The sequence below is a fragment of the Gossypium hirsutum genome, chromosome A09 (assembly GCF_007990345.1).
Source record: "Gossypium hirsutum isolate 1008001.06 chromosome A09, Gossypium_hirsutum_v2.1, whole genome shotgun sequence".
NCBI lineage: Eukaryota > Viridiplantae > Streptophyta > Magnoliopsida > Malvales > Malvaceae > Gossypium > Gossypium hirsutum.
This window is the reverse complement of record NC_053432.1, coordinates 79,530,760-79,818,270: the sequence shown is the minus strand read 5'-3', so window position 1 is coordinate 79,818,270 and position 287,511 is coordinate 79,530,760. Positions and strand designations below refer to the sequence as shown.

Genomic DNA, 287,511 nt, shown 5'->3' with positions numbered 1-287,511 from the left:
ACATGTACGCACTGCCTCCCCAGGTCAAACTGGTGCTCGCTGTTGCACCAGGAGCTGTTGCACCGGGTGCTAAAGTATGGGTGTTTTGTATCCATTGAGCAAAGACGGGTTGTAATTGTATAGCGGTATCTGAAAACATATCTTGTGGACGCCCTAAAGCGCTCATGGTATCATTATGAATATACAAACCAAAATTGTGAAAGCCTAGAAATATACATACCCAGTTGAGATGTGATATGATTGCATCACGATGCCTAAGGACACGATCTAATAGATCGTTGTATCGAGTAGTTAGATCATAGTCTCTTACCATAAAAATGACTGCTTACCATAAAAAAGAAAAATATTTTCACTTTTAGTGCTATCGCATTTTCGTAAAAATACCTATACACGTAATTTTTCTGAAAATGGGACCATTGAGGTGATTTTTTTTTTGGTATTTTTTGAGTACTTTAGTCCAAGTATCATCCAAAATCCTCCGAAATCCACCTAATTTTGTCTTTTTGTCTAAAAATGAAAAGTTCTCCCTATTTTAAACCATCTACTAGTGGGAAGAGGGAGAGTGAGAGAGATGGATTTGTTAACAAGCTCCTTGCTGTGTCTGCTCTTCACTTGGCTCCTGATTCAGGCTTTCAATTCATTTAGATATGCATGTAAATCAAGCCAACACAAGCTCCCACCTTGTCCATGGCCCAAGCCAATCATCGGCAATCTCTTCGATCTTGGGGATAAACCCCACAGATCATTGGCTAAGCTTGCCCAGATTCATGGCCCGTTATGAGTCTCAAACTTGGCAGCTTAATCACTGCCAAAGAGATCCTTTCAAAACAAGACCTTATATTCTCTAGTCGAACCATTGTGGATGGCATTCGAGCCTGCCAACACTATGAATTTGGAATGCCATGGATACCTGTGTCCCCACTTTGGAGAACTCTTCGAAAAGTACGTAATACCCATATTTTCGCTATTAGGAAACTCGATGCTAGTCAATACCTGCGTCGGAACAAGATTCAGGAACTGATTGTTAATGTTGGTGAAAGTAGCCTTAAAGGTGAAGCCGTCAACATAGGCCAAGCTGCCTTTGATGCTACCATTAATTTGTTGTCCAAGACTATTTTCTCAATGGATTTGGTTGACCCAAATTCATCTATTGCTCGAGAATTCAAGGAAACAGTTTGTGATATCATGATGGAGGCAGGGAGGCCTAATTTGGCTGATTATTTCCCTTTGCTCCGAAAGTTTGATCCACAAGGTGTACAGCGTCGGATGACTGTTCATTCCGACAAGTTGCTTAACCTTTTCGGCAGTATGATCGATGAAAGATTGCAATCAAGAAAATCTCGGGATTTAACTACATCAAATGATGTCTTGGATATTTTTCTCGATATTATTGAAGGCGAGGAGCTTAATAAAACTCATATCCAACATTTGCTTTTGGTAATATTCTTATCTTCCTCTAATCTTTTGGTAATCTTTTTTATCTTCCTCTGTTATAGTTTCATTTGTCTTATGCATCGATATGTTGAGGATGTGGAGGAGACATCTTGACATGATCAGAGACTTACTAACTTAGTTGGGTTTCAAGATGTTTTAGCTGCATTATATTATTTAACCATGTTAAATGACAGGATTTATTTGTCGCTGGAACCGATACAACATCAAGCACATTAGAGTGGGCAATGCCAGAACTACTTCGAAATCCGCAAGCTTTACTTAAAGCCAAGAAAGAATTAGAGGAAGCAATCGGCAAAGGAAATCCAGTCGAGGAATCTGACATTAACCGTTTACCATATTTGTAAGCAATTATCAAAGAAACCTTCCGAATGCATCCGGTTGTCCCATTGTTACTCCGTCGCCGAGCTGACTCTGATGCTAACCTTTGCGGTTTCAAAATTCCTAAGGGTTCTCAAGTGTTGATTAACGTATGGGCCATCGGAAGAGATCCAAGCATTTGGGATAACCCAAATAGTTTCATCCCGGATAGATTCCTGGGGTCTGAAATTGATGTCAAAGGTAGGGATTTTGGACTAATTCCATTCGGAGCTGGACGACGGATATGTCCAGGATTACCTTTGGCAAACCGAATGTTGCATTTGATGTTAGGATCTCTTATAAACTATTTTGATTGGAAACCTGAAGGTGAAATTTCCCCGAATGAGATGAATATGGAAGAGAAGTATAGGATGGCAGTTCACATGGCAACACCTTTACGTGCAATCCCTCTTCTTGTTTAAGAATACTGTTTAAAAATCAAAGTGAAAAGGTTCTTCGTTTATAATGTTTTTGCTGATCTTTAGACAATATTGTTAATTATTAGACAAATAGTTGAAAACTTGTCTATTTCTAAAAACCAAAGATCAAATAGTTAGAATTTCTTTGTTTGTTTAACTTTCATTACTTTTTCAGCGTTTTCTCGTCAATATAGATTATGTTGTGAATTTTGGGCTTTTTTTCTGCTGATTGCATGTTACTACTATTTGTTGGCTATGATATTGTAAACAACACTGATTATAGTAATCTCCTTTGCTGTAAAGAACATTGGTTATGGAGCATGGCAGCATTTTTTTATTATTCCATATTGCATTAATATTTTCTTCAACTTTGCCTAATTTATTTAAGTTTCCATTAATTTGTGAGAGCTACTGTAACACCCCTTACCCGAGACCGTTTCTGGAGTCGAGCACGAGGCATTACTTAGCTTATCTTACCAGTTCGGAGCATAAAAACTAGGTTTGAAAATTTATTTCATTATTCGCAGCAAATCTGTCTAATCGCGCAGCAGTTACTAAATTAATTATAACTTAAGCTAAAGAACTCGAAATTTAATCCCGTAAATTTTCCCTGAAACTAGACTCATATATCTACTCACCATAAAATTTTTAGAATTTTTGGTTCAGCAAATTAGTACAGTTTATTAGTTAAAGTCTCCCCTGTGTCACCACCAGACTGCCCTGACCTCTAGTCACTAAAAATAAGTTTTCTCGCTATAGGATTTTCATATGAAGTTCTTACTTGTTTCTATAGAAAATAGACTCATTAAGGAATCTAAGCATGTAAATTTCAACTCATAACCATTTTTGTACAATTTGTAATTATTTTCTAAACTCAGAATAGGGGACTCCAAAAACAGTTCTGACCCTATCTTACTAAAATTCACATATCTTAAAATATAAATTTCTTTTTTCTACACCGTTATTTTTCCATGAAAATAGACTCAACAAGCTTTAATTCCATATATCATTCACCCTCTAATTCATTTTATACTATCTTGGGTGATTTTTCAAATTCACGTCACTGTGCTGCCTGAATTCTGTTTCTTTGCAAAATTTTATCCTTTCATGATTTCCATGCATAATTTATCACCTAATCTTTCATAACAACAAACACCTTCATCCTTAATCATTTTAATAACCATACATCATCAACTACTTACACATCACTCATTGTTCATATTATACCAAAAGTAGCTAAGTTTCTATACATGCCATACACAAAACAAAACGTCTAATTATACCGAGTTATTTCTTTGATAGTGTGATCGGCCTCCGACGTTTCCTTCGATCCCCAAGTGGCTAGATAAGTACTATAAGAAGAAGAAAATAAAGAGATTAAGCACTAGGCTTAGTAAGCTTACAAGCAAATAAATCACAACATTCAACATAATGGATAATTATGCATAATATCATCTAACATCATAAATTTCTTTACTTCTCAATTTCTATCTTCTTCTTTATTCCCTTACCTTCTTTCTTACCTGACCTTTCCGTTTTCATAAATATAATCTACTTTTCCTTTGCTGTTAATTCACTGTAATTTAACTCGTATTCTGACCCGTTGAACCACTCGGAATACTAAGGATACTAGGGTCATTCTTGTCTATCAATACCCTGCCAATGCCATGTCTTTGACATGAACTTACATGAATTATTCCTGTCTCCAATGCCATATATAATATGGACTTACATGGCTCAATCATGTCTCCAAAGCCATATTTCTAATATGGACTTACATGGCTCATTTCTGTTCTGTCCTGTCAACCCTAATATCCTAACATTCCTAGGGTTCAACCGGGGCTTTCTAACACTTTTCCTCTGTCACTTCACCTTAAATTCGACTTTAAATATTTTCATAACATAAATATATAAATGCTGGAAATTGACAATAATAATGTAAAATAAAAGAATATTGCATTTATTTACTGTAAACTTACCTTGATACAAAATGTGACTAAACTTTACAATTTAGTCCTTTACTTTTTCTTTTCTCCGATCTACTCCCGAATTTCGTTCTTCTTGATCTATAATAGCAAATTTAACTTATTTAATATTCAAATTTATTAAAATAGCCCTCGACTCTAACTTTTTGAAAATTACAATTTTGCCCCAAGGCTCGGAAATTAAACTTCATCTCTTTTCTTATGTTTTATAACATTCTGAACATTTTTTTCCTTCTATGGCAACATCAAATTCTAATTTAATCTCTTATCAATACTAATTTTATTTTTGCATTCTAACTCTATATTCTCTCTTAATTCTTACTATAAACTCAGTTTAATTCTTCAATTTCCCCATAAATCCCTAATTTCGGGATTCTTTCAATTTAATCCCTATCAATTCAAAACTTATATTTTATTTTACAAATCAATCTTTTACTAACTTCTAACTTAAAATTCAATCATTTTAACCTCTAGTTCATCAATTAATTCAACATAACTCATGTCTAACAATCTACTAACTTTCAAAATATCAACATAAATCAAGTAGTATTTATCTCTAGGATTCCAAAAACTCAAAAATTATAAGAAAAAGACTTAATTTGACTTACCAATTGAGCTTGGAACCTTAAAACCTTAAATTTCCCTTTTTCTTTTTCTTTCTTTCTTTCTTTCCTTCCTTCTCTGCCCGTTTTGCTCTCTGTTTCTTTCTCTGTTTCGTCTCTTCTATTCTGTTTCTTTTCTTTCTTTTTTTCTATTCTTTCTTTTGTTTTATGTATATATATAATATAATATAATATATTAATGATAATATAATATAAAAACATAATCATTACTATAATATAATAATATTTTTTAACACATAAAAATCTCAGATTTTATACTTATGCCGCCTCAACTTTGGAAAAATGCATAATTGCCTATTTGGTCCTTTTAACTTTTCTTTAATCTATAATTAAACTTTTATCCCTATTGCAATTTAATCCTTTTTCATAATTAACTATCGAAACATTAAAATTTCTTAACGAAACTTGAATATTATCCTATTGACACTCCGTAAATATTTATAAAAATATTTACGGCTCAGTTTATAATATCGAGGTCTCGATACCTCGTTTTCGACCCAATTTACCTAATAATTTCTTTTAAATCACAAAATTCACTAATTCAAAAATATTTTTAACTTCTTCATCGAATTTAGTGATCTCAAATCACTGTTCTGACACTACTGAAAATTGGGCTGTTACAGCTATTGTGATCACTTACTATGGGTATTTTTCCAAATATAAACCCTAGGTTAAATTATTGCTAACATAAGCTTTATCGAGTTACCGGGATCTCAAAAACGTAAAAATCATTAAAAACGGGGCTTGGAATCACTTACTATAGAGCTTGGAAGCTTGAAACAAACCCTAGCTATGGAGAACCCTTGAAATTTCGGCCTAATGAAGAAGATGGACAAAAATTGGCTTTTAATTTTGTTTTTAATTCATTTTAATAACTAAATGACCAAAATACCCTTACTACTAAACTTTCCAAAATTCCTTTCATGTCCTAATTTTGTCCATGAACTTAAAATTGGTCAAATTGCTATTTAAGACCTCCTCATTAATATTCCAAAACAATTTCATACTAAAAACTTCTAGAATGTAAGTTTTGCAACTTATTCGATTTAGTCCCTACTTTCAATTTAAGTACTTTAGGCATAGAATTTCATCACGAAATTTTCACACAATCATGCAATCATATCATAAACCTCAAAATAATTATAAAATAATTATTTCTATCTCGGATTTATGGTCACGAAACCATTATTCCGATTAGGCCCTAATTCGGGATATTACATTTGGTGCCTGCAAGAGAAAGAAGTTAATTATTTGCAAAAGTAACATTACTAACTTGAAAAACTAGCACACTTGAGCTCAAAAGAGTAAGACTCACATTATCCAATACCCTGAGTCTACCAGTTTTAGGACCATCACAACACCCATGGTTGTCAAGACTAATTTAATCAATCATGAAACGTTTAACACCAAAAAGAATCAATTAACGAGAAATTTCAGTACTTGCAAAAATATCATCAGTATACGAGTTTACCTTTCAACATAATAAAACACATACGCAAGTCAAAGATATAATTATTAAAAAAGATAACTACTCAACAGAAAAATGGGTTTCATCTAATCTAACCTTTTCCTCAGGAGACAAAGCAGATCCATAGAAAACCCAATCTTTTTTATTCTCTGGCTGGCCCCAAAAAGTGTTGGATTTCAGCTGGCCACTGCATGCAGAACCACAATCAATTTACTCTCCAGACAATTCAATAACCAGTTTAAGATTCCATAACTGAAAACTTCAAATAATTTGGCTTTTTTTGCCATTTCTTTCTTCTTAAGAGAAAGTAAATGAAAAATAAAGTAGTTAAGTCCCTCAAAAAGCATGCAATGGAGTTATACACCTGCGTAAGACGTCTAAGATATCTTAATTGATTAATTACCTTTCAGTTGGCACTTTATCATCAGTAGATACAAAGTTTCCAGGCTTCTTATTTGGGAACTTGGCTGTAGAATGGGCCTTTCTAGACTTCTCGTTTGGAAACTTGACTGAAGAATTACATAGTCCCATCGACATTTTGGAATCTCTTTTGCACAAGGGAAATGATAGCTTCAGTACTTGCAAAAAGAATCAATTAACGAGAAATTTCAGTACTTGCAAAAATATCATCAGTATACGAGTTTACCTTTCAACACAATAAAACACATACGCAAGTCAAAGATATAATTATTAAAAAAGATAACTACTCACCAGAAAAATGGGTTTCATCTAATCTAACCTTTTCCTCAAGAGACAAAGCAGATCTACAGAAAACCCAATCTTTTTTATTCTCTGGCTGGCCTCAAAAAGTGTTGGATTTCAGCTGGCCACTGCATGCAGAACCACAATCAGTTTACTCTCCAGACAATTCAATAACCAGTTTAAGATTCCATAACTGAAAACTTCAAATAATTTGGCTTTTTTTGCCATTTCTTTCTTCTTAAAAGAAAGTAAATGAAAAATAAAGTAGTTAAGTCCCTCAAAAAGCATGCAATGGAGTTATACACCTGCGTAAGACGTCTAAGATATCTTAATTGATTAATTACCTTTCAGTTGGCACTTTATCATCAGCAGATAGACAGTTTCCAGGCTTCTTATTTGGGAACTTGGCTGCAGAATGGGCCTTTCTAGACTTCTCATTTGGAAACTTGACTAAAGAATTACATAGTCCCATCGACATTTTGGAATCTCTTTTGCACAAGGGAAATGATAGCTTCTGCGGCAAGACTTCACATAACAGCCAAGTGCAACACCCTTTAGTCCACATCTACTGCACTTCAGCTTTGTACCCTTTTCCAGTTTTGGTTTAAGGTTCTTAACATTGTCACCAACAAAATACACTTGAGGTGCCCTGCATTTGAAGACAATATAAGTGTATTTCTAGCAGCAAGAAAGCTACAACAAAAAGAAAAGGCTAACTGTGTCAAAATAAAACATTACCATAATATATAAACAAGTTACACTGAAAATACCATCTTCCCCAACAAAAACCCATAATTTCCCTTTCACTTAAACATTATACAATTCAAAGTTTCCAATAAAATACCATTCAGTACACGAGTTGTGAACATGTATAACATTTGAGCCAAATGATCAATCTCCTATTACTGGTTTTCCATTGATATAATGTAACATCATTCCAGTGGCCTGGGAAATTTATAAGAATACAAGCTCTGGTAACTTCCTTATATGAGGAAAGTCAAAAAATTTCAAAATATTATCTTAAAGATAAATTTTAATAAAAGGGAGAATCAAGTAAATGCTCAACAGGACCTTACCTCAGAGATTTTAGAGGACTGGCAAAATTCACAAATAGCCCTATTTCCATTCATGTTCTTTGATGTCACAAGCAAACCAGTACCAGCAAGAGGTGCTCTATTTTGAGATCTTAATTAACAATCAGAAGTCACAATGTTTTGAGCTGCATAACTACCAAGCAAAACCCCATAGCCAAGGATATGGCGTTCTATTAATTGACAACAGAAACAACATTGATAAAAATGCTAAATAAAAATAGTATGCCTTTGGGGGAAAATTCGCACGAAGAATAAATGCTTCCTAGAATTAACAAATGAGTAATGGGTTATCATAATATTGCAAAGCTCATCTATTGTAAATTAAAATTAGGCAGTAACTAACTGAAAATTCGATGAATAAAAAAAGAGGGGAAATCATAGGATCGCCATTCTCCAAGTGTAAATAAATTGGGCAGGAAGTGCATAAAGCACTCATTTCAGATTATAGTTTACTACTACAACATGATTTTGAGGTTTATGAAACTGATCAAATCCAATATATATGAAATGGAAACAAGAAAGAAAGAGATGAGATCGAGCCAGATCTGGGAATACCTTCAGGGATTGTAAGAAGAGGCTGAGAAGAGCAATCGCAAAGGCAAGGTGGGCAAGTGTTGGAAGCGTGGCTGAAGGCTAAATCCTTCCATGAAATGCCAATACAGAGGTGGGCCCACTATGTAGCCGAATAGCAGAAGCCCAATAGACACAACCCCACCTTCAATGCCGCCATCTGGTTCACTGCCATCTCTTCTATCTCAGAGTATAACTGGAAACCAAATCAAGACTGAAGTAATTTGATGCCAAATCAAGACTGCCATCTCAATTTCTTGATTGAAAAGAGCAACGAAAGGGTGAGATTGGGGGGTGTTTTGAGGATATCAATTTTAGGGGGAAAATTTAGGCGTTTCAAAGGGGAAAAATTTAGGGATAAAACCGCGCGTGGAATGATTTTTTGTGGCGTTTTTATAAATAAAACGCCACAAAAAATCATTTCACTTTAAATAAAACGACTCTGTTTTGTTATGCTAAAAATTTTTTATTTTGTCTATTAAAAATTATTAGTTAAGTGATTTTATAAAATATTTATTATTACTATTTTTTATAAATTGGTTTTTATAAATAAAAAATTAAGTATTCTGAAAATAAATATCGTATATTTTAATAAGAAAATAAATAATTGAATAGCTGTAATTAATTATTAAGTTAGGATTATCCAATGTAAGCAATCAATTTCTCACATATCAAATTTCTATTAAAGATTGAGACGTTAATCATGATTTTATGTTATTCTTTTCCGATCTAATCTCCATTTCATTAGAGATATTTCTTCCTAACTAAAATATAACTATTTTGCTAGATGTTCGGTGTGGAATAATTTTAGTTTTTGTATTTCAGTTTTATTTGTTATAATTTGGTTCTATCCAAAATAGATAGTTACCTATCTATATCAATCTGTTACTTTTTTTTATTTATTTATCAATGTTTTTTTAATTCTAATATTTAAATATATCAAATGGTTTAGATTAAATATTTTTAAATATAAAAGTATTAATTAATTGTATAAAATTTCATCATTTAACAAATCTTAACTAAACTTTAAATCCTAAACCATTTAATATATATAAAGCCTAAATCCTAAACCATTTAATATATATAAAGTCTAATCCTTAAGTAAACCTAACACTTAACCCCTAACCCCTAAGCCTTAAATCCCAACCCTTAAACCATAATCTGTAAACCCAAATCCATAAACCTTAAAATAGTAACTCATACACTTTAAACTCTAAATCATATACCCTAAATCATAAACCCTAAACTATAATGATAATTAATTCAATATTTTAAAATTAATACTATTTATTTTATAATTATATAAGAAAATATTTATCATATAAATTAAAAAAACACTAATTAATCTAAACCCTAAACTCATAATCTCTAAACCCTAAACTATAAATTTTAAAATATAAACCATAAACCCCTAACCCTTAACCCTTAACACTTAAACCTTAAATCACAACCCTTAAACCACTCTTAAACCATAATCCTTAAACTCATAACTCATAAACATTAAACCCTTAACCATATACCGTAAACCCTAAACTATAATGATAATTAATTCAATTTTAAAATTAATACTATCTCTTTTATAATTATATAAGAAAATATTTAACATATAAATTAAAAAAAATAAGTCATATACCAAAAATATTTTAAATAATAGTATTTTAAAGATCAAGCATTAGCGACGTTTTCTTAAAAAACACCGCTAAAGATGTAACACCCCTATTCCGTAACCGTTGCCAGAATATGAAAGGGCCGGACAGACAGAGCATTTCAGAGTAACACAGATTCACAGATATCATATAATATCAATACAAAAATATCCATCCACAATTCATCCATTAAGAAGGTTTACGAGACCTAAAACGTACATTTAGGGAAGGTCGGAACTAAAACGAACCCATTCAGAAATTTCAGAACTTAATCAATATTTTCAAAACTGACCAAGCCATACGCCCGTGTGACTAGGCTGTGTGACTCACACGGGCACAAGACACGCCCATGTGGTCCAATCGTGCCAAAAAGAGGTCCTATACTGACTTTTTAACACGACCAACAGACACGGTCGTGTGCCATGACCGTGTAAAATTTAGCTAGCTACTGACTTTCACACACGGCCACAAGGCAGGCCCGTGTTCCCTGGCCGTGTGGCATAATACAGGCTTGGTTTAAACCAATTTGCCACCTATTATGGTTCCAATCTTACAAACATTAATATGCAACAAGCATACCAACATTTCCAACCAATTCAATGCTCAAAAATAACAAAAACACATTAGAATATAGCACATTTCAAACATGCATCAAAACTATGCACAAAACTTAACATTTTCTAACCAATTGACATGGCATAATATATATACAATTCAAAACTTAATACATAGACATTCTAGCCTATACATGCCATACTTAGCAATATTAACACTTTCAAAGGTACCAAAAGAGCTTGATAGTGTGGAGACAATCCTCGACTATCCCGAGCCTTCAGTAGCTACGATAACTGTAAAACAGATAGAAATCACACAGAGTAAGCTACGAAGAGCTTAGTAAGTCAAATACAAATTCCCAACTATTATAACATAAAAATAATAGTAAATAGCCAGATTTCGCAACCGTCTCATAGAAAATTTCCTTATTTCACAGAAACATAGTATTTTCTATTCAGAAATCTAGTATGATACAAACATACCTGTATGAATTATACATTTCATATCTCATACTTTATCATCGGACAATCCAAAAACGGAATAAATATTCACAGACAAGTACAATGCTGACGTCCCAGATGTAGTCTTACATGTAATTCAGTATCGATGCCTCTGTCCCAGACAGGGTCTTATACGAAAACAGATAGGATGCCCGACATGGTCTTACACTTAAATTTCAAATCGATGCCTGTGTCCCAGACACGTTTTTACACGATAATTCAGATCAATACCAACGTTCTTTTATCAGGCTTTCAAGGCCGTCCAATACAAATAACAGTTTATAAACACAGAATTTAATCAACTTAACATATAGTGTAGTTTGACTTACCTCGTTCGGATTTCGGACGAAAATGAGTCGACTATTCAACTACTTTGGACTTCCCTCGATCTAAATCCTATTTTCTTTGTTCTTGATCTAATTAAATCCAAATTCAACCATTCAATCATCTATTTCATTCAAAAATAATCCATGAACACATATTTAGAACACTTTGCATTTTAGCCCTTCAAAACCTCATTTTCACAAATTAGTTCAAATAGCTCATTTCATCAAAAATTCAAGAACAAAACATATAACTCATCTAGCAAGCCTTCATAATTCATCCAAAAACATCAAAAAACTCATGATATCAACAATGGCATTTCATGAAATCTTTAACAGAAACAGAAATTCAAACATGGGCTTTGAAGAACACGAAGCAACGATCACAGAAACGTAGAAATTATCAAAAACAGACGAAAATTCATACCTTAATCAAGGATTAAGCTAGCCGAACATCAAAACCCCAATTTGACTCTTTTTCTTGCTTCATTCGGCCAAGATAATGCTAAAAATGAATACCATTTTATGTTATAATTATTTAACATATGTTTACTTGGCTAATGACCATAATGCCTTTTAGTAATAAATCATTAAAACTTACCTAACATGTCCATAATTGTCCACCATTAACATAAGTGGTAAATTTGACATGCAAGGACCCATATTTTAAAAGCCAAGTCAAATAGGTGCTTTAACATCTAGTACTCAACTTTTACACTTTACGCGATTTAATTTTTTTTCATAATTAAGCACAGAAATAGACAAATTAAATCAATGAAATTTCACAGATGCAAATTCTCATATCATAGACACAGAAAAAATATTAAAATATTTTTAGACTCGGATTTGTGGTCCTAAAACCACTATTCCGACTAGGGTCAAAACCAAACTGTTACAAAAGGTGTACATATAACGGCGTTTTTAAAAAAGCGCCGCTAATACTCGATCTTTAGCGGCGTTTTTAAAAAGCGCCGCTAAAGCCACTAAAGGCTCAATACAAAACTACGGCGTTGTGTTAAATTTTTTGCGGCACTTTTTAAAAAACGCCGCTAAAGATCGAGCATTAGTGGCCTTTTTTTAAAAGTGCCGCTAAAGGTGAACCTATAAAAAAGCGCCGCTAATGCTCGTTCTTTAGTGGTTTTTTTTAAAAAGTGTCGCTAATGCTTGTTCTTTAGTGGCGTTTTTCATTCAAACGTCGCTAAAAACCTATTTTGGTGTAGTGCTAGTACAATGTATGGGATTTATTTTGGATTATTTCTTGTTATTCATCCACGATTATAAGTTTGATTTTATTTTTGTAGCATCCCTAACACTTCCTGAGATGACAATAGTTTTATTTCGGAACTTGCACGTGCTAGAATTTTTAAAATAAACAAAATAAGAATCATGAATATTAGTAAAGAAGATAGTTGGATATGTAGGGAATTAAAAAGATTTTTGAATTGAGAGAAATTAATTTAAGATATTAGCTAAATTGCGATAGTGCAGAAAGTGTTGGGGCAAAAGAATGATAATTAAAAGTATAAAAAATTAAATTAAATTAATGAGAAAAAAATGAAGGATTAGAAATATAATTTAACTAAGAATGTTATGAATTGCGGATGAGATTAAAAATAATTGTGAGCCACAATATATATAACTTGATATTTAGATTTTTTAATTAAATATTTTTAATATTTTAAATATAAATTAAATAGATATTTGTCATAAAGATGGAGAATACACTTCCATCATTATCTATTCACGTCACCTTTATCTCCATTTTAACAAATTTTCATTTTCTTTCATCTTAGTAACTTCCACTGTCTGAAATTTTTATTTAAATAAAACGTGCAATGAAATAATATACACAAAGATCACACTCTTGGACTTTGAGCAGTCACAGACTCTATTTTCACGCAATTATTAGTTGAGAAAAAAATAACCTATGCTTCCATAAAGACCTATATAAATTTAATAAATCCACAATATTTTCTCATATTTTAAACTTACAAAAATTAAACACAAAATCTAACTACAAAATTTGAATGAGAAGGATATTGCGGATGTGGGGATCCCCGGGATGCTATGGACCAAATGGGTTTGATGCATGAGGAGCGATCTCTTGAATTGGTTGATAGGAATAAAAAGGCATGTCAATCTATTATTTCCACTGACTAATATTTGGTACAGACTCTAAATAATGATGTAGTGACTTTATCGATAGTTATGACTCTTTTAAGCTGGAACGTCTATAAATTGAGAAATTCACGGGCTGTTTATGGACTTCAACATATATTGAAACTCATAATCCCAAAGTTTTTTTCTTATTGAAACAAAGATTAATGATCGGCGAATAGAGCGAATTCGTTGAATGTGTGGCTCAGTGTTCGAGTTTGATGTGTTTACTATGGGCTCTTGTGGAGGGTTGTCTTTAGGATGGAAACAAGATTGTTCTATTCGTCTTCGCAGTTATTCTATTTTTCATATTAATGTGGACATTCTTGATAAAGTGATAGGGTACAATTGGCGCCTCAGTAATCTCTATAGTGCCCCCGAGGAAAGTGCCAGGTTTGCATCGTGGGATTTGCTTCGGCATTTAGGCCAATATAAACCTCTGTCCTAGTTCATTTTTGGAGACTTTAATGAGATTGAGTTTTCATGTGAGAAAAAAGGGGGACAATTTAGACATAATAGGCAGATTCGATTAATTTCACTCGAACACTTTTATTTAGTTTTCATTGTGGACGCTGTTAGAGCCAGCCAGCATAATGATGTTGGGCTGACATGGATACCTATGTCCCTACTTTGGAGAACTCTTCGCAAAGTTTGTAATACCCATATTAATGCTAGTATGAGACTCGATGCCACTCAATACCTACGTCAGCACAAGATTTAGGAACTGATTGCTTGTAATGGCCTAAATTCAAGGTTATCGAAATAGTAGTTTCGTAACCACAAATCTGATTTAAAGAGAAATTTATTTCAATATTTTTGCATGAAAATTGATATGATAGGAAAATCGTATGAAAATATTGATAAAATTTTTTTACCGATTTAGTGGTTAGTTAGAAAAAGAAATTATTGAAGAAATTGGGTAAAATAAGGTATCGGGACCTCTATCTCATAAGACCGAGTCGAAAATAATTTTATAAATATTTATGAAATGTTAGTAATGTGGTATTAAAATTTCGTTAGGAAATTTTAATGTTTGGATAGTTAATTAAATGAAAAGGACTGAATTGTAAAAAAAAGTGGATGGGGTGATTAAATAGCTTAAGTGTCTAATGAGAGAGGATTTAAAAGGCAATTAGACCCAAAATTTATTTGGGCTGGACGGCAAGGGCATGAAATTAGCAGGAAAATGGGCAAAATTGGAATATTGCAAAATTAACTAAATAAAGCTAGGACTAAATAGGAAATATCTAGATTTCTCTTCATTTCTCTTCGATTCCAGCAGCTAAAAACGTCATAGGAGGGTTCTCTAAGTTGGTCCATAATTTTTGCGCCAAATCCAGAAGATTCAAATACGAAGCTAGATCGAGGAAAGAAAAAAGTTCAGGATTAGTAGATTTTTGTACACGAACAAGTATCAAGGTAAGTTCATGTAACTTGAATTATATTCTTAAATGCTTGAAATGTATGTTATTTATGTGAATATGATTTGAATGTTCATTGTATGAAAATTGATGAAACATTGATATATTTGATAAAAATGGGGAAGAAATCCTGGTTGAATGAAAAGAAATTTCGATGGATCTCTGAAAAGGAATTAACGGTAAAAAGGATCTAGCCCGGATGAGTGATCCTATCCTGATATAGCCCTCCCGAAGAATATGTGGAAAATGGATTTAGCCCGGATGGGTAATCCAAATTAGGGTCTGAATTTAGCCTGGACTGGTAATCCAGATCCAAGCTCATTAGAGTAATTGTCGTTGCAGGGGATTTAGCCTGGGCTGGTAATCCCGATAATACTTTATGAGTTTATATTACAGGGGATTTAGCCTGGACTGGTAATCCCGCTGTAAGGATGAGGTTCGCGGGAGTGTGCTCTCTGAAATGGAAATGTACGCACATGAATATGAATTGACGGACCCGGAAATGTACACTAAAAGTGTACCTCTGAAAATCCATCGAAAATTCAAAGAAATTCAAGGGGATAAATATGAAAAAAAAAATAAGGAAATGGAAATCATGGTATTGATGAGCTCATCAATCAAAGTATATATTATTGGTACATGGAAATTATTGTACTATAACTTGAATGTTGAGTTTGTGCATGTTAGGGTAATAATGCATTGAATGGATATATGAATGTTTATTGTATTGTATTGAAAATATTAGGTAAGTATAATTCTTGTTACATGAGCTTACTAAGCACAAAGTGCTTACCCTGTTTCCTTTTCCCCTATTTTGTAGTGTTAAGAGCTCGGAGGTCGGATTTGGTCAGAGACACATCACACTATCAACCTCAGGATTTCGGTATATAAAGAAACTTTATTTTGGAAATCAATGGCATGCATAAGCTAATAAAGTAAATGTTAACGTGAAATGAATGTAAAGTTAGCCATTAGTATGGTTAAAAAACCTGGTTTTGGGTATGTGATGACGTTATCTTATAAATATGCATGAATTTATCTTGAAAATATGTTGAATTGGTTTGGCTGATGTGGATTGGTCTCGATTTAATATTGCAGGGAAGGTTAGATATTTATAAAGGGGCTATATTGAATAATAATAAAAAATCATAAACTCCGGTAATACCTCGTACCCTATTCTAGCAATGAATACGGGTAGGGGGTATTACATTGCTAATGTTGGCGAAAGTTTCCTTAAAGGTGAAGCCATCAACATAGGCCAAGCTGCTTTTGATGCTACCGTTAATTTGTTGTCCAAAGCTGTCTTTTCAATGGATTTGGTTGATCCAAATTCATCTATTGCTCGAGAATTCAAGAAAACAGTTTGTGATATCATGGTGGAGGCAGGGAACCCTAAATTGGCTGATTATTTCCTTTTCCTTAGAAAGTGACTTATGAAATTGAAATTGGGAGACTTATTGTTATTATTAGTGTTGGTCTGAAATAAGCATATTCATCTATTGAAGTTGTGGTTGGCAGGGAATTTACATTGAATGCATTTATTTAATTGATGTGTTATAATAGGTTCGGTAAGATTTATGTTTAACCTATCGAACTTACTAAGCTTCATTAAGTTTACTTGTGTTGTTTAATGTTCTTGTAAATTAATGTGAGGTCGGAAGATCAGATCAACACATCAAGCCACACTATCCAACTTGTTATAGTAATTTTTGCAATGTACATTATGGTTTATATGGCATGTATAGGGTTTGATGTAGATTATATCAAAGTGGGCTTGTATAGATGTTATGAATGGTGTTTTTTTTACATAATCAACTTAGGAATATATTTTGGTATGGTAATGAAGTAAATTTGTAATGTGAGTGTGAGTAATATACTGTAACATCCTGATTTTGGGCTTAGTCGGAACAGTGGTTCCGGACCACAAATCTGATGAGGAAAATTTTATTTTTATTATATTTTTATGGTCTACGATTTCACGAAATGATTTTGTGAATATTTCGTTCGAAAATTTCGACGTTTGGGCACTCAATTTAGTAAAAATGACTAAATTGTAAAAAGTGCAAAAGTTGAGTTCTACATGTTAGAGGTATCAAAATGTTATGAACTTTTAAATGGGAGGTCCTTAAATGATAATTAAACCATTGTATAACTTTTTGGACAAAAATGGCCTTGATTGGGTTAATTTTAAAAGAATAGTAAAAAGGGCATTTTGGTCATTTAAGGGTAAAATGAATTAAAAGACAAATTTTAAACTCCAAATGTGTCCCTTTCTTCTTGCTACAGTAGAATGTACCAAGAGCAGCCATGGTTAGGGTTTGGCCAAGCTTCCAAGCTTAATAGTAAGTGATTTTGAGCTCCGTTTTTAATGTTCTATGTATTTTTGAAATCTCGGTAACTTGGTTAAACTTATTCTAGCAATAATTTAACCTAGGGTTTATATTTGGAAAAATACCCATAGGTGAAATATGTTTATTTTGATGTTTTATGGTAGAATATGAAGCTTGAAATTGTGTTAAACAACTTTTACTAAGCGATTTTACGTGAAAACGAGTAAAACGATATAATCGGTAAAAATACCTAATGTTCATAAGTACATGTTAGAGTGAGAATTTGATGTTTCGATAGAAGGAAAAAATGATCAGCATGTCATAAAACATATGAAAATAGGAATAAGTTTAATTTACAAGCCTAGGGGAAAAATATAATTTTGACAAACTTTAGGGGTAAAATTGTAATTTTTCCAAAATATGATTTTGGTCAATTTGAATAATGTGAGTCCTAATTAGGCTATATTTGTAATGATAGAGCAAGAAAAATTGAAATTCGGGCTAAAATCGGCCAAATACCAAGTTGTGGATAAAATGGTAAAAATGACCATTTTCGTATACGAGGTAAGTTCGTGTGTTAATAATAATGCAATACCATACTTGAATTGTAATTTTATATTGTTATGGCATAAATTGTAGGATTTAATATGTTTACAAGAAGTTGATGGATGGTGCGTATGATATGGAAAATGTGATGCTTGTTGTGTAATGTGAAATTGAATGGTAAATTATTGTTACATGAATAGAATGTTAAATTACTATTACATGGGTTGTATGAATTGCTACATGGTTGTACCTGATGAGATTTCGACAAGTTTTTACTTATATAATTTATCGATTCTTTTTATTTTATTATATTTTGTTATCATATGAAATGTGGCTGTCTATAGAATGACTATTTGTTGTAAATTGCAAATTGAAAAAGGACTATGAATAAATTTGTAACATGTTGGTAAGTGAGGAATTTCCCAGTTGAGCCTTTGGAATAGAAACGATACGAATGATCTATTGTGAGGTCACGTGTGTAGTACTAAGTGCAGGCTACTACGTGTACCGGATAATTGGTCGCATGTGTAGTACTAAGTGCAGGCTACTATGCGTACCCGATAACTTTGATCACGTGTGTAGCACGAAGTGCTGGCTACTACGTGTGTAACACCCCCTACCCGTATTCATTGCCGGAATAGGGTACGAGGCATTACCGGAGTTTACTGAACATTTTCAGATAATTTTGAGTCATTTATTATTCATATTTTGAAATAATCATAACGTCCCTCTATTGGGCCCTTGAAGCCCAAAACATACATTAGAAACCAACTGGAATAAAATCGAGATCATAAAAAATTTCGCAAAATCTTAAATTATATTTTCATCTAAGTACTTACCATTTCAATGCTCTTTATAATTAAACATGTTACCATTCAATCAATAGCTTGGCACTTGTCTAAGCGTCAAACAACAACATTGTTAGCATACTTGCACATATTTCATATAAATTCAACATTGATATACCTATTTTCTCAACATATCACACTTGAGTTTAATAATAGTCTCAACTTACATAATTTCCTTGTATCAACATATCAAAGATAATTATATATGTACATGTCACAAAATATATTATCCTCTTACTGTTTCTTCATAAGCATATATCATTCATTTCGTTATATCAATATTTCATGCACCATCATTTCCTTATATCTTGTATATATTTCTTTCGGTAATAGTTCGTATTAAACTTAACATAAATTAAATTCCATGTATCTATACTTATTTCATTTATCTATCTTCTTAATTATTTTATACAACTATTTTGTACATATATTTCCATATGACCAATTCCTGTAAACATTTCACACAACCATTTCATATAACCATTCCATCTGATACATATTACCTGAATATCGATTGTTCAATAGATATCTTGGCGTTTCTCTTCCTCGATCTTATTTATCTTCGACATGATGTCATAGTATCTTTCAACTATGGTTTTACTCGTTTTCTGTCATGCTGCCATGGTATCTTTCAACCATGGTCTTATTCATTTTATATCACGTTGCCATGGTATCTTTCAACCATGGTCTTACACATTTCATATCACGTTGCCATGGTATCTTTCAACCATGGTCTTACACATTTCATATCACGTTGCCATGGTATCTTTCAACCATGGTCTTACACATTCCATATCAGAGAGCACACTCTCGCGAACCTCATCCTTACAGTGGGATTACCCGTCCAGGCTAAATCCCCTGTAATATAAACTCATAGAGTATTGTCGGGATTACCAGTCCAGGCTAAATCCCCTGCAACGACAATTACTTTAATGAGCTTGGATCTGAATTACCAGTCCAAGCTAAATTCAGACCCTAATTCGGATTACCCGTCCGGGCTAAATCCATTTTCCACATATTCTTCGGGAGGGCTATATTAGGATAGGTGTCCGAGCTAAATCCTTTTTACCGTTAATTCCTTTTCAAAGATCCATCAAATTTTCCTTCCATTCAACCGGGATTTTTTTTCCCTTTTTTTTTCAAATATATCAATGTTTCATAAATTTCCATATAATGAACATTCAAATCATATTCATATAAAAAAAACATGCATTTCAAGCATTTAAGAATATAATTTAAGTTACACGAACTTACTTGGCAAAATTGCAAAAATATCAAGATTAAGGGGCATTTTGGTAATTTACCATTTTCCCAATTTTCACCCAATCTTAAATTGAAATTTTTTTCAATTTATTAATATAAATAATAAAAAAATTCATTCCCTTCAATTTGGTTATTTTTGACATTTTTACAAAATTACCCCCTGAAGTTTTACTTTTATTTAATTCAGTCCTTAAGCCTAAAACATGCAAATTAGCCATGCTAGCTGGATATTCATATATATTTTCCTCCTCTTCCTCTCCATTCCACATCCTTAATGTATATAACACACTTGTAAGTAACATTATCTATAATCTTTATTATTTACTTTTATGAATATTCAAGCTGGCCATTTATGTCATAGTCACTAAATTATTTATATCTGGAGCTATATAACTCCAAATTAAGATCTGATAATTTTCCCTGAAACTAGACTCATATATCTTCTTACCATAAAATTTTCAGAATTTTTGGTTTAGCCAATAAGTACAGTTTATTCTTTAAATGTACCCCTGTTCTGCTGCCTAACAGTTCCGACTCTTCTTCACTAAAAAATAATTATATCCTCGTACAAGATTCAAATGATGTTGTCGTTTGTTTATATGGAAAATAGGCTCATTAAGGATTCTAAATATATAAATTTAAGCCCATAATTATTTTTCTCCAATTTTTTATGATTTTCCAAATTCAAAACAGGGGAACCCGAAATCATTCTGACCTTGTCTCATAAAATTTATTATATCTCATGATTCACAATTCCATTACTACATCGTTTCTTTTATAAGAAACTAGACTAAATAAGCTTTAATTTCATATTTTATTCATCCTCTAATTCGATTTATACAATTTTTGGTGATTTTTCAAAGTTACACTACTGCTGCTGTCCAAAACAGTTTTAGTGAAAAATATTAATTTCCATTTTGCCCCAAATTTCACAGTTTATACAATTCAGTCCTTGCTTAATTAACCCCTCAATTGAGCTAATTTTTCTCAATTAATACTTTAGTCTATCATTTTAAACTTCTTCATAACCCCTAAAAATCAGAACTTTAGCATTAGACATTAATTCTAAACTCTTTCTTAATTAAGTCCTAAAATGAATTTCCATCAATTTTACTTGATAAAATCATCATATACCAAAAGTAAAGCTTCAATTCTATGATTATTCATCATATTATTTCAGCACTCATCCATAAAAACTTTAAAAATTAGCCATGGAATCAAAAAACTAATGAAATAGTAAGTTGGACCCAATTGTAAAATTCCAAAAACATAGAAACTTCAAGGAGAAAGGAAGAATTAAACTTACAAGAAGCTAGAGCATGAAAACCAGCTTGAACCCTCTTCCATGGTTGTTTTTCAGATGATGAATATGAAGAGAAATGAAGAGAATACTAGATATTCCAATTTAGTCCCATTTTTATTTAGCTAATTTTGGCAATTTTCCAATTTTGCCCTTATTTCACCCATTTCCTGATTTTTTTGCCGCCCAAAATATCTCCTTTGGGCTTATTTTAAATTTAGGTCCTTCCTCATTTAACAATTGAGCTATTTAATCCTTTTAGCAACTTTTACATATTTTCCAATTTAATCCTTTTTATTTAATTGACCACCCAAACGTCAAAATTTTCTAACGAAATTTTAATACTACCTTATTGACATTCCGTAAATATTTATAAAAATATTTATGGCTCATTTTATAACATCGAGATCTCGATACCTCTTTTTCTCAATTTCTTGACTAAATAAATCTTTATAAAACACAATTTACTATTCCAAAAATCTTTTAAAAGCTACATTTGTCTCGTAAATATTAAATAATATAATCTACGAGTTCATTTGTCAGATTTGATGGTCTCGAACCACTATTTTCGACATCGTTGAAATTCAGGCTATTACAACGTGTATCGGATGGTTAGGTCACGTGTGTAGTACTTAGTGCAAGCTACTACATGTACCGGATAATTGGTCGTATGTGTAGTACTAAGTGCAGGTTACTATGCGTACCAGATAGCTTTGGCTATAAGTGTGAAAATATGTGCAGGCAATTGAGTACCAGTTATTATTCCGAAGAGTTCAACAGGAAAATCGATTAAGTAAAAATACATGTGAACATGATTATATGATGAATAAGTGCAGGTATATGTTTAAGAAAATTTTGAGCAATATGCTCGATATTTGAGTGAACTTCGAAAAGACAAAATGGATTAAGTGAAATTATGTAAGAGTGAATTTTAGTAGTAAAATAGTGTTGGACAGCAGCAGTTGTGTGACTTTGAAAATTCACCAAAGATTTTGTAAGTTGAATTAAATTTCAAATAAATTATGGAATTAAAGCTTAATGAGTATATTTTCATATAAAAGAAACGGGGGGAGCAACAGAGTTGTATATTATGTGATATTCTAATTTTTGTGAGACAGTGTCAGAATGAATTTGAGATCCCTTGTTATGACTTGGAAAAATTGTTAAAAATTGTAGAAAAATAACTATGGATTGTAATTTATATGCTTAGAATATTTTATGAGTCTACTTTTAATAGAAACAATTGGGAACACTGTCTACTTTTAATAGAAACAATTGTGAACATTATCCGAGTCTCATACTATGAGATAAATAAATTTTAGTGAAGAAAGGTCGAAGCTGTCAAACAGAGAAACAGGGGAGACTTTGAATAATAAACTGTACTTATTGGCTAGACCAAAAATTCTTAAAATTTTATAGTGGAAAGATATATGAGTCTAGTTTCTGGGAAAATTTACAGATCTTAATTTGAAGTTTCGTAACTCCAGATATAAATGATTTAGTGACTGTGACTCAAGAAAGCAGCTTAACCAGAACATGTGTAAATGTACAATTGAGTTAGTTTTACTATGGAAAGCATGTTAGTAAATTGCTTCTTATTATTTCATGCGAGCTTACTAAGCGTAAAGCTTACCCCCTCCTTTCCATTTCTTTTAGTGTTGTCAGGTTAGCTCAGGGTTGGAGATCGTCAGAGGCATCATCACACTATCAAGCCAACACCTTGACAGTATAAACACATATGCTAGAATTATCAAGTGAATGGCATGTATAGGGACCTAGTTTTATAACATGTCTTATTATAATTTGGCAGAATATATTGTTCTTTAGTGAACTAATGATTCTAACTTACAAATCTAGCTATATATGTTATGTTTGATAATGGTGATGTGTATATGCTTGGTTGCCATGCACGGTTGGTAATATGTTATGTGTTGTTGTGAATGTTTAAGCCCGTTAACGCCTCGAACCCTGTCCCGACGTTGGATACGGGTGAGGGGTGTTACATATACGCTTATAGGTATTTTACTAGTAGTAAACCTTAGTGAAATTTTGTTTAATGGACTAAATAGGTAAGTATTTAGAGTATATGAGATGATATATAGTGTATAAAACATGATTTTGGTTTGTTTTGATTGCTTTGTTGTGGTATGTTGATGTGTTAAAATGTTGTGTTTAGGTTAATATCAAAATGGGTGAGAAATGTGAACTTGTAATGACCTATTTTCATCCACACAGGCAGAAAAACATATGTGTGTCTCAGTCATGTGTGATACACATCCTAACACATGGGCGTGTAGTCTGGCCGTGTGTCCCTTGCATCCTTAAAATTTAAAAACAGAATGCCCAATAATTTTCACCTAGCCTAGCGCATGGGCGTATGGCTTAACCGTGTGACCCTTGCACCTTAATTTCATAAATTAGTATGTTCACACGGCCTAGCACATGAGCGTGTGGCTTGGTCGTGTAACCCAAGTTAGAGAGTTACATGGGTATAAACACAGGCTGGGACACGACTGTGTGCCTCACATCGAATGCCCACACGGCCTAAGACACGGGGGTGTCTCTTTGCCGTGTGAGGCACACGGTCTGGCCACATGGGCGTGTGTCCCCGGCAACTTAGGAAACTTTTGAAATTTTGCGAAAAATTCCCTAAGTTTTCGGTTTAGTCCTAATTCATTTCTAACATATATTTTGGGCCTCAAGGGCTCATATAAGGGACAATATGAGTTATTATGATTAGTTTCTAATATGTATGTTGAAAGATATGAAATATTCGTATTTTATCTGAAAAGTTCAGTAATATTCTGTAACCTTATTCCGGCGACGAATTAGGGTTAGGAGTGTTACACAAATATATTATCATAAATATAATATCACGTCAGCTTGATATTAAATTTTCTGAAGGAATGGCGAGTTAGATTTCAGCATGTTCCAAGGGAGCAGAACAAGGTTGCAAATTGCATAGCAAAGATGTCAAATGGAGATTTGAATGTGAAATGTTACTTTGGTGAGCCACCTGAGTGTTCGAATCTTACTGGAGAATGATATTCAACAGTCTAGAATATGGGTGGACTCTCAGTAGAGTCGTGTAATAAAAAGTTCACTTCTATTTTCTTAAACAAAAAAAAAAATCATGTCAGCTTGTTATTTTCACATATCATTCACTAGAAATCTAAATAATGGATTAATGACTGTCATTAGTGTAAGCCTAAGATTTTAAAAGTGAAAAATATGGACTAAATCTACAACTCTATGCATCTTCAACATTGGTAATGGAATTTAACCAGACAAATTTAATGGCTACTATTTGGATCAGGACTAAAATTTTAAATTTTAAGAAGTACAGAGACTAAAATTGACTAAATCCAAAAATACATGGATTAAATTCATCAAATTAAATTGCAAAACAATCACAATCACAATCACAACCACAACAACAAAATCAAGATTCATAATGTAGTTAAATCTTTCACCATCATTAGAAGATAGAAATAAAATAAGTATTTTTCAAAAAATAAAAAATAAATTAATCAAAACACTCATAATAAATCACAAATTATCTAATTAAAAGTTAAATCTAGATACGAGCTTTAAGTAAAAAAAAACTTTCTTAAATGAAAAATCATAACCAATCCAATACTTGACTTAAAACACTTATCATGTATCATGTATCATTATCAATTATCAATTTACTTATTACACTATTACAATCACAATGAAAAATAACACACTTAAGACATCCTAGGTACATGTCATTACCGATAATTAACATGCTTTACCTCATTGAATTCGAGATCGACTTGGGATGCTGATTCAACGGTCTAGCTTTATTTTATCTTGCGCACGGAAACAAACCGTACTCTGAGTATGAACTCAGTGGTATTTCTATAATTCGAACAGTTAATAATGTAAGAAAAATATTACAAACTCTTAAAATCATATAATAAACTATATTACAAACTCTTAAAATCATATAATAAACTCAATAGTATAATTGTTCGATATCTTTAAATAATAATCAACTATTTACTTTTCAATCAGTAATCTATTTTAATCCAACCTCTATATCGTTAATATCTTTCAATGTCAATCAATTTATCAATATCATTCAGTAACAATCAATTATTCTTTGGTAATCAGTTTTCAATATATATATATTTACAATTCACTTTGAATAATAAGATTATTCACCTTTCATTCAATATTTTGTACTATTCCATTTCAATAATAGTCAATATTCTTTAGTAACAATCAATTGATCTTTATTGTTCATTATCGGTCAGTCATCAGTATTAATCAGTTATTCAGTAATAATCATTTATTTAGTAACAGTCATTTATTCAGTCACAGTCAATTATTTAGTAATAATAAGTTATTCAGTAACAGTCATTTATTAAGTCACAGTCAATTATTCAGTAATAATCAGTTATTCAGTAACAGTCATTTATTTAGTAGCAGTCAGTTATTCAGTACCTTTATTTTTCCCTATTAACAAGACCCGGATCGGACGGATACACGGATTCAACCCACGCATCGGGATAGCATACAGTGTTTCATCGGTCGAAGTCGAAATACACAGTATCGGTAATAGTAACGGTAACAGTAACAGTAGAGGTACATAGAGTACCTCATCGGATCAAATCCGGAACAGTAACAGTAACAATAAGGTACAGAATACCTCTTCTGAACGAATCCGGAACAGTAACGATAAGGTGACACTTATAGTGTCTCATCGACACAAAGTTGGAATATCCCTGAACACTTCCAATCCTATGGCATGCCAACTATATCCGACTAGCCCGATAATGTTAATAGGGTATTGAGTAAACTTTCAGTTTTCATTCAGTACATATTTCAGCTAATCATATCTATTTTCAGTTCAATATATATTTCAATTCATTTACATTATCAAATGTTCAAATTTCTCATTAATCATATATTTTCATATCAATTTCATCATTTCCCAAATCAATATATTTTTCAATATAACATACATTCATATTCAATACCACACCAATCACATATATTCAAATAAATTCAATAAATTTTAACATATACCAGTTAATTCGTTTCAATCATAAAACACAATAATTCTTATCTTAACATTTGTCATATACTTTAAATAAAATATAACAATTAATAACTAAGTTCGGATTATAGAAATACAAACCATAATTTTCGAGCTATCCCTCGTCGGCTTTATCTTTTCCTTGCTTAGCCGAGATTTTCCTGCACAACACTAGCTACGAAAATCAATTAAATATTATCAATACATTACCATTCAATTTTCATATTGAATATTTCAATTTCTATCCATCTTTTGCCTAAATTCCAGTTTAATCCTTAAACCGAGACTAACTTTTATTCTTCACATTTAACTCAATATTTTCATTCAATTTCCACTTTAGACTAATTTCAATACTCTAATTTCACCATAAAACCATAATTTCAAAATTCTTTCAATTTAGCCCTAAAGCATAAAACTTATGAATTACTTTACAATTCAATCCTTATTTCACTTCTAACTTGAATTTCTATCAATTTAATCCCTAATTCATCATTTTATTCAACATGAACAATATTTAGACATCTAATAACTTTCAATATATCAACTTAATTTCATCAAAACCTTGTTCCAAAGCTTCTAAAACATCAAAATTAAGTAAAAATGGCTAAATTAACTTACCAATTAAACCTTCAAACATCAAAATCCCAATTTTTCCTTTTTCTTTCTTTCCTTTCTTTTTCCTTCTTTCCTTCCCCTGTTTCGATTTCAATTCTGTTTCTTTTTTTTTCTTTGTCTCGTTTTATTATTATTATATATATATATATTAATATTAACAATAATGATATCTATTAATAAAAATTTATTTAATAACAAATACTTATTTAACACTTATATGCATATATATTATCACACTTGTCTTTCTTTTAATTTATTCATCATATAATATCAATTTAATAATAATAAATACATTAATATTTACTTAAATAATAAGTAAATACATACATGTATTACAAATGTATGTTAATATTTATTACACATATATTTTATTTTTACCATACACTTGGCATTTATTTTGGCTTATTTACTTATTTAGTCCTTTCAATTCTCTTTATTCTATAATTAAACTTTAACACTTTATTCAACTTAATCCTTTTATCCAATTATCCTTAATTAAGCTAAATTTACTTAATTAAACTCTAATTAACCACTCAATTAACTTCATAAATATTTATTAAAAATATTTACGAATCCATTTTTCAGAAACGGAGACCCGAAAATTCACTTTTCTGATAACAGTAATATTCGGGTCATTACAATGAATGTGAGTAATATATGCTTATAGGTATTTTACTAGTAGTAAACCTTAGTGAAATTTTGTTTAATGGACTAAATAGGTAAGTATTTAGAGTATATGAGATGATATATTGTGTATAAAACATGATTTTGGTTTGTTTTGATTGCTTTGTTGTGGTATGTTGATGCGTTAAAATGTTGTGTTTAGGTTAATATCAAAATGGGTAAGAAATGTGACCTTGAAATGGCTTATTTTCGTCCACACAGGCAAAGAGATGCGCATGTGTCTCAGCCGTGTGTGATACACAACCTAACACATGGGCGTGTGGTCTGGCCGTGTGTCCCCTGCATCCTTAAAATTTAGAAATAGAATGCCCAGGTATTTTCACACGGCCTAGCACACGAGCGTATGGCTTGGCCGTGTGACCCTTGCACCTTAATTTCATAAATTAGTATGTTTACACGGCCTAGCACATGAGCGTGTGGCTTGGCCGTGTAACCCAAGTCAGAGAGTACATGGGCATGAACACGGGTTGAGACACGGCCTTATGCCTCACATCGAACACCCACATGGCCTAAGACACAGGTGTGTCTCTTTACTGTGTGAGCCAACGGCCTAGCCACACGGGCGTGTGTCTCTTGCACCTTAGGAAAATTTTGAAATTTTGCGAAAAATTCCCTAAGTTTCCGGTTTAGTCCCGATTCATTTCTAACATATATTTTGGGCCTCGAGGGCTCATATAAGGGACGGTATGAGTTATTATGATTAGTTTCTAATATGTATGTTAAAAGATATAAAATATTCGTTTTTGATCTGAAAAGTTCAATAATACTCTGTAACCTTGTTCCGGCAACGGATTAGGGTTAGGAGTGTTACACAAATAGATTATCATAAATATAATATCACGTCAGCTTGATATTAAATTTTTCGAAGGAATGGCGAGTTAGATTTCAGCATGTTCCGAGGGAGCAGAACAAGGTTGCGGATTGCATAGTAAAGATGTCAAATGGAGATTTGAATATGAAATGTTACTTTGGTGAGCCACCTGAGTGTGTTCGAATCTTATTGAAAAATGATATTCAACAGTCTAGAATATGGGTGGACTCTCAGTAGAGTCGTATAATAAAAAGTTTACTTCTATTTTTTAAAACTAAAAAAAAATCATATCAGCTTGTTATTTTCACATATCATTCACTAAAAATCCAGATAATGGATTAATAACTGTCATTAATGTAAGGCTAAGATTTTAAAAGTGAAAAATATGGACTAAATCTACCACTCTATGCATCGTTCAACATTGGTAATTGAATTTAACCAGACAAATTTAATGGCTACTGTTTGGATCAGGACTAAAATTTTAAATTTTAAGAAGTACAGAGACTAAAATTGACTAATTCGAAAAATACATGGATTAAATTCACCAAATTAAATTGCAAAACAATCACAATCACAATCACAACCACAACCACAATAACAAAATCAAGATTCATAATGTAGTTAAATATTTCACCATTATTAGAAGATAGAAATAAAATAAGTTTTTTTTCAAAAAATAAAAAATAAATTAATCAAAACACTCATAATAAATCACAAATTAGCTAATTAAAAGTTAAATCTAGATACAAGCTTTAAGTAAAAACAAAAAAAAAACCTTCGTAAAAATATTTGAAATTTCTCATCTAAAACTCTACATTTTATTGTCTAATATCTTAAATGAAAAATCATAAAAGTTAAATCTAATTTTTAATATAAAAAACTATCGTCCTGGAAATGTTTTATAAAATTTAAGAAAATTATAACAATAACAAGATAAAAGGAGAGAAATATAAAATATAAACGGTACCAGAGCCAAGGGGATTAGTAGGTGCACGGTCCCCCTAAAATGGGAAATTTTCTATTTAGATCATTTATAATTTATAAAATTTTAAATTAATAATGATGAAATTACACTTTGACCTCCTAAAAATAATAAAAATTTGATCTAATTCTTTAAAAATTATAAAAATATAAACTATTATTAAAATGATGATGTTACATTTTTACTATTGTAAAAATACACAAATTAATTCCGATCCCAAAAAATTTTTCTGACTCCTCCTATGAGTATAAATTGAGAAAATAAATTTCCTTTTGCTTGGATACATTACAAGCATTGCCGGTGCCTCTAGTTATGGATTTTCTAACATTATAAGCTTTCTAACATAATTGCATATAGAAAACTTATTTTCTTATAGAATTTTGGAGAGTTACATCCATGATTAAGATAGACTTAACATCTAATTTTTTATTATCTTTAGTATTTTTCAAATTAAAATGTTGATATTTTATAATTAACATTGTATTTAATAATTATAGGTACGATATAATTACATGATATGAAAAAATAATTTTAAAATTTTAAAATAATATGAACATTATATAAATACATATTAAAATCTATACAACAAAATATATATTATTTTAAAGGTAAATTGTATAGATAGTCACCTAATTATAAAAAAAATCATTTTAGACACCTAGAATGAAAAGTTTATAATTTAAACACTTACATTATATAGTTCGATCATTTTTGTCACTCCCATCAAAATCACAAACAACAAGTTTCAAATTGATAGAATGTGTAAGTATTGATGACTAAATGTGTTATTATACCAGTTAGAAAAATCCCATGCTATTATTTACGTTATCAATTTAACGACAGGTGATCAAAATAGAAACGAATACAAAATTTAGTACCTAAATTTAAAAAAAAAATTGGATGACTAGAACAGAAACACAGAAATAATTAAGTGACAACTTGTATAGTGTAAAAAATAAACCTAAAAAGAATATAAAGTTATAAACAAAATAATTAAAAGATTTTTTCTACTTAGCTGATACATGTTAGTGTTAATTTCTCATGGGTTGGATGTGGATAAAATATCCTAAGTTTCAAAATTAAAGTTGATAAATAAAATTTAAAGATCAAAAAGAGAAAAAGTTACTAAATTGAACTTTCCGCTATTCATGCATGCCTTCCCTTAGCACTCAAGCAATGCTGGACGAGACATATTCTACTTTGGAGATATATATATATAATATAGGATTTGAATTCAACATTGTTAACGTGTGGAACACTATAGATTGGTTTTCATGTACGAAGTCCCGCATGTGTTTTGACTAATGTTCACTAACATTCACATCCCTTTAAAACTGAAACCGTTCTTTGATACGGATAACAGAGAGATGGATTTGTTGACAAGCTCCTTGCTATGTCTGCTCTTCACTTGGTTCCTGCTTCAGGCTTTCAACTCATTTAGAAATGGACGTAAATCAAGCCAACGCAAGCTCCCACCTGGTCCTTGGCCTAAGCCAATCATCGGCAATCTCTTCGATCTTGGGGATAAACCCCACAGATCATTGGCTAAGCTTGCTCAGATTCATGGCCCCGTTATGAGTCTTAAACTTGGCAGCATACTCACCATCGTCGTTTCATCGGAAACAACTGCAAAAGAGATTCTTCAGAAACAGGACCTCACATTCTGTAACCGAACCATTGTGGATGCTGTTAGAGCCAGCCAACATTATGAAGTTGGGCTGCCATGGATACCTGTGTCCCCACTTTGGAGAACTCTTCGCAAAGTCTGTAAGACCCATATTTTCGCTAGTATTAAGCTTGACGCCAATGAATACTTGCGTCAGAACAAGATTCAGGAACTGATTGCCAATGTTGGCGAAAGTTGCCTTAAAGTGAAGCCGTCAACATAGGCCAAGTTGCTTTTGATACTACCATTAATTTGTTGTCCAACACTGTCTTTTCAATGGATTTGGTTGACCCAAACTCATCTATTGCTCGAGAATTCAAGAAAACAGTTAGGGGGATGATGGATGAGGTAGGGATGCCTAATTTGGCAGATTTTTTCCCTTTTCTTAGAAAGATTGATCCACAAGGAGTAAGGCGTCGGATGACTGTTCGTTACGAGAATTTGCTTAATTTTTTTGGAAATATATTTGATGAAAGATTGCAATCAAGAAAATCCCAAGATTATATGGCATCAAATGATGTTTTCGATACTCTTCTTCATATTATTGAAGACGATATTGAGGAGCTTAATAAAAATCATGTCATACATTTATTTTTGGTAATCTCTTTATCTTCCTATACCTTTTCTATTTTATTCATGTCGCTATGTATAAAACATTTTTCCCATTTCATTTATGCATCATTGAATAGGCAACATGGATAAAATATCTTGACATACTTGGGTTATAAGACACATCGATGCATAGGTGAGCCAGAAAATATGTCTTGACATCATTGTCCACTGGGCTTAAAGACGTTTTTTCCAAATCATCTCATGCATTGATGTGTAGATGCTATGGAGGAGATGCATTTAGGACTTTTTTTACATGTTGTCAAGTTCTAAGATATTTTTTTATATCCTCTTACATGATAAATTAATGTGTATGCAACACGAAAGAAATATCTTGACACTGTTAGGTAATATAAATTTTTTTTCTCATGTCATCTTATGCATCAATGCATAGGCAACTCCACATCATTGTTGCTAGGTTATACGACTTTTTTTTTCTTGTATTATCTCTATGCATCGAGACATCAAAAAGGACATATTGACATCATGTCAATACGAATCTTAAATATTTGGTTTAACCATGTCAAATGATAGGTTTTATTTGTTGCTGGAACCGATACAACATCAAGCACATTAGAGTGGGCAATGGCGGAATTACTTCAGAACCCACAAGTTTTACTTAAAGCCAAGAAAGAACTAAACCAAGCAACGAAAAAGGGAAACCTATCGAGGAATCAGACATAAATCATTTACCATATTTGCAAGCAATCATCAAAGAAACCTTCCGAATGCACCCGGTTGTCCCATTGTTACTCCCTCGCAGAGCTGGCTCCGATGCGGAACTTTGTGGTTTCAAAGTTCCAAAGGGTTCACAAGTGTTAGTTAACGTGTGGGCCATTGGTAGAGATCCAAGCATTTGGAAAAACCCTAATAGTTTCATGCCGGAGAGGTTTTTGGGGTCTGAAATTGATGTCAAAGGTAGGGATTTTGGGCTGATTCCATTCGGCGCTGGACGACGAATATGCCCAGGATTACCTTTGGCGAATCGAATGCTGCATTTGATGTTAGGGTCTCTTATAAACTCCTTTGATTGGAAACTTGAAGGTGGGATCTCGCCAAATGAGATAAATATGGAGGAGAAGTTAGCCATCACAGTTCAAATGGCGGAACCTTTGCAGGCAATACCTGTTCTTGTTTGAGAATTCAGTTCAAATACATTTTCTAGTCTTTAGACACCACTGTTAATTTTCAGACAAATGATAAAAAAATTATTATGTTTTTTTTATGAAAATTTTATATGTTCTTATCATTGTAATTTAGTGTTGCTAACGTTATCCTCTATTTATCATTTTTTTACTTGTTAGTGAATATATATCGTATATATGTATCATTATTTGTGGTGAATATATTTTTTCCTTGTTCATAAAATATGATTTAAAAATTAAATTAATTTCTTCCAACTTTTTTGTGAATGCCTCGTACAAAATCATTTTCATCCAATTGCAAGTAATAAATAGACGTTGTAATCGTTTTTAAAATATTTTATTATTTTATTTTATTTTTCAAATGAATGGTTCATAGAAAATCATTTGGGTTCATTGGCAGCCACACAGGGGTCCAGCTTCTCAATGAAAGCTTTGAAGATAGCCATGCTATTGAAGCTGTTGACAGGGTTAGGCAATTGGTTGGTCCTAAGCTCTTTAGGAAAATTGAATTCAATTTGTAGGAAGAGGCGGCGATAATTTGTATATTATTAATACATTAACATTATAAAAAGCTTTTAGCACCAACAGTCCACTATGAAGCATTATGGCTTAATTTCCATTTTTTTTACCATTTAAAACATAAAAATCAACAACGATTAATTTTTACGATTTTAAAGATTTAATTTTTGTACCTTCTTTAACCATATGACCACTAAAATTTTTGGATCAAAATTTAATATAACTCTATAGTAGACTAGTAAATATTAATATTTACTAACTCGATCATCAGAAAATGGGATTTCAAAATCACCATTTTCGGATACTACTAAAAATGGGTTGTTACACAATTAGTAGTAGAGCTGAAAGTTGGTACGTCGGCTATAAGACTTCTACATGGCATTATTTTATTTACAATAATAGAATTCATAGTCCAATAAAGGGTAAATGATATAGTCTCATAGGCATTACATGATAGATGGGAGAATAACATGGCCATGAGTCATTTTTCTAGGATGAATAATTTAATTACTATACATTAATAATTGACCTTTTCATGAAGTAAGATATAATGATTAACATAAAATAAAATATGATCATATTAGGTGAACGGATTTAACCCAAAGAAATTAAAGGTATCCTATAAGGGTAATTCATATACATATGACATGGTTATTGGGTATACACTTGATAAGTTACTTTAGTTATGGTATATTAGTAGAATGACTAATTGACTAAATAATATTGTAATCAGTAGACAAAAAGTTGAAACTTAATTGCAAATTATCTAAGCTCTAATTATATATTTTCAATTGGTCTTTCCGCTAACTTGGTATAACCTTTGACAGTTTGTATTTGAATCGATATTGTAACGCCCCCACGCCCGAGACCGTCGCCGGAGTCGAGTATGAGGTGTTACTAAGCTTAGTTTAACATTTTTAGAACTTTGGATTATTTGTTTCTACATTCACAGCTTTTAAGCTACTTGCGTCACAGTCACAAGAAAAATCATATCTCGAGTTACGAAACTCGAAATCAAGATCCGTAAATTTTCCCTAAATCTAGACTCATATACCTATCTACTAATTTTTTTATAAAATTTTTGGTAGGGCCAATTAGTACAGTTTATTAGTTAAAGTTACCCCTGTTTCAGGACTTGACTGGTCTGACCTCTGTTTACTACGAACCACATTTCTCTCTGTACAAAATTCATATGACTATGAGGTTTGTTTCTCCTAAAACTAGACTCAATAAGGATTCTGAGGATATAAAATACACCACCTAAATATATCTTTACAATTTATGGTGAATTTCTAAAGGAGGAACAGGGGATTCAGAAACTGCTATGACCCTGTTTCACTAAAATTCAAATATCTTCTAACATATAATTCCTTTACCTGTTTCATTTCTTTCATGTGAAACTAGACATAATAAGCTTCAATTTGATATGTAGTCCATCACCAAATTCAATTGCTATGATTTTTAGTAAATTTTCAGACTCGCGTCAGTGTTGCTGCAGTATTCTGTTTATGGCAAATTTCATCCCTCTTATGAGTTTTTATGCACTAAGTATCTTAATAATTTTCCTTAACATCAAACATAATCTAAACTTACCATTTTCATAATTTATCATTATCAAATATTTTCTCAACCATTCTGTCACTATATCATAAGATCATTTACACAAAATAAGTATATTGCTATACATGCCATACTTAAATTTACAAGCCATTTACCAAAAATCTTCCGGATAGTGTGACTGAGCCTTCGACCTATCCCGACTCCTGAACTGGCTTGTCCAAAACTACAATGAGTAAGAAGGAGGGAGTAAGCATAAATGCTTAGTAAGTTCATATGTAAATAATAAATAACATAACAAACAATCAAACTAATCAACATTAGCATATATCATCAACACACTTATCACATTTTTTAATCATTTTTCATCATCTTATTACCTTATCGTGGTTGTAATCAACACTCAACCCGAGGGTTAAATACATACCTGTCCAAAATATCCATTTCTCATCACTTACCAATACGTCTCTTTTCATCTCGAGTATTCCTCCATTTGAGTAAAACTTTACCCGTTGAACACATCGGAATATAATTCGGATACATGGATAATTTGCATATAAGTGCCACATATTCAATCAAGCCATCATGTAACCCGCCCATAAGCGAACTCGGACTCAACTCAATGAGCTCGGGCGTTCGCATCCATAAGTGAACTCGGACTCAACTCAACGAGTTCGGATGCCTAGTTACATCTCACGAACTCGGACTCAACTCAACGAGTTCGGACATTCGCATCCATAAGTGAACTCGGACTCAACTCAATGAGTTCGGATGCTCAACCATCCTAGTGACATGTCACTTGTATCCTAATCTATTCCTAAGGTTCAAACGGGATTTTCCTCGAACACTTATCCTTGCCATCTTCCGTAGAATGCCGAAATCAATACTCGGTAACAATTATATTTAACAAGTAGCTCACATAATTTACATATTATTTGAAATTAACCACAAAGCATACATTTCATAATGAAATTCAGCATAACACATAATTAATATCAATAACTTAAAAATAACAATTATGCTACATTATTTACACATGAACTTACCTTGGTACCAAAATACAAAGATTTTGCAATTTAGTCCACAATCTTTTCTTTTCCTCGATTGAGGTTGATTCCACGTCTTTCTTGATCTAAAATAACACTCATTTAATACTCACATTATCAAATTAATCCTTAACTCAAATTTTGGCAAAATTACAATTTTGCCCCTAAACTTTTGCATATTTACATTTTTGCCCCTAGGCTCGGGATTAAACTTTATTCCTTATTCTTATGTTTTACAACATGCTGATCACTTTTCTCTTCTATGGCAACATCAAATTCTCACTCTAACATGTACTTGTGACTATTAGGTATTTTTACCGATTAAGCCCTTTTACTCGTTTTTGCTTAAAATCGAGTAGTACAAGTTGTCTAACATAATTTAAAACCCCATATTCTATCATAAAACATCAAAATACACAAATTTCACCTATGGGTATTTTTCCAAATATAAACCCTAGGTTGAATTATTGCTAACATAAGCTTAATCGAGCTACCGGGATTCCAAAAACGTAAAGAACATTAAAAACTGGGCTTGGAATCACTTACTATGGAGCTTGGAAGCTTGAAACAAACCCTAGCTATGGAGAACCCTTGAAATTTCGGCCTAATGAAGAAGATGGACAAAAATTGGCTTTTAATTTTGTTTTTAATTCATTTTAATAACTAAATGACCAAAATACCCTTACTACTAAACTTTCCAAAAATTCCTTCCATGTCCTAATTTTGTCCATGAACTTAAAATTGGTCAAATTGCTATTTAAGACCTCCTCATTAATATTCCAAAACAATTTCATACTAAAAACTTCTAGAATGCAAGTTTTGCAACTTATTCGATTTAGTCCCTACTTTCAATTTAAGCACTTTAGGCATAGAATTTCATCACGAAATTTTCACACAATCATGCAATCATATCATAATCATCAAAATAATTATAAAATAATTATTTCTATCTCAGATTTGTGGTCACGAAACCACTATTTCGATTAGGCCCTAATTCAGGATATTACAGATATCATAAATAAAACAAAAATGATTAATTATATATATACATATATATATACAGTATGTATCACTATCCGCAATGAATGCGTTTTCTCCCTACAAATAAGAAATGACTTAGAGATAAAATTAATTTCTTCGAACTTAACCATTTTTCTCACATTGGGGCTTGAACTATATATTTTTTTAAAATTTGGCCCTGAACTTGCAAATATTTCCACATTGAGGCTTGAATTAGGCAATCCGCATTAGGGCTTGAACTTTTTTTTGTCCAAATTAATCCTTAAATTTGACATTTATTCCCATATTAGGACTTAAACTTAGCAATTGTTTCAATATTAAAATTTTCAAAGGCTACTTGGATAAAAAAAATTCAAACCCTAATGTAATAACAATTGTCAAATTTAAGTCCTAACTTGAATAAAAATAAATTCAGACCATAATGTGATAACAATTTTAAAATTTAAAATCCAACTTAAAAAAATTAAATTTCAAGATAAAAAAATTATCAAGTTGAAATCTAAAAAATAATTTAACCCAAAAATGGAAGGGCATCAACTCTAGATTGATCCGCAAGTGACTCCCACCCCAACTGATCCAGACTCTTACGGCTAACACTGTGCACGACATATAAGATATACTATCCCACCACTAAGAGCTAGTTTAGCTTGTATTAGAAAGTGTGAGAGTGATAAATGGATTTATTAGCAACTTCCTTGCTGGGTTTGCTATTGACTTGGCTCCTGCTGCAAGCTTTCCTCTCCATTAAAAATGGAAATAAATCAAGCCAACGCAAGCTCCCGCCTGGTCCACGCCGGATTCCAATCTTCGGCAACCTCTTCGATCTTGGGGATAAACCCCACAGGTCTTTGGCAAAGTTTGCTCGGATTCATGGCCCTGTTATGAGTCTCAAACTCGGCAGCTTAATCACCGTCGTCGTCTCCTCGGAAACAACGGCCAAAGAGATCCTTCAAAAACAGGATCTTATATTCTGCAACCGAACCATTGTGGATGCAGTTCGAGCCAGCCAACACTATGAATTTGGGCTGCCATGGTTGCCTGTGTCGCCGCTTTGGAGAACTCTTCGCAAAGTCAGTAATACCCATATTTTCTCTAGTCTGAAACTCGATTCCAATGAATACCTGCGTCGGCACAAGATTCAACAACTGATTGCTAAAGTTGGCGAAAGTCGCCTTAAAGGTGAAGCCGTTAACATAGGCCAAGCTGCTTTTGATACTACCATTAATTTGTTGTCCAACACTATGTTTTCAGTGGATTTGGTTGACCCAAATTCAGCTAGAGCGGAAGAATTCAGGAAAACAGTTTACAGTATCATGGTAGAGGCAGGGACGCCTAATTTGGCTGATTATTTCCCTTTGCTTAGAAAGATGGATCCACAAGGTGTACGGCACCGGATAACTGTTCATTTCGACAAGTTGCTTAAACTTTTCGGCAATATGATCGATGAAAGACAGCAATCAAGAAAATCCCAAGATTATACCGCATCAAATGATGTTTTGGATACTCTTCTCGACATCATTGAAGGCGATATCGAAGAACTTAACAAAAATCTTATCACACTTATTTCTGGTAATTTTTTCTATCTACCTTAATTATTCTCTTTATAAATGATCCAGTTACAGAATTTATTACATTATAAGAAACAGCACTTATATAGTTACATTCATATTCATTATTCATGTTTGCTAACCAGAGTTTTTCATCTCCATTTTTTTTGCTAATTCTTCGTTAAATCACAAAAAGATATCTGGGGGACAGCGTGCCTGGTTCTAGTACCTTTTTTTCTCATATTGTCTTGCGTATCGATATGTATGAAACAGACTGTCTTGAAGTGATTTGGTTATAAAATATTCTTCTCGCCTTATCTTTACACATTAATAAATAGAAAAAAAAATGATATCCTGACATCTATTCATTAAGAATGCTACATCTTTGGCTTAATCATGTTAGATGACAGGTTCTGTTTGCTGCTGGAACGGATACAACATCAAATACATTAGAGTGGGCGATGGCAGAAATACTTCGAAATCCACATGTTTTACTTAAAGCCAAGAAAGAATTAGATCAAGTAATCGGTAAAGGGAAACTAATTGAAGAATCAGACATAAATCGTTTACCATATTTGCAAGCAATTATCAAAGAAACCTTTCGAATGCATCCTGCAGTCCCGCTATTACTTCCTCGTAGAGCTGGCTCTGACACAGACCTTTGTGGTTTCAACGTTCCAGAGGGTTCACAAGTGTTAGTTAATGTATGGGCCATCGGTAGAGATCCAAGCATTTGGGAAAATCCAAACAGTTTTATGCCAGAGAGATTCTTGGGGTCCGAAATTGATGTCAAAGGTAGGGATTTTGGGTTGATTCCGTTCGGAGCTGGACGCCGAATATGCTCAGGATTACCTTTGGCGAATCGAATGTTGTATTTGATGTTAGGATCTCTTATTAACTCTTTTGATTGGAAACTTGAAGGTGGGATCTCACCAAAAGAGATGAACATGGAAGAGAAGTTTGGACTCACCGTTCAAATGGCTGAACCTTTGCAAGCAGTCCCTGTTGTTATCTGAAAAGCCTGTTTAAAATCCAAGTGAAAATGTTCGTAGCTTGTTAATGGCTTTATCTTCTCTTAGGACAATGTATCCCTGTTGTTATCTGAAAAGCCTGTTTAAAATCCAAGTGAAAATGTTCGTAGTTTGTTACTGGCTTTATCTTATGTGAGGACAATGTATCCCTGTTGTTGTCTGAAAAGCCTGTTTAAACTCCAAGTGAAAATGTTCGTAGCTTATTGGCTTTATCTTATCTTAGGACAATGTTGTTTTTCAAACAAATGATCAGAAGCCTGTCTATTTCTATCATTGTTATTTCGGTGTTGCTGATATAATCGTATCATGCACTTCTCACTGATTTCACTTCAAAATATGAGACTTATGAAACATATTCTTAATTTTCATATTCCATCTACTTTCCAATCAGTTAAGATTTTAATATTTTAAATTGTTTATTTTAGTCATTCAAAATAAAAATAAAAAATTGTAATTTAGGCACTCATATTACATAGTGTGGTCATTTTAGCCACTCTATTAAAATCACAAATTGTAAGTTGACATGGTTATTAAAAAATTAGTATAATACCAAATTTATCCCTCAATTTTATCTATTATATCGATTGTGTTATAATTTTAAAAAATTAACTCTCAAAATTTACAAATATTCTTAATTTGGTACTAACTCTAAAAAAATTAAAGAAATATATAAAAATATAAAATATATAATATATAATAATTTTAAAAAATATATCAAAAGTTTATAGTTAGATAACTATTTGTGTAGTTTACCTCGTAAATTTTGGATCAAAATTCAAAATCTTAAATATCGTCATAAAATAATTAAATTTGGCAAAAGTACCACAAAATCCCTTACTATATCATGGATTACATTATAGCCCTTCTATTGAGAAAATAGGTAAATTATCCTTATTCGTAAGATGAGTGAACAAAATAACCCATTCATTACAATTTGGTGTTTATAAATAAAATATAATAATAAATTTAACCCTCAACCTTTACACATTTTCAATTTGATCCCTACCCCTTTATTGCAAGTAAATTAGAAAATTTTGAAATTAATAAGACTAAAGGTCAAAAAGGCATTAGTAAAAAAATTAAAAAAAGCAATTAAACCCTTTTAAAATTAAAATGAAAATAAAAAACATAAAAAAGTTATAAAAAATTTATTAAAAAATAACAATACTGACCCATTAAAATAAAAAATTCGACCCCTACTCATTTATTGAGTTGATATTTAAAATTTTTACAGTTTTTTTTATAAATTTTATGATTTTTAATAGTTTTTAAATTTTCAAATGGCTTAATTGATTTTTTTTAATTTTTTATTAAGATCTTTTTTACTCTTTAGTCTTATTAATTTTATTTTTTTAATTTACTTTTACTAAAATGTTAGAGACAAATTAAATAACTACGTAAAAATTGAAAGCTAAATTTATTATTATATATATAAATATAAAAAATTCAATTTAAAACTAAAATTTTAAAACTATTTAATAATGCATTAAAATAAGAAATTCCTTCTAAAAAATTTATAATGGTAATAAACCCAACCGACCATACATCACAAGGTATACAAAGTCAATTTTTGAGCCCTAGTGGTTTACTACCCACTTGCTAATAATTAATAGATGACATTTTTGAAAGAAAAACTAAAACGTATAAGGTAAAAATACACATTTTTCAAAGCTTAAAACGTGTAATAAAATAATAATCGTTAATTAAAATTTAATGACCCCCATAACTTTATAATTTATTGGCCCACATAGTTCTATCAAATTTATCATATTATTGTTTTGGAACTTGTTTGAAACTCTATAGAGATTTTTTAAGCTTGCATATTTTGTCTTCTTTTTCATATGTCACAAACTTTGAAAATTGTTTCATATAGATTTCTTCGTCTAAATCACCATTTAAAGAAATAATTTTCACATCTATATGATGCGCAACCTGGAAATTAATCCTAGTATGATTTTTTTTCCTACTAAATCTCTTAAGTACTTTAACATTATTTTTTTTATTTTATTTCTCGTAAACTTAAGAAGAGCAATATCAATTGTATTATATCTTCCTTATTCAGGTGTATAAATTTGAAAACAGTGTGTTATCCTTGGGGGTGAGACTTCCATTTCCGATTTCATTGGTCAGGGTGAAATCACTTCTAAGGTCGTGGTTTTCCATGACGCATTATTTATTTATTTTTCCCTTCTTATTTGTACTTATCAGTGCTAACGTTTTTTTTTGTAGTAGTAGTAGTAATTATCCAACAATTTAAAAGCGATTTTACCTACTACTGTAGAAACAATGTGTAACAGCTCGTTTTTTTAGTTGTATCAGAAACAGTAATTTGAGGCCACAAATCCAACAAGTACTGAATTATTTTACTTAAGCTTACTTCTGGCAGAATACTTGCTTCAAATAATATTTTGCATGATCCTGCTTTACGTAGAAATTTGATTAGTGGTGGACTTATGAATAAAGCATGCATTAAACTATTCTTTGAATCGGACATGTTTAATGTCTACCTTATTCAGAAGTCCACCACTAATCAAATTTCTACGTAAAGCAAGAACATACAAAACATTATTTAAAACAAATATTCTATCAGAAGTAAGCTTAAGTAAAACGTTTCCTTTAACGAGTACTTCCGAATTGCTAGAATTACCCATGTATACTTGTTCACCTTCAGCTTCATTCTCAAATCCAATGAACATTTCTTTATTGGTGCATAAATGTTTAGAAGTGCATGTGTCTACTATCCACTCAATGTTATTTTCCACTAGGATGACCTTGGAGACCACAATGGTGATCACTTCGTCTAGATCTTCAATCAAATGCACTAGTGGTTTGTTCTAATTCTGATTGTGACTTCCAGAGCGCCGAAAGCATTGGTATGGTTTGTGTCCTAGCTTGCCACATACATAACAACTTATCGGGTTGTTGGATGTTTCATAACAACTCATCGGATTGTTGGATGTTTCATTCTTTCCCGGTTTCTTGAAGTTAGCAAGCTTCTTGGATTGAGGCTTGACTTTCTTCTTTTGATTCCCAACGTTCTTAAATCTGTTAAGTTTAGGACCAAAAGAAGATTCCACGAGGTTAACCTTAAAAGATAATTCACTAGCAGTGACAAAAACCTTATCTTTAAGACTGTTGGCTTTCTTGATTTGCATGTGGCAGATCAGTTCCTCCAATGACATGTCTCATTTCTTATGCTTCAGAAGATTCCAGTAGTTGGTTCCATGTAGTGGTTTGAGTTTGGGCAGATTAGGGATGTTTTTTTTTAATGACTAGAGATATTGTTTCTACAGTAGCAGATAATTCGCTTTTAAATTGTTGGATAATTACTACTATAAAATAAAAATGTTAACACTGACAAATACAAATAAGAAGGTATAAATAAATACTGCGTCGTGGAGAACCATTGTTTTAGAAGCAATTTCGTCCTGATCAGTGTAATTAAAAATGGACCGTCCCCAAAGTTAACATAATGCTTCTAAATTCGTACACAGAAATGAGGAAGAATTGGTATTGCTTTTTACCTAGAAATCAGGAAATAAGATAAAAATAAAATTTTAAACTTGGTTGAAAAAACCTTTTCAGAATTAAATTCTCAAGAAAGATTGGAAGAGTCACAGACGATCCCACTTAAAATCCAATATCCTCAATAAAATTTCCTCTTATGTAATTTTAGTAATATATTAAACTTTTAGAAAAAAGTAAAGTAGGATGAGAAAATCAAGAAGAATGAGAGAAACTATGATTATGTTACTTATAAAAAATGAGGAGAAATGAATCGATTCTCAAAGGGACAATTAAATCATCATATTGTAAAACAGTTACATTTCTGCATTACCAACTGTATGCAAATCGGTGAATCTGGGCTTATTATCATCAAGATGAATTGCAGCTGCTACGATATTAGCCAACAAAAATAACCAAACGGTTGAACCCATTTGTGAGATAAGCTGAGTCAAAGACCTGAAAAACATCCATTTGTCATCAACCAGCTCGTAGTTCATGAAGGCTGAAGCAACTTCCTTATATTCAAATGAGAACACAATCTAAGAAAGGGTAGGAAATGAAAGACTTTGAATGGATCTAAAAGTAGCAAAAAGCCCCAATGGGATTAAAATAAAAATCTTGCTTATCATATCCCTTTATGGAGGCAAACGATGCGAAAGTCAATGTTATTTAGTTAGGAATTTGATGGCTGAGATCAAGAAAACGTTTAGTAGGATAGGATAGGTTGGCTGTGACAAATACTTGGAGCTCGCCAAGTGATTGCTTCTTCCATAAAAACAAAGCTCAAGGCATTGAAAAAAATGCAACAATCTTCTCATATCATATAATTGTCGTTTTCGAAGAAACATTCAAACTAATGAAGAAGAACTGAGCGCCAATCTCGGATTCGGCATGAGTGGCGAACAGGCGACGCTGCTGCTGGAACCGATAGTGGTGGTGGAAGCGAGAGGAAAAAGAGGAAAGGTGGAATGAAAGAGAAAGATGGTCAAATATTCAAAATGTCTAGTAAATTAAGGGGTCAAATAGTAAAAAAGTCTACTAATTTATACTTTGAGAAAATAATATGGATTCCACGTGTGCTTTAACGGCTAATTTTGTTGCCAGATGAGATTTTCGTCAAACTATTAACGATAATCAAAATATAAGGAATCGATAAATCATATGGTAATTTTTTTAAGTTCGGGGACCGATCATGTACTTTACCCTTAAAAAACATTAAACTAGAAGCCTAGAGGAATCTGGAATGTGGACAGAGATAGGCAAAAGCATGACTCATCTTCTCCGGTCTCCGATGCCTCTGTCTGCTTTCGCCCTCCCAAAGCGACTTGTCGTTTCCTTTCCTCTCGCTCAGCTTCTTCACCGTCACACAACACCCAAACCCTTCTGCTCCAGAATGTCCGCCACGCCATCAACTTCCCTGACTCACTCCATCTCCTTGCCCACTCAACTCGGTCAACCTGTCCAAGTCCTTGCAGCCCCTGGCCTGTCCGATTCCGAGTTCAGGTGAGTCGCCTTTTTTTTCTTTTCTGGTTTTAGTTCTTTGATATTTCGAAATTGGTAAGTACCCATTGTTTGATCATTCACGAACGTGAATTTTACAGGGCCGCTATTGAGTCATCTTTGTTTAGACAATGGTTAAAGAATCTGGAGTGTGACAATGGGATTTTGGCTAATGGGAACATGACTTTAACTCAAGTGCTTATTCAGGTATCTATCCGTCTATAATACTTGCATTGATCATTGCATCTTTTGGTTTGGGTGTTTTTTGTTTTACTTTTACTTGCTTTTATCATTCTCATACTGAAAATCATGGAAGAATTGTTACTTAAATAAATTATAGGAAGCTGTGTCTGGTGGATGTTGCAGTGGGTTTTATGCAAATTTTGGACTTGCTAATCTTACAAGGAAATGTCAAATATCTCCTTTAGTACTTAAGTTTTTCCTTTGATGACAGAAGTTTAGATTGATTGTTTTCTTTGATAACAGGGAGTTGATATGTTTGGAAAGCGAATCGGCTTCCTCAAATTCAAAGCTGATATTATCGATAAAGGAACGGGAAAGAAGGTATTTGATCATCTTCCTTAATAGCTTTCTAAACATGTGAAACTGCTTGATGTTGGAATTGATTATTAATTCGAGCTTGGAGCATTTGTTGTAATTATTCATGCAGTTGTTGAATGTCTTTTCTTATGAACTAAAACATGCTTAAGGTTCCAGGTATAGTATTTGCACGAGGACCAGCTGTAACTGTGCTAATTCTTTTGGAGTCTGAGGGCACGACATATGCTGTTCTCACCGAACAGGTAGAGAAATGTTTTAGTATAATTGTTCTTCTTAGCAGTTTGTCTATCAAGTATGATAATACAATTGAGCAGAGGAGAGATCGGCTTTTGAAGCTGGCTATTTAAATATATATACTTCGTCCAAAGCTAATGAGTTCCTCATTCTTATCTAAGGTGAGGGTCCCCACTGGGAGGGTTGTACTCGAATTGCCTGCTGGAATGTTGGATGATGACAAGGGTGATTTTGTTGGCACTGCAGTTCGTGAGGTCTGCTCTCTCTCTCTCTCTTCCCGTTTCTCTTTGCAGCACTTGCACAAACCCAAACACATATTATACATGTCTATAAAGTTTGTAAAATGATTCACTTTGGTTTATGAAATTTACCACTTTTTTATGTCAAGAATTGTATACTAATGAACTGGAATTTACTTTTCCAGCCATCTCGTTTCCTCTTGATGTCTAAGTCGTTACTCTTCCATATCCAAGTCTCTGCTATGAGACCATTTCTCCACTTTGCTGGTTTTTCTTATAGATTATACTCCAGCCTTTGTCATCTTTACAGATATGCTGATGTTCTGCCTTTCAGTTGAGACAACTTACTATTTTTGACATAACATTTTGTTAAAAACTCCATAGGATTAGCTTCTTTTTACTTGTTCTTCTTTTCCTCTGTTATATAAATGATTTCTTAATGCGTTGAAACTGATAGGTTGAGGAGGAGATTGGTATTCGATTGAAACTAGAAGACATGGTTGACCTCTCTGCGTTCCTTGATCCATCTACTGGATTCAAAGTTTTTCCTTCTCCTGTATGTTGGCAGTGCTGATGAGTGTTCTTTCCGTAATTAACTGCGTATAACTTTGATTATCTAATTATGGATCCATGATGTGCACTATTTGCTTGGAATCTTTGCATTACAGTTCCAAATCCTCAAAGGTTCCGATAGTCCTTTTTCAGGACATTTGGTCATGTCATGACTTGATTCAGCTTAGGTTTATGATAATTATTTCTCGTCTTTTCCATGTTAGGGAGGCTGTGATGAAGAACTTGGGCTATTTCTGTACAGAGGGCGTGTTGATAAAAACATTATCACACAGCTTGAAGGAAAAGAAACGGGTTGTGTCAAACACGGTGAACTGATCAAGGTTCGTGTAGTTCCATATGAGAAACTCTGGCACACGACACCTGATGCAAAGGCACTCATGGCAATCGCAATCTATGAAATGGCCAAGAAAGAAGGATTATTACCACAATAATCTTAACCAGCTAACGTCAATCATTACCGGCTTCTGTTTGTTCGTAATTCAATCAGTGGTTTTAAGATCATAGAATCATGGGCACCAATTGTCGTAGAAATCGAGTTTAAATATTTAGCCTGTAATAGACGTGTAAAACTGCAGTAGGAAGTTTGGTTTTGAGCTCCATTGTTAATTCATCGCTTAATGTTGGACCAAGTTTAGCCTTTAAAGTTTAACTTAATTCCAAATAATAATAGAAAAGTCTGTTTGAACTCAATCCATTAGGTTCACTTAAGCTTCTTTACATTAGTAAAAACAACATTGGCTCTCATCGTCAAACTTTGCCAAAATAAACCTAATTTTCATTTGATTCTTGATTTGATTATTTATGCTTAAGTTTGAATTTGAATTATGATTTTTCAGTAATTGAAAATTAAAAAAAAAAACATTGATTTTGTCAGCTAATCAGATCAAACATTAGGATTTTTGAATTTGATTTACCGAGTAAAAAGAATATGATACATGGAACTGGAAAGGGTTCGTCTTTTAGCCACGAAGGCCCTAGTAAAATCTTTAATCAATTGAAGATAAGCAATCCATACTTTAGGGCTGAATCAAAAATCGGTTCATGATTGAGGACTTTTTCATTACTCGATCACGTAATTAAAGAATGAAGTGAACAACTATTACATTTGTCACATTAAAGATTTCTTATCAATCTGATTCAATTAAAAGGGAAAAATAAAAAGGTGCAAGCACGTTCATAATAATCTAACGGAAGAAGCATTGCACCCATTTTCTAAAACATTTGAGTTTGACTTTAGGGAATTTTATCTTCGTGAATGTCACGATGGCTTTCAAGTTGTTTAATTTAATCTTCTCCTGCAGTTTGGTAGTTTGCAAAACTATAATATATACATATATATATATAAAGGAAAACATATGTTCGTAAATAGGCATTGTTCTCATTTGTCTCACCATGGCCTCTTTTACTTCATGGAGCTTTAAGTTATTGTTTATGACACTTGCAACCTTTGCCATCATCAGCAAACCTTCCCTTGCGGTTGCGGTTCCGGTTTTCCAATCAAGCCCTTGGGCTGCTGCCCATGCCACCTTTTATGGCGATGAATCTGCCTCTCAAACAATGGGTATTTTTCGATTTTTTTTTATATTATATATCCGTTTCATCTTTAAAATCATATATTGCAGGTTTAAAATTCGAATATTAATATCTGTAATTATCTTCGATCATCTTTTTCTATTATTGCTGAGCTTATAGGAGGAGCTTGTGGGTACGGGGATTTGTTCAGCAATGGTTATGGTACAGACACTGCTGCACTAAGCACAACATTGTTCAACGATGGCTTTGCTTGTGGGACTTGTTACCGAATAAAGTGTGTTGACTCACCTTGGTGCTACTCTGGGGTTCCATCCACCACAGTGACAGCAACCAACATTTGCCCTCCAAACTGGGCCCAAGACTCCAACAATGGCGGCTGGTGCAACCCTCCTCGAGCCCATTTCGACATGTCCAAGCCTGCTTTCATGAAAATCGCAACATGGAAAGCTGGCATTGTCCCCGTCATGTACCGAAGGTACACAACATCTTCGATCTCTTAAAAGTGATTACATGAACCGGTTGAAATATGTGTTTAAATCCTTTTAGGGTACCTTGTGAGAGGCCAGGAGGGGTTAGATTTTCATTCCAAGGCAATGGGTATTGGTTATTGGTGTATGTGATGAACGTAGGAGGAGGTGGTGACATTGCAAACATGTGGGTCAAAGGAAGCAAAACAGGGTGGATTAGCATGAGCCATAACTGGGGAGCTTCGTTTCAGGCATTTGCCACACTTGGTGGCCAATCACTTTCTTTCAAGCTTACTTCATATTCAACCAAGGAAACCATCATAGCTCGGAATGTTGCACCTGAAAATTGGAATGTAGGGTCAACTTACAAGACAGATGTGAACTTCCATTAAACAACTACTTCAGAATTGCCTGGACAATTATTATCTTCTCTTCCTTTTGGTTATTTCACTGTTCTTGTTTTCTCGGCTTTCCCTTTTTCTTGAAATTCAACCTTAGTTCGGAACAGCTCTACTATAGTTCTGTACTGTTGGAAAAAAAAAACAATCTTACATCAACTAGTTGAACATAATTTTTGAATCGAAAGAGACTGTGCTTCATAATAAGCACAAATTATATATCTTTCTATTTTATTTCAAGACGTATATATGTGGACCAACTCAAAGGGATAAGAGAACTGCGAAGGGATGTTATATGGCTTAGCTTGGGATAAGAAAAATATTAGGGATCATTATGATTTTGACTCTTATGCTGCTATTTCTTTTCCCTTTATTCTACATGTATATGCATGTGGACCAACTCAAAAGGGATAAAAAGAAATGTGATGGGAAGGGAAAGGAAAGGATGGGATGCCATATGGTTTAAGCTACAAGAGACCCACAAACTTGATTAAAGTGGAGAACATGTTAAAGACAAAACAAATTGAGTACTGAGCCCCCAAATGATACAAAAGGGTCATCATTTCTCCCAACCTTAATCCTCCCCTGGCCTAGCTTGTCAAAGTTCTCTTTTTTTGTAAATGCCACAGCCAAAAAGAAGCTTCATTTTCCACAAGCTTTTAGGCAAATTCAAAGGAATTAATTAACACAAGTGCCTTTTGCTTGCTTTAAACTCCAAAATCCCACTTGAGAATCATATAGTATTGGGTCAATTTTACTGTGCAGATGATAAACTCCAAGACTCCTCATTTACATTCACCACTGCGGCAAACTGATATTGAAATTGAAGCCATTGGAGAAAACTGCAGATAAAAAATGCCTGATGTTCTCACATCATTCAAGACCCCCCATTATGAAAGGAAAAACAAGAACTTTCTTATCCTTTTTTACCAGGACTTCCTTTCTCTTCAATTCAAAGCCTCTATCATCTATAAACTTTCTCCCAAAACACATCATATTTTTCTCTTTGCAACTTCACAAAGAAATCAAGTTCCTTCAATACACCAGTTTCTACCTAGCCAACATAACGCTTAGCCCTTCTCATGGGCTCTCCTTTCTTTCTAATATTGATAATCCTTTCATTGGCATCATTGCCCTCAACCAAAGCTGATGGGATCAGATCAGCTCGCCTTCTTGATCTTCTCATTAGGGACTACACAGTAAAGTCCTTTGACAGGCATTTCAAAACAGGTACTTTACACGCTGTACATTTACCTGCAAACTTATCCGGCATCGAAGTTGATACTGCAAGGTTTCGATGTGGGAGTCTCCGAAGATATGGTGCAAAAGTTAAGGAATTTCATTTGGGAATTGGTGTGATTGTTCAGCCTTGTGCTGAGAGAGTCATTGTGGTGAGACAAACCTTGGGCTATAATTGGTCATCCATGTATTATGCAAACTATGATCTATCAGGTTACCAGCTTGTGTCACCTGTGTTGGGCCTTTTAGCTTATAATGCAGGCAGTGATGTGAGTTTTGGTAGCCCTTTTCAGCTTGGGATTCTTGCAAGGGAAAAGCCAATTAAAATAGATTTCAGCAACATTACAATGGCTTCCAACATGACTAGATCATCAACGAGGCCATTGTGTGCTGGTTTCGAAGGGGATGGCAAAGTTACATTGAAAAACCAAGTGTCACCCAATGTTTGTTTTGCAACAAGGGATGGCCATTTCGGTTTGGTGGTCGAGTCGCCGCCCTTGATGCCTGTGAGGAAGAAGATAAGCAGGTGGAAACTGGTGGTCGGAAGCTCGATCGGAGCTGCATTGGGTGCTATCCTCTTGGGGTTGCTTTTGGTGGCAATGTTTATTAAGGTGAAGAAGAAAGCAAGAATGGAGGAAATGGAAAGGAGAGCATATGAAGAGGAAGCTCTTCAGGTATCCATGGTTGGACATTTCAGAGCTCCAACAGCTTCTGTCACTCGAACAACGCCCACAATCGAATATCAGTACATACCTCATCATCCTTCTTGAAACCTTAGTTATTTGATTCTCTTTAAATGTATGATCATTCTTTCTCTTGTATTACCCAAATCTTTCAATCTTTATTAAGTATATCATATCCATCAACTGCTTACAAAAATGTTGATAGGTTCCATGTCTTGGAACATGACAATGCTAATTCTGGGATCTGTTTCTGAACACTTTGCTCTCTACGTTGAACAATTTCTTAGGTTTAAAGATTAGAGATCACATCAACAAAGCAAGAAAACTTTGGGTACTGCTTTTTCCTTGTTCCTTTTCGTCATAATTCATATTATCGAAGACATGGTATAGAAAATGTTGTTATATCTCCAATAAAAAATGTGGAAGAAGAAAATATAATATTGTACTAGTGGTTGAGAAGCTGTTGGCTGAAATCACGGTTGTCACCTGTGGGTCAAACACAATCATGAGGCGAACAGCCTTCGAATTTAAGTTTTGTTTAGGGTTGAAACTTGTTGGTGGTGGCCACATGTTCTTATGAGCAACAACACTGGCGTGTGTGTATGTTATATTTAAACAAATTGAAATTTGTACTTTTTTTCAACAAGGTAGAGAGCTAATTAGTCAGACATTCCTTTTTTTTTGTGGTTCTCTAAGCTATTTCCTTCTTACAGTACATGATGAAATTAAAAAGCGAATGTCAAGTAAGATAACATGAACCTCCAAAAGAACACCGCAACAACTGTTTAGAGCGATTAACTGATTTCAACAACCGCCAATTGTCAATCATTTCACTTAATTAATTCAAAACCAAGCCACAAGGCAATTTGGGTGTTGGCTGGCTATGTCTGATTTTCCTTAAAAGGTCTCTAGATGTTGATCTTGATTAATCCTTGGGCCTTGAATTCATTATGCATGGATCTAACAAGCTTCCACACCTGAATTGGGCTCATATTGATTCCTTAAAAGCAGAAGCATTTATAGCGTTCCAGCATGTCCAAGATCAGACCACCATTCAGGGCAGGAAGAAAACCCAAGAGCTGAGGTGGTGTAGCGTAGATTCCACAAATTCATCGTACCTATGGGAAAGACAAAAGTTAGAATGATGCCTCATTCATTAGATTTTGTGCACATATATACAATCCAACATCCTCACCCTCTGAATGGTATTAAGGCTTCAAAGAAGCTTGTCCTAATTGTCATGAGCAACGTATATCTTGACTTAATACTGAGTGTCGATCGCTCCTTTGCCTGGGCAAGATCTGACGACTCATGCCCCAAAGATGGCGGGTTACGAGTTCAGACTGTACAAGATCGTAGTGAAATCGCAGCTTCACCACCGTTCGCGCTGATCCCGAGCAGCGTGTCAGCCGAGAGGGAACTCGGTAAAAAAATTCGGCTCGAGGGCCTCACTCGACAGCCTAGTCCTTGCTTAGGCGATCGAAGTGAGGGCGAACCACTATCTCTTGATAGATCTGATCAGACGCTTTCTTTTTACCAGTCAAGATAGTACTCTTTACAGCTCTGTAAGTCCACTAGCACCAATACAATAAGTCAGTACAGCACAGTTGCCATCCTTAAGCGGATGGCATCAATTTATTGTAAATATAATATATATATACTAATTGAATACCCTAAGAAATCTCTTAAATTTATATATAATTATAAAAGAAAATCTATAATATTTATATATAAGCACAAAGTTTTTTTGGTTTAATGTACTTAAAAAAAAACTATTAAAGCTCACCATCCACTTTAATGTACCAAAGAAAATCTATAATAATTAGTTAGAATTATTAAATCTGTATCTTGAGAGTTTAAAGGTATTTTGTTTTTGCATGCATTAGTTGATAATCAACCGACTCATTATTTAGGTAGATTTGCTTTGTTTAATGTTGACAATGTACTGATAATTAATTATATAAATGGATGATTGTGGGATGCACTCTTTTTTTCACCCATTTATTTTGATTGGTGTTTTAAATAAATAAAATGGTTAAATATATTTCGTATAGTATAGTTCAATTTAGGGTAAAGTATAAAAACAATCATTTTTATTTGTTTCAAATTATATTTTAGTCATTTATGTTTTAAAATGTTAAGTTATCGTTTTGTTATAAAGTAGTCATTCTACCGTTAAACTCTGTTAACTCCCTAACAAAAATCTTATGTGGCAGTCCAAAGGAATTTTAAATGCCAACTTGGATGTCTAGTTGCTGGCATGAAAATAAGTTTTTAATTAAATAAATTTAATTTGGACTGCCATATAGGACATCCAAGTTGGCATTTAAAATTCATTTGGACTATCACGTAGGACCGCTATTAGGGAGGAATGGAGCTTAACGGTAGAGTGACCACTTCGTAACAAAATGATAACGTAAACGATCAAAACGTAACATTTCAAACATAAGTGACTAAAATATAATTTAAGAAAAATAAAAATAACTATTTTTGCAATTTACCCTAAAATTTAAGGGGTAAATTTGGTCTGATTGAGTCATTAGAGTTCAATTGATTTTTCGATTTTTTGTTGAGGGTCTATTTTATAATTCAGCCTAAATAAAATTTTTCAAAGAGAAATACGATTCTCGTAATCCTAACCTTCTGTCCATGTATTCGTCCACAGCCAATCCCTACTTTTCGCGCAAAATTATAACGGTGATAACGTTTTCCGTCATCGCAAAAGAAAAACTCAAAAACAAAAGCAAAGAACTCATCTTCAACCTCTCAATCATTAGGGTTTCCCTGATTATCAAGTGATCAACCCCACAAAATCATAGTTATCATCTATGGACGATCCTACGCTAAGCAATCAACGCAATCAATCTGTTCCTTCAACTCCAAGTCTCAACGTCCCGACCACAATGTCCGACTCTTCCTTCCACCTCGAAAACCTTCCGTCTCGGACAATGCACATCAACCGGATGATCAACTCCAGCTACAACCGCTCTCCATCGCGCACAATTTACTCCGATAGGTTCATCCCTAGCAGATCCGGCTCCAATTTCGCCCTTTTCGACATCTCCAATTCTCCCACTTCAACCGAAGGAAAAGAAGACGGTTCCGGTACTTATAACAGCCTTTTACGCGCCGCTCTTTTCGGTCCCGATACGCCCGACAAGAAGGACTCGTTGGACGCTCCGGCTTGCCGGAATATTTTCCGGTATAAAACTGAAACTAAACGGTCGTTACACTCGCTTTCTCCTTTTGGGCTCGATGACTCGGTCCCGGGGATTAGCCATAGCCCCGTTAAAGCTCCTAGGAAAGTTCCCAGGTCACCTTACAAGGTGAGTTTTTTAGGCTTTTTGAGGTAAATTTGGTTGAAATTTGAAAAACTTCTTTTCAGGGTTAATGTTTGTTATTCTGGTTTTGTAGGTTTTGGATGCACCTGCATTGCAAGATGATTTTTATTTGAATTTGGTGGATTGGTCTTCGAATAATGTGTTGGCGGTGGGGTTGGGGAATTGTGTTTATTTGTGGAATGCTTGTAGTAGTAAGGTGACAAAGCTGTGCGATCTGGGGATTGATGATAGTGTTTGTTCGGTTAGTTGGGCTCAACGTGGAACTCATCTCGCAGTTGGGACTAGCGACGGGGAAGTTGAGGTTTGATTTTATTTTTGTTACTATTAGTTGATAAAAGTCTTTATTATTGCCAACTATGTTACTCGGACTTGGATGTTAATGTTAGTGACAGATATGAGCATTTTCAAGTTTTCCTAATATTTCCATATATTTGAATTTCTTGGAGGATGATATTCCTATGTCCATGTCTGGACGAGTGTAGGACATCAGTGTAAATCAAGAGTCAGCATCATCGGTTGCCAATATATTACGTTTGTCTAAGTGTCGGCTTGCATTCCGATTCTGGATGTGTTAGTTTTATCTTAGGCTGTTTCAATTAGTTAGCGTCATTATGCATTCGATAATGCCTGAGCCCAAGTAATTATAATTAAGAATCAAGGCAATAGTTCTTAGCTAGCATAATAATGCTTTTAAAGTATGAAAGGCAGAGACTGAAAGCGTGCAAAGCGAGAAAGCTTTGTGTCGCAAAAACATGTATTGCCTAATCTGAAAAATATTAAGAGTATATAATTATTTTCATTCATTTGATTTAGCTGAAAATTTTTCATTTTGTTCTCTTTGGAATTGTTATTGAGTTCACTGATGCTTCTATATGTTGGTTGCCTTTATGGGATTATCAAGCTAACGCGTCATAGTCAAGTTGCAATCAAGTGTAATAGCTTCCTTTTACAATGTAGCTTAGAAAACTTAAATTTTATAGACCATTTTTGGATAAATAGGAGGGTAGAAAAGCCTGAAACTTAGTTGGAATCTGCTTCATTTGTCAGATATGAACCTAAAGCGAAAGCTTCCATACATGGTTTATGGATTCAGGCCAATGAGAAACTAGAAGCCTGTTTAGTGGTCTCGTTAAATGAAAGCATGGGTACCTTTGTGAGGCAACTTTGATAATTTGAGACTGAAACTTCATTCCATTTATTACCATATCAAAATCTCGTTATAACCAACTCATTTAGCAAAAATATATTCTTTAATTTCTAAGAATTTCGCTACTCGGAAATACGAAAATTTTGGTCTGATTCTTCATAATTTCTTTGAATCAACGGGCTTTAATGAACATTGATGCAAGTCAGTAACCTAATACTTCCACCATGGTTATATAAGGTGTCCAACCTTTCTTCCCTGCAGTGGACATTTTCTTAGGTCATCTTTGCTCATTTATTGCCTTCGCATTGAATCTTCTAACCTTGTCTAGATTCAACTTCCTGTATTTATACTTGTAGGATACTGTAGTTAGTTAATGGCTATCACTTTGTAGATTTGGGATGCTTCTCGCTGCCAGAGGGTAAGAACAATGGAGGGGCATCGATTACGCGTTGGGGCTTTAGCTTGGAGCTCTTCTCTGTTATCTTCTGGTAGTCGTGACAAGAGCATTCTTCAAAGAGATATACGTGCTCCAGATGATTTTGCTAGTAAACTCTCTGGTCACAAGTCCGAGGTTATACTCCTGTTTTTTGTCATGGATTCATTGTCTCATGCTTGTATTTGAAAAATGTTCATTCATGCTATGCTCGTGTTCTAAAACTCTGAGCCTGAAGCTCTATTTGTCATTGTGTAGGTTTGTGGACTGAAGTGGTCTTATGATAACCGTGAACTAGCATCAGGCGGAAATGACAACAAAGTACATAATGGCGGTTCTTTGCATGTCTAATTTATTCAGATGCTTAATATAGCCTTTTAACTGATTGAGTGGCAAATTTCATCCATATGCAGCTTTTTGTTTGGAATCAACTTTCCACTCAACCTGTCCTGAAATACTGTGAACATACCGCTGCTGTAAAAGCAATCGCATGGTCTCCTCATTTGCATGGCCTTCTTGCATCTGGAGGTGGTACAGCTGATCGATGTATTCGATTCTGGAATACAACCACTAACACACACTTGAGCTGCATGGACACTGGCAGTCAGGTGATTATTTTTCTTCCCTATCGTATAGTGCCCATTTAAGATTGGCTTTAAATGTGCGTTGAATGGACTTTTTGGTGCATAAAGTTTCTTCCTTAACTGCATTGCTTTAGTTGATCTTTCTCCAACTAGTTTGAAATAATGGATCACACTGTCACAGTAGCCTTACCAATAATAAGAAGATAATTAGTGATTAAATTTTTTTAATCTACACATTTAATTTTAAGTTCTATAAGTTATTGGATTGTGTACAATGACAGCATTTTATTATAGATTAACAGAGACTATGCCTTGGTGGCGATTCTTAGTTCTAGAGTTACAAATTCTCGACAATTCTAATGTCAACTTTATGTATGGCAGGTATGCAATCTTGTGTGGTCTAAGAATGTCAATGAACTCGTCAGCACTCATGGATACTCTCAAAACCAAATAATCGTCTGGAGATACCCCACCATGTCGAAGGTATACATAGTTTGGGAAAACAGTGTTCTAAGTATATATAATATGATGACAATCTCTCATCATCTACTTTTCCCCTTTGAAAATTTTCTACTAATGCAGCTGGCTACTCTTACGGGTCACACATACAGAGTTCTTTATCTTGCAATCTCACCTGATGGACAGGTAGCTCAACTTCCCACACTTTATAGTTTCCCTCGGTTTCTAAACATAATAGATGAAATATAGAACAAATTCTAGAATTTTTATTTTCTCTTGATTTGCCATGGCTGAAATGGTTTCTTCTTCCCCTCTCTTACAGACGATAGTTACTGGAGCTGGAGATGAGACACTAAGATTTTGGAACGTTTTCCCGTCCCCAAAATCCCAGGTAATCACACTTGGATTACAGGATATCTGAACATCTTTATATTCTCACAAATTGTTTAGTCTTCCCTTTGGTACTGTTTTAGTCGGACATTAGTTTTATTATTGCACAAAAGCTGAGTAGAAAAATAGAAAGAAAATATATTTTCTCTTTCCATTTGTTTGGAGTGCAGATGATTAACATTTTCTTGATAAAAAAGCTAGTTTCTTTTTAGGACTGTTTAATTCAAACTTTTCACTGATTGCCGGTGTGCCTATCGTGCACAATGATCTTTAATGCAGAACACGGATAGTGAAATTGGAGCATCATCGTTTGGAAGAACCACAATTCGTTGAGTGCGTCAAGGAAAATTGAGTGGACAGCATACTCGAGTTCTGGATGATCAGACTTGGTCATGAGAAATATAGTGGAATGCTCCGAAATATCAAATTGTGAAGCAAACCTACCACAAAAGCATTGAAAGAAATAGCAACAGGTGCAAGAGCTAATTTATTGCTAGTTTCTTGCAACTCATTGTTTTTTAATCCCAATTTTCTTTTTGGTTAAAATAGAGTTGGGGGAGATGCTATTAATTGTTGGTAGCAGCTCCCTTCCCTTCCACTGTAAATTAAAAGTAAGTTGTAAGTTAGTGGGATTTAGATGTAAGTAAATGCGGGATATGGATACATTTCATTTTTTATGAGATTACTTATATTTGAAAGGCACACAGTTATTTGAAGAAAGCATTTATTTTTCACTTAAAATAAGTATCAATTTATGATTTTAAAATGTTTAACATCGAGTACTAAACCTTGTAGATAACAATCAGTTATTGTGGCGCAAGAATTTTAACTGCTCCACCAAACCATGCAATCTTACCATTTATATGGGCTTTCATGCATTATAGTAGAAAATAATAATATCTTCTATTTTCTTTTCGAGGTTCAAATTTTATTTTATTTTTTATTCAACCAAATACATTCTTAATTTTAACACTTGAGCACTCGACCAGGTTTGGAGGAAAAAGATTTAACTAAACTAACAGTAACGCCACAATCCACATCGGGTATATTTCATAAAATTTAAGGAAAAAAATATAATCAAGAAATGCAAATTTCCATGCCAACTACTATGTCAATAATTAAAATTCGACAGTCTGAACTAAATTTAACATTAAGCCAAAAACAATAACAAGCCTGAAAGTAGTGTATTGATTTGCTTTTTTCTGGAAATTAGGCTCACAGACTGTTGGTTTTGGAAAAGTTTACTATTCCGAATTAACGAAAAATCAGAAAAATAGAATGGAATTGAAGAATTAGAGATTGTAATGCATGGTAAAACTCTAATGTGAATGCTCAAAACTTCATAACCCACATATATATATTAAAAACTTTCAGTTCAACCAAGCATGCGAAAATTTTATAGTCTCAATTATATTTTAAGTATACTCATAAAAATTTAATATTTGGGGGTTTATTATTGCCGGCCAAATTGTTTTTGTCTCTTTCTTGTGATTTCTCTCTAAAAAGTTCAGAACCTCTCTAGAAGAAGAAGAAAGTGCGTTAACGATATATATATATAATTGTTGCCTTGGTTTCATTAGTAAATATTATCCTCTGTTATCAAATTGTTTTAAAGCAAAAGAAGAAATGACCGGTGTTGCTGCCGACGGTGACTTTTCATCGTCGCTTTCCAAGGAAAAACAAGTAGTAGAAGCAGCACCAATACGAGAAGGACAGAATCAAGAACAACAAAAGCAAGAAGGGATTAAAGGATGCATGCATAAGACTAAGACAATTCAGTTCTTAGGTCGTACCACGCCTATTATTCTCCAAAACGACAATGGACCTTGCCCTCTCCTCGCTATCTGTAACTTCCCTCTTTCTCTCTTCCCATTTCTAGGGTTTTGCGTTTTGTTCTTTTCTTCGTCTGTTACCGGTGTATCGTTGCTCAGGATATTCGGATTGAATGTTCTTTAGTTTAGTTTAGTTTAGTTTAGTTTAGTTTAGTTTAGTTTATTTATTTATTTATTTAATCTTTGGTTTCTAACTTTAGTAAAAAGAAGCTGAAGAATTTTTATTCACTTTTCTATTGATTGGTTTTTGGAAGTGATCAAGTATCCCTCTTTTGAACATTTCTAATGTTTGGCTATGTTAGGGTTTATCGTTTTAGACCTTAGAGCATGAATGAAAGAAGAAAATGGATAAGGTTTAGAAACATGACAAAATTTCTAATTGATCCATATTGTGATATGTTTTTTTTCCCCTTTTTTATGGAGATTAAAAGTGGAGCTAATTTAAGTTATTTAAAATGAGCTCTTTTTTTTTTTGTTTGGGGGGGGGGTTGTGACAGGTAATGTTCTCCTTTTAAGGAACAATTTGAACCTTAGCCCTGATATAGCAGAAGTTTCACAGGAGAAATTGCTTTCACTGGTGGCCGAACGCCTCATTGATTCCAACAGTAATGTCAATGTAATTTCTTTCCTCTTCTTATGCTTGCATCCTATCTTTACTTGAACTCGGGTGTCAAGTGTCGGGTATGTATCTGACACTGGTGTCCACTACTTTTATAAGTCTTTCCATGTCTTTTGAGGGTGATATCTCCGTATCCATGTCGGAATATGTGTCAGACATGGGTACTTCAAGCAAAATAAAGAGTTGGAGCAGCATAGCTCAAATCATCTGCTTGTTGCTGGTAATGGTATAGTACATGATACTGATGAATCATTTTGGCATGTAGAATAAAGATGAAGGTTTTGTTGAAAATCAGCAGCAGAATATTGCAGATGCAATTGATTTACTTCCACGTCTTGCTACAGGGATTGATGTAAATATCAAATTCAGGAGGTTAGCTTTTTCCTTTCTTTCTCTCTCTTTTTTTTCTCTGGCAATTTGTCTCTTTCTGCAGCCTTTAGTGAATTATTGTGTACAACTTGCAGAATAGATGATTTTGAGTTCACTCCAGAGTGTGCCATATTTGATCTGCTTGATATTCCCCTCTATCATGGTTGGATAGTTGATCCCCAGGTATGCTCTTTATAGCATTGGGGGTGCAATAGTTGAAGCAATGTGCCGAAGAATGTATAGGTTCTTATATGACTATAGTTCTGCTATATGGTGTTTAACTTCCAATTTTGAAACCATTAAGGGCTGCTGAGGTAAATACTGACCTAACTCTTCAAGATAAACACACTAACCCTTAGGTAAGGAAAATTTGTTTTCAACTGGCTCGGCTGTTTACCTCCTTGAGATGACATAGCTAGGTATTTGACTCTGGTAGCATTAATGGACTGATATCTCTTTGTAGTTAACAAGGGTGCGTGTAGAGTATATGACCATTTTGGATAGACATTCATTTTATGAAGTAATTTGCATTGGAGCTCAGATTCTGACTCGTATCAAATTTCTAAAGTTTGAGATAGAACCAATCCCAGTATAGATGTGTAACGTAAATATGATTGTGGATTCAACAACCAGTGCTGTTTTGGTTGTTTGATCGAAAATGTGGCTCAGAGAGGATTTTGTAGTTTGACTACTATCACATTTAGTGATGGTTTTAGTTGGAACATGATTGAATGGGCTGGTGGGACCATTAGCTTGCTTTCTTGGTAGAATAATTAAGATTCAGTAAAGTCATGTTATCATGGGAAATATTTTAGTTTAATGTTTTCTTAAAAGTAAGTTTAATGCTTTGAACAGAACTGGTATGGTTGTTTTTTATGTTTATTGTTGGAGATTGTTGGTCAAGGCATGCAATTTCTGATGATGCCCACTATGTTTTTAAACATTATGACCATTTGTTAGATTGTATGCATTAAATTGGTGTATAGTATATACCGCTTTGTTTCTAATTAGCATTTATATTACTGGTTCTGTTATTGTTCAGAGATGTCCAACTGTCTTCCCTATAGTTCTAGGTTTCAGGTTTACAAGGTTTTGTATACATGCAATACATATCAATTGGGCCAGGATTTGACCTTTTTTTTTTCCACGGTGCACATGTGGCAGGACTATGAAACTGCTAGTGCTATTGGGTCAAAATCCTACAATGCAATTATGGAGGAGCTTGTTGCACTGGAAACACGAAATATGGAGGTTTCACACAAAAATAATTCTGAAGATTGTGTGGATTTTGTTGCTGCTACTACTGCAACTTTAGGAGTTCCCTCTCCTAGCCTGTCAAAAACCAGATCTTTTGATGAGTCTCCTCGTTCTGCTTCAGATCAGCAAATATTAAGAAAAGGGGACCTTGAGGAGGAAGCAGAGCTATTGAGAGTCTTGAAATTATCAGAGGCTAAATCACCGACCTCTGTTGGTGGTTCTGGCAGTTTAGCTGAAAGATCATGTTCAAAGAACCTTGTTTCTGTAGATGCACAAGAGGGGGACAGAAGTATTGGAAATGAGAGCATGCCCCTGCATGAACCTTACTTCTCAGATGATTGCCGTTCCTTGAGAAATGGTAGTTGTAGTAAAGCATGTTTTGAGACCCTCAGAGGTGAAGTATCCCCAAAGACTGATGGGATTAATCAGAATTCTTCTTATGTTAAATCTGGAGATGGTACCCTTTCCAATGATGCAGTTGAGAATATGGCTGTTAAGGTGAGTAGTGCTGATGATTTGCTCCAGATTGAAGGTGCAGTTCCTATTTCTCTTGCAGAGGATACTGCACCTATAGATGGAAACAACACTGAAAATTCACAAGGGGGTGAAAACATTGAGATTCAATCCACTTCTGCTACCGATGCTCATTACATTCCGGGTAACATAAATGGGTTTGACCCAACAGAAGTATCATCTATCTCCCTACAAAAAGCTGGTTCAGATTCGTCTAGTGACAGAATACATAATGCTGATGTGCTAGAAGCTTTTAGTTCTAGTCTCGATGGAAGTGAGCCTATATATGAAGGAGAAGATTGCATATTAGATTCAGTAACTACATATGAGAACCGGGAACCTATCTACGAAGGTGAGGTTATTCTTGCAAAGCAAGCTGACAACATTTCTGTAGAGGTCTGTACTGTGAGGTCCAAAGAAGAAATTACTCCACAACAAGGTTAGTGGTTCACCTCACAGGAAATGCAACTCTATATCCTTGTAAAGCATGTATTATCTTTCTTCCGTAGCTTGAGCTCCATTTTCATTACTTCTGTTAGTTGCTTGTTGCTTCCTCAAGAATTATCATAAATGGAAATTAAAATATTTTCTTATCCGGTTAAGTTCAATTTTTAAATTCTTAAAGAAGTCTTTTCTTTTAAAGCAAAGTGCACTCCTTTGTTCTTACTATTTTCATGCACTCATTCAAAATAACCTACCTTTCGTTTTCTTAATGCTATTTAGGTGAACTAATTGCAAACTTCTTGAAGAACAATGCCAATCAATTGACCTTTTATGGGTATGTTGAGTAGCTTTTTGCCTGTTTAAAGATCTAAAGTACTGTTGAGTTTATCACATTGTTATATCTTCATGGTATGTGGTCGTAATTGAGTGATTATTAATATATTTTTGCAGGCTTTTTTGCTTACAAGATGGTCTTAAAGAACGTGAGCTCTGTGTTTTCTTTCGCAACAATCATTTCAGCACGATGTTTAAGGTTAGAAGTTGGAACCACTTTTTCTGTTAATTGTGCCTGTAGCTGTCTGTGAACTGCCAACGATGCTTGTAACACTTGAGCAACTCACTAAATTAATAAACGAATTTGAGAACCAGTTTTCTTTGTTCTCTCAACTCCAATCTCTTCATCCATTGAATCTCATTTTATTTGCAGTATGATGGTGAGCTTTATCTTTTAGCTACTGACCAAGGCTATCTGAATCAACCAGATTTGGTTTGGGAGAAACTAAATGAGGTAAGGCTTTGTTACCTTGTACTCTTTTCTACCAACAATTACTTTGTTGAAATTTGAGTGTTAGTTATAATTGTAGTAAATATAGTGAGGTAGATTACTTACATTGTTGTTAATTTTAAAGTCTTTAACTAACAAAATATCCTTAACCAGTAGACCAGTGGCCACTGCATCATGGTTCTTATGTCATGATGTTTAACTGGGATAATTAAATGCCTTTTGCTTTGGCATTATGAAGAAATGGAAATCATCTAGATTAAGGAAACAAAAATCTACAGTAGCCATGGTTTTAAATTGGAGGTTTTGTGGTCTCTGGTGTTCCATTTGTTATATTTTTTTATTGTTTTTTGTCCCTTTTAACTTTGTAATAAAAATGTTTTTTCAATGAGAAACATTTTGTTAAAAATCTTAAATTTAAAATTTCAATCTTTTAAATCGTAATCCTATGTTGTTTTTGTTATTGATTCTTTTTTTAAGTTTGATATCCAATATTTAACTCATTTTCAGGTCAACGGAGACACTCTTTTTATGACTGGAAACTTCAAGGAATTCAAGGTGGATAGTCATGCCACTGGTACTTGGGATGAACAAAATGCAACTGCTGTACGTGTTTCCCTTCCGCGAGAAAGTTTTTTCCCCTTTGGCAAGCGAATTTTGACTGTTGGTTTGATTGATTTTAATGAACCTTAACTATGATTTACGCGATGCAGGACTACATTGCTGGCATTGATGGTTCAGCGCATGCAAGATCGGATGAAATGTAATTATCCTTCCCTTCAGTTGTCTGTATTTGTATTAATTTTTACTGCCTAATTCTTGGATGCAATTATTTGGTGGATTTAGACATCCATCAGAAAATATTTCTGAAATATTGATGCTTCTAATAATTATTTATTTGGAATAGTGGTCAAGTTAAAACAATCTTTTCAATATTTTCTGAATGTTCTAAATTTTCTAAAACCATTTTCATTGGTTCTTATTATGCTCAGGGATGACAGTTATTAATGTGTGATGTTATCATTGCAGCTCGGATTTACAGCTTGCAATAGCTTTACAGCAAGAAGAGTATGAACAACAGCCGCAGCGTCAGAATGTGCGGCCGCCACCGATTGTAGGTGCTACAAGATTAGTAACAGGTCCAAAGGTATTGTGTTCCCTCTTCCTTCTAGATATTCTTAAATAACATTCATCTTAGGATCTGATCACTGATTCTATTAGTACCTAAATGAAGTATGGTTGTCATCAATTCAGAAATATTTTTCAAAACTTGTTTTCAGTGGAGCAAATACAACCTTAATTAGTCTTTTTGATTAACACCTAAATGAAGTCATGGCTTAGACTCAAGACTGATGATATACTGGTTGCCTGCCTGAACGGCAGAGTATGTGACTTTGGTGGAACTTCATTAGATGCTTACGCCGGATTAGACCATCAAGCTTGTCCTGTTAGCGTTTCTGTGTTAAATCCATAGATTGAGTTAATTGTTACCTTGTGGAATATTTAGTTGTAAATGACAGCATCCAGGCTTAGCTGTGAATTTTGGATGTACAAGTATCCAGCATGAGTATATTGATATCCTGTTACTCGCATGCCTATGTGTGGACACAAATGTCGAATATGGCTACTTTTAAGAAAATGAAAAATTCGAATAACGGAAGTGAGATTTTGCAGGCGTCACAAAACAGTGGAAGGAGCTCTTCGTCTTCATCGTCAAGGCAAGAGACAAAATCTAAAGAAAAATGTATCGTGATGTAAGTTAACAGGTGTATTGTATTCGGCAAGCCTAGGTCTGTAAATAGTTTGTCTTTGGTAATAGTAGGTTTGTATTTTTGACGCTTAATAAGAACCCTGATACCTTTAATGTCATTTTGGAAAAAATGTTTGATTGTAGAAAATGATGTATATATAGTATATAAACAATGCAATATAACTTGATCCAAACCAAATAAACTCTTATTTGAACCGACTCCAATACATTTGGCCATATTTGAACATTTTATAGGGTTTTGACATTTATAGATAAACCCATAAAAGATTAAACCCGTTTTGTATGAGAGAGCAGGAGTTGGTTAAAATCAATTTAATTGACCATCTAGTTGTTGGTTTCAGTTAATTCAGTTTTCTCATAAATTGGTTATAGTCTCATCTAAGATGGTTTTGTTAGTCGGCTATCAATTATTAAAATTTAAAATTAAATCAATCAACTTAACTGATTTATATGTTATTTATTAATTGTTTTAAATATATAATAGATATATATATATAATATCAGTCGATTAATCAATCGATTCTATTCATGTTAGATCGATTAAGATTATAAAAACCAATTGATACAATTATAGGAGGATCGGTTTCAGTATTTTGCAAAATCAAGATTACATTATAATTTCCCTTTCTTAATTATAATTTCCTTTTTCTTCAATTGGTAAGTTGTTTAATCGTTTTAAATATTGCGTTTGTTTTTTTATGTAAATATTGTGTTTTTATAACATCTAAGATTTGAGCATTAATCCAAATATTATTATTTAAATTTAAATTAAATAAATACTATTTATCGAATATTTAAATAATATATTAAATCTATTTGATGTCAAATATTTAAATCATAAATCAAATTAATTTTATCAACTTTTGCATTTGCACAAAAAAGATAAATTATAAACTTACATACTGATAATGCATATTGGAATGCTAATATCTACACATTAATTATAAATTTATAATACTCGGATATAAACATCATCCGAATTTGCATTATTCAAATTCACAAAAAAAAAGAAAAGAAAAATCCAACAGAAAGAACTCAACCAGAGCACCACCGTCTTGAGATATTTAATACTAGAGAACCGATAGGTCATCCATCTGTATACTCCATTAAACTTTGCTTAAATATACCGTAAATTAGAAATCCCAACTCAACAAAACAAAATACTTTCCTCAGAGGTTTACAACTATCCATGAGATGAGGCCAATTGAAATAAGTTTTGGTCAAAACAAAATTGATAATTATCCTTCTCCCTGTATGAAGAAGCACCGCTATTCCATTATCCCATGACCTGCATTCTCAACATCAACTTCACCCATGCCTGTGTCTTCCTCTTCTTCGCTATCTTCATCTCCACTCACCTCTTCATTATCATTCCGCAACTTAGCCATGTGCTCAGCCAGCAGTTTATCATCCCGTTCGCTCACCTAAAACAGTGCACCATGTGAGACTCTCAAGAGAAAGGTTGAAATTTTCAAGTTAACACATCGATGCATTGAGACTGAAATAAATGGAACTGGAGAATTAAAACAGAGAGAGCAACTAAATTGGAACTTAAAGGATGGGCACTCACGGCTCTAGGCTGCTCCTTGACAACAAGTTTACCCTTGTGATGCTCTATTGCTTCAGTGCAAGCTGCAATTGCTTTACTGAGGATAGTTATACCTTGCTCCTGACGAATACAAGAAAGAATAACATAAACAAAAACAAATATGTCAAACAGAAACGAAAATATGCAATGTAAATATCAATACATGAATATGAAGTAAACAAGTTGAGAAGATGATAACTTCAGCTGGGCAAATAATCTTAGACAGTGTTCAACAAGATTAACAGAAGAAAATTTCATAAAAGCATGGCGTGCAAATGCTTCCAAAACTAAAAGCCATGAGTTCAAACTTCAGAGGCACATTAGATGAAAAAGGGCATTAAGCTGACCTTGTCAAGAGTTTGAGTGGTAAGAACATAAAGTGGAGGAGCAACAAGCTTGATTTTAACAGGACAATCATCATTCCCAGCAGCCTCAGCTTTGCGCATGGCCTCCTGCAAATTCGACAAGAAATATCTATAAACCAACAACAAAGCACATATAGTCAGAGGCAGAGAATTTCGGCAAATAAGACCTTGATGTGAAGAACGCCATCAAACTGGAAACATTTCATTTCAATATCAGCCCGAATCTTCAAAGGTTGTGGGGTCATTCTTCTCCTAATGTTTTTCACCAAAGCATCTTTGACTTCCTCCGTCACAGCAGGAACCACTTCAGTCACCTAAAGAGAGAAATTGTTAAAGACATAAATCGGCTGGAAAAAATATAGTTCCATGCATCTCACAAACTGAAAATTTACCTCTTGCCCATCAGGGCCGGGTTTTTTTACTTCACAGGTGAGGGTGTTCAAGACAGAATCAGGATCGGTCACAATGATTTTGAAAGCCTGAAAACATAAAAATTAAGACAGCGATAAGAGAGAAAATGACACTTCAAAATAAGGCGTAGCTTCATACCTCAAAAGCATGACCATATTTCCGGTATAGAGGCCAACCAATTTTAATGTACAATTCCTGTCGCACATTATAATTGTTAGCGAGTTGCAAGTTGACAATAGAAATGCCTTCTATCATTGGCCAACATAAAGATGCTCACTTCTCCTCATTGCACTCACCTCACATGAATCAAAATCTTCACCTTAATCATTGAATTCTCACTATTTTTTAATGAAGTGACTGGTTTCGTATTAAACTTAGGTAAAAACGAATCTGAAAATAACCAAATTACCACATTTTAAACTAAAACTACACCAAGGAAATCATCAAATCATTTGTCATTCTGTTTCTTCTATAAAAACACATAATTCCGTTCGTGAACACTAATACGTAGACAATTAACAAGTATCCCGTATTATCACTCAGCAAAAGAAAACCCAGAACCAAAACTTAAAACAAAAGCCAGTAAAATAGTTACCAAATCACTTCAATCAACCAAAAAACCCAAATTTACTTCCAATTCATTACCCATAAACCATTTCTAATCTCTAAAAAATTCTTCATATCCAAATGAAAGAAACTATTAAGTCCCATAAACCAAACATAGCAAATAAATTATTCCCTCAGTTTCAATGAGTGAAAACAAAAAGGACAAAAAAATTTACCTCCAAATCGATATCCAAAGTCTCGGCAACATGTCGCATGATAGAGTGAACAAGTTTACTCTTATTATACCTTTCTTCACAAGCTTGAATATCTTCCTCGCTAACTCTCCTCTTACTCAAATCGATGTAACCCTTTTCCTTGTCGACACGTAGGACCATGACGGGCTCGGTTCGTCCGACCTTGATTAGACTGCTGACGCTACGAATCCGACGGCGGGAGAGCTCCGAGAACAAGATCATGCCTTCGATGTTGTTGTATTCAAGGAGCGAAACGTACGCACCCATGTCGGCGATGTTCTTTACTTGTATCATCACCGCCATATCCACCTCCGGATACTTGGCTTCGTACATTCGACATTCGAGGTTCGGCATCTTAGCTCAAGTTGTGGAAGTATTTGGCTTTGAGATCTTTGGTTTTTGGGGATTTTGTGTTTGAAGATTAGGGTTTTAAGATGAGATTTAGGACCAGAAAAGAGATGCGTTTTTTATCAACACTAAAAATGAGATTCTTCTATTTCTCCCCCTAAAAGTTTTCTGGGTAAATTCCACTAATAGTCATCGAATTAGTAATAAATTTTATTTTCATCATCCAATTATAAAAAATTACAAAATAATTACTTTAACTATTAATAAATTTCTTTTTTTACTTATAAGATGAGATTAGGGTTTTAACTGTCGATTGTTAATAGAATGGAAGCCTTTAATTTTTCATGGGCTACTTCTTAACCTTTAATTTAAATTTTATGTATTATATTTTTTTATAATATTTAAATGTATGACGTGTGATACTAATTTGATGCATGAGATCATCGTTAATTTAAATAAATTTTGATTTTTTTGTAAGTTAAATAAATACGTTGTTGTTTAGAGATTTTTGTTAAGTTGAAAGATAATATGTTTTATTTTCCCCATAATATAAGTATACGCTTATCTTCAATTTAGTGTCACGGGTCATGAATTAAAACCTATCACCTAAAACGGTGCGATTTACAGACAAAAATTCTAATCTCGTAACACTAGTCACTAGTTTAATAATAAAATATATTAATTAAATCCAACTATTTGCTCTCATTTTAGGTTGGATTGGAATATTAATTAAATTCAACGATTTTTTCTTCATATTCGGTTGGATTAGGGTATGTAATATTAATTGTCGATTAATTTTCATTATCCAGTTTAGACATGAAAAATCGCAAATCAATTGGAAAAACATGTAAAAATCAAATAAAATCGAATCAAACAAACCCACGCATCATGAATATTGGAAACATACCAACATAACATGAAAATTTAATTAACGAGACATGAAACATGTGTAGAAAACACGAACACGAACACGATAATGATATATTCATATATAAAAATTTATATAACACAAATTATTAGTGGAATTGAATTCTAAAATTTTTAAGAGATGTAAATGTACTATATATTAATTTATAATTTTATTATTTTTAAGGGATTAAATATATGTTTTTCATATTTAAGGGGTAAAGTGTAATTTTATTATAAATTATTTGTTAATTTTATTATTTCTGGAAGGACTAAATTAAAAATTTTCATTTTTAGGAGGGCCAAAGCCGCCCCCTAGCTTCCCCTCTGCCTCAACCCCTTGAAATAAAAATTTTGACTTTTAGCCCATTTATATTTATAAATTTTTAAATTAATATATGAGTAAATTACACTTTGACCCTTCAAAATTATAAAATTTTGATTTAATTTTTTAAAATTAGAAAGATATAAACTATTAAAATGATTACATTTTTACTATCATAAAAATATATAATTTAATTCTGAACTTTAAAAAAATTTATGTCAAATATATATAATTTAAATAAAGGAAAATTGTTTGGTTCTTTGCAAATAGAGTTTCAAAAATTCTACAAGTAAAAGTAAAATATTGACATGTGTCCTTAAGTAATATTAAAAAAATAAAAGTTAATCAAAACAGACATGTATTATTCAACTAAATCTATATGTAGAGTTAAAAATTTTCACGAACAGTAGATAAAATAATAATTCATTCATGTATCTTTTTTCCCTTTAAAAATTGCTATATACTTATTTTATTTAAGAAATTCATATATTTATATTGTATTTATATTTTTTATCATTTTCTTTAAAAATTATGTGCTCTAAGGGAATATTAAAAAAAATTAAAGCATAATCGTTTCATGGACTAAACCCTCTTTATAGAGTTAAAAAATTCAACTGAAAGTGGACAGGATAACCTTTATACATTTATAAAAAATTTAACAATTATCTTTGTATAAAACACAAGTTTAGTTTTACTAAGTCAACTAATATTAATTCAACTGAAAATTCACTAAAAAATCATTTTTTATTGTTGGAATATCGACTGTCCAACTAAATGTTCTAACATAAGCTTGTAACAATCAATATGGCATTGCAGATCCTTTTGACCTAAAAAGAAGTGTTATCGATCATGTAATGTGAGAATTTTAAACGTGGCTTATCAGCATTTTGAACATAGCTTACCTTCCAATCATTAGCTAATGAAAAATTGATATTGATGATTAAGATAAAGATTTAGGGTTTTTGAGCACTTAACTACAAAAATGACATGTGATATATTTGTATCGTCTGTGTATAGACTCTGCTCACAACAGTAATGCTTTCGGAAAAACATATGAATTCAACAGCAACACTTTGCCTACATTTTTGCTTACCAACACTTTCCTTCCATGGCAATCTAATAACAGAAAAAACATGAATAATTGGATGTCCCAACCTCTACTCTGTACCCCTCAGGGACCAGTGATATCAACCCATCGGTCATTTGGGTCCCAATTTTCATCTGATGGGGACTATTATACACTCTTGTACCTCCTATCCCACTAAGCTAATATTCTAATTCCCATGCTTGAAAATGAAATTAAAAGCATATTTTAGAATATGTTGGGTTTTCAAGATTCTAACCTCCAAAATTTTTACCATCTTTTTTTCTTCCATTTTACTCAAGAAAAACGTAAATTGATATAAAATAATAAAGAGAAGTTTCCTTGGACTAAAAAAATACAGGGTTGATGCTGTCTCCACATGCTGGTTGTGTGGGAGCTAATCATCATTGCACATGTCAAATGAGGAGGGCAATTTGGTAAAAGAAATCACGAAATTTATGGGACCAGGATCACCAATAGGATGTGCTGGGACACGTTGCGAACTCATGTGGTGACTGTGTACCTTTCTATCTTGCACATTGTTGGGTAATGCTTACTAGTAATATTAAAATAATAGTACCACGAACATGGAATCAAGTTCCCTTAGGTTGCCGGTTATAGTGGAGGAAGCTGTCTTGTTTGAACCAGAAAAAAGCCAAGGACTCAACCAAAGACCGGTATTTGTTATGTACTTTGTTCAACGCAGTTGCTAAGCCGGTCAGTCTTTTCTCTCTACTGTTGATTGAGAAATGTGTGTTCTTTTGATGCAATGTTTTCGGTTTTGTTTATATTCAAAAAAAGCTTTGAACTTTATGTCTTTTTCTCATGTAAATTTTGCTGGGCTTTCCTTTTTTATGTTAATTCGTATAGTTTATTTTTCTTTCTAAACTATGTTGTTTTCTTGTCTTCTTTTTATGCTATGATTATTTATGGGAACCCTGGTGTGGTTAAGGTCATGGGTTTTAGAGCTTTGGTTTGAGTTTTTGCTTTGTTAGGTTTAGTTTTTTTATGCTATGTCTAAATTTTGGTCATGGATCTGCAAACAGAATTTGAAAAGATTATTGGGATTTAATCAAGTTGTCTGAAATTCATAGCTGCTGGAAATTTTCAGTTTATGGAGAGTGTCAACATTCAACAAGGTTGTCATTTCTTGAGAAGCTGATGTTAGAACTTGCTTGCTATTTCGACAACTGATCTCATGTCTGGTCTGAGTACTCTCTGCAAATTAATGGATTAGATTAGAAAACTGAGAAGAAAATCCGATAATTCAGTATTAGTTTGGTATAATTATAGTTTTCCTTGCCCCTAATTGGCATGGAAATCGCCACTGTTGAGAACATCCACCTCCCTGCAGTCGGATTCCGCAACTGTTACAAGGTTGCAAGCCTTACGAAGACAATTTTAGACACGATACAAATATCGAACCTAAGAGACCGGTATGTCCTCGGAGGACAATTAGGATGGGGACAATTTGGCGTAATTAGAGTCTGCTCCGATAAATTAACCGGCCAGGTTTTGGCTTGTAAATCCATTGCTAAAGATAGATTGGTCACACTAGACGATTTCTGCAGCATCAAGCTTGAGATTGAAATAATGACTAAGTTATCAGGGCACCCGAATGTTGTGGACTTGAAAGCAGTTTATGAAGATGAGGACTTCGTGCATTTGGTCATGGAGTTATGTGCAGAGGGGAACTTTTCCATCGGCTCGAGAAATACGGAAGGTTTTCAGAGTCCGAGGCTCGTGTTCTTTTCAAGCACTTGATGCAAGTAGTCAAGTACTGTCACGACAATGGCATCGTTCATAGGGATCTGAAACCGGAAAACATTCTCTTAGCAACTAAATCCTCGTCCTCTCCGATTAAACTTGCAGATTTTGGCCTTGCAACTTATATAAAACAGGGTGAGGTCTCCATTGTGTGCTTTGTTTATTTCCATTAGAAGACAACATTTTGATCACTAAAATTTGTGATATTTTGCAAACAGGGGAAAATTTGCATGGAACTGTAGGGAGCCCATTTTATATAGCACCAGAGGTTTTAACAGGGGGATATGATGAAGCAGCGGATGTGTGGAGTGCTGGGGTTATATTGTATATTCTTTTAAGTGGAATGCCTCCTTTTGGGGGAAAGACTAAATCAAAGATATTTGATGCCGTTAGGGCGGCTGAGCTAAGGTTCCCCATTGATCCCTGGGATCACATCTCTTTATCTGCCAGGGATTTGGTCACTGGTATGCTTTGTGTTGATCCTTCTAAGAGGCTCACTTCTGCACAGGTTCTAGGTAAGTTGATATCCATTCCTTTTAGGATTCTTGAAAGATATCTGACCATGGGAATCAGGCATGGATGCTAATATGAAAGTCACTGTTAGCAGAGCATCCATGGGTTGAGGATTGCAGACAAGTGGGTAAAGAAGCAGATCAGCAAAACAACCCTGCTTGCCGAGAGCTTGAAGTGGGAGGAAGTTCTTTCTCAACACTCTTCATCAAAAGAAATCAAGATTATAGCTTTAGCGATGGATCACTAGTATCTTTTAATGGTCAACCTGGAACCCCTGCATTGACCTGCAAATCATCGTTATCTTGTTTCTTAGTTGAAAATGGCAGTCCTTGTTCCGAATCTGAAGGATTTTCATTTACAAGCTGTTGTGAATCCACTGCAGCAGAGTTCTCATCTCCAATTCCGTCAATGCCAAGTTTTACTTTCTTCAGTACAATATCTGCTATTGAACCACTAAATGTTTCGGTGGCAAATAAAGCCGAGACATCGGAGATGAGTGCCGAATACAGAGGTATCTGTTTCCGTTTTGTTCTTGGCATGGAAATTATGAGTGTCTAACGTAGAATTATGCTGATCTGTTCTTTCACTCCACAGAATCAAACTTAGTAAAGCTGTCTATGTTGCCGGATTCTTTGGTTCCAGTATCTGTTAGGGGAGGGAGGACCTAACGGATCCCGGCTTGCAGGCATTCATAGTAAACGGAACCACACAATCAGTCTCGGTGAGATCAATCACTTCGATCTCGTGGTGAACGAGTCGGTAATCCGTTGGGCATCCTGTACGCATATTCCTAGAGCCCCATCACTTAGATTATCACTAGTCTGCTAGAAAGTGTTCATACCAAGATTGACCATATTGCTGGGCCGAATGGAGTAAATAGAACGAGAAAATAGAGAAAGAATTGCAGACACTGACATTCGAATTCTCTGAGATAGGTACAAGAGAAATCCGAGTTTAGAATAATTTTGTTTGCTTAAGCCTGTTGTGTTGAGTGATGATTCTTTTTTGAATTTGTAAGTGATTTTCATATGTACAGTCACAAATTGTAATATTATCCTGCTTAATCATCTCTAACAAGGTGCACTGTAACATTGAGAGAAACAATTTTGATGCCTTGATTGTTTGTAAAATTGTAAATTTCCAAAAATGATTAACGACTGCCCTTACAGCACTTTGCAAGATTAGTTTTACAGTAATGGATAACTTTATTCAACAAAAAACCAGGTAATTTACTATCTGTTTACAGATATCCTACACCCTACAGAAGTAGCAGGTCTATAATGCAGTGGGGTTTCAGTAAGGAAATCATAAAGAAAATTGCAGAATAATTGCACCTTTTTTAAAGCTTTCAAACGAGGGGCTTTTTCTCTTCATCTTCAAGTTCTACACTTTCCACTTCTTCAGAAGAGGTTTCCCGATGATGCCTCGCATTTACATTTGATGTTGGAATCCAGGGTGCTGGTTTACTATCCGGCAACATCTTTAATAAGATTCCCATGGCTATGAGCAACAGCCCGGATCCGTGCTGTTCGGTTAAAGGTTTTGTAAATATCATGTATGACAGCAACAAAGTGACAGCTTTTCTAGCAGTTGTTATCTACAAGCAGATGAAACAAGAACACTAGTAGTTAAATGGGATCATGAATGGTTTTGAGAATGAAATTTTTAGAAATCATTATGTCTAAAAGAAAATACAAGTATGTTTCTTTTACCATGGCCGTCGCTGCAGCACCAAAGATAGCAATGAGAGATAAAACTGACACTTGACCGATGAATGTGGCCATAGCTTCGAACACCAACACCCCATACACGTAAGGATGCTGCAAGTTATTGGCATAAGTAAAACACATAGAAACAAGAGATCATGGTAAATTTTGCTTAAAACCAAGCCAAAGAGCATGCAAGTAGAATAATTTTGGTAGCCTTTACGTGCATTTGCACATGTGCCTAAGTTTCTCCCATCTTGAAATACCGTGTCTGACATATGGTATTAGGATATAACTTCCAAAGATCTTCCAAATACATTAAAAAAAGCTTAAAAAAATGAGACCATACTTGTCCAAACTCATACATGTATTCAGTACTTACACTGAAGTCCGAATAAAATAGATATGTTTAAGTTTCTTCTAGATTGTTAGATCTTGGAGGGCCATATCCCCATACTCAAGTCCAAATATACATTGGAAATGGGTACTTGTTTAAGTCGCATAATACAATGTTATTGTATGCACTTGAGGGATGCTATTTACCTGAGAACAAGAATTCCATGCCGTAACAAGCTCTCCTGTTAGAATCATTGGCAAAACTAAGAAAGGAATCCCAACTACTGTTGAGCAAAACAACATCTCCATCTGTAAAAGAAAATGAATAAATACACAATACAACATAAAATTATAGATAAAGTGATCGTTCTTACAAATAGAAATGAAAAAATTTTATAGCTACCTGAGTTGTCTCCGGATTCATGGTGAATATTGCTTCTTGGAAATTACCCAGAAAGGCATCCATAACCAAAGCACCCAAAATCATTATAATACCGATGATGCTAAAATTAGGAGATGTTTGGGCATCGGCTAAGGTGAAAAGGATGAGACCAATAACAAGAAGCAGAGCAGAGATGTATTCATGAAATGGATATTTCCTTCTCAGCCCAGGGATGAAGGCACCCATAATCATAACAGGCAGCACCTAAAATTCCATAAAAAGTAAAGAGTTAAAAGAAGAAAAAGAAAAGCGAGCATCTTAAATTTGCAGAATGCTTTGATCTATGGTACTCGGACTCAGGTGTGAGTGACAAATACTGAGTATTTGTCCAATACAAATATGTTCAATGTTTCAAAAGTTTTGTGTATACTCATCGTCTCCCGTTATGCATCGGATACGGATACTTCAAAACACTACAATATCTATACTTATTTTTTAATTCTGATAAACTGTTTAAAGAAAAGTTTATTCAGCTAAAGAAAGGGTAGTAACAAGCAATTTGTATACAAATTTCTTGAAATAGTTAGTTACCTTTGTAGATTTAAACATAATTTGTGCTGGGTAGTTGAGGTAAGCCAAAGAACCTTTGGTTAATCCATGAGAACCCATGAGAACAGCTGAGAGTTTCACATATGTTTTCCATGGATTCACCATTTGCTTCGTGGTAAAGCCTTGAAGCCTTATCAATATCAGGTAAACAAATCCTTGTACAAAAGTGAAATACCATCCATAGCTGAAACATTTGCATGATTTTTAAGTCGAGAAAAATCCCAAGTATATACATAATTTCAAGAAATATATATTATCTAATAATGGGAAGGATGATGAATGTACCTGAATTGAAGCCTATTATATACATATTCCTACAAGCAAGCAAATGAACTCATCAATTATCATACTGAAATGGGATTTTTTTTTTCTTTTGGAGATTGAAATGGGAATATGAATCCAATAAAACAGTTGCATGCATTCATTGAATTATTTTTGACCATATAAATCCTTCAACTAATCTACTGCCAACTTTTTTTTTTTGGTACAACCAAGCAATTGAACATGCAAAAAAAGCAAAACTATTAGAATTTCCTATCTCTCTTCCTTTTCCGTAATTTTCTCAGCAACCAAACAGAAACCCAGAAAGGGAAAAACCAGGCATGCATGGCTGGGAATTGGTCACATGCAGAGCCAAAAAACTATTTCAAATGAAGTGACTGGATCAAAACAACAATAAAATGAAAAGTTTCTAGCTGATCAACACTCCCCTAAAACAGTGATCAAATAACAGGTAAGAGTTAGGAAGAACAAACCTCACAAATGCCATTAACAAGGTAACCAAAGAAGAACCCAGACGAACAAATAAGAAACTGTTGCCATTTTGGCCTATCTGTAAGGGGAATTCCAAACAAAGACCTTGCTTGATCCTCGCCTTTCATCTTCCTTTCAACAAAGTCTGAACGAGTTTAATTTACCAAACCTCAACCCCCCCCTTTCAATGAAAAATCTGAATAAAGCCCATAAAACAGATGAAAAAAGGGTGTTTAAAAAACGGTTCCATTGTTTATTTTTATCACCCTGAAAGCTAAAAAAGCTAGAATTTTTATTGTTACTAGAAGAAGTAAAGTATCAAAAAGAAAATGGTATCTTTTAAAAGACTTCACTTATATCTCTCTCTCTCCACCTTACTGGAAATGGTGGGTGCATCAGATTTAGGGGATATGTAGAGATCGGTGGAGTTTTAGGGATCTTTCTCTCTTTAGGAAAAATGGTGGCAAACAGGGCATAGAAAGATGAGAGAAATGTAAAGAAAATGGGGGGAGTCTCTCCAAGTCAATAATCGACATCAAGCCCCCCTTCAACACGGCAGCAACTTCGGTTTTGGTGGGAGATTTATCTGAAAATTCTAGGAAATTTGTTTTCTCGAGATAATACTACATACGAGAAGTTTGACTTCTGGGTTTCTTGGTTTTTATCCGTTCCTAAACTTCTGTGAATTTAATTAGACTAGATTATTATGGTGGGGTTGAATGCATCAGATTTTAAATTACGTTAAATGTAATTAAGCGATATCATTGGGAATATATATATAATTATATTTAAAATATGTTTTATTTTTAAATTAAGTTTTAAATACAATTAAGTGGTTTTATTTGTAACATACACCACATAAAAAAAGAACCGAAAGGAAACCTTAAGTTTTATGCTTAGTTCTTTTAATTACAAAATACATCTTTATTTGGTTATATTTAGAGTGAATTCTATTTTTTAGAATTGATTTTTAATAATAAATTATACTATTTAATAAATACAATAATAAATATTAATTTTTTATTATTCGTGTCTGTTTTTATTCATATTCGATGTTTGTAATTGTCCTCTTAATAATATTATCCTTAAAATTTAAACAAATGTCTTCATAACGTGTCTTACTATTGACTTTTTAAAAATAAGAAAATATATTATTTTACCTCATTTTAACTAAGAATAAGATAATTGTGTAATCTTTAGAAAAATGTAATTTGTTGCATTTCTATTTCATTTTTAATAATTTACAATATTACAATATAAAATTTTATATTATTATCTATTTATTTCCATAATTAAATTTAAATAAAAATATTTTAAAAATTATTTAATTGAAATTTAAATTGGGCCGGGTCGAAAACAAAAATATCTAATTAATATATATTTAATATCCTTTTAATTTGTTTACATTTACCTTAATTAAATCAATCAAATTTTAAGCAAAACACTTCAATTTTTAAAATATTTTTATATATTTTTGTAACACCCCTCGCCCGTATCCCTCGCCGGAATAGGGTTCGAGGTGTTACTCGACTTAAACTCAGTCAATCACACAAAAACCGTGCCAAAAAAAATTCAATCAATTTAAAACTATTCTTTTCACATGCAATCTGTCCCATATATGGGCTTACGAGGCCCAAAACATCACTAGCCAACACCTTTGGCTAAATTATAATATCACATACTCAACATTAAAACCCTATACATGCCATAAACTCGAAATACTAGGATTTACTTACACCAATAGCGTGAGCTCGACAGTGTGATAATATCTCCGGCGAACTCCAACCCGAGCAGGTAACTGAAGTCAACAATCTATAAAACAGAGGAATGTAACAACGGAGTAAGCTTTCATAAGCTTAGTAAGTCTTAAGCAATGCAAACAAATAAACGCAATTATACTTCGATTTTTCAATTTCTTAAGAGGCCAAATTCTAGGGATATTGCCATCTGGCCGAATATACACAAGCACATAATGCACGTTCAGCATTCTTATCACACTTAATCTGAATTCATATAACATAATTAAATCAAATACTTTCACATACTTTCACACCCTGACCAGATGTATCATGATCATAGGTATAGTTTTAACATTTATTCACGTACGTATCATATTACTCACTTATGATTCACTTCAAATCAAACTCACATATGAGTACCTACTGTGTACCTGGCCCACTTAACGTATTAAATGTATTCATTTGACAATCTAACACGAGGTACCTTAGTCATTGGCTTTTCTCAAATCACCGGCATTTCGCCTGCTAGGCTCGAGGCCCGATATCATTTCACCGGCATTATAGTCTGCTAGGCTCGAAAGCCCGAATAGTATCTCACTGGCATTATAGTTTGCTAAGCTCAAAGGCTCGAATAATCAAATCAACAAGTTCCATATAACATATTCATATCAATTAAGTACTAACATCATTCGAACGTATGTAATTATACATCTCAAACACTTTTCTTTCATCTCATTTTCACACTTAGCATTTGATAGCTTAGGCATAACATTTCACTCACATTCATTTCAAACTTATCGTTCGATTATAAAAGCACATTGCATATTTACAAACATTTTATACTTGCCATTAGGCCATATAAGCATGATACAATACACTATCATTTCATCTTTAACATTCGGCTAAACCCTTATCTTACAAGGAACACCGAATTCACGTAACATATCATTTTACCGGCATTACGCTTGCTAGACTCGAGGCCCGATATCATTTCATCGGCATTATAGCCTGCTAGGCTCGAAAGCCCGAATAGTATCTCACTGACATTATAGTCTGCTAAGCTCAAAGGCTCGAATAATCAAAACAACAAGTTCCATATAACATATTCATATCAATTAAGTACTAACATCATTCGAACGTATGTAATTATACATCTCAAACACTTTTCTTTCATCTCATTTTCACACTTAGCATTTGATAGCTTATGCATAACATTTCACTCACATTCATTTCAAACTTATCGTTCGATTATAAAAGCACATTGCATATTTACCAACATGTTATACTTGTCATTAGGCCATATAAGCATGATACAATACACTATCATTTCATCTTTAACATTCGGCTAAACCCTTATCTTACAAGGAACACCGAATTCACGTAACATATCTTTTCACCGGCATTACGCCTGCTAGGCACGAAGTCCCGAATACACATCACCGGCACGAAACCTGCTAGGCACGAAGGCCCGAATACACATCACCGGCACGAAGCCTGCTAGGCACGAAGGCCCAAATACACATCACCGACACGAAGCCTGCTAGGCACGAAGGCCCGAATATAATACCAGCACTAGGCTTGCGGGATTTATCCCGGATATAATACCAGCACGAAGCCTGCGGGATTTAACCCGGATACACATCAAATATCATGCATATTTAATCATATATTAATACATCTCATTCAACATATCACATTAGTAGTCATTTGCTACATTCGGATATAAGCTCCATATGAACACCATCATTTACATTTCGGTTCAAAGGTCATACATAAATATCACATATCCATTTCACCATTCAAACTTAACCCATAGTGACCATTCGACTATAAGTCATATTCATAAATTATTTATCGCACAACTTAATTCAAGTAGAACCAAAAGGTCACAATTCATCTAATATATACATATTGCTCACTGATTCGCACATAACCTTTCAAATTAGCAATTATAAGATGGTTCCGCACATAGCCCATCCTTATCGATGATTTACGATGGTTTTACCCTTACTCACATATATGACATAGGCATTTTTACCTATGCTTCTCAATTCACATTCATGATTCAATTCCAATCGATTTAATATGCATAAGTACATATCGCATACCTGACCAACTTAATGTATTGAACGAAATCGATTGTCCATTTAACACAAGGTCTCATAGTTGAACGTAAACATGAAACCATTTCTTATATGTTCGATTCACATCAATCATCAAATTTCCAAATCCAATTCAACTTAAGCATAATAGTCATAATCGGCTTATAGCCTTAAATCATTACATATTTGGCACATTAACTAAATAAAATTTACATTCTCCTTGCCATATTAATTTAACTCTTAGGCATATGAAAAGGAATCAAGCTTAAAAACTTAAGAACTTACCTTGAATGTTGCCGAACGATTACAACGGCTATTCGATTACTTTTTTTTTTCCTTATCCGAATTTGCCCCTCTATGCTCTTGAGCTTAAATTCAAAGATTTTAAACTAGTCATTATTCGACTATTCAAGCATCACTTTCAAAATATAATATATATACACATTCGACTTTCACATCTACTGATCATAGTAAGCTTATAAGAAATCAATAAGCAACTCATTAACAAATTTTTGTCAATGTTTACCACATAATTATAATTTCACTGCAAGCTGTCTTCCTGAGCAACAGTCACTAAATCATTTATAACTGGAGCTACGAAACTCCAAACCAAGTGCCGTTAATTTTCCCTGAAAATAGACTCATGTATCTTCCATCAATAAAATTTTCAGAATTTTTTTGTTTAGCCAATCAATACCAGATTTTTCTTAAAATTTCCCCTGTTCCACTGTTTGACTAATCTGACCACTCTTCACTACGAATCAAATTTCTCATTGTACAGAATTCAAAATATATTCTCGCTTATTTCATTTGAAACTAGACTCATTAAGGAGGCTAATCATATAAATTTCATCTTAGGACCATTTTTGTACAATTTATAATGATTTTATAAAAACAGAACAGAGGATCTAGAAGTCATTCTGACCCTGTCCCACATCACTTCAAATATCTCATTATCGGAAATTATTTTGCTTACATGGTTTCTTTTATAAGAAACTAGACTCATTAAGATTTAATTACATAATTTACTATGCTTCTAACTCATCTCCCACAATTTATGGTGATTTTCCAAAGTCACGTTACTGCTGCTGTCCCAAGCAGATTTATTACCAAATTGCTCTTTCACACATACCTTGCATGCATGTTTTTTAAACATGTATATCACCAATCAATCATCATATATCTATGATTTTACTTAAGTATAATCTCCACTTCATCATTTTAAAGCACAAACATTACTCAATATTATCCAAGTTCACATTCGGCCATAATACACACAACATGTTAGCCGATTTTTTCCCTTTAGCATCTAATGTACATGCATGCTCATTTGTTTGGCTCAACTTCACCTATATTCCATTATTCGTCAAAAGAGCATGAAACAACAACCATTTCCTTCATTTCCATTCATGATCGAATGCTCACAACACAACCAAAAATAAAAAATATGTGTAATACCCCTAACCCGTATCCATCGCCGAAACAGGGTTACAGAGTGTTACCAATACATACAGAACATTTACAGATTAATCGAAACATTACTATTCACTTTCTGAGATCATATATATATATAACGACCTTTATTTAGGCCCTTGAAGCCCAACATGAACATTAAAATCAAGTTGGAGCTCAACTGATTTCTCGTAAAATTTTTCGCTTAATTATTTTTTTTTAAAAGTTTACTTGTGAGCAGTACCCACACGCCCGTGTGATTAGGCCGTGTGGATTCCACTCGCCTGTGTGGCTTGGGACACGCCCGTGTCCCTTGTCCGTGGAGCTTTCTGTTTATGACATCATCATCAATTTAGGGGCACACGGCCACATCGCACGCCCGTGTCCTAAAGTCGTGTTCCATATACGGCTGAGACACACGGCCGTGTCTCTGCCTGTGTGGTCAATATCTAAGCTATTTTCCAAGCCTTGGTCGACCTTAATCTCTTACACACTTATACAAAATCAAAAGCATATAACATGGTATTCATTTAATGATTAAACATTCTCAATTAAACTACAAACATAGCATTTGTATGTCATCATACATGTGTCTCTCATACTCATTTTACCTTGTCTATTATGGTACCACTTATACTTTTATACCATGATTATCATCTTACCAAATATTTTCAGCTTAATCATCAAGCATATATATTTAAAGCTAGATCATATCTTTATAAAATACCACATTTCAGATGCGCGGAATAAAATACTTGCCTTAGACATTTCAATCTAACTTCATACCCAACAAGCATCATATTGAAACTAGTCATATATATACATGTCATGATATGTATCATTCTCATACTGTTTTCTTATAAACATATATCATTTGTTTTCCTCCTCCTCCTCTCTATTTCGCATCCTTAATGTATATAACATTCTTGTAAGTACAATTTCACAATTTACTTATTAATGCTCACATCAAGCTGTTCACACGAGTCATAGTCACTCAATCATTTATAATTCGAGCTACAGAGCTCGAAATTAAGATCCGTAAATTTTCCCTGAAACTAGACTCACATATCATTCCACCATAAAATTTTTAGAATTTTTGGTTTATCCAATTAGTACAGTTTATTCATTTAATTTTCCCCTATTTCACTATCCTATGGTTCTGACCTCTCTTCACTAAAAATTAATTATATCACAGTACAGAACTCAGATAATGTTCCCATTGATTTCAATTGAAAATAGACTCATTAAGGATTCTAAGCATATAAATTTGAGCCTCTAATTAATTTTATCCAATTTTTGGTGATTTTCCAAAGCCAAAACAGGGGAACCCGAATTTGTTCTAACCTTGTCTCACAAAATTCATTATATCTCATAATTTACAATTCAATTGCTTACACCGTTTCTTCTATAAGAAACTAGACTCAATAAGCTTTAATTCCATATTTTATTCATCCTCTAATTCAATTTATACAATTTATGGTGATTTTTCAAAGTCAACCTACTGCTGCTGTCCAAAACTGTTTTAGTTCAAGATGTTTATTACCATTTTTCCTCTAAATTTCACAGCTCATACAATTCAGTCCTTGCTCAATTAGCCCGTCTATTAAGCTAATTTTTCTCAATTAACATTTTATTCCATCATTCTAAACTATTACACAACCTTTGAAAATCAGAATTTTAACACTAAACCTTAATTCACAACTTTTACACAATTTAGGTCCTAAAATCAATTTCTATTGAAATTACTTGATAAAATCATCAAACAACAAAATCAAAGCTTCAAATTCATTTTATATCATCATAAACAGCCAACACTTATCAATGATAGCTTTTAATTTTGTTCATAAAATCAAAAACTAATGAATTAAACACTTGGACCTAATTGTAAAAGTCACAAAAATATAAAAATATCAAAGAAAATGGCAAGAATTGAACTCACATATGTCAAAGTATGAAAAACCAGCAGCTTTCAGACCTCCCATGGCGTTTTTGCTGAAGAAAAATGATGATATTTCTAGATTTTTCAAATTTGTCTTGTTTTATATGTTTAATTTACAAAATTTCCCATTTTGCCCTTGTTTCTCCTTGTCTTTTTTGTTGATTTTCTTGCCCAACCGTCCAGCCCATACAATTTGGGTCCAATTGCCTTTTAAATCCCTCCTTTTTAATCACTTAAACTATTTAATCACAATTTAATAAATTTGACACTATTTTCAATTTAGTCCTTTTTAATTAATTGACTAACCAAACGTTAAAATTTTCTAACGAAACTTTAATACTAACTTAATAACACTCCATAAATATTTATAAAAATATTTATGGCTCGGTTTATGAATCCGAGGTCTCGATACCTCGTTTTCACCCTAATTTCTTGATTAATTCTTTTAAAGTCGCAAAACTCACTAATTAAAAAATAATTCTTTTAAGTTCGCGCTTGGCCTATAATTATTATTTGTTAAAATTTCTAAAATTACTCGTCGGATTTAGTGATCTCGAATCACTGTTTCTGACACCACTGAATAATTTGACTGTTACAATATGTTTCATGGGTTAAGGTAGAATCAAGAAGAACTCAAGAACATCAAAATAAAAGCAAATTACCATGAACTTACCTTGCATCTTCTCCCTCCTTAGTGACCGAATTTTTCAAGAGTTTCCTCCTCTCTTTTTCTCTAAATTTCGGCTATGAAGAACAAGAATGAACAAACCTTCTCCTTTTTTTTCATTTTGTTATTCTTATTATTCTTTATTCCTAAACATTTTATGATACAAAATGGCATATATTAATTTGTGTCATACCTATGCCATAACTTCAATAAAAAAATTGCACATGTTGTCTACCATTAACATCATGGCCGGCCACTACACAAAAAAATGGGGAGTTTGACATGCAAATCCTCCTATTTTGTACTACCATTTATTTGGCCATTACAAATTTGCCTATAGCATTTTTAAAAATTTTCACATAGGTCCTATTTCATAATTTCACTCACAAATGGCAAAATCAAAGCATGAGATTTTCACACATGCACTTTCATATGTAATAATCATAGGATATAACATTTAATTATTTTTGTGACTCGATTTTGTGATCCCGAAACCACTTTCTGACTAGGTCAAATTAGGGCTGTCACAATTTTAATTAATCCACTCAATCCGCCCGTGCATCATGAAGGTAAAAAAACTAGTCATATATATAATATATAGAATTTTTGGATTCTAGCTTAGTTATTTGAGTTTCAAAAAATTTTGGTGTAGAAAGTGTAAGTTTGGATAAAAATATATGCCTAAAAATAAGTTTTGTAAAAAAAAAAATCGTTTAGAAAATAGGACAAGCCTTGAGTAAAACTTTTTAGCTAGGGCACTGAATTTGCAAAAAAAAAAATGCTATTTTGCTGTTGTTTTCTTATTTTTTTTTGTCATTATTATGTTGCTATTATTTTGTTTATATTGTTTAGATATTACATAACTCTTATTTTATTGTTAATTTTACTACTATTTTAGAGGTATTTACTTGTTAAGTTGCACCTATCTTAGTGTTATTTAAGTATAAATATTTTTTAATCTGTTGGAAAATATTTATTTTAATATTTTTAGTGTCTTTTTACGTATTATATTTTTAATTTTTTATATAAAAATAAAATAAAAAATTTTAATATTGGTCGAGCCCGAGTTTAGGATCTACAATCTGAGTCAAGATTGGACAAAAATTTAGGCTCGTTTTTTGTGCTAGGCCAAGCCAAGCCCAAGCCTATCAAACGAGTCTAAAATTTTGTTAAGACTCAACCCAACATATGAATAGGTCTAATTGTGAAGGTTTTGCGAGTTTATCATATTGCTCCTAGGCAATTGTCAGAGGTGTATTAGTGGTTGCTTACATATTTTTTGGATTGTACAAAACATCGGGAAAATCCTTCCATGGACCACAACCAACTTTTAGAATATGTTAACTCTTTCCTCTACTAATCCTTCTAGCGTAGGAGAGTTCCAACCTCGAAATAAAGACATGTCTTGAACACTTTATATATAACCCTAAAATCAAGTAAAGCCTTTTAAATCGGAAAAAAGGTCGATACTTGTACTAAAAGCTTTATAAAGACTTGCCCTAGTTTGTGTTCAGATCTTTCCATTACAGGACGCCCATCTACTAGAAGTCTCGTCAGTATTTCAATATTATTGTTGTTTCATCATATAAGAGATGATATGTACGAGTTTCAGGCTTCCATCATTCAATCAGAACGAATAGGGCAGAAAGTATGAATGCAACTTCCCCATTTAGCTAGCATGATTAAAATTAGCATTTGCTAATTGGGGAATAATTCTATTGTCAACCATGTTTATACCCATATTGCCGTTGAGCCTCAAGAAAAATAGTTTAATGTTGTTAAATTCTCTGCAACATGCCCTCATTCAAATCTCAATAAGTGGACAATTATTGCGACATGCTTGGAAATTATAATTTTCAGATATTTATTTATATAAGCTTTAATGTGGAAGAGAATTTGTTTTGATTTTTTTTTGTACGTTTGTGTGAAAAATTAAATTATTGTGCATGATTAGACACCTGTAAATGTCAAATATAAAATTAAATATTATCTTCATATGTTTTGAAATTAAATTAAATTGTTATTATTTAAATTTTAAATACTTTTCAATGAACTTAACACTTTATGATGTTGAGATCCATTAATTATATTAAATTTTATCACGCTTATATATAAGTGAACAAAAATAGAATTATTTCAACAAATTATTATTATGTAACGATGAGAGATTTTTAATATGAAAGTAAATAATTATTTAAACCAAATAAAAAAAATGGATGAGTTATGTATTTGAGTGAAGAATTATTGTAAATGGAATGGAGGAGAACGATATGATATAGTGGTGAATTTATCGCAAACCGGAAGAGACACGAGATATAAGAAACGGTGGTCTGTTGATGACCTCACCGATGGTTGGCACTTTGCATTTCCTTTATAATCCACGTGTACATCTGGTAAAAGTAGGGCCCGACATATCACACACTGAAATCCACCGAACCTTTATATTTTTCATTTTTCGGTATAAATTTATTATTATTGACTACACAACATGTGAACAGAAAATAAATTAATCGATGATGACATATCTTTTTATTTTTTTAATTTTTTATAAAAGTAACTCTAAAAAATAAATTAATTATTAAAATAATTTATCTTTTTAATTATGTACAAAAATAACTTATTTTCTACAGTAAAAATGGTGGAACCATATGATATAGCGCCACCACTTTGTCACATCAGCCAGGGGTATTAAAAAATTATTTTTTTGTGGAGCCATGTTTAATGGCGCCACCAATATAAAATACTAAAAAAATACTAAAAAATTTAGAAAAACGGGAGACTTAAAAAAAATTCCATTTTTGGGTGAAGCCATTCTAAATGGGGCCACTACTTTTCTGATTTGTCAGATTCTTATATTTTTTTTTACTTTTTTTCTTATATTTTGTCTCTTTCTTAGATTTTTTTATTTTTTAAGTTTTATATTATTTTCTTAATTTATTTTTCTTATTTAATTTATATTATTAATTTTAAAAAATTTGTAATATATATTTAAAATATTTTATAATATTTTTTTAAAAATTTAATTATTATTTTTGAAAATATTTTTTAACTTTATATATATATTTGTGAAATTAATTTTTTATAAATTTTAAAAATATATTTTTCAAATTAGTTTTGAAATTATTAGTTTTATAATATTTGAAATGTATGTTTAATATTTTATTAAATTTACATAGAATTTTAAATATTATTTTTAAATCCTTTTTTTATCATTAGGTTTATATATTTAAATTTTAAAGTTTAAATTAAAAAATATACATATTTATTATAACTAGTCACATCATGTCAGTGATGTGATTATTAATAAATTTAAATATAAATGTAAATTTTTAAAAAAATATATAAATATTATTTTATAAATATTAAATATTTTTTTTCTTTTTTTGACTCTTTTTATTGTTTTGTTTTTTTCTTTTATGTTTAATTATTATTATTAACTTTAAAAAATTTGAAATATTTTATTAATATATATATTTTTAAATTTTAGATATGTATTTTAAGATTATTTTTTAAAATTTTAAATACAATTTTTAAATACATTTAAAAAATTATAACTTTTTAATAATATAAGAAATCATAATATTTTAAATATTTTTTTAAAATTTTGTCTTTTTCCTTTTTTTTACTTTTTTGAAATTTTATGTTTTTTTCTTATTTTATTTTGTTTATTTATTTTATTATTAATTTTAAAAATTTTGTAATGTATATTTAAAATGTTTTATAATATATTTTTTTACAATTTTAAATATTTTTTTAAATTCTTTTTTTTTAACATTAGATATATGTATTTAAATTTTAAAGTTTAAATTAATATATATATATTTATTATAACTTGTCACATCATGTTAGTGATGTGACTATTAATAAATTTAAATATAAATTTAAATTTAAAAAATATATATTAAATATATATTTTTTTATTTTGACTCTTTTTATTGTTTTGTTTTTAAAAAAAAAATTTGTTATATATATGGGTGGGGCTTGGTCCCCCTTTGTATAGATGAAGAAGTTGAGTGAGGGAAAAAAAAGGTACGTTTGTTAAAATTTTATTTTTTTGTTTTTATATTTTATAGTTAATGTAATAAAATAAATAATTGTATTGTATGTTTGTTTTTTTATATTATACAGATTTGAAGATGTCTTCTGGAGCAAATACGGATCACACTTCATCGATGATCGACAAAACAGTAAAATTTATTATAAATTAAAAAAATTTTGGTTTAGTTTCCCAATTTTTTTTTTGCTAATCGCTACTCTGTTGAACATGTTTTGACTGCTTTAAAATACTTATCTCTAATTAGTTGTTATTTAGCTTCTGTTGAACATTTTAGATTATTAATTTGATTATACTTTGTAATACTTTATGTAACGCTCCCTAACCCTATACCGTCATCAGAACAGGGTTACGAGACATTACCAGTCAGTACAGTCCAATTTCGGTCATTAATTAAAATAAATATTTACACACATCTTAGTTTTAAGATGTCGTCCCTTTAATGGGCCCTCGCGGTCCAATATGAACAGTAAATTCAATTCGAGACTAATTTAGAATCACTACGAATTTTTAGTAAATTTCAAAATTCATACTACATACCGTTGCCAACCATAATTTACTCATTTCATGAGTACATCTACAACCTAAATGACTCTCATAAAACATCCTAGGTACATGCCATTACCAATAATTAACACACTTTACCTTAATGAATTCGGGATCGAACTGGGATGCTGATTCAATGTTCTATCTTTACTAAACCTACCCACGGAAACAAACCGTATGCTGAGTATGGTATACTCAGTGGTATTTCCATAATCCGAACACTTAATAATATAAAAATTAAACTTAAAATCACAATAACAATTATAAGTATTCATTTATTTGTTTTATAGATAAATTTTCAATTACTTACCATATAAATTCTATACAAGTCATATAACAAACACAATAACATATTTGTTCAATTCTTTTCATTTACTTACCGTATAAATTCTATACAATATATTCACAATTCACTTGTTTTCACACTTTATTTCTTAACAATATACCATTTTAATTCATTTTAACATCAATCATCATCCATTTGAACTTCACTCATTTCATGAACCTTTTGGTTCATGTTTTCAATCTCATATCTCAATTTCAATTCTCAATTCAATTTCTCATTTCATTCCAATAGCTCAATCAATCAAATTTACTCGACTTATCTTTTCACTTATTTACCCCTATTAACAAGACTCGGACCTTGGCGGATACACGGATCCAACCAAACACACCAATATGGCACCCAGTGCCTCATCGGATAGTTCGAAGCAATATTTGACACCCAGTGTCTCATCGGCCTAGCCGAAGTAAAGTTGGTACCCAGTACCTCATCGAATCTATCCGAAGAAATATAGTGACACCCAGTGTCTTATCGACTCGAGGTCGAAGAATCCCTGAACACTTCCAATTCTATGGCATGCCAACTATATCCGACTCAGCCTGATACTGTTAATAGGGTATTCAATTCACTTTCAATTTTTTTCAATCAATACACATTTTAATTAATTACATAAATTCATAATTCAATACAATTCAATTCACTTTTCAATAACAAATATCCAAATATCACAAATCTCATATTTAAAATTTTAAAACAATTTATATTTCAATTCAATTCAAATAATCAATATATATTCAATATTCAATATATATATCTATATATATACGCCAATTCAATCAATATAAATTCAATAATTTCATCACATACTATACCAATCCATTTCATTTGCAAAACATAATAATTCTTACTTCAAAACACTTAATATACATATTAAGAAATAAATTCAACAACTAAGTATTAGGTTCGGATTATAGAAATACAAACCGTAATTTTCGAGCTAACTCCCGTTGACTTTGTCTTGTCCTTTCTTAGCCGAGATTTCTGGTACCACATTGACTACGAAATTAATACAATTCATAATCATTAATACATTACTAATTCATATCTTGAGTTATAGAATTCTAAATTAAGATCCGCTAATTTTTCCTGAAACTAGACTCACAAATCTTCTTACAATAAAATTTTCAGAATTTTTGGTTTAGCCATTAAGTACAGTTTATTCTTTAAATTCACCCCTATTCTGCTGTCTGACAGTTTCATCCCTTCTTCACTAAAAATTAATTATCTCACAGTACAGAACTCGGATAACATTCTCGTTGATTTCTAATGAAAATAGACTCATTAGGGATTCTAAACATATAACTTTAAGCCTCTAATTATTTTATTCAATTTTTGGTGATTTTCCAAAGTCAGAACAGGGGAACCCGAATTCATTCTGACATTGTCTCACAAAATTCATTATATCTCATAATTTACAATTCAATTGCTTATATCGTTTCTTCTATAAGAAACTAGACTCAATAATATTTAATTTCATATTTTATTCATCCTCTAATTCAATTTCTACAATTTTTGGTGATTTTTCAAACTTAGACTACTGCTGCTGTCCAAAATAGTCTTAGTACAAAATGTTGATTTACTTTAATTTCAATTTAATTCTAACTAAATTCACTTACTTTTCTATCTTAATTCATACTTTATTTCTATTCAAATTTCATCCATACTCTCATTTAAATATTAAATTTCCAGCATACTCTCCTAATTTCAAAATTTCATCAATTTAGTCCCTACAACATAAAACTTATAACTTACTTTACAATTTGATCCTATTATCAATTCTAGCTTGAAATTTACTCAATTAAACCCTTAATTCACTATTTTATTCAACATGAACTATACTTGAAAATCTATAAACTCTCAAAATATCAACTTAATTTCATCAAAGTCTTGTTCCAAAGCTTCTAAAACATCAAAATTTAAGAAGAAATGACTTAATTGACTTACCAAATTAAACTTTGAGCCTTGAAACCCAAATTTTCCTTTTTCTTTTTCTTTCTTTCTTTCTCCCCTGTTTCTTCTCTGTTTCGTTTGCTTTCATTCTGTTTCTTATGTTTCTTTACTTATTTATATAATATAATTTATAATATAATATACTATAATATAATAATAATTTAATATATATATTTTAACACATAAAAAATCTCAAATTTTTATGTTTATGCCGCCTCACTTAGGACAAATGGCATAATTGCCATTTTGGTCCTCTTCATTTTCTTTTATTCTACAATTCAACTTTCATCCTTTATTCAATTTAGTCATTTTTCCTAATTACTCTTAATTAAACTAAATTTACTTAATTAAACTCTAATTAACCACTCAATTGACTTCGTAAATATTTTTAATAAATATTTACGAATCCATTTTTCAGAAACGGAGACCCGAAAATACACTTTTTCAGTAACGGTAAAATTCGGGTCGTTACACTTTATTTTTATTATAATTGATTTAGATATACATTATTTGTAATTATATTTGTATACTTTAAAAAAAAGTTAGTAGCACTCACCTCCAAACATCTAATTTAATCACACAAATTATAATAGAATAGATATATTATAAAAAAAAATTAGGATATTTTCATTTTTTTTAAATAACTACCCCTTAAAATCGACTTACTTAAAACTTTACTCTATTTTTATTGATTTCATACTTAATTTATTAGACGGTGTGTAGGGATTAATACGCAAAACTATTACTTGACGAGCTCGATTTATGAAAAAAATTCTTTTAATTTTAATATATATATATATTAATACAATAATAATAAAATTGAATATATTTGATTATTTACTAGTTAATTTATAAATAACTAGAAAACATAAGTATTTGTTTAAAAAATACTTTATGTTTTTAAATTTTATCATAAAAAAAATATTAGTATTCCTTGAAAAACAATTTTTCGCTATTACTCACTTTAAAATTTGAATAAGATATCATAAAATTTTAAAATTAGAAATATATACGTATTGTAGCCATTGGTGTCAAATTGAACTTGCTTGAACCAATCATCTTCTCTTGGGTTACTTTTTGGTTTGGACTTATTTTTTACACTGGTGGAGTTTGAGTTGCTGCTCAATAAATTTCTCTTTTCTTGTAATTTTACTAGTCCCCCGTTCATATTCCTATAATTTCTCCCATTCTTTTATTATTAATATATTTATTTTAATTAATTTAATGCTTAACTATGGTTAGGATATAATAATCACATTTGATTTCTACGTGTTATTATTAATATTTTATGACAAATTTCCATTCTATTATTAATATATTATTACTTATTTAATTTAACTTAAATAAAAAAAATACTTAGAATGGTTACGTTGGTATAATATAAGTGTGATGTTTTTGTTTTCTCAACCTTTCAATTTTACTCTTGAATATATTTTTTTTATGTTTAAATTATATAGATAATTGATTTATCATATTTTTATAAAAAATTTACCATACAAGATGGTTATCGGGTTTTGAGGTTGCGGTGTCATTTTCCCAAGTACGATCCGGACGAGCGGATTATGCCATACTTACGGTTGGCCAGATTTGGGTACATCGCATTGATCCGGAGGTTTGACTTGAGGCCAAGCTTACTATCCGCCTTGGTTGAGCGGTGGTGTACGGAGACCCACACCTTCATTATGCCGTGCGGGGAGTGCACTATCACATTACAAGACGTCGCTATGCAACTTGGATTACAAGTTGACGGTGCTGTGGTCACGGGTCGAAGCAAAGTGTTGGAACCTTCTGTAGTATGCTACAGACTGCTTGGACGGTCCCCTCGTGATGGGGAACAGAATTTCACATGCTTGACATTAGCATGGTTGAGAGCAAATTTTAAGTAGTTATTGTAACAGCCTAATTTTCAGTGGTGTCGGAACAGTGATTCGAGATCACTAAATCTGACAAATGAGTAGGAAATATTATTAATTTAGTGAGTATAAGTTAAATGTGAAGTTAGGAAAAATTTTGAAATAGTGAAATGTACAAATATATATATATTAAAATAATTAGAATTGAAAACGAGGTATCGAGACCTCAAAAATTTTAAATTGAGCCATAAATATTTTTATAAATATTTATGAAGTGTTAATAAGTTAGTATTAAAGTTTCGTCAAGAAATTTTAAAGTACTGATAGCTAATTGAACAAAAAGGACTAAATTGTATCAAATGCAAAATTATGGGAAATGATTAAATAGCTTAAATGATAAAAGAAAGAGGGTTTAAAAGCCAAATAGACCCAAGGTCTATTTGGGCTGGACGGAAAGAGCATGAAATCACCAAGAAAATAAGGGCAAAATTAGAAAATTGCAAAATTTACTTAATAAAACTAGAACTAAAGTGGAATTATCTAGATTTCTCTTTATTTTTCTGCATTCTCATCAGAAAAAACACCATGGAAGAGTTCCCTTAAGCTGGTGTTTCATATTTTTACTGCAAGTAAGTTCAATTCTTGATTATTTCTTGAAATTTTTGTGTTTTTGTGACTTTTACAACTAAGTCCATTTGTTGAATTCATTAGTTCTTGATTCTATGAAAGAAATTGAAAGTTTCTATGAATATGTGCTGGAAGTATATGATGATTTGATATAGAATTAGAGCTTTAAATTGTTTATATGCTGATTTTATTGAAAGAATTGAATAAAAACTGAATGTTTGGGACCTAAATTATAAAAGAGTTTGAAGTTAGAGTTTTATGTGGAAATTCTGAATTTCAATAGTTATGAAATAACTTATAATGTCTAGGAAAAGTATTAATTGATAAAATTAGTTTAATTGAGGGGTTAATTAAGTAAGGACTGAATTGTATGAACTGTGAAATTTGGGGCAAAATGAAAATCAACATTTTGCACTAAAATAGTTTTGGACAGCAGCAATAGTCTAACTTTGAAAAATCACAAAAAATTTTAGAAATCGAATTAGAGGATGAATAAAATATGAAATTAAATCTTATTGAGTCTAGTTTCTTATAGAAGAAACGGTGTAAGCAATGGAATTGTAAATCATAAGATATAATAAGTTTTGTGAGATAATGTCAGAATGATTTCGGGTTCCCCTGTTATGACTTTGGAAAATCATCAAAAATTGGAGAAAAATAATTAAGGGAATAAATTTATTTGTTTAAAATCCTTAAAGAGTCTATTTTCAATAGAAATAAGTGGGAACATCATCCGAATCTCGTACGATGAGATAATTAATTCTTAATGAAGAAGGGTCGAAACTGTCAGACAGCAGAACATGGGCAACTTTAAAGAATAAACTGTACTTATTGGCTAAACCAAAAATTTTGAAAATTTTATGGTAATAAGATAAGTAATTCTAGTTTTAGGGAAAATTAGCGGATCTTAATTTCGAGCTCTGTAGCTTAAGATATAAATAATTTAGTGACTATGACGCAAATGGATAGTTTTGAATATACATAAGTAAATAGTGAAATTATTGATAATGTTACTTGTTGCATGTTATATAAATTAAGGATGTGGAATGGAGAGGAGGAGGAGGAAAATATGTATGAATATTCAGCTACCATGGCTAATTTGTATGTTTTAGGCTCATGGACTAAATTGAATAAAAGTAAAATTTTATGGGCAATTTTGTAAAAAAAATGTTAGAAATGACCAATTTGCATAAAATGGATTATTTTATTATTTAAATTACAAAATTGAATGAAATTATTAATTTAGCTCAAGATCAGGGAAAAACATGTTTTAAGGATTAAATTGAAAAGTGTTGAAATTATGGAAAATTCTGACACTTTATAGAATTCATCGGTTGTTATCAATTTGTGTGAGAATAACGGCTGGAAATAAGGATTAAATTGCAATAATTTTATTTTATTTTAACCTAAGGACGAAATCATCATTAATTAAAAGTTTAGGTGTAAAATGATAATTTTGTTTAAAGCATTAGTTGAATGTATTATAACATGAAATAAATGAAAACGACGATCAAATTTCTTTATAAAGATCCGGATGACTTGAATACGAGACTTGAACGTGGAAAAGAAAAGATATCGGATTAATGAAATATCTGATAAATGAATCGGTAACTCCGTTAATGCTCCGTAACTCTATTCCGGTGACGGATTCGGGTTAGGGGCGTTACAGTTATCGAGCACTGCCACTGAGCAGGAGGTGATGTATGCTGCTCGAGCCTATATTATGCAGCTGATTGGGGGGTACTTTTGCCGAACAACACGTCTAATAGAGTCCATTTAAAGTACTTGCCTCTATTGGAGGATTTTTCTCGTGCCGGTAGTTACAGCTGGGGATCTGCAGTGTTGGCTGCATTATACTATGAGCTCTGTCGTGCAACAAAACATGAGGTTAGTAATATGGCTGGTTGTCTAGGTCTACTGCAGTCTTGGGCTCTATACAGGATGCCGTTTCAAGCGGCTGTTAGGCACCAACCATATTCGTGGTCACTTATAAATAGGTAAAAACAAAATTATACTTAACATTTAACGACTCATAAGTGTGGATAATATTTTTCAAAGTTTAACTGCCAACATATTTGTTTCGATTTCAGATGGGCGACGTCTCCGGAAATTGGTGCGAGCCAGACATTAATCATTTACCGTCAAATGATAGAGGTGTACGCCGGAGAGAAAGTAATATATATTAATATAGTTTAAGCAACGTTTATTTAACTTATCCACTTACAGTATGTGATGTGAATTGACTCATTATGTTATATTGTGCAGTTGTTGTGGATGTCGTATTCTGCAGTAAACATTGCAACCCTTATTCCTCAGAGGGTTCACGCTGAAGCTCGTATGTGGTGCATTAAAATGCCGGTGCTCAATTTCTCAACCGTTGAGTGGTACAACGGTGATCGACTTATGCGGCAATTTGGGTGTAAACAATTTGTGCCGGTCGAGCCACAACAGTTTGTTGATGTCCACGGTAAGACCATGCAGGGGAGACATACATTAGATTGGAGTGTGAAACATCAATGTTATGTAGCACTATGGAATACTCGGTACTACAGGCGGCCTGAGATGCACTCCTGCATGTTTGACTTCAGTTCCTTGACTGAATATATGCAGTGGTACATGAATCGATGGCGAGTTTATTTATATGGTGGAAAACTTACGATAGTACCAGGTCACGGCTACAGACGTGGAAATCAACCTACAGTGGAGGTAGAGGATCAACATATGGCGGAGCCTGACTCGGAGGACCAAGTTTTAAACACATCGGAGCAATGGGTTGACACTTTTTGTGATGAGTCCCAGAGCAGTTCATATAACCCGGACATGGGTGGTTCGAGTTCATATCACCCGGACATGGGTGGTTCAAGTTCATATCACCCGAATATAGGCGGTTCGAGTCCATTTGACCTAGAGCAACCACCGACATCAGTTGTTATGTTTGGTAATAACATGTACTCCACCCCGCCTCAGGCCACGATCGACCCAGTTGCCAATCCTTCAGATGTGTACAATACACCTCAACGTCCACCCCGTCAACGAAGGCCCGTAAACTGTTATACCTCGAATGATGATACCACTCCTGGTTCTTTCCAATTGTAAGTTATGCAAATTTCAAGTATTATATGATGTTTGTTGTATTGGTTTAAGGTTTCACAACTTATATATTAGTGTTTTTTTATTTAATTTATTATAAAATCTTTTAAAGTATTAAAAGTTGCAACTATTAATTTTAAATATAATTTTAACACTAAATAATACAAACTTTATTTCTAAAAGATCATAATATAGACAGACCTCAGTTACAACATTTAATTTCTTTCAGACCGTGAAGTTTGGCCAGTGTAGACGTTTCCATGGGGACTTTTGCTCCGATTGTGGCCAACTGTTCTACATATGGTGCAACGCTTTGGATCGACTTGTTTTCTTACATCCATGTCGTTTCGAATCCTCGTTATTGTCGGTCTACCTTTGACTCTCATACGTAGTGACCGATCAGGCAACATCTCAAATGCAGGCGATTGCACTTCCCATGTCGATATATCCCTTAATATAGGCAACTCGTTACCCCAAATACGCAACATACGTTCAAGTGTGTATACATCATCGATATATTGTTCGACATTCAAACTATAGGTAGCACAAGCTGCAATCATATGCGCACACGGGTACCGTAGTGCTTGGAACATCCCGCACTTACACAGCCTGTTTCGGAGATCAACTCCATAGGACCGTGGCGGGATCCCCGACGACTGATATACTCTGTCACTCGAAAAGTTTCCAAATTTCGAGAATATAGTTCTACATTCATCAACCTAACTCTTTGAGTGTTATCTTTCATGGCATCTCTGATTTTTTCGACGTACACGTGTCCTGCCTCTAACCGTTTTGCTTGTTTCAACCCTATTTTTGGCATTAAGGTTGCTAACCTGTAAAATGTAGCTGAAAAAATAGCTGAAATTGGCAAGTGACGCGTACGCCTTAAGACGGAGTTAACGGCCTCAACAAGGTTAGTTGTCATATGGCCATAACGGTACCCCTCGTCAAAACATTGAGCCCATTGCTACGGCTCCATGCTACTCAACCACTGTGTAAGAGAAGGTTTGTAGCCAGCCATATTAGTCTCTAACCTCGCCAACTTATGTCTAAATTGGTGTGGTTCCAGCTCATACCCTATGTATATATTCCGATAAAATGAGTTAAAATTAGGAAATGGACTAGAAATAATTACAAATATGAATTTAAATACGATATTTTTACCCATGTTGACAATTCGTTTGCGCCAGTCTTTGTTCTTATACTCATCGTGGAAGTTCACAACTATGTGACGAATACAATAGGCAGACCTCCACGAAACTTCCGATTTCCGAATTGCAACAACAAGGCCCTTCGATCCGTCAGATATAATGCAAATGTTGTCTTGCCTGGCAACATGTCTATGTAAGTTTCGAATGAAATATGCCCATGATTCAGAGTTCTCCGACTCTACGATGGAAAAAGCGATTGGTAGTACATTTCCATTACCGTCTTGTGCAACCACAATCAGAAGTATCTGCTTGTATTTTCCATAAAGCCATGTTCCATCAACTTGCACTACCGGTTTGCAGTGGGAAAAGGCCCTAACACATGGATCGAAAGTCTAGAACAATCGACGAAACACTCTTTTTCCCAGTTCTAATTCTCCATTAGGGCCTTTATAAGGCAACGTTTGCAAGTCCACGACAGTTCCTAGGACATACTCTACCATTGCTGAAATCCAACTCTGAAATTCATTGTATGACTCATCCCAGTTACCGTACAATTGTTGCATGGCCATTTGTTTCGCCCACCACGCTTTCCTGCATGACACTCTGTACTGAAATCGAACTTGCATGTCTGCAATCAATGTCGACACAGGAATGATTGGGCTATCTTTCACCAGTGGCATGATGCAGTTGCAAATACTTTTGGCATCCAATTTTCGATGGTCTTGAGACATGCGTGCGACAGTACATGTATGACGCCCTTCTAATTTTCGTATTTGCCACTATTGAGTCCTCTGTATAAATGCAGCACGAACTCGCCAACCACACCCATCGTCGGCTCTCTAACATTCCTCAACGTATAATGTCGGTGTAGATTTGGCAACCTTGTAATCAATCGACAACTTCATGCTGTATTGTTTGATGGTAAACACACAATCCGCCTTGTTCTCGAACTGTTGCCTAAAGAACAACTCATCGAATTGTGAATTTGACACCAATCTATGAGCAGGTACTATATCAGCGTACTCAGGGAACTCGGATACATGCACTGCATCTGGATCTACGTTCAACATGTTGCCCCCAAGTTCATTTCGTAAAATAATACCATGACTCGGGTTACAGAATGAAGGGCCGTGAACATCTTCAACCTCCTCCGAGCCTTCATCATCGATATCGTCCGGAACCTCATCAATATCGGGGTCACTAAAATCTTCAACGTCTTGATCAGAATCTTCACCATTATTGGTCATTTCTCTGACATTTGTCTCAGTGCTTATTATCACCTCCGGATGTATTTGTAGACGGGGACCGAGGGTTGGCTTGTTGTACGAACTCCCACCATAATTAGGAATTTTGGGTATCTGCGACGTTCCACCGAATTCTAATTGGCCTGTCCATCCAACATTAAGATCAAAATCAAATTCGCGATGTTGACTTATTGGGCTAACATTCTCAACAGGCTCTAAGTCTGCTAACTCGACAAATAATTCAACTGGTTGGGGGTTCACACTCCCAGTGGACCACCATATTTCCATCATAGTGCCCAAGTCATCATCATCTAACAGTTGCATCGCACAAAATTTGAACGGATCTGTAGAGATTAGAAACTTGTAAAATAATTTGGACATCGCCCTTCCACAACGGATAGCTATTTTCGCACTGATCTTCCTTTTCATTTCTGCTAGCTTCACATTTTTTTTGAATCGCAAACCTACTCTTTGCCGGCCTTGAAATACACAGCCAATATCACCTTCTACAATTTCACCATCAAAAACAACATACACTAAAAACACCTCATTATTCATTTTTAACAAATTTTTTGAACTTTTCCACTTAACACAGCAACTACACCACTCTAAGAGAACCAAGAGGTGGAGCCATAAAGAATAGCTCCACCAAAATACTATGATTTTTTAGAGTATAGGGGGCCCCGTAACAATTTTTCCATTTCCTAGTGGAGCCAAATAATTTGGCACCACCAGTTTTCAAGTCTGACAACCAACTTATTTGTTTCAGCCTTTTTTTTTTTAAGTTTTGACTTTCTTTTTTCTTTTTTAAGTCCTTATTTATTTTATTTATTTCGAAAAACTTGAAATGTACTTTTTAAAAATGTTTTATAATATAATTTTTTATAAATATTAAAAATATATTTTCAAATTATTTTTTAAATATTAAATATATTTTTAATATTATAAAACATTTAAAATGATTTAAAATATTTTTTAATATTTTAAATGATTTTAAATATTTTTTAAAATTTACATAGAATTTTGAAATTTATAATTTTTATTTATTTTTAAAAATATTTAACATTTTTTAAATTTTTTATACAAATTTTATTTAAAAATTTAAATGTTTAAATGTTTTATATTATTAAAAAATAAAAACAAATAATAAATTTGAAAGATCATATCTTTAAATTATTTTAATATTTTATATTATTAAAAATATGGTTAATATTTAAAAAATAATATTTATAATTTTCAAAAATTAATTTAAGAAATATACATTTAAAATTTTAAAAAAAATATAAAACTGATATTTAAAATTTTAACAAATATATATTATAGAACATTTCAAATATACATTACAAACTTTTAAAAATTAATAATAAGAAATAAATAAATTAAATAAACTAAAATAAAATAACAAAAAAATTATAAAATCTTAATTTAAAAATTCTATGTAAAATTAATAATATATTAAATATACATTTCAAATATTATAAAACTAATAAATAAAATACAATAAGAAAATAATATAAAACTTAAAAAAAGAAAAAAAATTAAAGAAAAAGACAAAATCTATGAAAAATTAATCTAAAATTTAATTTGAAATGTATAATAAAAATAAATAAAATAGATAAACAAAATAAAATAAGAAAAAAATTATACTTCCAAAAACTAAAAAAAAAATTATTTTTTTTTAAATTTTAAAAAATTAATTTGAAAAATACATTTTTAAAATTTATAAATAAATAATTTCACAAATATATATATAAAGTTAAAAAATATTTTTAAAAATAATAATTAAAAATTTAAAAAAATATTATAAAACATTTTAAATATATATTACAATTTTTTTAAAATTAATAATATAAATTAAATAAGTAAAATAAATTAAGAAAATAATATAAAACTTAAAAAAGAAAAAAATCTAAGAAAGAGACAAAATATAAGAAAAAAAATAAAAAAGTTCAAAAAGTAAAAAAAGTAAAAAAAAATATAAGAACCTGACAAATCAGAAAAGTGGTGGCGCCATTTAGAATGGCTCCACCTAAAAATAGAAATTTTTTTTAAGTCCCCCGTTTTTCTAGATTTTTTAGTATTACTAGTATTTTATACTGGTGGCGCCATTCAACATGGCTCCACCAAAAAATAATTTTTTCATACCCTTGGCTGACGTGGCAAAGTGGTGACGCCATATCATATGGCTTCACCACTTTTTACTGTAGAAAATAGGTTATTTTTGTACATAATTAAAAAGGTGGGTTATTTTGATAATTAATTTATTTTTTAAGGTTACTTTTATAAAAAAGCCTATTTTTTTATAATTTTAAATATAATTTAAGAAAATATATTTTATCCTTTGAACTGAAAATTTGCTTCGCATTGAAATATCTTAAATTTTTTAAGTATTAAAATGTGATTTACTTTTGATTTTATTTTAAATGGATAAGTTCTAAATTTAATATTATTGGAGCCAAGGTTCCTTGATTCCTGCTTGCCTCTAATGCCTGAAATCCGGGATTAATGTCAACTAGTGATGTTAGCGCCAAACTCAATTCATTTTTTTTTAGAAAGAAAGCTTAGATAAAAAAAATATGTTAATTATTATTTGATTTTACAATAATACTCGATTGAGTATCATCTTTTAATAAGGTTTTAATTTCATGCGGCAATTTTTTAAGTATTACAAAATGCTCAATATCATTACTAATCATCTTGGACAGACGATCTGTTAATTTATTATTTATTTTTCAAATACTCTTGAATTTTACTCTCAAATCTTTGAGATACAAGTCATTAATCATCTGAATTTTAAGAACATTACTAATCCATACAAGTCCCTTTTGAAGAATTTAAATAAGCAAATCATTACGACTCCTCAATTTAACTTGTCTAAATCATTTATTCCAAGCTAGTGTCAGGCCTTCAAGAATAACTTTTGCTTCAATCTGGAAAATATCTATGATACCTATTAGATATTTTGAACCCAAACAACCAGCCACCGCTTAGTCCTCTTGCCACTCCACCAATTGCCACTCAACTTGATAATGATCCGTCAACATTAATTTTGGTTTATCTAACAATTGTTCATTGTCAACAATTTATCGTCATAGAATTGCATGCCCATCTTCCGATTGTTCCTCCAATTTGCAAGGATTTAGTAGTCCCATTCATTGGTACAAATTTGAATATAGAGTAAATCATTATGATTCATCACAAAATTAGAAACAGACATAAAAACTAGAGTTTAATCGGTTTATGATTTTTTAAACATCTTTTTTATTTTTATTACATTATTGCTGAATAGTTGACTCAATTGATTTAATTATTGATTAATTAATTTAATTTTATATTATTGATGTTAATCGAAAACTTAAAACATAATTTTTTTTGCTACTTTACTGATAATTTAATCTACTTAAATAATATTTTATAAAGTTAATCTTAATTACTATTTAATATTTAAAAATATTTTATCAAATTTTAATTTATAAAAGATATATAGATATTTATATAAAATAGTATTTTAAATATGTATCCTTTCAACATGGAATGGAAGTTGTGCTTTTAGAGCATGGAATTGGAAATGTTCGGTTTTCTATCACCCATGAAAGTAGGCAACTTGCCATCCTAACTGGAAGATGTCATATCAATATTACGTCTTCAGTCGGACGGAGTAGATCGAAAGATTAATCAGTATATCAATTCATAATTAAGTAAAAAATTGATTGATTTATAAATTAGTTAAATTGAATAAAAAATTAATTTAATCGATCAAATCGAATTAAATAATTTTTAATATTTTTTATTCTAATTTTTATGAATTTTTAATAATTTATTTAATATTAATTTCAAAAACATTAAGGGTCCGTTTGTTTATCAAGAAAACATTTTTCGAAAATTGTTTTCCTGGTTTTCCAGTGTTTGTTTGCTTGAAAATAATTTACATTTGTAAAACGTTTTTAGAAACACGGAAAAATGAGAAGGGATTTTAGGGAAAAATGTCTTACAGATTTTTAATCGGTAAGACATTTTCCGAAAAATCTTCCTCCACTCTCACCATATTCTATTAATACATAATTCATCTGGTTAAAATATGCATTTGAGTGAAAATTATATTATTTATAAAGTTCTTTCTCTCATTTTACAATGCCAATTGAATGAAAATAATTGTTACAAGATAAAATATTCTAATTTTTCTAGCACGAAATTGCTTATATTATTTGGTAATTAATTTCAAATTTCGGTTGCAGTTTTTGTCTAGAAAAATTATTAAGCTAGAAAAACCAAATGGCATTGTAAAAAGGAGAGAAAGAAATAAACAGACATAACTTAACCGGATGAAGTATGTATTAACAGATATATAATAATAAACTCAGATAAACAATGAAAATATATTAAATTCTTAAATATATATTTGTTTAATTTAAAACAGCTTTTATAAAATATTTTCAGGAAATCTAAGAAACAACAAAAAAATATTTTATACAAATTTATTCAATCACCAAAAAAATAAATCATTTCTAGAAATTATTTTCCAGAAACAAACGGAGCCTAATAAATTCCACCTTTTTGTTATTTTATATATGCGCATATATATAACCTCAATGTGACGTGCTATGCACGTTTAAATGTTAATATAAAAATTAATTTAATAACTTTTATATAAATATTAAAAATTCTATATAACACATACGTGTGGGATCATGTATTTAGAATATAATTTTGTGTTTAAAAATTACCTACAATATATAATGAAACGTAAGATTTGAAACTAATAATAATAACATATATAGAATATATATTATATATGAAATTAAAAAATAATTTAAATTGTGAGTAAAAGGAGATTTAAATAGGTAAATGTATTTAAAAAACACGTCACGTTAGTTTGCTATAAGTTGAACATGATTGTCCGAACACGTGTTCAATCATGATATTGAATATCCAATGAAACAAAAATGGAAACAAAGAAAGTAAGGAGAGATTTTGCACACAATCGTTTGCTAATGCGGTTAAAAAATAATCCTATTTTTCGGAGCCTCGCTCAATGAATATTTTCATTCCACAATTGATTCAACCATCTATTAGCTAAAATTTAATTTACTCTTACACAAAGAAGTAATTGCAGCCCCAATAATTAGTTTTAACTTATTATAACCACTTACACAAAAGCCTCACATACAAAAGTTGAATCTTTCACAAATAATACCTAATAATTCAGTGTAAAAATACAAAAGAAACTAGCAAAGATACCTTTAGCAAATCAGCACAACATTCCCGAGATTGATGCATCTTCCATGCTTATTGGTTGCCTATTTATAGGCTTAATATGACAGCCTATTCGATTAACATTGTCCAAGATTAACTCTTCTTCCATAAAATAATCAAGACAAATAGTCTCTAATATTATCGCAAGATAAAGTATAATTAATCTCCTTTAAATCAGTGCCTAAGTTAAGTGCAAAGAATAAATACAAGCTTTATCTACAAAGTTAAGTCGATATTGTCTTTTTTAAAATTTCAAATTTGATCACGATCATGATGTATAATAAATCTCATCCATAAATCACTAGAAGTGCATTTACATCACATGAAAAAACTCAAGTCAAATAAGTCAATAAGACTCTCAGACTATCCTAATGTCTTGATTGATTAGGTAATTGATTAGACATCGAGTCTTCAATACTTGAACAATCTTGATCCTAACTATATCATATCAATATATACAAACAATGTGGAAAAAAAAATTCATGTAATAACTTTGAAATGTATAAAAAAATTAAAATAAAATTTGGATTGAAGTGATAAATAAAAGTTTTTATAGATATTTGTGGCATGGATTCAAATCTTATCATTTACAAATTTTTTACTAGTTTTATTAAGAATATAAAAATTTAGAAGTACTCCCACAATAAAATAATTTATTTATAGGGTAGTTATTTGATAGACTGCCAGTGAAGTTTTTTAGACTCCACAAGTAGATTGAGAACATAACAAGTGTCACATTTATTTATGTAATTTATTTTTAATTTTTTTACTACACCCTCATAATATACTTGTCAAACATTTAATCCGCTTGTGGAGTTTAGAAACCTCCACCGACGATGTATTAAATAATTTTCTTTATTTATATATAGAAGGGAATTTTCGTAATTCCCTTAATCAAGTTGGGAATTAGTTGAAGGTGACACCAATTCGGAATCTAATCTAAATAATAGTATAAATATATAAACAACGTGGGTGAAACAATTTGTGTAATAAAATTGAAATGTATAAAAATATTAAAATAAAATTTTGATTGAAGTTGTAAAGAAAACATTTTATAGATAATAGTGAATTAGGTTTAAATCTCAAATTTTGCAATTCTTTTAAATAAGAAAAAGATAAAAAAATATTATAATAATATAATATTGATCGAATTCATATTGAGTTGACTCGTAACACCAATTTAATCACACACTTAAATAATAATATAGACAATTAAATGATATTAATTAAGAGAATTTTTAATTAAAATAAATTTAAATTATAAATCAATATAATAAAAAATTTAAGGGTTATAATAATAGAACATAAAAGTAATCTTCTTCTATTTTAATATTTATATTAAGCATTTTTTTTAAAAAATTATATGAGAATAAAAGTGGTAGTATAAAATTAATAATAGTAATAAATGTCTCTAAAATACTAACAAAATTAATAATAAAATAAGAATTATACAATATTTAAATAATAATAACTTAATAATGAAATTGTAGCAAAATAGTAAAAGAAAACAATAAAATAACAACAAAATAGTAAAAAAAAAACAAGGAAAATCTATTTTTTTGCAAATCCGGCCGGGCCGGGCCCGTACCAAAAGAAATCCTGGTCCGCATGTACAACTCTAACTCTCAAGTACAACACAAAGTCCAAGCTTTTCAAATTGATAAAGTACGTTAGCTAGGATGGATTATTTACTGAAAATACCCGTATATCGCACACGAATTTCGGAATGGATTTATTGAGATAATGCTTAGCTCCCAAGAAAGAACAAGAGTGGGAAATTATTCTACCCTCAAAAGCTCAAAGGTACATAGTAATTAAACAAATGGAGACAACTTTTATGCACACAAAAATCGACTTCTTCTTTTAAGTCTCTAACTCTCAAAAAAACCAGCTAGAAAACTTAAACACAGACTCTCGAATATACATATACCGTACTACAAAATATCAACTTCTAAAAACATAGGGTTTAGCACCTTAAAAACCCTTTCTGCTGTAATTTTTCCCTGTATTTGCTTGGGTATATGACAACAGAGTCTAAACATAGACCCCCTTTCGTATGCGTGCAATCGATTTGAGTCATCGATAGCTTAATCTTTGTTGATGAATTCGAGTTCTCGACATTGAAATCTCCGATATGGTAGTGAAACCATTTTCCAGGTTCATTCAAAGTACATTGAGATCTGGCATGCTGACCATCTGATGTCCATAGTTGAAACCTTACGGGTTTTTTATCCCAACCATGGATGTGCTCTGAGTTGCAGATTTGGCGACCAAACCTCTTAGAGGAACGACCTAGCTGCAGTCTGAAGAAAACGCTATAGCTTCCTGCTGGAAAGGGAAATTCCACCTCTCCATCGACTTCAAACCACCAGGTTTGCTGCAGATATGCGATCGAATGGAACCTAAATCGCAATGGAACGGAAATTGACATTAGCATCCAGCATTCCATTTCAACACCATCTATCCCAACAATTACTCCGACGTTCGACCAAATTAGAAATATGTATGAAATATAATGAATTTCAAATAAAGGTCAACAAGCAATGAGTCATTACTTAAGGTCTGACATAAATGATCAAACCAGTGTTGGTAAATTATGTAATTCTTAGATTCTAGCTTGTACTTCACAATGTTGGCAAATCGACCTCGTATTTATGCTTTTGCATACCGACAGTATTCGTATGAATCATATCCTTCAAACGCTCAAAAAAAAAAAATTAAAGGCTATGCTTTTATAGTTTAATCAAAAGTGTAGAGAAACGCAGCAAGAGGATGAACCAAAAAGATGAATTTCATTCCTCAATAAAAGATACTTCATAGAAACTGACATACTGTATTTATACAGGACTTGAACTGCTTTAACTATTTCTTAACAGAATAACTACTTTAACTACTTAACAGCTTAACAAATATATGTTTACTTAGTCCTTAATAAAAAGCAATATAATGCCGAATGAGTCTTAACTCGATTGGCATAGGCATTGTTGCCAATGCAGGAAGACGTGGATTTGAGTACGCTTCAGCTCATTATCCACCTATTTATGGGTTTAGAAGGGGCTCAAAATCTATAATGAGATTATTCAAAAAATAAAAAGCAATATAAAGAACAAGAGACTGAATCTTTTTGTGAGAATTCTAACTAGTTGTGTAATAAATCCTCGAGTTTATGTAAATAAAGGGTTAAGTATTCGTCTCTGCAACTCAATATAGAGATTTGAATGTCAAACGCAGTTGCTTTAAACCACTAATACAACTCTAACTATGGGAATGACAAAACCATGGATGAAGTCAAAATCAAAAGCAGTGAACAGCCAACCAAAAAAATAGTTTTTTTTTTCCCTTAAAGGGGCAAGTTTTTAAAGAATAAAATACCATTTAGACAATCATCATAATCATCACCATGCATCTAGAAATGGAGATCCATGGATTACACTGAAATTTAACCAAAAAAAGGAACATAAAATTACATACTGTGGATCGATTCGGCACGATATGCCCCAAAAATTCTTGATTTTGATCAGCCAATCTAAAAGAATCCATGATAAGAAACTAGAAATCCTACCATTTTCCCTCAATTTAATATGATAAAGAAAAGCTCCTGAACCTCACCTAGATTCATCAGTTGGAATATGATTCCAATATCTTCGATCATCAATCCCTGTTATATGTAATACCTTTGAAGATATTGACATGCATAAACCACCACTGCTCTTATCTAGCCATATTTTCTGAAAAGAAAAAAAATCCTCAAGGGCTAGCCATGAAAATTACGAATTTATAATTGTTTATTTCTTAAAAAAAGAATAAAGACCTGGACTTACTCAGCTCTGCTACGTTGTTTTTCAACAAATAAAGAAGTATCAAGTCATGAAGACCCAGGATTATCTAATAGTGAAAGCCAAAAGGACTCATAGGGGAAAATAACAGTGAAATTTCGAGTCTTTACAAGAATAAAAACACAAAAGAGAAGTTGAAAGACCCAGGATTTCAACCCCAGTTTTCTCGGTATCCAAACAAAAACAATGAAAGAAAGGGAAGTAAAAGACCACACCTTGGTACCACCATCAAGAGTATTTGTTGTACAGAGCAATGAATATATTTCTCGTTTACCCAAATTTTCAGGCACAAAAGTTAGAATTTTATCAACAAGGACTTGATAATTAGATGGCAATTTCGATTCCCAAACAAAATCAGCCCAAGAAGCACCTCTAAATGCTCTGTTCAACTTTCCCAATTTACATATCTCCGGAGGATCCAAATACCCAATAATTGATGCCACACAGCTCTCTGGTAAATCTCCCAAACTGGGTGACGATGATGAAACAGATGATAAACCCCCTTGGTTAATGAACAAAGCAGAGAAATAGGCACCCATCAAGAGAAACAAAACAGAGAACTAGAGAGTTCTTAAGGCAGAGTATTGCTTTATAAATCATAAAAGAAGGAGGTAAAGAGATAGAGCTAGAAAAACAGAGAGGTGGCGAAGATGGACGCGTGCTTGGTTTTTGAGGATCTTTGCTTTTTTTTTTTCTCTCCTTTTTTAATGTGTTTTGTCTGTTATTATATCTACGGATAAAAGAAAGGAGCGACAATAGGAAAGGAAATACTTTGGATGGTGTACTAAGGAAAGGAAGGCTGTTGGATTTTGATTAATTAATTTAGTATTTTAATATTAAAATTTTATACAATAAAAATTATATCGATTCTGTCAAGACATATAATTGCAAAAGATTCATGTTGATTCGAGTTTTCCTGTTGACTTCTGATTTAAATTTTGGATATTTTCTTCCTCTAACTTTTTATTATTGTTATATTTATTTAATATTTTAAATATACCATGGATTAGAAGCTACGTTATATTTTGATTCAGGGCTAATTATTTATTATTATTATTATTATTATTCATGGGGTTGTATAAATCTAGGTATTACTAGGTTTGGAAATTTGGGAGAAAATTGGAAAACACAAGTAAAAGGAAAAGATGAAAAAACGGCCCACTAGTACATGGCGAGCCAAGTATGACCACGACACCTATTTCTCCATTTTTGAAATATCTTAGTTTGATAGCTATGATTTTTCCCCTTGTTTAGAAAAAAAAATCATTTTATTACAAAAAGAAATTTCATTTTTTCTCTATATTTCTTTATATAAAAAATGTAATATTGTAAAAAAAAGTGTAATTTAAATTTTTAAATCCAATTTATTTTAATTTTGTAAAGGTGAAATTATTATAAATATGAGAAAATGTACATTTTATTTTGGCTACCAACTCTCAGCGTTATATTACTATATCATTCATGAATATATTTTTATGAATGATAATGCATACGGATTTCTTTTTATTCAATATTATTTTAAGGGCATTATTTGTCCTCAAAGTATTTCGTTTTTTTTTCCCCGTTTGGTTATTTAAAATAATTTTCTTAATGTTTTGATTCTTAAAAAGTTAATTTCTTTCGTGCAGTTTACTCGAGAACATTAACAATGTTCAAAGAAGCCAGCCGTCCTTTCCAACCTCTCAAAAATGGACACGTGTTTTATTTTTTCAACATCAACAATATATTAGCAACTTGACAAGTTTTAAATTAATTTTGTACTATTAAATATTAGTTCGTTCATTGTTAAACAAGGAAAATATTTATTATCCCTAAAAATATTATGCACCGTTGTATTGTTTATAAGACATATGTTTTCTTTCTTTTAAGAAATATTAATTAAATTATAAAATTTTTAAATTTATAATAGATACATAATAAATAACATTTTACAAATTATTAATCTTCTAAATTTGTTATTTCCATATGTATATGCATATAATAAAATTTTCAGTATTTACAAATAAGTTAAACGATTTATTTTCTTGAGAAAATACACCTTCTGACTCAAAAAATAACCTCTTAATTTGGGTAAAGAAAGAATGGAATCCATACATTTAAATAAAAAAAATTAAATGATTAAAATAGATGGTAAATATTCGTAATTTTTTATATTTAGAATTTATTTTAAAATTTTATTTTGAGGTTTAGATTTTAAAGATGTAAGTTCATGATTAACATTATTAATATAAACCTTAGTTTTTTGTTATATAATTATTAAGTGAATTTTTTATTTTATTTTAAAATGTAACACTAATAAAAAAATGGTGCTGGACAGTTCTACATTCATAGGGAGACTTTCGATAGGGACAGTAATAAGTCCAAAAATATGAAGTTTTCACATATTAGTTGGTTTATTAAAATCATTAAATACAATTATTTGGATAAAACAAATGGCTTATTACATCTATGGGAACATTTTATAATATAGTTTAATTAAACCCTAAATAAATTAACATACACCATGTTTTTATCATTCTATTCTCAAACAAATTATTTATAAAAAAAAAACATTCCTCAATCTTATTTTTATCAATAATATAACGAAAAGAATAACACATGCCAAATACAAATATTTGAAAAGAATAACAAAGTACTATAAAAACAAATGTAATAGTGGCCAATAGAGTGAGGTGCAACATTCAATGTAGCTGGAGATTATTAGGTTGATTTGCTTTATTATTGTCAGCTTATAGTAATAGGGATGTATTTGTCTGGAAATGTCTTTTACATGAGTGCTGCCAAATTGCCTAACTATTGTTTTGTTGAATGTTTGGTCCTTTCTCAAGCACCTTTAAACCACCTTATTTTTCATCATCTATTTCGAATTCTGTTATTAATTCTTATGTTATGAGTAAATTTTGAAATTTTTAATTTTTAATTTTTTTTTTAAATTTAAAATTTTAATCTTGACTTGATCTAAATGTCTATGTAATATCGTACTAATTCTTGTGAAATTGTCACGCCATTTTAATTAATTGATTTAGTGGTTATTTGGTTGATTTTGAAAACAACAAAAACTTAAATTGGCCGATTAAAGTATAACATTAATTCTGCAACTTACTAATAACGAAATTCGAAATTTCACTTGTAGTTTACATTTTACAATGTTAATGGCAAACAATTCGGATTGCAATACAAGTACGAGATATAATTCTTTAAATTCAGATTACTTAATATTGTTGAAAATATTTTATCATTATATTAAGAGTAAACTATACTTGGAGTTCACTAAATTATTGGTCACTCAACTTTAAAAAGTTACAAAATAATCAATGAACTATTCTAAAATTTTCATTTAAGTCATTGAACTATTTGGTATTTTTTATTTAAATTATTGGGATGCTTTTTTTTTAAAAGCCCATTTCGATAGCTAGCTCTAAGTGATGATTTGATGATTAGTACGGTAGATTATTACCCATTGATGGGTAGAAGAACATACCTTAGATCCAAGTCGATCTAACGATTAGTGTTAGAGATCAGAGAAGAAAGTTCTTTGGATTTTGATTTATAAATTTGTGATATTCAAAGCTATTTCACGGAAAAGAAGAAGAAGAAGAAGAAAAAAGAAGAAGATTGAAGTATAGAATAGAAGTGGAGAGAGAGCTTTAAATTGGTATAGGTAGTGCGAACAAAGAAAACTAAATAATAATAATTTTAACAACCCAATGACTTAAATGAAAATTTTAAAATTGTTCAATAACGTAAACCTTTTAAAGTTGAGTGATCAAAACACAAACTCATTAATAGTTTAGTGACCTAGGGGTGTAATTTACCTTATATTAATTTGCAACATCACATTTGTTAAGGCTTTAAACTGTAATTATATTTTTTTCGTAACCAAGCTATCTATTGCTAGTAGTAGTGACTAAACCCCTTGTTGCAGGTGCTCTCCGAAGAGGTAAACAATTAGTTATGAAATGTGCTTCACTCCTATGGGCGAGGATCAAACCTTCCTCTATCACATGAATAAAGAATGAGGTGAACAACTATCACATTATACTATAACTCATGTAATTATACATGACTGTTTGGCATGAGCGATGGATGAAAGTTTTTTTTAGAAGGTGACATCCATGGAAGTTGAAAGATGTGAGTGAAAAATTATTGACCAGAAATGAAAGGAAAATAAAATATCTCCGAAACAAAACCACCATGGGAAGGGCATTACTTTGTTTTTGTAAGTTGTCTTTATTTTTGTAATTATACGATGAAGCCCGAGAGTGGACGTGTCATTCCATTTGGTTGTGGAAGATCATGAAAGACAGCTAATATTGATGTTGATGGGAGAACAAGAAGACAACGTTAATAATTCAAAGGCTAATGTTAGCCTTAAATATGATGCTGACATTAGCGGCGAACTCGCACAGTAATGTGGGCCTCTCATCACCATCAACTTGTTTTTTGTATTTATTTCCTCCAATTGTACGGTACACTACATGCTGTATCAAATTTATACTTCTTTTTATTTTTATTTTTTCAGTTCTAAAATAAGACTTGAAAAATATCCGACAAGTTATTTGTCACATAATTTTTTCCAAATATCAAATTAACTGTTGTATCCCATAAATTTAAATTATTAAATAAGATATTTTAATAGAGATTACATGAATATTAATATAAATGATAGGGGTACATGCAAATGGTCGGAGGTGCTAACTCGAGAAATGACGTGAAAAGACGAATGCATTCTCTAAGTTATATTGTTGTTGTTGGATGAACCAAAAATAGTGATAAACCTAACATCTAAATATTATAAACCGATTGATAATACAAGTAGATATCAGCATTTTGATATATTGGAAACAAGAATATTATGTTATGTTGATAGCTGATAAAAACAAACATTTGCAAATCTTCAGAAAAAGCCAAAAATGGTTTTGTATCTTTATTGTTATCCAGTAAAAGAGTAAGACGAACTATGATGGTCGGAAAGAGAATGGGCACCCATGAGTATTACAACTTCATAAAGCTGATTTAAAAGTAGAGGTCGTAGTAAAATAAATAATAAAAAATATATTAAAATTTTGGCGTTTTGTATATATTATTTTGAACTTTATTTTTTTTAGTTAAACTTTTTAAAAGAAATTAAATTCAATCAACTTGTTAAAAATAGTTAAATTGTTGTCTTTAGCAAAAAAAAAAAAAACAAACTAAAATATTAAAATTTTAGATATAGCAACCTCAGTTGGTTGAACCTTATTTACACGTGCACCAATATTTTTCAAGAAAATCTATCATATAATTAAAAAAATTGATCCTTTTGAGAAATCAATGTCTTACTCTATTATTTTAAAGGAACACAACAAAAAAATGATATCCAGACAAATGGTTCGGTCCGATTCGGATATCGTTTAAGTAGGATCTGAATCAAACCCGTCTTTAATTTGAGATATTGATAAGGTGAATACTCGATTTATTCAACGCTAAGCATAATGACTATAAAGGCCTCAAAAAAGCTTTTTCATCCTATAAATCTAAATCTTACTGTATATAATGTTTCATATTTGATTTTTTAATCAAGATGATAGAAAATCCATACAACTTAAGTTGAATAAGGCCATAAGCAAACCACCATCAAGATAACCCTTCTCTTTGAAACACTTTTGGAAGTGCCCCTCTACCAATCGAGTTGCCATACCAATACCATAAAAAAAATAGTGTTTTAATCACATTTATCTTGATTTTAAAAATTAAGATCAATTTTTTTTTTGAAAAAAAAAATTCACTTGCAGAAGATGTAAATGTTGATAAGAGACATAAATGTTGAAAACTAAATTTATAACAAAAATAAATAAGACTCGTAAATATTGAAATTAAACACTAAATGGTTTTAATAAGATATGATTTAAACTGTGCTTCATGACGATGACCATTTTAATAGATCCACACATATATACAATATATTCCCTATTTCCCTTCCAATCAATTTCTTTCTCTTTTTTTTAATCTTACAAATTTGAGAGGGGTGACAGTATTCGAACCCTAATATGATGCCAAGTAATAATAATTGTCACTCCAATTGTGACCCCATCAAATTGAACACCACTCACAGAAGTAAAACACAGGCCATTGTCGCTCAGGTAAATTGTACCCTTCCTGAAATTTCATATGCTTCAAACATACACGAACCCTTAAGAAATTCCATTATCTAAATGAACTAAAATTACCTAGTGGTATTCTATGATACTCAAGTAATAGTTAAGATGTTATTAGATCAACTCCAGAAATAGGGCTTCTTGTTTGTTTGCTAATCCAAGTTCATTCAGCGTCAAGCTGCATTCATCATCACCGAAAGCACGCCTTGGGTACGGCCTCACCTGTTGAAATGATCAAATTAATGTCAAAAATGTTCCTTGTAGGAAGGCAAGTAGTCAATAGCAAAATCACTCCGAATGTGGAGTGAGCACTGGATGCGGGTGTGTCCAACACAAGTATGTTCAGACTTTTTTCCATATATTTAGAGGGTTCTTAGAGAACCATACTCGCATACCCAAATTCGAAATGTGTCGGGCACAAACATAGGAGATAGGTATTTCACAAGAAAAAGAAAGTCAGAGCAATATAAGTGAAAACTAATCCTTAAATAGTGTAAAATAAATCATGCATCCATCTAGATTAACAAGAAGCGAAGAATGATATGGAACTAGGCAAAAAGCTTCGGACAAAAACTTTACCAATCGGTAAGTGCCTGGCTTGACTCCTCTACTGATATCTATGAAGTCATAGAGAGACTGCAAAGCGGACCAAAATCAGATCAAGTTTTAAGCCTTCTGCACAAGGAAATGCGATAGATGTGAACTTTTATTCATGAATTTACCTGCAGCGTGTCAGACTTGAGAAATAAACGGCCCCTTCGACTGCCATCTGGCATTCGCACTAGAAGGTTTACAGCATTTTCCTCATCGGCTGATGGCTCCAGAGGCAGAGAAGCTTCTTTAGCAGCTAATTGTCTCTCACATTCCTGCAGGTAAGAATCACATATAATGCAATTCAGAACCAAGAAAACTGCATATCTACAGTGTAACTATTCAGTTAAGCCCGAATGGAGTATGTTAGCATGATGTTATGTCAATTGCAGAGAAAAGCAACAAACAGATGAATACTTATTTATTCTAGTATAGAGAAACGTAAATTATCCTAAAAATAAAATGCAAATTATATAATCAGTAAGACATCCACAGCATAACTTGTTGAAGTAAAGTCGACAAGTAGTTCAAGGTTTTTACAAGTTTTACTGGTAAAATCTAAATCATCCCATATAAAGTTAAAAGCAAACATGTAGATAAAAAAGTTACTGATAGAATCTCACCCTTTATCTCAGGAAACAAGATATGAGACAGAACATTTCATTTTCCATAATAAATGGATTGAGCTGATTTACCAATGATCAGAGCATAATTAATTACCTGTTCCTCCTCCATTTTCCTGCGGGACTCTTCCTCTTTCCGTTTTTCTTCTTCAAGAGCAGCTTTTCTAGCTGCTTCCTCCTCTAAACGGCAAGCTTCAGCTTCTTGAATTGCCTTCAACTCTTTTTCTCTGTCAGCTTGCAATGATGCATTATATTCATCGTCCTGAATGCATCGTGTATGCAAGCAACTATTAGACCATTACTTCTAGCCCAAAGAAGTATATAACTTTCAGTCAGAGCACAAATCAAACGGACAAAAGAAAGAAAAACTAACTTGTTGTTCCCGTATCAGGCGTTGAGCTTCCAAAGAGGGTGATGGAGGACGAGGGGTACGCCAGGGATTAGAGCCCTCAGGTCGAATGAAGTGATGAGGTGCATAGGCAAAACGATACCCATTCTCAGGGATTCCACCAAACATCGCAGCCTCAAGCATGACTGCCTCATCATGTTCCACAGAAGAAATACCACCCCACTATCATATAATACAAAGCGCAAAGCCAGAATTTTCTTTAGTAAAGAACATAGGCGAAAGGCATTAGTTAGAGGAGAAAGTCATGAGCAAATATATGGAATACAACATATATTTAAATTCTCATTTGGCATCTGCACAATTTATGAAAGGATTAAACCTCATCAGAAGGGAATTCATTTCCATTGTTCAGTGGGAGATTGCCTATTCCTTGCTGTCCAGGACTTGATGGTGCGCTAGCCTCCACAACTCCGACTTCGTTTGCAGATTCTCCTGGGCCAGATGATGTCTGTCTAGACCTGTGCCTAACTAGAGGCTGCTCATCTCCATCTTCAGCTTCAGCTTGAATGGAAGAGCTTCCTTCCATTAACCTACATCAACTCAATTCAGGACAGCCATAAAATTAAGGGAACGCATGTAGACTTGCAGGTTTGTAACAACAATATAATTCCCATTGTTTAACTGGTGACAATGACTGTACCTCCCATTTGAGACTGCCATGTTCCCGAGATGCTCCTTAGGTGGTATAGAAGCTTCCACTTCTGATGTTCCGGCACAGTAACCCTGCTCACGCAATGCCTTCTCTTGCTCTGCTGTCTGAATTTGTTCATGTTAAAAAAAACGAATAGATTATAGTAGGAAAACATGACTTGAACAAAGTACAGTACAACAAACCTTAAAGGACAATGAAACTGCTTCTTCAAGTACAGCATCCTCTGAATGAGACATATTACGCCAAGGCCCAGTATTACTTAACTCCTGCCCAAACATGAAAAAGGCAATCTGTAAAACAAGCATTTACAACAACTACAAGAATGAAGGGGACCACAATACTATCAAACTGGAAGCGTCCTTTTTTTAAAACTTGCCTCAGCATCCCGCTTAGAGGCCTCAATAGCAGCTTGAATCATTTGTTCTTCAATGTCATTGCCATAGTCTGGCAAATTATCAAAGGCAGGAGCGCTGGGTGTAACATGCTGGTTGTTAGAGTTATCATTCTGCCGCCTTGGCTGCGCAATTGAATCGTCACCTACTTCATCAATTGTAACAGTCTCATGGGATTTCGGGCCGAGAGCTTGTGCAGTTTCAGAGGCATCCGCAACAACAGGAGCATGACTAGATGGCTCATGGCTATTCTTAACCTCTCTCACCTCTGTTGGATGTGTTACCATTGGTTCATGAGTTGAACCAGAATCACCATCGAAGAAACTGCTATGGAAGTTTCGATCATGAAGAGACGATTGTTGGTTTGTTCTAGATGATGGTAGAAATGGAAGGACTGGCCCATTTGGCACAACTTCATTTGGATCATCTATATCCATGGCATCATCTACAGGAACTATGGTTGATGTTGGCCTTTTTTTTGTAGGAAACATGAGAAAACAAACAATCAAATAAAGCTATAAACCTAGAGTTACTCATCATAAAAAAATATTAGCATAATTCAGAAATATATACCTATCACCCTCGCTGAAATATGCATTTACAGCTGTATTGAGATTGCCAGCATGCTCCTGGTCCCAAGTGAAACAATTAACAGATAACAATGAGATGTTATATCTAACTCAATTTTATGATATGATGCAAAGAATCCAAAACTCTAAGAAAACGCAACCCAAATACACATTAATATGATGGTAAGAAGCATTTTCCAGCAATCTCAGACATTTGTCTCAAAAAGACCTACAAAAAAACCCTTAACAAACAACAGAATCAAAACCTAAGAATCTACTAGCTAGAATTAAACCTCAAATCAACCATCCCCGGTCACTCAGGAGTTTAGCTGCAAAGCAAGTAGCAATGACGCATATGAGCTTAACTTTTAAATCGCTTACTACATTCAATGAGACTTCTCGGTGTTAGCTGCACATGTTTATGAAAGCCTGACTAAGGCATGGAGGTTCAAAAAAACTTGTCCATTATCGCTGGCCAAACATTGCATACATTTTTCTCAAGCCATGAAAAGAATACAACTCTAAATTCAAAACATTTACAACTTTTAGCTTTTCCCCTTTCCAGTGTCCAGTCAACCATCCAATTTCTTCGTTCTTGTTCGTTTTTTAAAGCCAGTTCATTTGACTAATATAAGTTAAATCCAAGTAAAACAACTAATTGAAAAGAAAAATAATAAAATTTTCAAATAATTCATTCGAACCTTAAATTAATCCTTTGATTATAGTCATTGGCTAAAAAACCAAGTCCAATTACAACCAATAAAAATTCAGTTATCTTCAACGAACGACTGAAACGATGATCAGAAAAATAAATCGACAACATTAAGCAGTATATTATAAACCCTAAAAAAAAAGAAATCAGCCGATCATTGATCAACCTACAATCAGAAGCCAATTCGATAATCCAGTTTAAAATTTTAACAAAATGAAATTAAGATTTAATTAAAGATTTTCCAAAAACTACCTCTAGCATGGAAATAGCAACAGCTTCGGGTGCCCCAGTGATGCTGATGAAAGTGTCGACTGCTTCTTGATTAGGTCTCACCATTGCAAAATTAGGGTTTCCTTATATTAACTTAAACTGTTTGGCAGCTTATAATTTCAGTTCAATGCAGAGGGGAAAATAAGAAACGAATAAAATGATAATTGTTGGGGGAAGAGCAGGCATGAAGCAAGCCCTTTTTATATATAAGGATTTGTTTGGAGAAGAAGACAGTATAATTTTTATTTTTGTTAGTCATCATAAAAATAAAAAGGCTTTTTTATTCAAATAATATAAAAATAATATTAATTACGAAAAAAATATGGAAACAGATTAATTATGATAATTAATTTCTTATGTTATTTAGATAAAAAAAGTCAAATAAAAACATTTAAATAAAAACACAAAATTAAATAATTAAGTGGTAATTTTATAATTTTTATAATAACTACAATAAGAATAAGATGATTATTAACGGAATTTACTCTCTTTTTTTGGTTCGAATTAAAGGGAGAGTTTGTGGGATATTTTATGTTTTCTTGAAGAATAAGAAATGAATTATTTTAAAGACTTTTAACTACACGTGTGTTACTATGATTATTCCGTGCAAGCTTGGAAATCTCCTAATATTCCAGAAGATAAATGAAGATTTAGGTAAAATAATTGAAAATGAGTTTGAATAAAAGTAGAATTGGGTTGGTGGAGTCCGCTGAATTTATTATTCCTTCTTTATGAGTTGTAAAAAATTATGGATAATTTTAAATATTATGTTAAAAATATAATATAATTTTATAAATTTTTGTTCCTCAATATATTATATGAATTTTATTTTAATTGATTTTAAAATAGTATTATTTAGTAAGTCAAAATTTGTTTTATTATTATTTAGCGACTTGAAAGAGGATTTTTTTTGCTTATTTTAATATATTATATGGCTTATCAATAGGTTATAAATGGTTAAAGATATTTTTTTTAAATAGTTTTTTTATTTATTTTTATAGTTAGGACTAAGTTAAAAAAATTTATAAATGTTGATGATTAAATTTATTGTATTTTTTTAAAATTAGAACTAAAATGATAATTTTTGTAAATATTGAGGGCTAAATTTATTAAATTTATTATATTTAAAATCAAATTGATAGAATGTATAAACATTAAATGGCTAATTTTATTACTAAATTAATAAATAAAAGCCTCCATCAGTTTAGAGTCACTAAAATATTTAATTTTAAAAAATTAAATGATTAGATAAAAAATTAATAATTAAACAACCAAAACAAAATAAAAGACATAATTAAATAACTATTTTTATAACTTACCTTTAAATCTAAAAAATCTCTCATAAAAATTATATATTTGGATGTTTTCCAATTTTCAAATATCAATGATGTAATTATTATATAAACTATATATATTATAAGGTTTTGAATAAAAATTTAAATTATTAATTAATTCACACTATAACCTTTTTTAACTAGTAAATATTATACAATATTGCGAATGAAGTCTTAATTCAGTTAGTAAAAATAGAGATTTTATTTAAAGTCTATCGCGCATAATTTATGTATAAGTTATTGAGTTCCTTATATAATAATTTAATACTTATTAAGCTTTAAAAAATGTTTTTCTATTTAAATTACAAACAATTCCAAATAATTTAATGTCAATTATTTGCTTATAATAAACAATAATTTCAATTACGTCACTTAATTGATTTGCGAATTTTAGATACAAATAAGTTTTGTCAATTTCAAAACATGCTTTCCTGTTAAACATGCATTGTTAAAGATTAAAGAAAAAATCTAAAAAACAATAACACACCATTAAAACTAAATAGGTTATGTCTTGTGTTTATATTTTAATGTTATGTATTTCTTTTTCCAAACCAGATTAACATAAAATTACAATTAATTTAAAATAATCTCGGTTTTTATTTGATATAATAAATCATATTTTTAATTATAAATGATATAGTTTTTATTTTTTAAAATTCTTTAATGTTAATATTGTTTATGATTAAAAAATACCCAAGCAATTATATTTATATTTATTATTAAATATTTCTAATTAATTTTAAAAATGTACAAGTTTTATTTAAATTACTTATATATAATAAAGTAAGGTTTAAATATAAAAAAAAATTATGTTTATAATTTCATCCTGTATATTTTATTGAAGGATGAAGCCAAAAGATTTTAAGAAGGGTCAAGATTAAGTTATATATTTTTATAATAGTTAAAATGTAATTTTATTATTGTATTAACTTATATTTTTATGACTTTTAAAAAGACTAGATCAAGAGTCTAACATTTTAAAGGGCAAAATATATTAATTTAAGATTTTATCCCCTCCCTTGGCCTCTAATTTTATTTGTTTAACATTAATATTTGTCTTTCGCAACTTTCATGCATGTGATATATGTAAAACATGACAAATATACGATATTATAATTAATTTATACACATATTATATTAAAGCTTTGAGCTTGGGTAGATATAAGATAGGCCATGACTCACATCAAAACCCTTTTAACTTAATCTTTAGCCTCGGTTTAGGGCCCAATACTAAACATTTGGGTTTGAACTTCAACTTTTCTCTAAAATAAGTCGCTCTAATATTAAATATATTGATTTAATTTTTTATTGTTAAAAAGAACTAAATTAAGTTAAACAGGAGTTAACATATATTGTTAAAATAATAACATGAATATTTGAACTAAAAAAATAATTTTCAAATGTACAAAAAAAATTAAAATATTAATTCTATTAACAGTAGAGGTATTTATAGGTCGAGTAGGGTTTATGCATGATATTAATATATTTTATACTTATTCAAACTTGGTATAAAATATATGCCTAAAAATCAGCCCAAATTCATCCATATTTGTAAATGACTAACCCTATCCTATTTAGGTTCGCCCATATTATTTTTTAAAATTTTAAAAAATATATATTTATATTATTTTTAATTTAATATTTAATAATTTTAAAAAGAAGAAAGCTTGAGTCTTGTGGCTGAGCTAGGCCAGACTCGGACATTTAATGTTCAAGTTAGAACCTATCTCATATTTTAAACAAGACTAGTTTTTTTGTCTAAACTCATTTTTTTGGTCTAATTTTTTGCCCAAACATTCTCAAATTTTAGGTAGGCCTTTGGGTTTGGGTAAACAACCCAACCCATGAGCAGGTCTTATTAACAATAAATGATATTTTTTAAACCATAAATTTAATTTTATTGTTAGACTTATTTTGCCCCCACAGATCCCCCCCTTTTTTTTGTCACTATGTTGAAGTGACAAGATTTTGGGTCACACAATCTCTAACACAATCTATATTTAAGAGTTTATTTTTCTACCAGTGAAATTGCATGCAAGAAGTTATAAAGTGCCAACAAAAAATTTTTATTTTTGATTTTGAGCTTGCTGTGTATGGCTGGTGATCGGTAGTCGTTTGCCTTAGCTGTTAGAATGTTGCAGTGCATTAGGAGTTTGCTCTATGAAAAACATATGGTTTGATATATAGGGGTTACTGTTGATGCTTTCGTTGTTTTTATATGGTTAAATTGTCAAGGGTAGCAGTGATTTAGTGAAAATGAGTGCCATTAAATTTATGGATTTCCTTTTGATTATTGAATAAGAAATCATAATTGTTGGTGATTCATGGTTTTATTATCATAGTGGCACTTCATCTAGGTGATTGTGAAGATTTCTCTGGTCATTTATCTGGCTGTCAAAGTTCTGGCTATTGATTGGGTCATCCTTTGTACTCAAATTTTGAGGTGCATGTCTTGTACATTTGTGCTAATTAAGGAAGCAAATGAGTCGTAGGGATTTGCATCCCCTCCATTTGTGCTCGTAGTTGTTGACCAAACTCAATGGACATCCCCTCCATTTCCCTTTCATTGACCCGCTGTCCCTATCGCAGGTCAGATCTTTCTTTTCTTTTAAAGTTGGAAATTATAAAACAAGTCGCAGCAGCCGGTGCTTAAAGTTCTATATTATAGATTTTATCCTAGGCCTTATATGTGTGTGTTTATACATTATCCAAGGCCATATGTATGATATGTTTCACCCACCCCTTTCCCATTTATATTTTATGTAAATAAAAAAAATGTTAAAGTGGGAGGTGCCCTACAGAGTTAGAGAAGCATGAAGAGTGGCTACACCCTCCATTTACATCAAGGCAAATTAATAATATGAATACTCTAGCAATAGCAATCCCATGAAGAGGGGTTAAAGAACTCCACGAAGGATGACTACATGCCTGAACAAGTATAATATATATATGTGGGGTGTAAATTAACTCGGGGATTTTCAACAACCCCATGCATGTATATATACTTTATTTATATTGTAAAAAAAAGAAGGAAATAGGTAAAGACCTCTAGCTGGAGTGTAGACACTCCCTCTGCATGAGCATGTATAAATATGCATGGCTAATCTTGCATTTCAACTGCCACTAGGATGACATTGTTATGGTCAACCACCGGATGAGGTTTTGATATAAGTGGAAGAGTGGATAGCATATGTAGTTCTCCTTCATTATCAAAAAAATAAAAATAAAAATCGAGTGGTGGCAGTTGATAGGGACACACAAGACAAGAGGTTAATACCCATTGCCACTTCTCAATCAATTCTACATGCACATGTAATATATATATACATACACACATATACGGGTGGGGTATAAACCCGAGAGTGTTAAACACCCCATGAGAGATACTCGGGAGGGTGTAGCGTCTATGTGTATGTATAGTTTACTAAAAGAAGAAGAAGAAGATAAATTATTCTGGCAGTTCTACATAGCTAGTACATTTCGCATTTAATTTCTTTTCCATTTTGAATCTTAATAATATGAATAATGCAACAACCACATGGTATTGGGAGTAATGTGCGGATTGGGGTGTTGGCTACCACTGTAACTTTAGCTACGACTTTTTACTAGGATCAACTGAGAATCAGGTATATATACCTCAATTAATTACTATTATTTTAATATATCTCAATTACCATTTTTTTACTACTTATTTGAGTTTTATTATGACATTTGTGATGATATATTAATACTATTAAGTTTATATACATTCCATTTGAGGGAGCATACCTCCTGTAAGCCTCTCTTATATGTGGGAGCAAGACCCCTCTTAAGCTGCCTTCATGTGCGGGAATAGGATTCGTTACTTCAATTTCCACATAATTTCTGTTTGAGAGAGCCAGCAATAGTGGAAGCAGGACCCCCATAAGCCTGCCCATGTGCAAGAGCAACGACTGAACTCCAAATTGGATTAATGAATAAATTTTGTAACTTTGAGCACACATTCGACACTTATTTTTTACTAGTCAAAATCTCATGCTAAAAGTTACATTCGCTACAATTATTTATAACGACAAATAGTCCTTCCACTCATATTTCAATGGATAGATCGCATATTTTATATTTTATATTACCAACGAATACTTCACACATTTTACAATTTATTTTGTCAATAAACAATTTGTACACCTCTTACATTTTATGTTGTCAAATAGATGAATTACACCTCCTCTATTTTACATTTCCAATAGTTGCATAAGTCCAGATCATTTAATCGACAGCTACACCGCTCGAGTATACATTAGACATTCTTAGATTGTCAAGTCAATGAGTCTACTACTTGTTAAATCACAAAGCAAAGTTTATACAAGTCAATCGTGAATAGAAGTACCATTCGCCAACACATTGTTAAAAATGATAGTAATAAATTTCAATAGCCTCGCAAGGCATTGTACATTCCCAGATCGTCGGGCTAATAATTGTATTCTCCATCTTGTTGCTTCATTTGCAACAACTAGCACTGGTGAGGGCAACTTGTAGATTAGATGATCTCGAGGTACAATTACTTTATAACCTACTTTTTGACTAGGAGGTAGACCTGATCATGGGCCGGGCCGCCTGAAATTTGAGAGGGTTTGGGCAAAAAAATAAGGCCCGTTTAAAAAAAGGGCTGGACCTCGGGTAAGGCATTTTTGGCCCGACCCGAATACACTAAAAGAAAAAAAAATCTATTTTTTAATATCATTTTCTTGTTATTTTCTCCCTATTCTGCTACCATTTTACTATTATGTTGCTACTATTTTATTGTTATTATTTAGATATTGTATAAAATTTATTTTATTGTTAATTTTGTTATTATTTTAAAGACATTTGTTAATTTTGTTATTATTTTAGAGACATTTTATTCTGAAGTTGCATCTATCGTAGTGTTATTTAAATATATATATTTTTTAAATTTTATTTTAAATTTGTTGGAAAATATTTATTTGATATTTTTAGTATTTTTGATGCATTATATATATTTTAAATTATATAAAAAATAATATAAAAATTAATATGGGCGAGCTGGGTCGGGCCCGGGTTTTAGTATTTTTATCTGGGTCGAGCTTGGACAAAATTTTAGGCCCATTTTTCAGGCCGGGCCTGGCCAAGCAAACTAGCCTAAAAATTTTGGTTGAACCCGACCTGGCCCATGCTCACCTCTACTAGGAGGAGGAACTATTGTTATACCCTTACCTTGATTGGTGTTGGAACATTTTCAAAACATATAGTGTTTCCATAATTACAAATGAAAAGTTATAAGTAGCCAAAAGTTATGTCACTTGGTTATTAACAAATAGTCATACTTATTCAAGTAGATATTTATTGAATAATTATATTTATTGCTAAATATATGATTATCCATTTGGGTAGTTATGTCCCTATGAAGAGACATGAGGCCTCTTATAAATAGGAGTGAAGTTTTATTTGCATGACAACCCAAAAATACAAATAAAAGTTTTTTTTATCTCCCACAATTTTTTACATTATTAGATTGTTCTATAAAGAATTACTGCAGAAATTCTTTATACAAATTAATATCCCTGCTATGCTCCGCTCAATACTCAATGGACTATTTTTGTCAGTGCAAAATGTAGACAGTCATTAGGTTTCATTGTATCATCGAGGTTCATTTGCTAGTAACTTTTTTACACATCATAATATAGGTGGGGTGAATAGAACTTTAAAGAAACTGGCATTGATACACGCCTTGAAGCCTTCGTTAATTTCTCAGAAGTTAATTTTTATCCCCATATACCAACAATTGGGACACATGGCAACACAAGAACCAACTGAAAAAACCCACAGATAACTTCTCTTGCCTTATACCATTTGGATAGTTGCTGCAATGACCAACCATCCGCATGCTTCATACCATCCATGGGAGGGACCATCTATCATTAACCACTCGATTGGACCTTCCGTTAGACCATCCGCTATTAACGGATGCATTTTACTCAAAAGAATACCACTCGAGAACCATGACCTACCTATAAATATCCCAAAACACAACATAGAAGAGGCATTTCTCTCCTTTCTTCCCAACAAATCCCAAAAAGCTAAACCCTAATCATTCATCTCTTCCCTTACACCATCTCCTCGTTCTTCAATCTCGTTTAAAAAAGAATTATTAATATATAAAAAACTTGTAAGAATTATTAATATGTTAAAAAAACTTGTATTACAAAGCCCTCTTAATTAATACAATTAATTAACCCTTGGAGACACACCATCCATCGATGAATGAATCAGAAATTGACTAAATTTTGATTCCCTAAAAAATAATTAATAAGAGAATGGATCACGAGATTAGTGTTTGACGACAGTCCATAGAATCCATGTTCCTATGTGCGTTTGTCCGATGATTAAATAAATAATCATGATTTTCCATGTTCCATGTTTCGCTTTCTTGCAAGAATATTCACTACTGTCTCTAAAATGCCTCCCCACGATAAATAACCCATTCTTTAACAGCCTCTTCACTATTTTTCTTATTAAATTAACATTTTAACTAATAAATTTGAAAAAAAAAATCAAAATAAATCTAGAGAGAGTTCAGATATAGGAGTCGAACATGAAACTTCAAAATTTTAAATATTTTCTTTGTATCATCAAGCTAGAGAAAAGAATTATATAAAACTAGTATATCATGTCATTTGTATCCCTTTCCAATAATTTAATGCCATTTCAACATTTCCATCCTAAATTTCAGCACATTATGTTAGATTTGGTTTTTTTCAATATGAAAATGTTGAAATGACATTAAATTATTAAAAATAGATACAAATGAATATTTGAATGCAAACTATTTTAATTTGTTGTACTTATAATCAATATTTTATTTTATTTCAATTTGCATAAATTAATAACAATATTATCAACGTAAAATCATTTTCTTTACTGAACATAGAAACAATTATATTTATTCAATTATATTTAAAATAAATGTATGCAGTTTCATTAAATATAAAAGTTTTACGTGTACATTTTGTAACAAATCAAAATTAAAATTAAAAATAAAAATTATGTGTAATTTTAATATTTATCAACGGTAAATTTTTTAAAGTATAATAAATATAATATAATTAAATTAAAAATATAAATATTAAATTATTAAAAATAAATTATCCAAATAAAATAAAATCACATAGCACAAAGTAAAAATTACCCACGCAAGTTTAGAGTTTAGTTTTGAGCCATAATTTTTTTTACATGAATTATTGCATTTTAAGTTCTTTCAAAATTACCTATTACGAGTACTAAAATATTAATTAATTAAAATACTATATATTTAATGGAGTGCTATAGGAATGACAAACATGTTTTTGTCTTTTTTATTTATAAAAACATTTTTATTTATTAAATGCATTTTTAGTTTTTAAATAATAAAAGTATTTCTAGAAAAAGGGAACCTAAACTTTTAAGCTTCCCTTGTTACCATTGAAACCAACTCAAATATGCAGTATTTGAACAATTATGAATGTTGATGAATCTGCATAGTAAAAATTAATAATTGTGCGTTGAAATATATTTCCATTGTATAATTATTTTATAATTGCACATCATATGTTGAAGAAAACAAAAGAAGAGTTTTGCATTATTTTGTTTAACTCGTCTTCCCTTCCATTGAGACTATAATATGTTTTGTCATTATATCCAACATTTATTAATAAATTTTAATTTTTTAATATATATATCTAATACATATCTATACGACTATACATAAAAGGAAAGGATAACAGCCCATTTTCAGTAAAATCGAAACAGTGATTTCGGAACCACAAATTCGAGGTCGAAAGAAAATTTATTTTAATATTATTTTATGGTCTACAATATGATAGAAATATTGTATAAAAATTTCGTTAAGAAATTTTACCATTTACTTGTCGAATTTGATAAAAAAGGACTAAATTGCATAAAGTGTAAAAATTAATTTTAATAGCTAAAGGTATTAAATAGCTATGAAATTTTAAATTGGAGGTCCTTATATAGTAAATAGACCATTTAGAGTAGTTAGTGGATAAGAATGATTATTCATCATTGGAAATTTAATAAATTATTAAGGTTAATTTTGGAAAAAGAAATGATAAATGATGATAAATAAATAAATAAAATAATTTAATATCATCATCTTTTACCAAAAAAAAGAGAAAAAAAAAAGATGGAAGCCCTGGCCATGGAAGCTTGAAGTTAGCAAGATTATTTTTACTCATTTAGGTATGTATTTTTGTCCCGTTTTTAATAATTTTTATGTTTCTGAAATCGTAATAGCTTAATCTAATTATCTCGAGGATTAATTTGCAAAACTGTTAAAATATTAGGATTTTGCCCCGAATGGGTATGCTTGAATTTTGAAATTTTTATGATAGAAAATGAAAGGTTGTTGTTAGATAAACAACTTTTGTAAAGAGAATTTTGATGAAATTATCAATTAGGGACTCAATTGAAAAGATGATAAATTAATGGTAAAATTATAAATTTTGTGAAATACATGGGCTGCTATTAATATGTATAATAATCGACTAGGCTTGAATAAGAATTAAATTGTATGAATTTCATTTTTCGAGCCTAGGGACTAAATTGTAATTAATTAAAAGTATAGGGGTAAGATAGTAATTTTTCCAAAGATGTATGTTGGATTAAATTGAATATTAATTATATTAAATTGAATTAAATTCATTCGTATAGATTCGGATAGACCTCATACAGAGTTAGATCGAGGCAAAGAAAAAGTATCAGACTAGAAGCCTACGTATCTACGAAAACTTAACGAGGTAAGTTCATATAACTAAATTGTATATTTATATGTTTTAAAATTGAATGTTGTTGTGCATGATTTGTACAAATTTCCATGTGTAATTATGATCACATATTCGATAGTTATCGAGTCCCGTTTGAACCTTAGAATTTCAAAGAATACAAATGAAATGTCATTAGTGTTCCCGATATGATTGTGATCTTGCATGTGTTTCGGACACACCACAACTCTCTTGAGCTTCCCAATACTTGGCTCTCATGAGCTTCCTGATATTTGGCTCGCAAGAACTTCCCATTACTTAGCTCACATGAGATTCCCGTTATATGGCTTGGAAGAGCTTCTTGTTTACATGCTTGAATAAGCATGCAAGTACATGAATTGATGGATTACAAATTTGTACACTTCATGTGTACTACCCATGTATCCAACGATATTTTAAATGGTTCAACGGGCAAAGTTCTGATATGAAACAATATGAGTTCGAAATGAACAATTACGGGTATATACTTGAATTACATGGAAATGACATTACATGATATATTGAAATATGAGATAGATGATATATGTATGTGAATCTTACCTGGTGATTATGTACATCCATGTTTATTGGTTATGGAAAGTGTTACATGGCTAACATATTGAGGGTATGTGTTTAGGCTTTTTGTCAAATTGGTTTGGTTATATTAGCATGCTTACCTTAAATGTGATTAAATGGTAAGTTAATTTCCTTGTTATACGAACTTACTAAGCTTAAATGCTCACTCTGTGTTATTTTCCATGTTTTATAATAATTCAGAAGCTCATTTTGGCTAGAAGCTGGTTGGAGCAACTTCACACTATCCATTAGCCTTTTCGATATAATTAGTAAATTAATTTTGGTTATAATGGCATTTATAGGTTAATTTGGCGGATAAATTTTGATGTGTATGTAAGTGGCCTTATCATGTTTGATGTGTGTTTGAAATGGTTGAATGATGGAAATTTTATGGGCTGATGGTTGGGTTGAATAGGTATATTTGGTAAATTATGCATATATGTATTTGGTCATGTAGGTGAAATTGGTTATTTGATTAATATGAGTTATGTTGTCATTTAAAGAGCCTAAGGGCATATTATTAGTATGTTATAGTATTAAATGTTTAAGTATTGATTTTGGCTTGACTTGAATGCCTTGTTATGGCTTGTTGATGTCCAAAACGATGATTTAGGTTTATGACAAATTGGGTGAGAAATATGGCTAGGAAAATGGCCTATTTTTGTCCACACAGGTAGAGAGACGGGTGTGTGTATCAGCCGTGTGTGACACACGGCCTTGTGTCTCATGTATCTTTAATTTGCACAAAACAAAAATGCTCACACGGCCTAGCACACGGGCGTGTGGCTTGGCCATGTGACACAAGTCAGAGAGTTCACTAGTTTGGACATGGGCTAGGACATAGTCATGTGCCCCTATTTCGATTGCCCACATAGCCTGAGACACGGGCGTGTCTCTTGATCGTGTGAGCCACACGGCTTGGCCACACAGACATGTGTCCCTACACCTTTGAAAAATTTAAATGTTTTCTGAAAAACTCTTTAAGTGCCCGGTTTAGTCCCGACTTATTTCTAAAGTGTATTTTGGGCCTCGAGGGCTCGCATAATGGACAATATATTTGTTATTGATTGGTTTCCAATATGAATGTTATTGTATATGAAATATCTGTTTATTTGATCTATAAACTCCGATAACGCTCTGTAATCATGTTCTGGCGATGGATACGGGTCAAGGGTGTTACAGAAAGTCTTAAGTTTTTTTTTTATAATGTGTCTAAAGTTTCTTTTTTACATTATAAACATAAGAGTTAAATTTTAATTTTAATTTCTTTAATTTTTAGATTATATAAAAATGGTCAAATTTCAATTTCGATCCTTGTAGTATGCTTAAATTCAAGATTTAATTTGTATTTTTTTAATTTCTAACATAATATAGCACTTCAACATTTATAATGTCATCACTTAATCTAAATATTTTATTTTGATTAAAATGTGGACATGAATTTTAAAAATTGTTTACAATGTTGAACTTTATTATTGAATTTAGGTTCATCACAGTCAGGGGTGGTAGCCTCCTTAAAAACGGAAAATTAAATTTGGGCTCTTAAAATTCATAAAATTTTAAATTTATAAATGATAAAATTGCACTTTATCCCCCTAAAAATGATAGAATTTTGATTTAATCTTTAAAAAATTATAAATATTAAGCTATTAAAATGGTAAAATTGCATTTTAACTCTTATAAAATTATACAACTTAATTTCGCCCCCTCCCCCAAAAAAATTATGGCTTCTCCCCTAATCACAGTGCTATTTTTTTGTCACATACCTACCAAGTGGGGATTTTCTTTTTAATTTTAGAATGTCACACCAACTAGTTTAACAAAAAAAAAATTAACAGTATTAACAACTAGATTTGAACTTTTAAATTTGAAAATTATAGCGACTAAATTTTTTAAAATAAAAGTATAGTGAATAAATTTCAAATATATAAGGAGTACAGAGTCTTGAAACATACTGTAACCTTATAAATTTTAACTTTATAATTTAGCCCTAAAATAATTACAAAGGGTGAAATGGAAACTATACCAAGTTAAATATAAATGTTATGATACAGGGGCTTTTTTATTCTTTTAATAATATAGGGGCTAAATTAATCCATTTAATTATAAAAAGACTAATTTGATTCAATCTCTATAATACATGACCTTCAAGATATTTTTACCCCTTTCTGTATCTAATATTGCATAGACTCAATTTTTCGATAAGGTACTATTATGTCATAAAATCTCCATGACCATGAGAGCTTGACGTGATGATTAAACTCAATAAAGAACAAATAAAATCAAGATTGCACCAAAATTAAGACTCTCAAGGTGAATTATGAAATGTGGTGTGGTGATTGCTCACCTTACTCCTTAATCATGTAGTTGGGGTGTAACACCCCCTACCCATATTCATTACCGGAATAGGGTACGAGGCATTACCGCAGTTTACTGAACATTTTCAGATAATTTTGAGTCATTTATTATTCATATTTTGAAATAATCATAACTCTCTCTATTGGGCCCTCGAAGCCCAAAACATACATGAGAAACCAACTGGAATAAAATCAAGATCATAAAAAAAAATTCGCAAAATCTTAAATTATATTTTCATCTAAGTACTTACCATTTCAATGCTCCTTATAATTAAACATGTTACCATTCAATCAATAGCTTGGCACTTGTCTAAGCATCAAACAACAACATTGTTAGTATACTTGCACATATTTCATATAAATTCAACATTGATATACCTATTTTCTCAACATATCACACTTGAGTTCAATAATAGTCTCAACTTACATAATTTCCTTGTATCAACATATCAAAGATAATTATATATATACATGTCACAAAATATATTATTCTCTTACTGTTTCTTCATAAGCATATATCATTCATTTCGTTATATCAATATTTCATGCACCATCATTTCCTTATATCTTGTATATATTTATTTCGGTAATAGTTCGTATTAAACTTAACATAAATTAAATCCCATGTACCTATACTTATTTCATTTATCTATCTTCTTAATTATTTCATACAACTATTTTGTACATATATTTCCATATAACCAATTCCTGTAAACATTTCACACAACCATTTCATATAACCATTCCATCTGATACATATTACCTGAATATCGATTGTTCAATAGATATCTTGGCGTTTCTCTTCCTCGATCTTATTTATCTTCGACATGATGTCATAGTATCTTTCAACTATGGTTTTACTCGTTTTCTGTCATGTTGCCATGGTATCTTTCTACCATAGTCTTATTCATTTTCCCGTCATGTTGCCATGGTATCTTTCAACCATGGTCTTACTCATTTCATGTCAGGTTGCCATGGTATCTTTCAACCATGGTCTTATTCATTTAATATCACGTTGCCATGGTATCTTTCAACCATGGTCTTATTCATTTCATATCACGTTGCCATGGTATCTTTCAACCATGGTCTTACACATTTCATATCAGGTTGCCATGGTATCTTTCAACCATGGTCTTACACATTTCATATCAGGTTGCCATGGTATCTTTCAACCATGGTCTTACACATTCCATATCAGAGAGCACACTCCCCTGAACCTCATCCTTACAGTGGGATTACCAGTCCAGGATAAATCCCTTGTAATATAAACTCATAGAGTATTGTCGGGATTACCAGTCCAGGCTAAATCCCCTGCAACGACAATTACTCTAATGAGCTTGGATCTAAATTACCAGTCCAGGCTAAATTCAGACCCTAATTCGGATTACCCGTCAGGGCTAAATCCATTTTCCACATATTCTTTGGGAGGGCTATATCAGGATAGGATCACCTGTCCGGGCTAGATCATTTTTACCGCCAATTCCTTTTCAGAGATCCATCGAATTTTCCTTTCATTCAACCGGGATTTCTTCCCATTTTATCAAATATATCAATGTTTCATTAATTTTCATACAATGAACATTCAAATCATATTCACATCAATAACATACAATCTCAAGCATTTAAGAATATAATTCAAGTTACATGAACTTACTTGGCGAAATTGCAGAAATATCAAGATTAAGGGGCATTTTGGTAATTTACCATTTTCCCAATTTTCACCCGATCTTAAATTGAAAATTTCATTCAATTTATTAATTTAGATAATAAATAAATTCATTCCCTTCAATTTGGTCATTTTTGACATTTTTACAAAATTACCCCCTGATGTTTTACTTTTATTCAATTTAGTCCTTAAGCCTAAAACATGCAAATTAGCCATGCTAGCTGGATATTCATATATATTTTCCTCCTCCTCCTCCTCTCCATTCCACATCCTTAATGTATATAACACACTTGTAAGTAACATTATCTATAATCTTTATTATTTACTTTTATGAATATTCAAGCTGTCCATCTGTGTCATAGTCACTAAATTATTTATATCTAGAGCTATATAACTCCAAATTAAGATCCGATAATTTTCCCTAAAACTAGACTCATATATATTATTACGATAAAATTTTCAGAATTTTTGGTTTAGCCAATAAGTACAGTTTATTCTTTAAAGTTACCCCTGTTCTGCTGTCTAACAGTTCCGACTCTTCTTCAATTAAAATTAATTATATCCTAGTACAAGATTCAAATGATGTTTTTGTTTATTTCTCTGGAAAATAGGCTCATTAAGGATTCTAAACATATAAATTTAAGCCCCTAATTATTTTTCTCCAATTTTTTTATGATTTTCCAAAGTCAAAACAGGGGAACCCGAAATCATTCTAACCTTGTCTCATAAAATTTATTATATCTCATGATTCACAATTCCATTGCTTACATTATTTCTTTTATAAGAAACTAGACTCAATAAGCTCAATTTATTATATCTCATTATTTCTTTTATAAATATTTACTGACATTTTCATACTACCTTATTGACATTCAGTAAATATTTATAAAAATATTTATGGCTCGGTTTATAACATCGAGATCTCGATACCTCTTTTTCTCAATTTCTTGACCAAATAAATCTTTATAAAACACAATTTACTATTCCAAAAATCTTTTAAAAACTACATTTGGCTCGTAAATATTAAATAATATAATCTATGAGTTCATTTGTCAGATTTGATGGTCTCGAACCACTATTTTCAACATCTTTGAAATTCAGGCTATTACATGGGGGTTCGATCATCACTCATGGCTAACTGTTTATGTAATATCCCGATTTTGGGCTTAGTCGGACAGTGATTTCGGGACCACAAATCCGACGAGGAAAATTTCATTTTTATTATATTTTTATGGTCTACGATTTCACTAAATGATTTTGTGAAAATTTCGTTCGAAAATTTCGATGTTTGGGCACTCAATTTAGTAAAATGGACTAAATTGTAAAAAGCACAAAAGTTGAGTTTTATATGTTAGAGGTGTCTAATTGTCATGAAATTTTAAATAGGAGGTCCTTAAATGATAATTAAACCATTGTATAACTATTTGGACAAAAATGACCTTGTTTGGGTAAATTTTGAAAGAATAGTAAAAAGGGCATTTTGGTCATTTAGGGGTAAAATGAATTAAAAGATGAATTTTAAACCCCAAATGTGTCCCTTTCTTCTTGCTACAGCAGAATGTACCAATATCAGCCATGGTTAGGGTTTGGCCAAGCTTCCAAGCTTAATAGTAAGTGATTCCGAGCTCCGTTTTTAATGTTCTATGTATTTTTGAAATCCTGTTAACTTGTTCTACTTATTTCTACCATTAATTTGAGCTAAGGTTCATGTCTAAAAATTTACCCATAAATAATATGCATGTATTTTGATGTCTGATGATAGAAAATGAAGGTTGGGTGTTAGATAAACGACTTTTGCTAAGCGATTTTACGTGAAAACGAGTAAAATGACATAATTGGTAAAAATATCTAATGTTCATAAATACATGTTAGAGTGAGAATTGGATGTTGCTATAGAAGGGAAAAATGATAAGCATGTCATAAAACATAAGAAAATGGGGTGAAGTTTAATTTACGAGATTTGGGGTAAAAGTGTAAATATGTGAAAGTTTAGGGGCAAAATTGTAGTTTTTCCAAAATATGATTTTGGGTCGATTTGAATAATATGAGTCCTAATTAGGCTATATTTGAAATGATAGAGTAAGGAAAATCAAAATTCAGGCTAAAATCGGCAAAATACCAAGTTGTGGACAAAATGGTAAAAATGACCATTTTCGCATACGAGGTAGTTCATATGATTTTAATAATACAAAGTGTATTTTAATGTTAATGTTATGATATTATATGAATAGTAAGTATACATATATGTGAATAATTTGATATTATGTAAATGATGTAACATTACTATATGTTGTTGATGTATTTATAATGGTATGATGATTATTATTTACGAATTGTTGGTGTTATGATTATTGTTGAATTATTATACAAATTATGTGGAATACTTGAAAAATATGAGTTGCCACCGGAGTATCGATATTGACATCACGAGAAATATGGCAAAGGCATATGATCGAGGAAAAATCCCGTTTGAACCTTAGGAATAGATTAGGATACAAGTGACATGTCACTAGGATATTTGAGTTCCGAACTCATTGAGTTGAGTCCGAGTTCGTGAGATGTAACTAGGCATTCGAACTTGTTGAGTTGAGTCCGAGTTCACTTATGGATGCGAACACCCGAGCTCGTTGAGTTGAGTCCGAGTTCACTTATGGGTGGGTTACATGGTAGCTTGGCTACACATATATTCCGCAGGCTATTGAGTTTGTCTAGCTGTGGGCATGGCACTTATGTGCATGCATTTCGTGTATCTGATTATATTTCGAGTGTTCAACGGGTAATTTGACGGAGTATTCGATAATGGTCCCAATGAGACAAGCCATTGGTGAGTATGTTTTTAAGTTAAATTACAAGTTGTACAGGTATGTACACTAAACTTATGTGTGATGCCTTGATATATGATGTATATAGTATTGGTGAATACTATGAAAATGACATGATGAGGAATAAGTCTTGATATTTGATGACATTGAGATTATGGATCTATGCCTATGAAGCATAATTATGTGTTCTTTCCATGATGGATGAAATGATATTGTATGGATTTAGTGAATAATAGTTGTGATTGAGTACCTTTAGCCTTGCCAGTTTTGGGTTACGGCAGTAATGCAACTTTGGAAATTCACCATAAATTGTGGAAATTGAGTTAGGGGCTGAATAAAATATGAATTAAATCTCAATGAGTCTAGTTTCACATAGAGGAAACGATACATGCAATTGAATTTTATGTTATGAGATATTTAAATTGTTGTGAGACAGAGTCTGACTGACTTTGAGATCCCCTATTCCTATTTGAGAAATTAACTAAAAATTGTGAAAAAATAATTAGGAGTTATAATTTACATGTATAGATTCCTTATTGAGTCTATTTTTAAGATAAATAAACGGCATAGCTCTTTGAATTCTGTACAGAGTAGACAAACACTGAAATAAGGGAAACTTTAATGAATAAACTGTAATAATTGGCTAAGTCAAAAATTCTAGAAGAAAATTAGTAGATAGATATATGAGTCTAGTTTTAGGAAAAATTTACGGATCTTAATTTCGAGTTTCGGAACTCGAGATATGAATTTTTAAGCGACTGTGACGCAGTTAGCCAGCTTGTCTGGAAATTTTAAAAATAAATTGTTTGAACTGTTTAATTAATGAATTAAGTTCGTTAACACCTCGTGCTCAACTCTAACAACGGTCTCGGGTACGGGGGCGTTACAGTTTACCTCTTTAAAGAGCACCCATGATGAAGAGATTAATCATTGTTATCGACAATGAATACCTTGAGTATGACAACAACTAAAAAAAAAAGATTTTTGAGGTGGATACCTACTTAATTAACTTCCCTAAGATTATAGATGTACTATAATGTAAAACCTTTTTTCAAAGAGAGAACACAAGTTCAAGTTTTGGAAATAAAATTGTTGGGAAGGGTGGTAACAATCCCAAAATATAAACCATAAAAAGGACATAAAAAATACCAAAAAATAATGCAACACTTTAACTTGTGTATTCTAGCTTGTAATGGCCTTATACTACCATTTGTTGAGATTTGCTCTACGTACATATATTATTGTTGATACAGGTAACCAATAAGGAGGAGAAGGCAGTGGAGATGGATGTCGATTAACCTATGACAAACAGGGAGCTGGAGCAAGGAGAGAGAGGAGGAGGAGAAAGAGATTACTTAGGTTGCCATGTACAGTTTTTAGAGCAAGGGAAGTCGATCCTTGGACCCTCGTACACTCAAGCTTATATAAGGGCATATTTTGTCTTGTAGTGACAAGTAGCAGACAATTTATAGTCCTGCAAGATTGTGTATACTAACTAGATGGCTAGGCCATTATAGTTTAATTGTAGCCATGGAATGTAATGTGTGATCATGTTCTGATATTACGAGGTGATTATACTTTGGTGATCCCCACAAGAGGTGCGTAGCAAGCCATCTCCAAGCTGGTTCAGACAAAATATACGAGGGTTATCTACGAACTGTTTCTTGCGGAGGATTATCTACGGATTACCCATATCTTCCCACGTGTCAAAGTGGTATAAAAATTATTTATTTCGACAGGTGTAAAAGAATAAGCAGCAAGCATAAAGAAATTCTGGAAGTGTTACAAATAAGACTTTGAGTTTAACACGTGCCAGGCTCTGCGAACCGCATGCTATTTGTATCTGTTTTACGCACCAGTCTCAAATGTGTTATAGAGTCGATAGCTTTTTGAAAACCACTGCGCTTTGAAAGGCTCAGAAGCAGGAAAATAAAAATCAAAAGGAAAACGGTAGCTTGTTTAAACTAAAAACATGGGACCAACGCCCATGGTTTCCCCTTATTCTTTTCTCCTATAAGTATGGTATATTTCAAACGGTACCAATATTTGTCCAGCGTTTAAACTCGTCACTCTTCCATTTCATCAAAGTTTCTTTCTTTCGTCACCTTCCTTTCCTTCATATATATTATTTTTCGGGAATTAATAATATCAAGTATAATTATTGAAATGGATGTGTATATTCCCGAAGAGTATGTCATTCGACGAAGAATGGAGAAAAAAGCTGCCGCCCTTGCTGGGAAACGGACACCAAATATGGTGGCGGAGACGGAGGTGAGTAAGAAAATGGAGAACAAGTCGAAGCTCCCACCAGCATTTCGGTTTGACGGCAACGAGTTGTTGGTGGGTGGTGGGATCAGTGAAACAGTGGTTTTCAGTTGCTTATCTGCCTAACTTGACGGCCTAAATGAACACGTATACTCAAGTTGTTTGTCATGAGTTTAATTGGAATTTATCTTACCTCTTTGATGTATGTTGTAGGTACTAATCTAATCATTTTAGGTAATGCATAGGAAATATCCAATTTTTTATATTTGTTAAGTACTGCTAATTTTAAAAAAATTAATTAAATTTAAATTAATTTGGCCATAAAACTATTTCTTTAAAATATTATATATTAATTTCTAATATCTTGTGCGTTACACTTGATTTGTTACATTTACTTTCTTCATTAAATTAATATTTATTATTCGAATTATTAAAAATAATTAAAATATATTAATTTATTAATATTGTAAAAAATAATAATTTCCAATTAAAATATTTTTACTAAATTTAATGCACAAAATAGTTTACAAAATAATTTTAATTTTATTCAAAATAATAACTAAAAGACATATATCAATTTTTTTATTATTCTAATAAAAAAAATCCTAATCGTTATTAAATCATTTATACAAATTATAAAAAATTTTAATAGGTCAATAAAATGGTCATAATAATTTAAATATAAAATATAAAGTTATTCATTATATAAGTAATTAAAACTTATTGTTTAAAAAAATTCATATATATTTTTATTAATAGAAACGTAATATTTTAAATAGGATGTATTTAATATAATTTTTTATTAATAGTTTGGCTTTTATATATATCATAGATTTTTTAAATATAGTTGAGCCAATGGGCTTAATTTACACAAACTAAAGAGCCAATGGGCTTAATTTAAATGAATTCATTAAGAAAGATCTTACACTTTATTATGGTTCGTGGGTTGATAATCCGTCTTAGCAGGTGGTTAGGCTGATTCGTGGGTTCGCCTCATCAGGGTTTGTCATCATCTGAAGGTCGCGTAATGAATCCTCCACCTCCGCGCCCATCATATCAATTATTGATATTTACTAAGAAAAAATAAGAAACACAAATGAGGGGAGAAGATAGGACTTAATGGATAACGAGAGGTACACACTATTGAGTGTCTACGGCTTAGTTCCGTCAGAGAGACTGCTCCAATCTTGATGAGTGAAGCTATATGTTTAAACTATTGAACAGATGTTTTCTTATTTATATTCATGGGACGATTCATTCCACTTTTCCGATGCATGTGCTAATGTATATCCCTTAAATCACATCATTTCATCAAGCCCTTATAATTTACACGGTAGTGGCATATAAGACTTGGCGGGGACATTTTCATTATTAAAGGAGTGGCTCTGGCGAGGTCTCCTATAGAGCAAGGTGAAGTGGGACTATAAATGATTAGAACGTTGGATAAAAAGTTTAATTTTTTTCGGTTTTTCGAGTTAAATAAATGAATGTGGATGTGAATGAAATTAGGGGTTTATTTATTCGTTTAATTTAAATGAATAAACACCAAAAAAATGGAATAAACACGAACAGGAATTTGATATTTTTAACGAAAAAAATGTGAAGATGCATGTAATTGCGTAAAATCTGGCAGAAGGCCCAAATTGCATTGAAACATTTGGCTTTTATTGGTTAAGAAAACAACAGAAGCAGAAGAAGGATAGATCTCGCCATCAGCCGTTTCACCAAATTTAACAGCCACATTAATGCATAAAACAAAAACAACCATTAAAATGGAGAAGTATGGGACCACTGCCTGGAATTAATATAGGACGAGGAAACTTCAGCGGCATCGTCACTGCATCATTCCAAAAAGCGTAAAACGCGTCATGGATCAACCGAATTACTCTCATGCCCAATTCAATTGGTTTGTTATCCGTCAAAATCCACCAAAATAATGAAAATACAAACTCCCCAACTTAATGCAATCATCTCTGATTTCACCTTCCTTTTTTTAAGCCCAGCAAACGTGCCGTCTTAAGGTTTTATTTAGATCTGCAATAAAACTAAGAAAATTTTTAAAAATTTTACATTTTGGTCTTTTAATTTTAAAAAGTTACAGAATGATTATTTAACTGTTTAAAATTTTTTATTTAAGTTGTTGGGTTGATGATATCGTTATTATATGGCTTTCACCATTGACACAGACTACACCAATTGAAAACTTTCTTCATTTTTTTTTCTTAAAACAACTTTGACAATCAAAACTAAAATTTAAATAATTTTCTTCTACTAATCGATATGTATTGATCTATCGTACCGATCGTCACTTAAAGCTCACTAGTCAAACTTTAAAAAAAATTAATAATCCAATAATTTAAATAAAAAATTTCTAATAATTTAGTGACCTAGTGAAATTTTTTGAATAATTCAATCATCATTTTATATCTTTTTAAAATTGAGTGATTAAAACATAAATTTACTAATATTTTAATAACCTTTATATAATTTACCCTAAACATAAACACTAAAATGCCAAAAGATTGTGTCTGTATAAGGATGTAATGTTTGATTCTATTTACAATAGAGCAATGAAAACAATATAACTAATCATTGTCCTAGCCATGAACTAGTCCTCAACAACACTTAACCTAATTGGTCGAACTCTTTTGAATTATTTGAATAATATTTAAAAAATAAAAAATATATCCATAAACATCTCTGGGTATTTTTTTAAATTTAAGATTCAAACTGAATGGAACCTTTGAAAAATTCTAAAAGTTAGCATGAGCCCTACCAAAAAAAAAGAAAAAAAAAATCTGAAACAACTCACGAGGAGTGTTTTGCTTTAAAGTGTTTAACCAAACTTCGAAAATTCTTGCTTTTCAATATCGCTTGGATTGTGAAATAGACAGCTTATCTAATCCCACATTATCAAGCCATTAAAAAACAGATTAGGCACACTAATCTTCATTTCCTTTGGCTTTTTTTATAAGCTTCTACTCAATTTTTATTTTTTTTAAATAGTCCTAATTTCAAATTACAAAAAAATTGAGGTATTACAATCTCAATCTAAATTTATTAGATATTCGTTTTTTTAGATTTAATAATAAATTTAAAAAAGTGTTTTTATTTATTTACTAGATTTAACTGATTATTTTTATATATCATCAATTAATCAACTGACATAAGTTTTATTGAAATCGACTTAATATTAGTCGATTAAATCCATTAATCAATTTTTATTTCTTAAGTTGAGTTTAGATAATATAGATTAGTTTAATTTCAACTAGATTATGGTATATGGTGATATAGGTGAAAACAATTATGTAACAAATTTTTAAAAAAAAATTAACATAAAATTCAAATATTAGTTTAGTTGAAATGATAAAGTCGAGAAAGTTAAGATGGTTTATTTTATTCAAATTTTATTATATATATTCTTAGATTTTATGAACAAATATAAAAAAAATTCCTTAAAATAATATTTTTTGTTTTGTAAAAACAATACGTCTTTTTTTTTTGTAATTTCACAACTAGTTTAAGATCCACCTCATGAATAACGCTAACTCAATCAAACTTTTAACATATAGTTGGGTTGAGTAAAGTTAAAATAATTGGATTATGATACACTAAAAATGTGAGTGAAAAAAATTGGTTGGTAAAAAAAAACTATACATTTTTTAAATTATATATGAAACAAATGAAGTATTTGTTGAAATAGTAAAGTTAGAGCGCTAAAATCTATAGTATGAAGTAACAAAGTCAATTCTATATTGATACCACTTGTATCGACAAGAACATCTTGTTTGGGTAGTATTTCAAAATAATAAATTTAGATTTTATTTTAATATAAATTTTGATTAGTATCGGTCGTTTTAGTTTATTTTAATTTGTACCAATGCATATCGATTGATACAAAATTTTAATATTTTAAATTAATTATTTAATATTTTTATGTTAACTGTTCTTATTTTATAATTACATTTTAAAATAAAATGTAATAATTTAATTGAGTTAATTTGATATATTTAATAATTTTTAAATTAATATTTTTTTATAAATATATTTATATATAGGCGAATCCAAAAAAAAAATAGAGGATCTGAAGTTGAGTTATACATTTTTGAGAAGTCAATGTGTAATTTTATCATGTATTGATTTTTTATTTCATCATTTTTAAGTGATTAAGTGGGACATTTTTCATTTTTGAAGGGGATCAAAATACAATTTTATCATACATTAACTAATATTTTCAACTTTTATAAGGACTAAATAGCAAAATTTTTATTTTTAGGGGTTAGGGCCTTGCCTACGAATTTGCCTCTGTATTTACATGTATATATAATATATGTTAAAAATATTTAAAAACACCTATAAACTCGAAACGGTAAATCGAAATATACCGATATTGGAATTTATTGGTGCCAAAACAAAAATAATATGTTCAACCATTAAATGGTGACTCATCGGTCTTAAGTTTAAGTTTCTTCATATGTGGGGTGTTTTATATTTTATATAAAAATATTAAAAGTGATAGATCCCTCAAAATAATATAATTTAATTTTGGAAAAAAATATTTTAATTATTTCACAACTAAATAAATTTTTTGATGGACTCGTGACATCTCAGTTAAAGGTTTTTAGTACAATATGGATAAAGAAATAATATATATTAAAATTGATTAAGTTAATCAATTTGTTTTTTTATTTTATTGAATTAATCTACATTTGCACCATTAAAATTGTCAATCGTATTTACTCTTTTTAATGCAATGCCTAAAACTATTTATAACTCATGTCAATTGAACTCACGTAATTTCGAACGGAACATAATTCCAATGAGATGTACCACTAAACTTTCCCTTACCCCTTACTTGGAATTTAAAATTGGTACAGTAAAACCGGTTGAGTATTAAATTGATTAACATGAACATTGTTGCTAATGTAAAAAAAATATATGTTCGAGCTATAAAAGTGCGTTATCCTCTTATTTATGGGTTAAGGAATGACTATGACTAACTCTAGACATTGTATTAAAAAAAAGAATATATAATCAAGATTATTAAAAAAATAAAAAAAATATATAAAAAAATTGTTCATATAAAAGATAACATTATTGAATTAAATATATCTTATTAAAATATTTTTATATTTATGATTCAACGTTAAAATTATGCATTTAATATTTAAAATTATTAATCGAATCTACCAATAACGGGAATTCCCACAATCCAGCTTTCCGATTCAAATCTTTTAATAATTGGTATATGTCCTTTACCTGCATTAACTTGAGCTTGAATCATTCTCCAAAATACAGAAAAAGAAAAAAAAGAAAAGAAAAAAAAAGGCAGTTTTGATGAGGTGTTGGCCTGCTTTTGGATTCTTAATTAAAGGCGAAAACCCTGAAGTTAAGATTTTTTTTTTATTATCAATACTTTGAGACAAGGAAGAAATAATAAGGTTTCAGCAAAGTGTGAGACACAAAAACAATATAATCATATATATATTTACTTAATACTTAGAATTATTCAATGCCTATTCTTAACCCATAAATAAGAATATAATGCTTTTCAATGCACTTGAACCCATATCTTTCTGCATTATTTTAATCAACAATCAACAACAATATAGTTATAAGTAAATGTTTTAAGTAATTATAAAATAAAATCAAATTATTATAATGCGTATATAGATGAAAAACTTAAATGCTCAAGATTCTAAATTTCAACTTATATAATAATTTGACAAAAATTCGTTGACAAGCAAAAGATGTTTAAAACTAGATAATCGGTCTAATTCTTTTTTCTTTTTTAACTTATTTTACATTATTAATAATTAATTATTTGAATTAAATTAGTAAATATCAATATTTTTTGAGTTAAGTGGTAAGAAGTTTTAAAATTTTTTAAATAATATTTTAAGTTTAAATTTTATAAATAAAAAAATAAATCTTTACTTTTTATTTAAAAATTTAATTTTAAATTTAACCAAGACAAGGTAGAAATATGTTATATATACACATAAAAGAAATTAGCAGAGGGAAAAGCATTGGGGTCCTTGCCGTCTGAAAACATGGAGATTTAGGGACAGTTTGATAGGAACAGGGCGGGACCCCATTCCTTCAATAAAAGCAAACACTGCTGATGTGTGTGTCTTTTTTGATCGGGTCGGTCCTTTAACCATGGAGAAAATTGCAATAAAATGAGTGTCAGGAATTGATATTTGGATTCCACAACATGCACAATGAATATGATTAAATTTTGAATTCCAACTTTAATTATATTTGCTTCCTCATTAAACATACAAACCAAAATCATGTAAATGCACAGTTTCTCCCTTAAATTCCATTACCAACAAAAGAAAAAAAAAAGCCTTTGTTCCAATTCTATTTCACTCCTTTTTGACTTTGGTACAAAGTTTTTAACACTTGCCAAATCTCAATTGAATTGTAAAAACCTCAACAATTTTAAAATAAAATCACAAGGTTTCTTTTCTGTTTTAGGTAACTTATAAATTCAAATTTTAATGCGAGAATAATGATCAAATCTTAATATGTGAAAATTATTATCAAATTCAAGCCTTGAAAATAAATTAATTTACACTTAAATCGAGTTTTTTATGTTTATTTTATTTTGTTTTTATATGCTTAATGTTGCATTTAATTTTATTATTATTATTTTTTGTGTGTGTGGAATATTGATGTCAACCATTTTGCTTTCAAACTACTCAACTTTTTTATTTCTTTTTTCTTTTTTTTACTTAGAGTGTCTTTCTTGGAAGCATTGTAATGAGGAGCCTTCAAGTTTAAACAACCTTTCATGTCCTGTGCCACTCTTTTGGGCATAAAAAACAATGATTCACTTATGTCTTGCCAAGCCAGAAAAAGGCAATTCCCGCTTAATAATAATATTTTTTAACCAAAAAAAAAAACCTAAATAATTCTTAAATGGTCCACAATCCACATACACCACAGCTTGCAACTTTAATCATGTGACTTTTCTTTTTTCGTTCTATTCTTTTTTATGCTGCCCATGAAATCATTCTATTCCATTACATGCATTATTATATTCATATATTATTTAATTTCCTTTTTCTTATAATAATATTAAGGAAGAAAAAAATGACAATATTTGAACCTATATCATTTAAATTTTTTAATATTTCATATTTAAATGTTTATGTTTAAATATATCTCAAACACAAATAATTAAACAAATACTTTAAATTTAAAAAAAAAAAACAAACTATATAAGATATGGTCAATACATTGAGTCATTGGCAACTGTAAAACGTGTGGAATTTGACTTTTCAAGCTTTAATAAAAGAGAAGCTTTTTAGCTCAACAGCCAAACAACAAAAATAGGATGCTAATAGAACTTAGAAATGAAGCTTTAGTCAAATTTTAGGTAAATTTAAGTTTAATTACATTTTTTAATCATCTTTAATTACATTTTTTTAAAATAATCTCATGATAATATTTGTCCTACCCAATTTATAAAGAAGAAAATAATATGTTTTAACATACTCGAACCTACGTTCTCTTGTATTAATAATAATACCATGCCATTTGAACTAAAATTCAATCATTATTTATTATTATAAACAATTTCATTTATAGATGAAAATAACATGATTTATTGTATTTAAGATTTTATTTATTTTCCTCTAATAAACATTTTATTTATTATACTTTTTTTTCCAAATTTTATTATATTTTTATTAAAAAATAATTATTTTCCTATTTGTTATATAAATTTAAATTTATTTGGACAATATTAATGACCGATTTTTACATTTTTATACTAAATAATTTCAAATCACTATATATTTTATTTTTAATTTCAAATATCAAATAATAACCTATAATTTTTTTTAAAAAAATCACTTACAAAAAAAAGGGTTATTAAATCTATTTGTTAAGTATTGAACAATAAACATATGATTAGATTGTAGAGATATTTACACAAGAAATTAAAAAGGACATTTTAGTCTTTTGGAGAAAATTGGAATCACGGTATTTCGAGTCTCAAAGAGTCAACCTTACAATGTGTAATCACAGGCTGTCTTTGCTTCTTCAACGTTTAAAAAATCGTGATATTTGTAAACGATAAATATATTAGCAATATTTCGTGAAAATGATAATTAAAAAGTACGGTTGCGCTGAGAACACCGCTCATAATCGCCGGCGCAATCGCCGGGGGAGGGGGGCCTTTGCTTTTGCTTAATTATCATTAATATTTAATCGTCAACCTTAATTTTGGGGATATTTCTTTTTAATTTCCCTTTTATTTTTTATATTTACACAGCAAAATTTTTCCATAACTATTTTGACGATATGTAAATGCTACGGATTCTTGTTTTTTTTTTACTTTTTTTGATAAAATAATATTTTAAAATTTCATCTTAATTTAAATTTAAATACAAGAGGATTTCCCTAAAACAAAATAAACAAAAAGTAAAACCTTAAATTAAATGATTTAAATTTAATTATAAAAATACATTATATTATAAAATATTTTTATTTTAATTTAATTATGAAAATATTTTTTTGCAATGTAACCACTATTCAGGGGATTTTGTTATTTATTAATAATAGAGGAGGTTTACATTATTTGTGACCATGGTTTTATCACATTAATAGTCTCACGAGATTAATGCGCTCCAATCAATTTTGCTCCTCTGAATCCAAATCATTAGCACTAAATTCACTGGCAGCGGCGAAATTTCCAAAAGCAGATTATTAAATTTGCCCCCCAAACTAAGTATCATTTTACAAAACTGCCATTTCATAGATCAAAGTATTCAGGATGAAAAGGACAACATTCTTAAAACCATTCCCTAATTTTCAATCCATGTTTTCCCCACATATTTTTCTTGTCTTTTTTATTCCCTTTAAAACTCAAGGCTTCAAATTTTCCTCCTTTTTTCAAAAAGTGATTTGCTTTCATGGGCAGTAGCAAAATCATGAATTTAAGCACTATAGTGTTGTATTACTAGCATTTTATCTCTTTCATTGTTTTTGTATTACTAGCAAAGCAACCTCATTTCAGCAGATCAGTGTACCATAGTTATAGTCTCTTGATAAATCCCACACCTACTACTCAGTTGGTTCTTTTTTGTTTTCCCCATTTTTACTCTCTCTTCTTCATTTTTGGGGTTGATGAATTTTACTTGCGGCTGATAAAACAGAGCTTTTGGGGTTGATGAATGATTGAATTCTACTTGCGGAGTGACAGAAAGAGAGTTACAATAGAGAAAAAAAATGAGACCATACATTTGTTTCTTGATTATGTTTTTGGCCTCTGGGGTTCTTTGTGTGACTTGTAGTTCTTTCCCTACTAAGGAAGGTAATGAGGTTTCTATTTTTTTTTCTGTTTTTGTAGATCTTGTTTGGTTACTGGGAAAATGTGGGTACAAATAAGGGCTATTAATTGTCAATTTTCTGCTACGTGGTGTTTTATTTCAGCCTTTTTTCAAAGATTTATTATGTTGATTTTATGGAGACAGTAATATAATTATATCATCAATAGTTTCTAATATTCCTCACTGAGTTTTGAACTCTGTTTTCTTTTTTTTTTTGTAAAGTTTGGGCTCTTACAACATTTAAGGAAGCTATATATGAAGACCCACACCTGGTTTTGTCAAACTGGAATGCTTTAGATGCTGATCCATGTGGGTGGTCTGGGATTACTTGTAATAAAGAGAGACAACATGTTATCAAGATGTAAGCACTGATCCAACAACTTTTCAAAGTTCTTTAATGGTAGATATGTTCATAATTTATGCATTTTCATGTGTTGCAGAAACATATCTGGTTCATCTTTGAAGGGATTTCTTGCTCCAGAAATGAGCCAAGTTACCTACTTGCAAGAACTGTATGTTCACCTTGTGCTTATTTGTTCCAAATGATGCTCTTGGTTCAAACTTTTTATCTGTATTGGAATGTAATGTTTGACTCATAAGTTCATGTATTTTTTCTTTTAGAACTTTACGCAAAAACAATCTGATAGGAACAATTCCAAAAGAATTTGGCTTGTTGAAATTCCTTAAAGTCTTGGATTTGGGGATAAATCAACTGACCGGTCCAATACCTGCAGAGCTCGGGAATTTAACCAGCCTTGTGAAAATGTAAAACCCGAATTCTTATGTGTCTTGCTTTAAGGAAATATGTGTTGTAATTTATGCTTTTTTGCTTATTTTGTTTTATGTTGTATTCACAGAAATCTTCAGTCAAATGGTTTGAGTGGGAGCTTGCCTGCTGAGCTTGGCAATTTAAAGAACCTTTCAGAACTTATTCTTGATAGAAATAAACTTCAAGGACCTGTTCCTGCTGAAAACGATTCTTCATTTGTAGCTAAGATACATGGAACGTAAGTAGAATATCGTGGCAATGTGATTATGTTCTGTAAAGCTCTGTGGATTATATATGTCTATTTGATGAACTTCTCATTAGGAAATCCCCTTAATAACTTAATAATGAACTCTTCTAGTTCCTATATATACATGGCCTGCCGTATTATAGTTGTCTGTTTTAACCCTTAATGGCATTGCAAAATTAGTTTTTACTTGCATGTGATGATAATGACAGATGATTAGTTATAATTGTATATTTGTGCCATCTAGAGTTTAAAAATATTAGTCTGGGATCATAGATTTCAGAAATATTGCAGGCTTCTTGTCTAGAACTTTAGTCCCTGAAATTAAATCATGTTAGTGTATTAAGTTTAATTCTTTTTACGGCAGGAATGATTCACGTACAAGCGTAACTGGACTTTGTGGTGCATCTCAGCTCAAAGTGGTAGATTTGTCGTACAATTTTTTGGTTGGAAGCATACCAAAGTGTTTGGAGTATCTTCCAAGGTGAACTTTCATTGCGTGTATCATTGATCTGTGCTTGCTTTCCTCTGTCCTATTGCCTCATGTTTTTGCATATCATTAATGTAGCTCAAGCTTTCAAGGGAACTGTCTTCGGGAAAAGGATGCAAAACAGCGTCCCATCCGACAATGTGGTAAGTATTACATGATCTTTGCTTAATCTGTGGCCTGGTCGAGAATGTCTTGAGAATGTTTGAAGAAACTATATGTTCTTAGCTAAGTTGACATCTTAAAACTTGAAATCTCGTCAATTCATTTCATTACTCTGACAGATTTCTGCTGGTGGTCTATGATTACATGGTTCACAGTGCCATTATTTGTTTTTAGGTCCTCAGCCATCGAGAAGTCACCAAGCACCGAGCCTTAAGCATCATGCTTTTAAAGACGCTGCAAAGCATCAGAAAGCTTCGAAACCTGCATGGCTTTTGGCTCTTGAAATTGCTACAGGAATTATGGCTGGGTCTCTCTTTCTTGTCGCGATTCTTACTGCTTTCCAAAGATGCAGAAGCAAGCCTGCAATTATAATCCCTTGGAAGAAATCAGGGAGTGAAAAGGAACAATTGATGGTGTACGTAGGTTAGTTTGCAATATATGGCATCGGTTACCGCTCTCAAATCAACTTAAAAATATAGTTTTCGGAGTACTATTGTTTAACATTATGCTTTTTTCCAGATTCAGAGTTGTTGAAAGACGTTACAAAATTTGGCAGACAAGAGCTTGAAGTATCTTGTGAAGACTTCAGCAACATTATTGGTTCCTCACCAGACAGTATTGTCTACAAAGGGACCATGAGGGGTGGTCCTGAAATCGCTGTGATATCCCTCTGTATTAAAGAGCAGCACTGGACAGGCTATCTTGAGCTCTATTTCCAGAGAGAGGTACTAGATATTCCCGGTAACAGTTCCATGAAAAGATTAATTCATCAAAAGATGTGAAACAGCTTTAAAATACAGGAATTCATTACGCTCGAGCAACCATATTCTAATTTTTTTATGTTAACTGATTTTCAGGTTGCAGATTTGGCAAGACTGAATCATGAAAATGTAGGGAAGTTACTTGGTTATTGTAGAGAGAGCTCACCATTTACAAGGATGCTTGTTTTTGAATATGCATCAAATGGAACGCTTTATGAGCATTTGCATTGTAAGCATACGGCCTCTCTTGCACACAATGATATAATTCTATACATTTGAGTTTTTTACCTGAGAAATCAATTTTAAATGCAGATGGTGAAGGATCCCAGTTATCATGGACACGGAGAATGAGAATTATTCTTGGCATTGCTCAAGGACTCAAGTATCTTCATGCTGAACTCGAGCCACCATTCACTATATCAGAGTTAAGCTCAAGTTCTGTGTATCTTACTGAGGATTTTTCTCCTAAGGTATATCCCCTCAGCTCTTGCCATTTCATGTACGATCATCCAATGTTTTCTTCATGTTCCAAGTATACTCGAATTAGGGTCATTTCAATCTTATCTATAAAATTCTGTTGTGTTGGCAAATACTTGTAATGGTTAATAATATTGCTCGTCCTGGTGTTGAGATGGTCAATTTTCTTCTGATGCAGTTGGTTGATTTTGAAAGTTGGAAGATGATTCTTACTAGATCTGAAAAGAACTCTGGATCTATCGGCAACAATGGCCCTGCCTGTCTACTCCTGAATTCTTTGGAAAAACGCCATCTCGATATCCAAGGAAATATTCATTCTTTTGGCATACTTCTACTTGAAATAGTTAGTGGAAAGCCTCCATACTGCAAGGACAAAGGCTGCTTGATTGATTGGGTAAACAATCATTTCCAATTCACTTTTTTTTTTTGTGTATGAAATTCCATTTCATTGTACTCTTTATCGACAAGGGTGCTAAGCTTGATATTCTTTGGAATACTCATGTTGAACTCTGAATTACAGGCCAGGGATTATCTTGAACTACCAGAGGTCATGTCTTATATTGTGGATCCAGAGCTGAAACACTTCAGTTATGATGACCTCAAAGTCATCTGTGAAGTAATAAGCCTTTGCACTCATACGGACTTTTCGAAACGGCCATCAATGAAGGAAATAAGCCTAATGTTGGAGAGCAAAATCGACACATCTGTAGCAATTGAGCTCAAGTCATCTTCTTTAGCGTGGGCTGAACTTGCTCTTTCCTCATGATTGCATTCATTCGAACTTTTCGTAACGGCCATCGATGAAGGCAAAAAAAGTTAATGTTGGAGGGTAGAAGCGACACATCAAAGATCGGTTAAGTTAATGACATCTACTCTAGCTTGGGCAGAACATGCTGTTTCATCGTGATTGAGCTGAATTGAGATCTAGAAAGCTAACACACATTTGTAACATCGGGACACATAGTTTTGTCTATTGTTCAACCATTTTGATCTCTGTAAATGTTGTTTGCCAAAATGAAACATTTGGCAGCATTTCGTTTATATGCTGATGCCCACTTCTATTGTATATCTATAGATTTGGGTGCTCAGAAAGTTCTCTGATTATAGACAACCTAGCCATGTTTTTTATCCTCTGAATCCTGTGTAATCAGTTTTTAAATATATAAATTATTCTCATTTTGCTTAGACTACTTTCTCAACTCTTTCCAACGTCGACATGCAAATTTGATTCTTAAATGATCCATTCAAAATGTTTTAATACTCATTCCAATTATGTAATTTTACTCGATTCTGACATTCTTCTAATCCAAGTAATCAACGCAATATTTTTGGTTGAGTTTTATATATGTCCTTTGTATAGAACATGTATTTTAGAATCTCTTCGTTGTTGTTGCTTAAAGGCCCCACATTTTCAATATAAATAATGACTTCTTCCACTTCAAGTTATTAATATTTTAATGTGAACTGAGTTTACTATTTTAATGCAGGTAGTTTTTGTTTCATTCTCTTAAAAAATGGAAAATACTAAATGAACATTTAAAATACTTTTACAAAGTCTTAGAAAAAGTTAAAATATATGAACGCCAATATATATATACATATTAACCATTTTTAAATATCAAATTTCTCACAGAATAAAAATGTTCAAACCAATATAAATTCAAAAATAAATTTAGACAATTTCTACATAACAAACAAAGAAAAAATCATTTCTATTTATCAGATGTATTTTTATTTTTCAAACAAAAAAAAAAACCATTGTTAACTTAGAAAAAAGAAATTGAAGTTTGAAGTTATTGAGGAGTTGAATTCCAAAATATAACATAATTAAATAAAAAAATGCGGTACTTTATTAGATAGAGCATTAGGACAAAGACCGAAGATTCTGAGAAATAAGAACAGCTAAGGAACTTGCAAAGGAGATCTGTGCCAAACTCAAAAAAGAAAAGCAAACAATGGGGAACCCAAAACATTATTCCAGTCATTCCAATACATGTACATAAAAGAACCACTGGCAATACCTTACTACTTTTGCATTCAATTGCTTCTGCAATGCATAATCTCAAATGTATTTAAATAAAATCTCTCCATGATTGAGTTCATTCCAACACAAAAAAGAATATTAAAAACTTACTTGTCAAAAGCATATGGGCAAAGGAAGTGGTGGGATATCAAAAAACTTTGCATTCATTGTCTAGCTCTCGAGTAAAAAATATATATCAAAAGTGATGTAAAGTTACTTCTGCTTCGACCGGGAGTAATGATTGTCGTTTGGATTCCTCTTTCCGCTAAAGACCGCTAATGCTTTCCTTACAGGAGGCTGAAGAGGTGCTCTTTTATCAGTATGGTGAGTGAAGGTGTCCCCAGCCATGAACAGATCATCATCCCCCTACATAAAATATATAAACAATCTCTCAGATGTAAATTAACAGAAACAAAAAGAATACCACCAGACCTCTAAAAAGTAGTGATGAGACGAACCTGTTTGTTTACTTTCTTCTTAGTTTTAGGGTAAAGGAACTTTTGGGGAAGTTGATCTTCGCGCAAAAGTAGGTTTTTGGTTATGGCATCTCTTCCACCTTGAGGTAAAGGCAGTGAAAACTGCACACAGCAATTAAGGCATTCATATAATATTCTTTTCAAAAGCATATCATGTAACCAACCCAAAGAATCTTTTGCACAATGCTAACGTAAATAAAGTTACCTTTGTACCACGCAATGTAATTCTTGGACGATGGGATGCCAAAACAATTCCATTCTCACCAACAGTAACAGCTACTTTTCGTAATGTTCCTCCATTTCCACACTTCGGACAGAAAATTCTTCCAATTTCAGCAGTCACAGTATAGCAGGCATGGCATTTCAGTACCCATCTACATACAGATATAAGGTCAAAAAATAAGCTCATATGCATCAAATAACTTCATTTTGAATGATGACCACATTTGAATAACTGCCGACTGACAATTACCAGAACCAACATATGCATTAATTAATTACCTGTGCAGCTGCCGAATCTGCATTCCACCTGGTGCTAGTAATCTTAAACCCATCTGCAGAAGAACATTTTGCATAGCAAAATCCCCCGTTACACAAGCTACAGTGGACTCGGATAAGGATCTCAACATCCAGCTCTGTTCACTGCTCACATCATCAGTGAATGATGCATCAACAGTTTCATTGGTCTGACTTGACATCTCCAACTGGTCTAATTCTTCACTATCTCCATCAACAGCAAGATTCATACTGTCATCTAACATAGCTTCCTCCGCTGTGGTTTCTGCTTCTTTAGCTTCTCCAAGAGTCCTTGCTGGATCTTCTTCCAGCCTCATTTGTTTTAGGATTGAAGAAAGATCACAATCACCCTTGTCAACTTCTGCTCGCTCAGCCTCCTCAGAAATCCCATTTCTGGAATGAACTTCTTCGGCACTTTGTTGCAACGGCCGATCAGGACAACCACTTGCATCTTCACTGTTGCTCTTCTCTAAGCCTTTTTCCATATCTTCTTGACAATCTTTCTCCACTAATGCCTCGTAGAATTCCCGCCTAGCTTTCCTCCTAAGATATCTCCTATGAGTACTTCGACTTACCGCAGGTAGCCAATCATCAGCATTATCATCCAAGTGTCCCTGAGATGCATCAATACCATCAGCCACCATCTTTTTCCCTTCGATTTTTACCTCTTTTTTCTGGGGCAAATAGCGCCTAGGCCTCCTAAAACCCTGGTCAATATCTTCTCGATTCTCAGAATGTGTTTCACTCTTTGTTTCCACCAATACATCTTCAGAATTGTTATCTGATGAGACATAGTTCATATTTAAGTCTTTCAAGGGAAGGATTCTCGAGTTAGAGTTGAATCCATCTCCAGTTTCCGGTTCGAGAGCTTCCCACTCTTCCAAATTAGGGACATTAGAGCCCCATCCAGGCAAGTCCCTTTCAGGCAGCCTCTTCACATTAACAACATGAACAGGGGGCGGCGCATCCCTAAGATGATTTGTTCCATGAATTTGAGACTCTAACGTGTAAGTCAAGGCAATCAGTTTGAGATCAACATCAGAAAGAGTCTGCAAGTCACCAGTCGCCCTCGCAAATTTGATAACTACAAAGCTCAAATAGGACACCCAATTAACTAATGGTGTATCTATTAATATATCATCAATTAAGATTCTACTTATCCTCATAACAACAAACCAAGCAGCAGAAGCCAAATGGTGATAAAAATAACAGCCAAATACAAGGAATGGGACTTGAAGATAAGATTGAATACCTTTATTTAGGGCATCTGGGGAGGGCTCCACCGAATCGATGGAGAAAGGGATGAAGGCTAAGCGGTGGCGAGAAACGGGGTCGCGAATTTCTGCGAGAACTTCGGGGACGGTAACGAACCTGTCAGCGGTGTTGTTTAGCTTTTCTCCACCTTCGATAACGGCGTTGGCGTCCACTACGGCCACCGCTATTCCCTTCGTGGATTTGCAGCTTTCAACGAAGATTTGGCTTGTCGCCGTAGTTTGGCTTTGAGTATGAGGTTTTGGTGGTTGGCTCTTCAGAACGTTGCTCCAACCCGATATCTGATTTAGGTTTGGGGCGGGGGGTCCGGAGTCCTCCATGCTTTTGGCTTAGAGAGAAATAGAAAGAAAGCTCGAAGCGCAGAGTCAGGTCTTTTATGTTTTCTGGGCAACCAAGCTCAGACTCGAGAGTCTAAAACCCTAGAAAATGCGAGGAAGCGAGGCATGAACGGTGCCGTTCTGAAAATGAAGGAAATAAAGGCTTAATACATCTAAAAGCCCATGTGAAAAAATTCAACAATCAATTGAGCCTTTAATCGAAAACAACGCCGAATTGAGTCCTTAATCAAATATAAGCAACCAATTAAGCCCTTAAAAGACTAATTTCAGTGTAAGCCCCTTGGCGTTTGTTAACTTTGCCACATGGCACACTAGGGTTTGCCACGTGGTGAAATTGGGTAATTTCGCTTAGGATCTAGTACTTCAAAATTTAGACTTCAAAAATAGTATAAATTGAGTAATAAATTATTTAGAAATATAGCATTCATGATTATTTGTCAAGTCCATAAATTTATTAAAAGTTTATTTATTAATAAATTTGAAATTTTTAAAATATTTTTAAAATTGATAAATTCATGCTTTTATACTTTTCTAATATATGTTATAAATTGAATCTCGACGAGTTTGAATACTTTATTTTTATCGTCTACATAATAATTGAAAATATTCAAATGTTTAAAGGAATCATAAAATCAATTCACATTGTTATACCACATGGAAAAGTTAAGGATGTTTGTGGCTTACAGCAAAATTGATTTTTTTAAAGGGCTTAATTGATTATTCATATTCGATTAAAGGCTCAATTAAGTATTTTTTTATTAAGAGCTCAATTAATTATTGAATTATTTTACAAGTACTTTTTGATGTATTAAGCCGAAATAATAGATTACATTTAGTAATTTATAATTGAGTATTATATAAGTTTAATCAGCTTAAAATTAGGTTTTTGTTATTAAACATTTAAAAATTACCATATAATTATTAGTTTTAGGTCAATTTATAGGGCTAATCCTTGTACTTTTCTAATTTAATTCTTTTATCTTTTCTTTATTTTCACATTTTCACATAATTGTTTTCTCTTTTCAATTTAGTATATCGTATTACTTTTGATTTTATTTTTATTTCAAATTCATTATAAATATACTAAAAATTAAATCAAATAATTTTTAATGAACTCCAAAATATTTATTTTCTCGCATGACCAACAATCCAACGTACAATTTTCATGTATTCTACTATTTTTAATGGGTATATATCAATTTGGTTTTTCTTTTATATTTTAAATGATAAAAATTAAAATGAATATCATAAATAAATTAAATTATTAATTTGTTATTGGTTTTAAATTTTAATAGGTTTGGGCTTTTAAGAGTATTAAATTTTAATGGGTATTTGAGTTTAAGATTTAAATTTTAGTTTAGGTATATAAATGGATTATGGCTTAATTAGTTTATTCGATTTAAAACATCAAAATTAGAAATCAACTGAATAAATCAATTAAACCAAAAATTAAAACTAATGAAACAGAAAAATCAAATAAACTGAAAATATTTGTTTTTCTTGACTCGATTCACTTTTTAGAATTTTTTTGCACATATTGTCCAAAGCCACTAAGTTTTATAGTATATATATATAATTGTTATATGTTTGCATGCATATATAATGGATATTTTCTTAAGAAAATAAAAATAAAAATAAAAATATATATATGTGAAAAATATTTATAAAATCAATAAAACTGAAATAGTATACTGGAACACACCGATACTAATAGTACCAATATTAAAACAAAAAATGCAATGTACAATAATAAAAACTAAGAGAAGGGGGAAAAAAGAACGAGATTAGTTTCTTAAAATCACCCCTAGTAATTAAAAGGGGTTAAAAATTAATGGGATGTAAAAGTGGTGATCCCTATTCATAATTTAACTTTTTTTCAACATTTTTTTATATGTAAAACAAACCAAATTCTTCTCAAACAAAAGAAATTGAATCCACAAAATGTTTCATTGTATCAATTGAACTACTAACTAAATTGATGATTATGGCAATTGAAAAAATAAATTAAAACCCCCAAAATCGGTTTATTGATCCAATGGCTAGCTAATAGCTCGCTCTTTGACAATGTCGTAGCTCATTTCACTCAGATCAGTAGCCTGCAATTCAACCTGAACACCGTCCAACTCTTTCCTGAATCTATCTTCGGAGCTGGCATATACCATTTTGCTCCTAACTCTGATGAATCCGGGGCCCTATATACCAAAATTATAAGACAAGTAATTCAAGTCAGATCCAACTTAAAATGAATCTAATTATATCAGATTTTACATAAGACTTTTCATAATTTGAATCATCGAGGAGAATAAAACGTAAATGATTCTGAGTAATAAATAAATAAACCACGACTCGTATGTTATTACCATGCAATGAAGACAATTTTGCTCTTCTGGCAATTTTCATCAGTGGTGAAATCAAGATCAAAAACAGCATAACGACACTCACTAGGGGGCAAACTGACAACTAAATCATCATATTTTTCGTTGGGTTGACCAAGCTTCTCAACCACAACCTGGTAACTCGTTTCTTCTATTTTGAAAACAATGAATCTGTAACTTCTCTTTGCTTTTAACTCCAAAAACTTCATTTTGCACTCATCACCAACTGCAATTCCAGATGATGCATTCGCCTGTTCCATTAACCAAAATTTTATTTATAATATATATATCATTGCATATTAGAATCAAATATATATGATAATTCATATTATATTCACATCATATAATCGAACTGTGTTAAGCATTGTTAAATCTAATCAAATGCAAACATTCATTGCTTGAATCAAAATACAAGGCCTTGTTAGGCTTGTTGGCCATTGCCCCTTGCAGAGGCATGAAGTCTCTATACCCCCAATAGGCAACCACTAGGCATATACAAAAGAATTGAGAAGATCAAACTTTTTTAACTCAAATTTTCACTCGAAATTTAGTATTGCAAATTTATCGAGACACCATGTTTAATTATTATGATAAGATGGACGAAAAAAACGACATACCATTTTTGTCACAAATGAGATGTGGAAACAGTGAAAAGAGAAAGGGTGAGGGGAAAGATAGCAAGAGGCTGAATGAGGGTTGTGGGAGTACAAATAGAAAAAGGCATCCTTATTTTTAGGTGTTAAATGAGAGGTGAAATTTTTGATGGACGAAATTTATGGGTTCTTTTTCTTTCTATGTTTGGATATTATATTATTTTTTAAATGATATTATGTTTAATAATATTTAAGTTGTTACTATTTCATTTTTCAGTCCATCCAAATTTAGAAAGGTTGACCACTTGTCCTATAGCGAAGAATAATTCTATATATAAGGTGTTGGGTTCCAATGGTTGAAAAATCGAATGAGTTGCAAATGTTTTTACGAATTCAAACAAAATTTTAAATTGATATTTTTTAAAAATAAAATGCAATAAAACAAAGCAAATAATATAGCTATTGGCTTTATTTGCACTCAATCAAATTCATTAGAAACATAAATTAATGCAAGCTACGAGATTGATCAGGGAAGTCAGTAGAGCGAGAATAACAGAAGTGACTGTTTATGATGCAAAACAGTGAATGGATAAGGTGATTTGTTGGGAGAAACCGGAAAGGGGATGGCTCAAAGTTAATACGGATGGGGCGAAGAGATCATGAGGGTTCATGGGTTGTCGGCTTTGCGAAGAATGTTGGGACTTGCTCAGTAGTTAACGCAGAATTGTAGGGGCGCTGGAGGGGCTCCAGCAAGCATGGAAGCTAGGAGCAAGGAAAGTAGTTTTGGAAACAGATAATATGGTGGTGACGAGGCTTCTAAAGGCACAGCAGATCGGGCACGATGATAGTGCATTCATTAGTGAGGGCCATAAAAAGGATGATTCTGTTGGATTGGAGAGTGGAGGTAAACCATGTTTATAGAGAAGGAAATAAGGTTGCTGATGCTTTGGCAGCCATGGCTTTTTCAAAATCGTTAGGCCTCCATCAGTTTCTACGGGCTCCGGATCAGGGTACTCGGCTCCTTCAGGATGACGGCAACAGCATTGGCACTAGTAAGACAATTATGATTTAAACTGTTGTAGTTCCTTTTTCTTATTAAAAATAATGATTGATTTTTCAAAAAATAAGAGCAATCCTCATTAATCACACCTAGTTTTGAACATTTACTCTCGGCAAAGGAAAAAAATTGAAAAAATAAAAAAAAGAGAGCAAAAATTGTATTAAAACGAATATGCCATCACAAAGTATACTTTTTTTTTATTTAACTTCTATCGGTTAATAAAAAATAAAGTAAAAAATTTATGTTAGAAATTTGATAACATATGTATGTAAATTTTTTTTTAAAATAAATTCATTAATTTGTTCAATAAATAGAATCATATAATTCATGGGAAAAAAATAACAAACACTCGTCATAGATGGTGAATGACAAGTTACATAAACACAATAAAGGTTTTAGCCTCAACATCAATAAAACATTATGACACGTTGATAATTGATTTTGTCATAATTTAAGCACGACATATATAGAGTATGATTGCAAGCACTTAATACGATAATAAAATCAGCCTCGGATGATCCAAACAACAAGTAAAAATTGACAAAAGAGTAGCATTTACCAAACTAGAGAGGACGACAACAAAACCATCTCTAAAATTACTTGTAAAACTAACGTTACACGCATAAGCAAGACTAAAAAACGTGCTACAAGAGCAGACAAAAACTTTTAAAACTGAAAACTTAATAAACAATGGAAAAACAAACAAAAAAATATAAAACTAACTAGTCCAAATCGACTAGTGAAATTATTTATTATTTTAAAATACTCTCAAAATAGAAACAAATTAAGAAGCTAATAAAAAGCCACCCATGTTTCAGGAAAAATTACTTGTAGCCAGTGCAGTTTTAGTGAACGACAGGTGTAACGGCCTAATTTTCGGGAATCCTGTGAATGTTGGCAAAATTTCATGCTTTAATTTTGTCATTTGTGAGTGAAATTATGAAATAGGACCTATGTGAAAATGTTTGAAAATGCTATAGGCTAAATTGAAGTGACCAAATAAATAGGAGTGCAAAATAGGAGGATTTGCATGACAAACCTCCCATTTTACATGAAGTGGCCAGCCATCATGTTGTTGTAGACAAAATGTACACTTGATATCCATAATTTATGGTACAAATTGATACAAATTGATAATAGGTTAGGTAAATGTTCCATGATAATGGGTTAGGTAAATGTTACATGATAATGGGTTAGGTAAATATTTCATGATAAGAATTTCATGTCTTTTGTATTAAAGAATTAAATGGATAAAATATGAAGTTTTATTAAAAGAAAAATGGGTGAAAAGAACAAAGTTTTGTCCATCTTTGTTCATCATAGCTAAAGTTAGAGAAGAGAAAGGAGAGGAGAAAGCTCTTAAATGTTTGGTCACTTGGGGAAGAAAATTGAAGGTAAGTTCATGGTAGTTTGCTTCTATCTTGATGTTCATGAGTTCTTCTTGATTCTACCTTAACTCTTGAAGCATATTTTGGTTTTTGGTTGTATTGTGAGCATTTGGTCATGAATTAAAATGAAGGAAATGGTTGTTGTTTCATGTTCTTTTGATGAAAAATGGAAGATAGGTGAAGTTGAGCCAAACAAATGAACATGCATGTGCCTTAGATGCTAAAGGGAAAAATCGACTAACATGTTGTGTTTTAAAATGATGAAATGGAGATTATACTTAAGTAAAATCATAGATATGTGATGATTGATTGGTGATATACATGTTTAAATAACATGCATGCAAGTTATGTGTGAAAGAGTGAATTTGGTAATAAATCTGCTTGGGACAGCAGCAGTAACGTGACTTTGGAAAATCACCATAAATTGTGGGAGATGAATTAGAAGCTGAATAAATTATGTAATTAAATCTTGTTGAGTCTAGTTTCAAATGAAATAAACTAGAACATATTTTGAATTCTGTACAATGAGAAATTTGATTCGTAATGAAGAGTGGTCAGATTAGTCAAACAGTGAAACATGCGAAACTTTGAGAAAAATCTGGTATTGATTGGCCAAACCAAAAATTCTGAAAATTTTATGGATAGAATATATGAGTCTATTTTCAAGGAAAATTAACGGAACTTGATTTGGAGTTTCGTAGCTCCAGTTATAAATGATTTAGTGACTGTTGCTCAGGAAGACAGCTTGCAGTGAAATTATGATTATGTGGTAAACATTGACAAAAAATTGTTAATGAGTTACTTATTGTTTTCTTATAAGCGTACTATGATCTGTAGGTGTGGTTGGCCGAATATCGTAAGGAGTTAATACGTAGTTTGTATTTGAATAGTTAGATTAACGTGTTAGTAATCCAATTGTAGGCGGTTCGTGTGTGGATCTCGTCAGCATATCGTCGCAAACAGGTGTGTAACTAACACCCTCTTTCTTAGTCTAGATCGTCAAAAGCCGAAAACCCGAAATACCGAAAACCGGTATTTTGTAGATTTGCGAGTGTGCGAATGCTCGTGAGGTAAATCAATTAATGTTTTTGGTAAGCTGCAATGTTTGGACTGCAAAGTGCATGATTTCTGTGCCCTCGATATCTTTGGGCTTAATGGGCCAAAATTGGAATGATGGGCCAACGGGCCCAATTCGGTAAGAACACTCGGTACGTGATTCTGTTAGTACGTGAAAAGTAGGAATATGCATGAAAAACCCTAAAATAGATAAATTACTGAAATACCTTTAAAAGTGGAAAATTTACAGTTTTACCCCTAAGAGATAAATTACCGAAATACCCCTAGGGTTAAATTGACCTAAATGCATGTTTGACTGTTGTTATTTACTGCATGCCATGTTGTTATTATCTGATGCATGGGACTGGGATATTGACGGAGGAAGTACTGAAAGTGGCTTGTCCACGTACTGGAGGCTTTGCCTCAATTTACTGTTAACTGAGCAACAAGGCTGCAACTGTGGAGTGTTGGGCTGGGTGGGTTGAGCTATTCCCCACATGGAGTGTATGGCTGGTACGGGTGGAGTGTAGTGGTTGGTGGGTTGAGTAGTCTCCCCAAATGGGCTTGCATATGTTATTGATGTTGCATGTATTTTGAAATGGGCCTATGGGCCATACTGTTATCTGAATAAGGGGCTAAGGCCCAGTTTATTGTAATCTGAAAAGGGCTCTGGTCCAGTACCACTGTTACCTGAATGGACTTGGCCCAATAGGCTTGAGCTGACTTGGGCTTTGAATAGGTTTTCCTTACACACTGAGTTTCCCCAAACTCACCCCTTTTATTTTCATCCACGCAGGAAATCCCCAACCATAGTGGGCTTGGAGCTGTGAGGGAATTCGGAGTGGCCACCCGTTCTAAAAGTTTGATTTTCTTCTGGTGAACTGGACATCCTTTTAATTACGTTTGAGGTTTTGGGCTTTTAAATGTAATAAGGCCGCTTATTTATTTTTGATATTTTTTAATATGTATTACTAAGATAGGTAATACTTATTTTAACTGTTGAAATTGGATAGCTTTAGGGCGCGTTTTCAAAAACAACAGTTGATTTCAAAATAACACGACAACAAGCAAAGCTTCCGCAATGAAAGTATTTTCCAAAATTAATCACTTTTCCTAAAAATGACTTAATCGAATCGGTTTCCTAGAAATATCCATGACGTTAAGGTGTGCCAATGGTGGTATGCATGTCTAGGATTGGATCTGAAGGGAGCTTGGTACTTAAGTAGTCCGATGGACTCACCACCTCTTTTCCGGTTTCCTACCTGGTGCACAGCTTCCATTCACTTTAACCCTTAATGAATTAATCTTTTGAACATCAATTACAATTTTCTGGACTTAGAATGGAAAAGAAATTTTAACGTTTTTGATGTGGCATGCCGGATCCGGCCATAACTTCTGGGCCGGGTTTGGGGTGCTACAACAGGTGCTGTCATCTGTCCATCACAACTTATGATGACAACAAATATACTTGCAAAATAGATCCACAAATTGAAAAGAGAGAAGACATGTGAAATGAATGAGAAGAAAAAAGAAATAAATGATTGGTGGGGGAGAAAAATGAGGGCGATAGTCAGCCCAGAGACTGACATCGCCGCTCGACAAAACTTAAAAATCACATATTTAAAATATAAATATACATTTAAAAATAATATACAAAATTATAAAATATATAATTTGAAACTAATAATTATAACACATGCCATATGTACAAATTTAAAAAATAATTTAAATTATGAGTAAAAAAATTATATTATAAATAAATTATCTAAAATCTCATTCAAATGATTCATTCGTTTAAACAGATCTAATTTACATTTGATTTATTTATAACTGCTTAAATTTCTCTCTCCTTTACTTAAAGAAAATCTCTCTCCTGTTTCACCTAATCGGCTGACGCAACAAATCTTATTCTATCTCTTCCAAATCCAACGAAGGCAAAAATAAGCATGGTGGTGGTTCATGCATGTTGATTTCACGTAGCAATATTTATTCACTTTGTCGTTTCCAATTGGATCTAAACACAATATTTATACATTTTATGATTCATTAAATATTGTTCAATTCGATTTTATTTTATGACGAAACAAAAACTATTAAAATTTTACACGTATAAAAGTTTTCAAGTTAAAAAGAGAACAATCTTTGGGAATGAAAATTCTGGCTTCAATGCATTAAGAGATCAATAACCATCTATCCCTTTGGCTATTATTACCAATAATAAAATAAATTATCAATACTAATTAATAATAATTTTTTTTATGTTATTATAATAACAATAATAGCATAGATTTAAACTTTTAAGCGTATTTTTTTCTGATTTAAAAATTGTGAAGAAATCAATAATAAAAATAAATATTGTATAAAAACAAATCAAATATCGAGAATTTAAATTTATTGGAATGATCATCAACATGTTTAATTTATTATGGAAACATAAATGAAATGTTGTTTTTCCTTTTTAGCAAAAAAAAACTATTCTTGAGACAAGAACATATTTGGTACACCTTGACATCAATAGAATGCATGTCGTTTTCAACAATTTAATGTGCATGGCAAGAATCTAACAATGTTAGCGGGAGATATCAAAGTTCATATATATTTATATCAAGCAACATGTATATATTTTTTGTACGATCAGAAAGTCATTAAAACCGTAAAATCTTCATGTGGTCGGATTTCAAAATTTTAGATCAGTCAATTGATTTAATCATTTTAATTTTTATTACAAGCCAGTAACTTGTTTGGTTGGAAAAAAAAATATGAATTAAGTACTAATTTATCATTCAATCGAAATCAAATAAAATTTAGACAATTTTACAAAAAAGACAACGAGCTCTCCCATTTTTCCTCTGTTGAAAAGAAGAAAGTTTTAAATCCTAGGATCTAGGGGTGGTGGTAACGGTGTTCGCCACCAGTAGTTTGCTGACCAATATCAACGGAATCAACACATCAATTTGCAGTGCTTTGATTTAGAAGTTGAACCCATGTTGGCTTGTTTTTGTGATGTTCGTCATCTTGTTGCTGTTTTCTTTTCTTTGAAGTGAAGGTTTAAAAGATTAAGTTTTTGGGTCAGTTTATCATTATTTTTTTAAAAACACTTTTGAAACAAACAGCATTTTTGAGATAAATTTATTGTTAAATAAAATATTTTTATACTTTTCAAAAGTACTTCTTAGATAAAAATGTAACATTCCGAAATAGGGCCTAAACGGAACAGTGGTTGCGAAACCACAAATCCGAGGTAGAAAAAAATTTATTTTATTATTATTTTGAGGTTCATGGTATGATTACATGATTGTGCGAAAATTTCGTGATAAAATTCTATGCATAAAGTGCTTAAGTTGAGGTTAGGGACTAAATCGAATAATTTGCAAAACTTGCATTCTAGAAGTTTTTAGTATGAAATTATTTTGGAATATTAATTAGGAGATCTTAAATGGTAATTTGACCAATTTTAAGTTCATGGACAAAATTAGGACATGGAAGGAATTTTTGAAAGTTTAGTAAGGAGGGGTATTTTGGTCATTTGGTTATTAACATTAATAAAAAGGTAAAAAGATGATAAAATTGTATCATCTTCTTCAAGTTACCAGCCGAACCTTACCTCTCTCCATAGCTGGGGTTTCTTCAACTTTCAAGCTTTATAGTAAGTGATTCCAAGCCCCGTTTTTAATGATCTTTACGTTTTTTAAGTCCCGGTAGCTCGATAAAGCTTATGGTAGCAATAATTTAAGTTAGGAATCAAATTTGGAAAAATACCCATAGGTGAAATTTGTGTATTTTGATGTTTTATGATGGAATATGAGGCTTTAAATTATGTTAGACAACTTGTGCTACTTGGTTTTAAGTGAAAACGAGTAAAAACGCTTAATCGGTAAAAATACCTAATAGTCATAAGTACATGTTAGTGTGTGAATTTGATGTTGTCATAGAAGGGAAAAATGATCAGTATGTCATAAAACATAAAAAAAATAGGATGAAGTTTAATTTACGAGCCTTGGGGAAAAAGTGCAAATATGTGAAAGTTTAGGGGCAAAAATGTGATTTTTCCAAAGTTTGAGTAAAGGGTTGTTTTGATAAATGTTGATATTAAATAAGCTAAATTTGATATTATAGATCAAGAAGAGCGAAATTCGGGAGTAGATCGGGAAAAGAAAAAGTAAAGGACTAAATTGTAAACTTTAGTCACATTTTGTATCGAGGTAAGTTTACAGTAAATAAATGCAATATTATTTTATTTTACATTATTATTGTCAATTTCCAGCATTTATATATTTATGTTATGAAACTATTTAAAGTCGAATTTAAGGTGAAGTGATAGAGGAAAAGTGTTAGAAAGCCCCGGTTGAACCCTAGGAATGTTAGGATATTAGGGTTGACAGGACAGAACAGAAATGAGCCATGTAAGTCCATATTAGAAATATGGCTTTGGAGACAGGATTGAGCCATGTAAGTCCATATTATATGTGGCATTGGAGACAGGAATAATTCATGTAAGTCTATGTCAAAGACATGGCATTGGCAGGGTATTGATAGACAGGAATGACCCTAGTATCCTTAGTATTTCGAGTGGTTCAATTGGTCAAAATACGAGTTAAATTACAGTGAATTAACAGCAAAGAAAAATTATATTATATTTATGAAAAAGGAAAGGTCAGGTAAGAAAGAAGGTAAGGGAATAAAGAAGAAGATAGAAATTGAGAAGTAAAGAAATTTATGATGTTAGATGATATTATGCATAATTATCCATTATGTTGAATGTTGTGATTTATTTGCTTGTAAGCTTACTAAGCCTAGTGCTTAATCTCTTTATTTTCTTCTTCTTATAGTACTTATCTAGCCACTTGGGGATCGAAGGAAACGTCGGAGGCCGATCACACTATCAAAGAAATAACTCGGTATAATTAGACGTTTTGTTTTGTGTATGGAATGTATAGAAACTTAGCTACTTTTGGTATAATATGAACAATGAATGATGTGTAAATACTTGCTAGTGATTAGCTAATAAAAATGGCCGATGATATGCATGTTTATTAATATGTATGATTGAATGGTGATTATCACATAAAAATTATGAAAAATGTGAAAGTAACCTAAAAACAGATTCAAGTAACAGAAATGACGTAACTTTGAAAAATCACTAAAAATTGTAGAAACATAGTTTGAAGATGAATAATATATTAAATTAAATCTTATTATGTCTATTTTCTTATGGAATAAGAAAAACAGGTAAAGGTATTATATTATATGATATATCTGAGTTTTAGTGAAACAGGGTCAGAGCGATTTCTAGATCCCCTGTTTCAACTTTGGAAATTCACCATAAATTGTACAAAACTAATTAGAAGGTTTACTTTATATGGTTATAATCCTTGTTGAGTCTAGTTTTAAGAGAAACAAATGTCTTAGTGATATGAATTTTGTACAGGAAGAAACATGGTTCGTAGTAAGAAGAGGTTAGTGCAGTCGAGTTTTGAAACAAGGGAAACTTTAACTAATAAACTGTACTAATTGGCCAAGTCAAAAATCTATGAAAAAAATTAGTAGATAGATATATGAGTCTAGTTTCAGGAAAAATTTACGGATCTTAATTTTGAGTTTTGGAACTCAAGATATGAATTTTTAGGCGACTACGACGCAGAATGGCAGCACATTCCGAAAAGCTTAAATAAACAATTTAAAACTATTTAAGTGATAGATTAAGTTTAGTAATGCCTCGTGCTCGATTCTGGCAACAGTCTCGAGTAAGGAGTGTTACAAAAAAAAATATTTTTTTGACAAAAAGTAGAAGTAGAAAATGATAACTTTTACTTAAAAGTATTTTTAAGAAATAATGTTAACTGATCATTTGTCTGATATGATATGATTTTTATCCGAACATTCAAACTATTTTTTTAAATGTGTAGCTAAGAATTTCTATTGGAATATAAAATCACGAACAATCTAAATTTTAATAAATCTAGAATAATATTGTTTTAACATGTAGCTAATATTTGTCAATAAATTTTTGGTTGAAATAATTGAAACTCTACTATTTTCAACCCTTAAATTTGAATCTTAATTATGTAAATTATTCGTAATTAATTACAGTGTTAATAATTATTGATTTGGATATATTTTGAATTTGAATAAACAAATTTTCTTCTCAACTCTCAATAAGCTAGATTTAGATAAACTGAAAAGCCATTTTCACTTTTTTAAAATATAAAATAAGAAAAAATATTGTAACATCAATAATATTTATCATTAAATAATTTAAATTAAATCACATATTCACATTAGAAAAAAAAATTAATAAATGTTGAAAAGGTAAAGTATATTGTATGTATTTTTAAGAAGAGAATATAAAATAAATATTTAAAGATGATATTATTAAGAGAAGTAATTATGAATTAAAAAAATAATTATTATAGATGGTAAAAGGAAGTTGTAAAAAGAAAATTAGAAAAAGGAAATTTTTTTGGAATAGATGGACCAGCTAAGCCCGAGGCTCAGGTGTGGTTAGTGGAGGATTTGAAGGGATACGAAGGAGAGAAGAGGACAAGAGTAAGGACAAGAATCCGTGGAGATTTAATTATAAAAGGGGCCCTTTGATTGGCTCATTTGTCATCTTCTGTCAAACCAATCCAACGAATCACCCTCTGTCCTTTCTCTTTCTCTGTTTCTGTGCTTTTTGCCCTCTTTTTTTTTCTTATTTATTATCACCAATCCATTTTAATCAAATCTAACTTATAAAGTACATCCAATGTCTCCTTTTTTACCCTTTTTTATACAAGTATATGAATTTTAAGTTATTTTATTTTGAGAAAAAAAAGTGGTATGTAATTGGATTTATTTTATTAAAAGTTTGATATCTTATATTATTTAAGGATAAATTATACATATAATTATTTACTTATTAAAAGTTTTTATTTTAAGCATTTAAAATAAAAATTTGCAATTTAATTACCGAAATTACATAGTTTGATCATTTTGATTATTCACAAAAATAAAAATTCGCTATAATAATAAATTTAACCCTCAATTTTTATATATTTAGCAATTACTCTCTTGTTTTACCTTAGATCTACAAGGTTTATTGAATCTTTCCCCTAGAGTTTGGATGAAATTGAAAACATTTTTAATTTTTGAGAGTTATTTTTAATAATTATAATTAAATTGATATAATATGTAAAAATTGAAGTCTAAATTTATTATTTTACTGATTTTTTTAACAAACATGTCAACTTGTTGTTTATAATTTTAATAGGAAATGACTAAAATGATCGAACTGTATAATGTGAGTGCTTAAATTGTAAGCCTTTTTATTTTAAGTACCTAAAATCACATTTTTTATAGTTAGAGGACTATCTATATAATTTGCCCATTATTTAAACAATTCTATGTAAACTATTGTCATATTTAAAAGATAATGATATGATCGATATCAATTAAAAAATTAAACACAAATTCTGTATCACTAAATAATATTCTTTCCTTTACTTCAAGAAAAAGATATAATCAACATAAAAATCATTTTCAAAAGTCATTTTCAATAAATAAAAAAAAAACTCAGGACTTATTTGAATGAGTTCTTCCCACTTAAATAGACAGTTTGACACACGTGAATGAGAAAAGGAACAAAAATTGAAAATTTAAAGACTTTTGAATAACGCTAGACAAAGAAAAAGGACTTATTTGAATGAGATGAAAGAATAGAGAGATTAATTGTCCAAATATGTAAAAGTTTCATGACATTATTAAGTTTTTATATTATGTGAAATAAATTTTAAAATTTAAAAGAAATATTCTATTTCCATTTAAGTGCGACAAAAGGAACTATCCACCCATAATTTATCCTTTAACCTTACAAAATTATAATTATTTTGGATTTAATTTAAATAAAGGAGACAATGGGTAGGCAATTGATTATGGGGACTTAGGCGTGGAAAGAAATAGAATAAAGAATAGGCCATGTCGGTGGAAAATAAATAAAAATTATTTTTTAAAAAAGGTCTCTTCACATATATATTTTTTAAAATTTTAATCCTTTAAATTCGATAAATATTTATAGATATCCATATTTTCCCAGAGAAAGAACTTTCGTTCTCAACATTGAAAAAGCTCGAACGATTGCCGATTCGAAGACAGCTTTCGTTATTTGAAAAAAAAAATAATAATAATAATAATAATCTTATAAGAATCAAATATAAACATAAAAATCTTTTATTTGTTTTTTTTTTCTTTTGAATGAATCGCGACTATATTCTGATTAAGGTTCTTCCCAAATTTTAGCTTTCTTTTTTTAAAGCTTTGATTTGATTAGAGGAATTGTTTCCAAGTTACAGAGAAGTTGAAGATTTTAATGAAGCTAAGCTTTCATTGACTAAAGAGGGGAAAGCGAGTTGACTCAACGTTGGAACTCGGTGCTGCTAAAGGTAACTTTGATTCCGTTCCTCTTTTTTTGTTTTTGTTGTTTGGTTGCTGAGAAAGTTACTCAAAAGAAAAGCCTTGAACTAAACGAAATGATTTTCTTGTTTGGTTTTGGTTTTAATTGAAATGAAACGGAAATTAAGTCGAATAAAAAGGCGAGGTTTCAATTAAGATCAGTAATTTGATTCTAGGTTTTAGTTTCAGTGGAAGAATAAAATTGAAGTGGATATATACGATTCGAATTCTTAGCTTTAGCTTCCTTTTCAATCTTTTTATGGATTGTTTCGAAAATGGCATATTTGAATACAAATTGCTATGTTGCAGGTCAATTGGGATTTTGCTTTAAACAGAATATTTAAAAATCGAAGGATATTTGGTCAAGATGGGTAAAAGTCAATGAAAACTACTTGGATGAAGCTTGTTTGTGAAGCTGAGTGTACACATTCTAACCATACAAAAAGTTTGTAGAACCTAGGTTTCTTCATTGATTTGTGCTGTTTGAAGAGATCCATTGAGGTATTGGGATGGGCTGTGGGTGTTCAAAACTATCTGTATGTTGTTGGACGTTGGATCAGAATGGATCAATTCCTGAAGCTGCTAATGTTGGTAAGTATGAATAGTAAAATTGGTTATTGATTAGGATTATGATTATGCTAATAGAGGCTGATTTTAATACCAAATTATGTTGTTTTATAGAAAATGAGGGCAAGGGTGAAGTTGATGGTTTGCCTGCATTCCGTGAATACTCAATTGACACACTCAAGACAGCTACATCTGGATTTTCTGTGGAGAATATAGTTTCAGAACATGGTGAGAAGGCTCCTAATGTAGTTTACAAGGGCAAGTTGGAAAATCAAAGGTGGATTGCTGTTAAACGATTTAATAGGTCTGCATGGCCTGATGCTCGGCAATTCTTGGTAAGAAAATGTTGAATGCATAGCATGTTCCTTCCTAGATTTCATTACAGTCATGCCCTAGTTCTCATCTCTAAACGATTCAAGAATAGAGGAAAAGGAGAAGTCTCTATAGCATTAGACATTGAGCTTATGAAGTTAAGTTCATTGAGAATTTCTGCCTTCTTGGAGGGATTTGTCTCTTTAAGTTCAGATGCTGGTATGTTTTATGCATGTTTTGCATGTAATGACTCTTATTTCTAACCTTCATGACTAACTTTTTCTAACTCAAGTCTATCTCTTCCCACTATCATTAATTTATCATGTAAAATTGCTGTGAACATAGTGATTTTCTAGATCGCAATATAAAATTCATTGCTTCTAACTTCAGCTTCTATAACTTTAGGAAGAGGCAAGAGCTGTTGGCCAGCTTCGGAACCACAGATTGGCAAATTTACTTGGTTGTTGCTGTGAAGGTGATGAGAGGTTACTTGTCGCAGAATTTATGACTAATGATACACTGGCAAAACACTTATTCCATTGTAAGTTCATGTTTGGCTCTATTGCTTCAGCTATAGTATTTGGTTTATATTTTTTTTTTCTCTCTCCCTTCAAACAGCTGCCTTATTTGGTTGAAATAAATCTATAACTTGTCAGCATCAGTTGAAATATGGTTCTTTTCTAGTCAATAGTTTCTAATTGTATCATCTTTTTTATATCTGGATCATTTGTCAAAGGGAAGATTATTTCAGACTCATGTTTATAGTTGAACTTATGATTTTCAGGGGAAGCACAACCAATGAAATGGGCAATGCGATTAAGGGTTGCTTTGCATCTTGCAGAAGCTCTAGAGTACTGCACCAGCAAAGGACGTGCCCTATATCATGACCTAAATGCATATAGAATTGTTTTCGATGATGTATGTTACTTAAAATTCTTTTTTTCTTCTTTGGTTAGAAATTAGTGTAACTTAATTAGTTATTATGCATGTTTATTTCAGGAGGGCAACCCTAGACTTTCATGCTTTGGACTAATGAAGAACAGTAGAGATGGAAAAAGTTACAGCACAAACTTGGCATTTACTCCTCCAGAGTATTTGAGGACAGGTGCTTATCTACTTTAATAAAATAATAAGCTTCTTTATGTGCATGCTAATATTTTATTTACTAGCAACATGTTTGAATATTCCATATATGTATTTATGGACTTGGCTGTTCCATGAAGTAAACCCGGTTAGGACTTTGTTAATCAAGCTGTTAAATAAGACTTTTACCTGAATTTTTTTTTCGTACTTATTTGGTTTTTTCTAGTTGTGTAATCTAACATCACTTTATGCAATATGTCATATGGTGGTGGCTTACATAGAATTTTCCTTTTCATTGTTCATGCTAGTGTTTTTCATTTAGGGAATTATTCGCTGATTTATATTAAAAAGCAGATTTGAAGAAGGTATCATTTCTTAAGGAGATACTGTGTAAAGGTCTGCTTAGAGATGCTTTTCATACTAGAGTATAGATATGTGTTGATGCTTTTAACTCTCTCCTCCGGGGTTGTGTGGCTCTATGAACTTTGTTGGAACACTGTATCTACATCTGGTTTTATGGTAGTAATATCATATCAGTCACTTATCCTTTTGGACTCCAGTATTCTAAATATTTCTCGTGTCTGCAGGAAGAGTAACACCAGAAAGTGTAATTTATAGTTTTGGCACCCTTCTACTTGATCTTCTCAGTGGAAAACATATTCCTCCAAGTCACGTAAGTATAGTGGCATTTGATGCAATGGACTTCTTGAACAATACTTGTTTCCTTATACCATCTATCTACGAACTTGTCATTTGTCCAACATGTAGGAGGTATCATGTCTTTTATTTTGTATCTATTTTAAACATGTTTTGTGATTGAGGATTATGCTTGTCAATTTTAGGATCATATGTTAGTTTTGAGTGTTTTCATTTAGAGATACGACTTGATCTATGGTTCTGGTTTTTCTGGATCATTGTTAAGATTCAAGATGGAACCTATTAATGGCACCACATAAGCTGGTCCTGTCAAGGTGCATATATTTTTTGATGGAATGAAATTTATAAGCAATTCTTTCTGGTGTTACTATTGTTTTGAGAGTTCAATCTAATGGGAATGGCACTTTGTGCTTGCCAAAATAAATATTTATAGCAGCAATTGTGTTGCTTGTTTCTCCATATTAGGACAGTGTAGTTATGCTAACTGCGGTGCACCTAATTTTTACGTGCATCACTTTGTTCAGGCTCTGGACCTTATACGTGACAGGAACATTCAGATGCTGACAGATTCTTGTTTGGAAGGGCAATTTTCAAATGATGATGGGACCGAGTTAGTACGTTTAGCATCACGATGTTTACAATATGAGCCCCGCGAACGGCCAAACCCAAAGTCATTAGTTTCTGCAATAATTCCTCTTCAGAGGGATGCTGAGGTTGTTTGCCTTTTATTTCTCAAGTAACTTCATTTTATTTTTTCCAAATATACACTTTCTAAAATCACTTGTCCATATACAGCTGCCATAGAAAGTGATATTCTGTTCTCAAGCTTTGCTTTTCTTAATAGGAATTGTAGTTTCTTTTGGTTTGCCTGTTTGGTCTTTGAGAGAGACAATTCCTCATTCTATAACTTGTATGTGTTTATGTTTTTCATTGTTCATTCCATACAAGCAAGATAGATGCATTTGGTCATCCTGATATATACTATCATACCAACTCCAAATAGACGTGGATGCCATTTTATGTGAAGATTAATAAGGTCTTTATCTGTTTTAAGGTTAAATAATACTTTTCCACTAATGAGAAGTTCCTTGTCTGTCAATTAATTTTGAAGGTTCCTTCTCATGTATTAATGGGCATACATGCTGGTGCTGATGCTGTACCGCTATCACCGCTTGGGGAATCCTGTGTAAGAATGGATTTGACTGCCATTCATGAGGTCTTAGAAAACCTTGGATATAAAGATGATGAGGGTACTGCTACTGAGGTTCGTTTCTCATCTGAAATGTGAATGTTTTTTTTTTCTTCTTTTCCGTATATTTTTGGCCTTCAAACTTTTGATAAATTAAAGCTTGGCCAGTGGGAGTTACCTCTCCCTGGGAGGTACAAGGTCCAAGATTCAAATCCCCATTTCAGCCTTGGGCTTATTTAAATTCAACAGAGGCAAATCTGAGGGCACGTAGGCAGGGCCTTGGCCCCCTTAAAATGGAAAATTTTCAATTCTGTCCTCTTATAAATAAAGAAATTATAAAATAATATATAGTAAAATTGCACTTTGCCCCCCATAAAAATGAAAAAATTCTGTTAAGTCCCTTCAAAAATGATGAAATCATAAATTAATGCATGATAAACTTGTATTTTGATTTCTTGAAAATTTATAATAAAATTCTGGCCCCTGTAAAAAATATTTTTAGATTCGGCCTTGGTCTTCAATCTTGTTTCTAGTTAGTTGTCAGAATTCAGAAGATCAGATTTTCTTTATGTTAATTTGTGGTTGCTATGGCAAGGATACCAACTTTTCTCTATATCATTTTTACTGATAAATTGTCAACATAACCATGTTCTCTTAAAGTGCTTTAACACGATTTGACTTTGAACATTTTGATCCTTCTCTTTTGTTGGTTTGGGGTGGTCAATGCACGATATTGAATCAAGATCAGTCTACACCTGTTTTTCATGCGGGTGGTTGGGCCAAGAGTTGTTATTGTCAATGGCATGGAATTAGTGGTTCAAGTTTTCTTTTTGCTTATTTCAGCTGTGTGCAGTGTGTGCGTTTCTCACTGTGATTTTATGGCTTGCAGCTTTCATTCCAAATGTGGACAAACCAGATGCAAGAAACATTGACATCGAAGAAAAAGGGTGATGTTGCTTTTAGGCATAAAGATTTTACTGCTGCCATTGAATGCTATTCCCAGGTTAGAATTTGTTTGCTGTTCTTCTCTTGAGTGTCAAAACATTTTACCCACCAAGTCTTCTTGCTAATTTTGTCTTTGGAGGCAGATTGAGGTTAGCCAGAGCTGCTTTTGCCCAGTACTTTTTACGACCTTGCAACTTTTCTGCTGCCACTTTCTTATTAATTTTATCATCATTCGGACCAAAAAAGTATCTAGAATCATGTTATTTCCATTAGTGTCCTAAAACTGATCGAGAAGTAATTTTTGGGAAATTGTTGGTGTTGGTACTTTTTAGGTCATGATGATTCTAAAATGCGTAACCGTTTTGTAAATAACGACATTCAAAAGTAGATCGTTGACCTAATAGTTTGTACATTCATGTCACAGTTCATTGATGTTGGAACCATGGTTTCCCCAACTGTTTATGCTCGACGTAGTTTGTCGTATCTCATGAGTGACATGCCCCAAGAAGCCCTGAATGATGCCATGCAAGCACAAATAGTATCCCCAGTTTGGCATATTGCATCCTACTTGCAAGCTGCTGCTCTATTTGCCCTAGGAAAGAATGACGAGGCACAGACATCTCTCAGGGAGGGTACTGAGCTTGAAAATAAAAAGAATGCAACTTCTTGACAACAATGATCAAAGCTCAAATAAGTCACCTCTCCAATCGACCGGACAATGACCATCCATTAAAAAGGCTCTCAAATTATTGCAGGTAAGAAAGTGAACATTTTCTTAAACCTCAAAAGAAACCCATGCAATATGAAGGACACGTAATGTCGATCATCTCTGTGCACGAACTGGTTTGGTTCAGTTCGGTTCAGGTCATAGTCAAGCTTGAAACATTTGTTTTACAAGATCCTGGATGTAGGTTGGTTTTGGTGTGAGTTGGACAGGGGGCTTTGGGGCAACTCCATAAATCTGCCCTTGTTTTCACTCTTGCTTACATTTCCCAATACAATGATCTTTGGAGTAATAAATAGGGAAACATTTTATATCTATCTATTTATCTATATATATTATAATATTTGTAGAGAAAAGCGTGAATAGAAGTTTTTTCATGCTTGTAATTTATGTACAGTACCCAATGATTATGGCTGCTCATCTGGAGAGGAAACTGATTGTTTTTGTATGTTTATTATTTTTATTAGAAGATTGGATTACTTTCTGGCGGAGCCTATTTATTTTTTGTATTACATGATTTTTATTTTTTTATAAATATCATTACCAACTTGTATTTTCATCTTCTGTCCCAAGACAAGCATGAAATCTGCATCATATATATAAATGGAATTGGATGAAAAATCGAATCGTTCATTACGCGGTGATTGAAGGAATATTATTGCATTTGCTTTTTTGATAAAAATACATAATATTTAATAAATAATTCATAGTATATTCGTGTTTAAATTATTTATATATTTAAATATAATTGATAAAAAAAAAGGAACTACAAAATATAAGAGCATACAATCTAATTGTATGTAAAGGAAAAAAAAAGGTTTGGAGCTTCAAATATGGCTAATTGGACTAATCTTTGCTAAATAATTGGAATTCTTTCACTTCAAAAGATTAGAGGCTTTGGTTCACCCTCTAATTTACCAGTACACGACCAAAGCATGTAGCGTTGACAATGGCATCATAAATGGAAACCCTATGCATTCAGTCAAAGCATCATTTATTCCTCCAACAAAATCACATAAAAGAAAAAGAAAAAAAAAAGCATTCGGTAGTAGGAAGTTTTTGAAGTCTAAAGATGATCCAAAGTTCCTTAGCGAATTACAACGAAAGATGTTGCATGAAATCACTAAGATTTTAAGAATTTGATTCCCTACTCAAAAAGAGCCCTGAAAATATATAAAATCCCTCAGTAGAGGAGTTCTTCGAAAACAGGGTCAACAGATTGTCCCCACTTCCCATGATACAATTCCAAAAGCTTCTCAGCTGGTGTTACACCTGCCACAAATTTTATGCAACTTTAAATTCCAATATAGCCAACTCAAGAAACTAACATAAGCCCATATTACTCCGGCAATTATTTACTTGATTTTGCAATATTGTGCACGTGCAAGTAGTGTGCTAAATTTCACAAGTTTTTGACAAACAGAAATGATACACAACCCCTCGATGGAGGTACGTACCTGTACGAACCACCTCTGCCACCTCATTCAAGAACCCGGATTCCTTGAAGCCCCTTCTTTCCAAACCATCCTATATGATAATTAATCGAGTTTTAAAATAAAACCTAACATAGCAGCAGCAAAAAATGGCAATGCCTGATTATAGAAAAAAATGTCCTATGATACCTTGGCCAACTTTAGAACATCTTCCGCAATGTGCCACAATAACCCATCTCGAAATGGCGTCTTAAGACCAGTCTTTGGAACCTACTAAACAAATCTTTGAACTTAGATTTCTAGTCTTAGCACTACAGGACTTTTCAACTACAAAAGTGACATGTAATCCATTTGCTAGTTAAGTGCTTCAATTACCTTGTTTCTCAACATTTCTCTTTCTTCACATGTCCAATCCGCTGTCATGTCTAGAATACTCTGGAGCGAGACCTCATCATATAACAAACCTACCTGAAAACCAAAAGAAGCTTAAAATGAGGAACCTTTGTATTGTAATTTCGCATTCACACAACTTGAGTAAGAAGATTATGAATGATCAGAAAGATAAAAATGTAAAAAGTCATATTAATACAGGAATTGAATATAAACTGTTGAATCAAAATTACAACACAAGAAACTTGGCCTTTAAGGTCAGCTACATGGCTGTAATATCAATGTTGAAAAAGTGATGCTCGAGAACTTGTGATGAAGTCATAATTATTCAAGTTCAGTCGCCTAGCCTTGATTGTTTTTTCAACTTATATAATGCTGTCAAAAACACTAATTCATTTGAAAGTACTACTAATTAATTCACAATATAAGGATTGTGCATAAGCACATAAAAAAGGCCAATTACCCAAAATGCAGGCAGAGCACATAACCTCCTCCAAGGCCCTCCATCAGCTCCCCTCATCTCCAAGTACCTCTTCAGTCGAACCTGAATGGAAAGAATCAGGCAGCTTAAATAACATAAAATCATAGGAAAAATACAAAGTTTACCAAATCATTGTCTAATTAAGCAAATATACCTCCGGAAATATAGTTGTCAAATGATTTTCCCAATCATTAAGATTTGGTAGTTCACCAGGAATACATGGAAGTTTTCCAGCCATAAAATCCTAAAACATGAAAGTGTTATTAAGAAGGAACCAAAAAAAAAAAAAGAAAGAAAGAAAGAAAAGAAAGGTAAAAATTTATCAAGATTTTAAGGAAAAGAATGTGGAGTAATATAGCAGCGTGAATACATGAGTGAAAAAGAATGACAACAGAAGAAGCTTCAAATTACAAGACTATATCAAGGATAGAAGGAAACCCTGAATGTCATTCCAGTGCAGTCAATGTACTTCTTTTTCTGATAAACAAAATACATTGGAACATCAAGAGCATAGTCAACATACTGCTCAAACCTGCAGCACACAGATAAAATACCATCACAAAATTCTATAGACAAAAGAAGGGATGATTTACCACAAACAGATCCGAAGTTTAACAGTGAATGCAACACAAAGCAAAGCCTACCCAAAGGAGTCATCAAAAACAAATGGAAGCATGCCTGTCCGGTCCTTATCAGTATCAGTCCAGATTTGACTGTTCCAATTCATTTTTTATAGAAAAATCAGTAAATGGGTGAACACAGAGAATAAGAAAATAAATGACATTATAGTAAAAGTTTTCAAAACCTTCTCATGCTAAGGTAACCGTTTGGCTTTCCTTCAGTAAAAGGGGAATTTGCAAATAAAGCTGTTGCTATCTGTTTCATTTGCTTCACTAGTTAGAAGAAAAGCAAAGCAAAGATTTTCAGAGGAAGACAAAGTATTAATGTTCTCACAGGTTGCAGAGCAAGACCAGCACGAAATTTCCTAATCATGTCAGCTTCTGAACTGAAGTCCAGATTAACCTATTACAGAAAATCATACAGGAAAAAAGTTGAAAGGATGCTTCAGAAAGGCTGGATAATTGGAAATGTAAATTTTACTTACCTGAACTGTACATGTCCTGAACATCATATCAAGACCAAGTGAGCCAACTTTAGGCATGTAATTTCTCATTATCTCATATCTTCCCTGAGCAAAAGTATTGTGTCAGCCTATTAGAATAAAATGATAGGATGACAAAATTGCAATAGAAAAGATCAAGTATCACAAAGGTGAAAAAATATGAGGAAAAGCACATATTGTTTAATACATCCATCAAACGATTTGTGATTTTCTACTTCTTATTCAATTTAAAACCATAAAGAATAGTCAGTTATACCTTAGGCATGACAGGAATGTCCTTTAGTCCCAGTTTGGGCTGGAAGCCAATCCCTAAGAATCCAATTCCCATTTCTTCTGCAACAGCTTTAACCTAGTAGTGGATAACAGTGGCATGATATATTCTTAAGTGAAACTGGTAAGGTTAAGAGTACTTGAACAAAGAAATTAACAAATGAGAATCAAGATTAGATAATACTTTTGAAGTGATTACTTTCTGACAGGTTTGAAGTGTTTCCACATTGTAATTTAGATGATTTAGATAACATACAAAGCACATTGTCTTTAGAGGGTATGAGTCTTGACCTTGTAATTAGCAGGGAATTTTTTATAGATGCTACGTCTGCATGCGAGTTCTTAAGCATGTAGAAGTTGTTCAAAAGGTTGCATGCATCTGACTATTCTTTTCTCTTTAACTAACCTGATAGAGGTGTGAATTGACCTCGGCACATGTTTGATGCAGAGTTTCAAGAGGTGCACCACTGAGCTCAAACTGCCCTCCAGGTTCCAATGATATGCTTTGCTTCCCCTAACCACAAAAAGATATGAAATAAAAATATGTTACTATAATTTTTGTATAACATGTAATATATTAGTAAATTTGGAAAACTACATGAAATTGTATAGGAGACACTGTATCAAAGAATATAAACTAAAGCTAATTTTTGGTTGGCCTGGAATCTTTTCTCCAAAAGCTTTGTTTTTTTCTAAAGTCTAAGACCCGTGCAAAAAATTCCCTAGACAAACAAGATGAAAACAAGAATGATTTAACATGTAATGCAAAGTCTCTTCCTAAATAATTGCAAAGCATTGCCATTCCTAGCATAATGAAGCACCATAAGTAAAGAGAATTCGTTTACCTGTTTAAGTCCTATAATTTTATCACCTTCCATTACTTTCTCCCAATCAAATCTCTCTGAAATACCATTAAGCAATTCTGCTATTTGTTCATATTTCATAGGCCGCAGAGTTTTTATCTCAAAACCAAACTTTTCATGCTCTGTACCTATCCTGAGTAAACCAAATACTTGCATTAGTGAACAAGTAAAAATATAGAAAGAGGACCAATTTGCTAATGGAAAGATTTAAACTAGAACTGGATCCAATATAAATACTAAAATACACATCAAGGACCAGATATGGCTAGCTATTGACATCAAGAAATTATAAAGGCAGCAAAAGATTCTTAAAATATCATGTGTGAGACTGGTACTATATTAGACAAGTCGAAAAACATAAAATGGACAAGATAAAATGTACTTTAATCAAAACAAAACAAAGACGGGGAACTCTTACCTCCATTTTTCCTTAGACTTACATCCAGATGCAAGGTATCCAACAAGATCCTGTTTCGTCAATGGTTCTGTAGCAATCAAAGCATCCTCTGTGGGAGGGCTTGCTGCAACAATCACACCATTCCTTCTTTTGCTTCGAAATCCCACAGTTTCTAGAGGAAAGAACGGCGCTACCCTGGCATTTTTGCATGATAAAGAAGAAAAATTGACCCATTTTTCCTTCATTATAGGAGCCTCAGCATTGTTTACCACACCAAAAGCCACATTCTGCCCGGTTCTACCCCGTGTTATATCACTACCGATGCAATAAGATGAGCCTGCCTTAGAAACAAGCGCCATCAATCTGCCCCCTTAAAACACACAATAACAGAAGCCTCTCAGTTTACAAATCATAGAACCATAAATTTCCGTTATCAACATCCACGAGATATTCAAGCATTGAACATTGCTTCTCACAGAAATGCAAAGTCTAATTTCAACTAGCAATTCTAATTTCAAAACTAACTGCAATTAGTAAAAGACCTAAACTGAAATTTCTTCGTTAAAACTTGTATCAGGTAGTACTAACCACAACAAAAAGGTTTTCTCAAATCTATAATCTCTAATAACAACCACACAAACACTGAAAAAAAGGAATGCAGCTTCAATTCCGAATCAAATTCACTGCAAATTAAAACAAAAAAAAAGAATCAAAGAAGAATTAAAACAGATTAAGTGAGCCTTTCGAAGTGAACGACGCCTAATTTAAGTCAAAATACAAATCTAAACCAAGTTAAAAAGAACAAAAAAAAGATTAAAACGAGTTAAGATTATCACCTTGGCTGTCTCGGAGCGATTCAAATCAAAATTCTAGGGTTTAATTTTCAGTGAAATGGAAAAGATGGATGCAGATGGGGATGATGACTCCAAATATAAAACTTCTGAAATGGAAAAGAATCAAAAAAAGTTTTATCGTTGTTTTTATTCTCAATTTTTTTTTTATAGGGAGAGGTGGGGATTAAATACTGCGGCACCACATTCTTTCTTTATAGTCCACTTGTCCTTGCTATTGACACGTCGGATATTCCCCCCTGATGCTTTCCTTTTTCGCATTTGCAATCCCTTTTGCACGTCTTTATTATGTAATATCTTTAAAAATTATTTGGGGAAATCAAGGTAGACGGGTAAGAGAGAATTGTATTTTATCTCTTTATAAAAAATAATTAATCCTTATATATTAAAAAAAATTGTGAAAATTAACTCTATCTAATCATTTAGATTTTTTTTTGTAAGAAATGTGAAATTAAAGGAGAGTATGATTAGTTAAAAACATCATAAAGGCCCTTATATTAAGAGTCTAATTTATATTTTATTCTTTAACTCAAAAAATAAGTAAATTAATTTTTAGATTTTAAATAAAAAAGCATGATGGTTCTTTTGTTAGAAGTCTCATCCATCTCTATTTTTAAATAATGACATGACTGATGAAGTAGTCGAATATCGATATATTGTGTGCCACGTATATTTTATGTTGACATGACACATTTTATCACATTAATAATATTTAAAAATTAAAATTTTAAAAATAATTATTTAAATAAAAACAATAGATTCATCCTAGACATTATTTTTAAATAATTATAAAAACATTATATAAATTATTTAAAAACTATTAAATTTATAAGAAATTATTAACAACAACATTTAAAACGAATTTAGATAAATAATTGTCCAAGTTCATCTAGATTCAAATGAGCCTAGACAAGTATTTATCTAGTTTTATTCAGAAGTTGTTTCTTAAATAATTATATATAAATATAAAAGATTATTTAAAAGTTATTAAAAATGGTAAGAAACTAGTAAAGTAGGACTCATCAACTTAATTAACTAAAAAGATATATATATATGGATATATTTGAATTATTAAACATGCTAAATATGTGTATATATATTATAATTTTAAAAAATTAGTTCCTATTTATAATTTAGTATAATTCTTAATATTTTTTTATATTTTTATAATTATTTAAGAAATTATTTTAGAATTAGCTTAGATAACGCACAATCATTTTGGACATTGTTTTTAATAAATTTAATAATTTTATTTTTTTAAATAATTCCATACATTTTTATATATTTTTTTTGAGAAACAGAATTAGGATAATCATTTGTCTGAGTTCATTCTTAACATCGCCTTTTAAATAATTACAAAAAATATATATTCTTTTATGATTTTTTAAAATATGGTCAAGTTAGCATCAGGTATCATGGCACGCCATATGTTAGTATTTGGTTCTTCCATCCACCACGTCAACATTTAATAGTAGAAATAAATAGAATTTTTAATAGAAAAAGTTAATTTGTCCTCTTTTTTTTAAATAGAGAAAGTAAAATGCAACCCAAATCATTATATAAGTGACTTCATGGTACTTTTATTTAATCTTACTCATCATTTAATTTAATTCCACGTCAGTTACATAAAGAAAATTTCAAAAAAATCCAAATCATCACTTAACAACACATATGGATGACTTTTCTAACGGACAATTTACTTTTTTTTAACTTATATTGACTAATTTGTCTTAATACAATAGCTTCTATCGTACTTTCACCCACACTAGTATAATTAATCACTAACTATTCCTATGTTATGATAAATGAATTTAATTTTTTAGGTATATGAATTTATTATTTGGTGTATTATATAAGAATATATTTAGATGAAGAATTTTAAAATATTAGAGATATCTAAAATGTTATCATTTTCAATTTCATCTATTCAAATTAATGATTTTAAAAACAATCAATATAAAAAATATTCAATATGAATTTGATTAGATTTGTTAAAATATATAAATATTTTTAATATAATAAAATTTTAAAAATATTAGAATTAAATAAAAATTATTTTTAAGCTTTTATTTTATAATTGGATCATGTGTATTAAATTAAATAAAAATTAAAAAATGTTTTTAGATGAGATTTGAAAAAAAAAATTGATTTACTCTTTAAATTCTTTGCAAAATTTGAAATTCTACTATCTTTACTAAAAACAAATATTTCTCTGTTTAGAATTTTAAAAATCTTGTTACAAATAAAATTCATTTACAAAATCTATCATCCAAATATACCCTAAATATTAGTTTTTCATACAAAACTAATTAAAAACAGGGAAAGGATTGTATGAAACAGTGACGTCACGTTATCTGTATCCCTTTCCAATAGTTTTATGCCACATTAGTACTCTTATCCTGAATTTCAAGATTTTATCCTGAAAAAATTCAAATCCAAATTAAAATACTAAAATTCAGGATAAAATCTTGAAATTTAGGATAAAAATACTGATGTGGTATAAAACTATTGGAAAAGGATACAACTGACGTGGCGTCACTGTTTCATACAATCCTTTCTCTTAAAAATAATAATTAAGCTTTAAAATGTTAAAAAAATAAAAATAAAAAATATAATTTATATTCACTGTTTTTATATATACATTAGAAACTCTATCAAAAGAATATATATTTTACATTCATCACTTTTATATATACATTAGAAATTCTATCGTAGGAGTATGCTTGTGGAAACCACACATTTAGAATACAAATTTGTGTTTCAAAATGACATACAACATATAATGAAGTGTATGGTCTGAAACTAATTAATAACAATAATATATGAAATATATATAACATTAAAATAAAAAATAGATTAAATTGTAAGTAAATGAATACCACTAATGATGTTGTCATCAATCCTTAGTTGATATCGAGTAAATCTATAAGACCACCTCAATCAACAATTGTGTTAATATTATAAATTTTATCACACGCGTATTTGTATGGAAACTACCGATTTAAAACACATACGTGTGTTTAAAAATAACATATAATAAGTAATAAAACATATGAGTTGAAACTAATTAATCATAACAACACGTGAAATATGTATGACATTAAAATAAAAAATATATACAACATAAAAGTAATTTCCCTAACTGAGTTTGGGATTCCGTTAATATGCAGTACTAACTTAGTAAAGGACTTTATAGATGGTATAGAAGTATAGATTTATAATTAATAGAGATCATAAATTGTGCATAATAAAATTAAAACGTATGAAAAATATCATAATAGAATTTTGGTGAGATAAATTTAAGGTTTTACTAGCTCAATTGGCACGGGTTCAAATCACATCATATGCATATTTTTATTTTAAATGCGAAGAGATTTAAAATATTTTCTTTAACTAAGTTGAGGCTCGATTGATGGGTGATGCCAACTTAATAAATGGCTTTATAAATAGTATAGATATATAATTTATGGAGGTAATAAAGTGTATATAATAAAATTAAAAAATATATATACAAATATAAACAAAGGTTTTGGTTGAGTGGTAAAAATAATATTTTGTTATTGCAATTACGAAAGAATATTTTTCTAATTTTTCTAATCGAGTTGGTGCTCACGAGTTAGAGTGGGTTCAAGTTCCACCATAAGCATCTTTTTTTAAACAAAATGATATTTTTCTAATTTCTCTAATCAAGTTGGTGCCCGATTGACTTGTGATACCAACTCAATTTAGGGCTTAAATAATAGTATAGATATATACATATAAATGATATAATATTGTGAATAATTTGCATGACTATGTTGGTAATTTACAACTATTATCATTTTAGTACTAATTAAAGTGTTTTTTTTTCATTTTATATTCCTTAAAAAGAATATTATAATTAATCACTTTCAAATTCATTTATAGACTAGTCAAACCTTGGTTCAATGCTAAGGTTAAGATTTTAATAACTTTAAAATTTTAGTTTGGAGTCCCATTTTTATAAACATACAAGGTCTTTTCAGATTTAATTTTATTAGTTAGTTAAATTAGTTATTCTATTTTTTTTAAATCAACTTGTTTCAAAAACAGTCCAGCAATTATTAAAGTCATCCACAAAATGACAATAAACATTGAGGTAGTGGATGATGTAATGGTCACTTGAGAACAAGGGCGAAGCTAGGGGAATTAGTATGGGTCCGGTCCCTCTAAAATATAAAAATATTATTTAGGTTTTTAAATTTTTTTAAAAATTTTAAATTAGTAAAAGTAAAATCGTACTTTAACCCTCTAAAATTATAAAAATTAAATTTAATTATTTATAAATTATAAATATATAAACTATAAAAAATTAAAATTTCATCTAACTCCCCTAAAAAATTGTTCTAGTTTCACCTCTGCTTGAGAAGTAGAAATAATAATTATAAATCATAAAATAAAGTTGAATCACATTTTAATAATCAGGACAATGACACGATGAAAAAAACAATTAATAGTAGTAAAAGAAATTAAATGTGATTAAATTATTATTACGCAGGCCCTAATGTTGCAGTTGTCAATACAAGAAGATTCCAACAAGTAAATATGATTAAATTATTTTGCAGCCTCTGATGTTATGGGTATTACGACAATAATAATTTCATTATATTAGCCGATGATTATTATTATTTTTTTTGTTGGTAGTTGTTTGTATATATTATATTTTTTAACTCCTTTAATTAATAATTCAAAGTGGCATATGATTCGTATCAAATTTGTTGGGTATCGCCATCATTCTTATAATCATTTTGAATGGGAGGCTAGGAATCAATTTTCCTTTTAAATTATATTAAAAGAGAGTACTAACGTGGCATATAACATTTGAATATTTAATGCATAATAATATATTTAATTTTTAATGTTTATCTTTTTTGTTTTTGTTTTTTTGTTTTTTAAAATTAATTTTAATTTTTTTAAATAAGTCAAATTTGATTATTAATCTTTCAAAAAAAGAACTGTATTATTGTTGTTTATTCAACAGAAATATTTATTAAAACATTAAATTTTTTATATGACAGTTAATTCACGGCAATTACAAATTTTTATGAACTTTATAGTTTTTAATATTTTTATATATTTAAAATTATTTATTGTGTTACATCAACATGAAATACATGTAGGTTATTTCACTAATATCATTAAAAAACAATATTTTATTTAATATTTTTGTTTAAAAAATAATTTAACTCTTTTTAAAAGATTAATGACTAAATTTAATTAAAAAATTCAAATTCACTATGCTTTTAATTATTTAAATAAACATAAATTAGGAAATATTCAAACCACTAATAACATAGTGCGCAAATATTAAATGTGTGCTTTGAAATTAGATTGGTATTGTTATCGGAAGTTTTAAAATTATAAAAAATATATATAATTCAAAAATTTTAAGAGTTTAGAATTATTATGAAAAAAAAATATTAATTATAAAAATTAGGATGATTTCTATAAACTAGTTGTTTTCCCAACCTAGATTTCTCAAAATGAAACATTTTGGGAAATTAATTTTGGATTTTTTTTTCCTTTTTAAATGTAATGGTTGGTACCTATAATTTCTTTTCAACATGTATAAACTTACATTTTCTTACACCGACAAAAATGCATATGCTAATCAAATTAAATCTCAACCGATTAAATTTAAAATTTTAAATGCTAATTATTTTAAACCTCATTGAGGTTAGGGTTAAATTTATATGATTGATCTTACTGCTTACAAGTGATAAAAATTCTCTACAGTTATATTCTGATGGAACAGTCAATGTGGGCTCGAGGAAGCTGTTGCATGAGAAGTGTTGAAGGATCATCATGGCCAATGAATTCTTGGGTTTAATAAAGGGCTGGGATGTTGTTTTGTATTCAATGTTGAGTTATGAGTTATTCTTAAACGACTTAATTGTTATCCATAACATACAATGAGATAAAGTGTCAATTTAGACAGATAACATAGAGGTTATTCAGTCTATTAAAAAACCATTCTCATTCGACACGTATCATAAAAACTAATCTCATCACAAAATTGACTTTCGGCGAAAAAAATGGATGCAGTTAATTGCAAAACATCTACCAAACATTAGTAGTCTAATGCGATTATTTTGATGGTTATCTTTTAAAACTTTTTAAATTACACACATTAATAATGTTGCCACCCAAGTTAAATGAATCTATACATTTATTTATTAACCATTCAATGAACCTGAAATTAGCGGAGGGTGAGGAGGTTCTGTTAAATACAACTAGCTGAATTTATTTCATTCGGTTAAATTGTACGTCTGTTGTTTATTTAATTCAATTAAGTTTACATGTAGTATTGTGGTCCATAAATCGATTAAAGTATTAATAAACCAAACCAAATACATTATGTTACATTTTACAAATAACAAATTGTCGCATCAAAATCCTAATCAATATATTAACATGGTTACATGAATGGAGTACAAAAATTACTTATTTAACTCTATATCGAAATCACAAAGCTAAAAAATAACCAGACAATTATTATTCGACTAATTGTGATTCTCTAGAGCTATGATATTTAGTTTATTAATTTATTTTATATTCTTTTTTATTTTTTAATATATCTATTGGAGTGAGTTTAATAACTAATTCTCTACTTTCTATAAATTCATTAATTAATCCTAATAAACTTAATTTTTTATGAAAATAGAATTTAGATTCTAATAAATATTATTTTTTATTAAAAAAACTATCTTATGACAGTAATAATAAAATATAACATATACAAATACATATTGACAATAAAATAAGTTTATAGCATAAATTTAATATATTACAAACAGTGAAAAAATTTTAAAAAAAATACTCACAATATAAAAAGAACTGCAAATTTTGGAAGAGATAGGTGTGGGAGAATATTTGTGACTAGTATATTTTAAAGGAAAGAGTTATGAAGATATAAAATTTGGAGTAAAATTGAAAGAAAATTGAAAGGGAGTAAATTTTGATTGAATTTTAAATATTGAAGAAAATGAGAACATAGAAATTTTAGTCTAATTTAGGAGTGTAAATGAGACACTAATGCTTGCAAGCTATTTGAGTTCGGTTCGAAAAAAAATTCAAACTCAATTTGATAGGTATTGAACCAAGCTCGAGCTATTGATCAAGCAGAATCCGAGCTTAGTAATATGCGAGCTTTATCAAGCTTTCATTTTTTTATATTATTAAATTATGTTATTACCCTTAATAGATATTATTAACCCTAAGCTTAATTATCAAGTTGAGCTCGAGTATGAAAATTGGCAAACAAGCTTAATCTAGCTCGAACTTGAGTAACTCGATTATACCTCGAGTCGAGCTTTAATACAAAAATCAGTAAATGAACTTAATTAAGCTTGAACTTGAGTAACTTGATTATATCTTTGGCTTGAAAACAAATGTTTGATCGAGCTCGAACCGAGTATTGAGCTTCGAATGTCGAGTCGAGCTCAAGCTTTAAAACTATTTTTTTCAAATTATTATTTTTCCTAAAATTTATATGTATTAACATTTTTATATTCCTTTTCATTTTCTTAATTTATTTTTTTAGAACTTTTCAATATTTTTTTTGCATAAAAATATTTTTTAAAATTATTTAAATTTTCTAGAGTTTATACACGCACATATTAGTTTTTCACTTTTCTTTTTGTATTTTTCTAAAGTTTAACTAAAAATTTTCATTATATATATCTTCTATATTTGATTTTTTCTTTTATTTTTTTATAATTTCTATATTTTTTGAATCTTTAGAAATAATATTGATATATTTAAAAAAAATTTACAATATCATTTTAAAAATTCAAAATTCTAGATATTTTTATTTTTAAAATTTATATATAGAAATTAGTAAGAAAGTTATGTTTGGGGTTGAGAATGCTATGTAGTGGTGCGTTCTAATTGACTCATATGTCAACTGAATTTTTAACACTCATAAAACCGAACCAATTACCAAAATATAACTTTTGTATTTTGGTACTTAGTTTAAGTAAGAAGAAAATTATCAAAATGAAAAGATAATATAATTTAAGCCATAAAAAACAACCACATTGTAATAACAAAGTCAAGTACTACAACAAAGAAAAATGTTCTCAACAATTTTATGGGTAAATTAGAAAAAAATGCCATTTTTAAAAATTAATTAGAGATTTAAGTCTTTTTTTCAAAGTTAATAAAGGAGTTATTAATTAAAAATATTTTTAACATAATCATATATAATATATTTTATTATATAATTACGTATTTATTATTTTATTTATATAAACAAAAAAGTTATTAATTAAAAAAATGAATTAAAAAATTTTGAAAACAATATATTTATTAATTAAAAATTAAAAAAAAGTTTAAAACAACACAAATGAAAATACAAATGTGAGTAAGAGATGAATCAAATCCAAAATTTAAGGACAAAACCACTAACATTTAATCATCTAACCAAATAAGTCAGTGTGTCATGTTATTAAAGAAAACACGTTCTTTTAGAACGTATTTTCAAACATGTCAACAGAGAACGCTTCATGCAGGACACGTTTTTTATTTCTCTTTTCAAAATCGATCTATTTCCTTAAATTTAAGCGAAAAAAAAGCTTAAATCCATAATTAACTTTTAAAAACACTTCTTCTTTTTTTTCTTCTAATTTGCCCCAATTTTATTAAGTTACAATAATTAGATTTATGATTCAAACGTTAACTTTTGTCTAAAAAGTTGCATAGCCTAAGTTTCAACTAGGAGCATATATATATATATTTTTAAAATTATTCGAGTAAATCTTAAAATAGATTTTTAAAAAATCGATTATAATAGCTTTTTTACTTTTAATTTTTTAATTAATATTAAAAAAATCTCAATTCCACTTAATCTCAAATAATAATACAATAAATTTAAAGAGATATATGAAATTCAAATTATTTTTTCTAATAAAAAATAAGTCTTTTTTTATACTTGACATGTATTAAAAAGTTAAAACTTATCGAACTCAAATCAAATTTCGATTTTTAAATATTAAAATTAACTAAGAAATGGACTTAGATTGAATCTTGTATATCCGAAGATCGGAATACATCCTCTAAATATTCAATTATAAAATATTGGTAAATATATATTTTAGTATTTAAATTTGACTTTAAAATTCAATTTGATAGCTAAACTTTTTTTATCCAATTAAATACTTGAATTTAATATTTTGATTCAAATTAATACCTAAATATGATTTTATAGTTCAAATTAATTCAAATAAATTATTTTTTTATAAGTAATAATTTAAATAAAAAATTTAATTAATATATCAATTAAAAAAATTAAATTTAAGTATTTAATTGAAAAAAGAAAATTTAAATACGAAATTAAACAAGTACCAAAATGTATGTTTAACCTAATTCATGATTAAGTAGAGAAAGAGTGATGTAACAAATTAACTTTTAGATTAGGTGTGAAACACAAAATCAAGATGTAATTCCGTGCACGTTTCTTACTGTTGGCGGCGGGCGAAAAATAGACGCTCGCAATCCTATACATTCAATCCACATCGTTGGAAACGAGGCTCCACGCAACGTTTTCTACTTATTCAAATTTCATAATGATTTATTTTACCATTCAATATTTAATTTTTAATATTTTTATATTTTTTTAGTTTTTAAAATTTATATTATTTATTAAATCATTTTAAAATATAAAATTAATGTCAATTAATTTTATTAACATTATTAACATGATAGTCCATATGTATGCCATATTAGTAATTAATATTTTTTTTAAACTTTAATAATTTTTATGAAAAAATTAATTAATTATTGACATGCTACAAACATTAATTTTTTTTATTCATTTTGAGATGAGTTGATAAATAAGCAAATTTAAAGTCTTAAAAAGTAAAAAAAAATCAAAGAGGTAAAATGACTCCTTTTATAAAATTAGAAGACCACCATCAATAACCATCTAGGATAAGTTTATTTATGATTTTGGAATTTAGATCGCTTTATTTATTCTATTTCCTCCTTACTTTTATTTATAATATTTTATTTTTTTGTATAATAGTATTTATTGAATAAATTTAGAATTAGAATACCTCAATGAAGTTAACATTACTTGCTTTAAGCTTTCTTTTTTGGTCGAAATCAAGGTATCCACCCTTAATAACAATGATTAATCCCTTTGTCGCGAGTGTTCTCTAAAGAGATAAATAGATAGCTATGAAATGTATGATCGAACCCCAGACCTTGAAATGTAATTCATTCCTATTGGTAAAGGACTATCGACTTTATGATTAAAGAATAAGATAATTAACCACCACAACATATCTCATGGTTGCTTAAACTTTTTTATGTGTATATCTGCACATTATAAGGCAATGATGCCTCATAAATTACAAGTGTAACACCTCATTACTTATTACATTAGTTAATAAGAATCGATTGCTTTCTTGTAAAATCAGCTCATCCTTATTTGGTATTAATAATTAATCTAATATATTAATTAAAGTGAGCGAAAAGATTAACATCTCTTCATTAAATCTTAAACTAAACCTTTAACAATAAGCTTTTTGTTTTATGTTTGTTAATGCTTTTCACTCTCTCCGAGAACTTGCAACATCCCTGGACATGGGAATGCCCTTTCTGCTATGATGGTGACATGCAACACAGTTACTGTAAAAAGATAAAACCTCGATTATTGAGTGTGGAACATTCCTGCAGAGTACAGCACCCCACCCAGTGTAGAGTGAAGACAGCCCACCCTTTCTCATAATCCCAACCAACGCTTTCCTGCATCAACAGATTTTAAGCTTTCTTGAGAGACAAAACATTTTTCCCGTGTATTTGGAGGATCCTTGGAAGTGATATCCATGTGTCCGAATCAAATAAACGTAAACATATTAATCTTCTGATGTTAAAAATTGTAGTGGGAAGGTATTCCCAGCAATTTTGATAGTGTATGCCAACTTGACCTGCTGCTTTATACGCTCTCTAGGCGTAAAAATAATAGAAATAGCGACGCTTACACTGCCACCAGACATGCAATGGGCTAAAGAATGATACTTTTGCAAGAAACATATTATAAATTTTTAATCTGTAGATTTAGGTTCAGCTTTTTACAGAAATCGTAAACATTGACTTATTAATACTATCAAGTACATATGCAGTTACCTTAGGGAAAAGAGGAAGCAAAGTCCCTTTGACTGATTCATATGAGAAAGTATAAAGAGCAGATATTGGAGCTGAAGATACAATATCGCTGCCAATGCCACGATATAATCCAGTTAAACCTGCAAGTATCAAATAATCATAACGGAGAAAGCAAGCAAGTCGAGACCGTAATTTCACCAATAAAAAATCAGGACAGTCGGTGTCAGTCACGTCTATTAAGAGCAAGTCCGGTATTTTCTCTGGTGGGAGTTTTATCTACAAAATCCTGATCAATGACAATACTTAATCCTGGTATAGAAAGAATATACTACCAATATAAAACATTGACTTGTGGTCCGCAAGACAGGACTGAATGAGTGTCTTAAGTGTATCAACTGGATGTAAGGAAAGGCTCACAAATATTCCAGCAAAAGCCCCTGAAATAGTACGTGTATTTGATTTTGGCATACTAGGTGTATTTGATGCGTATCTAATTTGTAGGGTACCACCATGGTTGAGGGCTTGGAATTAATTAAACGTGTAGTAAGTATGACGGTTAAGTTTAAAAGAAAAGACAGAAATGAGGTACCTCAAACCAATCAAATGGTATCTTTTTCCCAAGTTTTCGTTTTCATTCTTTAAATATTTTCTTTTCAAATATGTTTTAAATTGTCTTATTCAAATAATAAAGATAATTTTTTTCTTGACGAAAGTTATTATAAAATTGACAATTTTAAAATTTTTTATCTCCGTTTATGCTTGTTGCGATAGAATAATTATTTGTCGTCGTAATTCACTCATAGAATGATTAAATTTATTGACTAAAAAAACAACCTAAAATTATAAAAACACAAGGAAAAAACAACATTTTTCACAAAAATTCAAAAATGAGTTTTTCATATTATACACAAATTAGCAGATGTAAATATGTAGTATAATCAAAATAATACAATATAATTTTTACCCAAAAAATTGAAGACACTTAAATATAACAATCTTTTCCGAGCTTATATTTAACTATTACACGCTTTCATTTCATTTGTGCAAAAGAAATTTTGAAATTTAAATATAATATTTTTATCATCAAATTTTTAATATTTATGGTAAAATATATTTGTATATAATATGACAAAAAAAAAGCTCTTTTTTTTTACAAGTGTTTTCGTGAGTTTAAGTTGAGAGGTTTTTTTTTTTAAAAAAAAAACAATCAAGAATGATTTTCAATAAGAACAAAAAGATTTATATATTATTGTTCAACAATCATGTTAGATGAAATCTAAGTGAAGAATTTATTCTTTATATCTCGCAAATCTTAAAAATATTTTTTTCCGGATATTCGCTTTTGTCATATATTAATTATCACGTGAAAAATCAATTTATAAATTACAGACTCATGTTTGTAAATGATTATTAAATTTGCATTGGAAATTGCACCCCTTTGAAAGATCATATCCATATTTTCTCCAAATGTTTCAAATACAATGTGGAAAATAGATCTTTCAGAAAAATAAACAATTAACATAAATAATTCAGAAATATATACACGTTAATCTCTGAAAAACATGTCGACATCTAACATAAGGCTAACCAATGGTCATTATTCAGTCAACCCTGATTTAGCAACTTTTATTAGCACAACAGAAACTTCAAACATAAATGGCAACATGGGAAACTGTCGGCTTATATTTCAGCCTCTGCCTTCAATCAGTTTTCCGTCATTATTTGATCACAGATTTCCTTAGAAAGGTCTCCGCAACCAAAAAATAGTTAATGAACATGCTTTAAATGCTGCATGTGTCATTCATCAGCTTGCTAACAATGCTTTCATGTATTTGCTTTTCTAACTATTATGAATGGCAACTGTGCAACCTTGATGGCGATGATGACGTTCTTGCCGGTGATGATGATGGTAATTGCGATGAAGAGTCTGATACGATCTAATCATGTTAATGTGTATAGATGCCTCAAAAGACCAAAACCCGCAGGCCATACACTTCTTCGATTCTAAGCATACTATAAGGTTTTATCCAGAGAAAGATTACACCGTATAGAAACCTACGCACTTTAAATTTATGTCCAATATTGATAGTGTCCTCTTGAGAAAAAACTGAGACCCAAGTAAACATTCTTGCAAGCGTAGAACTGTATGCAAACGTGGAAAGTACAGCCTTTAAGCCTGTTGGTAAGAATATTTGGCAGACTTTTCGTGAACAGACAAAAACAGGGAATGAAATAATACAAAGAGATCGCAGACCTGTGTCTGTAATCTTGTCTTCACCACATCAAAGGGAGTTGTAAAGAAAGCCGCAGTTGAACCAGATAGGGCACCACAAACTAGCTGCACAGTAAGAAGATCATATCATTACCTCTGACGTAAGTGCAATTCTGGAAGGTTGAAGCCAAAAATACTAAGATTGAATTGCCAAAAAATCAAGGTTATTTAAAAAAAGGAGGATGTCAGAGACAAACAGTCTGTAATGTGTTCAGTTGAGTAGGTGATTGCAGTGATGTCAACATGACTTGCTTCAAGCTTTCGTATGTGTAGAACTGCACATATAAGCAATGATGTCATCATAAGTTACACGCCAAAGGAGTTATGGATAGTAAAGAGGAGAGAGTTAGGACGGTCGGCCCTATGGGAGAAATTGCAACCAAAACTGTACTTCATGAAGTTTAATCTTTGTTATGTTAACCATTCACTCCCTCCAGAAACTTGCAACATCCCACTTCATGAGAGAGCCCTTTCTTTATTCCCGGTTTAGAAGGTTACATGGCATAGACCACAATTAAACTAAGAATGAAAAAAGACAGAACCTTGATAATTGAATTTGGAATATTCCTGCAGAGTACAGCCCCCCACCCAGTGTAAAGGCAGACCCCCCTTTCTGATAATCTCAACCAAGGCATTCCTGCAGAAACAGATTTGGGGTATTATTGAGAGACAAATATATGAACCGCACCAGAAGAAAAATTGATAGCAACCAAAGAGATCAAGAACTTGTTTGATGAAAATATAATGTACAGAAACAAACATATGCATGTTAAAAATATTAATCTTCTGATCTTGAATATAGTACAAGAACTTGAAGGTATACCAGCAGTTTTGATAGTGTGCACCAACTTGCATCTGCTGCTTTATACGCTCACTAGGTGTAAAAATAAAAGAAGTAGCAACGCTTGCACAACCACCAGCCATGCAATGAGCTAAAGAATGATACTCCTGCAAGAAAGAAGAAAAACAGGTGAGCTAGAGTCAGACTTAAGAAGTTAGTGAGTTCCTAGTTGACAGGCAGTTACTAAACAGCTGCAACTCAGTGTGTCAGGTTATGTGATCCACACCATATCACAGTGAAAGATGCAAGTTACCTTAGGGAGAAGAGGAAGCAAAGCCCCTTTGACTGATTCATACGAGAAAGTATAAAGGGCAGATATTGGAGCTGAAGATGCAATATTGCTAGCAATGCCACTATATAATCCAGTGAAGCCTGTAAGTATCAAATAATTAAAATGCAGAAAGCAGGCAAGTCAAGTATTGATCAGAATAAAATGTGAGCAGTCAGTCTCAGTCACCATCTGTTCTATAGAAAGAATATACCTCTTTCAGAAATTATTGATCTTCCGATATAAAATATTGACTTCTGCTCTGCATGACAAGACTGAATGACTGTCTTAACTGTATCAATTGGATGTAGGCATAGGCTAACAAATATTCCAGCAAAAGCCCCTGCAAAAGCATGCTCTTGTTTAGCAAGAGCATATTGAGGTTTTTCACTTGCAATTGCAGTTAAGTGACTTTCCATTCGACCATCATTTGTGGAAAGTACTTCCAATTGTTTTCGTTGATTTTCATGGTACTCACTACCATCACTAAGAGGTTGCCACTCTTTGAATGCACTATAATGGGAAGCTAAAGAGTTTATATGAGAATCTGCACAAAGATTGGAATCTGGTGTCCTCGAAACACTACAATCTGCCTTGGTTTCTTGAGCATCAATGAGGAAATAATCTGAGCAAAGAGAGGTGGTTCCTCCTGTATTCAAAACCGGTTTCATATCTTGAGATATGGACAGATCTTTAGATTCGATGCAATGAGAATAACACTCAGCATTTTCAGTGGGTAAGTTATCTGTCAGACTAGTTCTATCTGCTGAAATGCAGTTCCCTATATCACTACTTGCAGCAATGCTATATTTACCAATTTTCTTATTCTCAATCTTTGGGAATTTTAAAAAATGCTGAAGGCCAGCAGGAATCATCTTTCTCATCCATTTGTAGATATTTTCAAATTCATAGGAAAATCCAACAGCCGCAAGCCCCTTTCCTTTCCAATCCGCATTGGAGAAGTCAGAGCCACCGCAAAAAAGCCCCTGGTAAAATAATGGGTTAATATTTCCATTAGAAGATTCAAACATGGACATTTTCTTGGTTATTTTGACAATATCGAAGTTTGGCTTCCTGAGAGATGACAACTGCCTCAAATCAATGCAAAAGTATTTACTACCAGCTGAAATAGATCCTGAGCCATTTTCTTCCGACCCCAAATTGACCAATATATCCTCTTTTTGAGAGACAAGACGGGCTCTTTCCAGATTTGTCTGTTGTTGAGGGATAGCAATAGAGCTTGCATAGTTCCATATCTGGTTTAATGATGAGATCAACTCAGCAGTGCTCAGTATTTGAGTTTGCTTGGCATCAGCTTTTATTCGGGTTTTCCTATTTGTATCAGACAGGGAAGGGGTATATTCTTCAGGAACAAGCTCACCAATCTCAAAGAAAGCCCCCTCAGCTGCGCTCAACCTGTACTTGAGTGAAGGTTGACTATTTCTATATGACTTTTTAGAGGTAGACATTTTCTCAGTATCTTTCAAGAATACCTCGAGAAGCAGTTATCACAACAGTATCTCACATACAAAGTAACTGCAAAGTTGATTGAGAAAACGCATCATCAGACATAAACTAACAAAAGAAACATATCGATTGAAGCATCTAAGCAATATTTGTACTATAGTGAGAAGCAATTCAGTCCCTACATCATTGAACTGAGTAATTTATTCTTGCATGTATGATATTGGTACAAACAAGTAAAAATGAACACTTTTAATTAAAAACCGTCTAAATGTGGACATTGACGTCTGAAATTTGACTATGAGTTGAAATCTAACAAAGAGTTTGTTCTCAATGGAAGCAATTATTTTGCACCTTTAGCTCGATCTATAAGTCTGCACAGTCAAATTTCAAATGTCAATCTCAACCTTTGGATAGTATTTCATACTAAATTTACACTTTTAACTATATTACGAGGACTGACTAAATGCAAACTTTAAGCTAACAAATTAATTTCAGCTGCTAATGAACTATAGCCTTGCCTATTAGTTAATCAATTTACCAGATCTGAACAATGGACAAAATGTAAATTAATAAAAACGATTTCACTCAATAAATCTTCACAAAATAGGGATAAAAAAGAAAACGGTAAACATTAAGAAGCAATAAAGAAAAAGTACATTAAAAACAAACTTACCAGAAAATTGATCCCGATCTTCTATTTCCGGTAATTTGAGCAAACAAAACGATTCGACATTGAATTACTGAACAAGCTGAATAACTGTACAACATCCCTGAGATGATTGGAAATCTTCTATTAGAATAAAAAAATACAAAATTTTAACCAGTAAAGCGGTAAACAGAGATAGATACGAATCTGCAGAGGGTTAGACCTCAGTGAATGTGGTAGATTACGAGAGAGAAAGAGTGACACTTGACCGGAGTGAATCATTTTCTCGAGAGAATAGAATGGGAGAAATGCTTGCTTCCCGAGAATAATAGGGTTTAAGCCGGGTTTTAAAAATGGAGACTGCGTTGTGTTGTGTCCCTTTCTTTGCCTTTGTACCTACCATATGCTGCTGGTCCATGGTAGTAAACAAAATTAATGTAAAATAATATTTTCCTAATTTTGTTAGTCATTTTGTAATAAAATATTTTCAAGCAGTCAAATCTTTAAAAATATTTGTTTAAATATGATATGGATACATATAAATTACAAAATTTGAAAATTTCTTTCATTTATGACATCTTATTAAGAAAGTAATTTATTATCAATTTTTAATTTAAGAGATGAGTTAAGTTAACTCACTCACCAAATTATATATTCTCTCTCTATTTCGTACATTTATCTCATCAAATTATAACTTTAACTCTCGTACATAAATTAAATCACTATTTACACTAAACAATAATAAATTAGTCAAAATAAACAAAATGTTGGCAATACGGAATGATAAAATGTAAGTATTCTCAATCGCGTACCAAATAATAAATAACCCATCTCTAAATACATGTGTTTGGAGCCTATATATACTTTAATCAATGTCAACTTTAATTTCATTATATTCAACTCAATCATGTTTTCATTATGAAATTGAATAACAGTGAATTATCCTATCTCTTCAAGTAATCATTCATTTTTGTGGTCCAAGATCTTTTGCTCAAATTATACTAATTGCATTTGAACAGTATAATTTGCAGTATCATATATTTACCTTAATATTATCATTTGAAAGAATATTATTTTTGTGAGATCATACAAATATTAAAAACTCTAATTTTTTTAATATTCTTTCAGAAACATTTTTTAAAAATTAAAAATATGTGAAATAAATCAACTAATATTTACGGCACATTTGATTCATTAAAATAAAAATATAATTGGAATGTAATAGCTATTAAAACTTAATTTCGTTAATTGAATGGAAAGAATTAATAGTAGTAGTGATACATTGTTTGGCTAGATGAAATAATGTTGAGAATAGGTAAAGAATGAATATAAAATGATATTATTACTCTTAAACTAGATAAATATTATTTATTTTATTAATACATATTTTGTATAAATTTAAACTAATTATATTTAACAATAAAATAAAATATTATGATAAAAATTAATATCAACAATATTTTTTTAAATTATTAATTTTTTAGTGCTTTTATTTCTCCTTATTTCTCTCTAAACTTTTTCATCATTCTTAGTGATCTTCTTCATCTAATCCTTTCTCTTAGCCATGATTCAAAATTAATTACTGGTAGCCATGATTCACATGCTTCAAATGCCTTTGATTTCTCGCACTATTAATTTATCTCAATTTATCCAAAAAATAATATAGATAAGAACAGGACAGATACAATAATTTTTATTAATTATTATATACAGATAAAATTAACAGTTTTAAAATAATTTGTAATTGAGAGATGAATTTATCAAAACGAAAACCACATGGGAAGTTTCGTTTATCTTCGAAAAAATTCAAAGAGGTGGGGGACAGTTGATCCAACAACCTACATATATATATATATATATTTTAATATCTTCTGGTATGCTTTATTAAATTAAAGTGAAATGAAATAAAAGAAATAGTCTGCCCAAATTTCAAGGCCATCAAAAATGGGTAAAAAACAAAATGAAAACTAGAAAGCTAAAACCAGCAAAAGTCAAAAAACCAGGAACCACAAAACCGACGGTTCCTCTGCATACCAGATCACCTCTTCGAATTCTCACCAGAAAGCACCAGGAAAGACCCAACTCGAAGCGTTTTCAAAATGTGCTGCTCCGTCCAAGCTTCTAATCAGTGAAAGAAGGATTAACTAGGCTGGCCCACCTCTGCGTCCACCGTTGCCCAACATATTTAATAAGGCATGTGAGGTATCTGCTTTCAAATTTTAATGACGTGGGACCGCCGAACCAACAATCTCAAAGCAACAACACAAGGCAATGAATATTTGGAATATTTTACTATGATATTATGTTATATAAAATATAAAATATTACTAGAGAATCACGTGCGGATTTCAAATTGAATGTAGATAGTCGCAGAAATAATTGGGGTGTGTTAAAGGGAATTTGGAGCTGTATCACGTGACGCTGCAGGGACTTTCATTGCAGCAAATTAAAATATTTGATTAAGATATTCTAAATTATTTAGATATTATTTAGTTTAAAAATAATAATTTTAAAATGTATAATTAAATTGATATCACACGATAATTTTAATTGTATTTTTATTTAAAAAATAATAAATATTATTACAAGAGTACGCTACTTCTTTATATCAATTCCATCCATATAACCACACAAATATTTAAAAAACCAAAATTATTAAAATTTTAATTTTATCATTTTAATTAAAATTTTATTTAATTTATATAATAAATATATTTCAGACATAACTTTTTCCACCAAATGAACATATCATAATATAGTTTTAGTAAAATTACTTACAGACAGGGAAGTCGTGATATTGGTTAAATAAATTATAAATTATAAAAAAAAAACTAAACTACTTATCACTCTAACCCTAAACCACTTAAGTAATAATGTATTTTGTTACTAAACCCAACATTTATTGGTATAATTTTTTTATTATTTTAAAGATATATTTATTTTTCACATAGTTAAAATATAACGTTGGTGGAGATAAAATTATAAAACCAAAATAAAAATTGTGTTATAAATCTAAAATAAGTTTTAAAATTTAAAATAAGCCAAAATACATTTTTTTTATTTCAATGAAGAAGATTTCAGCCCAATTTAAGAACTTGAAGCCCAAATGAGTAGAGCCCATGCTAAAGAAGATTTCGGCCCAATTTAAGGACCTGAAGCTCAAAGGAGTGGACCCCATGCCCACAATAATTTCACTTCTCGTCTCCATAAAACCGGATGCTTAAACACTTTGTTATTACTTTCCTCGTTACCAAAACTGTTAATACTTTTACCTGTTTTTTTTGCTTTGTTTTTAACTACGAGAACCACGTATTTCATTTATTTTCAAAATTTTTAATTATAACTAAAAAAATCTAGTAATTGAATTTGGACTTAATTACTTGTAATTAATATGACATGTTTAATTAACCAGTTGCTTGTTCCAATTCTTTAACGAACACTTTCCTCTACCCAAACATATTTCGAGAATTAATGAGGTAATTATTAATAATTACATTTCTTTTTCAATTATCTTGTTGAATAAATATTAAATGATATAAAATAATTAATTAAATCATATAACTAATTTTTAATTTATCTTATTAAAAAAATTTAAATTATATAAGTCTTCATTTTTTAAAATTTGTCTCTTTCTCTAACATATTTTTTAGTTTTAATAATACATGTACTACATTTATTTTTGCTCGTGATTTTAAAAATAGTCTTTAGTGATTTTAGTAATGCATGTAGTCTTAGTAAGCATTCAACCATTTATATAAATAAATTAATAAAATAGGAACTATTAGAAAGACACGAACTATTAGAAAAATAGGAAGAAAAAGAAAAGGCTAATAATGTAAAGAAAATAATTAGTCACCTTAAAATCCAATGCAAGAGGCAACTCTAATTTAGTTTAAACACAAACAGCCGAGCAGGGTATCCTTGCTCCAACCAATAACTCTCGCAAACAAACCAGGTGAATCGCAGCCTCCATCGTCAGCACTTATTTTCACCTTATCCATCGAAGGTTCATCATCCCTTTCACCATCAGTCAATGCTTTATAATCTAGATCTTCATCTTCTTCTTCTTCTTCATCATCATCATCATCATCATCGAAAACAAAGGGAAGAGATTTCAAAATATTTCCACGTTTATAATAAAAATAATTTATGGGATATTTTGGAATCTCCCATAACTCGTTCTGAATTAGTCTTGCATCAACTACATCACGGCATGCAATGTAATCCATCTTAAAAAAATAAAAAACAAATGCTATGAATAATGAAGGAAAATAAATTATTAAATTCAAAGTTTTCAATTAATTTTGAATCTAAACCAAGTGATAAAGAAAGTTTTATAGATACCAGTATTTGTCACCCAGTTGAACAGGGTCTCTTAATTTTAATTATTTGTTAGTAAATTTAATCTAATTGAAAGTGAAAGTGAAATTAAAATTTAATTAATCAATATTTTTTAAAACTTTATTTTAAATTATATACTAATGTTATAATTTATATATTATATTTTGTTAATTATGAAACTTATCTTTGTTTATAATTTTGAAAAATTATAAACAAAAGTTAAATTAATCCAAAAGGTTCTTTCCCTTTTACTAGTTAAGAATTCATTTGGTACTTGTACTTTTATAAAATATTTAATATGGTATTTATTTTTTGAAAATGTCTAATATGATACATGAAATATAAATTCATGTATTATTTGATATGTATACTTTCATAAAATGTCCAATGTGATACTTATACTTTGAAAATGTTTAATGCGGCACATAAACTATCAATATCTATATTTTTATAGTTTCTAGAGTTAACAACCTTTGTAAATGCTAAAAATCCTATTATCGATAATCTCTCTACCAAAGTTTGGTCTATAAGGCCAAAAATCCCTCAAAATGTGTTAATTGCTTTCACCCTATAGTATTTGGACATAATTATCTAAAAGAATGTCTTCCTGAAAGAGCTTCTTTTATGGCGGTAGAATTTTTCACTAGTTGTCCGACAATAAATAACATTTACCTTAATTTATTTTTATGTATTGGAAACCACCATCGATGAATTGGTTTAAATTTAATACCAGTGGATCTTTGGGAAATCTTGATAGAGTGGATGTTAGGACTCTCATAAGAAACCATTCTAAGGATTGGACAATTGAAACGTATTGACATATCTGAAGAGTAACAAATGTTGAAGTTAAATTATAGGCCTTGATGGACAAACTAGATTTAGCAAGGCCTTAAACATTACTCATCTAGAAAAAGAAGTGGATGCTACTACCATTAAACATTTTATATCTATTGATACAAATAATTAATAGGTTAAATTCTATCATTAGTCCCAATGGTTTACAAATTTTGTGGATTTAGCTTTTATACTTTAATTCGGTCATTTTTTATCTATGAATTTTTTATATTTTAAAAATTCAGTCCTCACCAAACAATTATTGTTAAATTCATTCAGTTAAGTTCTGCTATTTTCAAAATCTGATGAGATAAACATATTATATATGTGTAATGTTATTTTCACCTATTATTCACTAAAAATTCAGTTAATGGATTAATGATGGTTTTTTGCGTCAAGATTGGAATTTCAAAATTCGAAAAGTATACCAACTTAGAATGATCCAATTAGAGAATATGGGCTAAATCTACAACTATAAGCATAATACATGACTAGTAATTAAATTAATCAAACAAATTTAGCTACTAGTAATGGATCAAGATTAAAATTTCAAAATCTGAAAAGTAAAGAGACTAAAATAAATCAATTCAAAAAAATAAAGGGATTGAGATCGATCAAATTAAAGTACAGGGATCAAAGTCACAACTTTCTCAAAGTATAGGGGCTAACATCAGAATTTATCCTAACTAATAAACCAAAAATCAGATTCATGTTTTATATTATTTTATCACACGCATTCGCGTGTGTCACATGTATATATGGACCAAACGTGTGGCGTATGTTGTAGTTTTATAGTAACGCGAATAGAATGCTGCTCCTGTGTTATGCATGTTTCGCGTAAATGGCTTGACAACTGAAATTAAAGGCGCTAATTTAGTCAAACATTTCTCCTCAAAGGAAAATTACAGTTTGGGAAATTTAAGTTTATTGGTGAGAATTTTATTTTCGACCATCAAATTAATTTGTTTCGCTAAATTTCATCCAGAGTCAAGATTGTAATATTATTGACAGTGCCAAGAAATTTAGGATGAAATTGTTACATTTTTGTCCCAAATGTAATTAATATGTTAGAATAAATTCCAATGTTTCATAGGAAATTAGCAAAATATTTCTTCTAAACATAGTAATTAGTTTTGCCTTTTTCTGTATAATCCTCAATAAATCCCCATGTTGTGAGGTGTGAAATGATTTAAAACCACTGCAAGCCGACTTCATGGGGAAAAAATATTTTTTTTACTCTCATGCAAATAGTAAAATAGATTAAACTTATTATAACATGTCATCACCTCAGGTCGCAGGAGGAAAGCACTAGGCAGGCAGCTCTTGGTTAAATGGGTAAATGTCTCTTTAACCTCTCTACATAATTAAAAGATTTTATTCAAGCCTTTTTAGCATTTGATTAAATAGTGTTTTGAAAATTAATAATTTAATTTAAACATTTCAAGACAATATATTTAACATGAACCTTCCTTAAACAAAATTTTTAATTTTATTGCCATAAATTCGATACTTCCGAAGTCACAACTTTGATCCGATGTAACACTTAACCTAATTTTTTTTGGAACAATGTGATTGGATTTAATAAAATAAAAATAATCGCAACAGGTGTTGAAAAATCATAACAAAACAAGGCCTAACAGAAAAAGGCCTTTAAAACTGAAAAAGAAAAATAAAACAAAAAGGAAACCTAAACACTATGCAGTCAAAGAAATGAACTGTCACCCACTCCACTGTCCAGAAAATTCTTTTTCCTCGTTGGTTACAGTTCCCCGGAGCACTACTCCATGCTGCCCAGATGTCCCCCACTAGCATCCGCTCCAGTGATTCGAAGGTCCCCAAAGCCTCGCAGTCAGGCTCTCGTTCTCTTTGCCTTCCAGAACCCAACCATTCAACGGCATAAGAAGGGACGGTAGAGGTATGTGAATGACACGCCAAAATACACTTAGAAAGCTCCGTGGCTTCCCAGATAAAGGTACTAATCCCCGATAGATCCTCCGAGTTAGTGTTTAGCTTACGGATGACTGCCCAAGCATCCCATTTCAGAAGCGAAATGCAACCACTGAACAACAGCCATTGCCTCCGCTGCAAACACTGAAGGAACGTGAGTGGTAAGCCGACTACAAGCCTTGGAAAAGAAGAAACCAAGCCACCCTTCAGAAGTTATTGAAAAAGATATTGTTTGAAGTTCAAATGATGCATGATAAAAGGGTTACTTGAATCTACAGCTAAAAATGGTGTTAAAAATGATGCTCCAAGGCCCAAGGCTGACAAAATTTGCGGAAACCATGTGTTATCAGAGAGGAAACGAAGGGAAAAACTAAACCAACGATTCATGATTCTCAAAACACTGGTACCTTCAAACAACAAGGTAATTAAACTTCCATTCCCTGTAGTAGTTACTCATAGAGTTTTTCTGTGTGTTCGGAGGTCTTTGGTTCGATATCCATGTCACTGAATGTGTTGAACATAATTGTCTGAGCAGTGTAGCGTTTCTTAATTCACTGGCTTTCTTTATGAACGCTGATAAAGTTTCTATACTAGATGATACAATAAAATACCTGGAGAGAAGGGTTGAAGAGTTGGTAACTTGCAGTGAATTAATGGAGCTTGAGACAAGAACAAAAAGACAACCTCGGGATGGTGTCGAGCGAACATCGGACAACTACGGCAGTAACAAAAACATCACCAGCCGAAAGAAAAAATACGTGAATAAAAGGAAAGCCTCTGACATTGGTGAAGCAGAGTTGGAGATTGAATGTGTTGCATCAAAGGATAATGTTGTTGTAATCCAATTTAGGTGTCCATGGCGAGATGGACTTGATGCATTAAGCAACTCTCAATTTGGATTGCCATTCAGTTCAATCATCCACCACTCCGGCTTCTCTTACTCATTATAAAATCCAAAGTAAGATTCATTTTACTCCATATTATTAAGGTTTGAGCCAACCCGAGATACATGAGCGTAAGAATCATATTTTGGATTAACAAAGTTAAGATAATTGTTTATTGCAGTATTAAGGATCAAATGTTGCATCAGCACGGAGGATCTAGGAAGCGTTAAAAGGGTTGTTTGAAAGTAAGCATATTGTGATGTCATTTAAGGTTGTATGTAAATAAAGGGGAAGAAACCAAGATTGCAATTTTCTTCCAAAAATCTTAGAGCGACATAAAGTTTAAAAAAAAAATCCAAAAATCTGAAGCATATTTAAAGACGTTGGAATGAATATCTAAATCTGTGTTTTCTATCGTTGCAAACTTAATTTATTATTATTTAGAATTAATTATAATAATTAATAAAAAATTTCATACGTGAAATAGTAGTTTCGTTAGTCAGTGGCAACTCTATAACTTGGAGGTCAAATTACTTTCCTATTAGGAAAAAGACTCCATCTTATTTATTTATATAAACTCGTTATCTTTTCAAGAAAGTGAGAATGAGAGGTAAAGTGTTTAGATTTTAAAGTTGCGATTGAGGAGAGAGTTTTTTTTATTTGTTTTATTTTTTACAAATTTCTTATTAAACAAGGGTTTCAGCAAACCCTTCATTGTTCGGTGCTTGGCTGTTTCATCCATGGAAGACGACAAATCCTTCATTTTTCTGAATTCCATGGATGTGGACGGCACCAATAGAGCCAAAGAAAAAAACCCAGATTCTGAAGATAGTAATATTTCATTAGAGTTGTCTCTTTCGTCTGCATTAACAATATCAACTAACAGAGAATAACAAGCATCGACAATATCAACTGACTTGGAAAAACAAGAAATTAATTACGAAAAATTAGAACCTACGATGATTAACTTTTTCGAAGATTCTCAGTTGGAATCGAAGTATACTAATGCCGAGCTATCGTTACAATCTTTTCGTTCTATCGATAATATGTCCATCGGAATTACTCCAATTGAAAAAGGAAAACTTCCAATGCAAGATATAAGGAAATCGGATGTATGTAATATGGAAAATAGTAGCGGTGCTTTTTCTTCGGAATTGATGGAAGGTTACACCAATGATAATGTTCCGTTAGAGTTATCTCTTTCGCTTTCGTTTGGAGTTGGTGAATGTAGCTATCACCATAACTTGAACAACTTGAATAAGACGATCAATGGAGAGCTTCCTTTGACATTGTTCAACAAGAGACAAACGATTGAGAACCCAGAATTTCCAAGCGGCAGAAACAAGAGAAATAGAGTCGAGATTGAAATTGAACGAAGGCATCATGCCCCTGATGATCCATGGTGCATCAAGAAGCAGCTTTATAAAAGTGATCTCGGGAACTTGTCAAGGTTGATATTGCCATCGGAGTTAGTAGAGTCTCATGTTTTGCCGCATTGGAATGCCGATCAATTAGCCCAAATTCAACAAGGATTACCGGTATTCGTTTGGGATTGTGATACCAATACCCAACATTACATGAAGTTCAAGCGTTGGAGCAAGGGGGCCAATGTGCTAATAAAAAATTGGACTTCAGATTTTGGGAAGAGAAGGAATCTGAAATTGGGTGATGAAATTGGTCTTTATTGGGACATCCATAACTCAAGATTCAACTTTTCTGTTCTAAACAGAGCTCCCTCTGAGTAACTTCGTTTTTTTTTTTTTTAATCTTTGTAATTGAGTGATGAAATTGTCTTTATTGAGGTTTTTAATTTTTGTTTTGTTTGTATTTGAAAAATAAATATTGTAGGAGTCTAAAATGTATTTTGTTATTTTATAGTAGAAATTGGTTTTTAAATTTTAGATTTTTCTTGAATATTTTATTATCTAATTTGATTCTACTATAATAATTTCTCTTAACAATGGAAAGTGTAAATAAGAAAACAATTTCAAGAACAATTTATATTTGATGTATACGGTTTTAATGTTTCATGGTACGTTGGTGAATCCAACCTTTTTATGATTGAAATCAGTTTAAAGATAATAAAATCTCTGTTTGAAGGATCTCAACTAAATAAGTTAATCCCAGAATTAACATGGTGCTACTCTTTTTAAGAAACCCAGAAGAGAAATTCAGAACATATCAAAGAATTCAGCAGCAATAATATGTATATATATGTGCACTGTTGGAATAGTAGATATACTAGAATACGCACAAAGGGCACAAGCCCTATATTACAAGGTTAGAATCCGGGGACGAAATCCAGCTGGTCGATCGATAACTCGTCCCTATTAGTCTTTTAGTTGGATCTAATCTAAGGTTAGAATTAGAACTAAAATATGTTTCAACTACAATGTTGAAGTAAATTCAGAGTTGCTCACTCTGTGAGTCGTCGGTTTTCAATCTCTTAGCAGAAGTGATGAATTCCGAGATCACCTGTATGTCATTCAGCGGTGGCTGTATCGAAGAAAGGATGTTAGATTCAGACAAAGAGGTATTAAATGTGGTGTGTTTATATGTATTTGTGATCAAAGATAGAACATACCTGTGATACAAAATGCTGCTGGACAGTGTTAAGCATTAATTCCCTTGGTGAATAAGCATTGATGTTACCCTGCAAACCAAAACCGAACCCCATGTATTAGATAAATGTAATTTTTTCAATCGAGGACAATTCATCGCAGTTAGACTTCGTAGTGCCTACAAGTTTGAAATGCCTGCAATATCTTCTCAAGGAGTTGTTGTCGAGTTTTGCCAAATTTACCTTCAGAATCAAGAAACACATGATCAAATTACACAGATTTCTTTTTTCCAAGGGCACCAGATTTAAGAGCAAGGTGTGATACGAGAAAGGTTTAGATGCACACATCAAAGTTTGATACTAACCGATTGGGGTGCATGAATAATGGATTGAACATCTCTGTAACCACTACGATTAGTTGCTTTCATGGATGCAGATGGAACCCATGGTTTCATATGTCGAACTCTCGGTTTTGCAGGCCGTTGGAACTCAATGCTACTAGCTGTTCAAAGTGAAACAAAAGGGGGGGGGGAGTCCGATCACAACGTTAAAATGTACATGAAAATCTTTTAGTTAAAAATTATCTTCTGCTATGAAACCATGGTCATTCTCACCAATGTCCGAGCCACTGCTTGAGTTATCGAAATCATGATCATCATCTACTTCGTTCCCTGTAGGGTGTTCCAGCACACTCAATGCATTCCTTTGCAACGCAACTTCAACCCCATTCTTCAAAACCTTGAGAACAACAAGCACCAGTGTCATTCAACATGAATCTTCGACTAAAAGTGTTCAACAATAGAGAGATGAAAAGGAAAGCTAATCCAAAGTTAAAAGGCACAATACAAATAGAACAAACTGTATAACAGTCAATTTACAAACAGGAAAAAGTAACTCCTTAGGAAAACAAAATTTGATATCCATATGAATCACAAACGCGTTCTATCGAATCTAAAATCGGTCCAACCATCGGATTTTAACCTTTTTCAGGGTCCAACTATTCAATCTTCGAAAAACCTTTGAGTTTAAAACAAGTAAAATCAACTATTTACATAATCAATGTGAGCCATGAATGATTAACTACAATAAGATGAGTTTGCTGGCTAAACCCAATAAAACTCTAGACCTAGACCTAAAAATCCATGGCTTTATTTAGTTTCCATATGAGAAAATCTTACCTTAATTAATAGGTACTGATTATAAACAAACAAACAAACAATCAATCAATCAAATATGCAAGATCAAGTGTATAACTTTACACATTTAAATCAATTATAATTGTTAAAGGAGAATACCAGCCAATGCCAACCACCGAGGCCGACCGCCTTCTTGACGACGCCTTGCAAACCGACCAATACAGACTTTGTTCTATTGTTCCCGGTGACAATAACTTTGGTGTGTCTTGGAAGAACCGAAAGCTCTTCGTCGCCGACGATTTCATCCCGGAACGGCGACAGAATCCGAGAAGAACACAGCTCATGCTGCAACATTTTCATCCCCTAAGTTCAATTGTTAAAACTGAGCTACCTTAGTCCTCCCTGAATCCAAATTCCCAGAATCTGCAAAGAAAAGTTGACTTTGATAATCAACAACTCATCACATTTATTTGGGATTTTGTAGTTGAATTGAAGTTTCTGAGCTTTAGTTTATGACCCTGTAAAAAAGAAGACGAATCTTAAAGAAAGTACAAAGAGAATCCCAGGTATTATTATAAAGAGTAATTAATATGAAAGCGAGGGGAGTGAGAGAGAGATTGGGTCACTAACACGAATAGCTTGAGGGATGAGTTGAATGCGAAGTTTTTTTGGCTATGGAGAATCCAATGACTGGTTCACGGACTTGGATTGATTTCAATAAATGAAAAAGGAAGAAGACGATGCTAATTCATCACTAAACCTTTTTTTAAGTCATGCTTATATCACCTGAAACAAATAGAATTGAATCAAAAACTCTAATTATTAAGGACTTGAAAAGATCAAAGCTGACAAATGTTTAATCAACAACCCGTGAATAGAAAATGGAGCTTTTTAAAAGCTAAACTGTACCATATCAAAAAGCCAAGGAAGAAAATAAATCATGTTTGGTTGCTGAGAGAATTTAACAGCAAAAGGAAAGATAAGGAATCCCAAATAAAAGCTTTATAAAAAAGGTGTTTACAGGGAAGAAAACCCATTTAACTATATAAGGTACGCATGAGGAATTTAGCTCTAAAACAAGAAATCAATAATGGCTATACACTGATACTTGAAAAAAAAAATCCATTGGTTTTAAAGAATAAGACAGAGAGAGATAAAACAGCTGCATTTTCCAGGAAACTAGTTGAGAGATAAAGTTGAAAAAGGTCAAAATTTTGGCATTAAAAGAGCAGTCTTTGTCACTTTAAATTTCTGCTCAAATTCAATACCCAAAAAAAAGAGGCTAAAACCCAACGGGAATAAAGAAGCTTTTTTGGAATTACAAAACATTTCATCGTGTTAGAAAAGAATCTTGTATTGAAAACAAGGGAATAAACCCAGGAAAAGAAAATCTGGTGTACCTGCAGAGCACGAGAAAAAAATGCGACACGAGTCTAAGAAGAAAAAGGAAACAGAGTAGGAGGAAAGAGGAGGGGTTTCAGGTTAAGAAATAAGAAACTCGGGTTTTGTAATGGATGTGAATTTTGAAATGAATGTTATTTTATGAATACTAAAAATAGGTAAGATGAAAAAGAAAGGGGCTAAGCGATATTAACAGGGAGAAACTGGGAATGCAGTGATGCACTGCTTTGAGGGGAAAAAGAGAGGGTTCAGTTGAAATCAATTTCATCAAAAATGGTAAGTCATATGGCTCTGCTTTAAGTTAAAAATCATAATAATAAAAAAGGCAAAATTCAAGCAATGGAACTACGTTTGTTTTTCGTTTGTTATACCCCATACTTGGACATGTGGCAGTACAAAAAGTTATACGAGAAATATACTTCTGCCGTTACAAATTGAGAGGTCATTAGAAACTTCATTTCGTGACTCAATCACCTAATCAGGCGAGAGGTAGCTACTCAAATAAGCTTCCCATAATTAAGTTGCCACTCGTTCCTTCAAATATTTCGCTTTTTCCTTTTTTTTTTTGTTAAAAATGTGATTCTTTTGATGATCAATCCTCACGTGAATTTTATTAAAAGAATAATATAACATATTTTATCGTAGACATTATTGTCTCATCAAATATATCAATTCCATATGGCTTATAATTTTATTGTAAATCCACTAAATTAACAAGACTCAATACAAAACATCATCTATAAATAATTTCTCAAACGGTTAGAAATGATTTGACTCTCCAACACACTTGCCTACACTTAGCTAAATTACTCCTGCCAATCACCTCCACCATCTCCACTCTTTCTTTACTCTCCGACTCTCTACCTAAACAACTGAACTAACATTTGTCAGCACCACAACATCTTTCTTCATGTTTCCTCTTTATTGATCCCACACAACATTACTTTTTATATAATTTTTGGTTTTAAAATGTAATATTATTCTACATAAATTTAAATGTAATAATTAAAATTTCTTTATATGACCTTATCCCACTATGTTCTGAGTTTTTACTATTACAAACACCCCCATAAAATGCTTTGGCAACGGTTATAGAAAGGAGTAGCATGTGGCAATAGGCGTAGTAGGGACAGTCGCTCCTTTCGTTTTCTTTCATAAAACCGGTGATACCCGGTTCTTTTTCAATTTTAAGCTGGGCTGTTTAGCGGCTAAGGAGCTGAGCGGAGCCGGATATATATATGTAATAATTGGGTTTCTTTTTTGGTTCGTCGTATTATTTGTGGGGTGGGGGGGGACCATTGTTATCTAGGTTGGGCTGATAATATCTTGTGGGTCCCCGTGATTTCTTGTTTGTTGAGAAAATAGTTTTGCATGCTACCAAATACGCTCGTACAAACACCTATTTAATAAAATTATATAAATATTTCTTTCTTAAATTATAATTAATATTATTATTTTAATAATGTTTTTGTTTTTTATATTTTTATATCATTTTTATAATACAAAGTTCAAATACCTATTTAATAATATTAAACTATAATATTCTTACTACTTCATGAATAAACTTTAAAATAAAACATTGACAACATCTAATATATAAAAATTCAGGTATTATTTGTAAAAAAAATTATTTTAACATTTAAATAATTTATGAATATAATTGTTTTTTTTAAATTTGATTTACTAGTGAAAAATAAAAAAAATAATATATATATTCTCACTTTCATTTAATATATTTAACTATGCATTAATAGTGTCAATTGAATTTTAACTCGATTGGTATTAGTATTATTGTCAGTTCGAGTACGCTAAAATATATATCCTTCAATTTAATAGTTATAAATAAATTATAGATAATTTTAAATATTATAATAAAAAAAAGCAACAGATAAGATAAAAAAATACGAATATCAATCAAGGAATGATGAATTAAATGTTAAGTTTAATTGAGTGACGTGGGATTGATTAATCATTAATAAAGTTTTCAAGTTTGTTTGAAGTGAGAACTAGGCAAGAGAAACAATTTGTTTAGACGGCAGGGATATCCTAGTGTGAGATCCACCTCTGAATCTTACATGTTAAATCAAACCCCACCACGTTCTTTTAAAGAGTTTAATGTTGCTTTTATATATATACCGGTGTGGAAATCCCAAGCTTCGCATCAGGGAACAGAAATTTGTGTAAAATTATTATGGATTAAAATCATGGCTGCAATTATTTTATTACCTTTAAATTTAAGATTTAGTACCCACTTCCTATATTTTTTTTCCTAAAGAAAGTATTCCCACTTTATTTTAAGTCCCTTTATTTTATACTGTTTCAATTGACATACTAAAACATAATTTTTCTAAAAAATATCATTCTTACTTATCACATTCAGATAGAGTGTCTTTCTATTAGCATGGTATTTTTTTCAAAAAATTTATATCTATATTTTTACCCAAATAATGATAATAATTATATGAATTAACTAATGTTAATGAAACTTGCCACCTTTCTTGTATGATAAAAAAATTTATATATATAAAAAATAATCCTTTAAAAAATAAAAAAATTTAATTAAGACTTTCGAACACGTTGCATCTAACTTACTGCTGGATAATGAGAATAATCGTTTGAATATTTCATGTTGACACACTAATATTTACAACCTTTGGATAATGAAAATTTGATTTTATAGTATCTAACTGTACCAAAATATTTTATAGCATACCATACTTCGCAAACAATTTTCAACTTTTTAATGTCCAAACTACTATATTGTGCTTAAAACTTAGAGATAAAAAATTTAAAAATCCTAGTAATAAATTATCAACAAAAAGGAGAGAATTATGCAATTGTTGTTTTATTTGTGGAAGGTCAACAATTTGACAATTAATCTCATTATTCAACTTGTTCTGTTCTCAAATGCTCATTCTAATTTTAGGGGTTTAATTTCTAAAATGATGAACTAATTAATGATTTATTTATATTTTTTTATATATTTTGTATAATTTTCTAGAATTTTTTATAAGCTTTTGTCATGTTTAATAATTTTTACAACTTTGTATCATTTATTAGAAATATTTATATATTTATAAGTTTTTATGAACTTTTTATAATGCCTCGGAAACTTCATAAATTTTATATTATTTTCTAATATTTGTATTTTTATGAGTACTTTTTTATAATTTTCTATTAGAAAAATAAAAGATTATATTAAGTGCTGTCCCATACAGCAATTTAATTGGATAGTTAACATAATTAATGATAAAAACTGTTTTTTAAAAAGTTTAATTGAAAATTTTTTTTATTAATCATGAGGACTTGATTGAGTGCAAATTAAGATAAGGGACCTAATTGATTTTTTTTTGTTTTTTTGTAAGGGCTTAATGAAGTAAATTTATATAAAAAAAATTAAATTCAAATTGTTATCACTGTAGAGGAATTAGAACTGATTTTTTGCTCTGTTGTATAAAAAAATTCTCAAATTTAATTTTAAAAATAAAATATTCAAAATTAAAAGTTATTGTTAAAAAACATCGAACTCTTGGCTGTAGGATGAATAAACTTAATTAAATGTTTGACTAACGACTAATAATTCTATCTCCAGACCTATTGGGTATGAGTTCATCGGATCTACCTCAACAAATGTCTTATCTGGAAGGCTGTTTACAAGATGTCCGACAGTTGTTTTCAACGGCTCAGATCGTACCACACTATCTCTGACATTGCCCGCCTGTGTAACTTAGGCTTAGATACACTGAATAAATGGGAAAAGGCCAAGCCGATGACTAGTTGCTCCGGCAAACGTGGGTACCGTGGATGTACACGTGTCATAGATCCAGCTGTCGGATGTTATCCTACTATTACATTTACTCTATAATAAGGAAGAAAAAAGTAATTAAAAAAAAACAATTTTCTTTTTCAACAAGAAAGAAATTGAATAAAGTTGAAATCTGATTTGAAGTCCGGTCAGCTGGAACGCACTCTAAATTCCGGATTTTAGGATTTAAAGTGTGGGCCCTTATCCTAACCCCACATGTTCCCTCTCTATCTTTTTGTATTTCCTACTATTTTTTATTTATCTATTCTTAGATTAACTAATATTTATATTTGGTAAAAATTCTCTCTAGTCCCTCTTAATTTCAAAATTGATCAAATTGGTCTCTGTAAAAAAAATCAAAGCAATTTAATCTCTTTCAAATTTGAAAGTGAGCAACTAAGGACAATTAATCACGATGTTAATACTTATAGTCAATTGCATATAATTTTGATTAGTATAACCACAAGCTTAGCCCTCAACGTTTACATGTTTTGTCAATTTGATCTTGATTCTAAAAATAATAATAAGTTTAGCTTCAACATTTACACATTTACACAAATGTTGCAGGCTAAATTAGTTAAATCAATACCACATTGATAGAATATCTAAACTTTGAAAGCTAAAATTATTATTATACCAATTAAAATTACGTACAATTGATAGAAAATATTAACGTTAAGACTAATTGTCCTTAATTGCTCACTTTCAATATTAAAAAAGATTAAATTACTTTAATTTTTTTCAAAAAAAAGACAACTTTTCTCAATATCGAAATTAAGGAAAATAGGAGAGATCTTTTTACCTTTATATTCAAAATAAAAGATAGTCCCAACTCGAGTTTAAAGAAATATCGTTGAAATATATTCATTAAGTAAAATTTAAATACAAAAAGCAATTGCGCTGTTATTATTATATATGTATTTTCTATTTAGTTTATTCATTTATTATTAATTACGCAATAATATATTTTAATTATACATTAAAGTGTTATAAGAATTACGAGATATATTTATTATTTACAAATATGACATATAAAATAAAATAGTGCCACAAAGAACTAATTTAATCTAAATAAAAAATAGAGATCTAATTGAATAAAAATATAAAGTTCAAAAACTAAATTTATTAATATATCTTATATAAAGTTATGGTTATCGATGGTTAGCAAAGCTAATCAGCTCCCCCTAACAAATCAGGCTCAACTACATAAAAACTTAATAATCTTGGATAAGAAAACGGGCCGGGTTTTAGCCCTTAAATATATATCTTAGCCCAAACTACAAACCCAAGTTAGGGTTTAAAGTTTTTAGGTTGAAGTGGTCATTGGTCCGGTTTGACTGCAGGCTGATAATCTTTGTTCCCTCTGCCGGTCCAAAAGTTCATATCAATATTCAAAACATTATTAAAAATTGAAAAACATTACATAAAATGTAATTCAGATTGGTCTAAAGTTAAAAAAAAAATCACTAATACCATTATCCACATCATTTTACATTTTCATATCGTAAACATAAATAATCATAACTTTTCAACATGAAATGAGTGTATTTATTTTTAATATATGTACAGTTAAATCAAAATCAAATTTCTTTTGTGTATAAATGAATTAAATCAAAGTTCATACATCAAATTATATTTTTCATCAAAATAAAAAAATTATCAAATAAAATTATTTAATAATAAAATTGAAAATAATATTTTAAACATTACTGGACATAATCATATTAAATCACAATTAATTTATACTTAGGGTGAGTTTGGATAAGCGATGCGTTTATCTGCGATTAGTGTAAAAATAGCGGTGGCTGTGAGATTAGATACTGTAACGATATTATAGCGTAAGACAAAAAGTAAACTAAACACACTGTACCATACCTAATCACCTATTCAAACCCACCCTCAATATTTCGAGTAAAAGCATGAAAAGGAAATCCATTAGCCTACAAAACTATTATGTTATCATGTGGTGTTACTGGTTAAATAGTATACAACTTTTCAGAGAAAGGTTTCCTTTCTAAAAGGATATTTTTGTTCTTCTTTTTCTTCCTAAAGATTAATTTGGAAATAATCAAATGATTGGTATATATATGTTAAGAAGGAACGCGTAAACAAATAAATTATATCCCATGTTTAAAGGTACATGTTTCAGGTTCATATAGCAAGTTGTGATGGTTCAACTGAACTGCCATTATGTGGGGGATGAAACAGGGAGTAGTCACAATCGGGAATTTGGTAAAAGACCCTTCAAACAAACACCACTTTCGAGTCTTTTGCATTTACTGTGATTCAAATTTTAAATGCGTTAAATATTTAAGTTTAAAGCCACTTGTTTTAGAGTTCATAGCAAGTTGTGTTAGTGACACTCAAATGGGCTGCAGTAAAGCAACAAGGGGGTCTGGAAGTTGGTAAAAGACCCCACAAAATAGGGGAAAAAAGAGAAGGTCAAATTTTGTTATTAATCCCTATAACAAGTGTAAGTTATCGATTAAGTCATTTTAGTAAAATTTTATTTTTAACCTAAATTGTAACTATTAAATTATGATATTTTCAAAATATTATGCAACAAACATAATATCACAATATGTAAAGTTATTTGAGTCACATCGATTTAGTCAACGAATTTAATAGTTATTATTTGAGTCATGACTGAAATTTTAATATTTGAAAATATAGGGACTAGTTACAATTAAGTTATAAAATATAGATTTTATTCACAATTTACACATAATATGAGATTAATAGTAGAAATTGACTCGTTGAATTTTACTACTACTAGACCCATGGTTGAAATCCAAAAAATAAAATCCATAACTTAAAGTACAGTACAAGGATGAACAGCAAAAATTGAGGTGAGAAATATGGATCCTTGTTTGGTGCAAATCTTTACTGTTAAAATCCCCAAGCTTGACATGGACAAAGAACTAGCTAGGGTACTCTAGGATTTGACTACTTTTGTAGGGACATTCCCCTTGTCTTTTTAGATTATTTGATGATATAATGAAACCCCACTTCATTACTTAATTTTATAAAACTATTGGACCTATTTGCTGTTTTGGCTATACAATGATAACAAAAGCCAACCTCTGTTCTAGCAAAAGAAAGATAAAAAGTTCCTTCATCATCAAGTCAAAGAATTCACGGACCATCTTATATAGGAATCGCTGATTTTCTTTCCTTTAAATAATATTTATATGGGATTTGTTGTTTATGACTGAAGGAGAAATTATGTCGTAAATATATTTATTAAAATGATATTCTTTTATGTGATACACCGGGTGATTTTTATTTAATATCAAATATGTTTTTAATTGATTATTTTTATTTTAAAATAATAATTGGTAATATTAAGTATTTTTTATTTTTGTATAATAATTTTTAAAATATTTCTTTAATTCTTTTTAATTATTAAAATAGTATGTAATGTATTATTAATTTATTAAACTCTTTTAGAATTATGTTTTGGGAAGAAAATTTATAAAAAATATTTTTTATCAGGATATTTAAGAATATTTATTAAAAGTGATGATATGAAATAAAAAATGTATCTTACATTTATTTCGAATTCAAATAATATAGATACCATCTAAAAATTAATCCTTTTTAACTTTATCTTCTTTTTTTCTTTTTTTGGTGAAAAAGACAATTAAGCTATTATTCCAACTCTACTGCTTAGAAGCAATTTCAGTACTCTTGCTATCCGGAACTGTCACAATTTTATTAGGTTCGGTATCAATTTGAGAATTTATTAAAGTTATCATAGAGTTCATTGAATTTGAATGAGAGACCTTGATGTTTTTAACAGTATTAAAATGCTCGCCATGATTCTTAATAATTTTATTAAGAATCTAACATTTCCTAGTAATAGTACATTTCCCAACTGTCCCACGTAGTTTTAAAGTATTTGTATGTTGAACTCTAACATTTGATATATATTGAATGTAGATATCAGATAAAATTTTGGAAATATATAAAAACATTAACTACTATTTATGTTATTTAGATTCGAGATAAATTATAATTATGTGTTAAAAATAAATGTTAAATATGGAGGGAGGCATTATATAGCATCAGCCAGCAAAAAGTACACTTCAAAATAAAGGGAGCACAAAGCAAAGTTGTACACTATGAGTCCTGATTCTATGCGGAGAATCAAACAGGGAATAAAAATCATAGGAAAAAAAGAAAAGAAAAAAAAGAGAGACATGAATTAATGAAACAATTCTCCTTTGTAGTGAAGACATCAAGAAACAGGAACCATACTTAAAATACTAATATGCAGTAAAGTATGACTCGAAGCCGCAAATCATTTACAAGTCGTTGGAAATAATCTGTAATTATGAGGTTTAACCTCCTTTATTTATATAATATATGCAATCAATTTACTAGTGTTAAAAGTGTAACGCCCCCTAACCCTATACCGTCATCGGAACAGGGTTACGAGACATTACTAGTCAGTACAGTCCAATTTCGGTCATTAATTAAAATAAATATTTACACACATCCTAGTTTTAAGATGTCGTCCCTTTAATGGGCCCTCGCGGTCCAATATGAACAGTAAATTCAATTCGGGACTAATTTAGAATCACTACGAATTTTTAGTAAATTTCAAAATTCATACTACATACCGTTGCCAACCATAATTTACTCATTTCATGAGTACATCTACAACCTAAATGACTCTCATAAAACATCCTAGGTACATGCCATTACCAATAATTAACACACTTTACCTTAATGAATTCGGATCGAACTGGGATGCTGATTCAACGTTCTATCTTTACTAAACCTGCGCACGGAAACAAACCGTACGCTGAGTATGGTATACTCAGTGGTATTTCCATAATCCGAACACTTAATAATATAAAAATTAAACTTAAAATCACAATAACAATTATAAGTATTCATTTATTTGTTTTATAGATAAATTTTCAATTACTTACCATATAAATTCTATACAAGTCATATAACAAACACAATAACATATTTGTTCAATTCTTTTCATTTACTTACCATATAAATTCTATACAATATATTCACAATTCACTTGTTTTCACACTTTATTTCTTAACAATATACCATTTTAATTCATTTTAACATCAATCATTATCCATTTGAACTTCACTCATTTCATGAACCTTTTGGTTCATGCTTTCAATCTCGTATCTCAATTTCAATTCTCAATTCAATTTCTCATTTCATTCCAATAGCTCAATCAATCAAATTCACTCGACTTATCTTTTCACTTATTTACCCCTATTAACAAGACTCGGACCTTGGCGGATACATGGATCCAACCAAACACACCAATATGGTACCCAGTGCCTCATCGGATAGTTCGAAGCAATATTTGACACCCAGTGTCTCATCGGCCTAGCCGAAGTAAAGTTGGTACCCAGTACCTCATCGAATCTATCCGAAGAAATATAGTGACACCCAGTGTCTTATCGACTCGAGGTCGAAGAATCCCTGAACACTTCCAATCCTATGGCATGCCAACTATATCTGACTCAGCCTGATACTGTTAATAGGGTATTCAATTCACTTTCAAATTTTTTCAATCAATACACATTTTAATTAATTACATAAATTCATAATTCAATACAATTCAATTCACTTTTCAATAACAAATATCCAAATATCACAAATCTCATATTTAAAATTTTCAAACAATTTATATTTCAATTCAATTCAAATAATCAATATATATTCAATATTCAATATATATATCTATATATATACGCCAATTCAATCAATATAAATTCAATAATTTCATCACATACTATATCAATCCATTTCATTTGCAAAACACAATAATTCTTACTTCAAAACACTTAATATACATATTAAGAAATAAATTCAACAATTAAGTATTAGGTTCGGATTATAGAAATACAAACTGTAATTTTCGAGCTAACTCCCGTTGACTTTGTCTTGTCCTTTCTTAGCCGAGATTTCTGGTACCACATTGACTACGAAATTAATACAATTCATAATCATTAATACATTACTAATTCATATCTTGAGTTATAGAATTCTAAATTAAGATCCGCTAATTTTTCCTGAAACTAGACTCACAAATCTTCTTACAATAAAATTTTCAGAATTTTTGGTTTAGCCATTAAGTACAGTTTATTCTTTAAATTCACCGCTATTCTGCTGTCTGACAGTTTCGTCCCTTCTTCACTAAAAATTAATTATCTCACAGTACAGAACTCGGATAACATTCTCGTTGATTTCTAATGAAAATAGACTCATTAGGTATTATAAACATATAACTTTAAGCCTCTAATTATTTTTATTCAATTTTTGGTGATTTTTCAAAGTCAGAACAGGGGAACCCGAATTCATTCTGACCTTGTCTCACAAAATTCATTATATCTCATAATTTACAATTCAATTGCTTATATCGTTTCTTCTATAAGAAACTAGACTCAATAATATTTAATTTCATATTTTATTCATCCTCTAATTCAATTTCTACAATTTTTGGTGATTTTTCAAACTTAGACTACTGCTGCTGTCCAAAATAGTCTTAGTACAAAATGTTGATTTACTTTAATTTCAATTTAATTCTAACTAAATTCACTTACTTTTCTATCTTAATTCATCCTTTATTTCTATTCAAATTTCATCCATACTCTCATTTAAATATTAAATTTCCAGCATACTTTCCTAATTTCAAAATTTCATCAATTTAGTCCCTACAACATAAAACTTATAACTTACTTTACAATTTGATCCTATTATCAATTCTAGCTTGAAATTTACTCAATTAAACCCTTAATTCACTATTTTATTCAACATGGACTATACTTGAAAATCTATAAACTCTCAAAATATCAACTTAATTTCATCAAAGTCTTGTTCCAAAGCTTCTAAAACATCAAAATTTAAGAAGAAATGACTTAATTGACTTACCAAATTAAACTTTGAGCCTTGAAACCCAAATTTTCCTTTTTCTTTTTCTTTCTTTCTTTCTCCCCTGTTTCTTCTCTGTTTCGTTTGCTTATATTACTATAATATAATAATAATTTAATATATATATTTTAACACATAAAAAATCTCAGATTTTTATGTTTATGCCGCCTCACTTAGGACAAATGGCATAATTGCCATTTTGGTCCTCTTCATTTTCTTTTATTCTACAATTCAACTTTCATCCTTTATTCAATTTAGTCATTTTTCCTAATTACTCTTAATTAAACTAAATTTACTTAATTAAACTCTAATTAACCACTCAGTTGACTTCGTAAATATTTTTAATAAATATTTACGAATCCATTTTTCAAAAACGGAGACCCGAAAATACACTTTTTCGGTAACGGTAAAATTCGGGTCGTTACAAAAAGAGATGCTGACAATCATATCCCATTCGTGTGCATTAATTATGATGATATTCTATTTGTGTGAAAAGGATATATTTATTTATATTTTATAATATTTTAAACAAAACATCTTATATTTTTATACGAATGTTTTCTATATAATAAATTTGATTATAATAATATCTAAATTTATAAAGAATTAATTTTATGATTAAAATCAAAATATTTAAGTTGTTGGAGTTGGAATTTTGGATGTGGGTGGCAAAAGAAAGGAGTTGTATTTTGGACGGACAGAAAGTATGTCTAAGGTGGGATAACTTAAAATCACCTGATTCTTTTCTTTTCTCAGTATTATCCAAACAGGAGGCTATTTTATTCTTCTGAAAAAAAAATATTTATAAAAATGACCTCAATTAAAAAATAATTATTCAAATGACTTGAAATGAACAATAAAATTAGGTTATGAGAATTAGATGACCCGCCACCACTATTTTTCTATTAAAAAAATAATTTTTGAGGTTTCGGACATTAGATGGCCGATGCCTATGTAATTGTTTTTCAAAAATTTCTTTTTGGATGCTGGCACACTAATAGCCGACACCCTTTTATCTGATTAAAAAAAATTAGGGTGTGTGGTACCGGTCAACAAATGGCCAGAGTCACCCAACAAAAGGGATGGGGATATTGCAACGTTAACCCCTTTTTGTTTTCCCATCTTTTTTATTTCCCAAGTTTAATTATATATTTTATATTTTAAAATAATATTAAATTACTTATCATGTTTTTTAATTATTATTGCATCACTCACAATATTATTATATTTAAAATTAATTTAAATTTAATATGCACAATTAAATTAGCTTTTTTTTATAAAATTAGAATATGCTTTAATGATTTTCATCTTTTGTAATAATTCAAATAAACATTGTTAAATTATTGCTAAATTTAATCTATAAACCTTCTTTTTACACGTTATTTTTATATTTTAAACGTTTCTAAATTTTAAATTTTTTAAGTCTATTTAAAATTATTTTTTTAGATACTATTTAAATGTTTCTAAATTTATAAATATATGACACGTTATTTTTTAAAATAAAAAAATAATATTTTAGCAATGTTTATTTGAATTATTATAAAAGATGAAAATCATTAAAGTAGGTTCTAATTTTATAAAAAAAATTAATTTAGTTGTGCATATTAAATTTAAATTAATTTTAAAATTTAATAATAATGTGAGTGATGCAATAATAATTAAAAAACATGATAAGTAGTTTAATATTATTTTAGTATAATTGAAACTCTAATCTAAAGCATATTTAAAGGGGCTATTATATCCTTGTTTAGATATGTTAATGAAGAACATAGGCGAATCCCTAAAATAGAAAATTACACTTTACTCCCTAAAATTATAATAATTTAATTTAATTTTTTTAAAAATTAGACATAGACTATAAAAAAGTTAAAATTTCATTCGGCCCCAAAAAACTGTTTTAGCTTCACCCTTAATGAAAAAGCAATTAAATATCTCATTGTTTATATAGATTGATCCCAACAAAATATGTATTACATATACTACCTTTTCTTATAAAAGAATGAAATTATTTTCAATAAATATCCCAAACATAGCAATTTATATGATATAGAAGTGAGCTTTTGAGAATAACTTTTCCAACAATGAGTAGGTCAAAAGTGAGCCTTGGAATCTTCTTGTTTTAGTGTCTTGTTTGATCTTTTTTTCCCTTTAATTTAATTTCTCCTCGTAATCGTGAGTTGTACTGGCGTTTACATTGAAATAAGACTCAAAATTTCCATAAAATTATGATAATAATAAACTTGAGATGATGATGTTGTTAGTTGAAAATTGGGATTTAATCCAAATCTGTCTCAATTTTAGCTCTTCGATTATTAAAATTTTATATTTAAATAGATTTAATTCTATAAGTATAATTCAAATATTGTAACATGTTCCAATTTTTTTTTTAACTTAACTCATTACTAATTTATTACACCCTTAAAAATATACTTGTAAGGTGAATTTTAACAATATTTATTTTAAGTATTTAGAAAAGTTACTTTTTTTGGAGGAGTATCTCGATATTTATAGGTGTTGAGTTCAATGAGGTGTCAAATTACAATATCAATCCGTGCCATGCATGTTAGGAGGTTGTATTGTGAAGTACATCAAAGTATCTCAACTCCTATGTGTATCAAGTTTAGGACTGTAAATGAATTCAGATTGAATAAACAAACGTTTGTTTATTTTTAAGTTTGTTTATGTGCAGTTCGTGTTCGTTAAGAATTTTGAAATATTTGTTCATGTTTATTTATTTAAAATTATATGTGTTTATGTTCGTTCGTTTAAGTTAAACAAAGTGAAAATTAAACGAACATGTTCACCAGCAATGTTCATAACTAACTAACAAATAATAAATATATGTATATATATTATTTTTTAGATATAAAATAGTAAAATATAAATTTTAATAATTATATTATAAATAAACAAACAACAAGCACACAAATCACAATATTTTTATTGACATACACTAAAGAAGAAAAGTATTTAAATGAGTTATTAAACGAACTTGTTCATGAACATAAATAAATTAAACAATTTTTATTTGTTTCAGTTTGTTTAATAAACGAGTCTCAAAATCTTATGCATGTTCGTTTATTTAGCTTAACAAATGAATAAAAATCAAATTGTTCATGAACTTGTTCATTTATAACCCAAACTGAGTTCCAGATGAGGAAGTTTGACCAAGGTATTTATTTGGCCGTATTTAATATAGTGGAAGGAAACTTTCATGATTGTCACCTTCTAATAAGAATTCATCCATTCGCTTTTTTTTCACACACAAAAACTTTTCAAAATTTTCTGACTCTCTCAAGCTTTCCGATGCTTACTTTAGTAGAGGTCATTTAAATATTTTGTAAAAATTAAATTATCAATTAATTTAATTCAAAAATAAGTAATTAACCAAATAAATTAAATATATATATATGTATAACAATCAATATCATGCCCAAAAGAAAAAAAAGTTATAAAAAAGAGTATTAATGTAATTTTTTTAATCTATCTTTATTATGAACATTTATTTTAATATAATGTTTTTAATGTAGCGTTCTTATTATGTAATATATTGTATTTGTCTTCTTTTTTTTTATTTCTTTGAAGTAAAATAAAGAAAAATAGTATTCTCATTATATATATATTTTAAACTTGTTTAAACAGAAATTTGAAAATTTTTTATTCGATAAATTGTTTTAAAAATTTGATTATTTCGATTAATAATAATTTAATTCAGATAATAATTAAATCAATTATTTAAACACACTGAAATATGAGAGAACTCGACACATATGAAAATTGAGTTAAATCACTTTATTTAAGCAGTCAAATATTCTTTAATCCTAATCCTAACTTATGAGAGTGAACTCAACATTAAATAATATGGAAATAAATTACTTTTTTCTAATCATGACAATGATTCTTAAACCTTAACCTTACCTTTTCCAAGCTTTTAAGCTGAGAAAATTACTGCTACCATCCTTTATCACTGGGTGAAGAATAATAGAAATTCTTTTTCCCCTCAAAGTTAATCATATGAAATAGATATGATAAAAAAGGGTAAGCTTTCCCATTCATGGAATCATATGCCATTAGCGCGCTCTCCTTTGGGGCAGTTTGTATTGTTGTAATTAAAGCCATCATTGAGGCATTCGATTTGACAACACTAAAGCATGGGTTTAGAAACATAAACCAATCCTATTCCTTTCCAAACTTGTTTGACTGTTATTTGATTGGAAGATGCATCGGGATTTTATTTTCTATTTTAGTATATTATTTGTCTTTACTTTTCGGGACTCTTTTTTATTTTTATATTTAATTTGACTAAACCTCAAATCAATTTTATTTACAAATTTAAATTTAATAGCTTGGGTTAATTTTTTTTAAAAAAATATAAATTTGATAAAAATGCTATTATCATGCTGATTGAGTCTCAGCTTAATTGACATGGACATTATTGTTAATATAATAGGACATGAGTTCGAGTGCACTAAAGCACATTATCCTCTTATTGATGGGTTGGAAAGGGGTTATGGGAATTTCTAAACATTGAATTCACAATTAAAAATCTAAAATAGATAATAAATAGGTTTAATGATATTTTTTAGCCTTTGAACTTTTTCAAAAAAATCAATTTTATATACATTTTAAGTTGGTATCTAAATTTTTATAGTCATAAGTGGCACCTAAATTATACCAGTTACCCAAAATAGTATATAAACTGTATGCTTTTTTCACAAGTAATACAATAAACTATACTCTTTCTCTTAAGTTGGTACTTCAATTTTTTTTTTGTTACAAGTGATACTTAAAGTAAATTTTACTACCCAAAGTGATACTTAAGTTATATTTCATTATCCAAATTACCTCAGTATTTAAAAAAAATTCTTAGTCAATTATTTTGTGACACATGATAATTTTTAATTTAAAAAAACTAAAAAAGTTTTAAATATTATTTCTTTAAGTTTTTTTTAAACTAAAATATATTCATCTCTTTTATTCTTCATACCCGAGAACTTTAGTGACAGAAAGTTCAAGAACCCGTTTAAAAACCCGTACAAACTCAATTTTTAACTACAAAATTTAGATTCAACGAGATTCTTTTCCATTTTTAAATCTTGATTTTGATTCTTTCCTCACCCGATTCAAAAGCTATGTGTTATTATTATTAAAAATAACTTTCTCCATTCCTTTCTATATACTTTGTATAAAATAGTTTATATTGGGTGAACCTCTATAATAAAAAGATATCATATAAAAAGTTGAAAATTTTTAACTTACTTAAATTTAATCTTTTATATTTTAATTCTATTATTTTAATTTAAAAGTGTCACATGTCACGAAATGATTGGATAAGAGTTTTTTTAACAGTTAGTGCAAATTGAGTAACGGAATATATTTTAAGTACTATTTTGGATAACGGAGTATAGCTAGGTACCGCTTCTGACAAAAAAAATATTTAAGTACTACATGTGACCAAAAAATATTTAGGTACCAACTTAGGAAAAATAATATAATTTAGATATCAGTATAATTTATATACTTATTGTGATAAAAAAAATACTACCAACTTAAAAATATATGTAAGTTAAGTAGTATTTATAATTTAAGCCTACCCTCTACCATTCATTGTTAGGTACATTGTGGTGGGTAAATTTTATTAAAAATCATGTTATACTAGTGTTATTGTTACTACTTTAGCATTTAAACTCTGATATATATATTTTTTGTGTGTTGTTCAGTGTTTCATTTCCATATTTACAAATGGCTTTGCAGTTGCTATTGTTTGTCTTTAAATTTTAGTTTGAAATTATTAATTATTTGCAGGTTAGTCCATATAAAAAATTTACCTAGGGTAAATTACCATATCAAACTTCAAAAAATTCACACCTAAACATTGACTCTATGCTTTATTGACTCCTCTCTCACAAGCCCCTCTCTCTCACCAATGTTCTCATCGATATCATCAACTTCATCACTAACGATCTCACCTCCATTAAAGTAAATTTCACTTTAATCTTTTTACGTCATCTTTTTGTCTCTACTTAGTGATAGTTAATGAAAATGAAAAAACAAAAACAAAAAATCAAATGATTAGATACTTGTTTGTAACTTTTATAATTATAAGATAAAAAAATGTACTAATAATTTGATAATTACCTATATGATTTAAACCATTGGCAATTAAAAGGGAGGAAAATGAAGGCAGATATATGAAAACGAAATGTTTTCACATTGGATATTATTCTTGTCATTCATTAGCTAAAGTAGTCAAATATTTTGTGATGTGCAAAAAAGGTAAAAGAAAGCACAGAGGGGAAGGAAGATGCCAATTATTTGTTTATTTTTTCCTTACCCTAAACATTTAGACCAAATGTCTCAATTTAATAATATTTTTTTTACAAAAGAAAAAATCAAAGCGTAGTCCTTCTAAAACCTACTGATTAGAGTTTAGAACATATTCCAACGGGGGATTTCCCTTTGCGGTAATCAATAGTCACTCGCAATTAATTTTTATATTAATTAAGCAAGAAAAGGTTTGCAAGTTGCCAAATAGCTTATGCTGATTTTGGTTCTGGTAGTTAATTTTTTTAAAAGTTTACAGTAATAAGTAAAATTAAAATAAAATATCGAATTAGTAGAATCGAACTATTATGGAATAAGTATAATCAAATTATTATAACACAAATATATTAAAAATCGGAAAAATCTAGATTAAATTAACTAATCAAACTAAAATCCACACATGGCATCAATACATGGTAAAACTTTGAAACCCACTCATAGAAATTAAAATTATACATAATGAATTTCGAATCTAAATACTGAAAGTTCAAAACTTTCGTCTTTGTCAATAAACGAAGATTAAAATTTATTTACATTTTCAATATATATTGCATATGCATTAAGATTTCATTAATTGAAATTGATTTTATATAATTTTAATTAGCATCGAATGGTTATAGTAAAAAATTAAAATTATAAATCTAATATTAGTATTTTATTTTGCAAATGTAAAAGAAATTATAAGCTACAGCTACTTTTTTTTAATAAAATATATTTTAAACTTTGAATATTTTGAATATACAAATATTTTTACAATATATTTTTTAAAAGTAGTGTTATGAATTAATTTATTTTTCTTATAACTATAAATATAAGTTAGCATAAAATATTTTAATAAAGGTTTAATATAATATTTGATATTTAATTTTTTTTGTTTAATTTAGTATCTAAACTTGATAGTTTTTTTTTAATTTGGCATTTAAACTTGAGACTTTTTCTTAAGGTGGTACTTAAATTTTTTAAGGGTTCAATTTGTCACCTGAACTTGATTAATTTTCCTAATTTGGTACCTAATCTTGTTTTTGTTCGATTTGGTACTTGTCAAATGTTTTATAAATTACTCCAATATACTAACAATGTTATTTTTTATGAAGTAATAAACATAATCAATATATGACCGACATGTAACAAATAATATGATTTTTTTTGTATCTTATATGTTCAATTATTTTTTGTTTTATTTATTTATTTAATTATTTTATTAATTGAAAATAATGAATGTCTTTTAATTTGGGGTTTTAAAAAAATCTTTTCTTTTCTTATTTAATATTAATTCATTAAGCATAGCTCAATATCAATTCTTTTAACATGAATTTCCTTTAATACTGGTAATATTTTTGTAGTATAACAAAAAAAAATCATTAATTTGTATAATATTTACTAAATTTAGGTACTAAATTGAACCTAAAAAAAGGTTAGGTATCAAATTAGGAAAAAGTGTCAAGTTCATGTGCTAAATTAGATCTAAAAAAAGTTTAGGTACCAAATTAAGAAAAAAATGTTAAGTTCAAATACCGAATTGGGTCAAAAAAATATTTAGATACCTAATTAAAAAAATTATCAAATTTAGATATCAAATATTGTATTAAGCCTTTAATAACCAGAATTATGTTGTACATGGTCAAAATTACTAGTTTTGAATATGTTATTCCCCTTCCTTTCTTATAATTTAAAAAAAAAAAATTGTTCCTTTGCTCAAACCTTTTTCCTTAAATAATAGATGCAATTGAACCAATTTTAATATACGGGTATCTATTTTCCCACAATTTTAAAATTTATTTTTAAATTAAATAACTTAAATTACAGTTTTAAAGGAAATTTCAAATTTGATGAGTGTTTAGATTGAGAATTTAAGATTTTCACAAGGTTGTCTATTGAGTTTTAGTTCGATTTACATGAAAATTGTTACTAATGTAGAAATAACTTAAATTATAGTTTTAAAGGAAATTTTAAATTTGATGAGTGTTTAAATTGAGAAATGAAGATTTTTACAAAGTTGTCGATTGAGTCTTAGCTCGATTGACATGAAAATTGTTGCTAATGTAGAAGGAGGACGTAGTTACGAGTGCGCTGAAACACGTTATCCTCCTATTTATAGATTAGGGAGAGGCTACGAGTAGTTCTAAGTATTATGTAAAATAGAAGGGAGATTATAAGATTATGGAAAAACCAAATACCAATCATGCGTGATCGTTAACAAAAAGCTCAGCGATTATAACATTTCAATTAAATCTGCAAGAAATTGGAGCAGGAAAGAAGATGAAAATATAACATAAAATTTAGTGTTCTTCTTATTCATTCCTTTTTATACTTACGATTCTATTGTGGGATTCCTTGAAATGGTTAGAGTTATTGGGCAAAACAAAGCCTATCAAAGAACGAAGAATCTATGAATATTAATTAAAAAAGAAATGAGTCCATTGATGAATTCGTCAAAAATGATCATTTGATTATAGTCTGTAAAAAGGATTCTAAAGTTCATGATTACAGCAGCAGACAGCACTCCATTGTTCCATTACTACTTTATATCAATTTTTATTTTTTTTTATGATTTAGTAGACCAAAAATAGTGGCTTAAAGTTGATTGTTTAATCTTAAAAGTGTTTAATCTTAAAAGTGTGTGCACTCCCTCAATGAAAAAGGCATAATTTCATTAGAAGAAATAACAGTTTTATTCTTTACTTTGTAAAAATTAAAAATAAAATAGGTTACTCAAACTCTTCATATCTGACAATGGAATCCGAGTTGAAGCAACTTAAATTCTAAATGTCAAACTATACTATACTAAGAAATGTTCCTCTTAGAAGCAGCCATGGTTAAATTGAAACTGATATTGACCGAAATTGTTCATCAAAGTTCCACTAGTAGCCGTTGCTTCATCCCCAACCTCATGCAGGAGACCCTAAAATGCAAGATAACAGAGCATTTTTAAAAAGAAATCTGAAGTTTGTATTAAATCAGTTATAGTTCGTTGAATGATATCCTAAAGTTTGTGAATGGAATAGTACCCATAGGTCATCGCCTTCGTCTCCGGTTGAACATGCAAGTTTGGGAGTCTCAACAGTTTCGTCGTTACGTGCGAATCTGCCACGAATTCGAGGACGGGTGTCCGCTAGTGTTTTGCGGCATGCATACTATCACAGCAACATTCAAAACGAAGGAACAGAAAACCATTATTAGAGAACATAAAGAAAAGAGTAGGAATTTGTTCTCGGTAATCATCTAATGAAATTTCCATTCATTTGGTTAAAGCCAGAAGACAAAAACGGTTAAGAAACCTTAATTGTTTTGTTGAAGTTCCTCTGACTTCGCTTGGCTCTGTACTTTGAGATCCTCTCTTGTCGTTCTTCTGCGTTGTAACGTCCCACTTTGAACCCTGATTCCTCCATGAACGTGTTTTCCATTGCACAAGGGGTTGAAATTGACCTTTGGGTGTTATGAACGTTTCTCGTACTCTAAAAGCCAACCAATCAAACAAAAAGACAGATGAGATTCCTTTACATAGCAAATTATTACCAAATCAAGAAGAAAAAGAAAAAAAGAAGAGAGTAAAAAAAACAGGGACTATGTTATTTGGACTTAACATAAAGAATTCGATTTCATGGATATGTATTTGACTCGTTTATTGTCAAGGTGACAAAACAGATGAAACAAACCTCTAAATCACCAGTGCTGGATACCTTCCTCATTTGAGCAGTGAAAAAGCTGGTCTCAGGCAAGCTCGAGGCTTGACCTTGGAAACTCTGGGATTCCATGAGAGAATCAAAAGGAGGTTTGAACGAAAAATTAGACTTCCCTTCAAAACAATTGCTGCTGAAGCTTCTTTGTAAGTATTTTCCAGCATTCTCATGAACACCACCGTAAGCAGAATCGAAATCCACTCGACATTCTTCGTTTTTAACTTCCAAACGACTGGAGCCGCCGGGATTTTCAGAATGAGAACCAAATGACAGGGACGGGAACTGGGTGGTTTGACAAAGGCTGAGATTTTCAAGCTGGTTTGAAGGAAGCAAATCAGCAAGCAACTGGTCAGCAGGAGATGATTCATCAACAGGGTTTACCTGGTTGTCATCGTTGTTGGACAAAGCTTGAAGATTATAATCGAAGGATGAATCATAGAAAGGAAGATTGAAGAGCGAGTCATAATCGATGGTATCAGTAGAAACCATTTCTGGGATACAACGATTAAAGGAAGAGTTATCAGAAACAGAAAGATTGTAAGACATTTGAATGAAATTGGAAGTGGAAGAAGGCGACAGGCTCAGGTCCTGAGATTGTGACATAAGATGGAAGAAGAAGACAAAGAGCTTTTGCCCTTCAGACAGCATGTATATATAGTGATGATGTAGTCGTCTGGACAAATAGTCTGCAAGTACAACCATGATTGGCGAAAATAATTTTGTGTTTCAAACACTTGATTTCAGAATTAGATGCTCTGGTTCTTTTTTATAAATTTCTAAAACGTACGTCCTAAAATTATCATCCTTTTGGTAATTGAATTCATACACTTTTACATTGTGGAAATCACTTGTCTTCTAGAAACTGATCACAGTGGTTGGGCTTTACCAGTTCCTAAACTGAGTTTATTAAACTGTTTGGTTGGCGGGCCCTTTAGGCCCAATGGTCCTACAAATACATTAATTGAATAATGCAATCTCATTTGAGAGTATTTAGGTCAGATTTTATGAGAATTAAATTAAATTATAAAATGACATAAAATCAAAATTTATGCATAAAAAATACATTAAATAAAAATTTAAATATAATTTTAAAATTTATATTTTTCTACATATAATACCTAAACTATCCATAATTCCTCCAGTCTTCTAAATTGTTGCATTGAAGAGCATAACAAATTTTAGATTTAGCATTGTTACCTAATAAATCTCGTTTCTTAATTTCTTCCAATGGCCCAAACTTATCCAAAAGTTCAAACCCTAAACTCATAATTAATCTTAATTTTCGAACATTAAATAATTAAATAAGTGTCAAAATCACACCTATACTAATATTCATGTTCAAACATATTCCATATAATACCATAGAACACCAATGTCATAACTAACCATCATTATCATATGCAAAAGCGATATCAAATTTATGTTTATTGAATCTTAACTTAATTAATATTAATATTGTTATTAGTATAAAAAAAATGTAGTTTTAAACATGTCGAAATGTGTTCATTAATCTCTATACACTTCTTACATTTGAAATCTAGTATCCCTACTTTCATTTTCGGGAATATAGTCTTCTATTCGCTAGCGTTAATTTTAAAAAATATTCACTTTCTAGTCATATAAAAAAAACATTGAAAACATGTATTAGCGTTTTTTCTTAAAAATACCCAATTTAAATTGTCATGATGAATTTTGTTTCTATTGCAATAATATTTTTATGAAAAATTAACGTTAACATTTTGATTGAAATAGTTAACAATGTTAATTTTTTTAAAATTAACTATTGACATTATAAAAACAAAGAGACCAAATTATAATAAAATTAAAGTATATGGATTAAATCATGTATCAACATAATATAGGGATTGAAATTGAAATTTAATTATTATTTTATATCGATAAAAAGCGAGAACAAGACAAACCCAAAAGATCTATAGATTTCTAAGACTTTTAGAGCATTTATATATACTTGTTTGAAAATCTCGTGCTTTGCAAGAGGAAGAGGATGTCGTAACCTTTTTTTTTGAAAAAAACGGGAATCGACTTAGATTTTGGGAATGAAAATGAAGAATGGGAATGAAAATGAAGAATGGGAGTCGCCACCAATCTTCTTTGATGAGGTGTGATCTGATCACCTTAAATTAATCATTTTAATAAAAGTTAAGATTTACTAAAACGATAATTTTTGGTCTACGAAAATCAGAAAATGAGTTCGGGAGTCGGTTACACACGAGGAAGGATTAGCACCCTCGATATGCCCAAAATTGGTACCTAGTTGATTAATTAGTGTCTTGGTGTCAAAAGTTTGAAAACTTGAAAAAATTTAAAATACGATCCCTTTTCTATAAAAAAGTTTAAATGTTAAAGACCTTCTCGTCTCAAAATATGAAATGTCACGTCCAGTGAGTTAGGACACGACATCTTGAATTTTTGAGAGCGAGCTTGCCTTTTATATAAAACTTACGTATTTTAATTTGTTAGAAGGGTATTCGATTATTTAGAGTAAACGAGAAAAATCGAAACCCAGTAAGTTAGGGTACGTTTTCCCGAATTCTCAAACACCGAATATTGCCTTTGTTTTAAAACAAATTCTTATTTCGAGATGACAAAATGTCATGCCCGGTAAGTTAGGGCACAACACTTCGCGTCTTTGAGAATAAACATTTTTAAAACTCGTATAGCGATTTAAAAGAGTGCCCCGTTATTTAGGTTAAATGAGAAAAAATCGAAACCCAGTAAGTTAGGGCACGATTATTTCGAATTACCAAATACGAAATATCACTTTTATGGAAGAATTATTTTAAGGCATTGTGTAAAAACATAATGTGATTTATAATAATATATAGAAGCAGATTATGATATTAATAATAACGTGTAATAATGAATGACAATAACAAGCAATTATAAAAAGATGACATAAAAGCAAGGTTAGTAATATGTAAATATAAATTAATGCGTGAGGGAAGTGAAATGGTCGACCACGCAAGCAAATAGGTAAATAAATAAATAATGGCAAAATAAAATGACAATTATAGCGATGATAACGATATAAAAGTATATGCATATGTGTATTAAGGTACATACGTAGTAATGAGAAATATATAAAGGAAATATATATATAATAATAGTACAATATTAAAAGATACATATGTATAGTATATATAAAAATGTATACGTAATAAAATTACATAGTATATATATGTTAGTAATAATAATTATGATGATACAAATAATGAATGATTTAAGGTTTGAAAGAATTTACAAAGGTATAAATAAATAGGTGACGAAACGATAATAATGAGGATAATGATATATATAAGTGACATAAGTACGCTAAAATACGTATATATATATATTTTAAATTAGTTAGTATAAAAACAATAGCGTATGGTAATTACATATAAAAAGGTTATAGTAATAAAAGTAATAATGCCATAGTGATAATAATGAAAGGTATAATAGTAATTATAGTAAAATTACAAAAATAATGATAATAATAATAAAAACATTACATAAATATGTGGAAAATAAATATATGATAATATCAAATGTATATACATAACATGTACGTGTAATACAAAACAAAATATACACATAATATATTAAAACATATACATGACATACAAAATATACATGATAGAACATAATATGATATTTACAATATATAAAAACTATAACAAAATGATATACACGATATAATATTAATTTACATGGGCATAATATGAAGTATAATATACAAATATATATTAAAAGTATGTATATATGACACAAATGTATTAACAAAACAATAATATCAAAAACTAATAATAATATATAAATGTATACGTATATATGTTAAAGATATATAATACATATATTAATATTAATAATAAATATAGAGGTAAGAATAGACATAACAAAATGTACATAATAGAGTATTTGAATATGTATACATAAAACATATATTAGGAACAATAATAATATATAAAACAACTATAAAATATATATATGTAATATTAATTTAAAAAAAATGTCTAAATAATAATAAAATATGCTAAGAATAATAATACAAGAATGGTAAAATAGAATAATGAATAATATTAAAATAATAAAGAGTAAAAATAATATAGAAACAGTAATAAATATGAAAAAGGGACTAAATTCGAAACAAATATTAAGTTTTGGGGCTGATTTTAAAATAAATATGAAAGAAGGGACCCCTTTGAATGCTCACGCGACTGCAGAGGATCAAAAGGGTAATTTACCCGAACCCTTAAAACGACGTCGCAGGAGGGAGGATTAAATCACAAAACGTGATGAATTTTGAGGCCAATTTGAAAGAAATAAAAAGCTAATTGCAAAACGTGCGAAAAGCGGAAGGACCGCGCGCTCAATTAGACCATCATACGAAAATGCGCGGATCCTGAGGCGGGTCAGAGCCGGGTCTCGGGTTAGGGTAGCTAAACGACGTCGTTTTGGACTGTGGGAGTAAGGCCCAAAATGGCGTCGTTTCTAAATGCCTATAAAAGCTAAAATTTTTCTAAAAAATTTCATTTTTACACCATTCTTAAAAAAAAAAAAACTGAGAGCTCCTCTCTGCTCTCCGGTTAGAGGGGAATCAGGGCCTCAACCGCCACTGTGCCGTCCGCCGTGACTTTTTTTTTTATATTTTATATGTATCTATAGTATGTATATATATATGTTAATACCTGTCATATTCGAAAAAAAAATGAAACAAGAACATGAAAATAATAAAACTATCACCTTAGATTTCAAACTTTGCTCCTGTGTTGAACTGTTTTTCTTTGCTTTTTGATATTGCTAGAGTTTTTAGCTTCTTTGCTTGTGTTTAAAAACCTAAGATTATTTTTTCATTACACCAAAGGCCGAATGTTACAATGGTTTTTGGATTTGGCTTTTAAATAGCCATTACATTTCCCTTTTTTTTAATATCTGTCTTTTCTTTATTAATTTTTGCAGGTGTTTGTGGCGTGGATTCGATCTGTCGGTAGGAGCAGAGGCGGTGGTGGATGGGACAGGGGCAAGTGGCTGAACGGCTAGGGTTTTAGGTTTTCCTTTATTTTTCTTTAATGTATTGGGCTAGGGTTTCCTTTGAAATTGGGTTTTGGGTAGGTTATTTTGATTTTAGGCTTAGTGGGTTCAGTGGGTTTTAGGCTAAGGGCCAAACGGGCTTGTACAGAGGATAGATTTTTTTTTTATCAACCATACTTCCTTTTTAGTTATATTTATGGTTTCAAAATATAGTATTAATTATTTCAAAAAAGAGAAAAAAGTAGAAATCTGTCATGTAAGGAATGTTTTATATTATAAAAATTGAAGTAGTAAATTATATAAAAATTTTAAATATAGAAAATAAATTTTAAATGGTATAAAGATTAAAATTGAAATTTAACTCCTATAGAAAAAGAGATGAAACGGTAGTAAAAGAACACGTGTCATGTAAGGCCTTACATATTAGAGCCTTTTATATAGCAAAAAAATTGAAAACATACCCTCCAGTTGAGCCGAGAAGGAACCCATATCAACAAAAGAAAAAGCCAGTGATCCACGTGTCGAAAAATAAAACCCTGGACATTATTTTAATATATATAAGTATAGATAATGATATTAACTATTAACATTATAAAAATATAGAGGAGGGATTAAAATTGGAATTTAACACTTTCCCATGCTGTGAAAGAAAAAGATCATGGCAATTTCCATGACGAATGCTAGTACACGTGTCGCATGGCAAATGCCATGGACACCCTTTTAGATTCTGCTCTTTAATTAAAGCTACGATATGAGTAATTAGAGAAGGGTTAATACTTGCAAACCACCGAAGAGTTCAGGCTTGCCAGTCCCAGAATTAAAGCTGTCTTGCATATCATGAGGGAAAAAACATGTTCTACAAAGCGGACATGTTTTCTGATCATATCCCATCCGACGCTCCAAACAACTCTGGTGGAAAACAAGTCTGACAGTCCGTCAACCGCCTGATCTCATATCGCCTTTCGAAATCGTACAAACAAAAGGCGCAGTTGTCTGGGGGATGGACGAGGCCAGAGAACTTGACGACGGGTAGGAATTCACTGATGAGGAGATGTGATACGGGGACGCGGCGACGCGTGGGAAACGATGAGGCGGAGATGGAAGAGTCGTGTTGGTGGGTTACGGGAGTGTCAATGCCGGGTTGGAGGAAATCTGGGAGACCCAAACAGAGGAAGAGAGTGGAAATGAAATCGCGAATGTAAACAATAAGAGAAAGTGCGTGGAAGAGTGATCTTGGAAGAAGATGATGTAGGTAACAGACAGGGAAAACGAAACCCATTGTTTCTCTGTTTGTGTAATAGAGAAACACAAATACGATGAGATATGGAGTGTTTATACATATATTTCATATAGAGAAAGCAGTATACATTGCACCCAACTATCGGTGAGTACTGTACTGGATTAGGTATAATGAATAAATGAAACATATCGACATTAAATCCTGTCATGTTGTATGTTTTTTTAACATATGTTATGTTTTATGTTAAAATATTTAATTGGGTAAGATTTTTAATTGGAATATTTATTATATATCCAGAGCAGAGAATAGGAAGTTGATAGACTTTGCTAAGATGATTCATTCGAAAAATCAAAAATCAAGGTTTGCAAATGTTTTGAAGAACCCGTTTGGGAGTTAAGCCAGTTGACATAATTTATTTCTTATAATTTTCTATTTTTCTCACCAAAAAAAATGTTTAACTGTTAAAAGTTTTCAAGAATTTTTAACAAGGTGTGTATTTTATTATTAAAGTAATTTTTTTAAGGTAAACTATTAAAATAATCTCTTTTATTTTTCTCGAGTTATATTTTAGTTACTTATGTTTGAAATGTTACGTTTTAGTCACTTACGTTAGTCACTGATTATTAATTGTTGTTAACGGTGTAATGGTAAATTGACGTGGAGAGTTAAATCATCATTTCAAACAAAAATTGTAATTTAAATTATACAATTGGTCCCTATATTTTTTTGTTTTGAGCAATTTAATTTTTTTATTTTATGTTAAAAGAGATGAAAAAAAAGAAGAAAATAGAAGGAGAAGCAGAAGAGAATGGAAAATAAAAGAAAAGTTAAAATAATATAAAAGGAAAAAATTGTTCAAAACGAAAAAAATATGGGGACCAATTATATAATTTAACCTAAATTTATTGTTTAAAATGATGATTTAACATGTCAGATCAGTCTACTGTTGCACCGTTAACAACAATTAACAACTTAGTGACTAAAATGTTACAACACGTTAACATAAGTGACTAAAATGTAACATTTTAAATATAAGTGACTAAAATGTAACTTAAGGGAAACAAAAGTAATTATTTTAGTAATTTACCCCTTTTTTTATAATGTATCGGATATAAATTAGTGTTGTCAATTCTGTTTATTTCATAAAAAATTATGTTTGTTACTAATTTTACTTATTTATTTTTGCCTTGATCATTTTTATTTAATAAATAAAAATATAATATAATAGTCTAGTTAATAATTTTAAATTTGTTTTTTGGTAACAGGAAAAAAGGTCAACAAAGACCAAGCATCTTAGCTAATATTAATAGACTGCGATGCAGCAGAGTCCTGATGCATATAAAATATATCTATGATTCTATACTCTTATGAAAATATATTTGTATGCTTATATAATATATTTTATTTAAAAATTAAAAATACAAATAAAATTAAAGAATAGTACACTAAAACATATCACTACATATACATATAAATAATGCAATAAAAATAATACATCACTCATTACTGACAATCTTGATATAAATTTTATTACAGTTATTTTTTTATTTTTTAAGGTATACATCAGAGCAATATCAGTAATTAATTTTTCGCATTCTATAAGTCTATTAAGAGAATAGATGTTGATCACGAGTTTTAAAACTATTTTATACTTAAGATGAAGATTGATCTCGACTAATGATTAAGGAGTCAATAAAATTATTATTATTTGATAACAGTGAAAAATACGAATTATTGAAATGTTGGAAGAATATTTTATTGGGGCGGCACAAGAAGGGAAAAGGAACCCAAAAGAAAAGGGCTTCTCTTAGGTTATCAATGACAGATTCCAATTTTCTTTAGCAAAGTCAATGAAATAGGGTCCATGGCAAGTGGAAGTGTTTTTTTTTTTTTGGGGGGGGGGTGGTGGGAGGTATAGGGTAATGGGTATAGGGCGGTCTCGTTCCTCGATCACACATCAAATGCCCTAATCCAATGGTTTCCCACAAAGTCTTTTCCATCCAATCCAATCCATTTCAATTCTCTCCCAATCCCTCAGTACTGCTTCTTCAGTCACTTTTTATTCCTCTTCTTGTAATTAAACATATATGTTAATAAAAATCAGAACATTTGGGGATCCATTCAACATGGGTAGAGGAGGGGGTGCCAAACCATGCAGCACTTGGCATATGCTTCTTGCCAATACTACGCTGAAAATATGCCTTATACCAGCCAACACAACCCTTGTCCCACCCAATACCTCACTTGATCGAGAAGGGAAACTCCAACTCAAAGCTCACGACTGATAGATCACATTTCAATCAAAATTATATAAATATCAACATAATAACCCAAACTCGTTCCACTTACTCTTTACTTTTAGTTTTTGTCCTGTTGTGTTTTGAAGCTGTTTTTATTATGTTTTAACATCTCATTATCAGAAGTTGGCTACGAGAAATCCATCTGAGTATCAAAACATGTCTAAAATGTGACTGTCAGAATTTGTCTCTGCTACAAAACAAAAACAATAGAAAATGAAGAAGGGATTTTGTAAATTGACATGTGAGAGCATGTTGATCATTGGCGATAGGACTCTGACGAGTGACGTACGTCCACCACATGCCATTGGATTGGGAAGTTAAACAAACATTAATAGCTTTACTATTTTCTTTCATATTTCTAAATGCTATAAGTCGTGCTATACCTATGGTTATACATGTAGTACATTATTCTAAAAAAATAGCACTTGTGTTTTAACCAGAAAGCTATAAAGAAAGAGAAATGTGCTTCAATGGTAAATATATAATTAAATGCAACAGAGCATCTAATTCCCGTGATTTTCCACAGCCGAACACTGTTGTTGCTGTGGACTGGATGAAACGTGGTTAACAGATAAGTTGTTTGCTTCACAACACTTTCTTCTGCACAATGCATGCTTCACTCTATACCCACGTTTCCTTTGTGTACCAAAAAACCTACGAGATTCCTGAATTATATATACATGGAATTGTCCTTACGACCATGAAAAGCACTAAGTTCATGGGGGATCGTGTGCAGGCCGATACTTGAATTGGGATCCAACATTATGACTTTTTGAGGGATTGATGCAAGCCAACCATCACCATCTACTCTCTTTACCAATGGAAGAATCAAACACTAAATAAAATAAGGGAAGAGAGCGAGAATCCCACATCGAGGAAAAGAAAAAATTGTGTGTAGTTTATATATCTGGGTTCCCACTATACCAACCACGAGCTTGGTGAGATTCGAGTTAAGGCCAGGATTGCAGTGGTGGGTTACAACCTTAATCTACAGTCAACCCAATTTGGTCAATGGTTCGAATCCTGGTTAACAATTTTTTCCCTTTGATGCTAAGATGAGTCTAGTTGGTGGGACATGTGAAGAGATAAAACTGTTAATAACTGCCGAGTTTGTATTATGTTTATATTTATTTTATTTTATTTTATTTTATGTTTATATTTATTTTATTTTTACGAGTTTTAAAGGTATTAATATTGTATCAATTAGGTCATTCTTCCAACTTAATTATTAGTGTGAGGATCAAACAAAAATTACCAAAATTAATAGATCCAACAAAAAGGATCCCAACCGAGAAAAACAATAGGAACAAAGCCTGAAACAAACACAGAACAGAAGCTACAAAGCAGAAGACACGACACACCAAACTCAAACCGAAAAAAGCCATTATCACAAATACAGAAAAAATATTCAACACCTTAAACCACAAAATAAACCAGACGACCTCCTCTGAAAATTCACGTGCACCTCTACTTCCACTAATCTCCATTCCCCAAGGTGGCAAACTTTCTACTCGATCCACCCTACCCAAGGGTTGAACTATAAACCCTAGCAAGTTATACTGGCTATCTAAACTCCTTTAACTCTTTTTATAATTTTGTGTTCGATGCATTTATTATACACACACATGTACGTGTGTGTATAGTACAAATATTAAAGGCATAATCTTTTAAATGTATAAAAAATTTAATTCAAACATTTGTGCGATATATTTATATAACTCAAGAGTTCAAGTCCAGATAAAATCTCGAGATGGAAGGAAAATAGCAGGGCAGGTCGGTGCTAAAATGGGGATCCAGCATCATGGCTTTTTTGAGGGTTTGATCCAAACAAGCCATTACCTACCTTCTACTCTCTTTAACAATGTAAGAATCAAACACTAAATAAGTGAAGAGAAAGAATCCCACATCAAGAAATTAGTAAAAGTAGTTAGTATCCAATCTCCAACTCAGCTCATTGCCGAGCTTGGTAACGTAAGCTCGTAGCCCAAGTGGCTTCTCAGGTCCGTTGTGAAGTGCTTCTGGTTTGCCCGTTCCCAACAATGACTGAGCTGCGAGATTTGTTAATTATTATTACTAAAATTAAGTGGATAGTTTTACGTTTTGGAAGTTTAGATTCAAGCGTCACATAAATCATAATCATTGAAGGATTTCATTCTATCATTTAGATTTTATGCATTTCAATATGAGATTAAAGAGACATTTATACATCCATTCATTACTATAAACAAAATTTAGGTTAATACGGGCTTAAAACAATTATGATTTAAAGGTACTAGAATTGAGCATCTAAGTTACTTTTCAAATTTATTATTTGTATAGGATAATATTTGATGCACCATTCGTGCATGAGTTTCATGTATTATTAATGAATAATAATATGGTATATTATCACTAAATAAAACAACAAAGAGATAATAACAAAATATTACTTTATACTTTAACAAAATTTTTAATGTGGTACTTGTAGCTTTAATTTGTTTGATTTGGTATCAATACTTTTGTTCCGTCTACTCTTTTAGTAGATCAATCTAACAGTGTTAGTTTTTGACTGAAATAGACACGTGGAATAATTTAAAAGCACCATATAACATCGTGAGACTATAGAGAAAAACTGAAAGAATAGAAAAAAAGAATTTGAATCACATATTTAATTATGTAAGTCTTTAAAAAAATATTGATGTCATTGTGTCAAAATATAAGAAATTTTATGATTTATAAATAAATACTAATAGTTTTATTTAAATATAATTAAATAATAATTACTTATAAGTACTAAAACGTATTTAGGAACTTAAACCTGAAACCTCTAAATTATTAATATTTATTTATGATAATTATAATTAATTAATATTTATTTATAAGTATGGTCGATTTTTTTTATTCAATGATAAAAGAGCTCATGTTTTTATTTACCTCAAATATTATTCTTATTTTAATTAACCTCTCTGCAAAGAAATAGTGGGGGAAATCGGGAAAGGCAAAAACACAAAGAAAAACAAGGAACGAACCTTTCAACAGTTGAAGTCGTTAGTTACGAAGTCTTATTCCTCGAACCAACAGTTAAAAGCTTAAAAAAAGAACACACAAAGTCTTGGAGTTTCTTTTGAAGTCTTTGTTTGATCTCTTTAGATCTGCTTGTTAAATTTTCTTTATTGAAGAGAACAAGGGAAAATGCGTAGCCGGGGATCGAGTAACCGTCTTCCTAACTCCGGTGGCTTCGGTTTTCATTCTCGAATTTCGGCTTTGGTTCTCTCCATGTTCGCTACCATGGCCACCATTTACGTTGCCGCCCGGTTTTTTCTCTTTCCTTTTTCCTTTCGGAGTCATTCAAGTTATATGTATATGCAACTTACTTTTTTCTGGGTTTACTTGTGAATGTAGCATGTGGCAAGACGCTGAGAGCAGAGTATATTTAATTCAACAACTTCACACAACAACTGCTCTGGTAATTTTCTTTTTCTCTTTTAAATTTTCTCTATTGATACTTGGATCCACTATCAAGCTTGATGTTTTAGCATGAAATTCATTGCTCTGATAATGTTCATGTTTGAGGAGTTGGAAAATGATCTCTTTCCTGGAAAAATCTGTTAAATCGCAATGCCATTTAATTGTTAAAAACTGTATTTCAGGGAAATTCTGCTATATCTGTTGATAATAAGCTAAAAGTTGAAGCCTGCAGGTAACCATTTTGCTTTTGCAATTACAGCACGGCACATTGTTCTGCTTCTATTTCTTTGGGAATTCGAGTCTAATCCAATAAAGCTTGACATTCCAGGGAACAAGTGCATAAGTTATCAGCCCTTGAGATGGATTTATCTGCTGCAAGACAGGAAGGGTTTGTTTCAAAGGAGCGATCGGAGAACGGCAGTACACATTCTAAGAAAAGGCTATTAGCTGTTATAGGTATCATCACAACATTCGGTCGAAAGAAAAACCGAGACGCAATTCGGAAAGCATGGATGGGATCAGGTAATGCCCTTCCTTTCTCTTGGCAAGTTACTTGTGGTATTTTAAGCAAATATGCTTTGCATTGCAAGAGTTTCTGTCACTTGGGCATAGTCACATGTACCGGTAGTAAGTTAAAAGCTGAGATTTGCTTCTGTTAATCTATGAAACCACACGACAGATTAATACTATTGTGTTGTAAGTTTAGATGGCTTGGCATCAATAGCAATAAATGTGCTGAAATTAGGATGAAAATTTGAGCAACATTAATCTAAACTTAGATGGATATTGAAATAATGCTTTGATTGTTTACTAATGTTGATGGATATTTGCATTCCATTTACTATGTGTAGGCGCAGCTTTGAGAAAACTAGAAGAGAAAGGAATCGTTGTACGGTTCGTGATAGGAAGAAGGTCTCTAACTGATTTATCCATGCTTCTGAAGTTTTTTCTTTTTCCATTTTTCTCATTGAAATTTATATTACTTGCAGTGCGAATCGCAGAGATAGTTTAGACAGGGAGATTGACAATGAACACAGGCAGACTGATGACATCATTGTTCTGGTATACTAATCAGCTAGCTGAAGCTGCTTCATTGCATACCTAGTGAAGTTTTTACGTTAATCAACATGCTCCTATGGAATCAATCTTGGAGTGGTGAATATTCATTTCGGTCTTTATGTCTCAACAGAATCAAGTGGAGGCACCCGAGGAATGTTCAAACAAGATAAAATTTTTCTTTGTTCATGCTGTGGAGAGCTGGGATGCAGAGTTCTATGTTAAGGTCAATGATGATGTTTATGTTAATATTGGTATGTGATTTTTAATCTTATTACTTCATTTTCAATGACGTTTTAAGTTTAGTCATAAATTTGAAGAATTCATGCCGAAAATATGACTTTCAGTGATGAGCAACAAAATTTTTGAACCGCAAAATAGGCCTGCTATGGTTTGCAGTCTTTACTGATATTGATAGCTGGTCCTTTGATTGTTTTACAGATACACTAGGTGCAACACTCTCTGCTCATTCAGATAAGCCTCGTGTTTATATGGGGTGTATGAAATCCGGACAAGTTTTCTCCGAACCGTGAGTGTAGTCGGATTGTTTTTGTTAAGGCGATAACTTACGTAGGATATAGTGATCACCGCAGATTCACGAGCCCTTACACTGACGTTCTTTAACATTTATAGGACTCACAAATGGTATGAACCTGACTGGTGGAAATTCGGCGATGCAAAATCGTGAGTAACAGAATCTTTTTGCTCTAGTATATGTCGTGGAAATTTAGTAATGATTGGATAGTCTTGGATAGAACAGCATACATGTTCAAATTCTGGGTTTTTCGAACAATATATACAACCGAGGATCAATGCTTAGTGTTACATGCAATCTTCATATATTAAGTTTTCCATTTGCGCCTTAGAATTCTTGTGTTGGGTGCAGATACTTTCGGCATGCTTCAGGAGAAATATATGCCATTTCAAGTGCTTTAGCGCAGTTTATCTCGATTAATAGGTAATTCTCAATGCCTCCTTGCCGTCTAGATCGCATCGAGTCAACCATAGTTTTCCTCTTCTTGCAGGTCTATTCTTCGAATATATGCCCATGATGATGTGAGTGCAGGCTCTTGGTTTATCGGACTCGATGTTAAGCATGTCGATGAGAGGAAATTTTGCTGCTCGCCCTCGTCTACAGGTTGATCTTCATCTCTTTCCTGATCCTAGGCACTGGTGGCTGAGATGATTGACTGGTTAAGATGAACTGAAACAATACAACTCACACATTCATATATTTGTTCTTTATTTGTGTTGACGGAATGCTTCTTTATATTCGGGTGCACCATGTTGGTAAAGTCTTTTCCTTTATGTCTCAGGTTCGATATGCACAGCCATCTGATTGAACTTACCGGATCATTGGCAAATATAGAAAGGTCATTCTTGTTCTGCAGCATTGCTTATGATGTTTCAGTACCAACTCCGAGCTCAAAAACATTGGTCCCCCACCCCGGGGCATGGTACCAGTTGCATCCGGAATCTGGAATTGTGGAATCATTGACATTGAAGATATGAGTCGGAATGGATTCTATTAATTCGAACTTGGTTCTTCTATGTTCCGAACAGCTGCACTTTTAGGACAACATAGTCATCATTTTTTAAGGCACAGCAGTTTTAATATCATTGCTGATGTATCATAGTCTGTATAATTGATTCCAAGTTGATAAAATTTCAAGCATTTCAGCTCAAGTGAAGAGTTGTAAGACTGAAATACTCTTATCAAATATATACTCGTTTAGTCTTGTTTGTACATTTTTTGTTGTGGAGTAGGGTGGGAGATATTTTTCTAGAAATGTGAAATGGGTTTGGATATTTAAATTATATAAGTCCTTTGTAACGAAGAAGAGTAAGGTGGTGAGTATGTTTTTCTTGAACTGGTACCAATAGGATATTTGAATTGTAGATGGTATTTATATCAATCTGTTATTTAAATTGTAAAATTTAACTAGATTTAAACTCGAATTATTTATTTAAATTGACTTAAATAATTTAATTAATTCAATTCTTTTTTTAAATCAAAATAAATTTTATTCCTCCTCAAATAAAAAAAAGTACACGTTTGATTGGGACTGCCAAAATATTAAACCAAACCCACTAAAATATTAGGACAAGATTTCATCATTTTGCTTTTTTATTTATTTATGATTTTACGTTTCTTTCTCTTTAATATTATTATTTTCACTTTTTCCATTCAGCATTATTTCTACTTACCTGACAAATAATTATTTTGTCACTACAATGGCATCCTATTATTTCTCTACCCTTTCCATTTCCTTATATTTATTGTTTTAAAGAAAAAAGATATTTGTTATTTGTCTCTTTTTTCATGCCCAAAATAGGGTTTTCATTAGCTAAGAAATGTTATATAAATTCAATTCAGATGGTACCCCACAGAGTTTTGTGTATAACTATGATACACAAATACATACTGCCATGTGAAAGTAGCAGTTAGATTTAATTTAATTTAAATTCCAACATTTTTGTTGTTGCTTAAAGTATAATATGATATTAAATTTACCTTGAAGTCAAAGGTAAACAAACCCCAAATAGAAGTAATTGTGAATGTGGTGGGGGTGGGGGAGAGAATAATCCCCATAAATAACCACCAAAAATCTCACATGGGACTCACTGCCAACTCAACTACACTCCTGCCTCATTCAGCAACAAAAGACAATCAATTCCCACCAACTCATGCCTCATGTCATGTGTCACGGACCTTGTAACGTGTTAACTCTTTTTTAGTACCATAAATTTACTCTTGAAAATATGGATGATTCACTCTGACATGATATCATGCCACGCATAAGAAAATGATCAGAAGAGTGACCACCAACACGATGGTGGGGTTGAGCCTGTCCCCTGCTCCAAGCTTTTGCACCGTAACGACATTGCTAAACCCCCTCAAAGCCAGGTTGGTTTCATGTCACCATCAACCCAAACACACAACAATCTCATCTTTCTCTTTCTCTTCCATTAAATGCTCATGTTTTGACAGGAACAGGAACAGGATCGTGTTTTTTACTTCCATTTTTCATCCAATTGGCAACCCCAGCTCTGATTTTTATTTTCTCGTATCCACCGCCGTTAATAATAGTTACCATCGCTCATGCCAATGCTGTTATTTTCCTAAAATATTTTCCTAAAAGACAACCAAGAAAAAATACAGGTAAACATTGAATACCGTTTTAATTCATGGCAACAACCATAACTACAACGACATCAATTTCTGCAAAACCATCGGTTCCTACTGCTCTGCTCAAAGTCCAAGCACAACCAATCAAGCCCAAACGCCACAACTGTAAAGAAACCACCATTTCTTCCTCCGCTGCTGCCGCTACTACAAATCCCTGCTCCGACTCCATTGTTTCCCCTGATAGCTCTTGGTGCTGCCCTGCTTCGAAGCCTCTCCCTGCGCCGCCTCCTCCCCCGCCTTCTCCTCCTCCTCTTCCGCCGCAAGCCTACGGTGCTCATGACCAGGGCTTGAACGATTCTTTGGTTGGTTTCAAGATCCGGTATTATCCGGGCAGTGTATCACCCGTCATGGACTTCACCGGCGGGACGGCGCTCTCTAACGGTCATTCTCCCTGGAGTTTCACTAAGTTCAACTCTGCCCTTACGGCGGGTCTTCTAAACCCGATGTCTCCGCCACCTCCGACGGACAAGACAAGGTCCAGTCCGACCCTTTTCGAAATGATGGCTAACGAACCCGATAACAACCCAAGAAACCAAACCCAAGACCAAGCCCAGATCCAAGTACCCATTTCAGGTCCAAGACAAAACCAACCCCCTCCTGTCATCGATAAGCAGGCATTGACCATGCAACGAATTTCGGATCTTTTATCGACTCGTAGCCCTGGGAACCAGTTCAACGACCCGAATTCGAGTGATATGAAGCTGACGCTTAGTTCCAAGGATGGGATTAGTGTGTTAATGAACGTTCACAGGCAAATACTGGTGGCTCACAGTAGGTTTTTTGCAGTGAAGTTATCGGACCGATCACAAGAGACGAATGGACCTACTGGGCCGTACAGTGTGGAAATAGCAGATTGTGATGACGTAGAGGTTTACATTGAGGTTTTGAGGTTGATGTATTGTAAGGATTTGAGGAAGATGTTAATGAGAGAGGACGTTTCTAAGGTTCTTGGAATTTTGAAGGTAAAGGTTTACTTTTTCTTTTTTCTTTTTTAATGTTCCAAAGATTTATCGGAATGTTGAAATGGAGTATTTTTTTAAGGTTTCAGCGGCAATTGGCTTTGATGCTGGGGTTCTTTCTTGCTTGGAGTACTTGGAAGCCGCGCCGTGGACGGAGGACGAAGAAGAAAAAGTGGCTTCTTTACTGGCGGAACTCCGCCTTGAAAACGTTGGAGCTGGGGAAGTTTTAAAGAGGGTTTCTATTGAAGTTAATAACGGAATTGATGGTGGCGATAATGAAGAAGTGCTTCTCAAGCTTTTGCATGTGGTTCTTCAAGGCAAAGACGAAAAAGCAAGGCGTGAAATGAAAGAATTGGTGTTGAAGATGCTTCGCGAGAATCCCTCTCAGAACGATCTCCGGAAAGAGTCTTTATACTCCGCTTGTGACGGCTGTCTGGAACTGCTCCAACGCCATTTTCTCCGAGCAGCTTCATCAGATTTGCAGGATGTGAATCAGATTGCTAGACAAGCAGATAATTTGCATTGGATTCTAGACATTTTGATTGATAGACAGATAGCTGAGGATTTTCTAAAATCATGGGCTTCTCAGTCTGAATTATCTGCCACTCATTCCAAAGTTCCAGCTATCCATAGGTTCGAAGTTAGCCGAGTTACTGCCCGGCTATTCGTTGGAATTGGAAAAGGGCAGTTATTGGTGTCAAAGGAAGCGAGGTTCTTGCTTTTACAGACATGGTTGGTGCCATTTTACAATGATTTCGGGTGGATGATGAGGCGAGCATCAAAAGGCCTCGATCGACATCTAATCGAGGATGGTCTTAGTAACACGATTCTCACATTGCCTCTGGCATGGCAGCAGGATATATTGCTTGCTTGGTTTGATAGATTCTTGAACTCGGGTGAAGATTGTCCAAACATTCAAAGAGGTTTTGAAGTTTGGTGGAGGAGAGCGTTCTGGCGTTGAAGCAATCAGCTACAACAGCAACCATTAAGAGCTCATGAAATTCCTATTTCTGTGTTGCATCGAGTTTTTTTCACAATGCTCATTCGTGTTCTCTATAGATGAATGTAGTCTGGAAAAGACTGCAACATCCTTTCTTATGTTGAAACCAAACTAATATGGAAAGGTTAGAGATATGGGTGATTTGTTTTTGTTTGTAACGGAGGGTCATATGTTTGAGATATATTCTAGTTTAGGATCCTTTCAAAATGCCCCCATTGAAGCCATCTGCAACATTAGGGACTGAGACATGGAAAATCTTATTCTGGACCATGGTTTGGTAAAGGACATCTGCGAAAAGACGCTGATCCAAAGATGGTGTTGGATTTATGGCTTCCTGATCTTAGATCAGTGCTAAAAGCATGATTGTAGGATGCAGAGTACGCTGCAATATGGTGCAGATGAGAAGATTTGTGAGAAAGAAAACATCATGTCAATTTCTTGTGTAAGAAATAATGATAAGATTTGCATTTAGGCATTTAGGAATATCCATGTCAGTTCTGATTAAATCTTGAGTCCAGGTTTATGTCAACATTGGTGGAGATTAGGTGCCTATGTTGTATGTAAATATTAACATAACTCAGCTCTGATCGAAACAAAAAAATCAATGCAACAAAGCTCGTAAGAACATAACAGATATATCAAGCACTTAGTGCAAAGAAAACATTGTTTCTGAATTCCCCATGAATGAACCAAAGAGAAGCAGCGTTTTTAAGCATCAAACCAAAATTACCAAACATTGAAGCATAAGACAAGTACTTCTATGAACTCCATATGATAACAAACCTAAACTGACAAAATTATGCATCACGAAAAATCATCTCTCAAGGAAGACCAGCAGGTCCAGCACCACCATAACCACCACCTCCACGACCAAAAGCAGGCCGTGTTCCAGGGCCCTGGGCATTCACAAGTAAGACAATGAAATTATATCAGCTTCTCTATTATAAGATAAATACCTCATTGATATGGTGCAAGCAAATTATATGGAAACTGCATTCTTCAAAGAAGAATAACATCATAGCAAGCCCAACACTCGTTCACAGCTTATATTAAGCCACTATAGGCATTAAAATCTCAGGTACAAAATTCATTTTCATATTTGAAACTAAGCTGGTGGAACAAAACAAGTAAACCATGTTGCTCAAGACTCTTCATTATTCTTGAAATATTCGTATCAACACGTGTCAAACACATTATCGATTATGGGTGTGAGGATACAATCCTCTAAGGATTCTTGAAATGCATGGAAAACTTTAAAAAAAAATGAACATACCCCACATCAGAGACAGTAACATAGTATGCAAATACCAAAAAGCAAACAAATAATTCTATAATTGGTCATAACTAAGACAGCTAACTACTGTAAAAACCCTAAACCTCGTACAGACAAGCCTAACTTTGTAAACAAAGTCATAATCCAAGTGGTAACAAAACAGCCAACATATATTTAAAAAAAAGTCCCAAAATTATAGAAAGAAGCATTACCCTGAATGAAGGCTGATAATCAGCTGGAGCTCCTCCTTTATCACCAAAATCACCGCCTCCTCGAGGACCACCGCGATAGCCATCTCTGTCACCAAATCTCCTCTCACCCTCACCAAAGCGTGGTGGGCCGCTGATACATTCAAAACCAGCATAAAATTAACAAAGTAACAAATTTTCATCAACCAATATAGGAAAAAATCAAAGAGTAGCAAATTTAAAAAAAATGAAACCATTACCGTGGGCGGTCACCAGGAGGGCCCATGGGACGACCAGCAGGTTTAGCTTGTTTCTTCAAAGTAGCAGGAACAATCTCAGAAGGAAGGTTCAGGTAAGTCCTTAAGAACTCAATGCCATCATTTGTAAGGTACCAATAGTAATGCATCCAAGCAAAAGTTTCACGCACGTATTCCTTTGACTTGAAGCTTTGCATCAGCTTTATTACTTGAAGATTTGGAACATCAATTTCAGGGTGCTTCGCCAAATTATAGTCTTTCTTTGCATAGCAAACGCCCTCTGTTTAATCAAAATAATAATAAAACCCAGATCTTAAATCCAAAGATTTACATGCAATACGAAGAAGTTAAAATGGGTATGGGATTTATATTCGACTGGCTACCTTGGAAGAGGTACTTGGAGATCTCGCGGCGGTTCTTTTCTGGGATGATCTAACAATCGAAAACAACCAAACATGTAAAACACATTTCCATGCAAACATTTTCACAAAACAGAGAGAAAGAGAGACAGAAGAGTTACCATGGTTGAGATGAGGTATAAAGTAGCCGCTTAGACAGTTAGCTAAGGAAGAGGCTTTTGTTTTTCCTTGTCTTACTAACTGTATGATATCAGAAAACCCTAACTTCGGGAAATGCAAGTGGTTTTATAGTATTTGTTTACTCTACATTTGGGCTTTTCTATAGGATTTTATAAGCTATACAATTGGAAAGAAATATGGGCTCAATGTTCATTAGATAAAACTGAATTAAACCCTTGTTGTGTTGGACCAGGGTTTGGTCTGGGTCCAGACGGGGCCTTGATATTTACATTTTTTTTCTGGCAATAATGGTCTGATCTTCCTACGTTAAAATTTTCTCCATGGTTGTCTTGTTGGTTGTCCTTTAGGCTGAAAGGGGGATTTGTGTTTGGGAACTAAGAAAATAACGTGTCACCCAGTTGATGATCATTTCAATAGAAGAAAACAAAAAACAACAGACAAGAGCTGTCCATGGAGGATAGAAACGGCTTTGTTTGACAATTGTTAAATCGTAACTTGCATTTTCAAGCAGCCTTGGGCATATGGAAAACGTACAAGGGTTGCCTGGTAAATATCAATTTCAATGCTTATACTTTTAGAATCTGAAAATTTTAGACTTAACCCAATCGTAACACTTAAATTTGTTTATTTAAATTATATCTGTAGTGGGTCAAATTTGCCCGGGCCCATTAGAAACCCAAATATACAATAAATAAATAAATAAATAAACCTCAGTCCATTAAATAACCCTATCAGACCCAAACCCAATTTTAAAACTTGGCCCAAATTTACAAGGCCCGGTAGGCCCAGAACATTAAACAAAGACTGAAGCCCTAGCAGCACGTGTTTGCACCTCAGCATCCTCGGCCTCCGTACCGCCTCTGTACCCTCAGCAGCGCCATGCTCTCATACACGCGCAAACACCACCCCATAACGGCAGATACAAACAAAAATGGCAGAACAACAAATGGAAGGGAACGGGAATTATATTTGGAATTTATTTTCCATTTTGTCTTTCTTTTTTCTCTTCGGCTATAAAGCGAAGCAGCGAATCAGTTGTAAAAAAAAAAAAAAAGGAGAAAAAATATACGGAGATTGAATGCAAAGATCAGAGGTGATTTCATACTTTTCTTTTTTTTTCTTCTGATTTTATTTTATTTTATTTTCTTCTTAATTTACTCATTGTTATTACATACAACTAAAAACCGATGAAAGCCACAAATATTTCTGCTATGCGGATATAATGGCGAAGGTCAAGTAGCATTTTTACTTTACAAATCTGTTTCCATTTTTTTTTCTTTTAAAAAAAATAATAATAATGAGAGATTCGAGCATTTCATTCAAACAAAGAAGGAGAGGAGGAAGATACTTACTAAACCCTTTTAAAACTTGTTCAAGTGTCTTCAACGGGGAAAGCGGGTGCTTTTTGCATGCAGATGGCCACCAAAATAATGGTGATTCGGCTGCTAAAAAGAAACCCAGGAAACTTAGTTCCCAGGCTGTGTTTTTCGGCTACAATTGGGACTGTGTTTTAGGGAAGAAGCAGAAAGAAAAAAGGTCTTAAATGACCTAATTTTGAAACGGTGCCGTATGAAAGGAGGGGAGAACCTGCGCCTCAACCCATTTGGGAACCCAGGATTGTGCTAAAGCGCCTAAAATGGCATATTTATGTAGCAAGCCCTTCCCAATCACGCTGCATTACTATTAACCCCTTTTTGCGCCTAATTGGTTTTATTTTCTTAAAAATCTTCCCTAAAGTTTTACTTAATGTTGCATTTTAGCCCATGTTTCCATGCAGGTTTCAAGATCGGGGATAATTGCAATATTAATCCCTGTGAATTCATGCATGTTAAATGTGGATCCATTTATTATTTGCAACATGTTTTCATTATGGAGTATTCGTTATTTCTACTTTAATTTTTTTTTAATTCATTAGATTTCAGTTATAGTTTTGGATTTGAGTTTATTTATTTTGTATATTTTGAGTTGTTTTATTAATATGTCAATATTTATTTATTTTGTATTATTGATTATTGTTTTTTCTTCTTTATATTATTTGCAATGTTCATATTAATTGTTTCATTTGTTATTGGTTATTTATTTGTTGTAAATTAAGGTAATTGAATTTTCATATTGCTGTACATCATTTGATATAATATTTTATGTGTTAATATACGTGTATATACTTCATAATAATTGGTTTTATTTCATGAACATTATTAACATTAAATTATTATGCACATATTTAACCTTTTTTTTTGTGTCCACATGATATATATATATGTATTTGTTTTCTAAAATAAAATCATACGTTATATACATTAATTAAATTTTAACTACACATATACAAAAATTATTAGTTTATATAATTTAAGTACATTTTTAAATATTGGTATTTTTATACATATAATTTCTCATAGATTTATTCACATATTCTATACACTTTTCTTATTCAAAAGGAAAATCTCACACATTTTGTGTATTATTTAAGTTATTATTAAACACATATTTAGAACTTATATTTAATTTTTATTCATTATTAAAGCTAAGATATTCTTATACATATATTTTTTTTAAATAAACTCATATAATTGTGTTTTTTTTATGTAAGCGGTGTTTAATTCTATAATTCATATTTTAATTGAATGATATCTTGACATACAATTATTTCTAACATTTCTTCACATGTATATAATCCATATTAAATTATTTTTACTATGGTACATGTTATTATTTTCATATAACTTTATGTAAATATTTTTCTTTGTATGTATCCTCTTTCAAAGTTATTTATATGTATAATATATTTCTTTTAAGAACCCTATTTTAAATCTTATAATTTATTTATTGTATACACTCTCATATTATCCTTATGCATTATATTTTTTTATATATATTTTGTTACTTATATAACTTATATATTAACTTTGTTTCTTTCATACCTTATTAATTTCACTTTTTAAAATAATTATTCCCAAATTTATTTATATATACGTGTTTTATGAATTTATTATGTACATTATATTTTATCATGTGTTTTATTATTCGTTTATATTTTATATATTATTTAAGCTATCATGTACATTGTCAATTTTAGACCAAAATTCTTTAATACTTTGCATATCATTCGATTTGGAAATATTCATCCTATAACACATATTTTAGAGAGTTGTGTATATGCATCTTTAGTTTGTTCTTACAAATGATTTTAAATTCATCAATCTATATATTGTGTAATTTACGTATTCGTCATTATTTTAAAATCATTTTATATCACATTGGCCTCTAATTGCTATTGCCATGTATATTTTATTCATTCTATTGTCATTATTTTCCATGCATAATTGAAATCGAGTCATATTTCCAAGTTAGTCATACTTAGTTGTGATTGTTTGTTAGTTGATTAAATAAATTGTGTTATTTTTGCTCTTCCATCGTCATATTTTTATGCGTACATTACTCCATATCATCGTTTTCCACTTGGTTTTTGAAATGTAATTTTATAAAATCCGAATTTTATGATTAATTTCGTCTTATCTCAAACCGAATTAATGCGTTCTAAGCTAGTTTCACAACTATTAAAAATCCCCTAAACGAAGGTGATGTGCGATATTTGGCAATTCGCGGAATCGTGCCCTAACGTGTTGGGTTACAATTTCTCGTTTGCTTAAAATAATCAAATATCCCTTCAAAATTTCACTCGTGTCTTCTAAAAATTCGTTAAAACGAAGGCAATATTCGGGGTTTGACAATTCGGGAATCATGCCCTATTGTGCTGGGTTGTGATTTCTCGTTTGCTCAAAACAATCGAATATTCCTTTAGATTTTCACTCATGTATAAATAAATAAAAAACCCTTTTCAAAACGAAGGTGATGTTCGATGTTTGGCGATTAGAGAATCGGGCCCTATCGTGTTGGGTTGCGCTTTTTCATTTGTTCAAAACAGTCGAAGATCCCTTCGAAATTTCACTCACATTTTCTAAAAACTCTTGAAAACGAAAGAAATGTTCAATGGTTGGCAACTCGGGGAATAGTGCCCTATCGTGCTGGGTTACAATCTCCCGTTTGTTCAAAATAATCGAATATCTCTTCGGAATTTAACTCGTTTTCTAAGGCAAGGTAATGGTCAATGTTTGGGAATTCGAAGAATCGTGCGCTACTGTGCTGGGTTTCGGTTTTCTGTTGAACTAAATAATGAGCATCCTTTTGTGATTTTCAAATTTTCGGACGTCGAAACAAGAAATTCTTGGCAACCGACTCGGGTTATTCAAATGTTATTTAAAAAGAACCACATTTCAAAACATTTTAATTCTAGACATAATGACAGTATTTAATCGATTTGGTACCAATTTTTGGGCGTAGTGAGGGTGCTAATCCTTCCTCATAAGTAACCGACTCCCGAACTCGTTTTCTCATATTTTCGTAGACCAGAATCATTGTTTTAGTAAACCAAAAGGTTTTATTAAAATAAATTCTTAGGTGATCCGATCACACCAAAACAAAAGGATCGGTGGCGACTCCATATGTTTTGTTTTTCAAAAGTCGATTCCCCCATTTTTCATAAAAAAATTAAATTTTTTTAACCGAGGGATGGTCTCGACAATATCATTAGTCTTGTATTATGTGTAAAATTATATCATCAATCCACGTTCACCAATTAGACCACTCTTAATGGTTATATATATATATATATATAATTTCAAATTTTTAATCTCAATGCAAGCGATAGCTGTTAAATCTATTAACTATCTTTTTACGAGTAATATACAAAAATAACAAACAAATATAGCATTAATTTAATACTTGTCATTTAATTAGGATTAAAATTTTCAAATTCTAAAAATACAGGACTAAAAATGACCAAATTAAAATAAAGGTACCAAAGTAGAAGGTGTAATAGCATAATTTAACCTAATTGGCAATCACTTATATCAAATACAAGAGTTATCTGTTGTAGGTGATTGAATGTTATGCTTTTCAAATTTGCTATTAAATAAAGAAAAGTAATGCATGTTTGGGTATTAACCCACAAATCAACATCATCTCCCTAAAACATCAACATCAGGGATGAAATGGATGATGAGTTAAGAAAGGTATATCAAGTTGCCGTCCTTAACTAAAATATGGACTACAATTAAATTAACTTTTGTTTTTTTCTCTTTGTAAACTAAGTCATGCTAACGTTTTCCTTTCTGTTCACCGAAAATAACTTCATTCTCATCATATTTGTTTGGACCATTCCCTCCCCCCTAATATCTCACTATCTCAAAAAAATAAATATAAAAAGTAATTTTTTAAATATATTAATTAATTGATAAGATAATAAAAATATATATTCTCATTTTCCTTTTTCTTGACAAAAAATAAAAATAAAAATATTTGTCGTAAGAAGTTGTTACTATTGTATTTAATAAAACCATATGTGATCTATGTAATACTTGAGATAGTGATATTAATTTTATTTAAGTATAATTATTTAACTTAATTTTATTGTGCTTTGTTTTATGTTGTGGGCGATGTAGCGACGGGTGATAATGCAGGAAACAATTTATTTCGTCTAAATAAAAAACGTGCTACTGAAGAAGAGAAAAAAAATTTATTTTTATGGAAACTGGGGATTTGAAAGATAATGTTATCTTAATGAGAATGTTTTTGCAAGATATTATTTGAGTGGGGTGGATTGATTAAAACAATGCGTGTCTCTACATGTGAAGTTGTTACGCTGTTTTTGCATATTCTTGCTTATGATGTAAAACAAGTGGTATATGAATTGTTATTAAATTAATGAAATTCAGTTAATTAATTTTTTATCGTCTTATAATATAAATAAATACTTTCTTGACCTAGGCTTTTAGCACCTTATCGAAGGATTAGGTATCATTTAAATTAATGGGTTACCCTAAAATTATAGAGAGTTATTCAAGTGCTATAAATATAATTAAGAGATCACTTGATGTTACGTATGACTCTTATTTCAGTCAAATTTTTATTATTATTTGACCTAAATATAATTAAGAGATCACTTGATGTTAAGTATGACTCTTATTTCAGTCAAATTTTTATTATTATTTGACATATGAATTTAGCCTATAAATAGGTTTTTTTACAACCTTTAAAAAAAACACCTATTAGATATTAGAACTCATAACACTTTTAGAGAATTTTGTATTTATGTTTTGAGAGTTCTTCGTTTTCAGGTTTTCAATGTTTAGTTTTTATCTCCATCTTTTGTACTATTCGTTCTTTTTTGTCATTATAGTAAAATTATTTTTGCCTGTGATTTTTTATCCTCGTTGGAGGGGTTTTTTCACATTAAATTTGTGTATTTAATTTCTCAATTTCTTTCACTTTTTTACTTATTCGTTGCTTAATCGGATCGATCCCCGACATTTGAATTAGTAAAGAAACGATGGGCTATATGAAGAATCCTTTTTTTACATATAAAAACTCAAATAAGGATAATTAATGCTTGTTTTATACTTCCTAATATTATAAGAATAGAGGATAATGATCCATTGTTAGAGAAAGCTGATTTAGTTCATAAGAAATAAATCAAGTTGAGGATACAGATCGTAATAGAATTAAAGAAGAGATTCAACTTATGTGTTGGTTTAATGATTAGGGTGTTCACCATTTCAGGTGTGGTCCAAAATGGAATCGTGCTAGTCGCGTTGATTACCAATCAAGTAGAAAATGAAATGTTATGTGAATTTTATAATAGCATTATTTTCTATTTAGGTTTCTTTTATTAGTGTATTCATCGAAATTTATATTATTTTATAAATTAGTAATTTTATATTTTTTAATTTTATTCAAGCTATTTAAAGTTAAATTGAGATAAAACCAATAGAAATTTACAAAATGTTGATTTGGAACTGGACTGAAGTCAATTAGATATTAAAAACAAAAGATTTCATTTGAAAATATATAAAACCATTATTTTGTTTTTTGATAACTATGTCCGTCACTCGATTATTTTATAAGCAAATACTAAATAATATTTTTATATTTATTCATGGCCAAACATAAACAATAATCTGATTTTGATATTGATAATTATAACTTATAATGATTCATCAATTTTTTTTAGAACATTAATATCCGATTATTCTTTTTTCTTCCAATAACCTTAGATAATTTTTTTTTATCTCAGATGATTAAAAAGTTCAAAGAAAAAGTTGCTAAAAAAAAGTTACTAATAGTTTTGCAAGTACGTTTGCATTCATTAACTAAATAGCGTGAATAAAATTTAAAAAAAATCAATTTAAAAATATATTTATAAAATAATATAAAACTTATATATAAATTTCGAGTAATACACTACTAAAAAAAACCTAAATAGAAAATAATGATATTATAAAATTCACATAATATTTCCTTTTCTACTTGATTGATAATCAATTAGATTGACAATTACAAAGTTTGTACATTCATATTATTATATATATAATTTACCTTGAATCAGAATAATTTTGAAAATAATTTGAATATAGTAAAATTTAAGTTAAATATATATTTAAATAAAACCCACACATGATTTAAGTAAAGTGAAACTTAAATATCAACACTCAAAGCCAAAGACCTTAGTAAATAATCAACTATAATTATATTAAGTACAAATAATACAAACTTTTGAAGTTGAATCCTTCTAAAAACAAATATAGCAATCATAATTAACTTTTAATAAATTTATACTTCTTCCTTGTCTTCTTAATATTATTTATTGACAATATGTAGTCACTATAGAAATATACTCTAATTTAATAAATTTCAATTAACAATATATCAATTGGGACTTTAATTCTTAAAAGGGGACTAAACTTTAAATTTTCAAAGAATACAGGGACAGAGGACGAAATTAAACCTTACCATTAACACGGATTTTACCCGCCCCGATTTGCTATGTACTTCGTCTATTTATATGTTGTCTTACAATTTGATGGTTTTCATGATCGTCTCAATCATTGTTTTGTTTGGTCACTGCTTCCTGTTTCAGTACCAATGAAGGTCAAGTTTCCTTCCCCTTTAATCTATTTTTCCTCCCACTTTTTCTTACCAAAGATATTGAATCTTTCATGGGTTTCTCTCTGACTCTGATTTGGTTTCACTTTTTGTTTTCTTCTTACAGAAAGTTGTCTTGAAATTGGATTTACATGAAGGCAAAGAGAAACAGAAAGCCATGAAAGCTGTTTCCGGTCTCTCCGGTACTTGCTTAAAACATCTCTTTTTGTTCTCTAATATTAATGGTTTATTATCAGGAACTTGTATTCTTCAATTCTCTCTAATTTTTGTAGGTGTTGATTCTATTTCGATGGATATGAAAGACAAGAAGTTGACAGTCATCGGCGACGTTGACCCGATTAACATAGTGAACAAGTTGAGAAAACAATGGTATACCGAGATTTTAACGGTTGGACCGGCAAAAGAAGAGAAAAAAGATGGAGGAGGAGCCAAGAAAGATGAAGGCAGCGGTGGTGGTGGTGGCGGCGGCGGCGGCGGCGGCGGCGGTGGCAAGAAGGAGGACGATAAAAAGAAAGAAAGTGATCAGATTGCTGAGCTTGTTAAGGCTTACAAGGCCTATAATCCTCACATGACTACATATTATCGAGTCGTAAGTGCGGAAGAAAATCCGAATTCGTGTGTTATCAGCTAAATTTGCTGGACTTATAAAGGATGCAACACAACAGCTGAATGAAAAGTAAGGAGATGCTGTATAGAGAGTGAATAAATTTTGATCAATGTTATGTAGAGCTTATTACAATATATTTACTTTGTTCGGATTTTAAATATTTATACCGAATTTTAACATTTGAGATATATTGGAATACAAGAATAAGGTATAATTCAACAAAGACCGACTCTCTAATAGAAATTTGAAGGATTAATGAAGTAGATATTGACTGGTATGATGATGCAGGCAGGGAAGGTGATATTTTTATATTTGGAGCATTGTTGAAGTAACCAACTAATCCAATTAACAAAATACCAAATTTATATAGAATTAAATACTGTGCGGCATTCGTCAATCATCAGTCTGCTGCAACACTAAATTGACTTGGAATTACAACTTCGAACTGTTTCCTTCCATTGGCCTTAGCCTAAGGCGAAGCCCAACTTTGGCCTTTCTAGGTTTCTTTTCTACCTTCAAGTAAAACCAAAATCATGGAGCCCAATTTGGAAGACGATGGATAACCCTTTGAGCAACCCCCATTCAATGAAGGAATTCATTTACATATGGGTAGGGTAGAGTAGGAATGTTAACCCAACTTCTCATATTAGATTTTATTAGGTAACAGAATTTACATTAAACTATAGCAATCAAGATGAGAACCAAACATTTTCTTTTGGAGGTAGAGACAATATTTGGTTTCTGTTCAAGGACAAGCAAAAGGCTGCTATCATATTACGATTAAACATAAATAAGAAAATATTGTTCGGAAAGAGATTATATTGATATGTGGTAAGATGATATGTAATTTGCTACTATAATGAAGTTGATCCTGGTTACTTCACATTGTGGTAATGATGTTACATTATAAGAGTCAAGTCTCGACCACACCATCTTGTCAACAAAAAGTTTAATGATTTTAGACTTAGTCCGAATATATTGATCCAATATCTTAAAAAAAAATCACTCTTCCTTTACAAAACAAAACAATCATTATTTCTAGATTAATTACCTATAAATAGGAGAATAATGTACCTCAACAAACTCAAACCTACAACCTCTTGCGTTGACGATAATACCCATGCTAATTGAACTAAAACTCAATCGGTTTTTAAAACAAAATTTGAATGCAATTCATAGATAAACATATTCATGGATGGTATTGAACTTCCATATTTAATTGCAAATGTGTCCATTTTTTAAGAAAAGAGGAAAACTTTTATATTTGAAGTTATAAATTGATATAGTTTTGTGAAAAGTATTGGGTCAGGTGCTGGCGGAAACATACATGCTAACTACATATGTATTGAAGGAGAAAAGATTGTATGAAACAGTGACGCCGCGTCATCTGTATCCATTTCCAATAGTTTTATGTCACATCAGTATTCTTATCCTGAATTTTAGGATTTTATCCTGAATTTTAGTATTTTAATTTGGATTTGATTTTTTTCAGGATAAAATCCTGAAATTCAAGATAAGTGTACTGATGTGGCATAAAACTATTGGAAAGGGATATAGATGACGTGGCATCACTGTTTCATACAATCATTTTCTTTATTGAAGAGATACAAGTGATTATTCTTGAATCCAAAATTTAATGGAGATGGAGCCTCAATAAGTAGATTAATCCGTGGTTTACAGCTTCTGGCAAGTTAAAATTTTAATTTATTACTTTTATCAATTAATGAAACTTTTATAATTTTTTTTAGAATCAATATTAAATTAATAAAGTGTGGGTAAATGGTAACAGTGGCCAATGACGGCCTTGCCTCTCAAAAATTTCATTTTTCTCTTGAATTTTTTAATTAAGCTTCCAATTTTTTAAATTCTCATTTAATTTTTTTTTTGAAAAATTTAATTAAATTATCTTAATTTCTTTTTGGAAATTCTCATAAATTTCAAAAATAAATAAATAAATAGATCCCATTTTAAAAAACAAAAGGAAATTTCATTAAACTTTTAAGAATTTTGAAAATCTTAATTAAACCCTCCAAATTTAGTCTCAAGATCTACTAATATAAATATTGAAGACAAGACTTAAGTTGGATGGACAGTCCATTTATCTCCGGTGAGGTTAAAAATATTGGTGACTGTGAAGATTAGTTACTGTAATGATAAAATTGGACACTGTAACAGTAAAATTAAAAATAGCAATAGTGTGTGTGATTGGATTCAAAGAATTGTAGCAATAAGATAAAAATAGAAAATGACTATTAAAGACATTAGATTAAAATATATATTTAATTATAATAGATAATTAAATTTTATTAAAATTATATTTACATTGATCAATAAAAAAGGTATAATTTTAAAATATATTAAATATATATAAAATTATATTTATGTTACATAGTCATTAAAACTTATTAAATAATATTTATATTAAAATAAATATTAAAAATGTTAAGAAATTATTAATTAAAAACAAATGCAAATGAAATGGGTAAAGTGGACTTTTTCCACTATCACTAGGGTTTCAGTTTCACTATTGCAGGCTTTCCCTCCAAAAAAATTTGGGACTTCAGTGTAATTAGAATTTCGACACACGTATCCAGTAAAAGGCAAACTAAATTACGTTCTGATTACATTAAATTTTTGCTTAAAATTTAAATACATTTAGGGATTAGTTGCATCCATAAATGTCTTAAAATTATAACGAAATTAATGTTAAAATAGTAAATATATTATTATGAAAATTAAAAAGAACAAAACTATCATATCAGGTTAGCTTAGCAAGTGATGGTGACCGAAAAGATAAACCCTATAAATTGTCTGACCTTTTTAGCACATTTCATAGATAAGTGACGGAGAAAAAACTGATAATTGAGTTTTAATTTACTATGAATATAGTTTACCTAATTTTAAAAACCAAACCTTTGGCTACCGGGTTTTCCCTCCAATTCTCTAAATATAAAAGTTTTATTTTTCTTGTCTCGATCTTCACACTTTCAAAGCGTTAGAAACGAGTTCTAGAATTTGAGTGGGAAAAAAATGGGTGAGCACGAAGAGAAGCACGAGGGATCGCTGATGGAGAAGCTAGCTGAGAAGATCCACGGCCATGATTCTTCCTCTGATTCCGACAACGATAAGCCATCAGAATCGTCGACCAAGGCCAAAGTTTTCCGTCTCTTCGGGAGAGAAAGGTCCGTACACCACGTTTTTGGTGGAGGCAAATGTATGTTAACAAAACCCCATTTCTTCATTTCTTAAATTTGTGCACCGTTTTTTAGCTTTTAGAGGCCTGGGTTTTCTTTTAAGTTTGGATTTTCGTAATGAATACGAGTTCAATTCCCGATTTCTTTGATTTTTTGGTGTTCATTGAAGAAGTAGATTTGGCCTATTTACGTATATCGTGCTTTCGGTATTGATTAAGTGGTGCTGTTTGAGCTTAATCATGGTTTTTAATCTCTTAACATTTGTTTTAGCTTGAGAAAAATAAAAAATTGTGAATCTCTGAATCTTTAACTAAATGGATGTGATTATCTCTAGTAAAAATTACTTTCTTTCTTTTTTGCTTTATTGAAGCGAATAAATTTTGGGATTGTCTTAATTTATTAAAAGTTTCAAAATGTTGTAGAACTGGTTATCAATAACCTTACTTAAAGATGATAATTTGGCATTTTAATTGATTATATAATTATTACTTCATGTGTGTAATTTCTTTTATGATGCATGCTTATGTAATGAAATTGGGTGTATATGCAATAGCGGCTGATACATTCCTTTGGAGGAACAAAAAGATTTCGGCTGGAGTGCTCGGTGTTGCGACTGTGATATGGGTTTTGTTTGAATTGCTGGAGTACCACCTTCTCACTCTAGTTTGTCATGTATTGATATTTGCTCTCGTAATACTCTTCTTGTGGTCAAATGCCTATGCTTTCATCAACAAGTAAGCTGTAGATGTCTACTCTTGGAGTTTATATTTTGGATTGTGGTTTCTTTTTGCTTGTGTTAATGTAAATTGCTTTTGTTTTGAATAGGTCTCCACTATGCATCCCTGAGGTTCATATTCCTAAGGATCCTGTTATAGAGTTTGCCGAAGCACTTAGGTTTGAGTCTAACCTGGCTTTTACCGTCTTGCGGGATATTGCTTCAGGAAGAGATCTTAAGAAGTTCCTCTATGTATGTTGTTACTTGTTTTCTTGAATTGTTATGTGTTGATCAGTTTTTATTGATATGAGAGTTACGAATTATGTTATTTTGCATTTGAAAGTTATATCCGAATGACATTACGATTGTTCAGGTGATTGCTGGCTTGTGGATCTTGTCTATTGTTGGAAGTTGGTGCAACTTCGTGACATTGTTTTACTTAGGTACCAGAATTGCTTTCAAGTGCTTTGGTTTTTTAAACCCTTAGAAACAGTTTCTTTTCTTAATGTTATTTAATTGGTTTTGCGAAACAGTCTTTGTCCTGCTTCACTCGGTACCTGTGCTGTATGAGAAATATGAGGACAAGGTGGATCCATTTGCAGAGAAAGCAATGCATGAGATTAAGAAACAGTGTGCGGTGTTCAATGCAAAAGTTTTAAGTAAGATTCCAAGGGGACCATCAAAGGAAAAGAACAAGGACTAGGTTTACTGACCGAGATGTAGCCATTTTAAAGGTGGTGTTAAATTTTATCCGGTATTAGCTCGAACCCTTTCATCCTTTATCTTCGTAGTTACTGGGTTCACAATGTTGATGAATATGGTATCCTTTTTTAATATCATTTTCCCCGAATCTATGTGCTCTGTGACAATATTGCAAGTTGATTAGTGCATTATAATTTGGGAGAAATCTCAACCTGTGTTTTGGATTGGTTGACCTCGATGATCATTTAAACTTCTGTAGTAGTATTTATAAGTTGCTAACTCCCAATGAGGTAATTGTATGACTTTTAAAGCTAAAAGAGCACAAGTCAAAGTGCACTTATAGCTCTTGAGGATCCCAGAAATAGAGTAAAACAAGCTCTATCTGAAGGAATATACTTATACAGTGTACACTAACTTGAAACTATTGTAGAGATAATTTTTGTAACTGTTAAAAACGAATCAAACTCTCTCTCATAGGAAGTACGATAACTGCTCCTTCTTTCTTGAACCACCTTCCCCGTACAATTCGTTCCATTGTTTTAACTCGTTCATTCCAGCTCCCTCGGAAGAAAAGCTAGCTGCGACCTGCTCAGCAGGAAAATGGAAACACAATGTGAGTATTTCCTCGAATACTTGTTGGCAATTGTAACATTGATCTGGAATCATTTGGTTACCTGATTCTTTGCTTGCCTTAAATCTTCCATGTTTAATGGCCTTAAGGTAATAACTCTTTCCTCCACATTGTCATTTTTTGTCGAGGGATCATCTGAGTTCTGCCCTTCAGCTTCTTTCTTCTTTCTCTCCTGCAATTGTTTGTTTTTCTTAAAAGTACTCGTGTTTGACACCCGTATTTGGTATTCATTCTTGAATTTGAGTGATGTATATTTAAAACCAAAACAAACGGTTAACAGGGACTTAAATGAAGTGAGGAACTTACCATATCCTTCAATCTCTCTTGCTGTATTAACTCTCTAACTGGACGATAAGCGGCTGTTGTGCATAAATTCTTGTTGTAAACAGGAAATTACAATGATTATATTTCAATTAATTCTATCTAAAGAATATAAAAAAGAAAATCTTAAATCAAAATGCAAACCTTAAGGTCACTTCCAGTATATCCTTCAGTCATGGCTGCAAGCTCGGCATAATTTAGATTTTCTTCTACTTTTTCCTTTGCCAGAAGAGTTCTAAAAATCTTTTCCCTGTTCTCTACACCTGGAAGCCCGACCATGATTCTGCAAAAGCGAGTGACGATGGATGTTTAACATGATATCAATAGTTCTGGTACTTAATATTATGGGTGAACGTACTTACCTACGCTCAAAACGCCTAATGATAGCTTCATCAAGGTCGAATGGCCTGTTGGTTGCAGCAAGGACAAGAATACGTTCACCTGGTTTTGTCAAGAGTCCATCCCAGTGAGTCATAAACTCGTTTTTTATCTTCCGCATAGCTTCGTGCTCTCCAACTCGAGTCCTCTGGCCAAGCATGCTGTCGACCTCATCAACAAATATAATTGTCGGAGAGACCTTGGCTGCCAATGTGAACAAAGCTCGGACGTTCTTCTCGTCTTCCCCGAACCATTTAGAAGCAATGGTCGACATCGACACATTAATGAAGCTAGCTCCAGCTTCCCTGGCAATGGCTTTGGCTAGCATTGTCTTCCCAGTGCCGGGTGGACCGAACAACAATATTCCCCTGCAAGGCTTTAGAAGGCCACCTTTGAAAAGGTCTGGCCTTTTCAAGGGAAGCATCACTAGCTCTTGCAGGCATTCTTTCGTCTCATCTAAGGCACCAATGTCAGCAAATGTAACGTTGATCTCGTTTGCTGGTATGACCTCGTGTCTTATTCTCTTTTCGAATTCGTTGTCTGGAACAACTTCCTGCGGATCAATATGGAGCATGACAAAACCGAATATTGAAGGAACTGGTTACTACAAAAAACAAGACAATAACTCACAGGAACTTTGATGACTGAAGCAGAATTTTCACCGTCAGTCTTTTCAGGATTTGTGGTTCCAGTTCCGGTTTGGATTCCAGATTTTGATTCTGGTTTAATACCTACAGAAAGTGTTCCAGCTTCCTACAAATACTCATTGTACATGATTGGGACATAAGCTTTGTAATCTACCATTTAATACTTTTGTTTAATGTTATAAAACAACTTAGCTAAGATTATAAAACCTTTAATGTTTCAGTTGGTGCCTTAAGTTTTAAACTGTAATTGCCGATGGACTTCCCCTGGAATATGCTCAATCCATATGCCAAACTGCATCAATGTGATCCAAATCAGAAAACTTAATGCTAAACGCTAACATTAACTGTGGGAGAGAAACGGATTCGACCTTTTCGATGATATGACGAGTTTTCCATTTCTGTATTCGGGATCCTTATTGTTCATCAAATGATAAGAAATGGCAGACACCACAACTTCCTCAATGTATCTACCGAGTGCCATTGTGTCTGCAATGCAGATAGAATCGAGATCATCGCAATCGAGATCGTTAGCCGAAAGCACCTCGATGATGTGATTTTTATTATCCTGAGTTTGGATCATGTTCATGTCTTTCTCAAGTAAAGATTTCCAGTTGACAAGATGTTGTTCTTCTTCTGGTGGCCTGATCTCAATGTTGTAAGGGAAAAGCACAGCTAGCCTTTCTTCCAACTCTTGGTCGTTGCCGAGATCGACAACTCGTGACCCAAGTATCAACACATTCCCAGACAGTTTCTTCAACATTTGTTGGAAGAAATTATAGAACCGTTGCGATCTAAACAAGAGCTTATCAACATCTCTAAGATACAGCACAATGGGAGCGGCTCTCGACACATAAACCAACACCTTGTAAAGAGCTTGTATAAGCAACTTCTCATCGAAAAACAAACTGCTTGTCCGCGACATAGGAGCTAAAAACAAGGGAGATAAAATAATATTAAAGCAACCGTGAAATGAGAATTGAAGCCTTTCATTCATGAAACTTGGGGCAAACCTAGATTTGCAAACAAGGGAGATAAAAATAATATTAAAGCAACCGTGAAATGAGAATTGAAGCCTTTCATTCATGAAATTTGAGAGGACAAACCTAGATTTGCAGGAGAGCATTTGGAGGCAAGGCCATTCATATTGTCCGATACAGAGGCATTTCTTCGGAGCTTTGGAGGGCCTTCATTTCCTCTGTTGTTGCAAGAACCATAAATATCGAAAAACAGAAGATTAAACTCTTGGCTACATATTTCTCATGGAATCAATCAGAAATGTTTGTCACAGTACCTTGATGCAATATCCACACTACTGCTTTGCCGCTTCAATCTACCTGCAATACAACATATTGTTGATAGTCAACGAGGGATCGGGTATTGTTTAACTTTTTCTTTTTTGAGTTTTCTCAGAAGATTCTTGAAGTGTCATATCCTCATAGCCATGTCAATACGAATATCATACATGGATATTTAAGAAAAATGTAATTTTCCACTGAATTACCCTTAGGTTCCTCTTGTGGAATGAGTGAAAAAGAACTGAACAGACCAGACAACCGCTCTAGTGCTGATTCCGAAGGGGATCTTTTGAAACACTGCGCGACAGAATCAAAGATTAGAGAAAAATCCAAAGCAGGATTGATCCATTTCCATGTTCCACAGGAGAAAATTTTACCATAAAAAGAAAAAAAAAAAAACTTACAGATTCTTTGGGAGTTCCATATTTATTGTGAATCTGCACATAGGTAACCACTTTTAACTGTCAAATGAAAAGCTTAAAAACACCGCTAGGCTATGTTACTCAGACTCGGATATAAATGTTAGGTACAGGTATGTCTATGAAGAGCCTTTAGAGTGTGATATCTCCGTATCTATGTCAGACATGGATGTCAAAGACGAGTGCTCAATGGGGGAAATAAGAAAATGTGAAAACTACTCACTCTTAAGGAAAAGTCAGTTACATCCAACAGCAGCAACTTTGATTCGAAGTAATGAGCTAAAGCTCTGGCAAGCATTTGTTGGTAAAGTTCTTCAAGTAACAAAAAACAGTGCAAATTACAACATTTGCAGAAACAGATGCATGAAGCATAGTAGGAGATAAAAAGAAAAAGATTGGGGATAACGAACCCGAAGGTCCCGATAGCAATAAGGCTTTACTAGCAGGGGAAAGGTTCCTTGTGTACTTGGAAACATCGGCATGTTTCAGGTGGACATAGGCAGCACTGGTCAACAACGTTCGTGTCTGCTCACTGCAAAACAACATCATCAACGATTGGCATAGATGTATATTTGAATATGAATACGAAATTTTTACCCTTCAAGACTCATGAAAATTTTTAATACATTAAACATACATGTATCAGCCTCATCATAAATTATGAACAAACGTTTTTCAAATCTTGAAAAGCGATGTAGGATAAGGGATGACGAGAAAATTGGAGAGTTTACCTAAGGTAATATGGGAACTCATCAAATCTGACTTGACTTTCTCTGCCATCAACGATTTGGCGGATCAATTCTTTCTCCATATTCTCCAACGTGAGGCCGGTTGATGCAGCCGAACCGCTTCCGGTCAATCTGCTCTGACCCGAAACCAATCCCAGCCCCATCCCTACCCCTACCCCTACACCCAATGCTGATAACAGTACATGCTTTTGATCCATTGCTTTGCCTTGAGATTTTTTTTAAAACCCAATGTAGAAAATTAGTTTGATTGTTCTCCAGAAATTTTTTTTGTTTCGCAAACAAAAAAAACTGTTGAAAAAGAAGAAGAAAATCCTTGGATCTCCAACGTTATTTCACACCTAGTAGGTAATAGGTATGCCCTGTTTTTGGGGTTTCTAATAATTGAATGGTAATTTCGTTGATTGCCAAAATTAAAATGAAGCGAAAGAAGTGGATGTATTGACAGATGAGAGAGAAGGGTCACCGGAAAAGGGGAAGAAAAAGCGGCTGACGTACACGGAGGATGTCGGCGGAGGAAGCGTAGGAGAGTCACTCAGTTCTCGCTATTAACGGATGAGAAAACAGAAGACAAGCTTGATGTGGAAATTACAAATTTGAAATTGGTTAGAATACATCATTTGTGACGGTTAATATGGGTATGGTTTGACAGTTGAAAGAAGTTATATTGTATTTTCAATTTTTGAAGGGACTCCTTGGCGCCAGATTACGATGCAAATCTGCATGTAATAAATTACGAAAATATAGTTTCGAAATTATTCAAGGATATTTTTATTTTGTTATTTTAAAAGAAAATAAAAATATGCATTTTCATGTCAATTGTATTAATAAAATTTTAAATTTATGAATCAATCAAAATAAAATTTTAATTTTTTTTATATTTTTATATACACATTTTATTACTTCTATCAGTTATATATCTATACTGTTACTTTTAAACATGTTTATATGTTTTAAATACATAATTTTTATACGTATAATTTTTTTTAGTATTAATTATAATTGTAACTTAAAAAATGAATTTGCATTAAATAACATTTTTTTACATGATATCTAGATATGATAAAGCATATTTGTTTAACAAATCTCTTTATTTTACTGAAAAAGCTCAATTTTAAATTTTCTGTATTTATATAAAACCAAAAAAATAAATTCAGAAATTAGAATTTGAATCTATTATCCTAAAACAAATTTGGATACAATCAACATAGACATCAAACGATTAAAATCCTTTCCCATTCCAAATCAGCTATGAATAACAATTATAATAGGCAAATCCCAATATTATCTTAATTTACAATGCTCGAATTGGTCGGAAAAAATGGAATATTTACAGATATTCATGTTTGCATTATCATTACCATCCAAGTCTGGTCTAAACAGTGAACAGTCACGAGCTCCATCTTCTACTTGACAAAACCTTTTCTCAACTATATCCAATCAAAGCTTCCTCGTGATTTCTTCCCACATACTTGTATGCTAATCTCTCAGACCATCTATATTTTTGTCGGTTCAATTGAAATATATTAACAAAAAAAGATTTAAGAAGAGAATTTCATTGCTTTCACTTTCAACTTCTGCATAATCCTTGAAGATTTAGAGATTATGGGCAACTTAAAAATAGCTAAATGATGAATATGATCCCAAAGAAAGCTTTTATTATAACCACAAATGTCGGACAAACTGATTCATCTTACAGGCACTACTCTGTATATTCACAAGAACATGCTGGAAATATGTGAAACATTTACAGGAATGAAAGACCCTGATTCATTGTAAGCTATATTGCCTGCCCCATCCCCCCAAATGATAATGAACCGCGAAAAGTTTCTAAACACTAACAAACTAACAACCAAAGGATGCAAACAAGCAGGGATACTGGCTAACTTTTCCAATAATAATTTGATAATACTTGTGAAATAAACCTACATCCAGTTCTGGGGTGGCTTAATAGATTTATTTGGCCCTGATGGATTGCCGGTAAAACCTGCCCTGTTGGCTGAGCCAACACAGGAACCGCCTGCTAGCATTGCCAACAAACTCCCACCATGGACTCTACCTTCAGGAGCTAAAACAGAGAACCCTCCTTTGGAGACAGAGTTACAAGCATTTGGAACTCCATATTGATTCAAACTAGAACAACTTGTGCTTGCAGAAGCTTCTACGTTACTCCATATTTTCCTAGTGTCGACATTTGCGTCCATGGCATTAACAATCTCTTTCATCTCCCCAGACTTGCCGAGTTTCTGGTCTTCAACAATAGGCCCAAGAGTTGCACCCCCATGAACCCTCTTATCTTGGACCAGGCTGCTGTGGAGCACACAGAGACCTGTCTTGCCCTTTGCAAAATAGTTACAAGGACCAGAAGGTTGGTTCCCATATTCTGACCCAGGATGGCCCCAGGAGCACCTCTTTCCTCCACCATGTGCCTTGCAGAAATCCGTGCTACCTTGTGCACTTTTGCCACACCCTTCAAACTTGCATCTTTTGCCTCCACCATGGCGAACACAATAGTCAGTACGTCCTCTTGCACTCTTTGTGCATTCAGGCATCACACACCTCTTACCTCCACCATGTGCTACACAAAAGTTGGTTCCTCCATGCACACTCTTTGTACAAACACCACCACCTTGAAATGCACACCTTTTTCCCCCTCCATGGCCCTTACAGAAAGGAGTACTCCCTTCAGCACCCTTTGTACATCCCAGATATGTGCACCTTTTTCCACCACCATGTGCCTTGCAGAACATGGTGCTCCCTTGTGCCCCCTTTGTGCATCCTATAAATTGGCATCTCCGCCCGCCTCCATGTGAGATGCAGAGTCCTGAGAGGCCTTCAGCACTCCTAGTGCAGTTTTCCATTTGACATCTCTTCCCACCACCATGACGTATACATAGTCCCGATTTGCCTCTGGCAGCTCGAGTGCATCCATCATGGCCACATCTCCGACCACCACCATGGGCAATGCAGAAATCAGTACGGCCTTCTGCACTTTTTGTGCAACCAAGAAATTCACATCGCCGACCACCACCATGGGCCTTGCAATACACAGTCCGGCCCTCTGCTCCCTTGTGGCAGCCAGGCTTTTGACATCTCCTGCCACCACCATGAGATATGCAACGGCCAGAAGCACCTCTGGCCCCCCTTACACATCCTTCAACCTGACATGTCTTTGAACTAGAGCTGCGATGTTGTGGCTGCTGTTGCCGTGTCATCCCGGAAGTGCAGGTGGCCGAGCTTTTCGGTGTAGTAATCACGCTTGAAGATAGCTCTGGAACAATAGCAGAAAGATCAATGCCTCTTGGAACCTCCTTGCAGAAGACACTAGCCTCTTTTGCTGGTAAACTCTGGAATGAAGGCAAACCAATTCCAGGTTTCCAGTGACAAGATGTAGATCTTTCATCTTCATTTGGGAAGCCTTCAACTGCTGTTGGCATCTTCATAACTGACTGACTGGGAGAAGAGCTAAGATGGACACTAGTGATATCAGATTCAGAAAGCCCAGATGAAAGACTTAATTCCAGGTCCACATTTCGCTGCAAATCAAGTCCTTTTGGACTTGAACTAGCAGATTTCTTGGGGTTGATTACTTTTTCGTTGCCAAGATGGAGGGTAAAATCCAATTCAATATCCATTGAGGACTCTTCATCAGCTTCTTTGGCTGAAGATGTAGTAGTACAAGCAGTTGTTGAACTCCCCTTGCTGTCTGAGGAACTAGAGGAGCGGCCTAGCCCAAGAGCCAATAACGACCCAGTTTGCCCACGGATGGATCCATCCATCGAACTCCACTTCCTCTTGATTCCCTTTGATGCAGACACGTCAGAGACTGAAGAGCCAGCAGAATCAAGACGTAGAACAGTATCCATGTTATACGCACCCCCAGTTCCTCCAACTTGCATTGAATTACCCAAAATCTTGAATGCATTCAAAGAATAATTAGCAGGGAACCCCACGTTTGAGAACCTGGAATCCATCTAGGAACAGCTGAAATCAAACAATGATATGCAGACCAAATCTCAATTCCAATAGAGCAGTCAACCTGACTTCCGGGTGAAGACAATTAGCCACAAAAATACTAGGGTTAGAAGTCGTTGAGTGAGTAACTCCCACCCCCACTAACAAATCCAGAAGTGTCACAGCGATCCATTTTTATCCAAAGAGATTCGATTCAACCCCAAATTTAGCCAATCGGTACTGAAAAAAGATAATTCACTACAGACCAGGCAGGCGCTCCATCATCCTGTTCCAAGAATTAGAAAATTGAAGTTCAATAAGAAAACTGAAACTATTTCTGAGAGAAGCAAAAATCAAAAGATTGAAAAACAAAACTAGCTCCTTATTAAGCTAAAACCTGCCGATCTTTTCTATGACCGGTCGAGAAATGAACAATCTGAACTATCTAGAGAGAAAATGAACACAGCAGTATAAATAAATTCAGCTGGGTATAACATAGCTTGAGATTGGCTTATTTTGATTTTAAAAATCAATAACCTTTTTTTTTTCTTTTTTTTTTACTTTCAGCTCAAGAAAGAGAAGCGTATTGGATTGAACTCGTTCAAAACAAAGTTTCATTTCTTAGAAAATTTCCAGTAAGCTTTTAAGTTTCTCGGAAGCCAAACAGAGCCAGGTATTAACAGATCCATAACACAGTTACTTTCAAGCGGGGAAAATTGAACTACTTCGAAACTGGACGAGATTATAAATAAATAAAAAAGATTAAGCAATCGAAATTGAAAAACCAAAAAGGAAAATCGTTGATATAAAAGAAAGTAAACTTTAATTTACCTTGAATTTGGATTGAATTTAATGGAAGAAAAAAAATTGTTGGGACGAGATAAGGAACTTTCAGAGCAGCCGGCGAAAGAGAGAGAGAGAGAGAGAGAGATAAGGCATAAATCAGAAAGCCGGTTAGAGAGAGGGAGATAAATTGGAAATTAATTAAATGGAGGAATTTCATATGGTAGTAGCACGTGTCAAGGTATAGCTGCACGTGCTACATGTACAAATTCAGCAATTTTCAGACATTATTAATCATGATTATCTGTCGGTTGTGTGTCGCCCCATTTTCCTTTTAACGATGCTAATTAAATTTAATTTGATGTAATTATATAAAAAAAATTAGTTGGAATTTTAATGAGGACATTCTCTCAAGTTTTTGTTCTTTAAATGTGATGATAAGTTTAAATAATATTTGATAAATATGTGGAAGGTGCAATGAAGTAACATTAGTATTCAATCATCAACAATGAAAAATATGACGTAAAAGGTGATGAAAGCCACAGAGCTTCAAAGTTTCCACTGTGAGGTTCGCGTGGCGACTCGATATCTAACCCAACTGGCCAACACACACCCCTAGGCCTAGTCTACACCACACACACATTCAAGCAATAAAAACATATTTTATTATTACTCTATATTATACTTAACAATTTGTTAGAAATAATTTAAATTTTATCATTTTACTAAGCAAATATGGTCTAAAATTTTAATTAGATTCAAAATTATGATAGATTTATTAATAATTATTTTTCATAAATCAATCTTAAAATTCCATTAAACATTAAAAAATATATTGTTATTTTTTAATATCAATATATATAACATTTTTTATTCATCATCATCTAAATTTGAATCTACACAATTAAAATTATCAATATCTCCTTCTTCTATGTACTGTTTAAAATATGAATCATCTCAATTTCACTTATGATTTAAGTAATGAAATATGCAACATGTTATTAAGATCCAACCTTTTTTTTTATGTTGTATTAAGGTGAGCTGTTAATATGGGAAATAATTTTTTAGAACAATAAGTGTTTTTTCAACTATATTTCGAAGTCTTGAATATCTCAACTTAAAAAGTTCATTACTTATCTTTGGTGCTTGTGTTTGGTATCATTCTCTCAAATGGTATTATGCCTGACGATATGGTGCAAGAAAATCATTTATATTTGCATAATTAGCTTCAACCTTATATGGGTTCATAGTCCAAAATAGTTCATAGATTTAATTATAAAAACTTATATAAACTTAATTCGGAGAAATATGCATTCTTTAAAAACAAAAACAAAACAAAACAAAGTTATTAATTTGGATTTTTTTTTAAATTGTAACAAATACAATACAATTATAAATACATGTCCAAGTAATTATAAGTATGAAACTTTTATAAAAGATTGTCCCAGTAACCACTAAGTACAATCAAATTATTACAACATAATTTCATCAACAAAAAAAAAATTTATTACAACATAAGCAAACTAAGAGATGATACAATCCAGACTAAAGTCAACTAATTGGGACTAACTAGACTAAAACTTTCATATATAATAGAACTCAAGGACCTACGCATATAATTGTGCATAGCAAATCTCAAACCTGAGTGTTTAGGACCCAAGAACTCCGCCTTTGCCAATTGAGTATGTTAGCATTCTTACATCAAACCTAAGGAGATAAGTGTCTTTTACTATAAACAGTCAAATTAAGCTTTACTTGAAACAGTAAAGTTAAGATATTAATGACATATGATTTTGTGTATGTATTTTTTTAGATTTTATATAAAAAGATAAAAATATCTTTAAACTAATATTTGTTACTTGTAAAAATAATATTTTTTTCAGTATTTTCACAAATAAATTAAAATCTATTCCATTAATAATTCAATCAAACACTTAAATATAACATTAAAGTAAATATTTTTTAAGATAATATTAAATTAAATGTGATACTATGGCACACCACAGTATCCAAATAAAATACAGGTGAAAGTGGCCCAATGTTTCTTAATTGATAGATGGCAGCGGCTCGTCGCAGTTCTTTTTGCTTCCTGGTTACGGTGGTTTAATAAAGATTCTTCTTAGAAAAACAGGCGACGGGCCCCGCCTTGTTTGCCTTCTTTTAATACGGCGGCGGTTAGCGGTTTTCACCTCTTACATTATATAAACTTGTTTTTCAAACGTCCCTTCCTAAGTGCAAAGAACCACCTTTGTTTTTGTTTAAAATTTTCATTAATTTAAATTGACTGTATATAAAAAAATATATTTTAATGATATTGTTTTCTTTAAATAAAATTACCAGTAATCTCACCTTAACACATAAATAACATAATAATGTGTTTCAGCACATTTAAATATTTATCCTCTTGCATTAATAATAATATTTATATAAATTAAGTTAAGACTTAATCAATATTTAATTAAAAATTTAAAATTTTAATTTGAGATCAAATTTAAATCTAACCTCATCCCTTTGTGTTGAAAAAAATACCAGAATATTCTTACTTTAATTTTTCACTTTTATGATAATTTATTTATATAAAATATTATGATATTATTTTATTGGGTCTTATAACAATTTTAACATAACATAAGAAATTATATAAAAAAATAGGAAGGATTAAGTAATAATTTGAAGCATTTAAATAAATTTGGATTTAAAAAGACAGAGGTAAAAAAAGAGAGAAGGAAAAAAAAAAAGAAAAGGTTTTGTCCTGCCCCATCCAAGTGAAGTTTCAAAAAATCTGCGGCTACGTCGTTTTCAAAGACTGGTGTTGGGAGGCACAGCTCAGTTTTAGCCAAAACCACCCAAAAAAGGAAAAAAAGAAAAGGAATCAAAAGGATGGTCAAATTTCGTAAGATCAAAAAACAAGTCACGGAATGAATTCCCTTATCTTTTAAATCCCCCCAAACCTATCAGATATTCGACACGTATAAAACTGTATCACTCTTTACCGTTTGATCTTCATCTCCAAGGAAGGTGCTCATCCTTCCCTAAAAGAACATATATTTCCAAATCTTCGCACAAAATAGGTCGAATTCTGCTATTACATCCTGTATTTTTTGGTAAACTGTAGATTTAGTACCTGTATTTTAGTTTGTTGAATTTTAGTTTTTTACCTTTTTTTTAATTTTAAAATTTCAGCCTTCACCCAATGATAGTAATTAAATCTGTTTGGTTAAATTATATCATTAGTATTGTTATATTATTTTAATTTCAAATTTTTAATTTTAAGGCAAATGTTAAATTTATTAACTAACTTTTTTAGTAATATGTGAAAATAACAAAAGAAACATATCATTACGCATTTGATAATATGTTTGACATACTAAATTTTAAAAATAATAAAACTTAACTTAATGAATTTAATAATTATCATTTGGTTAAGAGTAAAATTTTCAAATTTTAAATTCATAACTTCCGCAGAGTACAATATCTAATAACAAAATTTGAGCACAAAAATATTATTGAGCTTTTCACCAACTTTATTAATTGTTTATCTGGTAATGTATTTATTCGAGCATAAATTAAATTAGATTATTTTGTATGAGTTAAAAATCATATAATAAATTTGTGAAAATTAATATTAAAAATCAAATATGACTATATTAAAGTTGTGATAGTGAAAATTATAATAGTTTGAGTTTAAATTTTATGATTCTCATTTGATTTGACTAAAAAAATAAAATAAAAATTGAAGATAGATTCAAACAATAATATTAGATTGGATATTGATTTAATTTTTCTTTTAAAAAATCAAATGGTTATTATTTAAATGCGTTGGGTTTGTTTCAATTTGATTTTTTATTTAAATATTTAAAATTTAAAATCATCTAAATTGAGTGAAAAAAAAATTAGAATTTTTTATTTATTCTTTATGATATAGATAATAACTTAGATATTAAACCAATTAAAATAACTTATAGATTTTTTTTATAGATTTTTTTTAAGAAAATTAATAAAATCTGTTTGAATCGATGAAATTTAATTTGATTTGAGTTCAAGTTTAACAAACTAAAATATTGTAATTCTCTAAGATCAATCTTAACCAAACCCATCTGTTATCACTCTTACTTAATATTTCATTTAATGGATCTTTTATAAGCGCAATACACTCACAAGTAGAGTATAAGTATAAAGACATATATCCAACCAACTATAATATAGAATCAAATCATTACAAAACACAATTGATGGAGGACAGAAAAAGATTAAACAATACATATGATATAATTTAGACCTGGCCAAGAGTCGAATAGCCTATCCGTACCAACTAAGACCGGACTTGGACAAAAATTTTCGCACCTTAACTTTAGACTTGAATTTAATTTAAATAAAATAAAAAAGTTATTACTAGTAGATCCAACATAGGTTTGTAAATTATTCTCCTATAGAATTATTAAAATGGGACAATAATTTAAGAATGGTGTAGTGGGTGGGGGCAAAGTCAATCACCATAGTGGGTTTTTCTTAAACAAAGAATATGCTGTTTAATATTCGGAATTTTTCTTATTCCTAAGGTGCACGTGCGATGCTGCCCCATAATACATATTTGTTCTATTTTATTTTTAAAAAAACAGGACATTAAAAGATGGTTATTATTAGTAATATTATTGTTTAAGATTACATAATTGTCTCCATATTATTTAAGATTGCATAGTTGTCCCCATCACATGATAAAGTTATTATCACTCACTCTATGTAAAAAAACCATTTGCCACAAACGGGTCCCACTAGATTTTCTCTCCTACCTTGCACTGTCGGCATGTTTCCACATAATAATAATAATAATATTATTATTATTAATTTTTTTATTAGGTTTTAATATGACTCCCATCACGTTGATTTTTCCAAATTTTGAAATATAATTTCCTTAAATTTGAGTGCATGTCATTTTAATATTTAATTTTAAAAACTAATTACCCTAAAATTTTTAAAACATATTAAAAAAAACTAATAATTCATTCAATAATAACTAAGAAAGTGGAAGGAGAAGTGGAAAATGAGAGGTTATTAGGGAAAGTTGAGAAAGGAGGAGGCTGTAGCTTAGGCTCGTTTCTTTTCTTTTTTTTTAAATAACATTCAATTGATGTCCAAATGGGGTCACCCACCTCAACCGAATTTTGTCTCATCTTTTCCTCCGCCATTTCACAAATATATTCAACACGTATTTACATTGAAACGTTAAGAAAAAAAAAAGTCAAAATTCCTTTTATTTTTTTAAAAATATTATAACAATAAAAAAATTAAAACTGAAAAAGTCGTGATTTATTTTAAAATTTATAATTTTTAATTATGGGAAGCTTACAACATTTTCAAATTTTTATAAAAATTTAAATAATTTCTAAATACCTAAAATTCCAAAATAAAAATTCAGAATTTATTTTGAAATTCTTTTTTTTTAAATTATAAAAATCTATAAAATTATTCAAAATACACGTCTAGAACTAGAAACATATTAGTTTAGATTCATTATAATATTTTTTAAAAAAGTTTTGATGGGATGAACCTGGATGTCTTTGTCTCCAAGTTCATTCTAAAATGTACTTTTAACAATTTTATGCATTTTTAAATTTAAAAAAAAATTAAAGAATCTTAAACTTTTAGGGTTATTTTACAATTTTATGAACTTTTAAGAAAATTTTGCAATTTATTATTATTTTTTAAATATTCTTTTGGAATTTTTAAAGAATGTTGACCATTTTGACATATGGTAACGTTTGATTAGTTAAGGTGAATTTTTTAACAAAAATTATAGATAAGTATAGATGGAAGAAAAGTACAAGGCCAAAAGTTACCAAAAACAAAAATGTTGACATGTAAAACTAAGAATTATACTTGCTTATGGGTCGAGCTACCCTGCTCTGCTGAAATGTGAAAAGGTTTTGGGTAAAAATATAGGTTCGAAAAATGGACTTAAACAAAAAAAAAGGCCTGTTTAAAAAATAGGCCAGGCCTTGGGTAAAGTATTTTTGGCTCGGGCCTGACTCGGCCCAAATTCACTAAATAACAAAAAAATCTACTTTTTTATTTTTTTAATATTATTTTCTTGTTGTTTTCTCCCTATTTTTGCAACCATTTTACTATTATGTTGTTACTATTTTGTTCTTATTGTTTGAATATTGTATAAAACTTATTTTATTCTTAATTTTGTTATTATTTTAGAGGCATTTGCTTGTTAAGTTGTATCTATCTTAGTGTTATTTAAGTATACATATTTTTTAAAATTTATTTTCAATTTGTTGAGAAATATTTATTTTGATGTTATTAGTATTTTTGATGTATTATATATATTTTAAAATTAATATGAGCCGGCCGGGTCGGGCTCGAGTTTTAGCATTTTTATCCGGGTCAGGCTTGGGCTAAATTTCAGGCCCATTTTTCGAGTCGGGCCAGGCCCGAGCCTAGCAAACTGGCCTAAATTTTTAGTTGAGCTCGGCCCGACCCATGCACACCTCTACTAAGAACTTGTGTATACCCCATGGGCCAAAAAAGGTCATTTTTAACATATATTCACAATTTTTTTTTATATAATCCTCGCTCATGAATATTAGAGATGTTCATGGATCGGCTCTAAATATTATATTGACATATTTTATACTTAACCAATAAGTTTAAAATTTTGCACAAACTTACTCATATTTGCAAAAGATTAACCCAATCCCATTTTAGTTCTGTCCATGTTATTTATAATATTTTTTAAATATTTATATTATATTATTTTAATATTTAATAATGGGATAAATATCAAATTTAATACATGAACTATGATTCAATGTGCAATTGTATACATGAACTTTGATTTTGTGCAATTGTATACATGAAATTTTGATTTGATCCAATTCTTGTAAATTATTAGCACAATTATTGATATAACATCATTTTATACTTATATTGCATGCATAAATAGTTATATTTATCCAATACAAAAATAAATTGATGTATTTATTTCTTTAAATATGTATGATTAAATCAAAATTAAAGTTTCAAGTATACATTTAAACCACAATTAGAGTTTCATGTATATAATTGCACCAAATTAAAGTTTATATATAATTTTGAGATTTATCCCTTTAATAAGTCTATACATTTTTTATTTATTGAATGATTTTATATAGTTATCTTAACATTATTTTAATGTTTATATTAGAATAGTATTATATATTTAGTATAAGTTTATTTTTTTAATGTGTTCTAAATTACTTAATATATAAAAATAACATAATATAAAGTATTATAAACTTAAAATGGGTTGTGTCGGACTCGATCGGGTCTAAATTTTAAATTTCAAGTAGGCCTTCGAGCCAGAGCAGGTAACCCAACCCATGAACAGATCTAATGACTACTTTCACAAGGATGAATCTAGAATTTTATTTTTTTTTTAGCAAAGATCAAAATTTAATAATGTTTTTTACATAGATCAAAATATAAGTTTAGTATGTATTAATTTATAATTTCATCATTTTGAAGGAACTAAACATTAATTTTTTTTAAAGGGAAAAAAGTACAACTTTTCTATATATTAATTTACGATTTTTTATCATTAACAGGACTGAATTGAAATTTTTTCATTTTGGGAGCCAGAATGCAATTGCGCCATATATTAATTTATAATTTCTCTATATTTAAGAGAATTGAATTGAAAAAGAAATATATATTTAAGGGTTAAAGCCATACTTAAACTCACCTCTAGTCCTTTTTTTTCTTATATACATTTTATACCACGCCAATTATATTATTTTCAACATTTGAACTTGTATTATTTTTTATTTTTTATTTTTTTTGAGAACGTAATGTGTTTTATTGTTGCACTCAATACTTTTTAATATGCGAGATTGAAAAATCAAAATAATATTATTTTAATATATCTTACCATGGATAAATGAGACGTAGAAACCTGCTTGGTAACAAACTTGAAAGAAACAATAAATGGAAAAAACATACAACAATAACATAACATAATCCATGCTGTATATTATATATTAGACTCCCCAACTCAAAACACTGCCTTTTAGAAGGTACAAATACCATGACCATGCATATGAATTATGCTCTTGCTCAAGATTTATACCAAAGAATAAATGGGAGCTAGATATTGATGACATGGCTGAAATCAAGATTATAAAGATCATCCATCATCATTGACTAAATCCTTATGGAGATTTATTATGTCATAACAAAATATTAAATGAAGTAGGGTTTAAAATGGTTGCAAATATTAAACACATATAATAATATGGGTAACAATATTTATTATATATATGTTAAAGTAATTAGATATAAAATAAAAAATAAATATCATAAATTTAAATTTAAAATGAGAAGGATGAAATCATTAGTCAGGCCACTTGTCCAGGCTCAAAGACTTGCCTGAAAAGTGGATAGACCCGAAAAATGAGTTTGGTCTTGCTATTATATTACTACTATTTTGTTGTTATTATTTGGATATTGTATAACTTTTGTTTTATTGTTAATTTTGCTACTATTTTAGAAGCATTTGCTTGCTAAGTTGCAACTATCTTAATGTTATTTAAGTATAAATATTTTTTATTATATTTTTAATTTGTTGAGAAATATTTATTTTAATGTTCTTAGTGTCTTTGATGTATGATGTTTTTTTAAATTTTTTTTTATAAAAATAATAAAAAAATTCTAAAATGGCCAAGATGGGCTTGGGTTTAGTTTTTTTATTTGTACTGGGCTTAGGCAAAATTTTAGGCATATTTTTTGTGCAGGCCTAATTTTTTATATTAGTCCGACCTATGATCAGGTCTAGTAAAAACTCTTATAAAAAAAAAGAAGAAAAAAGTACTTCATGAAATAAGTAAAATTTTTTTTTATCACAAACAAGTTATGTGAGTGACTAAAAATTACCGACTGTAATTAGTTTATAGCTAATCACTAAAATATGTGGAAAGTGGATAGCCCTATTGGATGGGAAGCTAAATGTAAAAAGAAAAAAAACTTCTACTCATTTTAACACTGAAATGATGCTTCATGGTCGTCGACTAACCACTTTCAACTTACATTAGATAATTTACTCCCCTGAATGTCGTCGACATAGCTCTCAACCGTCTGAACCATCGCTGCCACAAAAGTATCCATAGCCTAAGGGATTGTGCTCAAAATCACCCATTCATGTTGTCCTCCAATAACTCAAACTACTCTGATAGTCATGACCCAAATACAAGGTTTTAACACCATTTTGATGTAAACCCAAATGGAAGTGTGTAAAGCGTAGCCCATCGTCCCCAGTCTCTCTCTTTTATACACCAATTTTACATATAATTCCAATAACAATTGGATGATAGGCCCACTTGAGGTATTTTTTCCAGCTTAATTCAGATAGTTTTAAACAAAGTAAATCAGATGACCATATTATCAGCCTTATATTTCTGTTGATTCATGCCATTCCCCCCCCCCCAATTTCATATCATCATTCAATATTATTTTTAATTTATTATAAAATTTTAATATATTTTTTTAATAATCAAATGAATTACCAAGTCAAATTCTTTCGGAAATTTGGTGAGAGCTCTACCCATAGACATCCATCAAGCCCAACATTCATTAAAAATTACTTGAATTTAAAGGTAATGAGTTTTGTTATTCAATTATATTAATACTCGAATGGGAGTTATCCGAAATTGAATTAAATTTTATTTTATTTTTATATATATAATTAATTTTAATTTTTTATGATATAAAAATAAACATTTTATACTTAAAATAGTGAAAATAATTTGAAAGTTCTTGAAAATTATTATTTTTTAGAAATATTTATTATTTTTAAAAAAATTAAAATAGTATTAAAAAATCATAAAAACAAAACTTATTTTATCAAAATAAATTTAAAAAATAAAATAAAATAAATATAAAAAACTGAGAACTAAATTGAGCTAAATCAAACTATGATAGACAGTTTAAAAACTATAAAAAAACTCGACCGAACCGAATTGATATCACTCTTAAATATACTATACCAATTTAAAGTTACAAGTAAAGAAATCATTCTAGTGTGACACAGTTAAGTAACTGTCATTTGTCACGCTAATTATTTGTTAGATATCTTTATTAACTAAAATTTAAAATGAATATTATTTCAATCTAATTTCCTTATAAAAATATATCAACATTAAATACTCATTCATATAACAAGATCATATATGTCAATAATCTTTGTTATAGTTGATTTAATCATAGATTACGAAAAAATATAAATATGTACACACTTACTCTAGTTTTAATTTTTTTTAAAGTCCTTATATATGGTTTTAAATATCCAATGTTAGAAAATATAAATATGTGTTTCAAGTCCCTAAAATTTAAATTTTACACATTCATTCATATACAGTGTATATCAAATATTTTTTTCTTTAATAAATAAATGAGAAATATATTAAAAATATTATTGAAATAATATAGATTTATTTATTAATGGAGTTTCCAATTGTGTGTTTTTTATACAACTTTTCTTTATGTATTTATTTTTTTGTTAATAACTTAATTTACATCATTATTTTTTTTATTTTAAATTATATTCTAATTCTTTTTTAAGAGTAACGCTAAAATTATAATTGGGAATAATATCAAAATATTCAAGTTTATTTTAAATATTAATTTTTTGTGTTGATTTATATTGATTATAATTTAAACTATCATCATTTATAAAATTTTAATATTTATATTATTTTTACTATTTCAATAATATTATTTATGAAATGTTATAAAATTTATACAATTTTTATTAATTCAATATAATATATTTTAATTAATACATACAATTAACTTGTGCATTGCACAGAGAAAAAAAATTAGTATAAATAATAAAATTTTGTGAAGACTTATGACTATTCTAAATGCAATGTGAAAAATTAAATTTATGTTTAATGTATTGATAGTCTATAAATTATTTTTTAAAGAAAACACTATTATTAATAGAAATCAGGAATAATAATAATACAAAAACATAACACATAAAACAAACGGTAAATAAATCACTATAGATTAATACACAAATGTAATGTTTGTAGAATAATCTCAAATAAAAAAATTAAAGAAAAGAATGATAAACTGACTGTAGCTACAACACTTGGACAATTTAGAAACAAATCAGAGATGCATTAACTTGATCAAATCATTGAAATTTGCATCCTAGCCCCGCCATAATCTAATCAACTTAATAATAAACACCGATCAATTAAGAAAAAATTACCAAAAGCCCTAAGAGATCCACCGCATTAGTGATGCACAAAATATCGATTCTCAAATGGCTTATCCTCCTCCTCATCATTTCATATCTATCACCATTACTATGATTTATCATGATAAAGCCCTTCAAAGAATGGTTCATAACAGATATGGTGATACCTTTATATTGACAAATCTTGTATATATGTCGGGACGTGACTAAAAATAAAATCACATTGGCTTTTAAAATAACACAACTGGCAAAATAAAAATCACGATAAATATAAATAAAATAAAATCATGATAATATGGACTAAAATTAAAAACAAATATTTTAATATCATCTTACATAAATTTATTTTATTTTTATTTTTATCAAATTTGCATAAAGTAATATTTTATATCATTAATACATGAAATATATTAAAATAATAAATTATGCAATATATTATATAAAAGGCTTAATTGAATAGGAGACCTTAAACTATGCCTTTTGTTTAGGTTAGATATTGATTTTTTATTTTTTATTTTTGGATTGAATCGAGCATGTAAACTTTATTCCATAATCAAAGTTGGTCTCTACCATTACATTCATTAAAAAGAGCACCAATCACGAAGCGCCATTAAAATCTAATTAAATAAATTTTTTATATTAATATTAAAAAAATAATTATATTCCTCCACCGTCGCTCTCCCTCCCCCATCCCCGTCCTCCTCCCTTTCCCCCCTCCCGCTCCCTGGAACCGTGAGCTGCCAACGCTACTCACCACTTGCAAATGAAAAATTTATTAATGCCTACTACAACAAAATTGCAGTTCAAGAGCTAGGTAGATAACTAAACCCACCTGCAAATATTCCTCGTGCATCTATTCCGATCCATTTTCACCCTGTTTTAATCTGGTCGGCTATTATCGCCTCTATTCTTCTGTTACACACCACACTGAAGCCGATTGCATGTTCTTAACGTACTGAAAATGGAAAAAGAGATGTTCATCAACCTAGGCATCCAAAGGTGGTCAGCGCGTTGGTAGCTCACAGTTCCAGGGAGCGAGAGGGTGGAACAGGGAGAGGGACGAGGGACGAGGGTGGGGAAGAAATACTTTTTATTTTATTTAATAATAATATAGTTATTTTTATATAATATTGATATAAATTTTTTATTTAATTAGATTTTAATGAGGTGATCACATGACACTTTTTAATTGGTTCTGATTTTCTTTAACGAGGTAACGGTAAAAATCAACTTTGGTTACAGGA

At 31.3% G+C, this 287,511-nt stretch overlaps 27 protein-coding genes, 2 long non-coding RNA genes and 5 pseudogenes across 69 annotated transcripts; 17 read left to right on the top strand and 17 right to left on the bottom strand.

Annotated features, from left to right (window-relative positions):
- Positions 1-574: 574 nt before the first annotated feature.
- LOC107895955 (geraniol 8-hydroxylase-like) lies at positions 575-2,438 on the top strand (annotated as a pseudogene).
- An 881-nt stretch (positions 2,439-3,319) lies between these two features.
- Positions 3,320-9,044, bottom strand: LOC107944716 (uncharacterized). Of its 24 annotated transcripts, none has more exons than XR_005901344.1 (8): positions 8,659-9,016; positions 8,086-8,236; positions 7,854-7,954; positions 7,354-7,658; positions 7,019-7,137; positions 6,711-6,885; positions 6,404-6,494; positions 3,322-3,583 (listed from the first exon to the last, which is right to left on the bottom strand). XR_005901344.1 is itself a non-coding variant. In XM_041077048.1 (5 exons), exons 3-5 carry the CDS (start codon positions 7,572-7,574, stop codon positions 3,509-3,511), a joined length of 387 nt encoding a protein of 128 aa, XP_040932982.1. In that variant the 5' UTR covers positions 7,575-7,658; positions 8,086-8,236; positions 8,659-9,021; the 3' UTR covers positions 3,347-3,508. The 24 variants fall into 24 exon arrangements, 6 of the variants coding, with proteins under 6 accessions (XP_040932982.1, XP_040932983.1, XP_040932986.1 ...); XR_005901340.1 differs by having other exon boundaries at positions 3,347-3,583; positions 7,047-7,137; positions 8,659-9,017; XR_005901354.1 differs by lacking the exon at positions 3,322-3,583 and adding an exon at positions 4,211-4,297 and having other exon boundaries at positions 7,047-7,137; positions 8,659-9,044.
- A 22,045-nt stretch (positions 9,045-31,089) lies between these two features.
- LOC107895461 (geraniol 8-hydroxylase-like) lies at positions 31,090-33,234 on the top strand (annotated as a pseudogene).
- A 4,624-nt stretch (positions 33,235-37,858) lies between these two features.
- On the top strand, positions 37,859-40,130 carry LOC107896495 (geraniol 8-hydroxylase-like; annotated as a pseudogene).
- Positions 40,131-44,538: 4,408 nt separating this feature from the next.
- LOC107896491 (nudix hydrolase 14, chloroplastic) lies at positions 44,539-47,166 on the top strand. The gene is made up of 7 exons (XM_016821674.2): positions 44,539-44,872; positions 44,971-45,076; positions 45,356-45,433; positions 45,580-45,672; positions 45,826-45,918; positions 46,361-46,459; positions 46,680-47,166. Exons 1-7 carry the CDS (start codon positions 44,613-44,615, stop codon positions 46,905-46,907), a joined length of 957 nt encoding a protein of 318 aa, XP_016677163.1. The 5' UTR covers positions 44,539-44,612; the 3' UTR covers positions 46,908-47,166.
- A 696-nt stretch (positions 47,167-47,862) lies between these two features.
- On the top strand, positions 47,863-49,021 carry LOC107896493 (expansin-A18). Its single transcript, XM_016821677.2, has 3 exons — positions 47,863-48,037; positions 48,169-48,484; positions 48,556-49,021. Exons 1-3 carry the CDS (start codon positions 47,869-47,871, stop codon positions 48,866-48,868), a joined length of 798 nt encoding a protein of 265 aa, XP_016677166.1. The 5' UTR covers positions 47,863-47,868; the 3' UTR covers positions 48,869-49,021.
- Positions 49,022-49,291: 270 nt separating this feature from the next.
- On the top strand, positions 49,292-51,352 carry LOC107896492 (uncharacterized). 2 transcript variants are annotated; one of them, XM_016821675.2, is made up of 2 exons: positions 49,500-50,858; positions 51,084-51,352. In XM_016821675.2, the coding sequence occupies exons 1-2, from the start codon at positions 49,957-49,959 to the stop codon at positions 51,094-51,096; spliced, it is 915 nt and encodes a 304-aa protein (XP_016677164.1). In that variant the 5' UTR covers positions 49,500-49,956; the 3' UTR covers positions 51,097-51,352. The 2 variants fall into 2 exon arrangements, with proteins under 2 accessions (XP_040932980.1, XP_016677164.1); XM_041077046.1 differs by lacking the exon at positions 51,084-51,352 and having other exon boundaries at positions 49,292-50,996.
- A 514-nt stretch (positions 51,353-51,866) lies between these two features.
- LOC107896490 (protein FIZZY-RELATED 2) lies at positions 51,867-57,852 on the top strand. Its single transcript, XM_016821673.2, has 10 exons — positions 51,867-52,361; positions 53,462-54,122; positions 54,211-54,438; positions 55,676-55,855; positions 55,976-56,038; positions 56,131-56,325; positions 56,683-56,784; positions 56,884-56,946; positions 57,083-57,151; positions 57,430-57,852. The coding sequence occupies exons 2-10, from the start codon at positions 53,625-53,627 to the stop codon at positions 57,481-57,483; spliced, it is 1,452 nt and encodes a 483-aa protein (XP_016677162.1). The 5' UTR covers positions 51,867-52,361; positions 53,462-53,624; the 3' UTR covers positions 57,484-57,852.
- A 645-nt stretch (positions 57,853-58,497) lies between these two features.
- LOC107896488 (ubiquitin carboxyl-terminal hydrolase MINDY-1) lies at positions 58,498-64,940 on the top strand. The gene is made up of 12 exons (XM_016821672.2): positions 58,498-58,996; positions 59,480-59,598; positions 59,867-59,973; positions 60,066-60,153; positions 61,135-62,179; positions 62,464-62,518; positions 62,635-62,716; positions 62,891-62,971; positions 63,476-63,571; positions 63,679-63,728; positions 63,995-64,112; positions 64,640-64,940. Exons 1-12 carry the CDS (start codon positions 58,777-58,779, stop codon positions 64,721-64,723), a joined length of 2,145 nt encoding a protein of 714 aa, XP_016677161.1. The 5' UTR covers positions 58,498-58,776; the 3' UTR covers positions 64,724-64,940.
- Positions 64,941-65,701: 761 nt separating this feature from the next.
- Positions 65,702-68,447, bottom strand: LOC107896487 (eukaryotic translation initiation factor 2 subunit alpha homolog). 2 transcript variants are annotated; one of them, XM_016821670.2, is made up of 7 exons: positions 67,883-68,447; positions 67,239-67,295; positions 67,082-67,168; positions 66,857-67,003; positions 66,672-66,776; positions 66,307-66,405; positions 65,702-66,160 (listed from the first exon to the last, which is right to left on the bottom strand). In XM_016821670.2, exons 1-7 carry the CDS (start codon positions 68,252-68,254, stop codon positions 66,005-66,007), a joined length of 1,023 nt encoding a protein of 340 aa, XP_016677159.2. In that variant the 5' UTR covers positions 68,255-68,447; the 3' UTR covers positions 65,702-66,004. The 2 variants fall into 2 exon arrangements, with proteins under 2 accessions (XP_016677159.2, XP_016677160.2); XM_016821671.2 differs by lacking the exon at positions 67,239-67,295 and having other exon boundaries at positions 67,883-68,401.
- Positions 68,448-71,138: 2,691 nt separating this feature from the next.
- Positions 71,139-74,011, top strand: LOC107896485 (calcium-dependent protein kinase 34-like; annotated as a pseudogene).
- On the bottom strand, positions 73,962-77,297 carry LOC107896486 (UDP-galactose/UDP-glucose transporter 4). Its single transcript, XM_016821669.2, has 7 exons — positions 76,632-77,297; positions 76,162-76,190; positions 75,859-76,060; positions 75,289-75,531; positions 75,093-75,194; positions 74,556-74,663; positions 73,962-74,440 (listed from the first exon to the last, which is right to left on the bottom strand). The coding sequence occupies exons 1-7, from the start codon at positions 76,755-76,757 to the stop codon at positions 74,192-74,194; spliced, it is 1,059 nt and encodes a 352-aa protein (XP_016677158.2). The 5' UTR covers positions 76,758-77,297; the 3' UTR covers positions 73,962-74,191.
- A 29,050-nt stretch (positions 77,298-106,347) lies between these two features.
- On the bottom strand, positions 106,348-109,328 carry LOC107896484 (F-box protein PP2-A12). Its single transcript, XM_016821668.2, has 3 exons — positions 108,691-109,328; positions 108,249-108,367; positions 106,348-107,041 (listed from the first exon to the last, which is right to left on the bottom strand). Exons 1-3 carry the CDS (start codon positions 109,012-109,014, stop codon positions 106,606-106,608), a joined length of 879 nt encoding a protein of 292 aa, XP_016677157.2. The 5' UTR covers positions 109,015-109,328; the 3' UTR covers positions 106,348-106,605.
- A 4,996-nt stretch (positions 109,329-114,324) lies between these two features.
- On the bottom strand, positions 114,325-119,363 carry LOC107896483 (plant UBX domain-containing protein 8). The gene is made up of 11 exons (XM_016821667.2): positions 118,813-119,363; positions 117,853-117,908; positions 117,264-117,750; positions 117,070-117,153; positions 116,876-116,991; positions 116,555-116,765; positions 116,200-116,397; positions 115,924-116,088; positions 115,335-115,478; positions 115,192-115,248; positions 114,325-114,834 (listed from the first exon to the last, which is right to left on the bottom strand). The coding sequence occupies exons 1-11, from the start codon at positions 118,894-118,896 to the stop codon at positions 114,727-114,729; spliced, it is 1,710 nt and encodes a 569-aa protein (XP_016677156.1). The 5' UTR covers positions 118,897-119,363; the 3' UTR covers positions 114,325-114,726.
- Positions 119,364-138,472: 19,109 nt separating this feature from the next.
- Positions 138,473-140,139, bottom strand: LOC121206260 (uncharacterized). The gene is made up of 2 exons (XR_005901337.1): positions 139,572-140,139; positions 138,473-138,780 (listed from the first exon to the last, which is right to left on the bottom strand). It is a non-coding gene; the product is annotated as an uncharacterized lncRNA (long non-coding RNA).
- Positions 140,140-147,471: 7,332 nt separating this feature from the next.
- Positions 147,472-152,077, top strand: LOC107895460 (probable LRR receptor-like serine/threonine-protein kinase At1g63430). The gene is made up of 13 exons (XM_041077044.1): positions 147,472-147,973; positions 148,212-148,350; positions 148,430-148,501; positions 148,611-148,754; positions 148,847-148,996; positions 149,370-149,486; positions 149,571-149,635; positions 149,829-150,077; positions 150,174-150,379; positions 150,512-150,644; positions 150,728-150,885; positions 151,071-151,286; positions 151,413-152,077. The coding sequence occupies exons 1-13, from the start codon at positions 147,889-147,891 to the stop codon at positions 151,656-151,658; spliced, it is 1,980 nt and encodes a 659-aa protein (XP_040932978.1). The 5' UTR covers positions 147,472-147,888; the 3' UTR covers positions 151,659-152,077.
- A 775-nt stretch (positions 152,078-152,852) lies between these two features.
- On the bottom strand, positions 152,853-155,678 carry LOC107896482 (RNA-binding NOB1-like protein). Its single transcript, XM_016821666.2, has 5 exons — positions 155,160-155,678; positions 153,893-154,991; positions 153,597-153,765; positions 153,374-153,493; positions 152,853-153,281 (listed from the first exon to the last, which is right to left on the bottom strand). Exons 1-5 carry the CDS (start codon positions 155,497-155,499, stop codon positions 153,129-153,131), a joined length of 1,881 nt encoding a protein of 626 aa, XP_016677155.1. The 5' UTR covers positions 155,500-155,678; the 3' UTR covers positions 152,853-153,128.
- Positions 155,679-157,305: 1,627 nt separating this feature from the next.
- LOC107895954 (actin-depolymerizing factor) lies at positions 157,306-158,629 on the bottom strand. Its single transcript, XM_016821138.2, has 3 exons — positions 158,510-158,629; positions 157,878-158,143; positions 157,306-157,709 (listed from the first exon to the last, which is right to left on the bottom strand). The coding sequence occupies exons 1-3, from the start codon at positions 158,510-158,512 to the stop codon at positions 157,601-157,603; spliced, it is 378 nt and encodes a 125-aa protein (XP_016676627.1). The 5' UTR covers positions 158,513-158,629; the 3' UTR covers positions 157,306-157,600.
- An 11,382-nt stretch (positions 158,630-170,011) lies between these two features.
- On the top strand, positions 170,012-176,377 carry LOC107896481 (serine/threonine-protein kinase BSK8). Its single transcript, XM_016821664.2, has 11 exons — positions 170,012-170,406; positions 170,726-171,007; positions 171,098-171,318; positions 171,701-171,836; positions 172,080-172,213; positions 172,295-172,400; positions 172,966-173,051; positions 173,560-173,748; positions 174,147-174,299; positions 175,114-175,227; positions 175,594-176,377. The coding sequence occupies exons 2-11, from the start codon at positions 170,926-170,928 to the stop codon at positions 175,837-175,839; spliced, it is 1,467 nt and encodes a 488-aa protein (XP_016677153.2). The 5' UTR covers positions 170,012-170,406; positions 170,726-170,925; the 3' UTR covers positions 175,840-176,377.
- Positions 176,378-176,870: 493 nt separating this feature from the next.
- On the bottom strand, positions 176,871-181,862 carry LOC107896479 (glutamate--cysteine ligase, chloroplastic). Of its 4 annotated transcripts, XM_016821662.2 has the most exons (17): positions 181,687-181,862; positions 181,439-181,533; positions 180,872-181,220; positions 180,436-180,586; positions 179,997-180,104; positions 179,577-179,669; positions 179,303-179,386; positions 179,152-179,220; positions 179,003-179,073; positions 178,842-178,910; positions 178,636-178,729; positions 178,352-178,441; positions 178,180-178,260; positions 177,702-177,794; positions 177,516-177,596; positions 177,351-177,420; positions 176,871-177,165 (listed from the first exon to the last, which is right to left on the bottom strand). In XM_016821662.2, the coding sequence occupies exons 3-17, from the start codon at positions 181,207-181,209 to the stop codon at positions 177,077-177,079; spliced, it is 1,581 nt and encodes a 526-aa protein (XP_016677151.2). In that variant the 5' UTR covers positions 181,210-181,220; positions 181,439-181,533; positions 181,687-181,862; the 3' UTR covers positions 176,871-177,076. The 4 variants fall into 4 exon arrangements, 3 of the variants coding, with proteins under 3 accessions (XP_016677151.2, XP_016677150.2, XP_016677152.2); XM_016821661.2 differs by lacking the exon at positions 181,439-181,533 and having other exon boundaries at positions 181,687-181,845; XM_016821663.2 differs by lacking the exon at positions 181,439-181,533 and having other exon boundaries at positions 180,872-181,213; positions 181,687-181,833.
- A 10,410-nt stretch (positions 181,863-192,272) lies between these two features.
- LOC107895459 (S-adenosylmethionine carrier 1, chloroplastic/mitochondrial-like) lies at positions 192,273-193,296 on the bottom strand. The gene is made up of 4 exons (XM_016820736.1): positions 193,161-193,296; positions 192,850-192,968; positions 192,646-192,740; positions 192,273-192,468 (listed from the first exon to the last, which is right to left on the bottom strand). Exons 1-4 carry the CDS (start codon positions 193,294-193,296, stop codon positions 192,273-192,275), a joined length of 546 nt encoding a protein of 181 aa, XP_016676225.1.
- A 1,029-nt stretch (positions 193,297-194,325) lies between these two features.
- Positions 194,326-198,705, bottom strand: LOC107896478 (uncharacterized; annotated as a pseudogene).
- A 6,390-nt stretch (positions 198,706-205,095) lies between these two features.
- On the top strand, positions 205,096-208,173 carry LOC107896477 (B3 domain-containing protein At4g02870). 3 transcript variants are annotated; one of them, XM_041077041.1, is made up of 3 exons: positions 205,102-205,865; positions 206,091-206,402; positions 206,510-208,173. In XM_041077041.1, the coding sequence occupies exon 3, from the start codon at positions 207,288-207,290 to the stop codon at positions 208,071-208,073; it is 786 nt and encodes a 261-aa protein (XP_040932975.1). In that variant the 5' UTR covers positions 205,102-205,865; positions 206,091-206,402; positions 206,510-207,287; the 3' UTR covers positions 208,074-208,173. The 3 variants fall into 3 exon arrangements, with proteins under 3 accessions (XP_040932976.1, XP_040932975.1, XP_040932974.1); XM_041077040.1 differs by having other exon boundaries at positions 205,109-205,865; positions 206,039-206,402; XM_041077042.1 differs by having other exon boundaries at positions 205,096-205,865; positions 206,091-208,173.
- Positions 208,174-208,517: 344 nt separating this feature from the next.
- On the bottom strand, positions 208,518-211,758 carry LOC107896475 (uncharacterized). Of its 6 annotated transcripts, none has more exons than XM_016821657.2 (8): positions 210,934-211,758; positions 210,654-210,810; positions 210,184-210,447; positions 209,503-209,626; positions 209,254-209,390; positions 209,072-209,131; positions 208,913-208,981; positions 208,518-208,824 (listed from the first exon to the last, which is right to left on the bottom strand). In XM_016821657.2, exons 3-8 carry the CDS (start codon positions 210,382-210,384, stop codon positions 208,735-208,737), a joined length of 681 nt encoding a protein of 226 aa, XP_016677146.1. In that variant the 5' UTR covers positions 210,385-210,447; positions 210,654-210,810; positions 210,934-211,758; the 3' UTR covers positions 208,518-208,734. The 6 variants fall into 6 exon arrangements, with proteins under 6 accessions (XP_016677146.1, XP_016677148.1, XP_040932972.1 ...); XM_016821659.2 differs by having other exon boundaries at positions 210,184-210,542; positions 210,655-210,810; XM_041077038.1 differs by having other exon boundaries at positions 210,657-210,810.
- Positions 211,759-231,106: 19,348 nt separating this feature from the next.
- On the bottom strand, positions 231,107-237,113 carry LOC107896473 (zinc finger protein CONSTANS-LIKE 4). 2 transcript variants are annotated; one of them, XM_016821653.2, is made up of 5 exons: positions 236,896-237,113; positions 232,129-232,643; positions 231,751-231,927; positions 231,481-231,606; positions 231,107-231,374 (listed from the first exon to the last, which is right to left on the bottom strand). In XM_016821653.2, the coding sequence occupies exons 2-5, from the start codon at positions 232,639-232,641 to the stop codon at positions 231,273-231,275; spliced, it is 918 nt and encodes a 305-aa protein (XP_016677142.1). In that variant the 5' UTR covers positions 232,642-232,643; positions 236,896-237,113; the 3' UTR covers positions 231,107-231,272. The 2 variants fall into 2 exon arrangements, with proteins under 2 accessions (XP_016677142.1, XP_016677141.1); XM_016821652.2 differs by lacking the exon at positions 236,896-237,113 and having other exon boundaries at positions 232,129-233,863.
- Positions 236,492-237,374, top strand: LOC107896474 (uncharacterized). The gene is made up of 2 exons (XR_001683762.2): positions 236,492-236,816; positions 237,112-237,374. It is a non-coding gene; the product is annotated as an uncharacterized lncRNA (long non-coding RNA).
- Positions 237,375-238,063: 689 nt separating this feature from the next.
- LOC107895458 (brassinosteroid-responsive RING protein 1) lies at positions 238,064-238,462 on the bottom strand. The gene has a single exon (XM_016820735.1). The coding sequence runs from the start codon at positions 238,460-238,462 to the stop codon at positions 238,064-238,066; it is 399 nt and encodes a 132-aa protein (XP_016676224.1).
- Positions 238,463-243,670: 5,208 nt separating this feature from the next.
- Positions 243,671-246,973, top strand: LOC107896470 (hydroxyproline O-galactosyltransferase HPGT1). 4 transcript variants are annotated; one of them, XR_005901330.1, is made up of 12 exons: positions 243,671-244,016; positions 244,105-244,168; positions 244,353-244,402; positions 244,499-244,692; positions 245,022-245,082; positions 245,160-245,232; positions 245,360-245,480; positions 245,668-245,755; positions 245,860-245,910; positions 246,113-246,184; positions 246,252-246,419; positions 246,543-246,673. XR_005901330.1 is itself a non-coding variant. In XM_016821649.2 (12 exons), the coding sequence occupies exons 1-12, from the start codon at positions 243,895-243,897 to the stop codon at positions 246,563-246,565; spliced, it is 1,032 nt and encodes a 343-aa protein (XP_016677138.1). In that variant the 5' UTR covers positions 243,672-243,894; the 3' UTR covers positions 246,566-246,973. The 4 variants fall into 4 exon arrangements, 2 of the variants coding, with proteins under 2 accessions (XP_040932971.1, XP_016677138.1); XR_005901331.1 differs by having other exon boundaries at positions 246,235-246,364; positions 246,543-246,578; XM_016821649.2 differs by having other exon boundaries at positions 243,672-244,016; positions 246,252-246,364; positions 246,543-246,973.
- Positions 246,974-248,005: 1,032 nt separating this feature from the next.
- On the top strand, positions 248,006-250,582 carry LOC107896469 (BTB/POZ domain-containing protein At1g63850). 2 transcript variants are annotated; one of them, XM_041077035.1, is made up of 3 exons: positions 248,006-248,134; positions 248,219-249,378; positions 249,458-250,582. In XM_041077035.1, exons 2-3 carry the CDS (start codon positions 248,416-248,418, stop codon positions 250,334-250,336), a joined length of 1,842 nt encoding a protein of 613 aa, XP_040932969.1. In that variant the 5' UTR covers positions 248,006-248,134; positions 248,219-248,415; the 3' UTR covers positions 250,337-250,582. The 2 variants fall into 2 exon arrangements, with proteins under 2 accessions (XP_040932969.1, XP_016677137.2); XM_016821648.2 differs by having other exon boundaries at positions 248,006-249,378.
- Positions 250,583-250,994: 412 nt separating this feature from the next.
- On the bottom strand, positions 250,995-254,201 carry LOC107896471 (40S ribosomal protein S10-1). Its single transcript, XM_016821651.2, has 6 exons — positions 253,985-254,201; positions 252,614-253,643; positions 252,477-252,525; positions 252,097-252,373; positions 251,861-251,990; positions 250,995-251,271 (listed from the first exon to the last, which is right to left on the bottom strand). The coding sequence occupies exons 2-6, from the start codon at positions 252,614-252,616 to the stop codon at positions 251,197-251,199; spliced, it is 534 nt and encodes a 177-aa protein (XP_016677140.2). The 5' UTR covers positions 252,617-253,643; positions 253,985-254,201; the 3' UTR covers positions 250,995-251,196.
- Positions 254,202-260,489: 6,288 nt separating this feature from the next.
- On the top strand, positions 260,490-261,404 carry LOC107896468 (heavy metal-associated isoprenylated plant protein 39). The gene is made up of 3 exons (XM_016821647.2): positions 260,490-260,618; positions 260,740-260,815; positions 260,906-261,404. Exons 1-3 carry the CDS (start codon positions 260,514-260,516, stop codon positions 261,262-261,264), a joined length of 540 nt encoding a protein of 179 aa, XP_016677136.2. The 5' UTR covers positions 260,490-260,513; the 3' UTR covers positions 261,265-261,404.
- A 2,670-nt stretch (positions 261,405-264,074) lies between these two features.
- LOC107896467 (reticulon-like protein B3) lies at positions 264,075-266,056 on the top strand. Its single transcript, XM_016821646.2, has 5 exons — positions 264,075-264,454; positions 264,988-265,168; positions 265,260-265,401; positions 265,523-265,592; positions 265,683-266,056. Exons 1-5 carry the CDS (start codon positions 264,271-264,273, stop codon positions 265,850-265,852), a joined length of 747 nt encoding a protein of 248 aa, XP_016677135.2. The 5' UTR covers positions 264,075-264,270; the 3' UTR covers positions 265,853-266,056.
- Positions 266,057-266,092: 36 nt separating this feature from the next.
- LOC107896466 (uncharacterized) lies at positions 266,093-271,001 on the bottom strand. Its single transcript, XM_016821645.2, has 15 exons — positions 270,274-271,001; positions 269,953-270,074; positions 269,766-269,854; positions 269,528-269,560; positions 269,330-269,420; positions 269,120-269,162; positions 268,932-269,023; positions 268,197-268,755; positions 268,036-268,120; positions 267,812-267,934; positions 267,166-267,734; positions 266,948-267,086; positions 266,789-266,857; positions 266,526-266,654; positions 266,093-266,436 (listed from the first exon to the last, which is right to left on the bottom strand). The coding sequence occupies exons 1-15, from the start codon at positions 270,486-270,488 to the stop codon at positions 266,323-266,325; spliced, it is 2,472 nt and encodes an 823-aa protein (XP_016677134.2). The 5' UTR covers positions 270,489-271,001; the 3' UTR covers positions 266,093-266,322.
- Positions 271,002-271,926: 925 nt separating this feature from the next.
- Positions 271,927-275,229, bottom strand: LOC107896465 (uncharacterized). Its single transcript, XM_016821644.2, has 2 exons — positions 275,074-275,229; positions 271,927-274,528 (listed from the first exon to the last, which is right to left on the bottom strand). The coding sequence occupies exon 2, from the start codon at positions 274,260-274,262 to the stop codon at positions 272,214-272,216; it is 2,049 nt and encodes a 682-aa protein (XP_016677133.2). The 5' UTR covers positions 274,263-274,528; positions 275,074-275,229; the 3' UTR covers positions 271,927-272,213.
- Positions 275,230-287,511: the final 12,282 nt, after the last annotated feature.

Excerpts from the sequence above, each read along its gene's own strand:
- LOC107944716 (XM_041077048.1), bottom strand. The coding sequence starts at position 7,574 with ATGTGGACTAAAGGGTGTTGCACTTGGCTGTTATGTGAAGTCTTGCCG. Across the intron at positions 6,495-7,353 it reads GATAAAGTGCCAACTGAAAG|TGGCCAGCTGAAATCCAACA; the intron begins GTAATTAATCAA and ends TTCTGCATGCAG. Across the intron at positions 3,584-6,403 it reads CTTTGTCTCCTGAGGAAAAG|TACTTATCTAGCCACTTGGG; the intron begins GTTAGATTAGAT and ends TTCTTCTTATAG.
- LOC107896491 (XM_016821674.2), top strand. The coding sequence starts at position 44,613 with ATGTGGACAGAGATAGGCAAAAGCATGACTCATCTTCTCCGGTCTCCG. Across the intron at positions 44,873-44,970 it reads CTGTCCGATTCCGAGTTCAG|GGCCGCTATTGAGTCATCTT; the intron begins GTGAGTCGCCTT and ends TGAATTTTACAG. Across the intron at positions 45,434-45,579 it reads ATAAAGGAACGGGAAAGAAG|GTTCCAGGTATAGTATTTGC; the intron begins GTATTTGATCAT and ends AACATGCTTAAG.
- LOC107896493 (XM_016821677.2), top strand. The coding sequence starts at position 47,869 with ATGGCCTCTTTTACTTCATGGAGCTTTAAGTTATTGTTTATGACACTT. Across the intron at positions 48,038-48,168 it reads ATCTGCCTCTCAAACAATGG|GAGGAGCTTGTGGGTACGGG; the intron begins GTATTTTTCGAT and ends CTGAGCTTATAG. Across the intron at positions 48,485-48,555 it reads GTCCCCGTCATGTACCGAAG|GGTACCTTGTGAGAGGCCAG; the intron begins GTACACAACATC and ends AAATCCTTTTAG.
- LOC107896492 (XM_041077046.1), top strand. The coding sequence starts at position 49,957 with ATGGGCTCTCCTTTCTTTCTAATATTGATAATCCTTTCATTGGCATCA.
- LOC107896490 (XM_016821673.2), top strand. The coding sequence starts at position 53,625 with ATGGACGATCCTACGCTAAGCAATCAACGCAATCAATCTGTTCCTTCA. Across the intron at positions 56,326-56,682 it reads GCATGGACACTGGCAGTCAG|GTATGCAATCTTGTGTGGTC; the intron begins GTGATTATTTTT and ends TATGTATGGCAG. Across the intron at positions 57,152-57,429 it reads TCCCGTCCCCAAAATCCCAG|AACACGGATAGTGAAATTGG; the intron begins GTAATCACACTT and ends TCTTTAATGCAG.
- LOC107896488 (XM_016821672.2), top strand. The coding sequence starts at position 58,777 with ATGACCGGTGTTGCTGCCGACGGTGACTTTTCATCGTCGCTTTCCAAG. Across the intron at positions 62,519-62,634 it reads AATCAATTGACCTTTTATGG|GCTTTTTTGCTTACAAGATG; the intron begins GTATGTTGAGTA and ends ATATTTTTGCAG. Across the intron at positions 64,113-64,639 it reads GATTAGTAACAGGTCCAAAG|GCGTCACAAAACAGTGGAAG; the intron begins GTATTGTGTTCC and ends GAGATTTTGCAG.
- LOC107896487 (XM_016821670.2), bottom strand. The coding sequence starts at position 68,254 with ATGCCGAACCTCGAATGTCGAATGTACGAAGCCAAGTATCCGGAGGTG. Across the intron at positions 67,296-67,882 it reads CTTTGGATATCGATTTGGAG|GAATTGTACATTAAAATTGG; the intron begins GTAAATTTTTTT and ends AATGTGCGACAG. Across the intron at positions 67,004-67,081 it reads CCGGCCCTGATGGGCAAGAG|GTGACTGAAGTGGTTCCTGC; the intron begins GTAAATTTTCAG and ends TTCTCTCTTTAG.
- LOC107896486 (XM_016821669.2), bottom strand. The coding sequence starts at position 76,757 with ATGAAAGGCGAGGATCAAGCAAGGTCTTTGTTTGGAATTCCCCTTACA. Across the intron at positions 74,664-75,092 it reads CATGGAATTCTTGTTCTCAG|CATCCTTACGTGTATGGGGT; the intron begins GTAAATAGCATC and ends AATAACTTGCAG. Across the intron at positions 74,441-74,555 it reads GTGCTGCAGCGACGGCCATG|ATAACAACTGCTAGAAAAGC; the intron begins GTAAAAGAAACA and ends ATCTGCTTGTAG.
- LOC107896484 (XM_016821668.2), bottom strand. The coding sequence starts at position 109,014 with ATGGGTGCCTATTTCTCTGCTTTGTTCATTAACCAAGGGGGTTTATCA. Across the intron at positions 108,368-108,690 it reads CTCTTGATGGTGGTACCAAG|AAAATATGGCTAGATAAGAG; the intron begins GTGTGGTCTTTT and ends TTTTCTTTTCAG. Across the intron at positions 107,042-108,248 it reads ATTCCAACTGATGAATCTAG|GTTCCATTCGATCGCATATC; the intron begins GTGAGGTTCAGG and ends ATTGCGATTTAG.
- LOC107896483 (XM_016821667.2), bottom strand. The coding sequence starts at position 118,896 with ATGGTGAGACCTAATCAAGAAGCAGTCGACACTTTCATCAGCATCACT. Across the intron at positions 116,398-116,554 it reads ATGAATTCCCTTCTGATGAG|TGGGGTGGTATTTCTTCTGT; the intron begins GTTTAATCCTTT and ends ATTATATGATAG. Across the intron at positions 116,089-116,199 it reads GCCTGATACGGGAACAACAA|GACGATGAATATAATGCATC; the intron begins GTTAGTTTTTCT and ends CGATGCATTCAG.
- LOC107895460 (XM_041077044.1), top strand. The coding sequence starts at position 147,889 with ATGAGACCATACATTTGTTTCTTGATTATGTTTTTGGCCTCTGGGGTT. Across the intron at positions 150,380-150,511 it reads AGCTCTATTTCCAGAGAGAG|GTTGCAGATTTGGCAAGACT; the intron begins GTACTAGATATT and ends ACTGATTTTCAG. Across the intron at positions 150,886-151,070 it reads CTGAGGATTTTTCTCCTAAG|TTGGTTGATTTTGAAAGTTG; the intron begins GTATATCCCCTC and ends CTTCTGATGCAG.
- LOC107896482 (XM_016821666.2), bottom strand. The coding sequence starts at position 155,499 with ATGGAGGACTCCGGACCCCCCGCCCCAAACCTAAATCAGATATCGGGT. Across the intron at positions 153,494-153,596 it reads TTACATTGCGTGGTACAAAG|TTTTCACTGCCTTTACCTCA; the intron begins GTAACTTTATTT and ends TGCTGTGTGCAG. Across the intron at positions 153,282-153,373 it reads AGAAGAAAGTAAACAAACAG|GGGGATGATGATCTGTTCAT; the intron begins GTTCGTCTCATC and ends TATTTTATGTAG.
- LOC107895954 (XM_016821138.2), bottom strand. Across the intron at positions 157,710-157,877 it reads AAAATTGTCTTCATTGCATG|GGCCCCGGATTCATCAGAGT; the intron begins GTAATAACATAC and ends TTTGGTATATAG.
- LOC107896481 (XM_016821664.2), top strand. The coding sequence starts at position 170,926 with ATGGGCTGTGGGTGTTCAAAACTATCTGTATGTTGTTGGACGTTGGAT. Across the intron at positions 171,319-171,700 it reads CTGATGCTCGGCAATTCTTG|GAAGAGGCAAGAGCTGTTGG; the intron begins GTAAGAAAATGT and ends CTATAACTTTAG. Across the intron at positions 172,214-172,294 it reads ATAGAATTGTTTTCGATGAT|GAGGGCAACCCTAGACTTTC; the intron begins GTATGTTACTTA and ends TGTTTATTTCAG.
- LOC107896479 (XM_016821662.2), bottom strand. The coding sequence starts at position 181,209 with ATGGCGCTTGTTTCTAAGGCAGGCTCATCTTATTGCATCGGTAGTGAT. Across the intron at positions 180,587-180,871 it reads AAGTCTAAGGAAAAATGGAG|GATAGGTACAGAGCATGAAA; the intron begins GTAAGAGTTCCC and ends TGGTTTACTCAG. Across the intron at positions 179,074-179,151 it reads CTGGTCTTGCTCTGCAACCT|ATAGCAACAGCTTTATTTGC; the intron begins GTGAGAACATTA and ends CAAATGAAACAG.
- LOC107895459 (XM_016820736.1), bottom strand. The coding sequence starts at position 193,296 with ATGCCAAAATCAAATACACGTACTATTTCAGGGGCTTTTGCTGGAATA. Across the intron at positions 192,741-192,849 it reads TGCTTCCTCTTTTCCCTAAG|TATCATTCTTTAGCCCATTG; the intron begins GTAACTGCATAT and ends TTCTTGCAAAAG. Across the intron at positions 192,469-192,645 it reads CGTATAAAGCAGCAGGTCAA|GAAAGCGTTGGTTGGGATTA; the intron begins GTTGGCATACAC and ends CTGTTGATGCAG.
- LOC107896477 (XM_041077042.1), top strand. The coding sequence starts at position 207,288 with ATGATTAACTTTTTCGAAGATTCTCAGTTGGAATCGAAGTATACTAAT.
- LOC107896475 (XM_016821657.2), bottom strand. The coding sequence starts at position 210,384 with ATGAAAATGTTGCAGCATGAGCTGTGTTCTTCTCGGATTCTGTCGCCG. Across the intron at positions 209,391-209,502 it reads AAGCAGTGGCTCGGACATTG|CTAGTAGCATTGAGTTCCAA; the intron begins GTGAGAATGACC and ends CACTTTGAACAG. Across the intron at positions 208,982-209,071 it reads ATTGCAGGCATTTCAAACTT|GGTAACATCAATGCTTATTC; the intron begins GTAGGCACTACG and ends TTTGGTTTGCAG.
- LOC107896473 (XM_016821652.2), bottom strand. The coding sequence starts at position 232,854 with ATGGTTGTACTTGCAGACTATTTGTCCAGACGACTACATCATCACTAT. Across the intron at positions 231,928-232,128 it reads CCAGCACTGGTGATTTAGAG|AGTACGAGAAACGTTCATAA; the intron begins GTTTGTTTCATC and ends GTTGGCTTTTAG. Across the intron at positions 231,607-231,750 it reads ACTTCAACAAAACAATTAAG|TATGCATGCCGCAAAACACT; the intron begins GTTTCTTAACCG and ends TTGCTGTGATAG.
- LOC107895458 (XM_016820735.1), bottom strand. The coding sequence starts at position 238,462 with ATGGGTTTCGTTTTCCCTGTCTGTTACCTACATCATCTTCTTCCAAGA.
- LOC107896470 (XM_016821649.2), top strand. The coding sequence starts at position 243,895 with ATGCGTAGCCGGGGATCGAGTAACCGTCTTCCTAACTCCGGTGGCTTC. Across the intron at positions 244,169-244,352 it reads TTCACACAACAACTGCTCTG|GGAAATTCTGCTATATCTGT; the intron begins GTAATTTTCTTT and ends ACTGTATTTCAG. Across the intron at positions 246,365-246,542 it reads CTGCTCGCCCTCGTCTACAG|GTTCGATATGCACAGCCATC; the intron begins GTTGATCTTCAT and ends TTTATGTCTCAG.
- LOC107896469 (XM_041077035.1), top strand. The coding sequence starts at position 248,416 with ATGGCAACAACCATAACTACAACGACATCAATTTCTGCAAAACCATCG. Across the intron at positions 249,379-249,457 it reads AGGTTCTTGGAATTTTGAAG|GTTTCAGCGGCAATTGGCTT; the intron begins GTAAAGGTTTAC and ends TATTTTTTTAAG.
- LOC107896471 (XM_016821651.2), bottom strand. Across the intron at positions 252,374-252,476 it reads CTCCAAGTACCTCTTCCAAG|AGGGCGTTTGCTATGCAAAG; the intron begins GTAGCCAGTCGA and ends TTGATTAAACAG. Across the intron at positions 251,991-252,096 it reads CCTCCTGGTGACCGCCCACG|CGGCCCACCACGCTTTGGTG; the intron begins GTAATGGTTTCA and ends TGAATGTATCAG.
- LOC107896468 (XM_016821647.2), top strand. The coding sequence starts at position 260,514 with ATGTACTTCGTCTATTTATATGTTGTCTTACAATTTGATGGTTTTCAT. Across the intron at positions 260,619-260,739 it reads CTGTTTCAGTACCAATGAAG|AAAGTTGTCTTGAAATTGGA; the intron begins GTCAAGTTTCCT and ends TTCTTCTTACAG. Across the intron at positions 260,816-260,905 it reads AGCTGTTTCCGGTCTCTCCG|GTGTTGATTCTATTTCGATG; the intron begins GTACTTGCTTAA and ends TAATTTTTGTAG.
- LOC107896467 (XM_016821646.2), top strand. The coding sequence starts at position 264,271 with ATGGGTGAGCACGAAGAGAAGCACGAGGGATCGCTGATGGAGAAGCTA. Across the intron at positions 265,169-265,259 it reads GCCTATGCTTTCATCAACAA|GTCTCCACTATGCATCCCTG; the intron begins GTAAGCTGTAGA and ends TGTTTTGAATAG. Across the intron at positions 265,402-265,522 it reads ATCTTAAGAAGTTCCTCTAT|GTGATTGCTGGCTTGTGGAT; the intron begins GTATGTTGTTAC and ends ACGATTGTTCAG.
- LOC107896466 (XM_016821645.2), bottom strand. The coding sequence starts at position 270,488 with ATGGATCAAAAGCATGTACTGTTATCAGCATTGGGTGTAGGGGTAGGG. Across the intron at positions 269,855-269,952 it reads ATTGCTATCGGGACCTTCGG|AACTTTACCAACAAATGCTT; the intron begins GTTCGTTATCCC and ends TGTTACTTGAAG. Across the intron at positions 266,437-266,525 it reads TAAGGCAAGCAAAGAATCAG|GTCGCAGCTAGCTTTTCTTC; the intron begins GTAACCAAATGA and ends CCTGCTGAGCAG.
- LOC107896465 (XM_016821644.2), bottom strand. The coding sequence starts at position 274,262 with ATGGATTCCAGGTTCTCAAACGTGGGGTTCCCTGCTAATTATTCTTTG.